Here is a 288,358-nt window from a genome sequence, read left to right as displayed (position 1 = left end):
CGTGAACCATGGTTCCCTCACTCGGCCATTTCCTCCCTGCCTGACAGGGACATACCTATCAAGGACACCCAGTATTTGTTCCTTGAGAAAGTTCCACTTTACATTAGTGCCTTTCCCTGACAGTTTCTGTTCCCATCTTATGCCCCCTAATTCTTGCCTAATCGCATCATAATTACCTCTCCCCCAATTGTAAACCTTGCCCTGCCGTACGGCCCTATCCCTCTCCATTGCAATAACAAAAGACACCGAATTGTGGTCACCATCTCCAAAGTGCTCTCCCACAACCAAATCTAACACTTGGCCCGGTTCATTTCCCAGTACCAAATCCAATGTGGCCTCACCTCTTGTCGGCCTATCCACATATTGTGTCAGGAAACCCTCCTGCACACACTGCACAAAAACTGCCCCATCCGAACTATTTGACCTACAAAGGTTCCAATCAATATTTGGAAAGTTAAAGTCCCCCATGACAACTACCCTGTGACCCCCACACATATCCATAATCTGCTTAGCAATTTCTTCCTCCACATCTCTATTACTATTTGGGGGCCTATAGTAAACTCCTAACAACGTGACCGCTCCTTTCCTATTTCTAACCTCAGCCCATATTACCTCAGTGTGCAGATCCCCCTCGAAGTGCCTTTCCGCAGCCGTTAAACTATCCTTGATTAACAATGCCACTCCTCCACCTCTTTTACCAGCTTCCCTACACTTATTGAAACATCTATACCCCGGAACGTCCAACAACCATTCCAGTCCTTGTTCTACCCACGTCTCCGTAATGGCCACAACATCATAGTCCCAAGTACTAATCCACGCCCCAAGTTCATCTACCTTGTTCTGGATGCTCCTTGCATTGAAGTAGACACACTTCAATCCACCTTCCTGTCTACCGGTACCCACCCTTGACCTTGATACCTTCCCCAATACCTCACCACCCTCAACACTGACTTCTGGACTACAACTCCTTTTCCCACTCCCCTGACAAATTAGTTTAAACCCCCCTGAAGAGCCATAGAAAATTTCCCTCCCAGGATATTGGTGCCCCTCTGGTTCAGGTGCACCCTGTCCTGTTTGTACAGGTCCCACCTTCCCCAGAATGTGTTCCAATTATCCACGTATCTGAAACCCTCCCTCCTACACCATCCCTGCAACCACATGTTTAACTGCACTCTCTCCCTGTTCCTCAACTCGCTATCACGTGGCACCGGTAACGTACCAGAGATGACCACATGTTTTGTCTTGGCTCTCAGCTTCCAGCCCGGCTCCCGAAATTCCTGTTTTAAATCCCCATCCCTTCTCGTACCTATGTCGTTGGTACCAATGTGTACCACGACTTGTGACTGTTTCCCCTCCCCCTTAAGAATCCAGAAGACACGGTCCGAGACGTCACGGACCCTGGCATCCGGTAGGCAGCATACCATCCTCGAGTCTCTTTTGCTGCCACAGAACCTCCTATCTATCCCTCTAACTAACAACTCCCCAATAACTATTATTTGAAATTAACACTTATTTGAAAGTCAGAGTGCAAAACATCAGGCCTTCATCCCATGTTCTGATCACACCCCCAAAGAGGGGGGAATTCATCAACCCCATCAGATGACGGTCTGCGAAAGAGGAAGTGAACTCACTTAAACTCTTTGAAGAAACATCAGCTGCCAATCAGGCTTAGATTCTCTGTAAACATTGTGGTTGTGGACAATGTCTGTACTTGAGATGCATTCAAGTGTGAAGGGAAAGATAAATAATCACAGCTGACTAGAGGCTGAGTGGAAATCCATTGAACTGTCAATCAAAGCCTATTTCAAAGCACTACATTATGACATTGAAAGAGATCAAAAGTTTTCAATGGAATAGAGAGGGTTTCAAAGGTTTCAGCTTTCCAGGAAGGCTCAGAGACTTCAAATAAAGCTGCATGAATACATCAGGGCTGAGTGAACAGCTGTGGAGAGAGAAAGTGCTTTTTGGACACTTTTAGCACCTTTTTCAGCCTTCTTCATCATTATTGACGTTTCCTTTGTCCAATTCCAGCCTCCTCCACCGCCCCCCCCCCCACCCCCCGCCACCCTCATAGTATAAATCTCTTCTGATTTTCTTTGTTCTTGGCTCTGACAAAGGATCACCCAGACTCGAAATGTTGGACACAAGGTGGCATGGGTTAAGTGAGTGGGCAAATATCTAGCAAATGGAACATAATGGGAAAATGTCCAATTTGGCAGGAAGAATGAAAAAGAAGCATATTATGTAAATGAAAATACACTACAGAGTTCTGATGTGCAGATGGATTTGGGTGTCCTAGTGCATGAATCAGAAAAAGCTACTATGCAAGTACAGCAAGTAAGTAGGAAAGCTTACAGTTTAATGTTAGGGGAATTGAATATCAAAGTAGGGAAGTTATACTTCAGTTATACAGGGCATTGGTGAGGCCACATCTGGAGTACTGTGTACAATATTGGTCTCCTTATTTAAGGAAGGATGTTAATGTATTGGAAGAAATTTAGAGAAGGTTTACTAAACTGATACCAGGAATGGATGGGCTGTCTTATGAGGAAGGATTGGACAGGCTTGGCTGGTATCCACTGGAGTTTAGAAGAGTAAACATAAGAATTGAAACATAAGATCGTAAGGAGTCTTGACAGGATTGATGAGGAGAGGTAGGGATGAGGTTACAGTCAGATCAGCTATAATCTTATTGAATGGCTATGCAGGCATGAAGGGCTTACCTGTAGGAAGCCAACTGTTCTATTCTATTTTTTCTTTACATTTTCTCACAAGATAAATCAAAGAACAAAGAAAATTACAGCACAGGAACAGGCCCTTCGGCCCTCCAGGCCTGCACCGACCATGCTGCCCGACTTAACTAAAACCCCCTACCCTTCCGGGGACCATATCCCTCTATTCCCATCCTATTCATGTACTTCTTGAGACACCCCTTAAAAGTCACTACTGTATCCGCTTCCACTACCTCCCCCAGCAACAAGTTCCAGGCACCCACTACTCTCTGTGTAAAAAATCTGCCTTGTACATCTCCTTTAAACCTTGCCCCTCGCACCTTAAACCTATGCCCCCTAGTAATTGACTCTTCCACCCTGGGAAAAAGCTTCTGACTATCCACTCTGTCCATGCCTCTCATAATCTAGTAGACTTCTAACAGGCCTCCCCTCAACCTCCGTCGCCCCAGTGAGAACAAATCAAGTTTCTCCAACCTCTCCTCATAGCTAATACCAGGCAACATCCTGGTAAATCTTTTCTGTACCCTCTCCAAAGCCTCCATCCTTCTGGTAGTGTGGCGACCAGAATTGAACACTATATTCCAAGTGCAGTCTAACTAAGGTTCTATAAAACTGCAACATGACTTGCCAATTTTTAAACTCAATACCCCGGCCGAAGAAGGCAAGTATGCCGTATGCCTTCTTGACCACCTTCTCTACCTGCATTGCCACTTTCAGTGACCTGTGTAACTGTACACCCAGATCCCTTTGCCTACCAATACTCTTAAGGGTTCTGCCATTTACTGTATATTTCCTATCTGTATTAGACCTTCCAAAATGCATTAGAACCATAGAACCATAGAAAATTACAGCTCAGAAACAGGCCTTTTGGCCCTTCTTGTCTGCGCTGAACCATTTTATGCCTAGTCCCACTGACCTGCACTTGGACCATATCCCTCCACACCCTCTCATTACCTCACATTTGTCCGGATTAAACTCCATCTGCCATCTCTCCGCCCAAGACTCCAACTGATCTATATCCTGCTGTATCCTCTGATGGTCCTTATCGCTATCCGCAAATCCACCAACCTTTGTGTCGTCTGCAAACTTACTAATCAACCCAGTTACATTTTCCTCCAAATCATTTATATATATTACAAACAGCAAAGGTCCCAGCACTGATCCCTGAGGAACACCACTTGTCACAGCCCTCCATTCAGAAACGCACCCTTCCACTGTCTTCTTTGACCGAGCCATCTTGCCAGCTCACCTCTGATCCCATGCGACTTCACCTTCTGCACCAGTCTGCCATGAGGGACCTTGTCAAAGGCCCTACTGAAGTCCATGTAGACAACATCCACTGCCCTACTGTCATCAATCATCTTCATTACTTCCTCGAAAAATTCGATCAAGTTCGTGAGACATGATCACCCCTTCACAAAACCATGTTGCCTCTCACTAATATGTCCACTTATTTCCAAGTGGGAATAAATCCTGTCTCGAAGAATTCTCTCCAATAATTTCCCTACCACTGATGTAAGGCTCACCGGCCTGTAATTACGTGGATTATTCTTGCTACCCCTCTTAAATAAAGGAACAACATTGGCTATTCTCCAATCCTCTGGGACCTCCCCGTAGCCAGTGAGGATACAAAGATTTCTCTCAAGGCCCCAGCAATTTCCTCCCTTGCCTCTCTCAGTATTCTGGGGTATATCCCATCAGGCCCTGGGGACTTGGCTACCTTAATGTTTCTCAAGAACCCCAATACCTCCTCCTTTTTGATCTCAACATGACTCAAACTATCTACACATCCTTTCCCAGACTCATCATCCACCAAGTCCTTCTCTTTGGTCAATACTGACACAAAGTACTCATTTAATACCTTGCCCATTTCCTCTGGCTCCACGCATAGATTCCCTCCCTTGTCCTTGAGTGGGCCAACCCTCTCCCTGGCTACCCTCTTGCTCTTTATGTATGTATAAAAAGCCTTGGGATTTTCCTTTATCCTGCTGGCCAATGCTTTTTCATGACCCCTTTTAGCCCTTCTTACTCCTTGCTTAAGTTTCTTTCTACTTTCCTTGTATTCCACACTTGCTTCATGTGTTCCCAGCCTCCTAGCTTTGACAAATGCTTCCTTTTTCTCTTTGACTAGGCTCACAATATCTCTCATTACCCAAGGTTCCCAAAACTTGCCATACTTATCCTTCATCCTTACAGGAATGTGCCGGTCCTGAATCCCTATCAACTTACACTTGAAAGCCTCCCACATGCCAGATGTTGATTTGCCCTCAAACATCTGCCCCCAATCTACATTCTTCAATTCCTGCCTAATATTGTTGTAATTAGCCTTCCCCCAATTTAGCATCTTAACTTGAGGACTACATTTATCTTTATCCATCAGTACCTTAAAGCTTACTGAATTGTGGTCACTGTTCCCGAACTGCTCCCCTACTGAAACATCAACCACCTGGCCGGGCTCATTCTCCAATACCAGGTCCAGTATGGCCCCTTCCCTAGTTGGACTATCTACGTACTGTTTCAGGAAGCCCTCCTGGATCCTCCTTACAAACTCTGCTCCATCCATGCCCCTAGCACTAAGTGAGTCCCAGTCAATATAGGGGAAATTAAAATCTCCCACCACAACAACCCTGTTACTTTTACACCTCATGCTGAGGTTTCAGGTTTTACTTGTGCTGGGGCATGTTACAATGATACAACATGCTGGGACGTGCTGCGTACATTCACAGCTCGTGATCAGCTAACCTCAGCAGAGACCACTAACTCGTGGACAGTGCATGATCAGAGGTCAGAACCAATTAGTGTCGGCCACCTCTGCAAATGTGTTTAATTAACTAATGAATGTGAATGGGTATTTTCTGAAATAATAGAAACATAGAAAACTACAGCACAAAACAGGCCCTTCGGCCCCACAAGTTGTGCCGAACATATCCCTACCTTTCAGGCCTATCTATAACCCTCCATCGTATTAAGTCCCATGTACTCATCCAGGAGTTTCTTAAAAGACCCTATTGAGTTTGCCTCCACCACCACTGACGGCAGTGGTGGATAATGGATAATAATGACTGCAAGAGAGAACAATAGAAGACTATAAACATCATGCAAGGAAGAAGGAACTCCGAATAAACTTGTACACTTGTACCAGCCCACGAGGTGTCGGCTAATTCTTGAACCGAACATACCTTGTATGTTTGTATCTTCATATGTACCAGGAATTCATAACAACTATAAAAGTCTTCAAAATCGTCATAAATATCATGTCAAACTATTTGCCCATGTCCAACATTCAGGCTTTTAATTCCGCTTCTAAAATAATGGGATAACACAAGTCTCTCTTCAGTCCCTAGGATGTCAACCACACCTCATGTAGCTATTGACTATATGAACCCATGGATAACATATGTCTTCCCCCATTTCACTGAGTATATTGAAGTAAATGGAATTGGATCTTGTAGCATTATCAGCTTTAAGGGCATCCAGGTATTTTAATCCATTTAGTTTTGCAGCAACATAGCATATGTTTCTGTATGAAAGTAAAACTGTGCTCCCAGCTAACCAGCCAGAGTCCTTGTTAACGAATGAAATCTCAATTAGGTTTGCAATTGACTGTTGTATTAAAGCCCCAGCACCATTCTGACATTTAAAGCATTGGACTAATCAAACATGGACTCCACGTCTAACAGCGCTTCAACCAAATTCTTAGCACCAAATGTCTTGTGAAATGTAACAGCAATCAGGTAGAAATATGTCATTTGATTTGAGAGAACACCATTAAATTTGTTAAAATGCTGGGAGCTGTAGACACAACTGTCACCTTGTTAGGAGCTTCCAGACAGAACAAATTGCGTTGACATTTCCTGGTGGCTATTGCACCAAGGAATTAATGTAGCTCAGAGATAAGAGAGAATGGAAAAGTTTGATTAGGACGATTCACCCTCCAGAAAATGAGGGAAAGATTATGAAAATGCAGCTGTTTTGACTCGTACAGACCTAATATTGGGCCTGAATTTAACTTGGTGCGAGTGACTTCTGAGCTTGTTAAAATCTCACCCAATAAGTCTAATTTCAAAAATATCAGCTTCAATATAACTCTCGCCTCACCATATTCCCCAATACCATAATATTTGGTCTATATGTTGCACCGTTTGAGATATTCCTCAGGGAGAGTGAGTTGACCATTTAATGATCTGGAAGGACCATGGAGATTAATGAGAGCGCTCTGGCAGATTAGTTGAAACAAAGAAAATGAAATGTTAACATAAGCAAAAAGAAAATTGTAGATGATGATCTTTTCAATATTTTTGCACACTTCTTACTGGTTTTATATGTATATTTGTAGATGTTATATTGAAAGGATTGACTTGATGAAAGATGGCGAGAGTAATAGAGTCTTTCCACTGTGGTGGCCTTAACACTGAAATGTCAGCATCATAGAATCCTACAGTGCAGAAGGAGGCCATTCCGTCTATCGAGCCTACACTGACCACTATCCCACCCAGGCCCTATCCCCATAACCCCATGCATTTTCCCGAGCTGACACTAAGGGACAATTTAGCATGGCCAATCCACCTAACCCGCACATCTTTGGACTGTGTGAGGAAACCAGAGCACCCGGAGGAAACCCATGCAGATACGGGGAGAATGTGCAAACTCCACACAGACAGTGACCCAAGCTGGGAATCGAACCCGGGTCCCTAACGTTGTGAGGCAGCAGTGCTAACCACTGTGCCTCCATGCTGCATTACTGTCCAATAGTATAACTCTACCCAGAACTAGCCCAGTTTACCTCAGGGTACATCTATTACATACTCATGATGGATTCGTGGCATAAATTCAGCCTATTGAGGAAATCTTTTCTGAGGGTTGGATAGTTCCTAAAATAGCCATGGCAACCATTTATTTCTGTAACATCGGGCTGGATTCTCCGAGCTTGCTGCAGCCAGAATTCTCCGGTCCCACTGCAGTGAACAGGGATTTGGCTGAGGACAAAATTCTCCGTTCTCGCTCGAAAGGGTGCAAAAAAGATTTACAAGGATGTTACTGGGATTGGAATGTTTGAATTATAAGGAGAGGTTGGATAGGCTGGGACCTTTTTCCCTGGACTGTAGGAGAATGAGGGGTGACTTATAAAGATTAGTAAATTCATGAGGGGCATAGATAAGGTGAATAGCCAAAGTCTTTTCCCCGGGGTAGGGGAGTCCAAAGCTAGAGTTTAAGGTGATGGGGGAAAGATTTAAAAGGGACCTGAGGGGCAACCTTTTCACACAGAAGGTGGTGCGTATAGGGAATGAGCTGCCGGAGGAGGTGGTAGAGGCGGGCACAATTACAACATTTAAAAGACATTTGGACAGGTACATAGATGGGAAAGGTTTAGAAGGAAATGGGCCAAACGCAGGGAAATGGGACTAGTTCCGTTTAGGAAACCTGGCCGGCATGGACGAGTTGGGCTGAAGGGCCTGTTTCCATGCTATATATCTCTATGACTCTATGACTCTATGGCAGTGATGACAGGGTGTGAATGGCTGGAGAATGCAAGTCATCGTGTCAGTGCAGTCTGATGCCAATGCTCCTTCAAGGCACCAAAGCCACAAATTTCCTCGGTTCAGTTGTTACTGAGTGCACTTCACCAAAGGAGGACCTGTCTTTTAGGCCTCAAAGCAAGGACGCCCATAAAGAGAACAACATAGGCTAATGAAAGAAGGTGGTATTTGCAGTGAGTGCCACACCATATCCCATCAAAATAAAGGAACAGGATGAGTCTTAAGAGAGATGCCATTGGCCCTGGGGGTTGAATCTGTAAGATTACTTAATGAAAGGCTATAAAAATAATTTTGAAAATTCTTAAATTTACTTTTTATTTGTCACAGGGTGTGTTGATGTTCAACATTCAATTTCAATTCCATCTGCAGTATGTACATATGAAACTTAAAAAAGGGGAGTTTCAATAATTAAAACAAAGATACTGTTAGAGATGGCTGCCAGAAGTCAACTGATATTTCTGCAACTGCAAGTTGGTCAAGTTTCTGGAATTTCGAATGCAGATTACAACCAAGACATCTCCAGGCGATTGTCCTGTGGAATTTCACACCTGCGGATGTCAACAATTACTTCAAAACTGGACTTCTACTTAAAATAGCTGCCACTATTTGCATCATTATAATATTCACATTTCACTTCCATCAGGCTAGAGATGGAGATACTACAGAGATAATAGCCACTTTGAAAGTGTTGCTATGTTCTTCCTGGCTCATTAAATGGAAGAATACGTCATTCCGAAGTGATGACTTGGTTATAAAAAAATAATCAACGAGACCAAGGTCTGTCCAGACATGAGTTAATCAACCACCTTCTGTGGAACACTCAAACATCATGGAGAGAGAACTCGTGATGGGGATTTCCATTTTGAAATCTCTTTTATTGCAAAACTCAACTTGTTTTGGAGAAGTCTGGGAATGAACATCTGAGAGCAGCAAAAAGGCTGCTTGACACTCTCTCCCTTCCAACTGAGCTGGAACTCAGCTGGCAACTGAGGGCCCACCCTCTGGGCCCGATTTTACCATCGCATTGTGCCCGTTTTCGGGCTTGAAAACTTGATAAAGTCGGGCGTGAGGCAAGTAGCATGATCCGCGCCTGCCTCTGTGCTGGTTCCCCCTTTACCAAGGCCTGAAAATGGCCACGATTGGGACCGCGCCCGAAACAGGCGCGACAGCCATTTAAATGCATTTGAATGCATTTAAATTGAATTAATGGGCTGCACGCCCAACTTTCCCGGTGCTTCTCCCTTTACCACCATGTTCACCCACCCAGAATCAGCGCGAAACAGACATGCTCCATAAAAATCCGATTCGGGCGCTCCATCAGTGAGGGTTACTGAGGAGTGCTTAGCATCCAATGGCTCTCTGTTGCTCACAGGTGTCCTTTTGTTGTGGCCATTTTCTGTCTCGGGTCAGTGGCGGAGAGTGTGTAAGGGTGGGGGGCTGTTTCTCAGCAGGGTCTCCGATGTCCGATTTGAAGCACGGACCCGGGCCTCAGCACTGACCTCGGGTCCTGTGGTGCTGCTGCGTCCGAGTGCATTCAGCTCACTTCCAGCTGAAGGATGTGCACAAAGCCCTTGCAAATTGCACTGCTGCAGCCTCTCAACCTTGCAAGGAGCTGTGATTGTGGGGAGCATGTGGCTGGGGGAATTGGGGGTTCTGTGATTGTGGGTAGCATGTGGCTGGGGGAATTGGAGGGCTGTGATTCTGGGGAGCGTGTGGCTGGAGGAATTGGGGGGGCTGTGATTGTGGGGAGCATGTTGCTGGAGGAATTGGGGGGGCTGTGATTGAGGGGAACATGTGGCTGGGGGAATTGGGGAGGTCTGTGACTGTGCTAGGGGCAAGCAACATTCCTTAACCTCTACATGTGTTCCTCGCCATCCCCCCCCAACCCCTTCAGAGTGACGAGATGGCTTTTGCGATGCAACTAATCGATCTTGCTGTTGTTTCGGTTGCTGCTGGAGCTGAGGAGGAGGAGCAGGAGGAAGAATTGCGGGTCCAGGAGGCCCGGGCCTTACCACTTGCAGGAGTAGAGGGAGACGACCACCAGAGGCAGGAGGTGGCTGCCATTCACCCAGAAGGGGGGCATAGGAGAAGGAGGGAGCAGAGACCCCGGCAGTTCTGTGCACGAGTGTCATTTGAACAGATGTTGGACACCATGTGCCATTGCGTCTCCGCCTCCAAAAGGAGACAGTGCAACACCTGTGCCATCTGTTGCAGGACCTGGCACCTAGGGGTGGGGGTTGCAGGCGGGCACCCACTCTTGGTGGCTGTCAAATTGACGGCAGCTGTGAACTTTTATGCGACTGGCTCCTTCCAGACCCCTAGTGGAGAAGCCTGTAGCATCTCCCAATCAGGCGTGCATACCCGTGTCAAGCAGATGGAAGCCTGTCTGCCCAGGCTGGGCAGAACATCAAATTTAACCTGGAGCAGGCCCATCGGGAAGCCTGGGCTGCAGGGTTCGCAGCCGTTTTGGGGATGTCTGACATACAGGGGGACATCGACTGCACACATGTCGCCCTGAAGGCTCCCCTACAGAATCCGCGGAGATTCATCAACAGAAAGGGGTTCCACTCCCTGAATGTTCAACCAGTGTGCGACCATAAGATGAACATTATGCATGTCTGCGCAAGATATCCAGGTAGGGTACACGACAGCTTCATTGTCAGGAGCTCGGACATCCCGGAGGCATTTGAGGAGGAGCCCAGGCTGCGGGGGTGGCTCTTGGGCGATCTGGGTTACCCGCTTTGGACATGGCTGATGACGCCTGTGCAGAGGCCCTGTGACTGAGGCGGAGACCCGCTATAATGAGACCCATGTAGCCACCCGCGCGACAGTAGAGAGGTGCATTGGGCTCCTCAAGATGCGATTCCGGTGCCTGGACCGTTCTGACTGGGCCCTCCAGTGCAGCCCCCGGATATCGTCCCAGATTGTGGTTGTGTGCTGTACCTTGCACTATCTGGCTCTGCAGAGAGATGACCTATTGGAGGAGGAGGAGGACGTCGAGGCTGACCAGTCAGGCATCGCTGGGCAGGATGACCAGCAGGAGGAGGGGGAAGAGGAGGAGAAAGATGAGGAAGAGCATACAGAGGAACACCAACCAGGCATTGGAGGGCTGGCAGTCCAAAAGAGGCATGCGAGGGCGGCAAGGGAGGCCCTGATCACCAGGCAGTTCACTCGCTAGGGTTTTGTGTCTGTGGGCTCCATCCCGATGATGCCCTGGTGCAAACTACTCTGACTCCGACCTGAGCTCCGCATGCACGCTGGCACCTGGGCCCATGTCTGTATAGTGGGTAAGGGATCTGAAACCCCCATACAGTGCCCTGGGGCGGGCGGAGTGGGGGACGGGACAGAATCGCTCGTGGGGTCTGAGGAACCAATGCCTTCCTATTTGAGACAAGTCAGTCACAGATGATTGGTGAAAAAACATTTAATTGCAATAAAGATGCTTAAATCAGATGTTCTAACATAAAAACTTGTGAACTGAAAATGTTAAGGTGCTTAAATATCTTTCAAACTAGTGCAGCCCTTCACCCGTGCCATCTCAGTACAACTACAACTTCCTAACCTTATGTGGCCTACCACTCCTGTCTCAGTGACTCCCCAGAATGTACATCGGAGTTGGAGGGTTACCATACACCGTGGCCTGTGATATGCGTGGCGGGCATCCTCTGGAGGCTCTGGACCTTGAGGGCCCTGGCCGGCTTCCAGGTTTCTGGGGTGTTTCCATGACACCCTCTTCATCCCGCTCCCCCTGAGATGCCCCGGTGTCAGGAAGGGGGGAATCAGAAGGTGTAGCCACAGCCACAGTCTCCTGGCTCGAAGCCCCCGGCATGGGCTCAAGCCCTTCCTCCTCCCTTGGGGTCCCTGTTGGCCCCTGGGTCACTCCATGGAACGACAGTGCTTCTGCAGTGAGCTCCAGAAGCTCTGGCATCTCCTGGAGGACCACCTATGTCCTACCCATGGTGGCCGAGCCCTCTGCAATGGCCACTTGAGTCGGCGGCCACCTCTCAGTGGCTGCAGCAAGTGCCCTCTGAGACTGGGCCACACTCTGCAAGCCCTCAGCCGTGGCCCTCTGAGACTGGACCACATTTCAAGGGCTGCTGCCGTAGCCCGCTGTGTCTCAGCACTGTCCCGCTGGGTCTCCAGCAAGCTCTCGAGCCTTTCAGCCATGGGCCGCAGAATCTCGATAAGTCTGTTCAGTCCCTCAGCTGTGGCCTGTTGTGACTCAGCCATCGCTTGGAGCCTGCTACTCATGGTGAGGATCCCCTGCCTCAGGCTTTCCACTGCAGACGCCACCCTTGCAGTGTTGGCCTGGGAAGCATGCAAGACAGACAATAGCTGGTCCGCCTGAAAGCTTTGGGACTCCTCCCAGCAACCTCACAGTTGGTCCAGTGTGGCCGTCAGCCCCTCCTGCATTCCCTGGTTCTGTTGCTGCATCTCCAGCAGCTGAGGGAGAAGTGATCTCAGAGGCCCAACATGTAGCCTGGGGCCAGCTGAGTCCTCGCCTTCTGCAGGCCCCCGCATGCCAGAGGTCTCGGATGTTCCCTCCTCCATCTGATGTACATTATCAGATGTGTCGTGCTCACCAGAGAGTTACCCAGAAGCCTCACCACTAACTGGACCCACCGATGTGTCAGTATCTGGAATGATGAGTTGTGAGGTGGAAGCTGACACCAAAACTATGCCACCCTCGGAGGTCCCTTCACCCAGATCCTCCGAGGACTCATCCAAACTGTCTGGACCAGGATGGACGGGAACTGCAGTACGGGCCTGGAGTCCAGAAGGCCCCGGGGCGTCCGGATGTGTCCCTGCAACACAGGACACAGATTAAATGCAAGGGAGGGAGAGGAATCCAGGATGCCAAGAACATGATTCAAATTTCTCCATTGAACATAGAACAAAGCACCAACAAAATTCCATCACAGGAACAGGCCCATCGGCCCTCCAACCCTGTAGCGACCAGGCTGCCCATCTGTTTTGTTTGCCCCTACCTTTCCTGGGGCCATGTGCCTCTATTCCCATCCCATTCACATAGCTGTAGAGATGCCCCTTAAAGGTCACTATCATATCTGCATCTGTGAACTCCCCCAGCAGTGAGCTCCAGACACCCACTACCCTCTCTGTGCAAATAAACATGCCTCGTACATTTCCTTTACACCTTGCCCCTCGCACCCAAAACTCATGCTCCCGAGAAGTTGCCTCAAAGTGAGAGTAGGAATGACAGGTGCTCACGTCTGGACGGCAGCCCGACCATGCTGTCGCTGACAGCCCGCGTCTCCCCATCTCTTGACAGCTCCAGCACCCGCTCCTCGAACGGGGTGAGGACCCGGAGGTCTGGCTCACCATCCCGTCTTCACCCTCTCACGGGTGTTACGGTCGGTCTTCTCCTGTGGAGACAGAAGGAGTGATGAAAGAAATGGTGGTGTGACTCCTGCAGAGTATCAGGTGGTGACCCTTAGAGGGCAAGCGCAGTGGGACTCACTGAGGGGAAAGGAAGGAGGTGCTTGGGGGTCAGGAGCTGGAAGCATGCAGGATGCTGGGGATGGGAGGATCTGGGGGAGATTTGGGGCAAGATGCAAGATGGGGTTCAGCACTCGCCCTTGGTGCACGGATGAGGTCATTGACTTTTTTCCAGCACCGTTTTGCGGTTCGGGGGCCAGTGCCCTGGCACTGACCGAGGCAGTGACTGCCTCCCAGGCCGCATTGCCATCAGCCCCCCTGGGTCTGCATCCTCCTGGGAGAAAGAGGGTGTCCTGCCTCGCCTCCACTGCATCCAGTAGCCTCCCCAGGTCATCCTCAGAAAATTGGGGGGGGGGGGGTGGTCATGCGCACATTTTGCGCAGGAATGCCTTCCTAACAATTCTTGTGTTTTTATGGAGTTGCCCCTCATTAGGACAGATCAGCTGCAGGCAGTTTGGCAGAGCATTCCAGCAAATTACATGCAGTTTGCTTGTTCGCATTGAGGGGAAGGCAAATGAGCACTTACACAAATGAGTACTGATGGGGAGGGGGGCGGGTGGTGGATCAGTGCCTCAATGATTGGGGACAGGGGAGAGAGAGGGAGGTGTCACACAGCCATCAGAGTCCGGAGGAGTTGGGGGCCTTGTGCGGGAGGGTCCGGGCTGGGGGTGAGGGGAATCACCCTGCCTGATATCTGTAGGGTGAAGCGGGGAGGGTGGATCACTCTGCCTGAGATCGGTGTGGGGGAAGGGGGGTCCACTGCCACTGCCGGAGATCGGTGTGAGGGAAGGGGGGTCCACTGCCACTCTGCCTGAGATCGGTGTGGGGGAAGGGGGGTCCACTGCCACTCTGCCGGAGATCGGTGTGAGGGAAGGGGGGTCCACTGCCTCTCTGCCTGAGATCATTTGGGGGGGCAGGAGGATTCCGTGGTCACTCTGCCTGAGATCGATGGGGGGAAGGGGGCCCGGGATCATTCTGGGTGGCGGGTAGATGGGGGGATAAGGTAGTCAGTAATGTTGTGGGGATGGGGCAATGTCTGTGGGAAGCCAGGGTGAGGCATTATCCGACCCGGGAGCAAAGTGGCAGGGGAGCGTTATTCTATCATTTTTTTTCTGCGCATGCGCAGCTGGAGGCACCGATCGGAGCTGCAGTGTTTCGGGCGCGATAAACCCCACCCACAGGTTTCTGCAGCGCGATTCAGAAACGCTGATATTCTTTCAGGCAGAGTGCGTATGGAAACACTTGAGAACGGGTCTAAAAGTCGGATCTGAAACAAACCCAGATTCAAGTTCGCCCAGCACCTAGAATCAAAATGGTAAAATAGAACATAGAACATAGAACATAGAAAGCCACAGCACAAACAGGCCCTTCGGCCCACAGGTTGCGCCGATCACATCCCCACCTCTAGGCCTATCTATAGCCCTCAATCCCATTAAATCCCATGTACTCATCCAGAAGTCTCTTAAAAGACCCCAACGAGTTTGCCTCCACCACCACCGACGTCAGCCGATTCCACTCACCCACCACCCTCTGAGTGAAAAACTTACCCCTGACATCTCCTCTGTACCTACCCCCCAGCACCTTAAACCTGTGTCCTCTCGTAGCAACCATTTCAGCCCTTGGAAATAGCCTCTGAGAGTCTACCCTATCCAGACCTCTCAACATCTTGTAAACCTCTATCAGGTCACCTCTCATCCTTCGTCTCTCCAGGGAGAAGAGACCAAGCTCCCTCAACCTATCCTCATAAGGCATGCCCCCCAATCCAGGCAACATCCTTGTAAATCTCCTCTGCACCCTTTCAATGGCTTCAACATCTTTCCTGTAATGAGGTGACCAGAACTGCGCGCAGTACTCCAAGTGGGGTCTAACCAGGGTCCTATAAAGCTGCAGCATTATCTCCCGACTCCTAAACTCAATCCCTCGATTAATGAAGGCCAGTACGCCGTACGCCTTCTTGACCGCATCCTCCACCTGCGAGGCCGATTTAAGAGTCCTATGGACCCGGACCCCAAGGTCCTTCTGATCCTCTACACTGCTAAGAATGGTACCCTTCATATTATATTGCTGCTTCATCCCATTGGATCTGCCAAAATGGATCACCACACACTTATCCGGGTTGAAGTCCATCTGCCACTTCTCCGCCCAGTCTTGCATTCTATCTATGTCTCGCTGCAACTTCTGACATCCCTCCAAACTATCCACAACACCACCTACCTTGGTGTCGTCAGCAAACTTACCAACCCATCCCTCCACTTCCTCATCCAGGTCATTTATGAAAATGACAAACAGCAAGGGTCCCAGAACAGATCCCTGGGGCACTCCACTGGTCACTGACCGCCATGCAGAGAAAGACCCCTCCACAGCCACTCTCTGCCTTCTGCAGGCAAGCCAGTTCTGGATCCACAAGGCAACAGCCCCTTGGATCCCATGCCCTCTCACTTTCTCAAGAAGTCTTGCATGGGGGACCTTATCGAACGCCTTGCTGAAGTCCATATAGACCACATCCACCGCTCTTCCTTCGTCAATGTGTTTGGTCACATTTTCAAAGAACTCAACCAGGCTCGTAAGGCACGACCTGCCCTTGACAAAGCCGTGCTGACTACTTTTGATCATACTAAACTGCTCTAAATGATCATAAATCCTGTCTCTCAGGATCCTCTCCATCAACTTACCAACCACTGAGGTTAGACTCACCGGTCGGTAATTTCCCGGGCTGTCCCTGTTCCCTTTCTTGAATATAGGGACCACATCTGCAATCCTCCAATCCTCCGGAACCTCTCCCGTCTCCATCGACGATGCAAAGATCATCGCCAAAGGCTCCGCAATCTCCTCCCTCGCCTCCCACAGTAACCTGGGGTACATCCCATCCGGTCCCTGTGTCTCATTTATATCAGACTGTGGGCAGCAGAAAAAAAGAAATCCCAGAGAAAACTTTGAATTCCACAGTTGTGTTTCCATGAGTAAACTAAAGACTACATGAACAACAGCAAAGGACTCAAAGTCAGCGAACTCTTTCTTTCTTTGACTTTTTGCATTGAATCTTAATTTGGCCAAAAGTTGACCTCATCCACTTTCTGACTTCTTGCATGCTTGTGCGTATGTTTCAACAGTCAGGATGTACGTTTGCCTATTTTCGTATCTTTCCCAAGTTGAGTTATTAGCAGAATAAAAACTTGTTTTAAACACAAAAAAACCTGTCAGACTGATGTCTTTATTTAAGCAATCAGCGCATAAAGGGTTAAAGTTTATTTATTAGTGCTACAAGTAGGCTTGCATTAACACTGCAATGATGTTACTGTGAAAATCCCCTAGTCGCCGCACTCTGGCACCTGTTTGGGCACACTGAGGGAGAATTTAGCACGGCCAATGCATCTAACCAGCACTTAAGAACATAGAACACAGAAAGCCACAGCACAAACAGGCCCTTCGGCCCACAAGTTGCGCCGATCACATCCCCACCTCTAGGCCTATCTATAGCCCTCAATCCCATTAAATCCCATGTACTCATCCAGAAGTCTCTTAAAAGACCCCAACGAGTTTGCCTCCACCACCACCGACGTCAGCCGATTCCACTCACCCACCACCCTCTGAGTGAAAAACTTACCCCTGACATCCCCCCTGTACCTACCCCCCAGCACCTTAAACCTGTGTCCTCTCGTAGCAACCATTTCAGCCCTTGGAAATAGCCTCTGAGAGTCCACCCTATCCAGACCCCTCAACATCTTGTAAACCTCTATCAGGTCACCTCTCATCCTTCGTCTCTCCAGGGAGAAGAGACCAAGCTCCCTCAACCTATCCTCATAAGGCATGCCCCCCAATCCAGGCAACATCCTTGTAAATCTCCTCTGCACCCTTTCAATGGCTTCAACATCTTTCCTGTAATGAGGTGACCAGAACTGCGCGCAGTACTCCAAGTGGGGTCTAACCAGGGTCCTATAAAGCTGCAGCATTATCTCCCGACTCCTAAACTCAATCCCTCGATTAATGAAGGCAAGTACGCCATACGCCTTCTTGACCGCATCCTCCACCTGCGAGGCCGATTTAAGAGTCCTATGGACCCGGACCCCAAGGTCCTTCTGATCCTCTACACTGCTAAGAATGGTACCCTTCATTTTATACTGCTGCTCCATCCCATTGGATCTGCCAAAATGGATCACTACACACTTATCCGGGTTGAAGTCCATCTGCCACTTCTCCGCCCAGTCTTGCATTCTATCTATGTCTCGCTGCAACTTCTGACATCCCTCCAAACTATCCACAACACCACCTACCTTGGTGTCGTCAGCAAACTTACCAACCCATCCCTCCACTTCCTCATCCAGGTCATTTATGAAAATGACAAACAGCAAGGGTCCCAGAACAGATCCCTGGGGCACTCCACTGGTCACTGACCTCCATGCAGAGAAAGACCCCTCCACAGCCACTCTCTGCCTTCTGCAGGCAAGCCAGTTCTGGATCCACAAGGCAACAGCCCCTTGGATCCCATGCCCTCTCACTTTCTCAAGAAGTCTTGCATGGGGGACCTTATCGAACGCTTTGCTGAAGTCCATATAGACCACATCCACCGCTCTTCCTTCGTCAATGTGCTTGGTCACATTTTCAAAGAACTCAACCAGGCTCGTAAGGCACGACCTGCCCCTGACAAAGCCGTGCTGACTACTTTTGATCATACTAAACTTCTCTAGATGATCATAAATCCTGTCTCTCAGGATCCTCTCCATCAACTTACCAACCACTGAGGTTAGACTCACCGGTCGGTAATTTCCCGGGCTGTCCCTGTTCCCTTTCTTGAATATAGGGACCACATCCGCAATCCTCCAATCCTCCGGAACCTCTCCCGTCTCCATCGACGATGCAAAGATCATCGCCAAAGGCTCCGCAATCTCCTCCCTCGCCTCCCACTTCTTTCAGATTGTGGGAGGAAACTGGAGCACCCGGAGGAAACCCACGCAGACACGGGGAGAACGTGCAGACTCCGCACAGACAGTGACCTAAGCCAGGAATTGAACCTGGGCCCCTGGCGCTGTAAGGCAGCAGTGCTAATCACTGTGCCACCATGCCGCCCCAATACATTGAATTGGCATATTCATTGTTAGAAATTTAAATTTATAATTTTTTTTAAAACCCTGTTACAATGAACCCAGGTAAGGGTCTGTCCTCACCTGACCCTGACAGTATACTTGAAGAATATTTTTAAAAGCTTTCAAAAATTCTTAAATTTCAAAATTAAACTTAAACATAATTTTTTAACTTTTTTGGGGTAGAGATTCATGGGTCTGCTTCTCAGGCTTACTTGTTTCCCTTCTCTCTGAGTATGTATTTTAGATCTAAAAGATCAAGAATTGTTGAATATTGCAAAGTGCAGGTGTAAGGTCAGTGGCATTCTTTTACTTTTCTGATGATAATGAAGGAATTAGGCCCTGGATTTAAACAATAAACTTACAATTTTAGGGATGACTTATTTTGCTTTATTCTTCATGGGATGTGGGCATCACTGGCAAGGCTAACATTTGTTGCCCATCTCTAATTGCCCTTGAAGTCAATGCCTTGCCCGGCCATGGGGTCTGGAGTTGCTTGCCACACAGGGCAGGCAGGAAAGAGTCATAGAATCATAGAAACCCTACAGTACAGAAAGAGGCCATTCGGCCCATCGAGTCTGCACCGACCACAATCCCACCCAGGCCCTACCCCCATATCCTGACATATTTTATCCATTAATCCCTCTAACTTACGCATCTCAGGAAACTAAGGGGCAATTTTATCATGGCCAATCAACCTAACCCACACATCTTTGGACTGTGGGAGGAAACCGGAGCACCCGGAGGAAACCCACGCAGACACGAGGAGAATGTGCAAACTCCACACAGACAGTGACCCGAGCCGGGAATCGAACCCAGGTCCCTGGAGCTGTGAAGCAGCAGTGCTAACAACTGTGCTACCGTGCCGCCCACATTGTCAACCACATTGTTGTGGGCCTGAAGTCACATGTAGGCCAGACCAGATAAGGATGGCAGATTCCCTTCCCAAAAAGACCAGTTGTATTTTTATAACACGGATTCATGATCAGAATTCCTGAGACTACCTCTTCAATTCCAGATTTTTACTTGAATTTAAGTTCCACCATCTGCTCTGTTGGAATTTGAGTGTGGAGATGCCAGCGTTGGACTGGGGTAAACACAGTAAGAAGTCTCACACCAGGTTAAAGTCCAACAGGTTTATTTGGTAGCAAAAGCCACTAGCTTTCAGAGCACTCACTGCTCCTTCGTCAGGTGAGTGGGAGTTCTGTTCACAAACAGGGCATATAAAGACACAAACTCACTTTACAAAATAATGGTTGGAATGCAAGTCTTTACAGGTAATCAAGTCTCAAAGGTATAGACAATGTGAGTGGAGAGAGTGTTAAGCACAGGGTAAAGAGATTTGTATTGTCTCCAGACAGGACAGTTGGTGAGATTTTGCAAGTCCAGGCAAGTTGTGGGGGTTACAGATAGTGTGACATGAACCCAAGATCCCGGTTGAGGCCGTCCTCATGTGTGCAGAACTTGGCTATCAGTCTCTGTTCAGCGACTCTACGTTGTCATGTGTCGTGAAGGCCGCCTTGGAGAACGCTTACCCGAAGATCAGAGGCCGAATGCCCATGACCACTGAAGTGTTCCCCAACAGGAAGAGAACACTCTTGACTGGTGATTGTCGAGCGGTGTTCATTCATCCGTTGTCGTAGCGTCTGCATGGTCTCCCCAATGTACCATGCCTCGGGACATCCTTTCCTGTAGCGTATCAAGTAGACAATGTTGGCCGAGTTGCAAGAGTATGTACTGTGTACCTGGTGGATGGTGTTCTCACGTGAGATAATGGCATCCGTGTCGATGATCTGGCACGTCTTGCAAAGGTTGCTGTGTACAAAATAATGGTTGGAATGCGAGTCTTTACAGGTAATCAAGTCTCAAAGGTATAGACAATGTGAGTGGAGAGAGCGTTAAGCACAGGTTAAAGAGATGTGTATTGTCTCCAGACAGGACAGTTAATGAGATTTTGCAAGTCCAGGCAAGTCGTGGGGGTTACAGATAGTGTGACATGACCCAAGATCCTTCGTCGTCCAGTACTTCCCCGGAGCGGAGAAGCTACGATATCTTCTCTGGAGCCTTCAACATGTCATTAATGAAGATGAACACCTCACCAAGGCCATCCCCACACCCCCACTTCTTGCCTTCAAACAACTGCACAACCTCAAACAGACCATTGTCTGCAGCTAACTACCCAGCCTTCAGGAGAACAGTGACCACGACACCACACAACCCTGTCACAGCAACCTCTGCAAGACGTGCCGGATCATCGACACGGATGCCATCATCTCAGGTGAGAACACCGTCCGTCAGGTACACGGTACATTCTCTTGCAACTCGGCCAACGTTGTCTACCTGATACGCTGCAGGAAAGGATGTCCCGAGGCATGGTACATTGGGGAGACCATGCAGACACTACGACAACGGATGAATGAACACCACTCGACAATCACCAGGCAAGAGTGTTCTCTTCCTCTTGGGGAACACTTCAGCGGTCACGGGCATTCGGCCTCTGATCTCCAGGTAAGCGTTCTCCAAGGCAGCCTTCACGACACACGACAGCGCAGAGTCGCTGAGCAGAGACTGATAGCCAAGTTCCACACACTTGAGGATGGCCTCAACCGGAATATTGGGTTCATGTCACACTATCTGTAACCCCCACGACTTGCCTGGACTTGCAAAATCTCACTAACTATCCTGTCTGGAGACAATACACATCTCTTTAACCTGTGCTTAATGCTCTCTGCACTCACATTGTCTATACCTTTGAGACTTGATTACCTGTAGAGACTTGCATTCCAACCATTATTTTGTAAATTGAGTTTGTGTCTTTATATGCCCTGTTTGTGAACAGAACTCCCACTCACCTGACGAAGGAGCAGCGAGTGCTCTGAAAGCTAGTGGCTTTTGCTACCAAATAAACCTCTTGGACTTTAACCTGGTGTTGTGAGACTTCTTAGTTGGAATTTGAACCCAGTCCACACGACATTAAACCTGGACTTCTGGGTTACTAGCCCAATGACATTACAACTGCACCACCATCTCCTTCAGTAATAATGATTGATGCTAACTTGACTTAATTTAGCATTTAAATTAGGTGAATTAGTATTTAGACAAGTACAAGCGTCGTGAATTTACTGTGAATAATCATTATACTACTAGTAATAAGCAATTAGCAAACAATGTCATTTGGATCCAATTTACATATTCAAAATAGACTAATGAAAAGATGGATTTCCTGACCTTTATAAAAGATGGACACTAATTGTGGACTCGGAAGGATAATTCATTAATAGATTAATAAATTACTCTGATTAGTCGTAAAAATTTGTGAAATAAATGGCTCTTTTCTCAAGCTGAAGCTGATAATTCTCAGACCTGAAAATGAGGAGGGATGGTCATATTCTGACATGTGTGAGTTGGCTATGTTTGTTGCCAACACAGTGCATGTGCAGATGTACTGTTTACTCCATGACGTCATTGGCAGTGACAGTGTGGGCAGCGACCAGGACAAAACTAAAGGAAAATAAACTGCAATTATTTATTTGGTGAAGAATCTCGGATTTAGCTTTCGGTCTGGACAAGCTCTGACCTTTTAACTCCATCCGCTACGCAAATGCTGCGGGACCGGCTCATTCTTATCCAACATTTTTGGCTTATAGGTTATTTTTTTCTATATTTTGCCCTTTTCCCTTTTGGTTGTCTTGTTGTTGGAAAATTACGTCAGGCAACTGGAGAGCTGACACAGACTAATAAAAATCTGTAGTCCAATGTGTGTGCAGTGTTGTGGGATGTTTTACAGGCTGGAATAGTCTATAGTATAGCTAGTCTCTGTGCAACCCATTTATATTCTGACTTCTTATCTGTGTGACTGCAGTTCCCCACTCATTTCATTGATCATGCTGCATCAGTTTACAATCGTACTTGTAAATCTAAAAATAGCCCTTGACACAAGTTTGGAAGGACAAAATCCATCATTGGTTTTCTGTGGGGACAAGTGCACATGCGCAGACGGGTACCAGAGTGCATCTTGACTTGGCAGGAGACACAATGAACTGGATCACCCATCTTATGCTATGGGCACAGCGTACAGTGGAATTTAGAGTATCTCAGGGAGGGGCCATGTGTCAATTTCTCTCCACTATATGTTGATAGTGTCATCCCTTATCCATTAGACATCACAATCCCAGCCTGTGCCTTTTGTCTTGTTGCTATGCCTTATCTCCATAGAATCAGCGAATCCCTATGGTGCAGAAGAAAGTCATTCAGCCCATCAAGTCTGCACTGACTCTCTGACAGAGTATCTTACCCAGACCCTCTCCCCTGTCCTATCCCCATAACCCATACATTTACCATCTAACCTACACATCTTGGGACAATAAGGGACAACTTAGGGGCGGCACGGTAGCACAGTGGTTAGCACTGCTGCTTCACAGCTCCAGGGTCCTGGGTTCGATTCCCGGCTCGGGTCACTGTCTGTGTGGAGTTTGCACATTCTCCTTGTGTCTGCGTGGGTTTCCTCCGGGTGCTCCGGTTTCCTCCCACAGTCCAAAGATGTGCGGGTTAGGTTGATTGGCCAGGTTAAAAATTGTCCCTGAGATGTGTAGTTAGAGGGATTAGCGGGTAAATATGTGGGGGTAGGGCCTGGGTGGGATTGTGGTCGGTGCAGACTCGATGGGCCGAATGGCCTCCTTCTGCACTGTAGGGTTTCTATGTTCTAACTTAGCATAGCCAATCTACCTAACCAGCACACCTTTAGACTGAAGGAACCGGAGCACCTGGAGGAAACCCACGCGGACATGGGGAGAACACGCAAACTCCATACAGTCACCAAGGCTGGAATTGAACCCGGGTCCCTGGTGCTGTGAGGCAGCAGTGCTAACCATTGTGCCACCATGCCGTGCATCTTACAAGATGCACAACTGTCAATCCTGTGCTGGGTCCCTTTTAGGGTCAGGGGTGCAGGAATCTTGTCTGTATGGGCTCCCTGCTCTTGGTCTTAGCTCCTGCTGAGCCAGTTGTTCTGATTGGGGCGGTTGGAGACCTTGGTTCCATCAGACCATGTTGATGATTCCTGGGGATTGTGGTGCTGGGGAGGGGGAGGGCGGGTCCATCTCTGAGCTGATGCCTGGGTTTTAGTGGCAGTCTGCTGCAAGGGCACCAGGCTTTTGACTCCACTATCTTTACAAAGGCCACAATTAAGGCCACCACATCAAAACATTGTGAAAATATATTTTGCAGCCTGCACAAAGTCTAGTTGTTATGTTAAATACAACTTCTACAAATCGCTCTGTCAAACTGAAAGATTCACTATTAAATGTTTGAAGCTTGGGCACAGAGCCAGGGCACCACTCCGCTTTATCTGACAATGTCAATTCTTATTACGACTTTTTGTACAAAATTGCCATCCAGGTCTACACTTTATTACCATTTTCATGGCAATCAAACGCAGGAATTTGTCACTTTTCATACACGGTAGATGAATTCATATCTTCACAAAACTGCAGCTGCAGTCACTCTTAGAAGTAAATGATTTTCTAATAGTTGTAATGTGAAATGATTCACTTCAAGTGTTTCTCTAAGGGATACCACAGTGTGTTGTACTCATGCTCTGTTATTCTGCTTATTATCCCAATTCTGCCTGGAAAATTGACAACAGCGTTAGGATTTTATTATCCACGTCGGAAGGAGAAGAGGGACAAACGGAAGCCGGAGAAAGAAGGAAAGGAAGGCGAGAGAGGGATGAGGGAGAGCTAAGAAGAGGCAGAAGATGAGGGAGAGAGAGGAGAAAGGGTGATTGGAGAAAGGGAAAGGAGAGGGAGGAAAAAGAGAGTGAGGGCAGGAGTTTCACTACCAGAGGAAAGTAGCTTTCCCAACTCGCTATATAGGGCTCTGTCACACACAATTTTAATTCCAGGGATGCAGGAGTTGGATAGAAGCAGGCCTGCCAACTCTGGAAGCAAATCGCAAGTGGCCACAGGAGCAGGCAAGTGTGGAGATGGGCTAGTTAGAAGGCCTGCCTTAGTCCTTTGGGACTTCATCCCAGTTGTAATTTTAAAAAACAGTTAAGCTATCTAGCTCTGACCCTGCACACCCTCTCTATCTTCCACCCACTCTCCAGGGCTTCCATTACCAACTCAATCCTCCAATCCACCCTCACATATCCCCCCTAACCCCCATGCCAATTCAATGTCAAATCACATGGTATCCCATGGACAGACCTCAGAAGCCATGTGGAGATGAAATAAAATAAATTTGAAAAAAGCAAGAGAGCTCTCACTCTGGACATTTGATACTGAAAAAAGCTCCCATTCATGAAGTCCATTGAAAGTTTTTAATTCTCAAGTGGTTAATCTCTTATAAAAAACAAACTTCAATTCATACACCACATCAGCAACAACTCAATCTTGAATAGATTATTTAAGCTGTCAAACTATGGGATGGAATTTTGCAGGCCCGCCCACCATGGGAATCATAGTGGGCAGGGGCGGACCATGCAAAGGTCCATTGACCTTGGCGGGAATTTCGGGCCTTAGGGCTTTTGCAATATAGCCAAACTTGCATAATGACATAATAATAGCCCTGAGGGAAATGTCAGCAAATAGGGCACTAATAGATGCTACACCAGCTGGCCTGTCCATCAAAGCAATCTTAAATCTTCCAGAGCTGAATAAAACTAATAACCGCTGAGTAATATAACTTAGTACATTGTTAACAGAAGGTACTGGTGATCTTTGCTTTGAAGCATTTAGAGGTTCTGATGATGACTGAGTGATTAAATACTTTGTTGATTGTGGTACGTAGCATAGAAGTGTTTGGTTTTGTCCTTATTAAATGATCACAGCTAAGTCAGCAATAAGGACAAAAAATATTTATTTGCATCCTTTCAAAACACCAGCCAAGTCTTTGTTATCAAGGGGAGCAGCACAGCTGAGCACAATCCTGAATACATGTGGTCTTTCCTTTAGGAATAGAAGAGATACTGGAGTCCATGAAAAGTTGTTGTGGTTTTTGACATGGTCTGTGTTGTTAGCTGATCCCCTCTTGGGCACTATAATTGATTTCTTGGTTCATAAACCAGTAAGGAATTAAATCAGCCAGAATCTGGCCACTATTCATTGACACTGCAGTACAGCAAGAATCAGGATCAAAATCGGCACGGTGGCACAGTGGTTAGCACTAATGCCTCACAGTGCCAGGGACCCAGGTTCAATTCCTGGCATGTTCTCCCTGCTCCAGTTTCCTCCCACAGTCCAGAAATGTGCGGGTTAGGTTGATTGGCCATGCTAAATTGCTCCTTGGTGTTAGGGGGATTAGTAGGGTAAATATGTGGGGTTACGGGATAGGGCCTGGTTGGGATTGTTGGCGGTGCGGGCCCAATAGACCGAATGGCCTCCTTTTGCACTGTAGGGATTCTATGATCTATCATGAACTGCTGCAATACTGACTCCTCAGAAATCCCTTAATGCACTTTGAATTAAGAGTCTCCACAATTGCTCAAGCTGCCCAATATGAATGAAATAAGTTACGTTTTAAGAGCTGTTGTTGCATTCAGTTTTACATAACCAAAAGGAAGTACTTAAAGTAGGTCAGCGAAGGAATACTCATCAAAATGCCCAAACAAAATAGAGTTAAGAGATGGGTAGGGGGGACCATTCTTACTTAAGGATGTTGAATTTATTCTGTAAGCACAAGAGTACAAATTGGAGAAAAACGCACACATACACACACACACATACACAAACACACAGATCAACCTGTACCGTTTCCATCATTGCTCAGTCTGATACTTTGAAAATAATGAGAGGTACCTGATTTCAATCCTGTTCCAAAGGGCACCTCTGTTTTCCCTGATTGAACAATCAGTGTGGAAGAGTAGACAGTTTTTTGCTATGTGGTGAGATTTTAATTAGGTTTTATTTCTTGCAAACTAGGACTGGTAACTTTCTAAATGTCAGAAAGGGACTAAGATATATTAGTGAGAAAGAGAGAATAACAATGGGTGACCCTCACAGCTGCAGGGAAGTCTTGCTGGACCACTCTGGCTTTTGAGAGTACTTATCAACTACGCAAAGCAAATTAAATATCTTTGGGGTAAAAAGGCATTGACTGGGGTACCTTAGAAACTCACACAGTGCACCAACAAATTAATGTTGTGATGCCCCAGTAACCAATTCAAGAATTAAAATGATAATTAGCTGAAATTTAAAAGGCAGAATTCTCTATAAAATAAAGAATTAGTTTAATTTATAAATCACAAGGAACATGATTTATCAAGCTTTTGTGATTTGACTTATTATTGTCACAAGTATTGGTATACAGTAAAAAGTATTGTTTCTTGCACGCTATACAAAACATACTGTTCATAGACTACATAGGGGAGAAGGAAAGGAGACGGTGCAGAATGTAGAGTGTCAGTCATAGCTAGGTTGTAGAGAAAGACTAACTTAATATAAGGTAGGTTCATTCAAAAGTCTGATGGCAGCAGGGAAGAAGCTGTTCTTGAGTCGGTTGGCACGTGACCTCTGAGGTTTGTATGTTTTTTCCCGACGGATGAAGGTGGAAGAGAGTGTGTCTTAGGTGCATGGGGTCCTTGATTATACTGGCTGCTTTTCTGAGGCAGTGGGAATTGTAGACGGAGTCAATAGATAGGAGGACTGGGCTACGTTCACAACCCTTTGTAGTTTTTTGCGGTCTTGTCAGGAAGCAGGAGTCAGCCCATTCTATAGATGAGCCAGAATTTGTATCTGCTTAAGATAGTATTTTTTTGAGTGCTTTATTGTGGAAAAATACAATAATTCTATCCATATGATTAGGAGGGGAATGGTGGACAATGAATATAGCAATAACAGTCAAAGAGGAATATAAATGTATGAGGAATTGTGGAATAACTGTCTGTTTTATTCTTCCCCTTTACAGTGTTGTTATACTCTCGCTTTCTCATGACTGTGAAACAGATTCCAATTTGACAGTGTAACTTCTAATCTGAATAGAATAATAGGCAGGAAGGTATAGCACTGCTTGGGCATCTGTATAGTAAAGTTCCAGTGAGGCCTGTGATCCAAAAACCAAAACTACAGCTGAAAATATGAAAGATTGGTTCATTTGCCCAAAAATTGAGGCAATTGCTCATTGCTTGCTGGTAGAGTACAGAGATAAGATGCAGTTCCTCATCCTAAACTGATCCAGGGTTGGAAATTAATTTTTAAAAAGGAGGCGCAGGAAAAAAGCAAATTAAGCAATACAAGTTACAAAACAAAAATATTTGAAATTCAAAACTGATTGTTTTCAGGCAACGATTACCAATATATTCCAAGCTGGAAGCTGCCATCTTGCATGCAATTCACATCAGTCATAAAGTAGCAACATTTTAGATTCATTTGGTCAAATCAAATAGGAATATGTCCCTTTCTTTTATTTCAGACACACATCAATAGTTCGCCTCACTTTTTGTTTGTTATCCTTGCCCCTGCTCCAGAAATTGAAATCAAAGTGGCTCATACGTAACAACCATTTGTGAATTAAAGTTGCCAGAAAATAATTTAAGTTTCATTCTTTTCTGATTTTTCTATCGTCAACATCACTTGTGAAGCTCCTGTACTTGGCAGGAATTTCTTTAATCCATATTGTTCTTTTGGAAAATTCAGAAGAGTGGAAAGGTTTTATTTAATTGTGAGCACTGAATAATTCTGTTTATGTGGGCGACACGGTGGCACAGTGGTTAGCACTGCTGCCTCACAGCGCCAGAGACCCAGGTTCAATTCTGGCCTCGGATCACTGTCTGTCTGGAGTTTGCACTTTCTCCACATGTCTGTGCGGGTTTCCTCCGGGTGCTCCGGTTTCTCCCCACAGTCCAAAGATGTGCAGGTTAGGTTGATTGGCCATAATAAATTGCCCCTTAGTATCAGGGGGATTAGCAGCGTACATGATGGTTAGGGGAAAAGGGCCTGGGTGGTATTGTGGCTGGTACTGACTCGATGGGCTGAATGGCCTCCTTCTGGCTGTAGGGATTCTATGGCAGATCACTGGATTTGCAAATGAGTTCCAGGTTTTGGTGGAGGTATTTCCTCCTTTTCAGGGTCACTTTAAAGTAAGGCACTGAGATTAATTATCTCATTGGAAAATTTCTTGTAAGTTCATTATGTTTTGATCATTTGCCAATGTATGGCTTGTGTGGAACTTTTAATTCATGGCTTCCGAAAAGCTCCCATCCCTATCACCATCTGATCGGCAACGTTGAGTAGTTTGACACTTTTCCCTGCTAATGGGCTGGGCTTTGTGTTCAATGGGTACAAACTAAACTTGCACCGGCTGAGAGTCTTCCTATGGGCTTGTGCATTTGAAGATCCAACAAGTCCAAAGATGTGCAGGTCAAGTTGATTGGCCATGCTAAATTTCCCCTTAGTGTCACAAGATGTGTAGGTTAGATGGATTAAGAACAGTACAGTGCAGGAACAGGCCCTTCAGCCCACCAAGCCTGCCGACACAGCTGCCTCTTTAATCTAATATATTTCTGCCTCTAAGTGGTCCATATCCCTCTATTCCCTGCCTATTCATGTATCTATCCAGATGCCTCTTGAACGTTGCAATAGAATCTGCTTCCACCACCTCCTCCAGCAGCGTGTTCTAGACATTTATCACCTTCTGTGTGAAAAACGTGCCCCTTGCATCTCTTTTAAACTTTCCCCCTTTCACTTTCAACCTATCCCCCCGAGTAAGTGACCCTTCGACCCTGGGAAAAGGACTCTGACTATCCACTTTATCCAAGCCTGTCATAATCTTGTAAACCTCTATCAGGTCCCCCCTCATCCTCTGACAATCCAAAGAAAACAATCCAAGTTTGTTCAACCTTTCTTCATAGTCCAAATACTCCAAACCAGGCAACATCCTGGTAAATCTCTTCTGCACCCTTTCCAATACATCAACATCCTTCCAGTAGTGTAGCAACCAGAATTGTACACCATTCTCCAAATGCTGCCTAACCAAAGTCTTATACAACTGCAACACGATTTTCCAATTCCTATACTCAATGTCCCGACCAATAAAGGCCAGCATGCCATATGCCTTCTTGCCCACCTTGTCCACCTGAGTTGCCACCTTCAGGGAACTGTGGATCTGCACGCCTAGATCCCTCTGTATGCTAATATTTCTAAGGGCGCTATCATTTGCTGTATATTTTCCTTCTGCAGTAGACCTTCCAAATTGCATCACCTCACATTTGTCTGGGATTAGCCATTGGGAAATACGAGGAGTTACAGGGATAGGATGAGGGAAAGGGCCTGGGTACGATACTCTGTCAGAGTTGGTGCAGCCTCGATGGGCTGAATGGCCTCTTCTGCACTGTCGGGATTCTATGAAGTGCAGCACCCTCCGCAGGTTATCTGGGGCCTGTGTGAACAATAAAAGCATATCCATGTATCTTTTAAAAAATCAGACTGAGGAATTGTTAACGAGTAGCGTAGAATCTAAACCAGGAAATGTGAGTTAGGATATTGCTTTCAATATCAAATCAGGTATAAAAATGGAAATAAAGCAAAGAAAAGAAAGTTTAGCTTAAGAATGATAAAAGAGAAGGAAAGAAAACAGTAAAAATACATGTAAAAAATCGACAATAATAAAATCTGAAGTAATCAGATCCACGCATGTAAAAGTTGATGTAAAAGTAGTTGTTTACTACTTTATTTAATTTAATTTATTTATTCGTGTCTCAATAAAGTAGGCTTACGTTAACACTGTAATGAAGTTACTGTGAAAATCCCCTAGTCACCACACTCCAGCACCTGTTCGGGTACACTGAGGGAGAATTTAGCATGGCTAATGCACCTAACCAGCGCATCTTTCAGATTGTGGGAGGAAACCGGAGCACCCGGAGGAAACCCACGGAGACACGGGGAGAACGTGCAAACTCCACACAGACAGTGACCCAAGCCGGGAATCGAACCCGGGTCCCTGGCGCTGTGAGGCAGCAGTGCTAACCACTGTGCCAGCGTGCCGCCCCACACGCCTTCACTTACGAAGACTTATCATACTTTTAAAAGAATGTTTTCACATAAATGGGAATGCTCTAAATTTTCTGATGAGTTCAGTTGCTATCTTTGAGGTAGAGCAAGCCATTTAATTCAAGGGTAATTAAGGATGGGTGATAAATGCTGGCCCAGCCAGTGATGCCCACATCCCATAAATTTTAAAAAATGCAATGATTTCATGCCCATGAATTTGAACGGTGACTCTCGTGGTATCAAATAGATTCTGGTCGATCAGATCTTGAAGTGGAGATGCCGGCGTTGGACTGGGGTAAGCACAGTAAGAAGTCTTCCAACACCAGGTTAAAGTCCAACAGGTTTATTTGGTAGCAAATACCATAAGCTTTCAGAGCACAGCTCCCTCATCAGATGGAGTGGATATCTGTTCTCAAACAGTGCACAGACACAGAAAACAAGTCACAGAATACTAATTAGAATGCAAATCTCTACAGCCAGCCAGGTCTTAAAGGTACAGATAATGTGGGTGGAGGGAGCATTCAACACAGGTTAAAGAGATATGTATTGTCTCCGGGTAAGCGTTCTCCAAGGCGGCCTTCACGACACACGACAGCGCAGAGTCGCTGAACAGAAACTGATAGCCAAGTCCCGCACACATGAGGACGGCCTAAACCAGGATATTGGATTTATGTCACATTATCAGTAACCCCCACAGCTTGTAGAATCTCACTAGCTGTTCTGTCTGGAGACAATACACATCTCTTTAACCTGTGTTGAATGCTCCCTCCACCCACATTATCTGTACCTTTAAGACCTGGCTGGCTGTAGAGATTTGCATTCTAATTAGTATTCTGTGACTTGTTTTCTGTGTCTGTGCACTGTTGGAGAACAGATATCCACCCCATCTGACGAAGGAGCTGTGCTCCGAAAGCTTATGGTATTTGCTACCAAATAAACCTGTTGGACTTTAACCTGGTGTTGTGAGACTTCTTACCGATCAGATCTTCCCAGAGAACAGCTCCATGATTTCTGCTTTGAGCTGTTCACATGTGGTTCCTGGAAGTTGCCATCGGATTTCCACCTCACTGTTATTTCCACTGTAAAATCCGACCCATCAGACAGCGAGAAGGGACCCTCTCCAGATGCAAATCTGGGGAGGCTAAGCCTCGGATTGTACTGTTAGGTATTTTTCATATTATCGGCTGGACATGCTATTAAAATGCCACCCACCCACCTTTGTGCTTTACTCAAGCCCTATGCAAACACGGTATAATAATGCCCTTCAGATCAGAAATAGCACCAAGAGTAGAGTTTTCCTTTTGGGAGATCTGACTGTGCATTCGTCCCCAACATTAACAGTTGTGCTGAACAGCACCTATTGTACACTATTCCTGTCGAATGCCATGAAGAAACAACATCTAACTTTTAGCCCAATGTAAGCAGACAGTTGAACAAACTAAATACAGGTTAGTGACAACTCTGAGACATTTATTCCCAATGTAATTATAGCTTCTTCCAAAAAAGATTTTTCACAAATAACTTGTAACTAGCTTCTGGAAACCAGTAGCAACTTCTTGATCTGCACAAATCTACCATCACCACTCACACTGCAAAAAAAGCAGCTGATTTTAATGCTTGTGCAATACATTTTTTGCATGTTCCTTTATTATATTTTATTTTTGCATCGTATTTCTATGATTAATAGTACAGGCGGCATGGTGGCACAGTGGTTAGCACTGCTACCTCACAGTGCCAGGGGCCCGGATTAGATTCCCGGCTTGGGTCACTGTCTGTGTGGAGTTTGCACGTTCACCCCACATCTGCGTCAGTTTCTTGGCTAAGTTGCCCCTTAGTGTCAGGGGGATTAGCAGGCTAAATACATGGGGTTACGGGATTAGGCCTGGGTGGGATTGTTGTCAGTGCAGACTCGATGGGCCAAATGGCCTCCTTCTGCACTGTCGGGATCCTATGATTTTTTTTTCTTTTTGGTGCAAGGCAATCTCAACTATGGCGCTTAAGATATTCCTATTCCTGAAATTCAGGCAACTCAGTAATATTTGCACTTGTATTTCTTATTTGCTTGTTTAACTTGTTTGAATTTCATCTTTGCTTCTACATCATCTTCATTGCTTTCCTTCCTGAGCCTCTTCCTTGAGCAGATTCTCATCCTTGGCACATTCAACCTCCATCTCAATTCATCATGCTGTCTTTCCTCAAAGTTTATTGCCCTATTATCCTCAGTTAATCTCTCCCTCCTTGTAAACACCCTAATCCACATTTTGCTGACTGGTCTCAATAAGACTACCCCACTTAACTGGGTTCGAGGACATCCATTGTTGCTTCTGGTCCAGGGCTTCCTGCAGTTCCAGCAGTGGCCACCGTTCCTGTTGGCACTGTTGAGACTGAAGAGCAGACAGCTTTGATTGGCTGGGAGCTCTTGGAGGTAGATTTCCTTGTCCTGAAGGGCTGGGAACCCAAACAGGCAGGTCAGTCCCATCAGCTTTCCCGAAAATTGCCGGGGCTGGATTGCCACTAGCTCTCCAGCCAGTGGACAATACTCACATCACAGTCATTGAATTCAGCTCCTCATGTGAATCTCAGACTGTTCCCCACATGTCAGGAAGCAATTTGTTAGCCTAACCATCCTGACAGACTCATGAGAAGGTTGAGAGTTGCTAAATATATAAACGTAATAACTCCCACCTCAACACAGTTAATAACGCTAAAATTGTAATCATGAATATGCTCGCCTGCTTCAGGGAGGCAGGGTAAGTGCAGCATGCCTGTTATCACATTTGAGTTTTGTGTGCAATGTTTGTTCGTCAAACTCTATGACACAAGCCAGTTTCTATATCTGATCTGCATACGCTGTTTCTATTCATAAATGGTCAGAAATGATATTCTGACTTGCCTTTTCTTGCTTAAAGGTACAATAATGACATCCACTGTCAGCTGTGACTCAGTTGGTAGTGCTCTTGTCTCTGAGTCACAGGTTTGTGGGTTTAAAACCCACTTCTGGGTGGGAGGCATGGTGGCACAATGGTTTGCACTGCTGCCTCACAGCGCCAGGAACCCAGGCTCAATGTCAGCCTCAGGTGACTGTCTGTGTGGAATTTGTATGTTCTCCCTATGTCTGCGTGGGTTTCCTCCGGGTGCTCCAGCTTCCTCCCACTGTCCAAAGATATGCAGGTTAGGTGGATTGGCTATGTTTAATTGCCCCTTACAGTCTAAAGATGAGTAGGTTAGGTGAATTAGCCTGGGGTTAGGGGATGGTGTGGGGGAATGGGAGGGTATGAGCTTGAGTAGGATGCTCTTTTTAAGAGCTGGTGCAGACTCGATGCACTGAATGGCCCTCTTCTGCACTGTTAGGATTCTATGCTTTGTACCTCATGGTAGGTTGTTGCATAAGGTTAAATCTCACGGGATCCAGGGTGAGGTATCTATATGGATACAAAATTGGCTTCTTAACAGAAGCCAGCGGGTGGTTGTAGAGGGTTGTTTTCAAACTGGAGGCCTGTGACCAGTGGTGTGCCTCAGGGATCAGTGCTGGGTCCACTGTTATTTGTCTTTTATATTAATGATTTGGATGAGAATATAGGAGGCATGGTTAGTAAGTTTGCAGATGACACCAAGATTGGTGGCATAGTGGACAGTGAAGAAAGTTATCTCCAATTGCAACGGGATCTTGATCAATTGGGCCAGTGGGCTGACAAATGGCAGATGGAGTTTAATTTAGATAAATGCGAGGTGATGCATTTTGGTAAATTGAACCAGGGCAGGACTTACTCAGTTAATGGTAGGGCGTTGGGGAGAGTTACAAAACAAAAAGATCTAGGGGTACATGTTCATAGCTCCTTGAAAGTGGAGTCACAGGTGGACAGAGTGGTGAAGGAGGCATTCAGCATGCTTGGTTTCATTGGTCAGAACATTGAATACAGTAGTTGCGACGTCTTGTTGAAGTTGTACAAGACATTGGTAAGGCCACACTTGGAATACTGTGTACAATTCTGGTCACCCTATTATAGAAAGGATATTATTAAACTAGAAAGAGTGCAGAAAAGATTTACTAGGATGCTACCGGGACTTGATGGTTTGAGTTATAAGGAGAGGCTGAATAGACTGGGACTTCTTTCTCTGGAGCGTAGGAGGCTGAGGGATGATCTTATAGAGGTCCATAAAATAATGAGGGGCATAGATCAGCTAGATAGTCAATATCTTTTCCCAAAGGTAGGGAGTCTGAAACTAGAGGGCATAGGTTTAAGGTGAGAGGGGAGAGATACAAAAGGGTCCAGAGGGGCAATTTTTTCACACACAGGGTGGTGAGTGTCTGGAACAAGCTGCCAGAGGTAGTAGTAGAGGCGGGTACAATTTTGTCCTTTAAAAAGCATTTAGATAGTTACATGGGTAAGATGGGTATAGAGGGATATGGGCCAAATGCGGGCAATTGGGATTAGCTTAGGGGTTTAAAAAAAAAGGATGGCATGGACAAGTTGGGCCGAAGGGCCTGTTTCCATGCTGTAAATCTCTATGACTCTATGATTCTATGACTTCAAGACTCATACTGCAGTGCAGCACTGAGGGTGTGTTGCGCTGTTGGAGGTACTGTTTTTTGGATGAGATGTCAAACTGAATCCCATCTGCCAGCTTGGGTGGATGTGAGAGATCCCATGGCACTATTTCAAAGAAGAGCAGGTGAGTTGTCCCTACTGCCTTGCTCAATATTCATTCCTCTATTAATAGATATATCACATTGTTGTTTATGGAAGTTGCTCTGCACAAGTTCTTATATTACAATAATGACTACAGGCTGGATTCTCTGGTCCCACTGCAGTGAACGGAGATTCAGATAATTAACAGTGAAGACTCATGATTGCAATTATTAGCCCTTATAATTTTGAAAGACCAATACTTTGATTAGAGCCACTCATATTTGTGAAAATGTGCAGGCGACACAGTGGCACAGTGGTTAGCACTGCTACCTCACAGCGCCAGGGACCCAGGTTCAATTCCCAGCTTGGGTCACTGTCCGTGTGGAGTCTGCGTGGGTTTCCTCCGGGTGCTCCGGTTTCCTCCCACAGTCCAAAGATGTGTGGGTTAGGTTGATTGGCCATGGTAAATCACCCCATAGTGTCAGGGGGAATAGCAGGGTAAGGGGATAGTGCCTGTGTGGGATTGTGATTGGTGCAGACTTGATGGGCCAAATGGCCTCCTTCTGCACTGTTGGGATTCTATGGATTCTTTGTAAAGTTTCAATTGGTCAGTATAGAAGTCAGCGAATACTTCCATTTAAATAGTGGGCAGAGGAATGTCATGTTGTGCTTTTGTATTATAACGTGATAATGGGATTATAAAATGTCACTTCTAGGATTTACTTGTATCAAATCTATCCAGATTTCTCCCACTATCATGATGCAATTGACAGATTCTACTGATGTTAAACCATAGCAAATACTTGTTGGACCACCAACAGCATGATGCACCCTTAAAGGATTTCATATAACATTGGAAATCTTAATCTATTGCAAATTACTCTGGCATCTAACCAACAACAGCACAGAATGAAGCTACAACCAGTGTGTAAAATTAAAACTTCTGGAGAGGCCAATGATAACATCTCCCGGTTTCATTTTTATTTTTGCCACATAAAAGCAAACTATTGATCATCCCTGCGTTCAGCTCAGAAATTAGCACCTTCACAACCATCAGGACTTCTGACAAAAACTGCAGTACTTGCGCATCAATCACACCATGCATATCGCAAGTACAGAGAGTTGCAAGTTTCATCATGGGATGTTGCACGGTGTGAAATGACTTGTGCTATTTATGAGCAAGCCTTACTTCACAGCTGTTTTAAATTTGTGAAAAGGTAAAAAGGTTTTAACATTTGGAACGGAGAACATGAGGGGAAGTAGGAGATGCGTAAAAGCTGACAACGAAATGGTTTGCAATCGGAAAGGTGGTGAAAGAACATTTGTTTCAAACAGTCCGTTGGCGGTTTAATGCAATCATCACAGGCACCTGCTCATCTGCAGTCATTTTAACTGCTTGAGATGCAAGCTAAACCATCAGCAAGAGGCAAGATTTTTCAATCTGAATGAAGGCATGATTAGCATCTGGTGTAGCGCCAACCAATCAAATCCCTTCACCTTGTTTTTGGTGGCAACAGATAATCTATTGACAAGCGACATGTTTAATCTAAAGTGGCATCTTTTGATCAGTGCAAAGGACCAGAAAAATAAGGTCGTGGTTGCAGTTTTGATCAGCTGGTAACAGATATCGTCTTGACTTGCACTATCACAAAGAACTGAAGGTTTGCAGGACATAATCAGAAACATTGGAGGCTATTCTCCCAAAAGTGCTGAATTGGCGGGAAAACTGTTCTAAATCCCGACTGTTCTGTCAATTCAGCTTCTCACCTGAATCTCCGCACTCTGTGCACTGAGGGACCTCTGACAAGGTGCAGAAGGTGAGGTCGCATGGAATCAGAGGTGAGCTGGCAAGGTGGATACAAAACTTGCTCGGTCAAAGAAGACAGAGGGTAGCAGTGGAAGGGTGCATTTCTGAATAGAGGGCTGTGACAAGTGGTGTTCCTCAGGGATCAGTGCTGGGACTTTTGCTGTTTGTAATATATATAAATGATTTGGCGGAAAATGTAACTGGATTGATTAGTAAGTTTGCGGATGACACAAAGGTTGGTGGCTTTGCAGATAGCAATGAGGACCATCAGAGGATACAGCAAGATAGAGATCAGTTGGAGACTTGGGCAGAGAGATGGCAGATGGAGTTTAATCCGGACATATGTGAGGTAATACATTTTGGAAGGTCTAATACAGATAGGAAATATACAGTAAATGGCAGAACCCTTAAGAGTATTGATAGGCAAAGGGATCTGGGTGTACAGGTACACAGGTCACTGAAAGTGGCAATGCAGGTGAAGAAGGTAGTCAAGAAGGCATGCTTGCCTTCATTGGCCGGGGCATTGAGTTTAAAAATTGGCAAGTCATGTTGCAGCTTTATAGAACCTTAGTTAGGCCGCTCTTGGAATATAGTGTTCAATTCTGGTCGCCACACTACCAGAAGGATGTGGAGGCTTTGGAGAGGGTACAGAAAAGATTTACCAGGATGTTGACTGGTATGGAGGGCATTAGCTATGAAGAGAGGTTGGAGAAACTTGATTTGTTCTCACTGGAGCGATGGAGGTTGAGGGGAGACGTGATAGAAGTCTACAAGATTATGAGAGGCATGGACAGTGTGGATAGTCAGAAGCTTTTTCCCAGGGTGGAAGAGTCAATTACTAGGGGGCATAGGCTTAAGGTGCGAGGGGCAAGATTTAAAGGTGATGTACGAGGCAGATCTTTTACACAGAGAGTAGTGGGTGCCTGGAACTCGTTGCTGGGGGAGGTAGTGGAAGCGGATACGTAGTGACTTTTAAGGGGCGTCTTGACAAGTACATGAATAGGATGGGAATAGAGGGATATGGTCCCCGGAAGGGTTTTAGTTAAATCGGGCAGCATGGTCGGTGCCGGCTTGGAGGGCCGAAGAGCCTGTTCCTATGCTGTAATTTTCTTTGTTCTTTGTTCTGAAGAGATCCCAGTCGCAAATCTCATTAAAAACCCAAGGGGGCGGGCCTATTCACGCCAGAGTTTGACAGTTCTGGAGCTCTGTGCATGTGCAGTGGCCCCAAACTGTCAACCTCCCATTTGCTGGCCAGCCCGATCGCTGGCTAGCCCGAGACCCCCGCAGTGCTGCCCCTACAGCCCGCCCCCAAAGCCTGATCACAGCCCCCATCGCAATTCCCGGGCCAGCCCTGACCGCACCCCCCCCCCCCCCCCCCCCGCCCGGAGGGCCCCGATGTCCAGGCCTCACTCCCCCACAGTGGCAATCCCCCTACCCCCTCGTCCCAGCAGACCCCCCGCAGACCCCCCCCCCCCACTGACCCCCCCTCCCTCGGGGTCAGACCCCCTTGGAGGGAGGCCCCCCCCCACCCCCCGGCAGACCACCCACCCCCCCAGCCCGCCCCAATCACTGTCCTCCCTCCACCCCAGACCAATCCTGTCTGCAGAGTTGCAGCAGGATCCCCCACTCCCACCGATCGCCCCTAGGCCCTGCCCATAATAGGTCCCACCCTCTTGGCACTGCCCAATGCCCGATGGGCAGTGCAAGGTGCCCCCTGGGCATGGGCACTTTGCCCCTTGGGCAGTGCTGGGGGCACAGACTGGCACTGCCAGGTTGCCCATGCGCAGGGGACCACACCCCCACCACCTGAACCCCTGGGGGGGCCCCGATTGCCCCCCCTTCACTCCAGTGGGGTCTCCCACTAGTTCCCTGAATGTGGGGAGCTACTCTAAACCCCATCGGAATGAAGTACTCCTGGTGGGGTGGGAGAACTAAGATACATATTTAAAACAGATTAAAAACAAATTTAAATTACTTACCTGCCTTCCTGCCGGTTTCCAGCGTGGTCTGATCGGCGACTGTTCACCGGCTCCTGGCACATGCGCAAATCCCTGTTCAAGGCTGCAGATGCACGTCTCCCACCGCGACCCGACAGAAAAGTTGCGTGTTGCAATGGGAGAATCGTGGCCATTATTCTTTAGCTGATCTCTTAGTTCTTAGTTCTCCAGAGCAGTCTCCAAGGTTGCTTCCTCATCTGTTCTTATCATTTCTTTCAAAAATGTGAACTGAGGTTTCGCACCAAAATTGGAGATAGTGATTACCGACCAAAAGTGGCAGGGAGCAGCACTGGGCAGGATTGAGAAGAAGATAACATCACTGCAAGCATTTGGGTGGAGATTTGGGAATTGTGCTGTGTGTGTTGATAGTAGTTGCTATAGATTTTTTCATGTTGAAGGGGAATGTTTTAAAATTCAGCTTTTTTCTACAGGCAGTCAGTGTGTCTGGTAAAAATGCAGCTCAGATGCTGGAAGAGCAAAATAATTACATGTTTTAGCCATGTAGTGTTTACTTAGGAGAGAGCTTGTGTTTATAGATGAAGATTTCCCCTAGGGTTTTTGATTAGGTTGATCAACAGGGTCATGTCATAATGTGGTTGGTGGAGGAGAGAAACAGCTTACAGTACTGACTGGGGTTTCTTTAAAGATAGAGATCTGCAAATTGCTCTGAAACTCAAAATCTCTCTCTGACGGCTTCAAGACTGTCTACACCCCTTGTAGCAAGTATATTTATGGTTGCTAAATATATTTAAAGTGGAATTTTAAATCTGTAATAGAATGTTACTTATTTGGAATTGAAACAGTGAGAAGCTAGAAATTAAAGTTGTTTCCTTTCATTTTTTAACTACTGTTCAACTGTTAAGAGTTCAGCTGCTTAATTTTGTTAGAGTTATACTTAAACTGTATTATTTAATAAAGTCTGCTTTACTCTAAAACATCCCTACTTTGTCAGTAGAATTACTCCTTGAGCAAAATATCCTATCCTCACATTTATACCAAAATTGAAAAATTGTTGAAGTTGAGACTGGCTTCATTATATTCTGTTCTGGGGCCCTAATATCGGATACAGTGAAAGACCATAAAACCAAAAGACATAGGAGCAGAATTAGGCCATTCAGTCCATCAAGCCTGCTCCGCCATTCAATCATGGTTGACATGACTCTCATCTCCATTCTCCTGCCTTCTCCCCATAACCCTTGATCCCCTTATTGATCAAGAACCTTTCTATCTCTGCCTTAAAGACACTCAATGACCTGGCCTCCACAGCCCTCTGTGGCAATGAGTTCTACAGATTCATCACTCTCTGGCTGAAAAAAATCCTCCTCATCTCAGTTTTAAAGGAGCGTCCCTTTACTCTGACATTGTGGCTTTGAGTTCTCGTCTCTCCCACTAGTGGAAACATCCTCTTCACGTCCATTCTATCTAGGCCTCTCAGTATTCTGTAAGTTTCAATTAGATCCCCACTCATCTTTCTAAACTCCATTGAGTATAGACCCAGAGTCCTCACCGCTCCTCATATGACAAACTCTTCATTCCTGGGATAATTCTTGAAAGAAGAGCACTAAAGCTTTTAATTGATTCTGGGAAAATACATGTGAGCAAATTCCAAACGCGGAGCCTTGCTAGATTGAGATAAAACTAATAAAGGCCAATAGTTTGCTTTGTACTTTTGTTCAGTGAAGCACTGAACTAAGAGTGACATTCCACTGAATTTACCTTATAATGTTTTCCTATTTGTTTTAGTTCATTCAAGAGGCATTGCTGGCGAGGCCAGCATTTACTACCCATCTCTAATTGCCCTTCAGAAGGTGATAGCGATCTGCCTTCTTGAACCGCTGTCGTCCACGTGGAGACCTTTTAACAGTTTGAACAACATTGCCCTGGAGTCACATATAGGTCAGACCAGGTCAGGGTGACACTAGTGAACCAGATAGGTTTTTATGACAATCGTTTCATGGTTATCATTTGACTTTTCATTCCATCACCTGTATCCTGGGATTCTAACCCAGGTTCCCAGAGCATTACCCTGGGTCTCAGGATTACTAATGCAGTGACAACACCATTCTGCCATCCTACCTACTGCTGATAGAATAAGAAGTGCATTCCTCTCAAGATACCACAGAGATTATGTAAATACATACATCTCTCCATGCTATTGTGGTGTTTGGACAAGTATAAGTCACTTAGATGTGGTTATTCCTGTCAAAATTACTTCAGAAATGTTTGCGCTTTACCGTGTTTTGATGTTTTATGAAATTTGACCCCCTCAAATTTGCCACACAAACTCGCATGGGTGCAGTGTGACACCCCAAATGTGACAGATTCAACAAGCACAAGATGGCTTTTATTCATAACAACCTGAATCTCATTCGAACAGCACAAATACACAGGGATGAGGCAAGCGTGTTTAACATTTGAAATGAAAACAGAAAATTGCAAAATTCCACAGAAAATTGATCTGTAATCTCATCTACTAATCTTGGAAGTTAATTCCACAGCTTTAGATCTGTGTGTAAAGTAACATATGCACTTCTGCTTAAAATTTCTTAATGTTGATCTTGTGTGTATGATCCCTCATTCTTGATCCCTAACCGCTGAAATGAATTTATTTCCATTGGCCCATAAGCGGAAGAAAAAATGGTGGAGTGAAGAACAAAAGTTTGGAATTGGGGAATGTCGTAGGACTGGAGGAAGTCATAGTGATAATGCGGGGAGAAACCTTTTAAAGATTTAAGTATGAGAATGAAATGGGGGACGGGTCTCCCAAGGACAGGAATGTTCTATGAGGAAGACCTAGTGGGGAATAGGATATGAGTAGTGGATACACTGACATTCAAGAAAATAATGGATGGGGGACCAGCCAGGAGAGCATTAGAACATTCAGATCTAGTGGCAATAAAGGCATGAGTTTAGGAATAGAGTGGGTTATGTTAGAGGCAGAAGTCAGTATCGTTGTGCTGAGGAAGATATGTCATTGAAAGTTCAGCTTGAGCCCGAATAGGACGTTGAGGTTCTAAGTATTGTGGTTCAGCCTAAGACAATGGCTGAGGTGGGAGAAAGAATCACTGGCAAGCATGTATAGTTTATAGCAGGGCCAAAGTCATAGAATCATAGAATCCCTACAGTGCAGAAGGAGGACATTTGGCCCATCGAATCTGCACAAACAACAAGCCCACCCAGGCCCTATCCCCGTAACCCCACTGCTAGCCCCCCTGACACTAAGAGGCAATTTTGCTTGGCAATCCACCTAACCTGCACATCTTTGGACTGTGGGAGAAAACCGGAGCACCCAGAGGAAATGGAGAGAACGTGCAAACTCCTCACAGACAGTCATCCGAGGCCGGAATTGAACCGGGGTCCATGGTGCTGTGAGGCAGCTATCAGGTTTTGATCTTCCTATTGTTTAATGGACTTAAATTGTGGCGTATCCTTACAGCTTAGAAAACTTGTGTCAGCTGCCACCCAGGGACAGCTGCCACTGAGGAGACATTGGTGGCTTATTTTCCCTGGGGAATCTAGAACACTGGGAGCATAGCTTCAGGATAAAGGGTCAATAATTTAGGAATGAATTGAGAAATTTCTTCTTTCAGAGGGTTGTAATCTTTGGAATTCAGCAAGAAACCTATATTTCCCTTTGTTCTGCCATCTCCACAAAAGATTCATGCTATAGTGCCAATCTTTCGCTCTGCTGCTGCTCTTACCTTTACAGTGATCTGTAACGGATTAATTATATTGTTGATGCTTTTCACTAGTCCAGGGCTGAAAAACTGCACGCAGACCAGTAAGCAACAGTATGCAGCATAAGTGATGGAAAACATTATCAAGGATGAGAATTTTCTGGCAGAGATGCAGGATAGTAGTTAAATCCAGAGTTCTGATGACACTGAAAAAGCTACCCTTTCCCAGTTACGCATAATGAGAATCCCTTGATTCAATTACTGCCTGGTGTCCTGTTGCTTGCCATCTATTATCCTGTAAAGTCTGCATTCATCCCTTTTAGTTGGAACACTCTGGGTATAAATTCCTGTCAAGGAGATGAATAAAATTATTCAAATGTAAAATTGTAACTTTTGTGCTGCGTGATTTTTATCTTGTACGTCAGAGTAGGGGGTATATGTGCTGTGCTCAATGGCTGACAGTTTAATGCTCTGGTGCCAAACTCATTACTGACTGGATGGGTTGAGACTGATCAAACTCATTTCATGTTCAAATCCATGCAGCCAGCAGCTAAGGAAGAGTTTGATCTCATCATCACTTTGGCCAATATTAATCCCTCCACCAACATCACAAAAAATGACAGATGATCTGATCATTATCACAGGGTTGTTTAAGAACTAAATTGGAATGAGTGATTTTTTTCTTTTATTTATTCGTGGGACATGGGCATCGCTGGCTGGCCAACATTTATTATCCATCTCGAGAGAAGGAGGTGGTGAGTTGCCTTCTTGAAATGTTGATACAACTGAATGGATTACTAGGCCATCCCAGAAGGCAGTTGAGAGTCAACCACATTGCTGTGGCTCCGGAGTCACATGTAGGCCAGATCAGGTAAGGACGGCAGATTTCCTTCCTGAAAGCACATCAGTGAACCAGATGGATTTTTCCGACAATTGACAATGGTTTCATGGTCATCAGTAAATTTTTAAGTCCAGATATTCTTTATCGAATTCAAATTCCACCATCTGCCATGGCGGGATTTGAACCCGGGTCCCCAGAACATTAGCTGAGATTCTGGATTAATAGTGTAGTGATGATACCACTAGGCCATTGCCTCACCTTATGTGCTTGGAGGCTTAACAGTGACAGCAATCAGTGCAGGGATTGAACCTGTGACCTTGTTGCATCGCATCCTATTCGAACCACCTGAGCTGACCAGTCAATACCATTTTAAATGTCTCCAGCAGCTGTGGTGTGATTTCAGTTGATGCCTCCATGGCAATTTCCAAGCCCCTGAATTATTTGTCCAGTAGCATTGCCATTATGCCACTGTACCCCATCCCTGGCAGTGATTTGATAGTGAGCATGAGATTGTTGATAGCACCTCCAGTGGTGCAGTACTCTCTCAGTATTGCACTGGAAGTATTGCACTGGATCAGTCTGGATTTTGAAGTCCCTGGAGAGGGACATAAACCCACAACCTTCCAACTCAGGCGCAAGAGCCCTCAACAGAGGATCTACAACAGAGGCTCCTTAACAGAGAGTCCTCAACAGAGACTCCTCAAAAGAGCTCCTCAATGGAGGCTCCCACATCTCAGCAGATTCTTTGCATCAAGCTGAACAGTTGCCTGAGAAATAAATCCTGTCCCTTCCTCTTCCACTGAAGAGTGATCGAGGCAATCAAATCTACCAAACAAGTTAAAGCCCTTGGCCCAGATGGCCCAACAGAAATTTGGAAGTGTAATTGCACAGAGTTTGTTAACAACCTTACCATCCTGCTCAAGGGTATCTGAGATCAGAAAAAATGTTCCTCTGGTCCACAAGGATGCCAAGACAGTCAGCATCTAGAAGTGGAATGGATCCAGAAATGTACGCAGCAACGTCAGAGGAATAAATCTTCCCTCAATCACTGGAAGGATCGTTACAAAAATCTCATTATAGACCTAAGTAAATCTTTTGACGGTGTGAGTCAACCTGATCTCAGGCACTTGCTCTCCAAGCTAGGATATCTGACCCAATTTGTTAAAATCCTGTGGGTAATGTGTGAGAGCACAATTGAACGTGTTTGTACCTGTGGTGAGATATCCAATGCCTTTGCAATGACTGTAGTAAAGCAAGGATGTGTTCCTCAACTCTTCAATCGATTCTTTGTTGCAATGCTTAAGGAAGCCACCAGAGACAGGCCTTCAGGCTTTAGGTTCTGGTCAGGGATTCACTTCATTGTCCCCAGTATGCCTCCGCCAAAGTCAAATATCACAGAATTGTTATGGTGTAGAAGGAGGCCATTCAGCCCATTGTGTCTGCACCAACCTTCCGAATGAGCATCATGATTTAGGGTCATTCTCCTACCTTTTCCCTGTTGCCCCTGCACGTTGTTTCGATTCAAATAATTGTATAATACCCTCTTGAATGCCTCAATCGGATTTGCCACCACCACACTTCCAGACAATGCATTCCAGACCCGAACCATTCACTCTGTGAATAAGTTTTTTCTCACGTCACATTTGCTTCTTTTGCAAGTCACTCTAAATCTGTGCCCTCTCATTCTTGATCCTTTCACAAGCAAAAACAGTTTCTCCCTATCTACTTGGTCTAGCCCACTCATGATTTTGAACATCTCTATCAAATCTCCTCTTAGTCTTCTCCTCTCCAAGGAGAACAGTCCCAACTTCTCCAGTCTACCTTCATGACAGAGGTTTCTCATCCCTGGAACGATTCTTGTAAACCTCTTCTGCACTCTCCCCAATGTGTTCACGTCCCTCCTAAAGTGTGGCACCCAGAAATATTCACAATGCTCCAGCTGAGGTCTAACTAGTGTCCTATACAAGCTCAGCATAACCTCCATAGTCTTGTAATCTATGCTCCTTTTAATGAAGCCTAGGATGCTTTAAATACTGCTCCCTCCACCTGTCCTGCTACCTTCAATGATCTTTGCATGTACACATGTGTGTCCCTCTCTTCAGTCATGAGAGGAGTTCGTGAAGATGATGGAATCAGTTCGAGCTTGTTCACGAGGAGTTCACGAGGAGTATACACCACAAGCCTATTTGTGGGGCCTTGCTCAAAAGGCTCTGCCTTTCCTCTGTTACAACAATGGGGGGGGGGGGGGGGGAGTTTCCGGCCTTGCATGCACTGAAACCATAAAATCCCGTCCAAGGTCAACGGATCTCTCCATGGTCCACCCATCTGATTCCGGCCAATGACTATATGTCTGAAGTATCTCATTGGCTGTAAAGTGCCTTGGGATGTCCCAGGTTTGGGAAAAGCATTATTACAATCCATTTTGCTTTTTTGCTTTTTTCTCTTTCAGTCGGCTGGCCTGAATTTGTGTTGAATTCCACAGGTGAAAGACGCACACAATTCTAGTTATTTAACAGTATAGTTTATTTATTTGTCACAGGCATGCTTACTTTAACACTGCAATGAAGTTACTGTGAAAATCCCCGAGGTGCCACACTCCGGCACCTGTTTGGGTACACTGAGGGAGAATTTAGCATAGCCAATGCACTGAACCAGTACGTCTTTTGGAATGTGGGAGAAAATTGGAGCACACGGAGGAAACCCATGCAGACACTGGGAGAACGTTCAGACTCCACACAGACAGTGACCCAAACCCAGGTCCCTGGCACTGTGAGGCAGCAGTGCTAACAACTGTGGCACAATGCCACCCCATGGGCCCAGCCTACCAAAATCTAATTCATTAACCTATATCCTTCTGTTTTTCCAGAAAAAGTGCAATATTTGACAAAAAAATGCAGTGAGATTCGCATTGTTTGGAAGTTCCTGCAGAAGTTTAGATGCATTTTCCTTCTTGATTTCCTTACGTTCGTCTCAGTGGCTTTTTACTGTAACTCTCTGTACGTTGCCAAGTTCAGCAGCTTCAACATGGTTATATACTGTAGTGACTTTGACATCACTTCCTATGTGGGGACGCAGGACATCTCCTGGTAATTGGAACAGGACGTGGGATTTCAATGCATTTTTGTCATGTTTTTCATTGTTAATTGTCTCTGTGCGCCCAAGCTTAGGATCAGGAAGGTTAACGAAGTTGTTTAGTCCCTAGTCACCAAAGTGGCAGAAGCAATAAATCATCGCAAATTGGGAGTTCTGCAGTTTTTCCCTCATGGTTATTTTAAAGGAATAGTGGCCGAATAGCACACACACACACACATTAGCTCAAGAGCATGGTGTGGTGCTGAAACCCTGTGCCCTCCCTGAATGCTGTCTAAATCATAACAGATCCATAGACACCTTCTAGGCTTGCGAACCCTCCAGGATTGGCCTGGAGTCTCCCGGAATTGAAACTCAATCTCCAGGACACTTCTGTGTGCAACCCTGGAGAAAAATCATCAGAACATTAAAAAGGATTGGGGGAAGATCTCCCAAAAAAATTCGAAGTGCCGAATTTGTGTAAAAACTGGAGTAAATCCTGCTGCTTTTTTCAGCGGGGATTACAAAATGAATTTCCCACACTCTGTGCACTGCAGAGTACACGAGCATGAATCACACTGAAAATCAGCGGGCGGGGCCTATTCCCGCTGGAGAGGCCGCCAGCTGAGTGGGCCACTGCGTATGTGCCGATCTGTCAGTGCCAAGATTGACGCATGCGCAGTAGCCCCGCACTGCCAGCCTCCCGAACGCCAGCCAACTCGATCGCTGGCCTGTCTCACGAGCCCTCATCGCTGCTGTTCCAATCCCCCTATTCCCTGATCGCTGCCCCCCAGATGTCTCCCAGCCAGCCTTGATCTCTCTCGTTCCCCCGCAGCAGTCCCGACCTCCCAATCCTCCCCCCACCACCTGCAGCCCCAACCCCCCAATGCAGTCCTGATCCCCCCCCCCAACAGTCCTGACCCGCAGCCCTGGCCCCCCAGCAGGTGGACGCCCCCCTTGCCCCCTCACACCGATGGACAGTCCCGATCGCTGTCCTTCCTCCCTCTGCCTACAATCCCCAATGCAGAGTGGCAGTGGGACCCCTCACCCCCACCGATAACCCCAGAGGCCCTGCCCCCAATAAGCCACATCCCCTCTGGCCTGCCCCCTTGGCACTACCTGATGACCAGCGGGAAGCCCGCACACAGCCTCTGCTGATGTTTCCCAGCCCGCTGCACTGCTCTACCAATGGTATGGGAGAATCGCCCCATTGTTTTGCTTTATTTTCTTTGAATGTTTCGCTTTACAAGGTATAAAATTATTGAAAATGGGAGAAAGGAAAGCCGGTATGGCGGACAGACAGGCATGGTCTGCTTGGGCAATTAGCTTTCCATTGGCTTGGCAAGGCAGTATGCCCGAGGGACGGATGCATTGGCTGACTAATGGCAGGAGTGTGGGTGCAAGTCAGGTCCAGGAATATATTTGTAGTAGGGCAAAACTGAGGGAGTGTGGGCTGCAGCAGGAGAGGAATGTATGGAAAGGGTTAAACAGACAGTACTGTAGCATCTATACTCACGGCAGGCAGACAGAACAAAATACAAATAACTATATCTCAGACAGCACTAAAACAGTCACACCCCAGATGATATCGCTCCAAGGTTACAACAACTATATGAGAATTGACACCACTTATGAAGGCTCCAAAAGGTCTAGAGGAAACATTGTGACTCTGAAAACTTAATCAAATATCCAGGAGATGGGACCATTGACATCCCATCGAAATTAGTTTGACTAACACAACGCTTTGATATTGTAAACAGGTAGACAGCAGATGTCCAGAAAATGATTAAAAGCTAAAGCACACAAGGCAATGGAACCGTATGATGTAATCAAAAACAGAACTGTAATCAATTCGAAGCATCAACGACCTGATGTAAATATGGTCTCAGAAGACTCAGTTTGTTCATTCCCTCCTACAATATTTAATCACAGTTGGGAATCCAGCACCTTTCCCACCCATCCCCAATTACTCCAATCCCCCATGCTCCCACTGTGGCGACATGACATGACTATCACAGCAACCTTGGGAGAGATCAGACACTTTGTTTAAGCGCTGCACAACTGCTGTGACTGCAATTCTTCAATAAAGTTCACCTCACGCCATGTGGCTTTGGATACATGTAAGCAATAATGTGAGATGACTCAGTAATGAACCAGTTGGATGCTGTAACAGCAGGAACATTGGGGTAATGCTGGATAGGTGGACAAAGGTGGGTTGGATGACCTTTCTGAACAGTAATTAACTTGTGATCTTGCAATTACTGGGAAATAATGTCCGTCTCTTTTCATATCGAAAACTTTTGGTGTTAGCTCGAGAGCATTGGAAGTACAATTTGACCTATTTGCAATTTTCGAAAAAATCTCAATCCTCTCAAACTTGTTGTGTTTTCCTTTTCTTTAGGTTTTGCCCATATCGCTACATCCAACTAGCTGGACCTCTTCCTCTAACCAGTGCTCAGCAAAAGAGAAAGCGGACTTCCCCCCTGCTGTTGTTTTGTCCCCCCTCTGACCTTGTTAGAATCGCTTTGGAACCATTCTCTTCATTGCGTCTCTCTGATGGCTGAAGGTGGCAAATTTAACCCCAGAGAATCCTGCAAATGTCCAGTCTACAACTCATCAAATCATCCCACGAACATAATTGGTAGCTGCAAACACACCTTAAGTATAGCTACAACAAATATTTGTGTTCCCAAAGCAACATTAAATTTGCAAAGGGACACACAAACAAATGTTCTGTCAGTCCAACACAGCTCTGACAGTCATCTAGACTCGAAACGTTGGTTCTGTTCTCTCTTCACAGGTGCTGTCAGACCTGCTGAGATTTTCCAGCATTTTTCTGTTTTTGTTCCAGATTCCAGCATCCGCAGTATTTTGCCTTTATCTTTGTCAGTCCCATCGGTCTCCGGTCTTTAACTTTATGGTCAAAAAATGTTTCATATTGTAGTTTTGTTTTCATGTGTGCTCATTTTATGGGTTAAAAGAAGCATTTCCTTAAATGCAAATTTTGATCTGCTGTTGAAGAATATTTGAATTACAGTGGAATCCATTTGGGCAGGTAGACCTGGAGTTTAACCCAGAGGGGAGTTCAGGGCAAGGGTGGAAAGTGTTATGTGGTGGAAGCAGCATGGAAGCACGGATTCTGTGTTCCGTGAATGCAAAACTATGTTAAGATGGTTATTTGAAGCATATATTGTGTGAGTTATTTGCTGATTCTTGTTATATAAATGTTTATGGTAAGCGAATATCATTTTATGTAAGGTGGTTGTTTGTACAGCAGTTGATAGTGCAGTGGTTCAGAGGGTTAGCTGTGGATTTTCAAAAAATTCTGACAACAGAATCTTCCACTCCTGCCCTAACTTCTGTGGTGGGACCAGAAATTCAGAGTGACTCCCACCATGGAACGAAGGAGGAGGGGATCAGTTACGCACAATCATGTGCTCCCCTCCGCATTGGTTAGGCATGTGCACACTTTGCATCAAATCCCGTGGCTGGGCAGGCAGGAAGTCAGCCGCCCCACCATCACATCTGGACACCCGGATGAGCCATCACTATTGGTGCCAGGACCTGGAGAAAGGATGCGCAGGAGAAGGCAATAAACCACGGCTTCCCGCTTCAGCAATGCATCCCTGGGGCGGCACAGTGGCACAATGGTTAGCACTGCTATCTCACAGTGCCAGGGACCTGGGTTTGATTCCAGCCTTGGGTAACTGTCTGTGTGGAGTTGCACATTCTCCTCATGTCTACGTGGGCTTCCTCCGGGTGCTCCGGTTTCCGCCCGCAGTCCATAGGTGGTAGGTTAGTGGGTTGGCCATGCTAAATTGTCCTTTACTGTCCCATAATGTGTAGGTTAGGGAGATTAGTGGGGTAAATGCGATGGGTTACGGGGATAGGGCCTAGGTAAGGTGCTCTGTTGGAGAGTCGGCACAGACTCAATGGGCCAAATGGCCTCCTTCTGCACTGTAGAGATTCTATGGAGCATCACCTTGAGGCCCTTCAGGAAAGGTGGGATTTCCTCTCCCGGCCCACCTGACTGACCACACCAACCTGGCAAGTGGTCGCCAGGGTGGTCATACCTCTGTGGTCCTGAGGAGGACCACCCTGCAGTGCAGGGAATGGATGAATGATCTCAAACAAGCCGTTAGGGTAAGTGAACCTTATACTCTCCCAACTCACATTACCATTCATTTTGTGTGTCTGTCATGGAGACGTGGGTGTTACTGGCAAGGCCAGAATTTCTATTGCCCATATCTAAATGCTATTGACAAAGTGGGTGGAGGGAACTGTTGCCTTATCGGACCGCTGCTGTCCATGTGCTGTTAGTGAGGAAACTCCAGGATTTTCACCCAGCCACAGCCATGGGGTGGAGTACAGGACAATGTGCAGGTGGTAGTGTTCCCATGTTTCTGCTGCCCTTGCCCTTCTCATCGGTAGAGCTCATGGGATTGAAGGAGCCTTGGGTGACTTGCTGCAGTGCATCTTGTAGATGATGCACACTGCTGCTGCTCTGAGTTGGTGGTGGGGACATTGAATGTTGAGGGTGTTGGATTAGGTGTTAATCAAGCGGGGCTGCTCTGTCCTGGATGGTGTCTGGCTTCCTGAGAAATGTTGGAGCTGCACTCATCCAGTCAAGTGGCAAACATTCCATCTCACTCCTCACTTGTGATATGGTGGTTGGATTTTGGGGAATCACAAGGTCAGTTATTAGCCACAGGGTCAGCAGCCTGGGGCCTTTTATCAGAGGTGCTCACAGTGCATCTACTGGGGGTCATTTCACATTCACCGTGAGCACCAATGATGATGTGTGTGTGAAATCTCATGAGAGTCGGAAAACGAGATTCTCGTCGGCAAGATCTGATTTCCCAATTTTGTCTGCCCCGTGCTGGTGACGTCACAAGATTCCTGCTCAGAAAGGGCGGGAACCTCATTTGAATACATTTTAATAAATTAACATATAATTAAAGGGCTTCCCCGCCATATCCTTCCACATGTAGAATTCCCCGCTCACCAACTTGACATCACATCAATGAGGTTTACAACAAGTATTTGAAAACATGAAGCAGTTAGCTCTCGGCCTTTTGGCTAAGATGCAAATGAGCTCAAGTCTTGGAGGAGGAACCTCCCCCTTCTCCAATCAGCTTGGCTCATGTAGATCAGGCCCAGGACAGGGTGGTTTGGTCGCTCGCCCTGTCTTGTCAGCCTGGATCTGAAATGTCTCAACTTGTTGAGACTCTGAATTGGATTTGATTTGATTGAATTGGAAAAGTATATTTAAAAAAATTTTGAAAACATGAAGCAGTTGAGGGGAACCTGCTGGGTGGACATAGATACATATAGCCCCCCACCCAAACCCTCCCCGTGGGGAGAGGGGCATGCTGGGGTAATGTCCTGGCACTGTCCCCTGGCACCCTAGAACTGCACCCTGGCACTGCACCCTGGCACTGCCCTGGCAATGCACCCTGGCATCCTGGCACTGCACCCTGGCACTGCCCCCAGCACCCAGACACTGCCCCAGCACTGCCACCTGGCACCCTAGCACCTTGGTACCCTTGCACTATACACTGGGACGCTGTCAACTTAGCAGAGCACCCTGACACTGCCCCTGGCACTGCTGTCTGGCACTGCCCCCGGCACGGCCATGGGGAGCTCCATGGTGGTGGGTGGGATTGGGAGGCTGTCCTGGTGTTTGTGTGGAGGGGGGGAATGTATTTCTTTTAATACAGATCGTCGTTGCTGGTTCTATCACACCCCACCCCGCCAATGTGACAGCGGCAGAGATGCCTCCAGCATTTTCCTTTCTCTGAGTGCGGCAGTGTCTGGTGAGAAAAGCCGCTGCATAGCTGGAGAGCTGCACACCAGTTTTCTTGCCACAGCCAGCACTTAGAGGAAAATTTTGCCAATTGTCTTTACGTAGGAGAAGGTAGACCACAACAGGAAGAAGATGAGAACAGGGTGATGAGCTGTCACAGTGACACTGCATGTGCCAACAGTGGGGCCAGCCTCTTCCCAATGAGGGAGCGTGCAGAATCCAGACAACAGGGGAAAATTACGGAGGTTGATGAGTGTCATGTTTGAGCCAGCCTAAGCCATCGCTCATTCTCTTTTCTCTCCATTCCAGGTGCCAGCAGGAAGAGGAAGAGGCCAAGCTCTGCTCCTGAAGTCACCCCCAGCCTGTAGGGCACCTCAGAGGAGGACAAGGATTGCTTCACACCTGTTGAGCTGTCACAACTTTCATCTGCACCCTCCGCCAGCCCAGAGATACACACCTCAATGGGTCATGCATCTCATTTTGGTTCGGATTCACATTCAGGCTCAGACTCCGGTGGTCACCATAGGACCATTAGACATACAAGCAGAATTAGACCATTTGGCCCATCGAGTCTGCTCCGCCATTCAATCATGGCTGACATGATTCTCATCACCATTCTCCTGCCTTCTCCCCATAACCCTTGATCGCTTTATTGATCAAGAACTTATCTATCACTGTCTTAAAGACAGTCAATGACGTGGCCTCCACAGTCCTCTGTGGTAATGAGTTCCATAGATTCACCACCCTCTGGCTGAAGAAATTCCTCCTCATCCCTGTTACGTTAATAGCAGTGAAATCCGATGCTGATAACTACAAGTCCTGTTCACAAGGGAAACCTTCATGGCCCTACATGCAGTGCGGAGAAAAGCAATGAAGCTGAGTGGTGTCCAAGCATTGAGTTGTGAGAAAAAGAGGACGCATATGTGCTCAGCAGTCTGAAGTGTATAGGGAATTGGGCGGCACGGTGGCACAGTGGTTAGCACTGCTGCCTCACAGCGGCAGGGACCTGGGTTCGATTCCCGGTTTGGGTCACTGTCTGTGCGGAGTCTGCATGTTCTCCCCGTGTCTGCGTGGGTTTCCTCCGGGTGCTCTGCTTTCCTCCCACTGTATGAAAGGCATGCTGGTTAGGTGCATTGGCCATGCTGAATTCTCCCTCAGTGTATCCAAACAGGCACCAGACTGTGGCGACTCGGGGATTTTCACAGTAGTTTCATTGCAGTGTTAATGTAAACCTACTTATAACACTAATAAATAAAGACTTTAAAAAACTTATCAGATACTAAGAGAAATAGAAAAGAAAAGGTTGATCCTGAGCGTTAGTTACGTTAAACCTTGACTGTGAAACATAGAGACATGGATAAGAACTGGGAACATCGAATAGGGGACTGATATGAGGAGTTATGGCTCTGCACAAGGACAGACTAATTCTTGGAAGACTTCAATTTCCACAGCAGCGTTCCAGGAAAGAGGAAACAACAGCTACCATTTTAAACATCACCAGCTGAGAAACAAAGCTTTTATGTTGCAACAGCCGACAACTTGCAACCAATGAATTCTTCATATCTTTATCTTGTCTGATTGAATCTCAGGGGGAAAGTTTAAAAGAGACGCAAGGGGCAAGTTTTTCACACAGAGGGTGGGTGAATGCCTGGAATGTGCTGCCGGATAGGTGGTGGAAGCAGATTCTGTAATGTTCAAGAGGCATCTAGATAGTTACATGAATAGGTAGGAAATAGAGGGATATGGACCATGTAGAGGCAAGAAAATATTAGATTAGAGAGGCATCTGTGTCAGCACAGACTTGGTGGGCCGAAGGGCCTGTTCCTGTGCTGTACTGTTCTTTGTTTTTACCTCCTTTACTTTGTAACTTGCATTTTTGCCTGCTTGTGTTTGTGTATGTTGTAACTATCAGGACATGTGTTTACTTTTTAATTTTATTATATGTCTACCTGGGTGGATTTTTAGCACAATAAAATCTAACCTCTTTGTTTAAAATCAAGGAATCCTGTCTGACTGAGTTCCTTGCAATCAGCATGTAAACAGTTAAGTATATGCACCTTTCCTCATCTGGTTTTAACATTGTCACTATCTCTCACGTAAAGGAATCATTTGTGCAAGATACGATAGGTGTAGAGTTACCGACACAGTTCTCTCATCTTTAGTGGGAGGCAATGACCTAGTGGTGTTATCACGAGATTATTAATCCAGAAACTCAGCTAATGTTCTGAGTTCAAATCCCGTCATAAGAACATAAGAACTAGGAGCAGGAGTAGGCCATCTGGCCCCTCGAACATGCTCCGCCATTCAATAAGATCATGGCTGATCTTTTCGTGAACTCAGCTCCACTTACCCGCCCGCTCAGCATAACCCTTAATTCCTTTATTGTTCAAAAATTTATTCTTGCCTTAAAAACATTCAATGAGGTAGCCTCAACTGCTTCACAGGGTAGGGAATTCCACAGATTCACAGCCCTTTGTGTGAAGAGGTTCCTCCTCAACTCAGTCCTAAATCTGCTTCCCCTTATTTGAGGCTATACCCCCTCGTTCCAGTTTCACCCATCAGTGGAAACAACTTCCCTGCTTCTATCTTATCTATTCCCTTCATAATCTTATTTGTTTCTGTAAGATTTCCTCTCATTCTTCTGAATTCCAATGAGTATAGCCCCAGTCTACTCAGTCTCTCCTCATAAGCCAACCCTCTCAACACCGGAATCAACCTAGTGAATCTCCTCCGCACCCCCTCCAGTGCCAGTATATCATTTCTCAAGTAAGGAGACCAAAACTGTACACAGTACTCCAGGTGTGGCCTCACCAGCACCTTATGCAGCTGCAACATAACCATCCCTCTAGCAATGAAGGACAAAATTCCATTTGACTTCTTAATTACCCTGCTGCACCTGCAAACCAACTCCTTGAGATTCTTGCACAAGGACACCCAGGTCCCTCTGCACAGCAGCATACTACAATTTTTTACCATTTAAATAATAGTCCATTTTGCTGGTATTCCTATCAAAATGGATGACCTCACATTTACCAACATTGTATATGGCAGATGGTAGAATTTGAATTCAATAAAAATATCTGGAACTACTGATGACCATGAAACCATTGTCGATTGCCAGAAAAACCCACCTTGTTCACTAATGTCCTTTAAGGGAGGAAATCTGCTGTCGTTAGCCGGTCTGGCCTACATGCGACTCCAGAGCCACAGCAATGTGATTTATCTCTCAACCGCCCTCTGAAATGGCCGAGCAAGCCACTCAATTCAAGGGCAACTAGGGACGGGCAATAAATGCTGGCAGGCCAGCGACGCCCACGAATGAATAAAAAAAATCTTCCACCATGCCCCTCCTACTGAGTTCCCTCTGAACATAATCTCAGGCCTGCTTGGGAGTAGATCAGGTCATTGGGCCACATTGAATTCTGAGATGTTGAGCCTCAAGGCTTTCTCAATACGACAATGCAACATGTTGAATCGCGGAGCCTCCGGTAGACTGGAACACCAGGTCTCTCCAGCCTCACTCAGAAATAGGCATGAGAGAAAGTGTGGCTGGACCTAGGGCTTGATCAAATGGAGAATTTACTGTAGATGGCAGAAACTAGGTAGTGGGCAATAAAAATGGAACGTGAGATAATCTCACTCCCTTCCCTCCACAATCTGGTTGATGCAGTTTTAAATTGAAGACTGTTGCGAAGTTGAGTAGAGTAATTGTAGATTAATGTTTGCAAAACTGTAAAATGCTGGGGAAAGCATTGCATGGTCCCTTTGAAAAGGTGGTGCTTTTTCTGTGCTTAGAAAGTTAAAAATGCAAGTACATATAGAGTACCCAGAATGAAACATTTGTATCAAAAGGCCAAGCAGCAGGGTTGCCAAGGCAACTGGGTTTCAGTCATTTGAATTATTTGAATTCAGCCAATCAAATTTGCATCAGGGACTTAGATACCAAGAACCTACTAAATTTAAATCCGATGTTTTTGGCAATCGAGAACCAATCATATGGTGGGAGATATCGACATATCATCAGAAGTATAAAAGGAAGGGAGAAGTGCAATAGAGGAGAAAAGCAGCTGCCATCTGGTTCAACTCATGTGCGTTGTGGAATCTGCCATCCTTACCCAGTTTAGCATTTACGTGACTCCAGGTCCACTGCAATGTGGGTGATGCTTAATTGCCCTCTGAAATGGCCCAGCAAGCCGCTCAGTTAAAGGGCAACTACGGATGGGCAATAAATGCTGGCCTTGCCAATGCTGCTGACATCCCAAGAATGATTTTGTTTTAGAAAACTGTTGGGAAGACGTAACCAGGGACAGAAAGGAGCAGCAATAGTTTTAAAATAGTTTTTAGAATCTTTGAGGAGTCCCAAAGGGGACTTTTGTCATGAGCAGGATTCTAGCGCCGGAGATGCTTCAGCTTAACTGATAGACCATGGGTCCTATTTTACCATTTTGATTCTAAGAGCCGGGCAAACTCGAAATGAGGTGTGTTCCAGATCTGACTTTTAGACCCGTTCTCAGGCGCCCCCATACACACTCAGCCTGGAAAAATATCAGCAATTCTGAGTCGCACTGCAGAAGCCTGTGGGCGGGGCTTAACGTGCCCGAAATCCTGCAGCTCCGGTCGGCGCCTCCAACTGCACATGCGCAGAAAGAAAGAAATGATAGAACGCGGCTCCCCTGCCATATCGCTCCCGGCCCAGAGACATTGCCCCACCCCCATAACATTACCGACCCCCTTATTCCCCCATCCCCTCCGCCACCCAGACCGATTGCAGACCCCTAGCCTACCTTCCTCCCCACCGATCTCAGGCAGAGTGGCAGCAGACCTCCCCACACCCCCCCCCCCGCCCCCCCCCCCCCCCACTGATCTCAAGCAGAGAGCTGTCAGACCCACCGCCCCCACCACCCACCCCAAACCGATCTCAAGCATGTGTATTTGTGTATGTGCCGACCCCGTGGGATTGGCCAGGCCTACAAGGCAGGATTTTCAGCACATGGTTATGTTTAGCCACTGTGATTTTTATTTATAAAAGCACTTTTTTCGGTCGTTACCGCAATTTTGCCGGGACAACTTACTGCCTGGAGTGTTCTATGGCCAAGAGTTTATGGCGACACCATGATGTGTCTCACCCTGGTGGATATGGTCGGCTATTTGGCTTGCTGTTTACTCCGACCCGGACCGCAATAACCCACCAGGTGGGAGGGATGCTTGGCACTTACCTCCTCACTAACTGGAGCGCCCGAATCGGACCTTTGTGGAGCATGTCTGTTTTGCGCCGAATCTGAATGGGCGAACGCGGTGGTAAAGGGGGAAGTGCCGGTAACGTTGGGCCTGTTGCCCATTAAGTCAATTTAAATGCATGCAAATGCATTTAAATGACTGCCATGTGGTCCCTATCGCGGCCATTTTCGGGCCTTGGTAAAGGGGGAACTGGCGCGGAGGCGGGCGCGGATCGCGCTACTCACCTCACGCCCAACTTTACCAAGTTTTCGTGCCCGAAAACAGGCGCAACTTGATGGTAAAATCAGGCCCATAGAGTCCATACTTTAGACCAAGAACATTCCAGCATAGATTCTGGCAAATATTCCAGTAAATATTTCTGTCAAAAGAGATATATGCCAAGGTTGAACCGCGCCCTCCCACCTGATGGGATATTGTGGCCCGGTTGAAGTAAACAGCAAGCCAAGTGGCCCACCATATCCACCAGGGTGAGACACACCATGGTGTCGCCATAAACTCCTGGCCATAGAATACTCCAGGTAGTAAGCTGTCTCGGCAAAATTGCGGTAACAAGCGAAAAAAGTGCTTTTATAAATAAAAATCACAGTGGCTAAACATAACCATGCGCTGAAAATCCTGCCTGGTAGGCCTGGCCAATCCCACAGTGTTGGCAAATACACATTTATATCACAGTGCCAAAAATAATGATTGGTTCAGAAGATATTGTTTCTCAGTTTAATTTAAGCGTTGGAAAAATGTGCACATTTTCAGCAATTAGAATTTTTCTGTTTCATCTTCTCATAAGGGCAGGGGGGGGGGGTGGCGCGGGGGGCGGGGGGGGGGGCGGGTGCGGTGGTGGTGGGCGATGGCCCAGTGGTATTATCGCTCGACTATTCATCCAGAAACTTAGATAATATTCTTCTGGAGATATTGTTTGATTGGGAGACCCGGGTACGAATCCCGCCATGGCAGATGGAATTTGAATTCAATAAAAATTATCTGGAATTAAGAATCTACTGATGACCATGAAACCACTATCAAATGTCGGCAAAACCCAACTGGTTCACTAATGTCCCTTCAGGGAAGGAAATCTGCCGCCCTTACCTGGGCTAGCTTACATGTGACTCCAGAGCCACGGCAATGTGGTTGATTCTCAACTTTCCTCCAAGAACAACTAGGGATGGGTAATAAATGCTGCCCAGCCAGCGACGCCCGTGTCCCACGAATAAATATCCAAAAGATCATGGTTAAGTATCTCCTACTCAAAATAATTGAAATTATTTGTCACACAAACTCCCAGAGTGGCTGAAGATGGCCATTAATAGTCATGTCACCTTGGCCGTTAATGTATTAATGTTTAAAGCATGGCGCGATGTTAACACTAATTAACAGGAGCTGCATTTAGATTTTTCCTCACTCATTATTAACAGTGTCAAGCATGGCGATGCCACAGTGCACCCTGGGAAATCACACTGGAAATTCATTAGGCCTGAAAAATTGTTAAATTAAATCAAACAATATTTCCCTCCAGCTTATTTTCACAATCTCCTTTGATCTGCCAGATGCTAACAGTAACTACTGGATGAGTCCATGTAGACCTCCTTCCCCAAATTATAACTAAGGAAATGAACAAATCAGAAGGCGTGTTGGTGGATTGATGGGTAAGGCCACTACCGGACATAGCAAACACACAAAGAATCATAGCTCCTTTTTTCCAGCTTGTGTTTCATTATCTGGTCTAGGCCAAGTATTCATTTATAATACAGCAGCTTGTATCTTCAGTAAAATGTTAGCCCGTGTCATTTAAACATGTTCCTTTTCACGTTTATTTATTAGTGTCACAAGTCGGCTTACATTAACACTGCAATGAAGTTAAAGTGAAAATTCCCTAGTCGCCACACTCAGATACACTGAGGGAGAATTTAGCATGGCCAATGCACCTAACCAGCACGTCTTTCAGGCTGGGGGAGAAAACCGGAGCAGCCGGAGGAAACCCAGGCAGACACGGAGAGAACGTGCAGACTCCACACAGAGAGTGATCCAAGCCAGGAATCGAACCCTGGTGCTGTGAGGCAGCAGTGCTAACCACTGTGCCATCGTGCTGTATGAATCCAACTCTTTTGTGAACAGTATTATGAATTCTGTTTTCATTACTGATTCTGATAAGTCTTTTCATGTCTTTTGAACCCTTTGCATATATATAAAAACATCCTCCTAAGCTCTTGTTTGGTATTGATCTCAAATGTCTACCCTCCAATGACTGACTCAATGACCAGTGGAAACAGTTTTTCTTCACTCACTTTAACACATCCCTTAGAAGATCTAACAGATTTCCTCTCTGCCATTCACATGTAAAGAGCCTATCTTTCTGTTAGCTTGCCTCGCAGCCAAACTTTCTCATCCTTGATGTCCTTTTATTGAACAACCTCTGCACCCTCTCAGTGGTTGATGCCTTTTCTAAAGTAGGACTGTCCAAATTGGACACAACATATAGCTTGGGGATTCTTTAATCCGAAAACTGAACACATCCAAAATATGATAATCCTGTGATTATCCCTCTCTCCACTCACACTGTCTGTACCTGTAAAGACTTGATTACCTGAAAAGACTCGCATTCCAACCATTGTCTTGCAAATGTGTCTTTGTCTATATATGCCGTGTTCGTGAAACTTATCTCTCCACTCACCTGATGAAGGAGCGGCGCTCCGAAAGCTCATCCTCCCAAATAAACCTGTTGGACTTTAACCTGGTGTTGTGAGACTTGTTACTGTGCACATCCAAAATACACACTTTTTTTGAACGTTTAGTGTGGGAAATCTACTTTTCTGTCTGCGCCGGTTCACCTTTTGTGGTGAACCTGACAAAAATAAACTTTTTGAGCTATCCTGTATTTATTATCGAGTGACACATTTATTTTTCCTGCCATTTTATTTACTTTGGACGATAGCCAGCCTAGGCTCAGGCTATTATATCATACGTTCATATCTGAAATGATCTGAAATCCAGAATGTAATCGATCCTGAGGGTTTCGGAGAAAGAACACCCGACTTGTCAAAATAATGATTGATACAACTTTGGCATTACCTCTTCCCTCTTCTGTTAATAGAGTCTTATTAATCTTACTTGCATATTTAAGCAGTTTTCTTGATTTATCTTCCCACTTCTCAAGACTTGTGTCTCCATAAGTGGAAGGAGCCAGCATGCGGACATCACTTAGCCACAATCAGAACTAAACCCCAGTGTAAAATGCTTGAAGGACTCACTGTACAAACTCACTGATTCATTAAAATAGCTTGCCCTTAACCCATGATTAGAGGAAAGCTATTAGTGGCAAATCCTGCGGTTTCCACCTTCCAGCATCACCTGCTCGCCCAGTTTCTCCCTCCGCTGGCACTTCAATTTTAATCAGCAGCAAGTATTGGGAGGGCTCTCTCACTCTCTCTTTCAGTCCACCTAAGAGCGAAAGAAACTTCTAACTGATTAGCGTAGCAGTCAGCACACACTCTACTCAGCAGCACTTCCATTCAAACTCTAATTTTAAACATTGGCTAGACGTTGAGTGCTTTGAAATATGTTGCTGATTACAGGGCTGGCGAAAGGGGAAAAGTGACTTAAGAGTGACAGAAGTATTCCCTGCATCTGCCCAAGATTTTAGCTGTTTCCCCGCACAGCGGCCTCACACCTTTCGGCCTGGTTTCGCTATTATAAGTCACTTGCCCCCGCATGTGGTGACTTTTAAGCTTTTAGCAATGCTGTTGATTAGCTGTGTCCCTTACACTGCACACAGGCTGGCTCAAAGTCTGGGCTGGGAGAGTCGTAAGCCCTCGGGAAATGTAGATGCACTTTCTGAAGCTGGGTTGGCCATTGCCAAAAACTGAGGCAAGGACAGAATGCAGCGGAGTTGATATCTATAAAATAAACATCCTTCGTTTAGCATTAAACAGAAGTTTGTTCTGGCCTGTGGCAAGATTCTTTCAAATCAAAATAAAGTGCTGGAACAAATTCAAATCAAACGAAACACTGCTTGCAATCCTGTTTTTACCTGATACTCCAATGGCAGGGGTTTTTCAGCCGGGATTCCTCGCTGTCTCTCTTTTGTTTTCCTCTTCTTGCGTAGCCTAGAATGGCTGAGGCCAGTTATAATGTTGTTACTGCTGTCCTAGCTGAGATCAAGCCAGGGCCCATTGAATGGCGGAGCATATTTGATGGGCCGAATGGCCTCCTTCTGCTCCTACCTCTTATGGTCTTAATGTCCCCCTCATCTCTCTCACTTGTTTCTGGTGAACTCACCAATGGAACCAACAAATTTTCATGAAACTTTAGCAAACCTACATTGTTTATGCAGTAGGCTTGACAATTGCTGAGATAATGGCCGCGATTCTCCCAAAAGTGCTGAATTGGTGGGAGAACTGTTCTAAATCCCAACTGTTCTGTCAGTTCAGCTTCTCACCTGAATCTCCGCACTCTGTGCAATGCATAGGTCCCTTGCCTTTATAGGACGGGGCAGAGAGTATAAAAGTTGGGGTCTGATGTTGCAGTTGTATAGAACGTTGGTTCGGCCGCATTTGGAATACTGCGCCCAGTTCTGGTTGCCACACTACCAGAAGGACGTGTAGAGGCTTTAGAGAGAGTGCAGAGGAGGTTTACCAGGATGTTGCCTGGTATAGAAGGGCTTAGTTATGAGGAGAGATTGGGTAAACTGGGGTTGTTCTCACTGAAAAGACGGAGGATGAGGGGTGACCTAATAGAGGTGTATGAAATTATGAAAGGCATAGATAGGGTGAACGGTGGGAAGCTTTTTCCCAGGTCGGTGGTGACGTTCACGAGGGGTCATAGGTTCAAGGTAAGGGGGGGGAGGTTTAACATGGATATCAGAAGGACGTATTTTACACAGAGGGTGGTGGGAGCCTGGAATGTGCTGTCGGGCAAGGTGGTTGAGGCGGACGCACTGGGAACATTTAAGACTTATCTAGATAGCCACATGAACGGAGTGGGAATGGAGGGATACAAAAGAATGGTCTAGTTTGGACCAGGGAGCAGCGTGGGCTTGGAGGGCCGAAGGGCCTGTTCCAGTGCTGTATTGTTCTTTGTTCTTTGTTGTTCTATCGGGAATCTCCTTAAAAATCCCGGAGGGTGGGGCCTATTCGCGCCGGAGTCTGACAGTTCTGGAACTCTGCGCATGCGCAGTGGTCCCGATCTGTCAGACTCCCCATTTGCTGGCCAGCTCAATTGCTGGCCAGCCCGGGACCACCACAGTGCTGCTCCTCTAGCCCCCTCCCATGGCCCTATTGCGGCCCCTATAGCAATTCCCAGGCCAGCCCTGACCCGCCTCCCTCCGCTCCCCTTCCCAGAGCGCCCTGATGTACAGCCCAACCTCATCCCAGCAGTCGCGATCCCACCACCCCACTCACCTCGGCAGAACCCCCCTCCGCTGACTCCACCCCCAGGGTCAGACCTCCCTGGAGGCAGCCCCCCCCCCGCCGGCAGACCAACCCCCGGCCCATCCCAATTGCTGCCCTCCGTCCATCCCAGACCGATCCACATGCAGAATGGCAGCGGGAGCCCCCCCCCCCCCCCCCCAACCAATCATCCCTAGGCCCTGACCACAATAGGCCCCGCCCCTTGGCACTGCCCAATGCCCGATGTGCAGTGCCAGGTGGGGCGAATGGCCTACTTCTGCTCCTACCTCTTATGGTCTTAATGTCTCCCTCATCTCTCTCACTTGTTTCTGGTGAGCTCACCAATGGAACCAACAAATTTTCATGAAACTTTAGCAAACCTACATTGTTTATGCAGTAGGCTGGCATTGCCAGGGTGCCCATGCCCAGAAGGCATCACCCCCCCCCCGCCCCCACCACTGTCCAGCCATGTTGTAGGTATTGGAGGCACAGATGAGTGCTGCCCTCCTTCATGTTGGTGCATTTCCTACACATACACGCCACTAAAAACAACGGGCTGAATTCTCCCCCAAAAATTCTAGTGTCAAATTTGCGTGAAGACTGGAGTAAATCATGCTGTTTTTTTCAGTGGGAGTTCAGAGAAGAATCTCCCACATTCTGTGCACTCCTCCCCTCCCCCCCACTGGCTTACCCTTCCACCCAGCCCATCCTGATCGCTGACCACCCTTCTTCCCCCACAATCCCGACTGCAGAGTGGCAGCGAGACCTGCTCACCCCCACCGATTGCCCCCTAGGGCCCGCCCCAATGTGCCTCGCACCCCCCCCATGCCCAATGGGCAGTGCCAAGGTGCCTCCTGGGCATTGGCTCTTTGGCCTTTGGGCAGTGCCAAGGGCACAGGTTGGCACTGCCAGGGTTTGAATGTCATGATGTGGAGCTGGAGTTGGATGAACTTAGGATCATTAGGGACGCAGAGGTGGCCATAGACAGAAGCTTTAGGAATACAGTTACTCCGAGGAATGAAAACAGATGGGTGACGGTGAGAGGGGCTGGGAGGAAGCAGTCCGTGCAGGGATCCCCGGTTGTCGTTCCCCTTAGCAACAAGTATTCCACTCTGGATACGGTTGAGGGGGATGACATACCAGTGGTGAGCCGCAGTGAGAGGATCTCCAGCACTGTGTCCGTCTCTGTGGCTCGGGAGGGTAAGGGGCAGAGTGGGAGGGCAATAGTTATTGGGGGCTCGTTAGTTAGAGGGATAGATAGGAGGTTCTGTGGCAGCAAAAGAGACTCACGGATGGTATGTTGCCTACCGGATGCCAAGGTCCGTGACGTCTCAGACCGTGTTTTCCGGATTCTGAAGGGGGAGGGGAAACAGTCACAAGTCGTGGTACACATTGGTACCAACGACATAGGTAAGAGAAGGGACGGGGATTTAAAGCAGGAATTTCTGGAGCTGGGCTGGAAGCTGAGAGCCAAGACAAAACATGTGGTCATCTCTGGTACGTTGCCGGTACCACGTGATAGCGAGTTGAGGAACAGGGAGAGAGTGCAGTTAAATATGTGGTTGCAGGGATGGTGTAGGAGGGAGGGTTTCAGATACGTGGATAATTGGAACACATTCTGGGGAAGGTGGGACCTGTACAAACAGGACGGGGTGCACCTGAACCAGAGGAGCACCAATATCCTAGGAGGGAAATTTGTTACAGCTCTTCGGGGGGTTTAAACTAATTTGTCAGGGGAGTGGGAAAAGGAGTTGTAGTCCAGAAGTCAGTGTGGGTGGTGAGGTATTGGGGAAGGTATCAAGGTCAAGGGTGGGTACCGGTAGACAGGAAGGTGGGTTGAAGTGTGTCTACTTCAATGCAAGGAGCATCCAGAACAAGGTAGATGAACTTGGTGCGTGGATTGGTACTTGGGACTACGATGTTGTGGCCATTACGGAGACGTGGGTAGAGCAAGGACAGGAATGGTTGTTGGACATTCAGGGGTATAGATGTTTCAATAAGTGTAGGGAAGCTGGTAAAAGAGGTGGAGGAGTGGCATTGTTAATCAAGGATAGTTTAACGGCTGCGGAAAGGCACTTCGAGGGGGATCTGCACACTGAGGTAATATGGGCTGAGGTTAGAAATAGGAAAGGAGCGGTCACGTTGTTAGGAGTTTACTATAGGCCCCCAAATAGTAATAGAGATGTGGAGGAAGAAATTGCTAAGCAGATTATGGATATGTGTGGGGGTCACAGGGTAGTTGTCATGGGGGACTTTAACTTTCCAAATATTGATTGGAACCTTTGTAGGTCAAATAGTTCGGATGGGGCAGTCTTTGTGCAGTGTGTGCAGGAGGGTTTCCTGACACAATATGTGGATAGGCCGACAAGAGGTGAGGCCACATTGGATTTGGTACTGGGAAATGAACCGGGCCAAGTGTTAGATTTGGTTGTGGGAGAGCACTTTGGAGATAGTGACCACAATTCGGTGTCTTTTGTAATTGCAATGGAGAGGGATAGGGCCGTATGGCAGGGCAAGGTTTACAATTGGGGGAGAGGTAATTATGATGCGATTAGGCAAGAATTAGGGGGCATAAGTTGGGAACAGAAACTGTCAGAGAAAGGAACTAATGAAAAGTGGAACTTTTTCAAGGAACAAATACTGGGTGTTCTTGATAGGTATGGCCCTGTCAGGCAGGGAGGAAATGGCCGAGTGAGGGAACCATGGTTCACGAAAGAGGTGGAATGTCTTGTGAAAAGGAAGAGGGAAGCTTATGTAGGGATGAGGAAACAAGGTTCAGATGGCTCGATTGAGGGTTACACGTTAGCAAGGAATGAGCTGAAAAAGGGGCTTAGGAGAGCTAGGAGGGGACACGAGAAGTCCTTGGCAGGTCGGATCAAGGAAAACCCCAAGGCTTTTTACTCTTATGTGAGGAATAAAAGAATGACCAGGGTGAGGTTAGGGCCGGTCAAGGACAGTAGTGGGAACTTGTGTATGGAGTCAGTAGAGATAGGCGAGGTGATGAATGAATACTTTTCTTCAGTGTTCACCAAGGAGAGGGGCCATGTTTTTGAGGAAGAGAAGGTGTTACAGGCTAATAGGCTGGAGGAAATAGATGTTCGGAGGGAGGATGTCCTGGCAGTTTTGAATAAACTGAAGGTCGATAAGTCCCCTGGGCCTGATGAAATGTATCCTAGGATTCTTTGGGAGGCAAGGGATGAGGTTGCAGAGCCTTTGGCTTTGATCTTTGGGTCCTCGCTGTCCACGGGGATGGTGCCAGAGGACTGGAGAATGGCGAATGTTGTTCCTCTGTTTAAGAAAGGGAATAGAAATGACCCTGGTAATTATAGACCGGTTAGTCTTACTTCGGTGGTTGGTAAATTGATGGAAAAGGTCCTTAGAAATGGGATTTACGACCATTTAGAAAGATGCGGATTAATCCGGGATAGTCAGCATGGATTCGTGAAGGGCAAGTCATGCCTCACAAATTTGATAGAATTTTTTGAGGAGGTAACTAAGTGTGTTGATGAAGGTAGGGCAGTTGATGTCATATACATGGGTTTTAGTAAGGCGTTTGATAAGGTCCCCCATGGTCGGCTTATGATGAAAGTGAGGAGGTGTGGGATAGAGGGAAAGTTGGCCGATTGGATAGGTAACTGGCTGTCTGATCGAAGTAAGAAGTTTAACAACACCAGGTTAAAGTCCAACAGGTTTATTTGGTAGCAAAAGCCACACAAGCTTTCGGAGCTCTAAGCCCCTTCTTCAGGTGAGTGGGAACTCTGTTCACAAACAGAGCTTATAAAGACACAGACTCAATTTACATGAATAATGGTTGGAATGCGAATACTTACAACTAATCAAGTCTTTAAGAAACGAAACAATGTGAGTGGAGAGAGCATCAAGACAGGCTAAAAAGATGTGTATTGTCTCCAGACAAGACAGCATTCGCATTCCAACTATTATTCATGTAAATTGAGTCTGTGTCTTTATAAGCTCTGTTTGTGAACAGAATTCCCACTCACCTGAAGAAGGGGCTTAGAGCTCCGAAAGCTTGTGTGGCTTTTGCTACCAAATAAACCTGTTGGACTTTAACCTGGTGTTGTTAAACTTCTTACTGTGTTTACCCCAGTCCAACGCCGGCATCTCCACATCATGTCTGATCGAAGACAGAGGGTGGAGGTGGATGGAAAATTTTCGGATTGGAGGCAGGTTGCTAGTGGAGTGCCGCAGGGATCAGTGCTTGGTCCTCTGCTCTTTGTGATTTTTATTAATGACTTAGAGGAGGGGGCTGAAGGGTGGATCAGTAAATTTGCTGATGACACCAATATTGGTGGAGTAGTGGATGAGGTGGAGGGCTGTTGTAGGCTGCAAAGAGACATAGATAGGATGCAAAGCTGGGCTGAAAAATGGCAAATGGAGTTTAACCCTGATAAATGTGAGGTGATTCATTTTGGTAGGACTAATTTAAATGTGGATTACAGGGTCAAAGGTAGGGTTCTGAAGACTGTGGAGGAACAGAGAGATCTTGGGGTCCATATCCACAGATCTCTAAAGGTTGCCAGTCAAGTGGATAGAGCTGTGAAGAAGGCCTATAGTGTGTTAGCTTTTATTAACAGGGGGTTGGAGTTTAAGAGCCGTGGGGTTATGCTGCAACTGTACAGGACCTTGGTGAGACCACATTTGGAATATTGTGTGCAGTTCTGGTCACCTCACTATAAGAAGGATGTGGAAGCGCTGGAAAGAGTGCAGAGGAGATTTACCAGGATGCTGCCTGGTTTGGAGGTTAGGTCTTATGAGGAAAGGTTGAGGGAGCTCGGGCTGTTCTCTCTGGAGCAGAGGAGGCTGAGGGGAGACTTAATAGAGGTTTATAAAATGATGAAGGGGATAGATAGAGTGAACGTTCAAAGACTATTTCCTCGGGTGGATGGAGCTATTACGAGGGGGCATAACTATAGGGTTCGTGGTGGGAGATACAGGAAGGATATCAGAGGTAGGTTCTTTACGCAGAGAGTGGTTGGGGTGTGGAATGGACTGCCTGCAGTGATAGTGGAGTCAGACACTTTAGGAACATTTAAGCGGTTATTGAATAGGCACATGGAGCACACCAGGATGATAGGGAGTGGGATAGCTTGATCTTGGTTTCAGATAAAGCTCGGCACAACATCGTGGGCCGAAGGGCCTGTTCTGTCCTGTACTGTTCTATGCCGGCGTTGGACTGGGGTGAACACAGTAAGAGTTTTAACAACACCAGGTTAAAGTCCAACAGGTTGGACCAAACCTGTTGGACTTTAACCTGGTGTTGTTAAAACTCTTACAGGGTTTAAATGCCCAGGGGGCACCCTCCCCCCACCGCCCAACCCCCTGGGGGCCCCGATTGCCCGCCCTTCACTCCAGCGGGTTCGGGCTGCGAGTTCCCCATTAAAGGGGAGCTAGTGTAATCCCTGCTGGAGTGAACCATTCTGGTGGGCAGGGGGGAGATGCTAGTTGGCCTGGAAACTTCAGTCCCAGGCTGGCTAATCTCATTCAAATTATACTTGAATGACCATTTTAATGGTCTTTGTGCCTTCCTGCTGGAAAAGCGGATCTGGGAAATACTAGCGGGGCACGAACATATGTGCGAAACCCACGCATCACCCGCTGCGGGATTCTTCAGGCCCACTGCTCTAAAGAATTAGTGCAGCGGGTTGGGAGAATTGCGCCATCTATTTGGATGCAATATGGAATTGCTTTGGCAGTGTTCAAAATCTGAAATTATAACCCTGAACTCATGATACATCTTCAGCAGTGATTAAACTGTTGCACTTATGCCTGTGTGGCTGACAAATGTACATCCAGCTTGAGGGTGACTTTTATTATTCTATAGATAGCTACTGGCACATCAGCTATAAATATAAAATGTTGATTGAAAATTTTGGAAGTGGGTTAACTTGCAATAAATGAAGTTAAGGGAATTCATAGGATCATGGAATCATAGAATCCTCCAGTGTAGGAGAGGCTTTTTGGCTCATTGAGTCCACACTGACTCTCTGACCAAGTGTCTTACCCTGCCCTCACCCTGTAACCCTACGTACCTATCATGGCCAATCCATCTAACCTACACATCTTGAGCCATCAAGGGGCAATTTAGCATTGCCAATTAACCTAACCAACACATCTTTAGACTCTGGGAGGAAACCAGAGTACCCGGAGGGAACCCAAGCAGACATGGGGAGAAAGTGCAAACTTCATGCAGACAGTCGTCTAAGTCTGGAATTGAACCAGGGTCCTGGCGCTGTGAGGCAGCAGTGCTAACCACTGTGCCACCCTGCTGGAAATTATGTCATAATGCCATCCTAGATGAATTCTGCTGGGCAGAAAAGAACGTGTGTGCAAACTGCACGGTATATATTGCAGAGTATTTTCTCTTCAAATCAGCAGCCAGCAATTAGGGTTGGACTATAAACATTAGCCTTGCCAGTGATGCCTACAACCCAAGAATCAATATTCATAAATTAACAGCTTGCCATAAATTATCATCTAGATACACATTGTGAGCAGTGCTTTAGAGTTTAGACAGCCTCATCTTTAGGAACAGCGCAGTATAGACCATCATTTCCTTCCCTGCTTTCTAGGCATTTAAGTAGGAAATACAAGCAATAGGGAAATAAAGTTAAGGCCAGGTAAAATAAAGGTTTTTTTAATTTTTGGGACATGGGTATCACTGGCTGGCCAGCATTTATTGCCCATCCTTAGTGGTTGGTTGAGTCAGCAGAGAAGTGGTCAACGGAATTAAATCCGGAAAAGTGTGAGGTAATGCATTTTGGAGGACAAACAAAGCAAGGAAAGACTCAATATACAGGAAGATACTCCGAGGGCTAGAGAGACCTTGGAGTGCATGTCCACAGGTCCTTGAAGGTGTTGAGACAGGTGGACAAGATGGTTAAAAAAGCACATGGAATACTTTCCTTTATTGGGCAAGGTATTGAATACAAAAGCGGGGATCTAATGATGGAACTGTATAAAGTGCTGGTTAGGCCGCAGCTGCAGTTTTGTGTACAGTTCTGGTCACCACATTACAGGAAGGACGTTTTTATAACTCTGAAGAGAGTACAGAGGAGAGTTACAAGGGCTTGAAAACTGCAGCTACAATTGGATAGGCTAGCATTGTTTTCCTTAGAACAGAGGAGGCTGAGAGGTGGCCTAATTGAGGTGAGCAAAATCATGAGAGGCCTAAACAAGGTGGACTGGAGTCAATCACCAGGGACATAGATTTCAGGTGGTTGATAGAAGCATTAAAGGGTACACGAGGAAAAATATTTTCATCCTGAGAGCAGTGGGTGAATGGAATTCACTGCCTAAGTTGGTGGTTGAGGCTGAAATGCTTAATTTATAAAAAGATACCAGGATCTTCATCTGAAGTGCTGAAATCTGCAAGGCTATGAACCAGGAGTGGGATTAAAATGATCGGCTAGTTTCTTTTTTCTGTTTCTTGTCCGGCGCAGTCACAAGGGGCTGAATGGTCTCTTTCACATCGTAATGTCTCGATGATTCTAAGGCTCGAGACATTAACTTCTGCAGCTACAAGTTGATAAGATTGACCTCAGCAACTGGGATATCTGTTCCACTTGGAACTTTCTTTCTGGCTAAATCTACCTTTTTCGGAGCAGCGCTCCGAAAGCTTATGGTATTTGCTACCAAATAAACCTGTTGGACTTTAACCTGGTGTTGTGAGACTTCTTACCGTAAATCTACCTTCCACATGAGTGACGGTAGCTGAGTTGGCGTTCGTCCCTTCTCTGATCTTGGCTATATAGGGTTAAGTGAGACACTTTCTTTTGAATACTGGTTGCAATAGCCTTACAAGCTACATCATTATTTTATTTTTCTTTTAATACACAGTCCTTATAAATGAATCATTCTGTGTCTTCAAAGTGAAGCATCTAACCAAAGAGAGCCTAAGTGAACTAACAAGAAGCTGCTAATTCTCCAAAGGCAAAAGGAGATATTAGGACAGACTGTTTGCTACCATGGAAAGATTACTACAGATTTCCTCCCATTGATTGATAGATTTTTGAGGGGTGCAGAAGTTTATTTATTAGTGTCACAAGTAGGTTTGCATTAACACTGCAATAAAGTTGCTGTGAAAATCCCCGAGTCGCCAAACTCTGGCGCTTGTTTGAGTACACTGAGGGAGAATTTAGCAGGGCCAATGCATCTAACCAACCTGTCTTTTGGACTGTGGGAAGAAACCGGAACACTCGGAGGAAACCCATGCAGACACGGGGAGAATGTGCAAAGTTCGCACTGACAGTGACCCAAGCAGGGAATCAAACCCGGATCCCTCGCGCAGTGAGGCAGCAGTGCTAATCACTGTGTCATGTGCTATTTTTGTGTCTTAATTTCAAAGGCAGACCTTGCCACATTTAATGAACCAATCAGTGACACATGCACTCGAAGATTTTCCCTTTCCTCATTCTAATCCCCCCACAACCTTTTTGCCAATCGAATCTGGTACATTTAGAATCCTGTGACTTATTGACTCACTAGGGAATAATTTTGGCTTCACTTGTGATTTACGACCTTTTGATTACCAATCACGCATTTCCTCAAAGCGGGAAAAGTGGCACCTTCCTGCTCCATAATGTATTAACTAAGTTGTTTAACTTGGTGACGATCCCTTCTCATGCTAGTAAGGAATGTTTAGTTTATAAACTCAATCCTTTCTGGGAAAAGAGGTTTTATGATTTTAATTAAATTATAGCCTTCACAGTGCTTGGAATATCTAAGAACATGTATCGACTAAGAGCATTTTGTTGGCACTCAGTTTTGTGTGGTCAGCTTTCAAGCTACTTTCCCGTCTTAGACACAATTTAGGGTATTTCTCTTCTGAATTCCAAAGGAAGCCTTTGGGCAATTTACCAGACGCTGTGCTAACAAAACTATCTTGTGAATCGAAACACTTGTCTTCAGTGGATATAACCTTGATGCAAAAATATTATTCTCAGTCGAACATTTTAATAGATAGGAACAAAAAAATCAGTCAAATTATCATTGTACGATCTATTATGCAGTTCACTTTACCAAATGTATGAGGAAAATCATTAGTCCCACAAAATAGTTATGCATTTGTGTACTTGCTCAGTTCTTATGGCTTTCTATTAAAGTAGTTCTATCATTGTATTGAGAGACACAGAATAATAATTGGAAACAGAGAACAAACTCTTTCAGAACAAGCCATCTTATTTATATTATGTTGCAAATCAATGGACCTGAACTGATAGAACCTCAAATTTTAGAAGATAAAATCCATCCAGTGTTAAAAGGCAGGTCAATGTCTTGAAGGGGATTCTTAACTGAAACTGTCTGCAAAAGGCAGATTCAATTTCAACTCAACAATTTCCATTCAGATTTAATGTGGCTCCACTGTTAACCTGAAGCTCACTTCTGCGTTAGGTTGCTTTTAATAAATTGGCGGATTGAATACTGATTTTCCTTTTTTTGTATGATGGATCCAACCCAAGACTGTTGGTCAAGCTACCATCTACCATTTAAATTATTGATGTTCTGCACAAGGCACAAGCAGCAAGCCCAAATTTAAATCCAAACAGTGCCATGATCTGTGTGCTTGAGAACAATTTGACCCAGTTTCAACTGTTCCAGGCTTGGTGTTGTCAATCACTTCATAAAAGGTACGTGCAATGTCAAGTGCCATTTTCTTGCTGGAACTGGCAGAGGTAATGATTGAACTTCACAATGCTCAGGCCAGACTGCACCATGACAATTGTGTCCAATTCTGACCAGCAAGAAGCAAGGAAACATTGAAGCATTTGAGAATGTTCAGAGAAAATCCACAAGGCTGATCCATTGTGGCAGCAATCTGACAATGTTGTCTCATTAAGAAATGTATTTGTGTCATGTATCTCATGCAGGATATCTTTTAGCAGGCAGTTCTAAGTATTGGTACCATTTTGTCTGTTCGCAGCAGATCCTGTTGTTACTGCAGCACATAATTGATCTTAATTGCGACAATGTTTTAATCTGGACTACTGCAGGGTTATTATTTTAATGCTTTCCCCTGGGGATTTAAAGTAAAGTTTGTTTATTAGTCACAAGTGGGATTACATTAACGCTGCAATGAAGTTACTGTGAAAATCCCCTAGTCGCCACACTCTTGCGCCTTTTAGGGTGGGGCTTGATTAGGTTGATTGGCAGGTAAGGTCCTGTGATTGGGTGGAGCTAGGCTTAGACAGAGCAATCAAGCGCAGTTGCTGCTTGGGAGCTGTGAAGAGCAGAAATAGCTCTGTGTCTCTCTGAAGTCTGGAGACTGGGATCTGCCAGAAGCTAGGTCTCTTTCTCTGAAGCTCTGTTGCTTGAAGGTAGATCTGTCTCTGAAAACCGCTGTATGGGAGTCAGAAGGTAGGTGACTTTCTGTATCTGTCCAGAGGAGTTAAAGGCTAGAAGTCTAGCATCCACATGAGTAGATCTGTTTTTTGGTGCTAATTGGGTGTGAAGAGGGATTTATATCTATGGGGATATTGCTTAAATTGGAAGAATAGAGATGGACAGCTGTTAAGAATTAATGTTCTGACAAAGGGTTATCCAGACTCGAAACATCAACTCTATCCTCTCTCCACAGATGCTGTCAGACCTGCTGAGTTTCTCCAGCATTTTCTACTTTTGTTTCAGATTCCAGCATCCGCAGCATTTTGCCTTTATGTTAAGAATTATACTTTGTCATGTTCGAGTATTTTAATTGGTAAAAGTCATGCTAATTATTTTTGTTATATTCTAACTGTGTTCTTAACTAAAGTTTATTTTAATAAAGGTTTCCTAGTGGGTCAAGTGAATCATACTTGGCGCAAAGCACCTTGGGTGGGATTTTATGATGTGGAGATGCCGGCGTTGGACTGGGGTAAACACAGTAAGAAGTTTAACAACACCAGGTTAAAGTCCAACAGGTTTATTTGGTAGCAAAAGCCACACAAGCTTTCGGAGCTGTAAGCCCCTTCTTCAGGTGAGTGGGAATTCTGTTCACAAACAGAGAATATAAAGACACAGACTCAATTTACATGAATAATGGTTGGAATGCGAATACTTACAACTAATCAAGTCTTTAAGAAACAAAACAATGTGAGTGGAGAGAGCATCAAGACAGGCTAAAAAGATGTGTATTGTCTCCAGACAAGACAGCCAGTGAAACTCTGTGGGGGTTACAGATAGTGTGACATGAACCCAATATCCCGGTTGAGGCTGTCCTCGTGTGTGCGGAACTTAGCTATCAGTTTCTGCTCAGCGACTCTGCGCCGTCGTGTGTCGCGAAGGCCGCCTTGGAGAATGCTTACCCGAAGATCAGAGGCCGAATGCCCGTGACCGCTGAAGTGCTCCCCAACAGGAAGAGGACAGTCTTGCCTGGTGATTGTCGAGCGGTGTTCATTCATCCATTGTCGCAGCGTCTGCATAGTTTCCCCAATGTACCATGCCTCGGGACATCCTTTCCTGCAGCGTATCAGGTAGACAACGTTGGCCGAGTTGCAAGAGCATGTACCGTGTACCTGGTAGATGGTGTTCTCACGTGAGATGATGGCATCTGTGTCGATGATCCGGCACGTCTTGCAGAGGTTGCTGTGGCAGGGTTGTGTGGTGTCATGGTCACTGTTCCCCTGAAGGCTGGGTAGTTTGCTGCGGACAATGGTCTGTTTGAGGTTGTGCGGTTGTTTGAAGGCAAGAAGTGGGGGTGTGGGGATGGCCTTGGCGAGATGTTCGTCTTCATCAATGACATGTTGAAGGCTCCGGAGGAGATGCCGTAGCTTCTCCGCTCCGGGGAAGTACTGGACAACGAAGGGTACTCTGTCCACTGTGTCCCGTGTTTGTCTTCTGAGGAGGTCGGTGCGGTTTTTCGCTGTGGCGCGTTAGAACTGTTGATCAATGAGTCGAGCGCTATATCCTGTTCTTATGCATTCGGCCTCTGATATTCGGGTAAGCGTTCTCCAAGGCGGCCTTCGCGACACACGACGGCGCAGAGTCGCTGAGCAGAAACTGATAGCCAAGTTCCGCACACACGAGGACGGCCTCAACCGGGATATTGGGTTCATGTCACAACATCTGTAACCCCTACAGAGTTTCACTGGCTGTCTTGTCTGGAGACAATACACATCTTTTTAGCCTGTCTTGATGCTCTCTCCACTCACATTGTTTTGTTTCTTAAAGACTTGATTAGTTGTAAGTATTCACATTCCAACCATTATTCATGTAAATTGAGTCTGTGTCTTTATATTCTCTGTTTGTGAACAGAATTCCCATTCACCTGAAGAAGGGGCTTGCAGCTCCGAAAGCTTGTGTGGTTTTTGCTACCAAATAAACCTGTTGGACTTTAACCTGGTGTTGTTAAACTTCTTACTGGGATTTTATGGCCACGCTCATCCCGAAACCATAAAATCTTCCTCAAGGTCAACGGACCTTTCCATGGGCCGCCCCTCGCCCGCTCCGATTCCTCTGGAGGGTGAGAGAGTAAAATTCCGTCCCTTATGTTCACCCTAATGCCAAACTCAAAAAAACCGTTGGGGTCTTGGCTAACTTCATAATATACCTTGAAGTTTCTGATCTGGCCCCTAATGTCTGACATGTGGAGAATTTTGGGATTTATGGTGATTTATAGAGATGATGGTTAAAGAGGTGGAAATGTAAACCCAGACTAGGCACTCTAAATTGTGGGAGTGGAAGAAGGGAACATTGGGCGGGATTTTCCAGCCGCACTCACCACAAAACCGAAAAATCCCACCTGAGGTCAACGGACCTTTGCATGGTCCTCCTCCCCCTCCCACTATGATTCCCAAGGCGGGCGGAACAGGAAATTTCCCCTGATTGAGTCAAACTAGTATATTTTTTGGGGTGATATAAGCAATTGAGATAGACTTTCAAAACAATTGGAAGCAAGAAAACTGGGGTATAAATCCATTCACATTTCCCTACTTATTTCAAACCTGTCACATCTCATCGAATCCCAACAGTGCAGACGGGGCCATTCAGCCCATCGGGTTTGCACCGACCACAATCCCACCCAGGCTCTATTCCTGTAACCCCACATATTTGCCCTGCTAATCCCCCTGACACTAGGGTCAACCTAATCCGCACATCTTTAGAATGTGGGAGGAAACCGGAGCATCCGGAGGAAAGCCACGCAGACGCAGGGAGAATGTGCAAACTCCACACAGATAGTGACTCGAAGCTGGAATTGAACCCCAGTCTCTGGCACTGTGAGGCAGCAGTGCTAACCACTGTGCCACCGTGCCACCCCAAATCCCTCTTTTTTTCCAGTTCTGATGGAGGGGGAAACCTGGAAGTATTGTGAACTGTGTTGGATTGTGTAGAACACTGTGATGTAGATTGTGTTGGATAGTGTAGAATTTCAAAAGGATATAGACAGGTGCATAAATCATTGAAGGTGGCAGAACAGGATGAGAGCACAGTTAATAAAGCATTTTGCATCCTGCTTGGAATACAACAAAAAGCAAGTTATTTTAAACATTGGCTCGGTTTCAACTCAAACATTGAGTTCAGTTCTGAATACCACTTTGGGAGGGGTATGAGAGCATTAGGGACAGTGCAGACAAGGTCCATGAGAATGGTTCCAGGGATGAGGAACTTCAGTTACATAAAAAGATTGGAGAAGTTGGGACTGTCCTCCTTGGAGAAGAGGAGGCTCAGAGGAGACTTGAAGTATTCAAAATCACGAGGGGTCTGGACAGAGTAGAAAGGGAAAAATTGGCCCCATTCGTGGAAGGAGCGAGAACTGAAGGGCACTGATTTAAGATAATTGGCAAAAAAAAGCAATTGCGATATGAGGAAAAACCTTTTTCAGTGATTAGGATCTGGAATCTGTGGTGGAGGAGTGTCAATTGATGTATTTGAAAGGGAATTAATTCGTTATGTGCCAGGTAAAGATTTGCAAGACTACAGGGAAAAGGTAGGGGAATATGTATATGTTTGAGTCTGTGGAACTCAGCATCAGCTAAAATCATACTGTGATCACTCATCTCCTCTCCCAAGAGGAGATTCAAGTTAATTCATGGAATGATATGTCAAAAGATACCCTTAACTGGAATTAAAAACTTTTATAGTTGGGGACTTTTGTTTTTGAAGTTACAGCAAATCAATCCAAAACCTTAGCATGAAATATTGGGTGCTTCACCTGTAACACATTCACACCTTCAATCACTCACAGATTCCCTTTTGCTTCTCTTACAACGAACCTCTCCAATTTTGGGTGATATCTAAAAGTGGAGAAAACTTTGAGACAAGCTACTTTTATGATACTCCACTGCTTTGCCCTTCGATTTGCTGATGTATCTTCAAACGTTGCCACTGGCTGAAAGAATCATGCCAAGTATTGAGTATGTGCCCATTGTACGCTACTAGCCCATCTTGTGTTTAAAGCATCAAAATAGCTGACAACCGCCACTTGTTGGATAATATTTTAAAAAGGCCTTTAAATGATGATTTCGCCAAAGATGTTATATAAACTACCGTGCTCCCGTAAAACTCCTAATAACTACTGAAAGAAATATACTTGCAGTTTTTTCTTGAAATATAAAGGTGGCATGGTGGCATAGTAGTTAGCACTGCTGCTTCACAGTGCCAGGGACCCGGGTTCGATTCCAACCTTGGGTGGTTGTCTGTGTGGAGCTCGTACGTTCTTCTCGTGTCTGCATGGGTTTTCTCTGGGTGCTCCGGTTTCGTCCCACACTCCAAAGATGTGTGGGTTAGGTGGATTGGCCATGCTAAATTGCCCCTTACTATCCTAAGATAGGTTAAGAGGATTACTGGGTAAATGCGGGGGGTTATGGGGATAGGGCAGGGTGTGGGCTATTGGAGAGTCAGTGTGGGCTTGATGGGCTGAATGGCCTCCTCCTGCACTGTAGTGATTATATATTCAAAGCCATTATATTTCATTGGAAAATCTATTTCCTTGGAGCCAAACAAATTGACAAATATGCTTCTTTTCAGGTTTTATGAAGCCTGAGGAAACGTTTTGTAACTGTGTTTCACTTTTAAATACTCTGAATTGGTCTGCTTAGGGTAGGTGTGCATTCCAAGGCCTGCAGTTGACTCTCGGTGTGAATTTTTTGGTGATTGAGGTGGAAGATGTGATTCCTTTTCAGGCATCCAGTATGCAAACCCAACTCTCCCGACTCACTTATAAAGTGATTGGATGCAGATTAAAGTTCCCTGTACTCTGCCCCAACAATGTACCCAAAACGCTATGAGCACCCTCCATAGCACCTGTGTCAGCCTTTCTTAGTGCCATTGTTAATTCTGGGAAAATATTGATTATCTCTCCTTGTAAACACATTCATGCAGCGGGAGAACATTGAAAAGAAGAATTAAAAGGTCATTGGGAAAGGGCAGTGAATTTAGATTATACCCAGGGTACAGGTGCATTGGGTTGAATGCTCTGTGCGATGAAATTCTGAGATTCCATCAATGCTTTGGTTGCAAAGGTTGGTTTGCCCCCTCCACTATTTAACACTGATTAAAGTGAGTGGATAGAAAACTGCATCGCTACCTGAAAAGAAAGTACGTGCAAGCTTATGGGGATAAGGCAGGGGAGTGGGAGTGAGTAAAATGCTCTATCAGAGAGCCAATGCAGACTCAATAGGCTGAATGGCCTCCTTCTGCACTGTGAAGATTCTGTGACTATAAATCAGGTACATTGATCCCAGAACTTGAATGGTTAATATATGCTCACATTGTGCATAAGTGTTATGGGTGTACAATACATGCATAAAATACCGACGGGACTTCGACAGCTCCTGAAAACACGCATGCAGATCGCAATGCGTGATCAACCCGCACTCATTGATTGTGATGCAGTCAGCACATCGTGATACCTGTTCATTTCAATAATTTAGCATCCAGTCCATGCTAACTGTGACGGAGATTGGCTGGATGCACCAACAGTGGACTTAATACTAGTTCACTGCGCCATTCAATGCCAGCCAACTACTCACACAGTACTCGCCCATTGCAAGACCTCAGTGCTAGCCCACTGCACCATTCAGTATTGATCACTGTAACACTGGCAGCTTACTGCACCACTCAGCACTGGATCACACAGCGATCAATTCCCTGCAAACCTCAGTTACTCTGCACCAGTAAGTAAAATACATGATCATAGAATCCCTACAGTGCAGAAGGAGGCCATTTGGCCCATCAAATCTGCACTGACCACAATCCCACCCAGGTCCTATCTCTGTAACCCCATTTACCCTTCTAGTCCCCCTGTCACTAAGCGTCAATTTAGCAAGGCCAATCAACCTAAGCTGCACATAGAATCATAGAAACCCTACAGTACAGAAAGAGGCCATTCGGCCCATCGAGTCTGCACCGACCACAATCCCACCCAGGCCCTAGCCCCATATCCCTACATATTTTACCCGCTAATCCCTCTAATCTACGCATCCCAGGACACTAAGGGCCAATTTTAGCATGGCCAATCAACCTAACCCCCACATCTTTGGACTGTGGGAGGAAATCCGAGCACCCGGAGGAAACCCACACAAACACGGGGAGAATGTTCAAACTCCACACAGACAGTGACCCAAGCCAGGAATTGAACCCGGGTCCCTGGTGTCACGAGGCAGCAGTGCTGACCACTGTGCCATCATGATAACACAAGAGAACTGACATGTACGATTCCTACTGGTGCTGAACTCAACATAACCAACAAAAGATTTTTCCCCTAATCTTCCAATGGGAGACTGCAGAAGGGAGAAAATGGACATTTGTATTTGTGAAAAATGGGACAGCATGTCTGATTTTAAATTCCCTTCTTTAAATCACAGCTGTGCTTTGAAAGCAGGACTGACAGTTTAAGACTAACACACACTTTCTATTTTTAACATTTGCCAAAATATACAAACTCCATCAAAGTCCTCAAGCGAATTAAGTTTGGTATCATTTTGTGTTGTCATGTAGGATTTAATGGACTTCTGACTGTCATTCTGAAAATCCTATGGAAATTTTAGAAAGGGATTAAGGGTGGAAATCAGGCCACCAACATCCTGAAGGTAGATAATGTAAATTAAATGCACCTAAAATATGTATATGAAATGGACATTATTCAGGATTATTATTACTATATTTAACAGTTATCCCTTGCCTTGTCCTTCTCACCTCTGTGGCTTTACTGAAGTCAGACTAAACTAAATCTTTATATTACTTTGCATTTGGCTGCTTTTCAGAGCAGCTTTTGGGTATTTTTCCACAAAGGTATAATTCTCCTAACAGAATATATCATACCTGGATGGTCCACTGATTTTTACAAAATGCAATAATATTAATAAAATTAAAGAGTAATATTCCTGATGTAATGATACTCTTCCTTCACGCGATGTTTGATTTTGCATACAGAATATTTCATTGACATTTCAAAAGCTGAATATTTCAAAATATCAAGGGCAGAATGTTCAGAACATTTCTATAAATTATGTTAGGGACCAGGTCAGAAACTCCAAAGTATATTATGAAGTTAACCTTGACCCCAACCTTTTTTGATTTTGCCATTAGTGTGTGCGCATAAGGCATTTTCATAGAATCCCTACAGTGCAGAAGGAGGCTATTTGGCCCATTGAGTCTGAACCGACCACAATCCCAACCAGGCTTTATCCCCGTAATCTCACTTATTTACCCTGCTGGTCCCCCTGACACTAAAGGGCAATTTACTTTGGCCAATTAACCTAACCCGCACATCTTTGGACTGCGGGAGGAAATCAGAGCTTCTGAAGGAAACCCACGCAGACATGGGGGGAATATGCAAACTCCACGTAGACAATCACCTGAGGCCGGAATTGAACCCAGGTCCCTGATGCTGTGAGGCAAAGTGCTAACCACTTGTCACCGTTTTGCTCCAGGTATGATTTTATTGACCTAATGGGAAGCTTTTCTTAAAACAAACTTTATTTAAAAACACAGTTAAGTTATCTAACAAAAAGAACAAACATAACTTTTACCAATTGAAATACTTAAACATGACAAGGTACCATTCTTAACAGCTAGCTATCTCTATAGTTCCAATTTAAGCAATATCCCCACATACATAAATCCCTCTTCTGAATCAGTTAACACAAAAACATATAGGCTCATATACTTGCTATGTTTTGAGCCTTTTAACTCCTCTGGACAGAGATACAGAAAGACACCCATCTTCTGCATCCCATTAAGCAGCCTCCAGAGAAAGATCTATCTTTAAATTGCAGAATTTCAAAGAAAGAGATTTATTCTCTGGCAGATCTCAATCTCCAAATTGAGAGAGAGAGAGACAGAGAGCTACTTCTCTATAACAATTCCCAACAGCATCTGTCCTGGTTTCTCTGTGTAAACCTAGTCCCACCCAGTCACATGATTATTCTTGTCAATCAACCCAATCACGCCCCACTCTGAAAAAAACCCAGGGGAGGAAACTAAAATAACAACACTGCATTAGCCCAGATTAAAACAAACATTCCAGCAATTAGGATCAATTATGCTTCTGCAGCATCAACCTGTGGCCACTGGTTGTAGACTAAGCAAGCACTGGTAAACAGAACTGACTGCTAAAAATAATCCTGCACAAGAAACATGACACAAATATATTTCTTATAGTATCATCACAATTGGAACACAAATAGAATTTGAGCTCACATTAAGCTGTTTCTGATGGCAATCTGGATTTTCGTTGATATTGTTTCAATGCATCAATTATTGTACCAACTCCCATTCTATCTCAAAACTGTTGAACTCCTCACTTCCCTCAATCTTCAGTAAGATTTTACAATCTGTAGACTTTTTAAACATAAACTTGACGTCATCTTACCACTGCATTTTGATTTAATTTGCCTTCTTTATATTTTTCCTCTTGGTGTTGACTTCCACTAAGTGCTTTCATCCTGTATTCTTTGGTTCCTCAGTTAAATGTATGCTAATTGCATTATTTAGCAGTAATCAACTTTGGATTAACTCTCAATAAATCCAACCATCTCCCCTTGACATTCAATGGTCTTACCATCGCTGAATTCCCCCACTATCAACATTCTGCGGGGTTACCATTAACCAGTACCTGAACTAGTTAAATACTCTGGTTACCGGAGCAGGTTAAAGCCGAGGAATCCTGCAGCGAGTAACTCACCTCCTGACTCCCCAAAGCCTGTCTGCCATCTACAAGGCATAAGTTAGGAGTGCAATATTCTCCACTTGCCTGGATGAGTACAACTCCAACAACACTCAAGAATATCGACACCGTCCAGGACAAAGCAACCCACTTGACTGACATCACAGTAGCTAACTTAAACATTCACTCTCTCCACCACCAACGCATTGTGGCTACAGTGGGAACCATTTACAGGATTCAGTACAGCAACTTGCCAAGGCTTCTTCAGCAGCATCTTCCAAGCTCATGACCGCTACTACCTATAAGAACAAGGGCAGCTGGTAAGTGGCAACACCACCATCTGGAAATTTCCCTTCAAATCATGGACCATACTGGCTTGGGAATAAATGATAGTCCTTCAATGGCACCGGGTTAAAATGATAAAGCTCCCAACCTAATGGTCGTTTGGCTGTACCTACATCGCACAGACAGCAGCAGTTCCTGTGGCAGCTCATCGCTAACTTCTGGGAAATTAATGCTCATGGTCAGTGTTATTGACATTTCTTGAACAAAGGAAAACCTGCATAGATAGGGTTGACAGTCAGAATCTTTTTCCCAGAGTTGAAATGTCTAGTACTAAGGGACATGCACTTAATGTGAGAGGGGGAAAGTTCAAAGGAGATGTGAGAGCTAAATTATTTACACAGAGAGTGGTAGGTGTCTGGAACACGCTGCCAGGGGTGGTGGTGCAGGCAGGTACAATCGGGGCGTTTAAGGGCTTTTAGTTAAGCACATGAATACACAGGGAATAGAGGGATATGGACCAAGGGCAGGCAGAAGGGATTAGTTTAATTTGGCGTCATGTTCGGCACAACATCACGTGCTGTACTGTCCTATGATCTATGTTGTTGCATTCAAGTTAACGAAACGGGTTCAATACTGAATATTTTTATTTGCTGATCGTCAGTCAAAATGATTCATGCCACAGAACTATAATATTGTGAAAACATTTTTGGATCCTTCATGTCTGGCTTCACCTTGTTGAGAACTCTCGTGCTTCTTTTTAAACACGCTGACAATGCTTCTTTAAATGAGTCCTTTTCCTTGCGTTGGACTGGCAGTTTTACAGAACGTCTCCCACACTTCAAGCTGTGCTGCGAAAAAAAAAATCCATGTTTCTGTTTGTGCTGGGCCATTTTTTTTAATGTGTTTGCTGATGCTTTTAATTATTTTTCATGGCTCACCGAGTATATTGAGTTTTGATTTGATTTGCAAAGGTGGTTCTCATGCTGAACTATCAGCTGTCAGGAGCTGGTTTGTTTATCATGTTCCTCTTGATGTTCTCCATATGTGAGCAGTGCTCTCTGTTCATGCTGTGCAGATATTTCTGTTGCGCTGGGCTCAAGAATGACATGTAATGTTCACTTGACCTCGCGACATGATTGCTTAGGAAGTAGAGTCAACAGTTCCAGTGACTGGCAGGTTCTAGAACCAGCCAGTGTTAAGCCTCGGTGTGAATGTCCACACTTAACATAGATTAAATATGTCTTGAAAATGGGTATTTGATCCTGCAGTTGTCATGTTGCTTACCAGCAGGTTTTGCCAAGTTTATAGCTTTCCCTGACTTAAGACCATAAGATATAGTAGCAGAATTAGGCCACTTGGCCCATCGAGTCTGCTCCACCATTTAATTGTGGCTCATATGATTCTCATCCCCATTCTCCTGCCTTCTGCCTGTAACCCTTGATCCTCTTATTGACCAAGACTTATGCTCCATATATTTTTTTAATGGTCAAGTTTCCACAGGCCCATGTGATGCTCAAGTCATAGCGGTGGTATTGGTGGAGTTGTATGTATGGTATTGGGCACAGTTCTTATTCAGGTCTCATCAAGATATTTGTAGTCTTGGGTAGATCAACAGTAAGTATTTATTAACTGCTACAAACGATACACATTAACATGGTAAAGGTTCAAAATAGGAGCTGTCTCCATGCTTGCCTCTACACACAGCTCGATTCAACACTACACTGAGCCCTAGGACTGGGTCATGTGCTCACTTACATCACTGTATGGGCGGTACTGTACTCAGTCTCACGTTAGCCCTTTATGTGCCCTTATGCTACATCTCCTCCCAAGTCTTTATCCAAAGTATTTGCAAGTTATCCCAATTTACCCCATGTATTTTCAAGATCACTACTCCTCTGTCTCTGCCCCATTAAAGTTTAAAAGTTTAAAGTTATTTATTAGTGTCACAAGTAGCCTTAGATTAACACTGCAATGAAGTTGGTGTGCAAATCCCCTAGTGGCCACACTCTGGCTCCTGTTTGGGTACACTGAAGGAGAATTTAACATGGCCAATGCACCTAACCAGCACATCTTTGAGTTTTAGATTCAGGCAATCTGAAAACCTTATAGCCCTTCCATTTCATCTTCTCATTACTTTTGGATGAGTGGTAGACTCTTTTGCTGCAGGTAAATTTTGTTGAATCAAAGTTTATTCTGGCATCTGAGTCTCTTTCCATCCTCTTTCTCCATTCTGTAGCCAAGAATCACCCTTTGCTCATTCTCCAATTGCAATGATACATGCTGGTTGGTTTGTCCCTCCCTGTACGGGGTGGATGAACTCTTGGTTCATCGCTATAGTTTGTTTTCCCTTCTTCCTTCACGTGACTCGCTGCAGTGCATGCTGGGATGAAAGATGGCTCTTCTTGTTCTGAGACTCCCTGATTGGGCAGGCAATCATTACCTCAATCAAGGAGCTCATACTCCAAGAGGCCCACCTCACTGGGCTCGTTGAAGCCATTACAGTGTCCTATTCAGTTACATTGTAAATTTTGGGCTGAAGTTACCAGACATCGATCATGTCTGTGGGGCACTTTGCTCCACAATGGTGGCACAGTCACTCTACTGGTTAGTTAGGGTATTGCTTCCTTTGGCATGGACTGTCCCTGTTTCTTTGCTGGTTCACTAACCAGACAGTGGTGTTTACTTTGTCCCAGGGTTCATTTTCACCCCTTAAAATAAATCTTTGCTGCAAATGAATTTCAGATTGCCAGACAATCATTTTTTTGTTATTCATTCAGGGACATGGGCATAGCTGGTTAGGCCAGCATTTATTACCCATCTCTAATTGCCCTTGAGAAGCTTTTGGTGAGCTGCATTCTTAAAACGCTGCAGTCCACATGCTGTGGGTTGACCCACAATGCCATTAGGAAGGGAATTCCAGGATTTTGACCCAGCCACTGCGAAGGAACAGCGATATATTTCCATGTCAGGATGGTGAGTGACTTGGAGGAGAACTTGCAAGTGATAGTGCTCCCATGCATCTGCTGTTCTTGTCTTTCTAAATGGAAGTGGTCGGGGGTTTGGAAGGTGCTGTCTAAGGATCTTTGGTGAATTATTGCAGTGCATCTTGCAGGTAGTACATACTGCTGCTACTGAACGTTGGTGGAGGAGGGTGTGGATTATTGGAGAGGTGGTGCCAATCAAGCAGGGCTGCTTTATCCTGGATGATGTCAAGCTTCTTGAGGGTTGTTGGAGCTGCACCCATCCAGGCAACTGGGGAGTAATCTGATTGGCTTTCTCCTTCACTTAAAGCATGTCTGAGAGTGTGTCATCTGCTACTCCTATCCCTGATTATCTCAGATTTTATGTCACCATAACTACGACTTTCAGCCATTCTGTACAGCTGATTATTGAAGGAGTTGACAGGTTCTCCTGGCTGCTGGGCACATCTTTTAAAATTTAGTCATTGCAAGGAATTTGCTACATCTGAGGTTAAAATAAGCATTAAATGAATTTTAAACTTCCCCCAAATTTTTCAGCTGATTTGTTATTTCAGTGTCTGGCTATTATATCATCAGCTATCGGGCCTACCAAATAAAGCAGTGTGTTAACTTGTTCAGTTTCTGCTTTTTTTATCCAGACTTGAAGCAATCATATATCTTAGGAATCTCTTCCCCAATTTTGTGATTGATCTAGGCCTCGGATAAGCCCAAATTGATCTGGATCAATTGGATTTCTGATCCGTGATGAAAATGTTTGAATTTCAGGGTCAGCTTTAAGAGGTTTCTGAAAATTCATGATGGCACCACCGCGTGCTCCTTCACAAAGGGTTTTCCCATGCTTTCCATTTTTGGTGAATTCCGGCGGTAATGGCGTTTGCAATCTTGCGCTAATTTCTTTTAGCCCAATGGCTCCCTGGACCGACTGGTCAGAGCCTTCCCCACTTTAGTGCAATGCCTTGGGAGCATCAAATACAGGATTTTCTGGGCTTTAAAGGTGCTAACTTGGAAATTGGCTTTCTCAGACTATGATTTAAATGGCAATATTTAATAATTTTCAGGACTCTTCCAGGAATTTTAAACCTTTAGCTCACCCCTGCTAGGTCTGCACACTCTGGGTATTTAAGGTGGACTTCCATAGGATTTGATGGAGTCTTCTGCTGCAGCTTGTAGCAGACGGAAATAACATTGGATTTTCCTCAATAAATAATAACACATTTGAGTTTTACTTGGGTAGTTTTTTTTGTTTTTTGATGGAAATCCCATCTTTGTTTTACACAAAAACAGAAAATGCTGGAAAATCTCAGTAGGTCTGACAGCATCTATGGGGAGAGAATAGAGCCAATGTTTCATGTCATTCAAGTGTCATCTAGACTCGAAACGTTGGCTCTATTCTCTCCCCACAGATGCTGTCAGACCTGCAGAGATTTTCGCGCATTTTCTGTTTTTGTTTCAAATTCCAGCTCCCAGTATTTTGCTCCCATCTTTTTTTTAATGTCTTTAGTTCACTTTGTTTTCTTCAGTGTCCCTCAATCGCCTTCTCTCCTCACTTGAGGAGGCATAGGTAGGGTGAACGCACATTGTTTTTTTCCCAGGGAAGCGGTATTGAAAACTAAAGGTCATAGCTTTAAGGTGAGAGGGGAAATATTTCAAAGGGACCTGAGGGGTAACTTCTTCACACAGAAGGTGGTGCTTATATGGAATGAGCTGCCAGAGAAAGTGGTTGAGACGGATACAATAGCAACATTTAAAAAGCATTTGGATAAGTACATGGATGGGAGAGGATTAGAGGGATGTGGGTCAAACGCGGGCAATTGGGACTAGCTGGGAGGGAACAGTGGTCAGCATGGACCGGTTGGCCGAAGGGCCTGTTTCCGTGCTGTATTGCTCTATGACTCGTACGGGATTTTCCGGCCGTGCTCAACCCAAGGCCAGAAAATCCCGCCCGAGGTCAACAGACCTTCACATGGTCCGTGTCCTGCCCGCTACAATTCCCATGGCGGGTGGGACTGGAAAATTCTGCCATATGACCCTATGACTAAGAATGCTGGTAATCTGTTTTGGATCCCTTGCAATCCATGATCTTACAAGCATGGGATTAGTGCAGAGTAACTCTCAATCTGATGTTACTTTCCTGTGTATGGAGAGACCAGGCAACACTGACCTCTCCACTGTAGCTACCCCAAAATTCCATTGGTATTTATGAAGCTTATGGACAAGACTCCTTACTCCCCACTGCTCCATTGTGCAAGTTTATGGACTTCCAATCTCCATACTGTGCCCACATGCACTGTCCCTTTCCGTCATGAGCTGAATTTTATTATTTTTTACGTTCATAGTGATAACTTAGCCATCAGCAAATTTGTGGAATGCATTCAATGCAATAGCAATGGCAATCATCACTCTTAAAAAAGCACAAATCATCACAAAACAGAAACTACCAAGGAAGAGGCACAGAATAAAGTTCCAGTCCAACCTCAGGCTTCACTGATGGGAATGGAAAATGTCAATCTTTGAATTGTGTTGTACTTACCATAATAGTTCTTCTGTTAGGTTGCATTTTGCTATATATTTAAGGTTAAAGAAAGACCTTTCACTTTCTCTTCTTGGAGATCTCCAGAGTTTGGATTTTCACTGGAAAGAAAAAGATTTGCACATTCACAACATCAGAATGTTTCAAAATGCTTTACAGGCAAATATTGTAGTCACTTCAGTAATATAGGAAATGTAACAGTCAATTCATCCACAGGTAGGTCTCACAAGAAGCGAGTGGTCGTGATTAGCTCAGCTGTTTTGTAGTTGGTTTAGGGGTAAATATTGGTCAGGTCATGGAGGAGAACATCAGTACTCTTCTTCAAAACACTGCCATGGAATCTAAAGTTTTTTTATTAGTGTCACAAATAGGCTTACATTAACACTGCAATGAAGTTACTGTTAAAATCCCCGAGTCACCACACTCCGGCGCCTGTTCGGGTACACCAAGGGAGAATTTTAGCATGGCCAATGCACCTAGCCAGCACATCTTTCGGTCTGTGGGAGGAAACCGGAGCACCCGGAGGAAACCCATGCAGACATGGGGAGAACGTGTAGACTCCGCATAGACAGTGACCCAAGCCGGGAATCGAACCTAGGTTCCTGGCTCTGTGAGGCAGCAATGCGAACCACTGTGCCACCGGCATTCATCTAAAGGGGCATTGGTTTAACATTACATCTCCCTTAGTACTGCAGTGGAGTGTCAGGCTGGATTCTGTTTTAAAGTTTGTGGTCTGAGCAAAACCCAACACGGGACTTTCCATACCTCGTGAAATATGAAACATCTGAGGGGCAGATCTCTTTCATTACTGTGACTAGTAATGTCAGTTCACAAATGGGAGAAGATTTTCGCAGGAATGCTCATTTATTTACAATATCACTGTGTATCGCAACAGATTGGTGTAATTATAAGGGTCAAGCACCTTAAGAGTTAATGTGGAACTGAATGAAGCATTGCCCACATAGTGACATAAGAGAACACATGACCCAGACCTCATCGTCAGTGTAGTGTCGGACAGAGCCATGTGTAGAAGCAAGCATGGAGACAGCTTGGACCTTTGCTGTATCGATATATATAGTTTCTGGTATTTAATAAATATTGTTGAGCTATTTAAGACTACGAATACTTTAATAAAAGCTACCAAACTATGCCCAACACTTTGCAACATGGTGGCGGTGAATGGGACAACTCACAACCTCACACACACTGCAGAAGAAAATTAAAATCCTGGAAAATTGACAAAAAAATCAATTAAGGTGTCACCTAAAGAAGGTGTCACAAAATGAAGGTGCAGGAGGAAATCGCCAGAGAAAAGCTCTTCCCAAATGTTGTGATGCATTCTCCCAGACCTGATGGCCAGAATTCTGCACCACCACTGCTAACGAGAATGGAAAATCTGGCGCTCAGCCTGATCACCGTTCACTGCACCGGGACTGGAGAATCCCAGCTGCGAGCGAGGTCGGAGAATCTGGCCTGATATGTTTCATTGGTGTAGAACTCAATATTTACTTACCAGTATGTGATTCAACCCAGTAATTTATAATTTGGCTACCTTTTTCCCAGAGCGACGGGGAATATTACCAGGGCAAGAGCTTTGCACTTTCTGTCTGCTGACAATATTAGGATCTCCCAGACAGGATATGCCATTATCAGGCACACTGCAACTCATACACACTGACAACCTGACAATATACTTCAACTTCATTCTGAAATGAGTGTTCCGTCCCTATCTTTGATTAGTCCTGTGTGACACATTATTCGCTCCTCAATCTATTCTTATAGCTGAGTGACAATGTCAAAATTAGTGACATGTAAAGGATAAGCGTCTGTATTTGTGATGTGGGTGCTCACTGCATCCACATGCCTTACTTTCCAGTATCGTGTTGCTGTTCCCTGGCTGGTGCACAGAATTACAGTTGGCCAGATTGGAGCATGCGGCTGCCAAAATGCATTTGTTAAATTCCTAATTTGTGCCAAATTTCAGGTTGTTTTTCTTCTGCTGCATAATTTTGTCTATTGGGAACTGGATGAAAACTGCCCAAACTGAGCTCCAAAAGGACTTGTAGCAGCTGGTGGAGCGAGAATAACTTCATCCCATCTGCCTGCACTGAACCGCCTCTCAGAGATGCAAGGACAATGTTCAGATGTATCCTACAAACAATTTTCTATTGAGTTCAAAAACAATTCTATGTTTTTTATTTGTAAGTAAAGATTAAAGGTGAAACAAATTGCGGCTCTTTTTTCATCTGTACATAAAGGAATAAAGCTGAAGATACAACTTGTTAGCCAAATTGGGGGCGATCCTATTTTTTAATTTTTTCACTTGAGAAGCTGTTTACCGTCACTTGCCAACAAGCAAAAAAGTTAATACTTTTCTTTATTTTTATCTTTTGCCATACACATTGGGTCTAAAGCATTCTTTTCAGATATATCACAGCAAGGAATGGCTCCTACTCTGACTGAGACCACAAGAAATTACAAAGGGTCGTGAACGAAGCCCAGTCTATCACTCAAACCAACATCCTATCTATTGACTCCGTCTACATTTCCCGCTGCCCCAGAACAGCAGCCAGCATAATCAAGGCTCCCATGCACCCCGGACATACAAAGGGACCAATAATAGAAGCCCATTTCATAATGGGCTTTAGGGATATGCTTCTATTGAAGATGTGACCAAAGAATGGATTTCAGTGGGCCATTTATTGCAAGTAGTCCAGCTCTATGCTTTACAAGATTCCCTCCAGAAATCCCCATGTATCTGGATTCCTTAGAGAATCTAAAGAAAGATGGAGGAAACAGGAATTTTGTTCTAGGGCCAGGATGTGGAAGGAGTACACTTAAATTCAACCTTATCTTCCAGCTGTATGTACAAGTCATGTATCTTAACAGTAAAGGAATGCATGAGAATGGTACACTTCTCCAGGGAAGCAGCAGTATACTTGCGTCGCTTTCAGCAAAGGTAACCTGCTAATCTCCACGACCAGCAAATAACGAAGTTACTGCAGCTTTGACCTTTTTGGCTCTGACTCCTTCCAGGCTCCCACATCAGGAAAGATCAATATTACCATCAATCCATGCTTTCATCACTTTCCCCATGGACTTCCAGATTCACCTTGAGAGGACTCTGGACTTCACACAATCACCAAGCTCCAAGGCATTATAAACTGCTCACACATACCCCAAGATTTTCTGATGAAAGGTCAGCGCCCTGAACTTTGGCCCTGATTTTACCGGCACGCCTGCTCTGGAATCGGGGCGGGCGAGGCTCACAGAACAGTGTTCTCCATTGGCTTTGGGCACGTTCTCGGCCGGGCGTGCTGGTCAAATTCCAGTCTCTGCTTCCTTCTTCACAGAATGCTACCTGTCCCACTGGGTATTTGAAGCCTTTTCTATTTTTAATTTCAGATTTCCAGCATCTGCGGTATATTTTGCGTTTATAACGCTAGGGTTTTCAATAAGATTTGATTTTGATTTTTGATTTGATTTATTATTGTCACATGTATTGGTATACAGCGAAAAGTATTTCTTGCATGCTATGCAGACAAAGCATACCGTTCATAGAGTACAGAGGGGAAGTAGGAAAGGAAACGGTGCAGAATGCAGTGTTACAGTCAAAGCTAGAGCATTGAGAAAGGTTGAGGTATCAAGGAATTTTGGTAAGGCAGGAAAATGGTGCAGATGTGCCATGGTCTGATTGAATGAAGTAGAAGCCCGAGGGGCTGAATGGCCTAGTCTATTTTCTATGTCCCTAAATCAGTATTGCTGAGATAAGAACTAAGCAGCTAGCATTGTGCAGAGAAAAGATGGTCTTGGAGAGTTAAATCCTTATGAATGAAACCTAACAATGTAACAATGTCATCAATTAAAAGTTCCAGTTTAAACAATATAATTATGGACCAAAGTGTTGTAAGAGAACAATTAACAGTTCTTGGAGAAAATCAAAGTAGGAGTTGTTTCTGCAAGTCTTCCAATTGTTTCCTGGTAGTAGGCTCAAAGCAGCAAGGCTAGAACTTCCACTTGATACTTGATATATTTGAAAATACTACGAAGCGAGGAATAACTTCATGGGGAAAGCACTCGGTACAATCGTTCCTCAGAACAAGTAAACTGTATATTAAGACTTCAAAGTAGATTCCAGAGAGGAAAAGGACCAGAATACTTTGATGCTCAGAAAATATCATAGAATAGGACCATAGAATCCCGACAGTGCAGAAGGAGACCATTCGGCCCATTGAGTCTGCACCGACCACAATCCCACCCAGGCCCCGCTTCCGCAACCCCACATATCCACCCTGCCAATCCCCTGATACTAGGGTCAATTTAGCACGGCCAATCAACCTAACCAGCACATCTTTGGACTGTGGAAGGAAACCAGAGCACCCAGAAGAAACTACTTTTCCAAGGGCAATTGGATAATTAGCTGAATAGGCAAGATTTGCAGGAGCACTGGGACAGGATGGGTAGTGGGTCCAGCTCATTTCCTTTCACAGTGAGCCGGTACAGACATGACAGGCTGAATGGCCTCTGTTTGTGCTGCAACTATTCTATGATTCTACCAGTTGGATAGCGGGTGGAACTTTTGACAAAGGAGCTTGCTAGAAAATAATGCATCACCTCATTTTCTAAAGACTATTTGATTAGCCAAATTGCATAGCTAAGTTTTAATACAGTACAAAGTATCCAGAACAGATTGTGGTATCTGGCACATCTTACCAAGCTCAGCAGATTGAGATATGAAGAAAATCAATGCATTAATGAATAAATTTACAAGAGCATGTGATGCACCGAGCAAAATCTTTTCTTTGGAGGATTGATTCCAAATTATTAGAGACCCTTTGCCGTTCTCTCAGCTTTTATGTGTGACTTACTGGCACTGGAATACACTCCCAAAGGCTCAGACAGTTTAGCTCTTAATAATGTTTCAATCTGACATCATATGCATCGCTACAGAGCAAGGGCACATCAGATTAATATAGAAACATAAAGTGAAGCTTCAATACACCACACACCCTGGACATTCTCTCTTCCACCTTCTTCCATCGGGAAAAAGGTACAAAAGTCCAAAAACACCGATCAACTGACTCAAGAACAGCTTCTTCCCTGCTGTCATCAGACTTTTGAATGGTCCTCCCACATATTAAGCTGATCTTTCTCTTCACCCTACACTATATTTTGCATCCCACCCTTTTCCCCTATGCACGATATGTTTTATTTGTATAGTGTGCAAGAAACAATGCTTTTCACTGTATCCCATGTGACAATAATAAATCAAATCAAAATAAATATGGATCCTAAGATCAGTGTAATCACTGATGGATTCACAAAATAGCAATAATTTTTCGAAGTCACCCAGAGTTTGTCAGATGCAGATGAAATTTTTGCTGGAGAGGTGGGAAACAGGAACTGGGGGGCGATTCTCCCAGCCCGCTGTGCTTCTTTTTGCAAAAAGGGGGCTCACTGCTTTAGCAGCACAGTGGGCCGGGAGACTCAAGCAGAGGCCATATAGCGGGTTTCCCTTTGGGCGCCACAGCCTCCGTGAGTCTCCAGCCACAGGATTTCCAGTGTCACCAGCTCCGTGCCAGAAATCAGTGCGGAACTGCTTAAATTATTATAATGATGATTTCAATCTCATTAGCGGGCCCCGGAGACATGAGGACGATTTTACCATTTTCTTTCTAAGTGCTGGGCAGACTTGAAACTGGCGGAGTTTCAGATCCGTCTTTAGGGCATGTTTCACCCCATACGCACTCTATCTGCAAAACTTTGAGCAAGTCTGTTGCTCACTGCAGAAGCCTGTGGGCGGGACTTAATGCACCCGAAAGCCTGCAGAGGGAGATAGTGCGCATGTGCAGGTTTATGATGCTACACATGCGCATTAACAGTAGCAGGGGTCTGAGAGAAAAGAGAGAGACAGCCTGAAGCAGCTCCCCCCCGACAATTGCGGAGCCCCCGAGATACAGCACCTGCTGACTCACTGCCCAGACCGATCGTGGACCCCCCTCCCCTCACTGATCGTGGATCCACCGCTGCTCTCCCCCCACCAATCACGGACCCACCACCCTTCCCCCACCAATCCCTGCAGAGTGGCAGCGGGCCCCCTCTCCCTCCCTCCCCCCACCGATCCCTGCAGAGTGGAAGTGGTCCCCCTCCCCCTATTAGCCCTGCCCCCACTGGCCCCACCCCCATTAGCCCCACCCCCACTGATCCTGCCACTCTGCACTCGGCGGCAACAGAGGCAGGGAGGCCAGCATTTGAGGCTGGCCATTGGGGTGGGGGGGTGGGGGGGGGGGGGGGGTGGCCGTGGTTGAGGTCAGCTTGCCAGGGGGGTCGGGGCTGCCAATGTGAGGGAGGGGGTAGATTGAGACTGCTGGGGGGGGGGGGGGGGGGGGTGGGGGGGGGGAGATTGAGGTGGACCATTGGGCGTGGAGGAAGATTGAGGCAGTCCTTGGGGGACTTAGGGCCAGGGCTGGCCTGGACACGTCCAGGTGGCCAGTGATCGGATGATGGGGGGGAGTCGCACAACCAGCGATGCGGGGCCGTGGGGCTGGCTAGCAACTGGGAGGCCGGCAGTGCGGGGCTACTGCGCATGTGCCGATCTCTCCTCTGACAGATCAGTGCATGCGGAGTGGTCCGCTTAGCGCTATGTTGCCGGCCTCTCCCGCAGGAATGGTCCTGTTCACTGATTCTTTGCATGATTCTCGCAAGTGCTCTCTGCAGTGCACAGAGTGTGGGAAATTCTTCTTAAAAATCCCGCTGAAGAAACCAACGGGATTTACTCCAGTTTTTATGCAAATTCGACACGTAGAATTATTTTGGGAGAATCACACCTCAGGTTTTTTTTCTGGTTTGAAACTTGCCTCATGTGGGAAAGTGATTGGGTGGGATTTTCCGACCTTGCTTGCCCTGAAACTGGAAAATCCCACCCGAGGTCAATGGACCTGTCCATGGTCCACCCCTCGCCCGCTCCAATTCCTGTGACGGACGGGACGGTAAAATTCGCCCCATTAAGCTTAAGGTTTTCTGGTATCTCTGTTGGCAATTCCCTGTCTAATTAGAGCAAGTGTATGCAGGCTCTTAAAGTTGGGGTGGTGGGGGAGGGGGTGGTGGGGGGCAACCAGTGGCCGTCCAGCTTCAGAGAGTCATTCAGCTGCAGTACAAAGTATGTAACTCTGAGGTTGCCTCAACAAGAAGAAGCCATCTCAGCCACTTTTTAAAACTTTACTTAAAAAGCACAAAAAGCAGTGAGGCAGATAGTGGAGAATCCCTCTACAAGGTGGTTGTTAACGGCAGCTCCACCCAGGCAACTAAGACTGACCTGTCGGCCTGCCAAGAATGCTGACATCCCAGTCTGCCAGTGGTGCCATCTGTAGTATAATGGCCTTGCAAAGTAAGGGTTAACAGCGCCACCTACAGCGTGATGTAAAGTAACAAGTCAAGGGGACAGACTTGCATTGGACAGAGACATGTGTAGAGGCAAGCATGGAGACAGCTCCTGGCTTAGACCTTATACTGTACTTATGTCCAAAGTCATGAGTAGTTAATAAACAATAAGTCTTAAATGACACAGGACTCTGAACCTCTTCAGGAGACCCACTGAATGATACACATCTTACAACATGCTGACAGAAATTGGAACCATCCAGAACCTCACAGCAGCTGGAAAAGAAATTCTGAAACTGAAAGATTGAAAAAACAGCATTCTGACCTGACCAGAAGCGTCAGAAGCAAAGGAGCAGAAGGACATCGCCTGAAAAGAGCTCCAAAGCAGAGAAGGTAGAATTAAAACTTCACACTCTAGAAGAAAACTCCATTGAATTCCAAGCAAGTCCAGCTTCAAAATCTAAGGAGTGCAGAATGAGAAAACCTAGCCGGGTGAGCTGAAAAAAATGTATGTTCTTGGCCAGTACAAGTTTTGAATATGTTTTTAAGTAAGCAGCTGTCAGAATTGCTGTTTTAAAATGCATGCAAACAGCCCGAGACCCAAGCTGGCACCTGACCATTTGGTGCTGGGCTTACTCCGAGCGAAAAAGAATTTCAATTAAACAACAAATTTAAAAGACCCAGCGAAAGCTGGGAATTGATGGTTTCACAACCCGAAATTACTGAGATACTCTGGGGAAGACTCAGTAAAGGTCGATCCAGGCTGCTGAAAATTTAAAATACAGAAATTGTGACCGCCATTACTGCTCAACCTACCAGACCAGTTTGGACTGATCCAATGCATGACACTTTGGAGAAATAGATACCTTAGTTACACAATTTCTTTAGGTCTAGACAAAAAAGTAAAGTAAAGTTTGTTATTGGCACAAATAATAATTGGCACAAGCTTTGACAAAGGGTCATCTGGGTTTGAAACGTCAGCTCTTTTCTCTCCTTACAGATGCTGCCAGACCTGCTGAGATTTTCCAGCATTTTCTCTTTTGGTTTATTATTGACACATGTAGGCTCACATTAACACTGCAATGAAGTTACTGTGAAAACCTCCTAGTCGCCACACTCCGGCACCTGTTTGGGTACACTGAGGGAGAATTTAGCATAGCTAGCACGTTTTCCGGACTGTGGGAGGTAACCGGAGCACCCGGAGGAAGCCCATGCAGTCACAGGGAGAATATGCAGACTCCACGCAGACAGTGACCCAAGCCGGGAATCGAACCCAGGTCCCTGGTGCTGTGAGGCAGCAGTGCTAACAACAATGTCACCGTGCTGCTCCAGAAAGACAGAAGCGGAACAGATTCATATACTGTTTTATTTGACAGGTCCAATAGCTGACCATGTAACCACAAGACAAGGAATCAATGGATCCTCAGCAAACTTTGACAAAGTTTTATAATCATTTGACAGATGTTTTAATTTGAGCAGTAACAAGGTCCCTGAAAGAGTAAAGTTGAACAAATCTGTCCAACAGCTGGGAGAACCTGTTTACTCCTTCATAATGAGCTGCACAAAATGGCTGAAGGCTGTGACTAGGGCTACCTGAAGTCAGAGCTAATCTGGGACAGAATTGTTGGCTTGGCAAATGATGTACTTCAAAAAAAGGAAAATTTGATCCTTGAAAAGGTTATTCAGAGTGTCAGGCAATGCGAAATCCGTTTATTGCACTGATCCATCTTAAGAGGTGAAAGCAAGCCATGGGACACAGCAATACCCATTGTCCAGCCAGAAAAACAACTGAGGAGCAGTGACACTTGTAGCAAAGGGAAGCAATAACCTAACCAACCACTAGAGGGTGGGCGACCATGCCAGCGCTGTGAAGCCAAGTGACCCCCCACAGGCATAATCAATGTCCGGCAGTCTCCGCAGTATTTTAATTGTAGTTGCACAGGACAGTTCGGAAAGCTATGCAAAGCTAACACAATCAGATGCACAGATGATCCCAAGATGATCCATAAGGTTGAGGCACCACTCCAAGAGGAAACAAACAACGCTGTTTGCGTGAGGTCAAAGATCAGGGATTTCCATTCTGAAAAGCAGACATTTTGGTTAATGGCCATCTCATAAACGTTATATGGGACAGGGATGATCTTCTCAGACAAGGAACTATGGGCTTGGAGGAATCGACTTCCAGTTATAGGTATGATTGTGGAACCATTTGTTCATTCAGCACTGAGGATAATCCAGTTGCAAGCAATAAAAGAACTAACTTCACAAAGTAAGTCCAAAAGAATGTTTAATAAAGGAACTTCATTACATCACCACTTGGGCCAAGCCCTGGGCCGCAAATGCTCCCCGCAATCCCCATATGCTTTCCATTTATACCAGGTCAGCTGGTCAGCTGACCCTCACAGCATGTTTCCATTGGTTACAGTGTAACAGATTCCAATGTTATCATTGGTTGCATTATAACACCATTAAGATGTGAACAAATCTCTGAAGTCACGTACATCCTCCAAATCCAGTCCTTTTTCTCTTCTGAGCAGAGATGCCTGAGTTGCCCTGAACCCTCTTAAGGTGGCAGAAGACGTCAAGAAAATCTCTGTCATCAATTACACAGAACTATAAGTTCCTGAGAGCCCCAACAGAAATGATACTCTCGACTGGGACTTCAGCTCTGAATTGTCTTCATTCTTTGTAGAGCTGTTTTGCCCATTTTCTTTGCAGGTGCCAAATGCTCCTCATTGGGCAGACCAGCCAACCACTCAGATGGTTACCACCATGCCTCAAGTGGAAGACAACCAAGAGATGAACCAACAGCAATCAATCTTCAGTTCCAACACCTGTTGGTCAGATACCTCAAGACTCCATGATACAGACGCTGCAACTTCTGGATAGTATAACGGTTAGCCAGACAATGCTGGAACAGAGAAGCAGCCATCAACCAACCACAGCACAGCTCAGTGAGGCAAGGAAGCAAACTAATGAGAACATAATTGCACATAAAGTTAAACTGCAAAGTGAGCCTGTTGATGAGTCGCACCCAAACAATAGGAAGAGACATCTTCCATCCCAGTGTACATGATGGAGAACTACATGTAGGAGGATAAACAGAATGAGCATCATTAACAAGCTGCGTGTTCTCTCTCGTAAGGAACAGATAAACCAATGACCATTAACAACATCAAATGTGGAGTTGGGAAAGAGCGGTTCAACTCCAAAGAGAATTAAGATCAACCAACCACCGGAATGGTCACATTCAAAACAACCTCCTATTCATCAAGTTTTACCCAGTAAAACAGAGTTTACAGCTCCTCCAATTGCTGTAAGGATAAGATCTGGAAGAATTATAAAGGCTCCAGACTGCCTGAACCTGGGGAGAAGGGACAGTCAAAGTAATGTAAATACATTGGGTAAACAGGAATGCGTTGTAGATACATTGGATGGAAACTTGGGTAGAGATGTAGTATAAGGATGTGGCATAGAAAGGGTTAACATGGGACTGGGTTCTGTACCGCCCACAATGTGATAGAAAGGAACACATGACCTGAGTTTAGAGGGCAGTCTTGTGTTGGACTGATACGTGTGCAGAAGCAAGTATGGAGACAGATCCTAGCTTAGAGCTTACACTATATATTTATATATGTACATAGTTACAAGTAGTTAACACTGACCGTTAAACTATACAAGACTCAACTTCTTCAAGAGATTGACTGAGCTACACACATCATTCAACATCCTGAGCTGGCCACCATCACATTGGGGATTGGGAAACATTGGGAAAATCACAGTAGGCTTCCTAAACTCAACTTTAACAACGTTCTAATGAGCTTGATTGCCAGCCTGCCTCATGAGGGGCCACGCTGGCCCCACCATTCTCTTCCTATGGGTCCTGCATAGCGAATGGCATCCTGTGGCTGACATGCTGCCATGCCTGTATTTGTGTGGCTAATCAAGCTCCATTCCTGCCTTAGAGGAGCCTAACCAAGGTGCAGCTGAAATGTGGCGATGACACCCATCAAACAAAAATACATTGGGGTCTAATGTTTCAAATGCTGGAGACACTATTGCTTTTTTTCCCCTTTTTTCCTTAATGGAGTGAAAAGATTATTCCCCAGATAAACCATTTATTTTATTCCACTATATCCAGTTTTTCTAAGATGTACTATTCATTTTATTCAGCAATGTTAAATAATTGATCAAATGTAGCACAATTTTGACGTTTCTGGTATATTATGAGTACGGACATTACTTTACACTGACTGAACTGATAAAATTCTATTCTTATTACATTGGATTCCAAGATATTTACAAGTATGTTGGAAATCACATTCTGTAATTTTTCCATGAAAACTGTAAACCAAGAGTTTTGATGATTGGTAATTCGAATGAGACAAAAGAATCAGATGCTCTCTAACATAATTACTGAAAATTCAGTCATGAGGAAGAATGTTGAGAAATGAACCATTCCTGTCACTAGGGCGGCACGGTGGCACAGTGGTTAGCACTGCTGCCTCACAGTGCCAAGATCCCATGTTCAATTCCGGCCTCGGTCACTATCTGTGTGGAGTTTGCACGTTGTCTCTGTGGGTTTCCTCCCACAGTCGAAAGATGTAAGGGTTAGGTTAATTGACTATGCTAAGTTTCTCCTCAGTATAAGGGAAATTAGCAGGGTAAATACATAGGATTATAGGGATAGAACATAGAACATAGAACAGTACAGCACAGAACAGGCCCTTCGGCCCACGATGTTGTGCCAAGCTTTATCTGAAACCAAGATCAAGCTATCCCATTCCCTATCATCCTGGTGTGCTCCATGTGCCTATCCAATAACCGCTTAAATGTTCCTAAAGTGTCTGACTCCACTATCACTGCAGGCAGTCCATTCCACACCCCAACCACTCTCTGCGTAAAGAACCTACCTCTGATATCCTTCCTATATCTCCCACCATGAGATGCTCTTTCAGAGAGTCGGTGCAGACTCGATGGGCCGAATGGCCTCCTTCTGCACTGGAGGGATGCCATGGTTCTAATTCAACAGCAAATGTTTTGGAACAGGGATTACTGAATAATGGTGAGGAGTAACAACCCTTTCCGAATTTCCTAATCTGAGGCTGCTGATTAATTATATTTCTTGCTGGCACCCAAGCTGTGGTTAGCTCAACACAAACAATGAAAACTAGAACTTCTTGGTCTTTTTGGTTCAGTTCCGCTTTAGGCAGTAACTGTATGAGTCTTTGGCCGCGTTTTTTCAGCCACATGAATCTGGGTGGGATTGTTGTTGGTGCAGGCTCGATGGGCTGAATGGCCTCCTTCTGCACAGTAGGGATTCTATGATTCTATGGTATTCCTGCTGATGAAAATGCTTTCAGCTCGGTAAAAAGGCTGTCTAAAGTTAAACATTTACAGACCTGGCATTCCAGCCTGCTTTACACAATGCACAAAATGATGGAACCGGTAGTCCATCTCTTCTGTTTATTTCAGCACAGAATGTACAAGAGCTTCAGTGGGCATTTAATTTCCATTCAGCTGAAGGCTGCCCTCAAATCTGTCATGCTGCTGACACCAAGGGACATTGCAAACAGCTTGCATTGCAATACATATGTGTAATATTTCTGTCCCTATGTTTCCAGTGAGCAAATCGGTGGAAAAGCATAATAAGTGCAGAGGTGGGAATAGTCCTGAGGTTTGATAAGACGTCTTTGGGCGGAATGGTGGTGCAGTGGTTAGCACTGCTGCCTCACAGCACTAGGGACCCAGGTTCAATTCTGGCCTCGGGTGACTGCCTGTGTGGAGTTTGCACGTTCTTCCCGTATCTGCATGGGTTTCCTCTGGGTGCTCTGGTTTCCTCCCACACTCCAAAGATGTGCGGGTTAGGTGGATTGGCCATGTTAAATTGCCCCTTAGTGTCAGGGGGATTAGCAGGGTAAATACGTGAGGTTACAGGGATAGGGCCTGGGTGGGATTGTGGTCGATGCTGACTCAATGGGCTGAATGGCCTCTTTCTGCACTATAGAGATTTCTATGATCTCTCTGGCTTTACCTTCCCTACATCATAGAAGCTTGCATTAACAAGGATAGCCCGCTTCTAAGAGTGATGAACAGGCATTTCTGGGCTTCCAGTTTAAGTTTGTTTCCTTTTGTTATATTCTATCGTGTTCTGGAAGCAGAGACGTAGCTTTCAGATACTGCATTTTTGAGGAGTATGTACAGTGACAGATATTTGACTAACTTGCAGCCAGTGTATCAGTAACTGTAGTTGTAGTGATATTGCACAGCTAGGGTGTGTTGGAAAGATTTCTCTTTGAAGTTCTTTGTTACAAATTGCATATCTGCATGAGATAGCCTCTTGGGTTTGGTATCAGGTCTCATTACATTATATCTCATTACAAAATAGCATGATCCATAATAATGAAATCCCAGATTGTGTACCAGATACTGTGATCTTACATATGCTATAGAAGGGAATTTCAAATCAGCCAATGAAATTCACAGATAGATGTAGTCTTTCTGGAGACAGGTTAGCAAGAAGGGGTTAAGTGTAATGGTACGGTCAGGAGGTTAGAGCTATAAGCTGGGAATCCATTAGTTAGCAAAAGTATGTATTAGAAACTTTCAAGTTTTTGGGACAAATGTTGTAACTTTATATCGGGATATCCAGACATAAGATAATGCATTCCTAGGGCCCAGGAATCATGTATTTTTCTGTCTTGGCAATGTGCCTGTGGGAAAGATTCATCTATGGAAAGCGTCTATAGTTGCATAGCAACCAGGAAATGGGTTTAGCCAAGATGGGAGGATGTCTGAATTGAATAGACTAATGAGATATCATTGTACTGATTGGCAGAATTGCAATTGACTGAGGTACTTTGTCAAAAACTGGACTGACATGTGAACACTAAATGAAATTGATTTTAAGCTAATGAAAAGGCGTATTTTAGATAACAGAAAGGTATAATCGTTCTGTATTTTGGCTGAGTGCCTCAGATCTTTGGAGAGATTTTGGAACTCTGGACCTGAGCTGTTTAACCCTTTGAGGGTCTCCATAATGGCCGTACGTTTATGTTTTGTTTGTCCTGTATGATTTTTGCGTTTTTAAATAAATTTTGTCACGTCCTTTGAATAGAGACTTTGCCTTTTGCGAGTTTCGAATAGAGTCTAAGTTTTTAGATACAAATTGGCCATCTTTTAAAAATTCCCCACATCAGTCTTTTACCTCATGTACTGTCTGCCATCTTTGGAAAGATGAATCAGTCACTGTTTTAATGGATTGAGACTTCTGACTGTTCCCCTTGCAAGTCTGGGGATTAGCCATTGGAGATACCAATTCTATCTACACCTGCCCTCTCTGGTGTGAATTCATGGCAGCTGTCCTTGGACTCCCCTGAATAATGTCAATTCATCATAACACATGTGAATTGGTAAACCCACATTGTCTCAAACTAATATAATATGTTGGAACACCTCTCTGACAGATGTCTGTTTTTGGCTGTTGTGAGAATGTACTTTCTCAGGGACATTGTGAGTTTGATGGATCTGATCCCTAATGTGCTGAATTAATAGCAACATCTTAATATAAATTTTCCCTGAAATTCCACAAAAATCTTTCAATGTGATCATTTCAAATGTTGATATTAGTTTGGCTGTACATCATACTGCTGCATGGGCATGCACATTGACCATTTGATGGGCTTTAAGGTTGTGTAAAAACTCTTTGGGGGAGTTTGTAATAAAAGTAACTATTTTAGAGAACATCTTTTCAGGTAGATGCTTCTTAGAGCAAGGTGTCATTAAGAACAAAGAACAAAGAACAATACAGCACACGAACAGGCCCTTCGGCCATCCAAGCCTGCGCCAATCACGTTGTCCTATCTAGACCAACCACTTATATCCCTCTACTCCCCGTTTGTTCATATGCCCATCAAGATAACTCTTAAATGTGGCTAACATATCTGCCACAACCACCTTACTTGGCAGTGCCTTCCAGGCCTCCACCACCATCTCTGTAAAAAACTTCCCCCACACATCTCCACTGAACCTTTCCCCCCTTAACTTGAACTTGTGCCCCCTTGTAATTGTAATTTCTGCCCTGGGAAAAACTTCCAACAGTTCACCCTATCTATATCCCTCATAATTTTATAAACTTCTATCAGGTCGCCCCTCAGCCTCCGTCTTTCCAGGGAGAACAATCCCAGTTTATTCAATCTCTCCTCATAGCTAATACCCTCCATACCAAGCAACATCCTGGTAAACCTTTTCTGTACTCTCTCCAAAACCTCCAGATCTTTCTGGTAAGTGTGATGACCAGAATTGGACACAGTATTCCAAATGTGGCCTAATCAACGTTTTATACAATTGTAACATAATTTGACAGCTTTTATACTTGATGCCCCATCCGATGAAGGCAAGCATGCCATATGCTTTCTTAGAACATAGAACATAGAACAGTACAGCACAGAACAGGCCCTTTGGTCCACGATGTTGTGCCGAGCTTTATCTGAAACCAAGATCAAGCTATCCCACTCCCTATCATCCTGTTGTGCTCCATGTGCCTATCCAATAGCCGCTTAAATGTTCCTAAAGTGTCTGACTCCACTATCACTGCAGGCAGTCCATTCCACACCCCAACCACTCTCTGCGTAAAGAACCTACCTCTGATATCCTTCCTATATCTCCCACCATGAACCCTATAGTTTTGCCCCCTTGTAATAGCTCCATCCACCTGAGGAAATAGTCTTTGAACATTCACTCTATCTATCCCCTTCATCATTTTATAAACCTCTATTAAGTCTCCCCTCAGCCTCCTCCACTCCAGAGAGAACAGCCCTAGCTCCCTCAACCTTTCCTCATAAGACCTACCCTCCAAACTAGGCAGCATCCTGGTAAATCTCCTCTGCACTCTTTCCAGCGCTTCCACATCCTTCTTATAGTGAGGTGACCAGAACTGCACACAATATTCCAAATGTGGTCTCACCAAGGTCCTGTACAGTTGCAGAATAACCCCACGGCTCTTAAACTCCAACCCCCTGTTAATAAAAGCTAACACACTATAGGCCTTCTTCACAGCTCTATCCACTTGAGTGGCAACCTTTAGAGATCTGTGGATATGGACCCCAAGATCTCTCTGTTCCTCCACAGTCTTCAGAACCCTACCTTTGACCCTGTAATCCACATTTAAATTAGTCCTACCAAAATGAATCACCTCACATTTATCAGGGATAAACTCCATTTGCCATTTTTCAGCCCAGCTTTGCATCCTATCTATGTCTCTTTGCAGCCTACAACAGCCCTCCACTTCATCCACTACTCCACCAATCTTGGTGTCATCAGCAAATTTACTGATCCACTCTTCAGCCCCCTCCTCTAAGTCATTAATAAAAATCACAAAGAGCAGAGGACCAAGCACTGATCCCTGCGGCACTCCGCTAGCAACCTGCCTCCAATCCGAAAATTTCCATCCACCACCACCCTCTGTCTTCGATCAGATAGCCAGTTACCTATCCAATCGGCCAACTTTCCCTCTATCCCACACCTCCTTACTTTCATCATAAGCCGACCATGGGGGACCTTATCAAACGCACCTTTCTTCACCACCTTTTCCATCTGTGTTGCCACTTTCAAGTATCTCTGGACCTGTACTCCCAGGACTCTCTGTGTCTCTATGCTCCTGATAGTTGTGCCATTTATTTTATAGCTCCCACCTGAATTGGAGCTATCAAAATGCATCACCTCGCATTTGTCTGGATTACCCTGATATCTTGTAATCAGTGAATAATTTGGCTGTATATTTGAAGCCAGATCTCACCTTGTCAGTTATTTCCTGCGATATGTTTCAGGTGATTCATATCTGGGGAGAAAGCCCTTCAATGTCAGTCAGGAGAACCTGCTTTTGTAACAGCACCTCAAGGGTGTCAGCCATGAATGTGCCCTTCGTAATGTCGTGAATCTTCCATTGAACAGAAATAGTGTGAAAGCTTGTTCCTTTTGCTAATTTCACATCGGATTGCATTAAATAGCTTTAATGTGCTGCAGTACTGCTTTGAATTCACTGGTCAGTTTGGTAATAGGTTCTGAAGGAATTGACAATTAAGAGTAAATAATAAAAAACAGAAGATGCTGGAGATGTTCAGCAGGTCTGTGTAGCATCTGTGTAGCATCTGTGGGGAGAGCCCAAAGAAGACTCCATGGCATTCTGCTTTTACTTACAGTTGATAGCTTATAGTAAATTGAATTTGGGGCTGGGATCTCCCAAATCACATTGTTCCTGCTTGACTAGTGCTCTGCCAAGAATTTCTACTCTTATACTGCAGACACTTGCAGCTTTAATATTATTAGCATTGAATGTTATAATGTCCATTTTTTGTTAAATCAAGAGATGTGGCTGGTTAGGCTCGCATTTATTGTCCATTCCTGATTGCCCTTGAGACAATGGTCGTGTGCTGCATTCTTTGAACTGTTGCAGTCCATGTGGTAGGATTGGAACCATTGACATTAGTTTGTGTTCAGGAAATAATGAAGTGTGCATGGTTTAGGAATAAGTGAGTGGATGAGGATTTCACTTTTTTTAAAAATCAGATATTCACACTCAGAATTACAATAGGCTCCAGAATACTGTTCTGGGGACCCGGGTTCGAGTCCCACGACTGCAGTTGGTGGAATTCGATTTCAATAAAAAATATCTGGAATTAAGAATCTGCTAATGACCATGAAACCATTGTCGATTATTGGAAAAATCCATCTAGTTCACTAATGTCCTTTAGGGAAGGAAATCTGCCGTCCTTACCTGGTCTGACCTACATGTGACTCTAGAGCCACAGCAATGTGGTTGACTCTCAACTGCTTTCAGGTAACTAGGGATGGACAATAAATGCTGGCCAACCAGCGACGACCATGTCTCGTGAATGAATAAAAAAAGTCAAATAAATACATCAAAACAGGTGTCAAAAATCGAACCTTTCTAGGACCATACCTGCATAGAAAATGATGATACAAGCAGAAAATTGTTCATCTTAAGTTTATTAGTGTCACTAGTAGGTATACATTAACACTGCAATGAAATTACTGTGAAAATCCCCTAGTCACCACACTCCAGCGCCTGTTTGAGTACACTGAGGGAGAATTTAGCATGGCCAATGCACCTAACCAGCACATCGTTTGGAGGAATGATGTGGAGATGCCGGCGTTGGACTGGGGTAAACACAGTAAGAAGTCTCACAACACCAGGTTAAAGTCCAACAGGTTTATTTGGTGTGACTTTTAAGTGACAAGTGCTCCGAAAGCTAGTGGCTTTTGCTACCAAATAAACCTGTTGGACTTTAACCTGGTGTTGTGAGACTTCTTACTGTGGGAGGAAGCCAGAGCATTTGGAGGAAACCCATGCAGACATGTTGAGAACGTGCAGACTCTGCACAGACAGTGACCCAAGCCAGGAATTAAACCTGCGTCCCTGGCACCGTGAGGCAGTGCTGACCACTGTGCCATCATGCTGTCCAAGTTGTTTCAGTCCATGACCTTTCATCAGACTTTATTAACATGCCTGTGCACTCGAATGCATTTTCCGCATCACTCCTGGTGCTAACTATGCTTTGGTGTGAACATATGTAGTTTGTTTAAAACGTTGCGACAATCAATGAGTTTTGCCACACTGCACTAAGTTGCGCTTTTGCTTTTCGCCTTTATCAATGATGGCGGCCCCCCCTTTCCCTTCAATTAGACACAGTGCGGGGAAGACGCATGCGCCTGATAAACAAGGCAGCAGTGCGACGCGGCCGGCCCCCCCGGCGTCTGCGCAGGCGCAGTGGGTGGAGGGAGACGCCATTTCCGGCGGGGCGGTCGCGGGTCCCGGATGGGAGGCCAGACGCTCGGTTAACTCGTGAGCTCCCGGCTCGAGAGGTCGGCGGCAGGGGGGGGGGGGGATGGTGGCGAAGCCCACAGCAGAGCGGCCAGAGTCTGTGAGTATGTCAGTAAGAGAGAGGGGTGGAAATAATAAACGGACGGGGTTTTGATTTAAAATGGGGGCGGGTAGCGGTGGTTTCCGCCGTCCCTCCTTCCCTCCCGCAGGCTGCTGCAGTCCCGCAGGCCGCGCCGCCAGCCCTTCACCAACTTTCCCCTCGCAACCCACCCACCCCCCCGGTGTCTAGTACCCAACCTCCACACCCAGCATCCACCCCGGGGGGGGGAGGCTGGAGGCCGAGACCAATCCCAGGAACTGGATCCACCGGCCTCAGTTAGTGTCTTGGAAGCATCTGGAGCTGCTCTCCCCATTAAAAGTGACTTGTCGGTTTATGTACCTTTTTTGTTCCATAAAAGGAAGGGCAATCTTTCAGTCTGCCTGATCGCATTAAATGACCCGAGTGTGTGTAGGGGGGTGGTAAGTAAAGGCCTTTTCCCCCCACTCTCTAAAGTATTGGTGCAAAGTTTGGCGTAGCAAAGATAAGTTTGCCCTCTTTATCTGGCTCTTTCTCATCTAAAGTGCATTTGACGCAGCTTTTTTCCCCCCACTAGAATTGGGGCTGGTGAATCTGTGCTGTGACTCCTGAGGTCACTAACTCCTGTGATGTCACAGCAGTTCCCCTTAAATCAGGCCAAGATAGTGTAACTGCCATCAGAGCATCACAATTCCAGTTGCTTTTAACTGTTGGAACACAGTGGTGGCTCTTTTTCTTCAATCCAGCAACCAAAACAGAAACCCTGGTGAGCTTCACTCCTGAGCTTAGCAGTGGTAATCTTGACCGTGCTGCTGCTTTTCCATTAGTCTCATTAGCTCATCCTCACTGTTTGAAGTGTTGCTTTCTTACGATTCCATTGGTCAATAGAAATCATGTAACTGCATTTTGCTCCCTCTTCAGTTTGCAAGGTGCTGGACCAGTGGTAAAGATGGATTAAGTCAGGCTGAGGATGTGACAGGCCTTGGCTTGTGCAGCAGTGTTGATGTAATATTTGTAGTTTTTTTTGGGGGGAGGGGGTGAAATGACAGCTGCTCTGTCATTATTAGCAGTGTAACATCACTGAGTCACTTATGCAGTGGTGTTGCCAGAATCTTCTAATGACTATTAAAGGTTTATTTTGTTGAGCAGGAAGGGAAAAGAAATGAAGTGGCAACAGAATAGAGAGTGGTAGACATTGTGGCAATCTGGGGGCAGGGGATGCAACCCAGCTTCATTCCTGCAAGCTGTATAGAGTGAAATAGGTCAGCATTTTTATTCATAAGTGCATTTTTTTTGCATTCAATTCCTGACTTCATTTAGGTTGACTTTGTAAGCTCAATTGAGTCATTCTGATTTGTGAAAATATGCAGTAAGTCTTGTTAGGTGTCAGAATTGGAATTTCTGCACTTTGCAAGCATCTTTATTGCAGTGAAGGATTAAACCAGTAACTTAAGCTAAACCATCCCTCCTATGCTATTATTACATATATGACAACACTTGGTGTGAAGTGTTTCTTTTAAAAGGTCATTCAATTTTTAAAATCAATATCGATTAATCTTCCTCTTCTCCCATGCCTGTTCTTACTCCCTGTATCCAAAACTGCTGGCTCACAGCAAACATAATTCGTTTTTAAAATTCCACTGTAATTCAGTTTATTAAAAAAAACATTTGTTCAGCTGTGGTGGTCTTCATGCTGCTGTATTTTTCATACTGCTGTTCTGAACTGGAACAATAATAATGCTGATGTGCACGTTTATGTAAGATGAAGTGATTTGATCTGCTGCTACTGTAGTACTTGATGCTTTGGGATTGTGAACTTGTTGTGTCCTGGTCAGCCGTTTTTAGGAAATGATCGTAATATTCATCGTTCCTAAAATCATAACTTTTCTGGTCCAAAATTTAAACCAGATAAATGTAACCAGCTTTGGTTACTTTAAAACATTTTTTAAGCATCGTTCCATAGCAGTGACTTAAATCTGCAGAGTATCAACCAATAAATAAGAATTGAAAGCTGCTTGAAGCCAAGTACTGTGTTGAGAAAAGGGATGGCACTTTATTGTGGAAGTTATTAATCAATCACTTTCAAAACATGGATTATTTGCATCTCTTTTCTCAGCAGGCGTACTTTTCTTTTTAAATATATAATCTCAAGAACAGTGTCTGAGCAATGATCATTTATTTTGTGAAAGTTCACCCCTCTCTTATTTTGTCACTGCTGAGTATCCAACTGCATTTGGAATACTTTAATGTCCATGACTCTGCTAATTCAAAATGTTAGTTGTTACGCAGAGATTATGAACACTGTCGCTGCCAAAACATTTAAGGACTGGAAATAATGGTAGGAAAACAGTGCTACTTTGTATTTTAGAGGGTCATGGCTTGCAATCATGCTTCTTATTAAACTAACAAAGTATTGAATATCAAAAAAGTGACTCATGATTGAACTTTGAAGTCCACATGCAATATTATTTGAATAATTATTTAAAACAGGAGATTTTCCTCCCTTGTGACTCTGTGATAAATGCACCACCCTGTGTGACCTTCATTCAAAGAGGAAAAGAGAATTCTGGATTTAATTCCTGGTTTGTGCTACGCCAGCTGATCCCTGAGCTTTCCATTCCTATCTGATACCTTGGTGAAAATTTTTTTTTCTGCTGGTGATCAGAAATAGGATTGGACTGGTGTGATGCCCCCTATGGTGGAATAACCCGTCAATCACAATCACCACCTAGGGTCACATTTGAAGAGTTATTTTGGTGATGACCAGTGGCATCAGTAGGGTATGAGACAGTCTGTTAAGGATATGGCAAACATCCATCATGAAAGATGATGATTTAAGTGCCAAAGCAGTTGCAACATAGAGATGTCTGAAGTCACAGGACCAGATTATGAAGCTTGCAGATTTATTAATTTTTGAAGCCGGATGTGCTTTTCTCTTTGATATTTTATCTTATTCCTCTTAGCCATCACTCTTAGGTCTCCAATGCAGCACAGCCCTCTACTATGGTCTGGTGTTAGCCGCGTTTTTCCAGCATGCAGTATTGATATTAAGTTTTCAAATCCCTTTTTCAAGTTTCCATAATCTGAGTCTATGTCAGATCAACGGCCTTGAAGCTGCTTTGAGTTCTTCATACAAAGGATTCTTATTTCCGATTTCCATTTAGATGATGAAGCCACCACCGGCGGCATCTATATTTCAGTAATATTATTCAACTTAGTGGTTTGTTTCCTAAGTAAAGTGATGAGGATTTTTATCATCCCATTTAATGTGGTAGATACAGTGTTGTAGAATGAGTTTGTCCATCCATGCTTGCTGTAGGTGGTTCAGTTCTTGCTGTTATATCGCAATGAGCTCAGAACTGGTTTTTGATTGAACATCAAGATGCGGGTTGATCATTTTCTAATATCCCAGGCATGGTTAGTTAGTGAGCTGAGTGTGGTGGTTTTTCTGATGCCAGAATTTAGCTTGTCATCGAGGGATAAATTATTCAATGCATTAATTCAAAGTAGTCAAACCTGTGTACAATCTCTAGCAACCATTACTTCTGTGTGATGTGCCAGTCTGGTACAATCCTTCCATGATGATATAAAGGCTGTGACTCAGTACAATGATGATCAATATGAAAGTTGAAATCTGTAATATAATTGAGGGAGGTGTTTTTACATGAACACCCTATGGTCTTAATTTTTGGTTGCTTCATTGTGCTTTCTCATCATGCTCCAAAGGTAGATTATTCCTTACAAGATCAGATGGATAACTCTTCAATTCTGCACAGAACTTTGATGAATGGAGAAAAAAGAATAACTGTAAATTTGAAATTCAACGCTGGGTTATATGGGCACTTACATAAATTGCACCCTTTAAATCATTGTGACCACTGAATGGTATTTCTGGCGCCCACCCTCTGATGCCTCGGTATTAAATACAGGGGCTAAACACAAGGAGCTCCTAAAATAGGTGTACAGGAGGGATTATCAACCTCGGAAACAAAAGATGGAACAGCCTCAGGCCAGTTCTGGAACTTGAAAATAAAGTGCTTACCTTCATCACCCTCCTGTTGTCATCTGATCCAGCAGGTAATCCAAAATCTGGCATGGTCTTGGTCCATAGATGCTGGATTTTGGATATTGAATCTGCCGCATGCCTAACTTCAAAATGTGAAACCAATCATCTATTGATCAGTGGATTTGTTTTTGATTACAATACCGCCTTTGTTTCAGCCAGTAGAGCAGAATTAGCCACTATTTCAGTATGTTTTTAACTAGCTTCCATTTATACTAACCAACAATCTGAAGAAAGCATTGATCACCATTTTAACAAATTATGGAGAAAATTGAAGATCCACCTTACAGGGACAATCAGCATTCGAACCTTTCTAATACACATCTAACTATAATGCATTTAAGACAAATAATCAGAAAGATTTATGTAGTAAAAGCAAATTACTGTGGCTGCTGTAAATCTGAAATAAAAAACAGAAAATATTAAAGCTCAGAAGGTCTGGCAGCATTGGTGGAGAGAAATAGTGTTAACGTTTTGAGCCCATATGACTCTGTTTGAAGATGGGAGTACCATCATGGCACAGAGGTTAGCACTGCTGCCTCACAGTGCCAGGGACCCGGGTTCGATTGCTGGCTTGGGTCACTCTCTGTGGAGCTTGAACGTTCTCCCCATGTCTGCGTGGGGATGCTCCAGTTTCCTCCTACAGTCTGAAAGATGTGCTGGTTAGGTGCATTGACCCGAACAGGCGTCGCTGGAGTGTGGCAACTAGGGGAATTTCACAGCAACTTCATTGAAGTGTTAATGTAAGCTTGTAACTAATAAATAAACTTTACTTTTTTTTTAACCATTGACGGTAGGTTGCTTGATGACTTACCAGATCTGACAGTGTAAGATGACTAATATCACCAGAAATAGTTGTTTAACATTGGATGCTAATGCACTGATATTTTAATTAATAGTCTTGGTACCTGCATCAAGTTAGTTCCCAAATTCAGATTCATTGTTTTTAAAAGTGTAGAATGAGTAACAAGTTTCAATTTCATTGAAACTCATCCTTATTTAAACATTAGTTCAATTTGAAAAATTCTTTAATCATTGATGTGGCTGGCTAATATGCATATATATTTGCTGTCCTGTCAACCATGATGCTTAAGCAAGTTATCATTGCTGGGTTAAAGCTTTTGACCAGCTAGCTGTTGGTTATTCAACAGTAGGATCAGACAGATGGAAATTCTCCTCCACTCCAATTCCGTATTGTCAGAACTGCTACCTACTTGCTTTCATAAATCTTAGCAATGACCATATCCTAGCCGTTTTTAGCAGATTAATTTGGCATCTATTTTCCATGTACTGAACTGTACTATTTTAATATAAATGGCAGATGTATTCTTCTGGTGTACGCTGGAAACTTACTGTGAAAACCATGGAGTTGAGCAGGAAGAGCATTGTCTGTGTTGAGATGGAAAGTGAACCAAATATTTGGGAAGCTTTTAAATGTTCTGAATAGGAAGTAGAATTTTGGTTTTAAAGAAAGAAAAAGTGAAAATAAAAGCAAGCAATTCATTGACCCCCCCCCCCCCCGTGGGCTTAGTGATGGAAATTTTTTTTGTATTGTGTTGGTGGATTTGCTAGTAGCAACTTTTTTCAAAATTTTCACCCCATCAAAAGAATTTCCACTTCACTGTAAATGTTTTTTCTGTGTTTTGGATTATGACTAGAATGCTCAGTAGCAAGTACCTGCAGTAATCTATACTTGTAGGCAGCTGCTGGATAATAAATTCTCTGAGCAAATTGTGTAATACGCAGATGGTGATGGAGCAGGGGGATAAAATCTATTGAGGGGTTTGGATGACAAACACAGCTCTGTGATGACAGTTACTGGGGGATTAAATTTGGGACATTACAAGTTTATCTGTAGTGAATTACAGGGAAGCAACATTGCTTTTTATCTGATGAAATAATCTAATTGAGGGGTTCAAATTAAATCCGAAACCACAAAAGTGTCATGTGAATCTCAAGTTTACTTGCAGTCACCGTATCTTCAAGTTGTGTCGTTTCCTATGAGTGTGATGCAGTCTATTTATCGGGCTTTTCAGTGTAATGGATTTGGGGACAGTCAGAAGTTGTTAGTCATTTTAATAACATACCTGAAGACATTCTGCAGTTAATTACATGATGGGGCTTGTACCAGTTATTGGAAAGTTTATAATTGTGAACTGTTATGCTGTACCAACCTGGTCAGGCAGCTGAGCAGCAGTAGCATTAGACTCCAAACTGAAAGGTTGGTCCAGAGACAGAAGGAACAATAGAAATGAATGCAAATTTTATCTGAAAGGAACATCAGACCTGATACTGGCTAATGCACTCATTCAATATATAATTTACTCACTCATGCCTGCTTGCTTTAGCACCTGGCTCTTTTCCTTCCTTGCACTTGTGGTTTCAAGTCTCTCTTGTGGTATCCTGTACTTATCAGAATTTTCAATATTCATTTTATCTCTTGCTCCATAGATGGAAACTCCAGGAATTTCACTGCCATCACCTTGAATTAGAAGGAAAGTCTTGAGTGTGTAACATTTAATTACTATCAGCACAGCCTGTAATGTTCATAATTATTTTCACGTCAGACTCCCACTGTGTACTTGTTCTGTGTGCACGGGTACAGGCACACTAGTGTTTTTGTCGGGGCCAAATGGAGTACTTCCACTAAAAGTACTGGAATTGCTCCTAATAGTAACCAAATGTTCACTTGTACAAATTTTGTGTTGTTTGAACCTTTCTTATCTCCAAGTTATGAGATGTTTTATCATTTCTGCCTTAAGAGTTCTAATGACATGCCTGTTCCAGTCGGTTTCCATTCTTGCCTCACAATTAATTGTAATGCTTTGTAGAAGGAAGTCAGATTTGCTGTCCTAAGTATCTGGAGCACTTGTACAAGTCCTTTGTAAATCTGTACAGTTGTTGGAGGTTCTGGCCAAGATGTTGGCTTCAGTGACTTATTGACAGCTTTCATCTTTAAAATCATTGAGGACGTGTAAACTTGTGTCTGTACTTCTACAGTTAATTGGTTGCCAGGGAACCCACAGTATAAATTCAGCCTTTTCTACAGGAACAAGAATTTCAGGAAGTGCTTCTGTCACACGATGCACCTTTAGAGGAGCTGTTAAATTACTGATTTGGGAATAACTTTTTTGGGCACTTTATATACCGAGCTGTTCATTCCCTGCCTTGATTTTAATTATTTTACATCTGAGATGTGAATTAAATTCCCATGGTGCCCCTTGTGCAGAAGGATACCTCAATCCCAACTTGCTTCAGTGTTGGCACAATGGCCTCCGAGTCAAAGTTGTGTTTCAAGTTCTGCGACTTGGTTGGGAACAAAATCTTTGTTGATGTGGCACTGAGGGAGTACTCCAATATCAGAGACGTGGTTTTACAGATGAGTTGCTAAACGCAGCCTGCCCGCTCGATTTGCTGTAACAGGTCTGTGGCACTATTGGAAGAAGATTGTGGCAATTCTCCTGTTATCCTGGCCAACATTAATCTCTCACTCAATGCTACCAAAAACCTGATTAATCAGTCGTTTATCTTGCGACTGTTTGTATGACCTTGCTGTACTCCAATTAGTTACTATCTTTGCCTTCAAAACAATGGTGATTACATTTCAAAGGTAATTCGCTGTTTGTGATTTGTGCTGCTGACCTGACCACATAAATGTAGTTCTTTATTCTTTACAAATTGAAGAAGAATTGGGGGGGGGATTTAGATGGTGACATGATGTCCCAGTCGAAGTAGAGTATGACAAGACATGGAGAGATTTAAAAATGAAGATGAGGATCTTCACTGGGGCATGGGAAAGCAATGGAACCTGTGAAAAATGGTTTGGGTCTTGGCGTAGATGCAAATTGGAGCATTCTGAATGGAAATTGACCCAACTTGTTGGAAAATTTGGATTTCCATGTAGTAGAAGACATGGGTAACAGGGAGTACTGGCAAATGAGTACATAAGAACATAACATAAGAAATAAGAGCAGGAGCAGGCCATCTAGCCCCTCGGGCCTGCCCCGCCATTCAATAAGATCATGGCTGATCTGAGGTGAATCAGTTCCACTTACCCGCCTGCTCCCCATATCCCTTAATTCCCTTATCGATCAGAAATCTATCTACCCGTGATTTAAACATATTCAACGAGGAAGCCTCCACCACTTCAATGGGCAGAGAATTCCAGAGATTCACTACCCTCTGAGAGAAGAAGTTCCCCCTCAACTCTGTTCTGAACCGGCCCCCACTTATTTTGAGGCTGTGCCCTCTAGTTCTGGTTTCCCTTCTAAGTGGAAAGAATCTCTCTACCACTACCCTATCCAGCCCCTTCATTATCTTATATGTCTCTATAAGATCACCCCTCAACCTTCTAAACTCCAACGAGTACAGACCCAATCTGTTCAATCTCTCCTCATAATCAACACCCCTCATCTCCGGTATCAACCTGGTGAACCTTCTCTGCACTCCCTCCAAGGCCAATATATCCTTTCGCAAATAAGGGGACCAAAACTGTACACAGTACTCCAGTTCCGGCCTCACCAGTGCCTTGTATAGTTGCAGCAAGACCTCCCTGCTTTTATACTCTATCCCCCTCGCGATAAAGGCCAACATTCCATTCGCCGCCTTGATCACCTGCAGACTGAGTTTTTGCGATTCGTGCACAAGGACCCCCAGGTCCCTCTGCACAGTAGCATGATGTAATTTTTCTCCATTTAAATATTCCAATTTACTATTATTTCTTCCGAATTGGATAACCTCACATTTGCCAGCGTTATATTCCATCTGCCAGATCCTCGCCCACTCGCTCAGCCTATCCAAATCTCTCTGCAGACTTTCTGCATCCTCTACGCAATTCGCTTTCCCACTCATCTTCGTGTCATCAGCAAACTTTGATACCCTACACTCGGTCCCCTCCTCCAGATCATCTATGTAAATGGTAAACAGTTGAGGCCCCAGCACCGATCCCTGCGGCACACCACTGGTCACCAACTGCCAACCAGAAAAGCACCCATTTATTCCAATTCTCTGCTTCCTGTTAGGTAGCCAATCCCCAATCCACGCCAACACCTTACCCCCAACTCCGTGTACCCTAATCTTCTGCAGCAACCTTTTGTCAGTCACCTTATCGAATGCCTTCTAGAAATCTAAAAGCACCACATCCACCGGTTCCCCTCTGTCAACCGCACTAGTCACATCTTCATAAGAATCCAGTAAATTCGTCAAACACGACTTTCCCTTCATGAATCCATGATCGAACCATTCTTATCCAGGTGATCTGCTATTTCCTCTTTAATGATGGACTCCAGCATCTTCCCAACTACGGACGTTAAACTAACCGGCCTGAAGTTACCCGCCTTTTGTCTACTTCCTTTTTTAAACAGCGGCGTGACAGTAGCTGTTTTCCAATCAGCCGGCACTACCCCAGAGTCCAGCGAATTTTGATAAATAACTACTAACGCATCTGCTATTACCTCAGCCATTTCTTTCAGTACCCTGGGATGCATTCCATCCGGGCCTGGGGACTTGTCTACCTTCAGTCCCATTAGTCTACCAAGCACTACCGCTTTAGTAACAGTAATTGTATTAAGGACCTTACCTCCCACCAACTCTCGATCTCTAATATTCGGTAAACTATTTGTGTCTTCCACCGTGAAGACCGACACAAAGAACTTATTTAAAGTCTCAGCCATTTCCTCGTTTTCCACTATTAAATCCCCCCTCTCGTCCTCCAAGGGTCCAACATTCACTCTAGCCACTCTATTCCTTTTTATATATTTGTAAAAACTTTTACTATCATTTTTTATATTTTGAGCTAGTTTAGTTTCATAATCTATCTTTCCTTTCTTAATCGCTTTCTTAGTCGTTCTTTGTTGTTTTTTAAAGCTTTCCCAATCCACTAATTCTCCACTTTTTTTGGCCACTCTGTACGCATCTGTTTTTATTTTAATACTCTCCTTTATTTCCTTCGTTATCCACGTCCGGTTATCCTTTTTCTTACAGTCTTTCTTTATCACTGGAATATATTTTTGCTGAGTACTTAAAAAAACCTCCTTAAAAATCCTCCACTGTTCCTCCACTGTTCCTCAGCTGTCCTACCTACCAGTCTGCTCGCCCAGTCTACATTAGCCAATTCCGTCCGCCCTCATCCTATCGTACTCCTCTCTGTTCAAGCAGATGACACTGGTTTGGGACCCTACTTTCTCACCCTCCACCTGTATCAGAAATTCAACCATATTATGATCACTCAACCCAAGAGGATCCCTCACAAGAAGATCCTTAATTCTACCTGTCTCATTACACATTACCAGATCTAAGATAACTTGCTCTCTCGTAGGTTCTGTAACATACTGTTCAATGAAACTATCCCGACAGCATTCTAAGAACTCTTCCTCAAGCCCTCCACATCCAATTTGAGTCGACCAATCAATATGCAGGTTAAAATCCCCCATGATTATTGCCGTTCCGTTTTTGCACGCATCCATTATTTGCTTGTTTATAGCCCTCCCCACCTCTAAGTTATTATTTGGGGGCCTATAGACCACGCCTACCAGTGTCTTTTTCCCCTTAGTATTCCTTATCTCCACCCACAACGATTCCACGTTTTGCTCCTTAGAGCCTATGTCGTCTCTCACTACCGTCCTGATATTATCCTTTATTAACAGAGCTACCCCACCTCCTTTTTCTACCTGTCTATCCTTCCTAAATGTCTGATACCCCTGGATATTCAGTTCCCAGTCCTGGTCACCCTGCAACCACGTTTCTGTGATGGCCACTAGATCATACTCATTTGGATGGATTACTGAATCCATACTGAGTAGAGTTGAAACGGGTGATATTTCAGTAAGGGACCTTACACAGGGGAAGTAAGCTTTGTATATAGAACCATGTTGAAATACTTTGGACTTGGTTTGAGGTGGGAGTTGAAAACGCAAGTCAAAGCCAGAGCTACAGCAGTGCAGGTGGGAGAGCAAGGCAGTGACTTTCGGGTTTTGTGGACGTTTAGACAAGGTGAAATCTTGGCTTAATTTTGAGATCTGACAAGCTAGAGAGCATAGCAATAGTCCTGGGGCAGTTGGAGAAGTCATGGGTTGGTGTACAGGTAGAATATGACCTGATACTTTTAAAAATCCCAGATGGAAAATGTCAATGTGGTTTGCAGCAATTGAGGATGGAAGCTTTCTGTTCATTGGAGATGGGCAAAGGATGAAAGGAAAGATAAATTGGTGGAGGGCATGCTGTCTTTGCTGTAAATCATACCAGGAGACAGCAGAACAGGAAATGGATAGAGTTATTAATGCTATGAATGTCGATGGAGCGAGTGGCTGAGGAAAGAGTGATACAGGGAAAGAGCAACCCGAGTGCCATTGGAAGGGTGGGTGCTTTATTGAAGAATTTCATACTGGCATTATTGGTAGGATAATTATGAATGAACAATGTGCTCTAAGACTTCAAGACAAAGTGTTATGATAATTCGAGAGAAAGAAGCGGTGACTAAGGTCAAGGGCTTTCCTTGTGGACAATTTTGTTTCAAGTGCATGTCTGGTGTATTTGTATTTAAAATACCAGCCAATGCAACAGCAGGAGCAGAAGCTTAAATGACAAATTATGTTGGAATACTGGAAGGATTATTTAAAAGTTTACTGGTGCACTGCCCAATTGTGTTCAAATTACATTCATTCACACAATGTAGCTCTACCTGCTGAGGCTGGCGTTTATTTCCCATCCCAGGTTGCCTTTGAGAATTTAGTGGTGGGTTGTTTTCTTGAACCGCTGCACTCCCAAGTGATGAAGGGACTTGCACGATAGCTTGCAATTCCAGGCTTTTAACTCAAAAACAATGAACAATCTGCAATTATGTGTCCATGTTGGGTTAGTATGTGATTTGAAGGATTTATAATGCTGGACAGAATGTTCCTTGTACTGTTCGTAATATTCACATTGTAGGTACCGTTATGATACATGGATCATAATCATCCTTTCCACTGTGGTGATAACCTTTATAAATTGTGGCTTTATACACAAGGGAAGAAAATCATTTTTTAAAAAAACAAATGTTTATATATAGAACAGATGGTTTAGCGTGTATTAGAAAATGTGATGTAATTGTTTGTGTTCAAATAATATTAATAAACTTCTCCAGTTTCACCCCTGTGGTTTAAAATGTATCTGAACCCCATAATTGTATAAGAATCTGGAATACACTCCCAGCCATCTGTTTCAAGTGCATGCCTAGTGTATTGGTACAACAGTTGCAACTGCTGCTTGAGGGCAAGTCCATAAGATGTAGCAGAATCAAATGTGACAGCATTCTTTCTAAATGCACGATCAGCCTTATTGTATTGTGTGAGGCTCTTAAAATGAATTATTGTCCTGTGGCAGTTGAACTAAATCAAAATATAGGCTGGTGATGTGGGCACGTTCACATAGTATTACTGGAGAATATTTACCTGTACTATCTTTTGTCATTAACTCATGATTATTCAATCCAAAATCCAAGCTTATAGAGATTTCTTTTGTAAATTTGAGAAAATTATGCATTGTGTGATAGACGTGGGCTGAATGAGGTGATTGTTGAGAATAAGTTAAATGAATAGACAGTGAATGTTTAATGAGCAAATTTATTCAGATTGGATTTTAAGATTAGCAGATTTTCAGCTAACAATGGGAGTCTTGATCAAACTGAATGGCGGAGCAGGTTTGAAGGGCCAAATGGCCTTTCTATCTGTACTGCAGAAATACTTATTATTGTTTAATGATTTTTATCAATATTGGGGTTCGAGTTTTAGAAGTTACTCGTGTCCTGAATTGATCTGAAAAAAATTTACAATAGGAATTAAATGAAATTCGGTACTTGGGATTCCGAGGCTAAAATGTCTTTCCTCCCACCCCCCCAATTCTGAGTTTTGCTGCTTGTATCTTCTCTCCCATCAGTAAAAAGATGTAAGTTGTAGTCTGAAAATTGAAATTATAGGCTCTGTTGGACTGAGACTAAGTTTTGTGACCTGAAAATATCAGTGCTGTTGCATTGCTAGTGCAAGGCCTAATTTTTAATTATTCCAAATCTGAAAGTTAAATATAAAGTCTTAAAGCTTCGCAAATGAAATAAATTTATTCAGTTAATGATCTTGAATTAATGCATAGAGACTTTAACATGATCTGGGAGTACATTTGTAATATTCAGTGCCTAAGCACTGGCAAAGATTTATAGCTAGGACAATTCAATATGTCAACCAAAGTTATGTCCAGAATATAATTAGCTGAATATATCTTGGTCAGAATCGTTACCGTTCCAAAAATACATTTTTTGCATTTAAAAAAAGGTGCAGAAAGTCACAGGAGTGATTTCCAGTTATGAAGTAGTTGAACTTAAATACTTAAAGAACCTTTAAGCTTTGCAGTGCAGGAAGGGTGGGGGAAAAAACATTGCAGTACATTAAATGGCATAGATGTATTGAATCCCTTTTATTTCAAAGGAGTGTGTGTAAGAGAGAGACTGCAGAGGACATTCATACCATTTTACATGTGATACTGCTGCCACTCACACCTTTACATTGTTCCACGCATGTGGCAAAACATTCAAGTTTTTAATATCTTTTCTAACTTCCCCCTCCACTCTTCTAGTGGTAATATTGGGTCTTTACTTTTGCTAGTGGTTAGTCAAAAAGGCTTTATTCTTTTTTTAAAACTTAATCTTGCAAATATCCATTAGTACCTTTTAGAATACCATGTTCAGTTTTAGTTCTTTGTTACTCTTGAATGAAGAAAATAATCTTATCAAACAATGTAAGAGGCAAATGTAGTGGCATAACTCGAAATACAGTGGGAACTTACATAAATGAATTGTTGGGCTAAGTGATTATCTTCATTCCTTGGCCAAATGATCAAGTTCCAACTGGTTTTAGTTATTTTGATTGCTGGCATAGTGGAAAGGGTCCTGTCCTAATCACCCATTGTTGTGCTCTCGTCAAATTTCCGATGTTATTTCATTTAATGAATAAAAATGCCTCATCAGAGTTTCTTGTGACAAATTACTACCGTTTGTTTTAATAAAAAGCAGATGTCTAAGTTCTCAAGTAAAGCTCACTCTATCAATTTGTATTTGCACGTAGAGCCATGCTTTCTATACTGTGAACGTTGTATAAGTGGAAGCTAGGAGGAAAGTTAAATGTGTTCTGTGCCATGTTACTTATCAACAAAGGGCAGTCAGCAACCAATGAAAATAATTTTTTGTGTAATAAAAACAGAAAATGCTGTCAATGCTCAGCAGGTCAGGCAGCATCTTTGGATGAGAGAAAAAACGCTTAATGTTTCAAGTCCATGACTTCATCTGGCTATTCGCTAAAAGCTTGAACAATTTCTGTTTCATAATGGGGCAAATCAACCTAGTTGTGAAAGGAATACTGAAAAGAATTTCAAGTGGGTCTGGAGTACTGTAATCACTGAGTTCTTCCTGTGTTAAATTACAGTTTAATCTCATTTATATGTAGTGTTGATAAAACACCAGAATTCATTTTGTTAGCTTGCTTGTGTTTTTAAAGCCACTCTTTCTGGATTAGTTTATCTGCAATACACAGTTTTATAGTCAATGGTGTTTGTAATGAATATCTATATATAAGAACACACTTTTAACAATATATTTTGTCTCTAATTTAATAATTGGTCTTAATACCAAGACTAAGGGCACGTTTACATTGCAAGTTAAGTATTTGCATAATGATTTCCAATTTAGCACTGACAGATTTTCAATCTGAGTTCACAGCTGAGTGGGACCTGACGTGTCTTAGTAATAAAGGGAGTACAGCTCCTTGGAAGCAGTAGTCTCCTATCACTACATGACATATACCACCAACTTCTGAAGCCTTAGAAAATTCCTTCAAAGATGGGAGTCAACTTGTGCACCAGATCTAAAAGTGAACGGCTTGTGTGGATGACCTTTTGTTGCTTTCCAGTTGGGATCTGCTCTTTGTGGACGTGTCTTAAACTCCTGCACAGTCCATATTGTCTGCTTGATCTCTTGCACACAATTCTAAGGTACTGGCCAGATAAACAACCATCTTTCGGGTGAAAAATTGAGGCTGACTCATGTGAGTACTGCATGTTGTGGTTGAAAAGGGAGTTCAATTTATATGTCAAGTATATATGAAAGTATGATTTTTGAGCTGAAAAACTGGGATTGTCTTTTATACTGGGCGATGTATATGATTATACATACATGATTATATGTATAATGATTTTATACATCATGATTTATAGCCAGTCCAATTTGGTTAGCAAATGCTGAAAGTTTGTTGATCCTCCTTGGCTTTGCTTAAATATAGTTCTGCAAATTTATATGTGAAGAAAGCAGGGATTATCCTGTGGAAAAGATCTGTGTGTGTGATTATTTCCAGGCAAGCACATAGCTCTCTCCTAAATAGAGCATTTGCAGTTTCTACCAGGCAGGAACCAGCTAATGTAAACTAGGTTCTGTTAGCTGTGGCTTGGCCACCCCTGACCCAGTGACATCTGTTAGAACGGTTGATGAGGGCATGATCGGACTTTGTTGCGATGTTCTCCTGTGTTTATCTAGTTATTATCACTCACTGGCTGGTCTCAGATTAAAGGCCACTCGACACGATATTAGAACGTTCCTTCGCGATTTAGGCCAATATCATTATTTTTCAATTGTTTACAAATGGTTTCACTTTGCTTAAGAAATCGCTCGCTAGTTGGCTTTGTGAGTGGAAAATCATGTCTCACAAATTTAATTGAGTTTTTTGAAGGGGTAACCAAGAAGGTAGATGAGGGTAGTGCAGTTGATGTTGTCTACATGGACTTTAGCAAGGCCTTTGACAAGGTACTGCATGGTAGGTTGTTGCATAAGGTTAAATCTCACGGGATCCAGAGTGAGGTATCTAAATGGATACAAAATTGGCTTCTTGACAGAAACCAGAGAGTGGTTGTAGAGGGTTGTTTTTCAAACTGGAGGCCTGTGAACAGCCGTGTACCTCCGGGATCAGTGCTGGGTCCACTGTTATTTGTCACTTATGTTAATGATTTGGATGAGAATATAGGAGGCATGGTTAGTAAGTTTGCGGGTGACACCAAGATTGGTGTCATAGTGGACAGTGAAGGAAGTTATCTCCAATTGCAATGGGATCTTGATCAATTGGGGCAGTGGGCTGACGAATGGCAGATGGAGTTTAATTTAGACAAATGCGAGGTGATGCATTTTGGTAGATTGAACCAGGGCAGGACTTACTCAGTTAATGGTAGGGCATTGGGGAGAGTTACAGAACAGAGATCTAGGGGTACATGTTCATAACTCCTTGAAAGTGGAGTCACAGGTGGACAGGTGAAGGAGGCATTCGGCATGCTTGGTTTCATCGGTCAGAACATTGAATACAGGAGTTGGGACGTCATGTTGAAGTTGCACAAGACATTGGTAAGGCCACACTTGGAATACTGTGTGCAATTCTGGTCACCCTATTCTAGAAAGGATATTATTAAACTAGAAAGAGTGCAGAAAAGATTTACTAGGATGCTACCGGGACTTGATGGATTGAGTTATAAGGAGAAGCTGGATAGACTGGGACTTTTTTCTCTGGAGCATAGGAGACTGAGGGGTGACCTTATAGAGGTCTATAAATAATGAGGGGCACAGATCAGCTAGATAGTCAATATCTTTTCCCAAAGGTAGGGGAGTCTAAAACTAGAGGGCATAGGTTTAAGGTGAGAAGGGAGAGATACAAAAGTGTCCAGAGGGGCAATTTTTTCAGAGGGTGGTGAGTGTCTGGAACAAGCTGCCAGAGGTAGTATTAGAGGCGGGTACAATTTTGTCTTTTAAAAAGCATTTAGATACATGGGTACGATGGGTATAGAGGGATATGGGCCAAATGCGGGCAATTGGGATTAGCTTAGGGGTTTTTAAAAAAAGGGCAGCATGGACATGTAGGGCCGAAGGGCCTGTTTCCATGCTGTAAACCTCTATGACTCTAGTTGCAGCATATAGCATCTAAATTCAGAACCTCCTGAGATAAATACAGGTAGCATCCTTTCTTCTTCAAAGCAAAATGGAACAATAGATGCCATTTGGTTTGTACAGCTGACCTTCTCACCTTTGCCGATTCCAACATGACTACAGGTCAGTAAATGGTAAAAGTGGCATTTTGTTTCTTGGGAAAGCAAGGGAGCAGTGGGATAACACACACCATTAAGTGAGTGGGATGGAGCCTGTACATTGAGATAGCACTTTCCACCTCCAATTAATCTTCAAAATCACCCCCTAGATCAATGGTCTTAACTTGGCTTCAGTTAAAACAAGGACAATTTTGTTTCTGTCGGAGGCTGAAACCGTTTGTGTTGGAAACCGTCTCCCTGAGCTTTTTTTAAAAACAAGTCAGAATCTTTCCCCCAGAGTTGATGGCTGTAATTTTACCGTCCTGCTCACCATAGGAATCAAAGCGGACAAGGGATGAACCATAGAAAGGTCCGTTAACCTCGGGCGGGATTTTACGGTTTTGGGACGAGCGAGACTGTAAAATCCCTTCCGAAATGTCTAATACTCGTGGCCAGGCGCTTTGGGTGAGAAAGGGAAAGTTCAGAGATGTGAGGAGCACGTTTTTTACACAGATTGGTAGGTGTCTGGAATGCGTTGCTAGGGGTGGTGGTGCAGGCAGGTACGATACGGGTTTTTAGATAAGCACATGAATATGCAAGGAATAGAAGGATATGGACCAAGGGCAGGCAGAAGGGATTAGTTTAATTTGGCGTCATGTTCGACACAACATTGTGGGCCGAAGGGTCTGTTCCTGTGCTGTACTGTTCTATGCTCTGTGCTCGGCTTGGACCCACAGAAATTGCAGCACAAATAAAGTGCACTTTTAATTTTAATTTTTTTTTGCCTGGTTGTAGTGAACAATGAGTCATGCAGCTGGAGCCATCTCTAACCAGGTGTTACGTGAAATCGATTCTGGTGGTTGTTGTGTACAGACCCCATAGACCTGGGTAAATCCAGAGCTTTTATCTCATTTGCACCCGTTTCAGAAAGTTGAATAGATTTGTCTGAACTTCTGCATACAAGCTTTTCGGCAGAAACAGTTTCTTGTTGTGATTGCTACAAATATTGTGTATGGCTTTATAGCTGATATTTTGTGTCTACCTCTTGCATGACACTCAGCTGTTGCTGATCTATTGTTAGGCAAAAAACAATCTTTAATCACTACCTTCCAGTGATTCAATCAAACTTTGGTTTTGTATTCTGGATAGATTCACATTTTGTAGTAGTGATATTTTTGTCAGCATAAGATTTTATTTCCTTATGGGCTATGCACAGAATTGGGGTTATAATTTCTTAGTGGAAAAGGAAGCAAGCTAGGTAGTGTTCTGACCATTTTTGAGTGATTATTCCCCCTCTTTAAGTCCCGATTATAATTTTTTTTTTAAAGATCAGCTTCGATGCCCACTTACATTCATGTCGGTATGATTGAGGATCAATCATTTATGACTGAGTGGGAAGGCAAACAACAATGAGCACCGATGTCATTCCTTGAAGTTTGCCACAATGTGGATGGACAGAGCTTGTATATGAGATATATTTCATATTGGGATCCAACTTTTTGGGGCAACCAAGCTGGGGAAGTTTATGGGAATTGTGTGTTGTTGACAACGATGAGCAATGCCTTGGATTTGCTTCCACTTGTCACGGAATTGTGACTACTGTGACAATTTTAATCCAGGGTTTATTTTATCCTGTTTACCCTGCATCTGTATCATTTGGTCTATCATTAGATTCCACTGAGTGTAAGTCGGAGTTGAGGCCAGGCTTAATTGATGAAATGGAATGAGATGGTATAGCAGGAGATGAACCAATCCACTTTACTGCATGATGAGCTGAGTTGTGATTCTAGATTTACCCTCCTATTTCTTTTAAGCTTTCACCAAAAAAAAGATACAGATTCTGTTGCAGTAAAGTAGGATGATTTGGTGTGCATGGATTTGTGCCTTCATGAGATATAAAAAGTCATATGAATCTCTATAATATGTGCTTGTTGCCCTTCTGTGATCTGGCTGACTCTTCAAATGAAACCAACATTGAAGCCCTTTTTATCCTTTTCCCCAGGAATAGTGCATGGAGAGTACCAGAGGATCTTTGTAGCATAACCTACACTATTCTGTCTATAGCTGACCTCGGTCTCTCTCTGGTTGTTGTACTTATCTGTTCCTAAACTGAGCCCAGCCTGGCCTGTTGTACACATTTTGAAAGCTGCCCTTTCATTTTAGCATCCAGGAGCTGTGCTGTTCAGTCCGCTGCTCTGTCTGACTCTTGGTAAGGGCCCTGCCACTCAGTCTGACTTCGTTAAGTATATACCTGTCTTTTCCATGAGATTAATTTCTGGGAATTAGACCTTGGAGAAACATGACTTCAATGTTGCCCTTTCCTTAATAGACATACCAACTTTACAAACAAATATGGGGTGCACAGATGCTTCATGTGTAAGGTTCACTGGACTCGTACCTTATGAGGAAAGGTTGAATAGAGTAGCCCTATACCCAAAAGGTAAACGTATTGAAACATATGCATGCATGTTGTAGCCTGAAGCTATTGATAATGATGGTAGAGGTTCCACTTTCCATCACATGGTTGGTCAGGAACCTTTCTGCTTTACCACCTATCACTGGCATATATTGGAAGGATTTACAAGTTGATACTAAAGCTATTTGGCCACATTACGAACACCCCTTCCTTGGGCATCAGGTCCTTGAACCCAGACTTTCTGGTTCAGAGGCAGTGACGCTACCCATTGCACCACAAGACCTCCATACTCTAGTCAAAGACAACTTTAATGAACTTGGTCACTCTAACTGAAGTCCTAAATCCAAGGGACTGTGAATGGAATCAGTAGAAAATGTAGAAACTGCACTTAAGATTTAATATTTTAACATTAAAAGGTAGGCATTATGAAAATTGTTGAAGGTATGTTAGCAATTCGTTAATGCCATGGTCTTGAGTTTCAGCGAACACTTCAAAAATTTGAGACTGGGGAACTGTATTTATAGTTATTGTAGAACAAGTAATTAATGTCAGGACACACTGCTGTATTTTCTCTGGCATATGTTTTGCTTACGTAAAAATGTTTTACTTGATCAGTTTTTCAAACAAATGCCCACATTTCTGATCATTTTAGTTTCTCTAGAGTGTGCGTGAAACAAAACAAATGACCTGCACTCCTTTTAAAATGGTATAATTTAGTTCATGTTGTCTCATTTTCCCTATTTTAATAGGTTTCACATATTTTAAATTCAATCTGTCATGTGCTTGCCTATGTGTTCATTTGTAATTATGCCATTTACCCGTCTGCTGATGGATTCTTACTTTGATGGATGAGTATTCAACAAGAAGATCTGTTATTTGTTGTCTAGGTTGGTGTCATTTGTATGTGATGTTAACCCGTCTTGATTTGCAGATGCGACTGCAATTATTACACATGAATTCACTGTTGGAGGCATTGGTGAAGGTACTGGCTTTGCAGCATGTTCACTTGTTCTGACTACTCTTCTCAAGTGTCAAGATTGCTTGATAGAATGGCTTCTCTGTTCGGACCTGTCCAGGGTTGTCTTTTCCCATGTAGTGGGTCTCAACATGCAGGCTCTGAAATTGGCTTTCAAATTATCTTTGTATCTAAATTTGGGATGTCCTGTTGTGCGGCTTGAGTTCAGTGTCTGGTATGTGGAAAGCACATGGCCAACTCAGTGAAGCTGATGAGCATGCTCTCAGATGTTTGTTACATGTCTGCACATCGAAATAAATGGATGGAGTACATATGTGGTAGTCAGTCCAATCATAATGATTAGATGCATATATCTCGGCAATAATTTTCCCTACCATCTCAACTGTCTATAATTATTTGCAAATTCATGCAGGAAATTCCATTATTTGTTGAATGCAGTATTCTGGCTGAGGTGTGCCAAGTGGTTTGTAAAAGTTTAGCATAGCTTCATTGCCTTGTACTCTATTTACTCGGCCAAAGATCTTATGTTTTTTTTGCAATCTTCCTTAATTGTCTTGTCACCTTCAAAGATTTGTGTGCATACAACCCTCCAGGTTTCTTTCTTCCTGAACTCCTTTTAAAATAGTATTATTTAGTTCACATTGTGTTTCATTTTTCCTACTATAATATTTCAAATATTTTCAATTCAATCTGCCATGTGCCTGTCTCTGTCCTGAAGTTTGTTGCTATCCACTTCGTTGTTAGTATATTGACGAGATTCATATCTTTGCAAACTTTGAAGTTGTCCCCTGTGTAGCCAAGTCCAGAGCATGAATAGGCAGTAAAGGTTTTGGCTACAATGCATTCAGGAGGGAATACATAGAGTATTTCTCTGATTTTTGAGTTGAGAATAGGGGAACAAAATTGATGAGAAATAGTTTGTATTTTCTGATAACTACAAATTTTCCTTGCTGCGCTTATCTTGTCTGTAAATTCTATTCTGGTGTTCAGTGCTTAATGCGTTCTTTTATTATGTGATCTTGTTCAAAGGAAATCCGAAGCAACATTCTGTTGATTTGAATAAGCAGCAGTTAAAGCAGACAGTAATAAGTAGTGTGTGTCAATTAGGGAATGCATGACTTTGACATTGGTTGTCTGGTCATAACCTGGTTGCAAATTCTGCCAAACTATATGTTGCATAAACATGATTTATTCATCCTTCAATGCAAATGTATATTTCAATAATAAACTTGTCGAATGTTGTGGCAGTGCTGGCTTGAAAGCCTTTGACTGTAATTGTTCAGTTAACCAAAATTTCAATATTGTAATTTGCGTTTCCATGATAAATAATTCAGAGCATAATTTAGGTGGTTTATGTGAGTTGAGAGTGACTGCTCTTGACATCAAGCATTTGGCTGAATGTGGCATCAAGGAGCCATAATAAAGTTAATGTCAATGGGAATCGGAGAGAAAATTCTCCACTGGCTGAATCTTACCTAGGACAAAGTAAGATGGTTGTTGGAGGCCAAACAACTCAGCACCAGGAAATCACTGTTGGAGTTCTTCAGGGCAGTGTCCCAAACTCAACAGTGTTAGCTACTTCAACAGTGATCTTCCCTCCATTGTAATGTCAGAAGAGAAGATGTTCACTGATTATTGCAAAGTGTTCAGTTCTATTCCCAACTTCTTATATGCTGGAGCGGTCTTGGTCTGCATGGGCCAAGGCTTGGACTGAGAAATAGCAAGTAATAAGGGAGAATGTAACCAGATTCCAAATGGTATTACCATGACTGAACCCCTGGCACCAACCTTCTGGAGTCACTTTTGACCAGAAACTTGTATAGACCAACCACATAAATACTGTGGCTACAAGAACAGTCCAGAAGCTGGGAATTCTGTGGCAAATAATCCGCTTCTGTCTCCCCAAAACCTGTCCACCATCTGAGGCAAAAGTCAGGAGTGAGAGGAAATACACTCATCCAGACAAGTGGAGAGTAACTCCAACATGTCAATCCCAAGAAGCTTGACGTCATTCAGGATAAAGTAGTCATCACCCCCATCCCCACCACATTAAGCAGTCGCTCCCTCCACCACTGGTGCAGTGTCATTGCAGTGTGTGTCATCCTTTACAGCAGGCACTGCAGCAACTAGTCAAGGTTTCTTTGGCAGCATCTTCCAAACCTATGAACTCTGTCACCTATAAAAAGAAAGGCAGCAGTCACATGGGAACACCACCACTGGATAATTCCCCTCCCAATTGTCAGTTCACGCTAATGCTTTGTCAAAACACAAACTCCCTACCAGCACTGAGGATGTACTGACACCACCTGGACTGGAGTGGCTCAAGACTCATCGCCACCTTCTCATGGGCAAATAGAGATGGGCAGTAAGTGCTGCCTTTGTATGTGATACTCACATTTTGTGAATCAAAAAAAAGTGCAACCTTGAACAATTGAAATAGCTGAAAAATGCATAATTTCAAATTCATGAGTTCCCCAGTAATTGGAAGGAAGAACCCTGGTTGCCCACCCTAGCCCAAGGACACTGTCCAATGTTGTTGCCCTATCCCCTGGATCCATTAAGGCTACTTCTATATAGGCCTTATTTTAAGTTGAGTTAAGGGGTCCTGATGTTCCCAGTATTTACAGTATCAAATGTAGTTTCCATGTACTAGTGGTAGGATTAGGTCCATAATCCTAAATCCATGAGCTGACTTTGGTATAAAGCAGTTGGATTTAGTAGTATGAATGCTTGAACTTGACTCATGAACATTTTGCCAAATCTGAATGAAAATGAGAATAATAGCAAAGCAGCTAAATACATCTTGCCACAGATCAGAAATAGAATCAAAGATTTATTTGATCTGTGTAGTTTCATGCTGCATAATATGTTTCTGCACTGTACTACTAGCAGCTTCATGGCCCTTATTTCATGCACTGTAGCCATGCCCTGTATCAAAAGGGCACCTCCTATTGAATTATTTGCTGCAAGTCAAGAGTGCAGAAATAGATGATGCATACATTCATACTCTACTTTTGATAAGATACCACACAGGCGATTTTACAGAAATGAAAAATACGGTTGTCGATGGCTTCCCTTCTTTATCGAAGATGGCCTTTTCCATGTGATGTCAGGAGAAACAACTTTATACGGCTGAGAAGACAGTGCTGATTACTTGACAAGTGGACTGTGATTGGCAGAGGTGTTGCCATGGGCAATGCACTAGTTAATAGTGATTGACAGTTAACTGCCAAGCATTGTTTGAAGTTTAAACCAGCCAGTTTGACTCAGGAATGAACCAGCGAATGGCTATTGCTTATTACCTGTTTCAGCTAAGCAAAATGTGTACATGTTCTTTCTGTCCATAAAGAATTATGTTTTGATGTATGCAATCTCCAGTATGTAAATCCACCACAATATGAACCTACCTGACTATCTTAAATTGGTTGTTAGTGTAATTTGAGAATTATTTAGTAAATGGGTCCAATCAGAGAATTGCATCTAATGTTGGACATTGTTTTGAGTTTGATACGCCTCAATGACTAGCAGATTCTATATCTCTCATCACACTGGCACAAAATTCATATACCATATTATTCATTTGTGTGATAGGCAGCATCCTGTCAGTGGCGAATACCACTCATTTTGCTGCTCTCTAGTAGCACTGTGAAACAACTAGTTCCATCTGTTGCTCATATTGTCAAGACACCTTGCCTTCCAGGGTAATCTGAGGTACACTTGCACTTTTCAGAGTTGAAAGTGACAGCCTTGGGCTTATTCGTAAGTTTGTGTGACGTGCAGTCTGCAAGGATCTGATCAGGGTAGCCATTAAGACCATAAGATGAAAGTGCAGAAGTAGGCCATTCAACCCATTGAGTCGGCTCAGCCATTCAATGAGATCGATTGATTTGATATAATCTTCAACTCCATTTTCCTGCATTATCCCGCAGGTCATCTTTGAGCATCAGGCTTGCACGTGGCCAATTAAGCCAATCTTATGTATGGAATTGTTAAGAATTCCAACACATGTATTGGCTGGTAAAGATAGACCTGTGGTGGATGACCCCTGGCAGATTTCTCAAATAGCACGTCAAGAAAAGGGAGTTATTTGACTGCTCCATTTCAAGGGTGAATTTGAGTGCAGGATGCAGCCCATTTAAGACATGCAAGGAAATGGGATTTAAATATGGCGATGTCAAGGGTTTAAGATTAGATGTCATTCCATCATAGACGTGTTTCTCATGGGACCCAAAAAGATATTTGTGAGAACTGGCCTTGAGGGGATCCCATTTGGGCATACATCGTGTCGTTAAGGCTGAACTCCGCAAGATGCTGAGTTCATGAGCTCAATGAATACTGATTCACTCAATAGTGGTGGGTTGAGCTTGCCATGATATGGTGTTGCAGTGCAAATATCAATGGCTTCTTAAGTGGAACATTGATTCGGCTAGCAATGTCTAATGAGCACATGGGCACAGCATTGCTGTCGATATGCAAGTCCGGTATGGTCCTGTAAATGTGAAGGAATCCTTCACCACGAATCTGGAAAACTTATTCAAAACTGTTTGTACTAATTCACCCAATCATTTGGTCAATTCAGGTTGTGCAGAACCTTGCATTGATTAAACGATGGGGATAAAGAGACATCACTTTTGTGTCTTTGTTTTGGTGCATTCTTCAGAGCAACGCCTCTACCAATAAGACAACCAAACAACGCTTTCTTCTCATGCCATATGAAATTGTTTCCCCTGACATTGGTATTCTTGCGATTGTCCTGATGAGTACAAGCCAAAAACTTTGACAATATCTTTTTTCAGCGATACTCCAGTTCTGTACTACCAAACGACTATAATTTACTCGGGCATTGTAAAGCCTTAGTCTGGTGAATTATTTTTAACTTTTGAAGCTAGTTTGGAATTAATGTTTCTCGTTTATTCAAATTCTTGTTCATGCTAAAGATATCTTCTGACATAGTGATTTTAAATGTTATCACTGTTCCTAGTTATATCCGCGACTGTTTTACCCTTATTACTGTTAGAGATAATCCCTGAACTCCAAAGCTTGCTTCAAATGCAGTCTTTAAGTCAATCCTCTGCTCGTTGCAAGTTGGTGAAAATTATAAGTGATTTGCAACATGATTGGTATTCTTTCAGGAAACAAGACTGTCAGATAAGGAGTCCTCAAAGAAAAGACAGATTGAATTAATTTATAGCTTATTAATATCTAATGTATCTTAATGTGATATTATTGAAGTTGCACAGTCCAGCATTTTTAAAAATCCTACTGGTAACATTGTCATGTATAAGATAGTTATAAAATGTGCAAACAGTGCTGGGACTGCTGGCATTTACTTCTGAAATACAAAAAATAGTCAATAAGTGAATGGTGTCTCATGCAAAAAAAGGCAACTTGAACAGTGCTAATGAGGGGTATATCTGTGAATTAACTAAACTGGGCACTAAAAATCTTATTCACTACAATAAATGTATAAAAAAACACTAAGCTATGGTTATTTGGAGACTTGTAAATCTACCCTCAGTTTTTGGTGGCAGGGAAGAGCCGTGGAAAACTTTCAGCTTTGCTTAGAAATCACGTCCATGGTTAAGTTGCAAGTCAGTCAATAATTCAATAATGTGCAAATTATTTGAGTTGGTAGTGTACAACAGAAAGTATTTAAGCATGAGCACTTCCACTTAGTACAAGAAGTTATAGCAAGAAGTCTCACAACACCAGGTTAAAGTCCAACAGGTTTATTTGGTATCACGAGCTTTCACAGCTACTTCAATTCAAGCAAACCTGTTGGACTTTAACCTGGTGTTGTGAGACTTCTTACTGTGCCCACCCCAGTCCAACGCCGGCATCTCCACATCATCACTTTAGTGGGTATTCGTACCATTTGTATCCTGGCCATTGTTCCTACAAAAACATTAACAATACACTGCACAGCTGTGAATAGTTATTCTGCCAATGTATTAGCACAGATGTTAAATACAGTAAATGATCTAGATGCACTTAAACAGCTAATTTTCTGTTTCTGGGACTTCTTAAAATACAAAGTTGTGCTTTTTGGACACCAAGTGAGAGGCCCAGATTTTCTAGTCACTGTTGGAGTGGGTGCAATCTAATGCTGGCTGCAATTTAATCTGCCTTATTAGTATTTTATGATGGAGCCTTTGCACTTTGCAGTGCTGGCTCCAGCAGGGATACAGGGATGAATGCAGCAGTCGAGAGGCCTAATGTTAAGTGTAATTCCAGCACAGCCAGATCACTTTCCTGTCATGAACTGAAGTCATGTCCCTTAAGGTCTGTTGTTTAGTTCATTGACTCACTGTTTCAAATGGAGCTGTCAACATCTGAAATTGCAAAGCGTCAGCCTCCTCTGCCACCTAACACTTTTTTTTTCTCCCTCCCTCACCCTCTGACTGTGTTCAAATTACCCTCGTCCTGATTATGTTCAGTCCCCTTCATTCCCCTCCCTTGTCCCATGAAAATGCTCAACCCCTTTCCTTGCACTCCAAAAACTGCTGACTCTTCTGAGATTGATGCACAGGAGTCAGATTCCAAAAGGTGAATCAGGAGCGGGGATGAGGGAATGGGTGTACACTTTCCAGGGCTGGAGGAAGGTGAGGGTTGTGCAGTCTGTGGTGAGGGGGTAATTGGGCAGGGGGGTGGGTGGTGGTGAACATTGTGGAGTTAGTTGATTTGCTTAGAGTTTTGCTGGTTTTATATCTGCGCTGAAAAATTCACATGAGTCGTTGTTAAAAACCAGAGAGTTTAGGACAAACAGCCCAAAGTCTCTGTGGTTCCCAATTCCTGATCCCACTATCATTGGAATCATGGAGTTTCCACATTGTAAAACTGCAATTGGAACTTTTTTATGTATCTATCGTGGATTTGTGCATGTTGGGACAGGGACCTAGTGTGCATTGATGACGAGTTGAAGGCCTCTTCCCATATTGGAACATTTGGGCCAGAGTACCCCATTAACATGTACAGAACGTATTATGGCGTAGTGTATCATAGCAGATTATTTAACCTAGTTGTATTAGAGTGTGGACAATGTAGTCAGTAGATTTAAAGCCTGATTTAAAAGCCTGCTGGAGTGGAGCTTCAATTGTATGTGAGGGTGCATTAAATATTTCACTTGGAACAATATAACCACAATTGATCATCTTTGTTAGGATAATATACTATATTAAAAGCAAAATACTGCAGATACTGGAAATCTGAAATAAAAACAGAAAATGCTGGAAAAACTCAGCAGCTCTGGCAGCCTTGGTGAGGAGAAAAACGGAATTAAAGTTTCAAGTCCTTATGAGTCTTGAAGGAGACGAAACATTAATCCTGTTTATCTCTCCACCAATGCTGCCAGACCTGCTGAATTTTTCCAGCATTTGCTGTTTGTATTTGATATGGTACACTATATAATGCACGGTAGTAAATATTTTGCTGTGCTGTACAGTTCCAGGTAGATTTATCTTCTGCAGAAAGTGCAATGTATTTGTAGGGTTTGAATACTGAAAGGGCTAAGTGTTATATAGAACAAGGGTTCATAAAAAGCAATCAGAACTTGACCTCATCAAATCTGATCTATCTTGTTTTTTTTCTACTTCACTGTATTTTTTAAATAAACAAAACTTTAATATTTTTTTCGCACAGTTTTTAACCTAGTTGTCAATTTTGAGATTAGCATTGTCTCCGATATACTCTCATTACAGTTACTCAGTTAACCATTTGGGTGGGAAAAGTTAGAGCAAGAATCTGGATTCTGTTTCGTGAATAGCTAAACAGATGAGGCTTTGGGTGAGTTATTTCATTCAATTTTCAGTTAAATCCGCAATGGAGTAAAAGAAAAAACATTAAAGTAACTTTTACTTCAGCTATAGGCTGAACCTTGTTTCATAGATCTGGCAGGTAATGAAGTTTACATTTGGATAGTATTGTTTAGCTGTCACAGGTTAGGCCTAGATTTGAACTATTATTCAAGCTTGAAGTAGATTTTGTCAGTAATCACATGCCTTTTGTTGTCCCTTTTCAGTTAATTAAGTAGCTATTAAAGATACTAAAATACATTTCCAACAAGATCACACCTTAGTAAGTTAGTGCTGTTTTTCACTGCATGTGTTTGGCACCCCCTTAAATGCTGGATTTGCTGACCTTGTTGCCAATTTGAAGATCTTGACCAATCTGATTTATTACTGGCTCAGGTTGATGGACTCCTGTTGTCAGTGGAACATAACCAATGTTTCTACTGAACGACACAGCTTTTAAAGCTTGTTAAGAAATGAATTAGTCAGTAAGGAAGATAAGAATGAAGGCACAGTAGGCCATTAAGACCATTGAACCCGCTCCATGTTTTGTTCACCATGAAGCTCTATCTTTATTGTAATTCTCTGCCTTTTCTCCATAATCCCTTAATGTACTTATTTTCCAATTAAGTATTTATCTCCTTTATAGCCGCCTTAATTAACTTTGCATCTGTGGCCTTTTAGAGCACTTTTTTTCATTTTCATAGAAATGTGTTCCTACAAATAGCTATCTGGATTTGCTTTTAACTAGCTTAACTGGAATTTTATGATATCCCCTCTTCTTGGCCTAGAGGGGACAGTCATTTCATTCCTAATCTGTCAATATTATTTGAAATGCCTCAATCGTATGAAACTCCAGGCACCTCATATCTGGTGACTATAGCCATTTACTTATGCCCTTTTTGTGGCCGAGTTCCATCATCTCAATGTTCCTAGTGATGTGCTGCGAGATTGTTACTGACATCTCATACATTTTTCCTGTAGTTGGGTAAACTCGGAGCAATATAACTTTTCAAATGTAGTTTGTATTCTTCCTTTCTGTTACATGCTGTGAGGAACTCTCTTGTGATGTTTGAATTTTTTGATTTTGTTTTGGCCTGAAAACTAGGGTAACCAAACATTCAGAAGTCAGAACAGGTCTGTGGAAGGGATAGTTTAAGGTGAGAGGCCATATGATGACATCTCCTGGAATATGTCCAGTCAGAGTTGGCAATGCTATTAAGTCATTGGTTGAATGTACTACTTGATTTTCGGATCTAATGGGTTGTCCAACTGTCTGGGCCCTTGCAATTGGCCCACACTGCTGTCAGTCACCCTCACATGCATCCATTCCTTAGATGTTGGATTTATGTCACATTATCAGTAACCCCCACAGCTTGCCTCCTGGGCTTGTAGAATCTCACTAGCTGTTCTGTCTGGAGACAATACACATTTCTTTAACCTGTGTTTAATGTTCCCTCCACCCACATTGTCTGTACCTTTAAGACCTGGCTGGCTGTAGGATTCGCATTCTAATCAGTATTCTGCAACTTGATTTTGTCTGTTTGCACTGTTTGAGAGCACATTTCCACTCCATCTGACGAAGGAGCAGTGCTCCGAAAGCCTATGGTATTTGCTACCAAATAAACCTGTTGGACTTTAACCTGGTGTTGTGAGACTTCTTACCGTGTTCACCCCAGTCCAATGCCGGCATCTCCACCCCATTCCTTAGAAGCATAGGTGTAAATAAAGTTAACACAGCTGAGGACACGGTTGGAAAACAGAAAAATGCAAAACTTTCACAATTAGAGCTATCTCGTTGATGACTATCTTGGTGAAAAGAATTTGGCTCTCAGCTCCTGCTGTCACTGAGAAGGGTTTCTGCACATGTGGGATTGTCCTGGCCCAGCCACTTAACAATTGACGAGTAGGCAGCCATTCCATTTCAGGCTGCAATGCAGTGCAGTGCAAGAGGGTTTCTTTTGGGTTTACCAACAGTGAACAACGTGTGAGATAAAGGAGAGAGGAAGTGAAGAGAAGCTGATGCTGTATGAAAAGGTGAAGTGCTGATGGAAATCTATGGTTTATGTAAGAGGAAAAATCTGCAAACTGGGAGATTGTTATTTTGAGCTAATAGTCAGGATGTCAAGAAGGTAGCAACAAAATCAGGATTTACTGCAAACTGGAATTAATGGCCACTTCCTGACGATCTCAATTCTTTTGATGATCTAAAACTTCTCCCCAACCTGCCCTGTGTTTTTACCACTTAGATTATCATTCTTAAATTCAAAGTGAGTGACTTCAACTGGTTACATTAAAACTGTATCCACCCTATTTCAAATACTGGTTTAAGATATGCTTTCTTGGCTCGTTTTTCTTTATGACGGACCATGCAACTTAAGTTTTAAGTTTATTTATTAGTGTCGCAAGTAGGCTGACATTAACATTGCAAATGAAGTTAGTGAAAATCAGCTAGTTGCCACACTCCGCAACCTGTTTGGGAGGGAGAATTTAGCATGACCAATGCACCTAACCAGCACGTTTTTCGACTATGGGAGGAAACCGGAGTACCTGGAGGAAACCCATGCAGACATGGGGAGAACGTACAGACTCCGCACAAACAGTGACCCAAGCTAGGAATCGAGCTCTGGTCCCTGGCACTGAGGCAGCAGTGCTAACCACTGTGCTGCCCTGGTCATCATTAGATCATCAATTCGGATATGCACTGTTACATTCCCATATCCAAACTAAGTATACAAAGTAAGGAGCTGGATTTCTAATATTGATCTCTGCGGGACACTACTATCCCACTCTTGTCTTTATTTATGCAAGATATTTGTACCTTACCTCCTTGTCTATTTGCAGCATTTGTGTTGAATTTTTCTCTACCATCTGGACATGTCTGCATAAGTAGCCTGTGCCCAATTGTGATCTTGACCTAAAACAGAAAATGCTGGAAAATCTCAGCAGGTCTGACAGCATCTGTGGAGAGAGAATAGTGCCAGCATTTTAAGTCTGGATGATGCTTCAAGGGTCATCCAGACTTGCAATGTTGGCTCTATTTTCTTTCCACAGATGCTGTCAGACCTGAGTTTCTCCAGCACTTTCTGTTTTTGTTTCAGATTCCAGCATCTGCAGTATTTTGCCTTTTATATTAGTGTAATCTTGACCTTTTGGATGCGGGGTTAGTATTTAAATCTCTCTTTGCACTTAAAACATTTCCACTGGCTTATCTTTGAAACTGATAAAATGCTGACTTGTTTCTATCATTTAATATATTGAAAAATGTAGTTTGGCATGTTGGTTCGGCATTATGCCATGGAATTTTGAAAACATTTTGTCTGATTCCTCCTATGTTATGAGAAGAGAGAATGGTGGTGAGCTGCTATTTTGTCTTGGGAAGGACAAAGTACTTCATTCTTCAGGTTACTTGTTTTCTGACTACTTTGAATAGACAGAAGTGTCTGAACATGTCACTTATAAACTGCAGATTGAGCTGATTATTGAGAAAGTAGATCAATTTTCCTTTTGTGGAAGATGTTGCCTTTTTTTGGGAAGTATTCAAATTCTTAAGTGAATTTCATTTTGTAGTGCAAAATGGTAAACCTTTAATACTTAACTGATGTCCTTGACACTCTGGTTTTGCATAAGGCAGGTTTCACATTGGCATACGTGTAGCTGTGCTGTGCATCTGACTGGACTGGCATTCCGCTCTGTAATTATAAGTGTTAGACAGGATTCAAGACTGAATTTTGTGATGTTCAATGGACTCGTAAGTAGTTTGGGGCCCGGGGGGGTGGGGTGGTGGTGTATGGATAGAATAGAATTGAAAGGTAAGAGAAAAGGTCCATACCAATATGGTCCCCAGTATTGTTCTCTCTGGGATACTGTTTTCTTATCAGTTTTTCTTATGCCAACAAAATCTGCAATACGCTACCTGAAAGGGTGATGAAAACAGAATCAATAATAACTTTCAGAAGGGTATTGGTTAAATACCTGAAGCAATAAAAAAATCCAGGGCTCTAGGGAAATGAAATTGAAAACAGAAAATGCTCTAAGTACTCAGCAGGGGTCCAGTGGCATCTGTGGGGCAAGAAACCAAGTTAATGTTCTGATGAAAGGTTATTGACTTGAAACATTTACAGTTTCTTCCACCACAGATGCTGCCAAACATGCTGAATATTTTCAGGTCATTTTCTGTTTTTATTTCGGTTTTCCAACATCTGCAGTATTTTACTTCTGCACAAAGGAATAGGACTAGTTGGATGCTCTACAAAGGGTGAATAATCTCCTCTCTGTGTTATAGTTTAAAATACAAACACTATGGGTTTGGGCAATTCTGTAAAAAGAATTCTATTTGAATGTGAAATTTAGTAGGTTAAGTATTCATCCTTCCATTCTATTGTAGTTTTGGACTTAAAACATATACATGTTGTATAAAATAGGAAAGTAATGCAACTATGAAACCAAGCTGGTAATGCTTTTAAGAGGTCACACAGAATTTTGGGTTATTTCTTTATTTGTGACCGTACTGTGCCTTTATGAAATGTATTTTAATCAGGTTTCTTCGCAGGTTTTTCAAGCAGCTTGAAAGGTTGACTTGCAGGCTGTGAAGGTAGCCTGGATCTCCAGTAGCGTTTTAATTTAGCACTGTTTTGCCTGTAACTAGTATCCTCTAGTTGTTGCTGAAACTGTATACTGGACATAATGTTTATTTTTAATCTGGCCTACTGCAGTGCCCTGGGGTTTTATCCTTTTGGAATTGCCAGATGGAACATGATTGACAGGTCAGGTGATAGTTTTTTTTCCACAAAGTCCAAGGTTTTGGTTTCATTTTTCTCTGATGCTGTTTGGACTTGAGACAGAAAGCAATGTCTCTGGTTTTCCCCTCTCTCTGGAGTTGGACATTCTGTTTCTGAGTTGCTGTTAGACGTTGGTGGAGGCAGACAGTGTCTCTGATTTTCTGTTTCTCTCCAGAGGCTTTTTGGAAAGTTCCAGGACTGGGAAGCTTCAGAGTTTTAATCCAACATTCAAAGAAACAATTCACAGCAGGTGTTTAAAAAGCTGAAAACCCAGCATCACGTGAGCATACTTGCTTTTTGTGCAAAGTGTAGAAAGGGGTGTATGTTTGTGGAATGTTTGATTTGGAACATCATATACAGCTAGCTGTTAAGGTTTATACTGTATCATGTTTGATTCTTGTAATTGGTAAAATTTACGCTAAATCTTTTTATTATACTTTTAACTGTGCTCTTAAACTTTGTTTGATAAAAGCTTCCTAGTGGGTCACTTGAATCATACCTGGACTGACACACCTTATGCTCACCCATGCCAAATTCAAATGTCAAAAACTTGAGATCCAGGCTACCTTCACAGCCTGCGAGTCAACCTTACTTAGCTTATTATTTAATTTTTTCAAATGTTTTTTCTTCACTATTATGTGTTCTTGTCAAACTTTAACAACAAGAAACATATCCACTTGATTTCATGTGTCTCCTTTTAATTGAATTAAGATTCCGACTTTTCTCTGAAAAACGGATATCTCTGAAATCCAGCAGGGTGGGGTCCCCCGTTTTCTGGTTTTGAGACACTATATGTATAAACTTTGCCTAAAAAAAGGGTGGCATGGTAGCACAGTGGTTAGTACTGCTGCCTCACAGCGCCAACGACCTGGGTTCAATTCCAGCCTTGGGTGACTGTGTGGAGTTTGCATATGCTCCCCGTGCCTGCGTGGGTTTCCCCCGGGTGCTCCGGTTTTCTCCCACAGTCCAAAGATGTGCCGATTAGGTTGATCGGCCATGCTGAATTGTCCCTTAGTGTCAGGGGGATTAGCAGGGTAAATGCATGGGAGTACAGTGACACTGCTTTCTGTCTTATAGGGTGGGATTGTTGTCAGTGCAGACTGATGGGCCAAATAGCCTCCTTTTGCTCGGATTCTATGAAAGTGTCAGGCATGTTTCATTTCGTAGTGCCATTGCATCCAAGTCTGAAGTTTCAAGTCCTACTCCAGAAGCTTGAGCATAACTGCAAGTTTGAGCACAGTATCTAGGCTGACATTCCAGTTCAGTATTTCCCATAGGCTAGTTTATAAGACCACACCTGAATTTCTGAAACTGTAGCAGTGAACCCATTGATTATATTTATTCCACATGTTGATTTTTTAGGGAATAAATGACCTAATGTTAAATGAATAAATTTAATTGCAGTCTAATTTAATAAATGAAATTTAGTTGAGTCATTTAATGAAATAAATTTAAATTAAATCAAATAAATTAAAATGTTGCGATTTATAAAATGAAGCTACTTATTTAGGGAGCAACACAGAGTGCCAAGATGAGAGTTGAATTACGTTCTAGTGTTACAGTCTGATTCAGTTGTCAAGGTCAAGGTTAAGAATGTTTCAGTTTTGTACTGGATTACTTGTCCTGCTGCTTTGTATTGTGCGTCAGCAAGGGCAAAGTTGTCAGTGTGATTGAGCAGTAATGATTGCATATGCATGCAGTTCAGAACTGCAACACTGAGGGCAATAATGTTTGCATATACTTGGAGGCCAGAAAAATTGTGCATGTATAAAGGCCCAAGACATATTATTATGAAAGGCCAATAGAATAACCCTGGCTTGTGAAGAAGGAATGCCCAAGACACTTGGGAGTTGCTCATTGTATTATATGCCACTTTGGATTTTTTTCCACTCTGTGAAAATGAGAAGACTTTTATATGAATAATATAAATTTTACTTCTAGGAATTTTTTAAAATAGTGGACAAAGAACCAACCTGGTTGCTGAAAATGACTTGAGGCTGTGATTAGTTCCTTTTTTAATAATAGTGAAATGAGAGACAGTGAAACAACAATTTTTCATTATTTAGTAAGTATGATCTTTGAGCCTTTCAGATTTATGCCAAATTACATAGGATATGCATTACAGAAACTGGCCATTCGGTACAAATGGTTCATGGTTTATGCTCCACTTAAGCCTCTTCCCATCTTTTCTCATTTAAATCTACTGATATAACTATTTATTGTCTTCCTCCTCGAATGTTTTGTCCAGCTACCTCTTAAATGATTCTATGCTGTTTACTTCAACCACTCTTTATGATTGTAAATTCCACAGTTTACTACTTTTTAGGTGAAGACGTTTCTTCTAAATTCCCTAATGGATTTCTTAAATAAATAGATGGAGTATAATTACTGAGTTCATTATTATACTAGAGATGTTCTATAATTGGTGTTTTAGATCAAGAATTTAATCTAAAATAATTCTCTCTCAAAAGGTATTGTAAGGTGCTATATTGTATGCTAATGAAACATTTAGATCATCTTAAACGCTCTTCAAAAATAAATCCAAATGGACCTGATGGGTCAAAAGGATTGTGAGACATATTTATTGAATACTGATGATTAATGAGCCTTTGTTGAATTTCCTGTGGGATTTTAGCTGCAGTATTTATAAATTCAGTAATTGTTTCTTTAAGGGTAAAAGAGAAATAAGCACTGCTATATGAGTAAAACTTTTCTGACATTCTTCCATAATTCTTGGAGCAAAGTAAATTCCAATCTGAAAATGCTTTTTGAAATTTTCAGTAAAAAGTTGATGATCTGATGAATTTTAAACTGAACCAAGGTACTTAGTAAATACCAAGTTCAAGGTACAGTGACAATGCTAGACACTGACCACCATTTCTGGTACTTGGCTTTGAGTCTCGTTTATCATGTTATTTGTTTCTATTTTGGATAGATTTGAGTAGCTATAGCACAAAATAGTAATTGGTATCACAATCACCATTTCAGTTGGTCGTGACTGACATGGGAAATAAAAATCTATAGTGTAGTTGTAAATGCACTTGAAATAGGTGAAGGGAAAGCTTTACTTTGCATCTGTCTGTGCTGTGCCTGACCTTGGAGCACATGATGCTGACGATGGGCAATGAAAAAAGGATATTGTTTCATTTCCCAGTGTTAACGGCCCTCGCCTACATAAGCGGAAACGAGGAGAATTGGAGTGAACAGTGGAGTTTCCAAACTAATCTGAGTGTTGAGACTATGTTAAATGAACAAAATGGTGAATGAATAATTTATATTCCCCCAAAAGCTGATCGTCTGTGATATCTGAAAATGATATGTGACATGGTTTCATTTAATTGCAAGCATACTTGTCTCTTTGAAATCCTATTGCTGAAGCAAGCTGTGACCTGAATTCCCTTCCCTGTTCTATCTGCAATAGTAGCATTCCAAATGGTATTAATTACAACACTTGTTGGAATTGTAAAGGGCTATTTATTGGATTTTTCACTGAGGGTCTTAATTTGCAAACATACGAATTAGGAGCAGGAACAGGCCCGTTTGAGCTTACTCAATATTCAATAAAAGCATGACGATTCTGGTGGCAACCTCAACTCCACATACCTGTCTACCCGTGATAATTTCACCTCCTAGCTTACCAAGACTAAACTGCCTTTTGAGGAAGGAAGTTCCATGGACACTTCATCCTCTGCGAGAGAATATTCTCCTCATCTCTGTCCAAAACGGGCGACCCCTTATTTGTAAACAGTGGTCCCTAGTACATGATACTTGCAAAAGAGGAAACACCCTCTTAACATTTACCCTGTCAACACCCCTCAGGATCTTGTATGTTTCAATCAAGTCATCTATCACTCTTAACTTCGGCAGCTGCAAATCTAGCCTGTCTGATTTTTCCTCATAAGACAACCTGCCCAGTGAGGTATTAGTTTTGTAAATTTTCCCTGAACTGTTTCCACGATATTCACATTCTTCCCTAAATAAGGAAACCGATACCATACACTACTCCAAATTTGGTCTCACCAATGCCCTATATGACTGAAGCATAACCTCCCTACTTCTGTATTCAATTCCCCTTGCAGTAAATTGTAATTTATTAGCTTTCCTAATTACTTTATCTGCATGCTAATCTTTTGCGATTCATACCTCTGCATCTGAAAGCTCTGAAATCTCAACATTTAGATAATATGCCCTTGTATTTTTCCTGCCAAAATGAACAATTTAACACTTCTTCCCATGTTATATACTTGAGTGTGTGTTCGGGTGTGGCAGCTATTACAATGGCAGTCAAACTGAAAAAGAATATATGTTAGATTTCAGGGTGACTAACTTGAAATATTTCCATAATAAAGTAATTAACCAATTATTATTATTTTAGAAATTAAACAGTTTGAATGACAGCAATTAATTAGGTTTAACAAGTTTTAACTTGTTTAAATTGCGATAATAGTGGAATTCAATTTATATATTGTGTATGCAAAATCTGAGGAAAAACTTTAGTAATTGACTACTGTGGGAACCAACCATCTGAATGCTGCCTTGTCTAGCTGTAAGTCTTTGTAATAAATCAAACTACTTCCATAATGCTTTGAGAAAGGGTCTGTTTGGGAGCAGCAGATAAAATTCATGATTTCCTTCTGTAAACACCAGTCTGCTTAGTAAAATCAAAGCATTTTATAGAATTTTCACTGAACTACTATTGAATATCTGCTTTAAATATAAATTTGTATATGTTTACATGTTTTGAAACATCATAGAATCAGAGAATCTCTACTGTGCAGGAGGAGGCCATTCGGCCCATTGAGTCTGCACCGATCACAACCCCACCCAGATCTTATTTCCATGGCCAATTAACCTAACCTGCACAGTTGTTGAAATATTTATTTTAAAAAATTCTGATTAGTACAACGTTTGCAGTTATGATGTTAGAAACTATTCTAAATTACTTTCTAAAATCACCATGTCACATTTTAATAAGGAAGCATTTTAAGTTTGGCTGGTTAGTGTAATCATTCCTATGATCAGTATGGAATTGCAGCATTTGTCAGTATTGTTTTTCCTTTAAACTTTCACATGCAGCATGGTGGCACAGTGGTTAGTATTGCTGCCTCACAGTGGCCAGGGACCCAGCTTGCGCCATTGTCTGTGTGGAGTATGCACGGTCGCTCCTGTGTCTGCATGGATTTCCTCAGGGAGCTCCTGTTTCCTCCCGCAGTCTGAAAGACGTGCTGGTTAGGTGCATTGGTCATGCTAAATTCTCCCTCAGTGTACCTGAGCAGGCGCCAGAGTGTGGCGAGGTAGGGGGTTTTCACAGTAACTTCACTGCAGTTAATGTAAGCCGACTTGTGACACTAATAAAAACTAAAACTTTAAACAAAAAACTTTTGAATTGCCAGTTACTTTGGCCTTTTATGCTTTTTGCAAAGTGAATCCAATAAAGTTGCAAAGCATTTTGCCTTTAAGGGCAAAGTAGATAGTTGTGTGCTGTAGGAAGGAGAAAATGAATTGTTTAAAAAATCTGCTTGAAATATTGTAAATCACCTTTGTCCATCACTCATCTTATCAGGAAGTGTACACTTAAAGCAGCCAGAAATATTAGCTTGTGAAGTGCAGGGTAGGAGCCGATTTTATATTGTCTTCAGTATTGTTCCTAGCTCAATGTTTGAAATTCAGTTTTTAAGTCATTGAAATATTGTGCAAATCTTCTTATAGTGCACTTTTTGCAAGCTGGTTGGGTATAGGCAGAGCGATCTGTCATCACACCTTTCGGCAAATTGTCCATAGAGTTTTTAAGTTTGTTTATTAGTCACAAGTGGGCTTACATTAATACTGCAATGAAGTTACTGTGAAAATCCCCTAGTTGCCGCACTCCGGTGCCTGTTCTGGTCCACTAAGGGAGAATTCGGTGTAGCCAATGCACTTAACCTGCACATCTTTGGACAGTGGGAGGAAACCGAAGCACCTGGAGGAAACCCATGCAGGCACGGGGAGAGCATGCAGACTCCGCACAGACAGTGACCCAAGCTGGGAATCAAACCTCTGGCGCTGAGAGGCAGCAGTGCTAAGCACTGTCACTGTGCCGTCTTCAATCCTACTCTAGGATTTAAGTGTGCAATCTAGGTAGGCACTTTAGTGCAGCAAAAGTACTTATGCATTGTTAGAAATGCCATCCATCACCTGAAATGTTTCACCTGATAGTTACATTGCCTACTATCAGTTGATGCATGTTCTCCGAGTACTGATAATGCTTATGTAAGGGTTTCGTTTTTGGTTTTAAGGAGGAAAATAAGTTGAACATATGGGATCTCGGGCTTTAAAATAGAGGCCTAAATTATAAAAATGGGTTCCTTGTGATTACATAACCTCTGTGTCTCAAAGAACAAAGAAAAGTACAGCACAGGAACAGGCCCTTCGGCCCTCCAAGCCTGCGCCAGTCATGATGTCTGCCTAAACTAAAACCGCATGTGCTTACGGAGTCTGTATCCTTCCATTCCCATCCTATTCATATATTTGTGTAGTTGCCCCTTAAATGCTGCTATCGTACCTGCTCCCACCACCTCCCCGGGCAGTGCGTTCCAGACATTCACCACCGTTGTGTAAAAAAAACGAAATTGCCTCACACATCTCTAAACTTTTCCCCACGCACCTTAAACCTATGTCCCCTTATACTTGATTTTTCTATCTGAGAAAAGAGCATCTGACTGTCCACTCATAATCTTGTAAACCTCTATCAGGTCACCCCTTGATCTCTGTCGTTCCAGTGAGAACAAACCGAGTTTATCCAACCTCTCCTCATAGCTAATACCCTCCAGACTGGGCATCATCCTGGTTAACCTCTTCTGTGCCCTCTCCAAAGCATCCACATTCTTCTGGTAGTGTGGCGACCAGAATTGTACACAATATTCTAACTAAGGTTTTGTACAGCTGCAGCATGACCCGCGAATTTTTATACTCAATGCCCCGACCGATGAAGGCAAGCATGCCTTCTTGGCTACCTTATCCACCTGCGTCGCCACTTTCTGTGATCAGTGGACATGTACGTCCAGATCTCTCTGTCTATCAATACTTCTAAGGGTTTTGCCACTTACTGTATAATTCCTACATGTATTGTTCCTTCCAAAATGCATTATCTCACACTTGTCCGGATTAAACTCTGTCTGCCATTTCTCTGCCCAAGTCTCCAACTGGTCTATATCTTGTTGTATCCTCTGACAATCCTCTTCACTATCCGCAACTCCACCAATTTTTGTATAATCTGTGAACTTACTAAACAGACCAGCTACATTTTCCTCTAACTCATTTATATATACCACGAACAATAAAGGTCCCAGAACTGATCCCTGTGGAACACCGCTAGTCACAGCCTTCCATGCAGAAATGCACCCCTCAGTATTTTTAAATAGGTGCCAAGTCCTAGGAGAGGGGTGCAGAGGAGATTTACTGGAATGGTACCAGAGATGAGGGACTTCAGAAATGTGGAGAAATTAGAGAAGCTGGAGTACTCTCCCTACAAGGTTAAGGAGAGATTTTATTTGAGGACTTTTGATAAAACAAATGGGGAGAAATGACTTTCCACTGGCAGGAGCTTGTGGCTTTTGCTACCAAATAAACCTGTTGGACTTTAACCTGGTGCTGTTAAACTTCTTACTGTGTTTATGCCAGTCCAACACTGGCATCTCCACATCAGGAGCTGTGGTAACCAGAGGGACACAGATTTAAGAAAATGGTCAAATTATCCGGGTTTGGAGGGCGGGGGGGGGGGGGGTGCAGGGCAATGAGAGTTTGCAGAGAGTGAGGTGCTGGAAGTGTATTCTATAGTAACTTTCAGAAAAGAATTGGCTATATCGCTAAAAGGAGAATTTGCAGAGCTCTTACACAAATGGGTGGGGTCAAAGTAATTGGATAGTCCTGGGAAGAAAATGGTACAGCCACAACAGACCAAATGGCTCCTCCTTTGTGAATCTAACTGCAAGATATCCCATTTCTGCTGCTGTTTGGTATAGGTATCTTATTGTGTCACAGATACCCAGGGGAGGTACCAAAGGTTCTTTGGGTTTGTTGAGGTGAACTGAGAGTTGTAACAGGGCTGTTAAGGTAGCGCAGGACGTCAACATTTTTGAGATAGCAAGTGACCCCAGTTTGACCTAGTTGTGTGCCGGTATTTTGGATGGGATAAGGCTTGGCTGTAGCAACATCAGATCCCAGGCGCATCCGTGAAGAATAACTATTTTGACAAGGCACTAAAGGGTTGCTTCTGCAGCTATGGCACCATGTTGACCTCAGTGAAAGAGTTCATGCTGGAAGTTGAGGTAAAACTCCCTGAAGCGGCACAAATGACAGGCTCTGAAACATGTACAGACTGAGACACACAAACTCGAACTGCTCCACTAGCAGTTGAATTACCACATGCAGTTGTTACTTTGACACCGACAATAAACATAGGCAAGGTCTCCATTTTTTCCTGTATTTATCATTTAATATTATTTATGCAATAATTCAGAGAACTAAGTAGAATGGTGGACCTGACTAAGTACAAACGGCAAGTTGTGGATTATTTCTAACAAATAATGATGCCAACTACAATGAAACCTCATTGCAACATTTACAAGATTAACCTTGTAGACTATCTCCAAGGAGAATATAAAAACTTAAGAAACAGACGGTCAATTTTGGCCAATAGTGTTATCACAAGAACAGTATTGGAACTGTTGAAAGTTTGTTATCTCATCCACATTCCTGACCAATCCTGAAAATATCTGTTTACTCCTGAGAGTTTTCATGAACCTTCAGGAAGGGAGGTGTGAGGGGTTGTTACATTTTTGTAACCACCTTGTGTAGTGACTTTAAAGAAAAATAGATGTTTCTCCTTGCCTGATAAATTCTCACCTTAGTACACTTTTATGTTTTCGGAGCGGACTAGGCAGTCTTGGTGATCATTTATTTTTCTCCAACTGAAAGCTCGGTTTAAATTGTAGGCTTCTCATCTTGGGAGTTAGGAGCATTGAACCTGGCAATGTTCCTCTGATCTTTTTAGGATGGCTTAAAATAGTAGCTATTAATTGTTGGGACATAATTCTTTTCTTTGAGTTTTATTTGAATAGGACGTAATTTGTAATTGCAGCAGCTATTTACCTCAGTTTGTCAAATGTAGACTTGGGATTTTCTGCGATGCACATATCTCAGTCCCAGCGATCATTGGGACTGTCAGTGTTTGTGCTATTGCCTCATCACTAGAATGGGAGGAAGTTCTGATGAAAGAGCCATCCTCTCTGGCTGTTTCTGGAATGATGTGTGATGCTGGCGTTGGACTGGGGTAAACACAGTAAGAAGTTTAACAACACCAGGTTAAAGTCCAACAGGTTTATTTGGTAGCAAATGCCACTAGCTTTCGGAGATTCGACCTCTGATCTTGGCGTAAGTGTTCTCCAAGGCGGCCTTCATGACACACAGTGCAGAGTCGCTGGGCAGAAACTGATAGCCAAGTTCCGTACACATGAGGACGGTCTCAACCGGGATCTTGGGTTCATGTCACACTATCTATAACCCCACAGCTTGCCTGGACTTGCAGAATCTCACTGGCTGTCCTGTCTGGAGACAATACACATCTCTTTAACCTGTGCTTAATGCTCTCTCCACTCACATTGTTTGTACCTTTAAGACTTGATTATCTGTAAAGACTGTATTCCAATCATTATTCTGTAAATTGAGTTTGTGTCTTTATATGCCCTGTTTGTGAGCAGATCTCCCACTCACCTGACGAAGGGGCAGCGCTCCGAAAGCTAGTGGCATTTGCTCCCAAATAAACCTGTTGGACTTTAACCTGGTGTTGTTAAACTTCTTACTGTGTTTCTGGAATCTCAGTATCTGGTTTAAGTGTAACAGTGGTTACACAAAACAGTGGCTTTGGAACTGAATGCTTGCTGACTCTTGGTTGCAGATGGCTTGATGACCAAGAAGGGGAAGAAACTGTGTTTTTTAAAAAAAAAACAGAATTCTCCTTCTGAAAGGAACTTTTTTATTTCATTAAACATGGCCTGAATTCACATGCTGAATGATTTCAGATGTTTTTACCTTGGGTTGCTAAGTTACTATCTTGCATGACTAACACCCATAGACAAATTGCTTTTAATAAAAAATAAAATGAAGCCAGTTTAGCAACTTTTTGTTTTTCTTTTACAGGCATGGTTCTATCTGAATATTGTGGTGAAGAAGTTGCCCACAGCAAATTATTGTGTTGAAGTACGCAAATACAGTGATAAATCAGGAAAGGTGAGTTTTATTCCACTGAAAAAGGAACACCTTATTACTAATTGAGGATTAAGTAATTTATGACAACTCATTATATATATGTTCACGATACGTTTGTGCTTTTAACATGTCAATATGATTGATATGGCCTTGTTGCTCTAGTTGATGTCGTATACCTTTTTAAGGTTATGATTTAATTATTGAAGCTGTCAACTGCGACCATTTGTGGAATGTTTTATAGTAAATTCACCCCAATCTGTTCTGTAGAGTATAAAGATGGGTGTTCCTTTGAAGATGCCACAAACCAATGTTGAAAACTCAGAATAGACTGAATTTCTCTCTCGTTTTTGAAAAATGTCTATCTCATAGGCTTACAGTATGCTGTTGCTATGAAAGCACACAGAATTTATAATCCAAAAAACATCAGCCAAACATTTGTTGGAAAAATATTAGCAAGTTCTAGGTCTCCACCAATAATAATAAAAAGTCAACAACATTTGCAGTGATAGAGACATGTTATGAGTTGCAGTTTGCCATAAATTGCTGGATGTTTTGCATTGTTTTGACATTTAGCCTGGCAAAAAAGGAGCTTGCCAACAACCTGCTCGCAAGTGTCATGAAATTGCTTGCTTTGTGCCATAAATGAAAATGAATCTTGCTGCAGAATTTAAGGCTAGTACTTCATTTTGTAAGGACCCTGTTAATTTATTCTGACCTGCACCTTGGGATCCAGAAAAGAAGCAACTGAAGCTGAAGTCTCAAACTTGCAGGTAGTAAGTTGTTCCTCATGATTTTTAAATTAACACCTTAAAACAAACCTTCCTTTTCTACAGTCTGTTTTTATCTTCTCTCAACCCGATCTTTTTTTCCTCTTAATTTCTCTTTCTATGTCTAATTTAATTCTAATTCGTCTATTTCCTTTTCTGTTTCTTTCTCTGTCCTTAAATTGAATTGGTTTAGGACATAAATCATTGGACCCATGGCGTTGAGGGTGACGTTGCACTGTTATCAATTAGTGATGCAGAAATAATAACACACAGGGAAAAATTGTAATTACTGTTCACGGCAAGATGTTTTCAGTAATCAAATATGGAGCTCCATCCTTTTTGGAAAATATTCAACTTTGTGACCAAGATAGTTGGAGGATTTGAGGATTGTATCAATATTTTGACTAGGTATAATATAATCAAAAATATTAATTGAATGGTGCTGTTTATCTTGAGGGTTTATAACATAAGTGGGGAAGTTAGTTGTTAGGTTTAGGCAAACTTTATCTGGAATTCGGTTTTGGGCACCAAACCTCAGGAAAGATATCAGTCTTGGATGGGGATCAGTCCAGGTCCTCTTAAACCAAGGCTTAAAGAATTAAATTATGAAGACACAAAATTGATCTGTATTCCTCTAAATTTGGCAAGTTGAGTTCTAATTGAAGTAGTCAAAATGATTCGTTACGAGACATGCAAATAACTTGTTTTCTCTGGGGAATCTAGCACAATCTTAATATTGTAGCTTGGTCATTGAGGAAACATTACTTCAAAGGGTTATGCAAATCTGGAAGCGCCTCCTCCACCCGCCCCTCAAAAAGAATGCCATATAGATTGGATTGCTGATGGACCTTTTGTTAAGAATATTGAGGGTGTGGTGAGTAAACTGAGGTGAAGTACAGATCATCCATGCCTAATTGAACGATGGAACAAGTCTCAAGGGGTTGAATGGAATTCTCCTGTTTCTATTTGTGTCACAACTTCGGTTTTAGTGTTACCAGTTGACACTGGTCTATACACTACCAGGAGGAAAATCAAAAGATGCGAGAATTACATGAGCACAAAGCAGCTACAATTAAAAGCTTGTTGTGGAGTGCACATTTAAACAAGTACTTTTGATATCATTGCCATGAGTGTTTAGGAGGTAAAAATGTTACGTTTTTAAGTATGATCTTCCTGAGAGAGTGTGAGAAACAGTATAGTCTTGTTTGCATGTAAATCTGATGTATTGGTGATGTTGTAAAACAGACGCGACTAAATCCAATGTGCATGATTTTATGTCTGCCCAAATTTTACCATGCACTTTTACCATTATAAAGGGAAAACAGGGCATTGAAGCCTTTGCCTTAGAGAAAGGATTTGACGATGGAGCATCCCTGAAAGAGAATCAAGTTAAAATAGTGCTAGACCATGCATTAAGTTAACTGCTGCTAGAGTGGATGGTAGATTTTTAAAAAAGATTACTTGTTTCTTTTGTCAGTAAAATAGTTTGTGTTCTTTTTACTCCTGTTTGTTTAATTTCTGCAGACCTATCAGTTATTTCTGAATCTGAACCCACTACTGTGTTGTATTGATATTACCATCTTCAGAAATAGGCTGGAGGGAAAAATCAAATGCAACAAACAGTGCAAGTAGTTTAAAATTGTCACTACAGAGGAGGAAAACTGAAGGATTACAGATTTGTAAGGGATATATGATCTCTGACAGGAAGTGTTGTGTGAGGAATTAATTTGCTGAAGTAGTCTGAAATGTCATCGTACTGGTGGTGGTGTTTTGAGGGACATCTGTGCTATCTCAAAAATGATATGAATCAAATTCTACTGGAGTAGTATTTATTGTCAGTTATTAGACTACTTTATTGACCATTTGGGATACACTTTACTTGATTTCTGAACAAGGTTGATTATTGCAGATCATAATGAAAACCATTGCAGACCCGAAAAAAGAAATGGAGAATTTTATTTTTGACCAATAACTTTTTTGAAGGAAATGACACACAAATTTGTTTTATTTTATGTTTGTGTTTTGTTTAATCTGTTTCCGAAAGTGGACAATTCTTAGAAAACATTGCAGTCAGGTTAAAATTATTTTTGTCATAAATATTTTGAGCAACTTTTCATGTAGAATGAGGAGTTCTAGTTTTGAAGCAAGGGTCTTTCATGTGTGAAGTGAACATGTTGACCTCTGCACTACAGGTGCTCAAAATAATAAGGGGTTCTCAGTCAAAAGATTTTTGGTTCTTTTTGGTAAAATTGCTATTATTTACAAGATTTGTTCCTGTTCCTTTTAACGGAATTCACTTGCCAAAATTAGTACACACTGCTTAAATATCAATTACTTTATTGATTGAATTAAATCTGTGTCTTTGTGAAATCTATTACCAAAGATTTATTCTCAAGTATTCTATGCTGTTGTCCCAGTCGGACCAAGGCCTACTCAAAAGGATGTTTGATATCATTTTGCACTTCAGGCCACAAAGAGTACTCTGGCTATAAACTGATTATAATAGCTTCCCATTTGTTTAACACTTTTTAAGATGCTATAAAGTGCTTCATAACTTGGTGTGCCAAGTTTGAGAGATTTGAAAACCTATGGATCTAAATATTTTTGACTAACTTAGCTGGTAGAAGTAAGTGCTTTCAATTTTGTGACCACAGTTCTATCTCCCATTTACTGAGAAATATGTTTAAGCAGACAAATCCGCAGCCTATAATAATGTCTTTGGACTGAATGTCAGGTTACTGAACGTTTGAAAGATTAGATCCAACCTGTGCTATGCAGGTTTTATCTTGACTGGATCGCAGCTTTGGATAGATGTTCTGAAACCTGCTGCCTCACATGCATTTGTCAACTTGGTAGCATGTGAGTTGTGCTGAATTTCAGGCTGTGGCTATGTTGTTAGATTGCTGGAAGCCATTCCAATTTGATCAAAACTGGATTAGCATCTAACAGTGATTAGCACAGCAAGATGCAGACTACATAGACTGAAGGAATGTGAAGAGATCTAGTGCATGGGACAAATATTGAGGTTAGTTTTGTTCACATGCACCAACAAGAAAACTTGTGACACGCTCAGCCTATCTAGGCTCCATCTATCCTCCCTCAATTTCCTGAGATCAGAGAAAATTTCTGATCTAGTACTGTGAGGAAGCGCAAGAGGTAGCACATGCACTCGTTTGAACATGTTTACAAAGCTCTCGATTCCTTTCTTTCTATCTTCTTCCCAGTTGTATGTAAAGCTTTGAGCTTGAGCTTTTGGAGGTACTGGATCAGGAAAAATGAGAAATTGCTTATGTAAAGGAAGGTTCTGAGGGTTATTTGTGTATGATCAGGGTCTCGCTGTGTGTTTGTGGGATCTTGCCTTTTAAGTTTTTGATACGTGCTGATTGTGTCATGATGTTTCTTTTGTCTATATTGAGGTCTAATTTCTGAATGTCTTAAACATTGTGTATGCTTTTCTAATTCTTTCATGGAATGGTGAGCGTCACTAACAAGGTCAACATTTACTCATCCCTAATTGTCCTTGAGAAGGTGATGGTGACCCTCTACCTTGAACTGGTATGTGTATACCTGCAGTGTTAGGAAGTGAGTTCCTGAATTTTAATTCTGCAACTGAGGGAATAGTGATATAGTTCTAAGGCAGAATGGTGTGTAATATGGCGTGATACTTACAGATGGTGTTGTTCCCATGTGTCTGTTGCCTTTGTCCTTCTAGGTGACAACGGTCACAGGTTTGGAAGGGACTGTCAAAAGAACCTGGTGAGTTGCTGCAGTACATCTTAAAGGGAGCACGCTACCACTTTGTGTTAATGGTGGAAAGAGTGAATGTAATTAATCTCATAAGTTAAGGATTGTCTAGAGAGGAGTGATCATAGCACCCTAGAATTTCAAATTCCGTTTTGAGGGTGAGAAACTGGAGTCCCACGCTAGCATTCTGAAATTAAACAAAAGTACCTATGCATGCGGACAGATTTGGCTCTAGTGGACTGAACAGAAGACAGTTGATGAGAATGGCGGATGTTTAAGGAGATGGTCAATTCCTCCCAACAAACATACTTTCCAGCGAGGAAGAAATATTGTAAAGGGGGAAGAAACATCCGTGGCTAAGCAAAGCAATTAAAGATAGCATAAAGACAAACACAAATACTAAGGCATACCATATGGCAAAGGCCAGTGGCAGGCTGGAAGATTGGACAACTTTTAAAGATCAACAAAGGGTTACTAAAAAGTAATAAGAAGAGCAAAGGTAAATTATGTAAGAAAACTAGCACAAAATATAAAAAGATAGCAAAATCTTCCATAGATATATAAAAGCAGAGTGGCTAAAGGCAGTGTTGGACCCTTGGAGGATGACACAGGGGAGTTAATAGTGGGGAACACAGAAATTGTGGAGTCTCAAAATCAGTATTTTGTCTCCGTTTTCACAGTGGAGGACACTAGCGCCGTGCCAATGGTAACGGGTAATGCAGGCGTTATAGAAAGAAGGGAACTTGGAACAATCATTATTAATAGGGGAAAAGTACTGAGCAAACTTAAGATAGAAGGCAGACAAGTCCCCAGGGCATGATGGCCTACACCCTGGGGTTTTAATGGAAGTGGCAGTGAAGATAGTGGATCCTTTGGTTATAATATACCAAAATTCCCTGGATGTGGGAAAAGTTCCAGTGGATTGGGAAAATGCAAATATAATGCCCTTATTCAAAAAAGGGAAGCAGAAAGTAAAAGACTATAGACCAGCTAGTTTAACATCTGTGTTGGGAAATTGTTAGAATGCATTATTAAGGAAGTAGTAACAGGACATTTGGAAAGTCAAAACGCAACCCATCAAACTCTGCATTGCTTTATGAAGGGTAATCGTGTTTGACTAATTTGTTCTTCAAAGATGTAACAAGCAAAATGGATAATGGCGATCCTGTAGCTGTAGTATGTCTGGACTTCTAGAAGGCATTTGATAAGGTGCTATACAAAAGATTGATCCACAGGTAAGATCACATGGGGTTAGAGATTTATTAGCTTGGGTGGCAAACTAGCTAAACAAAAGAAAGCAGAGAATTGGGATAAGTGTGTCCTTTTCTGGTTGGCAAGATGTAACTAGCAGAGTGCCACAGGGTTTGGCCCTCAGGGCCTGAACTATATGCAATCTGTATTAATGACTTACTGAGATCAGGAGCTGAGTGGCCCTGGCAGGACTCGCACTAAGCATCAGTGAGCAGCTTACTTGTGGTAAGTGCCACTTGATAATCCTGTTGACCATGCTATCCATCACTTTGCTGATGATCAGGAGTATATTGATGGGGCAGTAATTGGCTGGATGGATTTGTCCTGCTTTTTGTGGACAGGCTTAAAACCTGGGCAGTTTTCCATGAGTCTGGTCGATGCCAGTGTTGTAGCTGTACTTATGACCTGTAATTGCCTGGTTTATCGCGTTCCCCTTTTTCAAACAGTTGTGCTACGTTTGCAATCTATCGTCTGGGACTGACCACTTGCATACGAGAGGAGGATTGGAAAATTGTGGCCAGAACGTCTTCCATTTCCATCCTTGCTTCCCAGAGTAACCTGAGATGTATCCCATCTGGGCTGGATGTCTTTTGAAAATTGCTGACCTTTTCACTACTTCCTCTTTATATCATTTTTATATTCAATATAACTGCTGCATTTGCAGGATCCTCCTTTAATGAAGACGGATGCAAAGTATTCATTTAGTACTTCAGTCTGTCTATATGGCGCGCAAGAAACAATACTTTTCACTGTATGCTAATACATGTGACAATAATAAATCAAATCATGTTGTCTACTTTCACAAGATCTACTTTTTTGGTCCCTAACTGATGCTACCATTCCTTTGCCTATTCTTTTACTGTGTTATTGGGTTCCCTTTTATGGTACTGATCTGTTCTCATGTTCTCTTTGCTCCACTTATTCTGTTTTTTTGAGCCCCTCTGTACTTTCTACATTCAGTTTACTTCTCTGTATTATAAACCTCAATTGTTATAAACCTCCTTTCCTGTTTGGTTTTAACCTCTACCTTCAGTCATTTAGGGCGCCCTAGTTTTGGATATCTTTCCCATCTCCGTTTTGAACCCCCCCCCTCCAGGCAGACTGTTGTAAGAACACGGGCATCCTTTTCTAACTTGCTGAAGTTGGCCCCCCTCCAATTATATGTTTTTAGATGGCATGTAAGTATGTAGTGACAAAAGTTTAAAATTCCTGCAAAATGTGGAATTCTTGAAGATGCAGTTAAAATAAATCATTTCATAATGTTTTGATTTAATAGATTTCATAGAATCCCTACAGTACTGAAGGAGGCCATTCGGCCCACCGAGTCCCATAACCCCACATATGTACCCTGCTCATTCTCCCGAAACACGGGTCAATTTAGCATGACCAATCAACCTAACCTGCGCATCTTTGGATTTAACTGATCTAGCAGTGACAACTAGTCTCATGTGAAAAAAACTGATTCTTCCACCTATGCAAAGAGCTGTAGACAAGTCTATCAGATGTGCTTAATTTTGTAGAATTAGGTTTCATTGTTTCCCTTTGCAAGGTGCAAATTAATTGATAAGTAGATTCAAACCTTACAGTTATCACACATTTCTTGCATGATCCACTTTTTGTGTATTATGTTACTGCACAATGATATGGTATTGGGTAACAAAGTAATAGCAGATTTATTAAATACTTGGTATCAGTTTTCACAGTGGAGGAAGAGGATACAATACTTGAGACAGAAGGAATACTAAGAATAAATCAAGGGGAGGAACTTTCTGTAGTCAGTATTAGTTTATGCCAAAAAGTAATGGCGAAAATAATGGGTCTTAGGATAGATAGATAAATCTCCAAGGTCTGATGATTTTCACACTCAGTTATTAACTGAAGTAGATGGAAGAAATTGCAGAACCGTTGATCTTTCAATCCTTTCTTTTGTTTCAAAAATTGTGCTGTTAAACTGGAGAATTGCTAATATCATTTCATTACTTAGGGTGGGAGGGATAAATCAGATAAATGTAGGCCTGTTAGTTTGTCAGTTGTGGGGAAAGTACTAGAATCTGTCCTTGGGGATAGAGTAACTTGAGCACTGGAGCAAATTAACTGATCAGAATGAGCTAAAGATAAATTAGGTCTGACTAATCTGGTTGAATTTTCTGAAGTCGGGTAGGTAAAGGACTGATATCTATATGGACTTAGAAAAAGGATTCAATAGGATTCCCCACAAAGTTGTGGAAAAAAAGTGCCCCGAATTGGAGAGCTTTTGACTTGGGTTAGAAATTAATTGGGAGAAAGGAAGCAGAGAATGGCAGTAAAAAGGTATACTCAGTTTGGCAGAATAAAATAAGTGGTATCTGTTGGAGGATTTTCACCATCACTGTAACAAATTCATCTGGTGCCTTTAACACGGTGAGACTTCGCAAGATAATCCACAAGAGCAATATGTAAATATGACATATAACCACAAGGATCATTGGGTCCAAAAGCTTGCTTAGAAACAGGTTTAAGGAGGAAAGTGAGGCGCGGAGGTCAGGCGGGAATTCCAAGGTTGAGGACTGGGCAACAAAAGGCACAGACACCAGCGGTGGTGCAATTATAATTACAAATGTACAGGTGACCAGAGTTGGTGGACTGCTGGGATCATGGAGGGCTATGGGGCTGGAGGAGATTAGAGTAGGGATTGATACTTGAGGTGAACATAACGTGGGAGCAGGAAGAAAAGCAATTGCAAGTGATTCTCTGGCAATGATTAGATAAAGTAAATGGAACAACTTGAGAGTCGTCCCACCCAGCTGGGTGATAGTCGAAAGGTGTTGGAGGACAATAATATGCTTAACTGTACCAAAGGCTGCAAAGAGGTCGAAGGACGAGGAGGGAAAAGTTTAGTTTTGTCACAGTCACATAGGATGCCATTTGTGACTTGAAGAGTTTTTCTGGGCTGTGGCGAGGGTGGATATCTGATTGGAGGGATTCAAACATGAGTTTCAGGAAAGATGGGAGTGGATTTGGAAGGCAGCAGCACATTCAAGGACGTTGTTACCCAATTTAACAATACTGTGGGTGGCATGGTAGCTGCTTCACAGCTCCAGGGACCTGGGTTCGATTCCTGGCTTGGGTCACTCTCCGTGTGAAGTTTGCACATTCCCCTCGTGTCTGCGTGGGTTTCCTCCGGGTGCTTCGGTTTCCTCCCACAGTCCAAAATGTGCGGATTAGGTTGATTGGCCATGCTAAGATTGCTCCTTAGTGTCCAGAGATGTGTAGGTTAGAGGGATTAGTGGGTAAAATATGTAGGGATATGGAGGTAGGGCCTGGGTGGGATTGTGGTTGGTGCAGACTCGATGGGCCGAATGGCCTCTGTCTGTACTGTAGCGTTTCTAGGATTCTATGACTTTGGAAAGGAAATGGAGATGGGGGATGGGTTGAGAGTTTGCAAAGACATTGAGGTCAAAGGCAGTTTGTTTTTGAGGAGGGAGTGATGACAGATTTAAAGGGGGGAGAGAGAGAGAGATTTGAAAAGAAAACCACTTCCAATACTGGCTAGAATGAGTACCCGGAAGGGAAGTTGTGTGATCAACAGTTTAATGGGAATCAAAGGCAAGTTGAGTTCAGAACTAGGGTAAAAAGATTTGAAGAAAGTTTGGTCAGGTGGGCTAGTGGAAGGGAGCACCATGGCAGAGGCAGCTAATTGGATTGTCTCGATCATAATGACGGAAAAGTCCATGCACTTCTTGTAGTTGTTGGAGGTGAGGGTAATAGGAGAAGGATTTAAGAAGGTGGTTTGTGGTTGAGAAAAGAAGCTGGAATTATCTTTGCATTCCGGAATTATCCTGGAATAGTGAACAGTTTTAGCAGATGAGAGCAGTCCCTGATAATAAGTTGTCCAGCTAGATCTGGTAGTGGATTTCTCAACTGGTTGTCCATTGTGTCCTTTCAAGTCTGCAACTCTTGGAGTTAAATGAGTGGAGATAAGAACTGTATCTGAGGCAATGGCCAGGGGTGAGAAAGAGTAATAGTTTTATTGGGGACTAGGATATCAAAGGTGGAAGTGAGGGTGCAGCTGAGTAAATCAATAGCTGCAGAAATGTATAAATGGAGGTCCAAAGGCTAGGTGGTTGAGAATTTGAAAGTGCAGTTACAACTCAGTTGGGGGCAGCTTTTTCCAGCATTCAGATATAAAACGCGGTAGGCATAGGGTGTGGGCGATGAGCAATAGGAGGTGAGGTGATCTTGTGTGATTGAAACAGTACTGAGATGACACGATTTGGTAAGGTGAAGGGAGTTTCTGTGAGTTTGGGTTGGGGAATTTACATGGAGAGAGATTTAGGGAGGAAAGAGAAATTGATGAGTCGATGGAGGTTGAAATCATGAAAATGCAAAGTAGTTTGATCGAGGCACGTAGTGAAAAAATCATTATGGGGGAAGGTATCACTCGATGAGCCTGTCAAAGGAGCACAAAAAAAAGACCCAGTGGGAAGTTGCAGGCTTTTCGAACAAAGAAGGTTGAGCCTGGCATGATGCCAGGAGATCAGGAAGATCAAGGAGTTGGGGTGGGGAATTTGGAGAGCAGGGTACTGGAGGAAGGCAAGTTGAAAGGAGGTATAATAACAGAAGAGAGTCTCGGAGGGGTAAAGAGAAAAGAGTTTCCTGTCTCTGTCGCTTGTTGGCTGACTTCCTGAAACTGACTCTTGAACTGATCTGGGGACCTATCAAAACATGCCCAGAGGGTAGGCAGAAACCAATATAACAAGCATTTGAACATCCTGTACCTTAAACATTACAATGTCCACATACTTATAATTTAACACCCGGGGACACACAGATCAATGGATTTCATGACAAAATGTAGGTATAGATTTTTCCAGATCTTTTCCACAGGTTGCAGATTTGAAAAAAACATAGATAAAAAGCAGAGCCTTGTGCTTTTTTCCAACGTAGTCCAGTGCAGAAATGGTAATGGCTTATTAATGATTTGTGTGAAGAAACAAGTTTGTATTTGGCATTGAAGTAGGAGAGAATATGTATTGCAGCCGGAAGCAGGAAGTTGCAAAAGTTAAGTGAGTGGTCAGATCTCTCTGACAGATGTAGTTTAATGTGGGTTGGTGTGAGGTCATCTGCTTTGGAGCGAAGAATGTTACATCCATATATTTTTTAAATAAGGAAATAGTACCTGAAAGGGAGCAAATACACAGAGTTCAAATACGCAAGTTATTTAAAACCTATAGAGAGATTTGTTTTTAAAATCAAAAAGGCTAATGGAATGATACATTTTCTGACGGGGACTCTGTACAAAGGGAAGTTTGTGTCAGTTGTGCAAAGCCTTGGTCTGAGTCCATCTGGATTACTGCAAATCAGTTTTGGGTATTGCACTTCAGGAATGGTAAATTGACCTTGGAGGGACCGCAGTGCAGATTCATTGAAATTATATCAGGGTTTAGAGAATTAAGTAGTGAGGGCTGACAAACTCGGCTTGAATGTAGACGGCTGAAGAGTGACCTAATAGAGATGTTTAAATGGTAAAAAGATTTGATTGTGTGCAGTACAGATAAATTATTCCCTCTATGAAAATCAGGAAAGAGAAAATATTCTTCTTGTCAGAGCAGGTTTATATTTGAGTGAAATCAGGAAGCATTTTGCTCACAAAATATATTAGAAATCGGGAATTCTCTTTCAAAAGACTGGATGTTTGGAAAATTGAAAATCAGAGGAGCTTTAAAACAATTACAATCACTGGGGAAAGGGTACTGAGTAAACTATTAGAACTAAAAGTTGGCAATTCCCCAGATTCTGATAAACTTCACCTTGGGTCTTAAAATAAGTGGCTGCAGAGATGGTCGATGCATTGATTGTAATTTTCTGAGATTCCATAGATTCTGGAAAGGTCTCATTGCATTGGAAAATAGCAAATTTAACTCCCCTATTCAAGATAGGAGGGAGCCAGAAAGCAGGACTACTGTCCAGTTAACCTAACATCTGTCAGAGAAAATGCTAGGGTCTATTATTAAGGAGGTTACAGCAGGGCACTTAGAAAGTTTTTTGTGAAAGGAAAATCTCATTTGACTAATTCATTGTATTTTTTGGGGCAGTGGCACAGAATGTGGATGAAGTGGAATGTGTAGATATGCTGTACTTGGATTTTCAAAAGGCATTTGATAAGGTGTCACATCAAAGATTACTCCATTAAAATAAGAGTGTAAGAGACAACATGTTAGCATGGATGGAGGGCTGGTTGACTAAGAAGAAGCCAAAGTAGGGATAAATGGGTCACTTTCAGCAAGGAGTGCCACAGGGATCAATGCTGGAAGCTCAGATTTTTACAAATGATATCAGTGACATGAGATGAAGGGAGCAGATGTATGTTTGCTAAATTTGCTGATGACACAAAGGTAGGAAACTAAATTGAGGAAGACAAGAGTCTGTAAAGGGATCTAGATGGTTAAGCATGTGGGTAAAAAATGGCGGATGTGAACTTGTGCACTTTGGCAAGATTATTAGAAAATTAGCACTTTTTAAATGAAAAGAGATTGCCGAACTCTATGGCATCTTGCTGTCCTCCTGTCTGAAGCAGTAAAAGTTCGTATGCGGCACAGCAAATGGCTAGGAAGGGAAATGGAATATTGTTTATTGCAAGGGGAATTAAATATAAATGTTGGGAAGTTGTACGAGATGTTGGTGAGACCACATCTGAGTGCTGGGTACAGTTTACAGCTTGCCTGCAAAAGGATATAATTGCATTAGAAGCAGTGTAGAGAAGGTTACCTTGACTGATTCCTGAAATGAAGGGGTCGTTATGCAAAGGTTGGACCCTGTATCCATTGAGTTTAGAAATTGAGAGGTGATTCTTTTGAAAAATACAAGATCCTGAGGAAACTTCACGGGGTAGATGCCAAGAGGATGTTTCCCCTTGTGAGACTGACTAGAACTAGGAGATACAGTTTAAAAATGAGGGGTGTTCCATTTAAAATGGAGATGATTTTTGTTTCTGAGGGTTGCGAGTCTATGGAATTCTCTTCCTCAGGGCAGTGGAGGCAGGTCATTGAATATTTTAAAGGCAGAATTAGAAAGACAGGAAAGTGGGGTTGAGGCCACGATCAGTTCAACCATGATCTTATCAGATGGTACAATAGACTCAAAGGGCTGAATGGTCTGTTCCTGCTTTCAATTTGTATATTTAGCACTAGTGATTGCTTTGCTGCTTCAGCTGAATGCTAATAGAAAACTAACAGCCTGGAAAAGAGACTCTTAAATTTCATAAGGTGTGAAACAGACCTTGCTGATCTGGTCCACTGTTTTGTATGGACTAAAAGCAAAATACTGCGGACGCTGGCAAAGGGTTATCCAGACTCAACGTTGGCCCTATTCTCTGTATACAGACACTCAGACCTGCTGAGATTTTGCAGCATTTTCTGTTTTTGTTTAGTATGAACTGTTCGAGTTTAATAAATATTAAGGACACACTTTTCTCCCAGAACTGCTGTTAAATTATCTCAGACTTCCTTTTGTATTCCTATTTTGGATGTTTTTGTAGTCTGCCAATTTTAAAGCATTGAATCATTACTTTGAATACTTTTACTAATGTAGCATAATCTACATTTTATTTGTTTGGAATAGTTATTGAAACACAAACGAGGGCTTCTATTGGTCCATCAGGCTTCATGTTAGGTCCCAGACTTTCCTGCAGTGATCCTTTTTAATTGAGCCCTTTTTAATACTTCACACTTGGTGTGATCCCAGAATTAAAAACAGAATGATTACAGGCACAAAAAAACCCAAGACTTCTACTATTTTACGGGTTCTGTTAGCAGAGATTGGGCCTCACAACCCACTTCATTGGGCCACATTCTCACCAAACAAAAAAATTGCAGACATTTAAAAAGCCTTTCAGTCATTCCCAGTACTGTTGGAGTTTAGTTTCCATTCCACAGTTGTCATTGTTGCCTTGGAGGTTGTGACCCCAATTGCTTGTCCTGTGACCCCATTGACTCACGACCCACAATTTGGGAAGCCTTGCTCTAGGTATAGCTCCACGAGATCAGCTCAAAACTATATGTACATAATGCAGTAAGCATACATACTAAATTAGAAATCATAGAAACCCTACAGTACAGAAAGAGGCCATTCGGCCCATCGGGTCTGCACCGACCACAATCCCACCCAGGCCCTACCCCCAAATCCCTACATATTTTAACCCGCTAATCCCTCTAATCTACGCATCCCAGGACACTAAAGGGCAAGTTTAGCATGGCCAATCAACCTAACCCGCACATCTTTGGACTGTGGGAGGAAACCGGAGCACCCGGAGGAAACCTACGCAGACACGAGGAGAATGTGCAAACTCCACACAGACAGTGACCCAAGCCGGGAATCGAACCCAGGTCCCTGGAGCTGTGAAGCAGCAGTGCTAACCACTGTGCTACCGTGCCGCCCACGTTGGGTCAGACCAATGTAAGTGTATGCTCACAAGCGATAACATCATGATCTTCTATCACCACCAATATCATTCCATCATGATGCTTGCAACATATGTTCACCTCCGTGGAATGGTCTGTGATCTTTGGAGAAACACATTAGGTTGTTCAAAGATAAATTTCATGACCTAGGCTGCACACTTAGAATTATAAGCTGATTCCAGCACAGAAGGAGGCCATTCAACCCACCAAGTCCACTCTGTGAGAGCTATTCAACTAGTTTCACTCCCCAGTTATTTGTCTGTAACCCTGCAATTTATTTTCTGCGGATGCTTATCCAAATTCCCTTTTGAATATCACAGTTAAATCTGCTCCAGCACACTCAGTGCATACTAGATTCCGACCACTTGTGTTTAAAGAGTTTTTTGGTGGGTTTTCTGCTGAACATCTTCAATTTGTGCCCTCTGGTACTGAACTCCTTTGCCAATCTCTATCTGTCCTATCCTGCATAGATCCCTCTTGACTTTGAGCACCTGTCAAACCTCCTTACAACCGTCACTTCTCTAAGTGAGCATCAAAAGTGAGCCTGCTTCTTCAAATTACCCCATAACTGAAGCCCATATGCCTAAGACCATTTCTTTTCTGCATTCCCTTTTACAGCCTTCACATTCTTCCTAAAGGGCAATGCTCTGAATTGGGCATAATCCTCCAGTTGAAGCTGAACGCATGTTTCATAAAGGTTCATAGCATCCTTGTATGTCATTTTAACACTTCCTTGATCTGCCTTGCCATCTTCAAGAATTTGTGCTTTTGGGTGTTTATGTTCCTGCACCTCCTTTAGAATGATCATTTTTGGTTTATCCTGCCTCTCCTGTTTCTTCCTTTTAAAACGTGTCATTTCCCTTTTTCGCTTTAAATTTCACTTGCCACGTCTGTCCAATCCACCAGCCTGTATATGTTCTCTTGAACTCTGGCACTGTCTTCACCACAGTTCAAATACTCCCAAGTTTTGTCATCTGTAAATTTTACTTGCATGTACTATACAGCCAAGTCTAAGTCATTAATAGAAACAGTGGTCCTAGCACTAACCCCAGAGGTTAGCGCTAGTTAGTGCCTTCCTCCACTCTGAAAGACAACCTTTTACCCCTACTGTTTCCTGTCACTTGGTCAACTTAACCATTTTGCCACTGTCCCATTTATGATAGTGACCTCAACTTTGTTGACGAGTCTATTATGTGGCACTTTATCAAATGCCTTTTGGAAGTCCATATATAGGGCAGCATGGTGACACAGTGGTTAACACTGCTGTCTGTCAGTGCCAGGGACATGAGTTCAATTCTGACCTCGGGTCACTGTCTGTGTGGAGTTTGCACACACTCCCTATATCTGTGTGGGTTTTCTCCGGGTGCTCCGGTTTCCTCCCGCAATTCAAAGGTGTACAGGTTACGTTGGTTGACCATGTTAAATTGCCCCTTAGTGTCAGGGGGACTAGAAGATTTAACGCGTGGAGTTATGGGGAGGTAAGGTCTGGGTGGGATTGTTGTCAGTGCAGGCTAAATGGCCTCCTGCACGATAGAGATTCTATACACCACATCAACAATGTTACGCTGTTACTTCATCAAAAAAATCTCAACCAAATTAATTGCACATGTTCATTCAGGATTATTTAGTGCAAAGAGTTGGTGCAATCGATGCACTAAACAAAACATTGGTAAAGTAATTTATATGGTTGTGATGTCTACTTTCACTGCAGTTTGTCTTGGAATTTTTTGTGAGCTACCTTTTTAATAATGGGTTACTCCATTTCAAAGTCCTATTTTATTTACGAAAGGTTTCTTAGTCTTGCAGTTGGCACCATTCTTCCATAAAACTAAAACCTCGCTTTTGATAAGAATCAGCTCACCTCTAGTTTAGATTTCAGCTGCAGCATTTTTAAAAAGAGCAGAGCTGTACAATCTTAACAGCTCGGTTGGCCACAGGACCCTAGAGCTATATTTAAAATAGATCAAACTGCATTTGTGTGCTCTAATAATGTGCATATGTTTGCACGTTTGTCCCTTTTTAATGTTTGTGTATGTGAGGCGGGGAGTTCTCTTCTTGCAAGTGCTATATGTAGGCCACTCCAGTAGTTTTCAGGCAGCTTTTGGCATGGTTTGGAATGAGGAACACTGCAACAACAATGTACTTATCTTGGCGCAGCAGCCTTTTCAAATGTAAAGTTAATTTGGTGCAGGGTTATGAAGAATTAATTCTGCAGTTTGCAGTTATGACCACATTTTCGATTCAGGTGTTATGGTACCTCAATTTCCATGGTTGAGATGAGAGAAATCTGCAGCCTACATTCCTTTTTGACAGCTGTACTGCATTGCAGTCTGCAGCATAATTGGTCATATGTTTTTTGCCATTTATCGAGATTTGCAAGAAATTAATAAGCAGAGTTTACCAGAATGTGGTAAAGCCTCTTCAAAATATCAACCTGTAGATCAGCAGAAATTGATATGTATCCGAAGCCTTGTCAAATTTAATGTGTGCATATACTCTGATAACTTGTATGCCAGCCTGCAGTCTCTTCAGAGATTATTTTTAGTGTATATATCCAGAAAGAAATAGAACTTTCTCTAGCCACCAGAAACACTATTTTAGAGGGCATCTGGCAAACATTATTTCAAAGCAATTTACTGAGTTAATAATTAGGAGTATATTAAACTATATAATTTTCTTTGTGGCTTCAATGACGCAGAAGCCACATTGCAAATTTTCACTCTGCAACTGGTGTAGACAACTGTAAGAAGACAAAGCCGCCAAAGGTGCTCATTTTATGATGTGGGTGCAGTTTTCACAGTTCTGGTTTCATTGTTCAGTTTACTTTCCATATCCACCTCAAGATGTTTACTAGGCAATTATAATGGAGCCTTCAGGATAGGCTTTGACTTTGCTTGGGAACATTTCTCTGGATTCCTGCCCACCTAAGAGTTTAACCTTTCAAATATCCAAACCATGCAAATCAGCTATCCAAAGTTCAATTCCTGATCTATGTTGATTTTGGTGGATAATGATGCTCCTGGGTTAGAGGGGGAAATTAGCACTAAAGTCCACAAGACATAGGAGCAGAATTAGGCCACTGGGCCCATCGAGTCTGCTCCGCCATTGAATCATGGCTGATTTTTTTTCTCATCCCCATTTTCCTGCCTTTTCCCCATAACCCCTGATCCCCTCATCAATCAAGAACCTATCTATCTCTGTCTTAATGACACTCAATGACCTGGCCTCCACAGCCTTTTGCAGCAAAGACTTACATAGATTCACCATTCTCTGGCTGAAGAAATTCCCCCTCGTTTCTGTTTTAAAGGATCGGCCCTTTAGCCTGAGGTTGTGCCCTCTGGTTCTAGTTTTTCCTACTAGTGGAAATACCCTCTCCACATCCAGTCTATCCAGGCCTCGCAGTATCCTGTAAGAACATAGAACAGTACAGCACAGAACAGGCCCTTCGGCCCACGATGTTGTGCCGAGCTTTATCTGAAACCAAGATCAAGCTATCCCACTCCCTATCATCCTGGTGTGCTCCATGTGCCTATCCAATAACCGCTTAAATGTTTCTAAAGTGTCTGACTCCACTATCACTGCAGGCAGTCCATTCCACACCCCAACCACTCTCTGCGTAAAGAACCTACCTCTGATATCCGTCCTGTATCTCCCACCACGAACCCTATAGTTATGCCCCCTTGTAATAGCTCCATCCACCCGAGGAAATAGTCTTTGAACGTTCACTCTATCTATCCCCTTCATCATTTTATACACCTCTATTAAGTCTCCCCTCAGCCTCCTCCGCTCCAGAGAGAACAGCTCCAGCTCCCTCAACCTTTCCTCATATGACCTACCCTCCAAACCAGGCAGCATCCTGGTAAATCTCCTCTGCACTCTTTCCAGCGCTTCCACATCCTTCTTATAGTGAGGTGACCAGAACTGCACACAATATTCCAAATGTGGTCTCACCAAGGTCCTGTACAGTTGCAGCATAACCCCACGGCTCTTAAACTCCAACCCCCTGTTAATAAAAGCTAACACACTATAGGCCTTCTTCACAGCTCTATCCACTTGACTGGCAACCTTTAGAGATCTGTGGATATGGACCCCAAGATCTCTCTGTTCCTCCACAGTCTTCAGAACCCTACCTTTGACCCTGTAATCCACATTTAAATTTGTCCTACCAAAATGAATCACCTCACATTTATCAGGGTTAAACTCCATTTGTCATTTTTCAGCCCAGCTTTGCATCCTATCTATGTCTCTTTGCAGCCTACAACAGCCCTCCACCTCATCCACTACTCCACCAATCTTGGTGTCATCAGCAAATTTACTGATCCACCCTTCAGCCCCCTCCTCTAAGTCATTAATAAAAATCACAAAGAGCAGAGGACCAAGCACTGATCCCTGCGGCACACCGCTAGCAACCTGCCTCCAATCCGAAAATTTTCCATCGACCACCACCCTCTGTCTTCGGTCAGACAGCCAGTTACCTATCCAATCGGCCAACTTTCCCTCTATCCCACACCACCTCACTTTCATCATAAGCCGACCATGGGGGACCTTATCAAACGCCTTACTAAAATCCATGTATATGACATCAACTGCCCTACCTTCATCAACACACTTAGTTACCTCCTCAAAAAATTCTATCAAATTTGTGAGGCACGACTTGCCCTTCACGAATCCGTGCTGACTATCTCGGATTAATCCGCATCTTTCTAAATGGTCGTAAATCCCATCCCTAAGGACCCTTTCCATCAATTTACCAACCACCGAAGTAAGACTAACCGGTCTATAATTACCAGGGTCATTTCTATTCCCTTTCTTAAACAGAGGAACAACATTCGCCATTCTCCAGTCCTCTGGCACCATCCCCGTGGACAGCGAGGACCCAAAGATCAACGCCAAAGGCTCTGCAATCTCATCCCTTGCCTCCCACAGAATCCTAGGATACATTTCATCAGGCCCAGGGGACTTATCGACCTTCAGTTTATTCAAAACTGCCAAGACATCCTCCCTCCGAACATCTATTTCCTCCAGCCTATTAGCCTGTAACACCTTCTCTTCCTCAAAAACATGGCCCCTCTCCTTGGTGAACACTGAAGAAAAGTATTCATTCATCACCTCGCCTATCTCTACTGACTCCATACACAAGTTCCCACTACTGTCCTTGACCGGCCCTAACCTCACCCTGGTCATTCTTTTATTCCTCACATAAGAGTAAAAAGCCTTGGGGTTTTCCTTGATCCGACCCGCCAAGGACTTCTCATGTCCCCTCCTAGCTCTCCTAAGCCCCTTTTTCAGCTCATTCCTTGCTAACTTGTAACCCTCAATCGAGCCATCTGAACCTTGTTTCCTCATCCCTACATAAGCTTCCCTCTTCCTTTTCACAAGACAAAAGTTTCAATAAGATCCCCCCCCCCCAATCCTTCTAAACTCCAACGAGTACAGACCCAGAGTCCTCAACCGTCCCTCATATGACAAGCTCTTCATTCCAGGCATCATTCCTGCGAACCTCCTCTGGACCCTTTCCAAGGCCATCACATCCTTCCTTAGATATGGGATCCAAAACTGCTCACAATACTCCAAACGGGGTCTGACCAGAGCCTTATCCAGCCTCACAAGTACATTCCTGCTCTGGTATTCTAACCCCCTCGACATGAATTTACACTGCATTTGCCTTCCTAACTGCCGACTGAACCTGCACGTTAACCTTAAGAGAATCTTGAACAATGACTCCCAAGTCCCTTCGTGTTTCTGATTTCCTAAGCATTTTCCCATTTAGAAAATAGTCTATGCCTCCATTCCTTCTCCCAAAGTGCACAACTTCACACTTTTCCACATTGTATTCCATCTGCCACTTCTTTGCCCACTCTCCTAACCTGTCCAAGTCCTTCTGTAGCCCCCCTGGCTTCCTCAATATTACTTGTCCCTCTATATATCTTTGTATCATCTGCAAACTTAGCAACAGTGCCTTCAGTTCAGTCCTCCAAATCATTAATGTATATTGTGAAAAGTTGTGGTCCCCTGAGGCAACCACCGGCTGCCATGCTGAGAAAGACCCCTTTATCCCCACTCTCTGTCTTCTGCCAGTCAACTAATCCTCTATCCATGCCAGGATCTTACCCATAACACCATGGGCATTTAACTTATCAGTCTCTTATGCGGCATCTTGTCAAAGGCTGGCTGGAAATCTAAATAAATCATGTCCACTGGCTCTCCTTTATCTAACCTCTTTGTTACCTCCTCAAAGAACTCTAACAGATTTGTCAGACATGACCTTCCCTTGACAAAGCCGTGCTGACTCAGTCCTACTTTATCATGCACTTCCAAGTACTCTCTGATCTCATCTTTAATAATGGACTCTAAAATCTTGCCAATGACCAAGTCAGGCTAACGGGCCTATAATTTCCCGTCTGCTGCCTCCTTCCCTCCCTTAAACAGTGGTGTTACATTTACTACTTTCCAGTCCTCTGGTACCCTCCCTGCCATGATGTGGAGATGCTGCGGATCTCTCTGTCGGCTGTTCCGGTTCATTGGCTCCCTGCCTGCCTCCAGTGATTCCTGAAAGATCAGCACCAATGCCTCCACAATTTCCTCATCTATCTTTTTTAGAACCCGGGGTGTAGTCCATCCGGTCCAGATGATCTATCCACCTTCAGACCTTTCAGTTTCCCCAGAACCACCTCCTTAGTGATGGCCACTACACTCACCTGTGCCCCCTGACTCCTGGAGCTCTGGCATCCGACTGGTGTCTTCCACTGTGAAGACTGATGCAAAGTAACTATTCAGTTTCTCTGCCATTGCTTTGTTTCCTATTATTACTTCTCCAGCCTCATTTACCAGTGGTCCAATGGCTATTTTTGCCCCTCTCTCATCTTTTATACATTGGAAAAAAACTCTTCCTATCATTTTTTTTTACTAGCTAGCTTACACTCCTATTTCATTTTCTCCCCCCTTATTGCATTTTTAGTTGTCCTCTGCTCGCTTTTGAAGGCTTCCCAATCCTCTGTCTTTCTCTTTGTCTCAACATCAGGTGCTGGAATTGGTGTAGGTTATGAGGTGCTTTATCCAGTCTGTACTGTTGAGGAAACCAAAGAAAGACTCTAACAATGCTGAACTAAAATACTCAGGCTCCACTACATCCCCAGGGGAAACAAATCTCAGGAGGGAGAGTAGTCTAGAATCCCCCATAAGGGACATCTCTGGGGAGGGTGACCTGCTCCCCTGCCAAATGTATCCTCTACCTGACCTGGATAAACACAGTTACTACTACCCTAACTTACTCAATCAAGCTAAACTAGGATCAGCGACACACTCGAATAAGGGTCAACAGGCCAAGGATGCTCACATCGCTCTTACGCATTGAACAAAGCAAGCTACCTCTCTCTAGGCACCCCAGAGGCGCCACTTAGGCCTCACCATCAGTGAGATTCCACCCATTTCCCTCGTCAAAAAAACCCTAACAACAGGATGATACGCCCCCTGTACATTTCATGAGGCAAGTAATCAAATAACTGCTGTCACTACTTGCGCAGCCAAGTAAATATAGAAGGCCATGGCTGGAATTCTCCCCCAAAAATTGTAAGTATCAAAATTCACGTGAAAACTGAAGTAATTCACGCTGATTTTTTCAGTGGGAGCTCAGAGAAGAATTTCCCACACTCTGTGCACCGCAAAGGCCAACAACATGAACATAATTAAATTTCAGGAGATGGGGCCTATTCCTGCTTGAGAGGCTTAAATCAGCGGGCTGAGTGGGCCACAGCACATACGTCGATCTGTCAATGTCGAGATGGGTGCATGTGCAGTGGCCTGCACTGACAGCCTCCCCTTTTGCTGGCCAGCCCCACAACACCAGCTCTTCTTTTCTCCACCCCCTAGGGTCCCCGATTGCCCTCACATGGCCTGATCGCTGGCCTCCCTCCCAATGTATAGGGGCGGGACCCCCTGCCCCCACCTATTTCCTAGGCCCTGCCCCCTTGGCGCTGACTGGACAGTGCCAAGGTGTTTTCTGGGCATTGGTACTTTGCCCCTTGGGCAATGTCACGGGCACAGGCTGGCACTGCCAGGGTGCCCATGCCCAGGCAGCACCAGCCTCCCCCCCCCCCCCCCCCCACAGTTTCTAGGGCCCCCGATTGCCCTTACTTCACTCCAGCAGCATGGCCTGGCCGTTAGTTCCCCAAAAGTGGAGAGCTGCTGTTATCCCTGCTGGAGTGCAACACTCTGGTTGGGTGGGAAAGGCTAGTGGGCCCAGAGACTTCAGTCCTGAGCCCGCTAATCTCATTTAAATTGTAGGGAAATGATTATTTAAATCATTTCTGCGTCTCCTTCACGTGGAGCAGACGCTGCTGGGAGACGCAAGCAGGGCGCGAACCCTGTGAATTGGCCAACGCAAGACTCTCCCGGCCCGCTGCGCTAAAAATTTAGCGCAGCGGGATGGGAGAATCACGGCCCAGATATCCAAGATTTAGCTGACTAAGCCGAAGCGTGCACCAGTACATATTTCCCCCTACTCCAACAACACCAGAGGCACCAACGACAGAAAAAATAAGAACCCAGTCTTTTCCAGGATTCATGATCTCTTTGTACCTTCATAGGAGACGAGCAAAGATTCTTTAATCCCAAAATAATAAATGTATTAAAAAAAGTAGTTCTAATGGTTTTCCTTACCTTTGTAAGGCCATACCAACCACCACTATACCAAACCACTTACCTGCCACCCCGCTGTGGCGCTATTCATCTATAAATAAAGTGAAGGGTACCAAAAATAACTCACTCAGTGTGAGTACAAGGATTACAGCAATTAAAAACATGTAAATACCATCCAATCCTCATGTCATACATCCAACTCTGTGGTCCCAAACAGAAAGGAGACCTACAAACAATTCCCAAACAAGGAAATATCTCTGTATTGCAAACACCGAAATCCAATAATTAAAATTTGAGACAGGGCCAGAAGCAGACCCCCTTACCCACCCTGCTTCCCCAATATCAAAACCAAGATTGAATGCAGACAGTAATGCACATTAAGCTAAGGCCTTCCTCTCGCCAGCGTTGGGATGAATACCATTGAAGAGAAAAAAGAGACCATCTTGATTTTCGCAGGATAACAGGCGACAGATGCCTCCTGTGCTCATATATCATACGTCCTCGTCGGGATAAAAGACAATATCACAAAATCAGGAGAATAATCACAAGGGAACAAGGTTCAGGATTAACGTTGAACTGCAGGATAATATAACCATCCATGGAGCTTGAAAAGGCCAAAGCCATGGCAGGATCATCGAGCAACATCCTGGATCCATCCAGAGTTTCACTCAAACCTTTGTATCTCTGCCATGTTGTCGCCCTGCAGCCCCAGTAAAGAGAAACCTAGACCCTGATGGGTTGTGAAGACCTGTCGCGTCCGGCTGCCTCCAGTCCTCCTCGATGAATATTGAGGACAAAACAATGCAAGACCAACCATCGGAGTCTTTGACCAACTCGAGGCCTCGAACACTGGATACAATATGTTCCATCTAATTTAACAGCCAGCCTTCATATCGAGATTGTGAAAGCATGGCAGCCAGTTCTCAAATTTGGCCAGGAATTGGGTGGCACAGTGGTTAGCACTGCTTCCTCAGCGCCAGGGACCTGGGTTCAATTCCGGCCTTGGTTAGTGTCTGTTTGCACATTCCCCCGTGTCTGCGTGAGTTTCCTCTGGGTATTCCAGTTTCCTCCTGCACTCCAAAGATGTGCAGGTTAGGCTGATTGGCCATGCTAAATTGCCCCTTAGTGTCAGGGCGATTAGAGGGTAAATACGTGGGGTTACAGGGCTAGGGCCTGGGTAGGATTGTTGTCGGTGCGAGCCCAATGGGCTGAATTCATGCCCAAGTGCGCGGATACTTCTCCTCTGGCTCCATCTCCTCGAATCAACCTGGATTTCCAAGGACTGAAGGTGAGCCCCCACCAAGGAAATTGTCCTGTTGACTGACTGGATTCTCTTCACCACTTCTATTCCCTATGATATCTCGCAGTTCGTCATGTAAGCACCAATGATCTATGCTAGGGAGCCAAGACCATCATACACAACTTCACCCACAATAGCAGCCATCATCTCGATGCCTATGGCATTGCTGAAGCATGGGCCTGCTCACCAGTGAAGCCACCACTACCAACTGGGCCCTACTACGGCCATCTCTGACCGCCTCAATCAAACAAGGAATTCCTTGCTCCTTGTCAACAAACTTTAGCCAGGATCATCTAGGAACATAGCACAGATCTCTCCTCGCTGATGGTAGTTTTGTAGCACAAGTTTAGGCACCCCCCAACAGTGGAAACTCTGGTTCAAACCCAGCTCTGGAAAACTAGACTCGGCCAGTTAGTTTGCTAATTTGAGTTGAATTAACCCAGCAGGCTTGCCTAACCCTTGATGTCATTAATTTGTTGCCAGATTATTGAATGTTGAAGGATTTCTAAGCTGATGAAAGGGATCTGATAAATATGTTTAATCGTAATTAAACATGTCCTGAAATGCGTAATTAAAGGTGTCCTGAAATGCGTAGGTTAGAGGGATTAGTGGGTAAATATGTAGGGATATGGGGGTAGGGCCTGGGTGGGATTGTGGTCGGTGCAGACTCGATGGGCCGAATGGCCTCTTTCTGTGCTGTAGGGTTTCTATGATTCTATGTAATTGAATTCATCTTAATTTTTGCAAAACAAAGGTTAGTTTTTGACTCAACTAAATTATTTTCTTCCGGAAGATAAAATTTCTTGAGGGAATTATATTAATATTTTGAACGTAAAATAGCCACAAAAAAAGGCAACTGGCCCCTTTAACAAATGTTTATTTTTTTTACAGTAACGGGATAAATTTTCTACAGAATTTTCTTTCATCTGCCTTGAGAAAACCTACAGAATCGTCAAGCTGGCGATGTCAAGGGTACCGAGTCCACCACCCCCGGCTGAAATGTCAAGTGGGCCTGTGGCAGAGAGCTGGTGCTATACACAGGTAGGCTAGTCCTTTTAAACAGTTCTATTGCTTGGGTGTGGGAGTTGGGTGAAGAAAAGTATATTGGCACCATCAGCTGCTTCTGCCTATTTTTGGAAGACTTTATTTCCAAATTGAACAAAGTTGTGCGTATCTTTGTTTTCAATTTTGCATACCCAGAGGTGTTGAGTTATGCCTGGGGTTTGATTCGATGGGCAGAAGCAATATGCAGTAGCTTCCTATTCTGTTTGTGTGGGGCAACTAATTATTGTCTGCATGCTGTTTGCTTGTGAGAAGGCATTGCTGCCAAACTTGACCCTAGATAACTTGAATAGTGATGAAGGGGATTGAGACAGTTTACTTAATGCTGGTTAGGGATAGTACCTGGGCCCTTCTTGATCTGCTAGACTCAATTGTTACCATGCCATGTGGCACATATTCACATTATTCCTGTGGGCAGTCTGGCTGTTTCTAAATTGTAATACCAATGCCAAAGAAGAGTCATATTGGATTCAAAATGTTAACCCTGTTTCTGTCTCCACAGATGCCACCAGACCTGAGTTTTTTCCAGTACTTTGTTTTTTATTTGTAACAGTGTCTTGATCACAGCCTTTCAAATTTTGTTTCTGTCGCATGCTTGACCATATTGTGCAGAATGCACTGAAGGTTGAAGTTTTTCCACGCCAGCTGTTAAAGCTGTAAAGGATTCAAATTACAAACCCCATTGCAGGGTGTTGAAACGTGTTATATTTGTGAACCACATATGTACTTGCGTATCCTTCATGGCTTCATCAGTATGACATTTATATCCATGCTCTCGTTAATTTGAGTGTCTTCAGTTGCTGATGATGATCAAACTTGATGTTTCGATTTAGGATACTTAGCTGGCAGAGGTGAAACCGTGATCACCTGGCAAGGGTGCACCTCTCAACATTGTGGCTAAGATCAAGCCCAAGATCAGGTGTAATGCCTTTTCTTGTCAGCTTGGACCTTGTATGTCTCTCTTGTGGGGACCATGAATTAAATTCAATTTGACTTGCTTTTTGGTGCAAGGAGATGGATTAAGGGCTTGCCCGGTCCACTCTGCACATTGGCTTTGCAACTTGAAGAATGGATTAAAATTTTAAAAAAGGATCAATCTGTCAGTGAATCAAGAAGATCTAATTCACAGGACAGAAAATCAATAAGTGCTAATAGAGCTGGATTGCCTCAGTTTCCTTGGCTGGATTACCAAGGTTTAGGAGCCAATGCCTCAGTTTGGACACATGCACTCTTTTCACACATGTAGGTTGGTACCTTATTGAAGAGGCTTTACCAATCGCAGATAATAAAAGTTTCCTGATGCTGTTAAATACATTTTACTAGAGTTGTGACCATTTTGTAAAGACAATGTTTAAATTTCCCTTGTATTTAGAATCATAGAGGTTTACAGCATGGAAACAGGCCCAACTTGTCCAGTTTTTAACCACTAAACTAGTCCCAATTGCCTGCATTTGGCCCATATCCCTCTATACCCATTTTACCCATATAACTGTCTCAATGCTTTTTAAAGGACAAAATTGTACCTGCCTCTACTACTGCCTCTAGTCACCACCCTCAGTGAAAAAATTGCCCCTCTGGACTCTTTTGTGTATCTTCCCTGCTACCTTAAACCTATGCTCTCTAGTTTTAGACTCCCTTACCTTTGAGGAAAAGATGTTGACTATCTACCGTATCTATGTCACCCTGGTCCTCAAATATTCCCTAGTAAATGATTGAAACAATGTATTATCCCATATAGGGCACAGAAAATTGTAGGTAATGTAACCATTTTTACCAAATATAAAATTCTCAGTCATAAGGTTATTCCTAAATTAAATCTGTCTTGATTGCATCCTGTTCTAAAGCTCAGTATCGATGATATGGATAGAAATCTCTAACCAATTCATTGGAATTCCAACCAAAGTTATGAGCTCTGGACCCAGTAATTAAAGTTGCCAATTGCTGACTAAACAGTATTCATTTTGTATGAATATCCTGCAGCACCCGGATTGTATGTACAATCAATGCCTGTGCCAGAATAAAGCCAAATGCAAATTTTACTCTTCCTCAAACAGCTATGAAGTTTCTTCTTTGCAGAAGAGTCTGAATTTCATAACCCCTTCTGTTTCTAAAATGTTAACTTCAGCAAATTAAATTTATTCAAGGCATTTTTAGTCAGTAGAATTCCTTGAGAACTACATCCTATGACTTGATGAGAAAGGTATTGTACAGTTCATGATGAATTGAGGCAACCAATGCCACAGTATTTTAGCTCCCTGCTGAGAAAAATACAACGTCTTATAAATTATAAATAGCTTTCATTAAATAACTCCCATTACAGAACAGTTAAATCCTAAGAGCAGCATGGGGCAATCACCCTTGCTTTTATGCTATATTACATCATGATCTTTCATTATACTTTGCAAATTGAATTACTTTTCAAGTTCAATTAATATTACATGGACAAAAGTATCAGCCATTCTACACCAACAATGTTACCCAAACAGCAAGATGCTAATTGGCCAGTTAATTGCTTTTAGTGATATTGGCTGATGAAAGAATATTAGTTCAGATTGCAAAGGATCTTGTCCCTGTTTCTCATTGAATAATACCCTGGGTTTTCAAAGTCTATCCGAATCAATGGAGCAGGCAGAAAGGAATTCTGTTTAACGTCTTGTTCCAAAGCTTAGTATCTTTGCAGCAATTTCTAATGATTACAATGGAATTCTGGCCTAAATTATGAGCTCAGACCTGTCACCTCTGAACCAGTAGTTGGAGCTGCCAGTTGAACTGAGCTATCTCATTAGACCTAAGGAATAGAAGTTGGAATAGACCATTCAGAAGACCATACTGGTCTGCAAATGCCTGATCTTTGAAGCTAAGCAGACTTGAGCCTGGTTAGTTCTTGAGTGGGAGAGCTCCGGAGAATACCAGGTGCAAGAATTTAAGAAATGGGGGGACAGTGGCGTGCTGGTAGTAATGTCACTACACTAGTAATCCAAAATTCCAGTCTTAATGCTCTGGGGACACGTGTTTTAGAGCTCACCATGGTAACTGGTGGAATTTAATTTCAATTAATAACATTTGGAATTAAAAGCTACTCTTAGTAATTGTGACCATGAAACTGAGATTGTTTTGCAAATCCATCTGGTTCACTAATGTCTTGACCTGGTATATATGGGATTACAGCTCTATTTAACTTGCCTCTGAAATAGAAAGCTATTGAGTTGTACTAAACTGCTACAGGAAAGTCGAAATAGGATAAAATCTGATTGACCACCCAGCATCAACTCGAGCACTGGAAATGATAATGGCGCACTGGGCTCTGCAAAGTTTCCCTTACTAACGTCTGAAGGCTTGTGGCAAAATTTGGAAGGGCGCCTGCAGACTAGTCCAGGAATATCCTGAAGTAGTCATATTCATCATCTTGTATCTTGCAGCCAATATCTGAGATGCTCCATCACTATCTCTAGATATATTTTGTCCCTCTGGCAGGTTAGACCCACGATGTGGAGATGCCGGCGTTGGACTGGGGTAAACACAGTAAGGAGTCTAACAACACCAGGTTAAAGTCCAACAGGTTTATTTGGTAGCAAACACCATGGCGTTTGCTACCAAATAAACATGTTGGACTTTAACCTGATGATGTTAGACTCCTCACTAGGTTAGACCCACCACAGACAGTAGCACATTTGTATACTGTCAGCAGGAAGTTGCCCTGAAAATCTTTAGCATTGACTCTGGACTCCATGTTAGCCTCATAACATCAGCCTCGAACATGCACAAGGAAACTACTCATTGATAACTATTGCCCTCCCTCAGCTGATGAATCAGGAATCTGTCAAGTAAACAACACTTGGAAGAAATGCTAAGGATAACAAGGGCACAGAATGTACTCTGGGTAGAGGGCATCAATGTCCACCACTACAGGCTGAGCTGGCTGAATTCTGAAGGACGTATCTGTCAGGAATATTGAAAGAAACTGCAGTGATGCAACTACGAATAACAGCAGATTCATGCAGCAGGTGGTGTGGGAACTGACAAAGAAAAACCGCCTTGATGACCCCCTCACAACTATCTGATGCAAATGCATCTGTCCAAAATGGCCCACTCCTTATACCCTGTTGATGCTTTCTCAGTACGTTCCCTGTCAAGCCCCTTAAGAATTTTGTGTGTTTCAATTTGATTATCGCGAATTCTTTGAAACTCCATGGAATAGATAATCCTCTCAGGTCATCTGTAACAGATTGCACAAGATAATTAGTAACAGCACAGTTCAGGATGCAAGGGCTTGAATTTTTCAAAGCAGTTCAGTGATGTTCAGAAATTCGTTATCTGTATTTATTGCTAATTGATTGGTTATTCAATGAAGTTAGGAGTTCATTATTACCTGCCATGGAGTTGGAATTTATGAATGCTGCACTAATCTAAATATCAATTATAATTTGAACTGCCATAGGAGAATTCCTTTCTTTGGATTCTGGCCTCTTCCTGCCCTTTGCTTAATTATGAATGCACAAAAATAGAGCATGAATCTACTGTTATTTGTAGTTAAATGATTGCCATTTGTTTGAATATTCAAGTATTTATTTCCTTCCCCCTTTTTTTTTCCTATTTGCTAGATAAAAGTAGTGAAGTTCTCCTATATGTGGACTATTAACAACTTCAGTTTCTGCCGAGAGGAAATGGGAGAAGTTATCAAGAGCTCAACTTTCTCATCTGGAGCAAATGATAAATTAAAGTGGTGAGTGTGGAACTCCGTATGATAACGTTTGCATTTATAAGTGGGGATTTGCTTATGAGTAGTTTTGGGAAAGGCAAAATGATTGAAAGGCTTAGTGAAGCATGTAGTGAAATGAAATTTATATTGTGGCTTAATGCATTTGACCTAATCACTATATTGCCCGTGAACTAGAAGTTCCTTTCCAAGGCCGTGGAAGCCATGGCACCTAATTTTAAAATTTCCATGCAGATATAGTGGGTAATCCAAATTTCAGAATTCTTGAACCCTTGCGTGTGTGTAATCCTCCATGACAACCCTGTGGTATCTGTAACCATTTAAATCAAAAGAATATATTTGTACCGTAGGTAGAATTATGAGATCAGACACCGGTTGTTAGAAATTTAAAACCCAGCAAATTGGCTCAAGGCTTAATATTAACCAATTTTGCTCCATACCTATGAGCAACTCTTTTGCTATCTATCAGTTTCAAGCTGGCCATTTTAATTCTTAGCACTAGTCAGACATAATTTCTAAAGCACTTTGTTGTTTTATGTTCACAATCCATCACTGTACAGTAGATTCTGAATAATTATTTACTGTTGATATTGAGAGTTAAAGTGCCCTTTGTCCCTCCCAATTTGTATTTCATTGTCTCCCAGTTGGTGAATGGAGTATTGGAATTTATTAAGCACCCTTACAAAGATCCGGGGGGGGGGGAGAAGAGAGGGGAGAGAGAGAGAGGGGGGAGAGGGGAGAGAGGGGGGGGGGGGGGGGGGAGAGGAGAGAGAGAGAGGAACCTCTTGATCTGGACCAAAGGGCTAAAATCTGGGATACCTGACATGTTGGTTTATTTAGTGTTCTATAAATATTACTCTTAATGTTACTTGCAAATATTAGTACTTCATTTTTCATTATCTTGCCCTTCTTTCTTCTGAGCAGAGTTCTTTAGATGTGAGATTAGTTGTTCATTGCTCTCATTCCTTCTGCTCTCCAGTGAAAAAGCAAGAGGAATTATTTGTTGCTGTAGTTTCACCTGAGTTGTACAGACCACCAAAACTGACAAACTTCAACATCTTTGCAAACACTAAATTTTCTGATAGTTTTGTTTCAAGAATAACTTGCTGAGATTGTTGCACTTGCCAATGATATTTCTAGCATTTCAATGTATTAGATATAATTTAATTGCAATGTAAAAGAAGTGGGCTGGTTGAGGAATAGAGGAAATGAGTACTTCACTTTATGTAGTGAGTAATGCAGAAATCTTTGGTACAGTGTCGTACTCATGGTTGCCTTTTCCAGAACTACTGTTACCACAATTTGAAAATTCGTGTTTGGTTCATGTAATCTTGATATTTTATTTAAAGTTAAATGCAGGATTATGTTTCTAAGTTCTAGGTGCAATGTTATGGTTCATCCTCATTACTAATAAGGGAACAATTTTCAGCATTTATAAAATCCAAATGAAAATGCAGTGTATTTGGCAACACCATATCTTTTTAATATGTGGCTTCCAGAATGCTCAAATTCCAAACCTTTAGGTAAACTATAAATGCGATAGCATAAGTGGTAAAGCCCTTTGTCTGTGAAACATGGCAGTTTTTACTTCGTTTCTAAAAGTGATGGATTTTAGTGCAAGGAGACACACATTTTGCTATCCTTATTTTGTAGTGTAGAGGGACATTATTATTAAGAGATGGCATGTTTCCATTATTGGGTTCCTAGTGTTGGCACCAAGCCAGGTCAGATAGAAGTACTGTTAAACATACATTGAGACACAGAATATGGTTTACTGTGTGTCAACAAAGCACACTGCTATAATGTACCAACTTGCAATAGATTGAGACTGCAGTTTAAGTTGAATCTCTTCGTGTGAGACAGGAAATATATGTCCGTATTTTATCAGTGAAATCTGTAAATATTTGATTTATGTGTAAATAAAGGCAGGGTGTAAAGTTTACATTCATTTATGTTGTGTCAGTTTCTGGAAGATTAGTTTGGCTATTATGTATTTGGATGTGATGTAATAAGACATCAGAAAGGGTGGTGTCTGACCCTCCAAAAAGCAAGGTTGCATTCATGGAAGAAAAACTTGATAATTGTGAGTCTGCACTGAAAGTTCTTTCCTCACTCCTTCCTTGTTCTTCCCATTCAGATTCATTCACCACAAGTTTTTCGCACACTGACCGAAGTTGTCAGTTTCTAAAATAATTTTGTGTGGTAATCCACCTTAATTTAACACGTGGTTAACACAAAAATAACCCGTCGGTCCTTGGGAATATGTTTGATTATTGTAACTTTGCCAACTGTCCATTTTCAGAGAAATGCTATAATCATGTTTATTATACTCTACACGCAAGTCAAAATGGGAGCATTTCTGTAAACTGGCAGGAAGACGCCATGCTTTCAAATTATATTAAACTCTCCCCTTATCCCAAGCACGAAATGCAGTGCATAAAATAAATTACCTTCTGATGCATATTCCAACTCTCCTACCCTCGCAAGAATAGAGACTTAAAATTTGGTACATTGTGCACAGCTAGAAACTGCTTTGTGGACATCCTTGATGAGGTCATAGGTAAAATTATATCCCTTTGAGCATAGGGACGCGAGCGTGGCAAAACTAGTCCCAGTAGCCTGATGATGCTTTTTAAAAGAAAAATGTATTTTTCAATAATTTTCTCCCATCTTAGGGAAGGCGATGGCCTAGTGGTAATATCACTAGACTATTAATCCAGAAACTCAGCTAATGTTCTGAGGACCCGGGTTCAAATCCCACCATGGCAGGTGGTGGAATTCAAAATCAATTTTTTTTTAAAAGTGGAATTAAGAATCTACTGATGACCACAAAACCATTGTCGATTGTCGGAAAAACCCATCTGGTTCACGAATGTCCTTTAGGGAAGGTAATCTGCTGTCTTTACCTGGTCTGGCCTACATGTGACTCCAGAGCCACAGCAATGTGGTTGACTCTCAACTGCCCTCAGGCAACTAGGGATGGGCAATAAATGCTGGCCAGCCAGCAATACCCATGTCCTATGAATGAATTTTTAAAAAAATCTGAAGGTAACAACACTGACAGAGTAGGGTTCTATGGATGCTGGATTGCTATCCAGTACATCCTCCAACTCGATAGTATCCCAACTGGATGTGAATCTGGATGGTGAATTTTGATAAACTATTTTATTGTGCAGGCATAACAAATGATCCAAACCAAGTTCTTACTCCATGTCCACACACCCAGTTCCAGCAGGGATTGCTAGATAGAAATTAAGTGGGAAAAACTGGGCTGATTTTCCATTTCCTAAATAAGCAGTACGTAGACCAATTGTCGCATGTCACAATCCATGCAGTTTAGAGCCTCTAATTTAACAGATGCTTTGAGGGTAATTTTAATCTCCCAGGGCAGATGAGGTTGGAGGGAAGAGCTAAAATTTAAAAAAAGAAAATCCCACTCTGGAATCCTGGTCAATGAAAAGGTGTGAAGGGCCAGATTTTTTTATCATTCACTCATGAAACATGGGTGTTGCTGGCTGGCCAGCATTTCTTGCCCATCCCTAGTTGCCCTTGAACGCAGCCATTTCAGAGCGCAGTTGAGAGTCAACCACTTTGATGTGGCTCTGGAATCATATGTAGGCCAGAACAGGTAAGGACAGCAGATTGCCTTGAGGTAAGCTACTTTATTGCTCTGTCTGTAGGACAGGAGGTGCCTCCCAGTCCACTGAGCCTACCTTTCAAACAACTGTGATGTTAGACTTAACTAGTATCTGCTTCCTGGATACTTTTCACAGTGTCAATCTGACTGGCTGTGTTGGGGAGGAAACATGTTGAGGAAATCTAAAATGGCTCTTGCAACTAATCTTGGCAGGACCTGGGGGAAAGTCATACTTATGGATTTTCCTTCAGAAAATGTCACCTGATAGTTTTCCTGGCTCAGAGTTAATATTGGGTCCTCCAGATCCAAGACCTGATTGCATGGACTGAGCCATTGGAGAAGTTAGGAAGCTTGCTCTCGAGAGAGCATCCTCGACCATAAAGAATTTAATTTTCTCTCTCATTTTTATTTTGGGTGTTATGAGAGAGCAATCCTTGTATTGAAAGTGCTTCCATTTGGAATGTTCTATCTCAAACTAAAGAGGCAAAATTTGGAGGGTATGTTCTGTATCATGCTATAAAATATTCATCCACATTAGTCTTAATTACTAGATGTGCAATTATGAAACGTTTATTTTCACTTTGCCGAATCAGAAGGAGATATGTGCTGTGTTTATGCAGGAGTAAGATAGATTGTCAACTAGTTATTTTACCTATACAATTTTTTTTAAATGTGATTTTTTTTTTTTACAACCATTTTATACTGTACGAGCAGAATATAATTTGCCTTGGAGACCAGATTTGTACTGGGTTAAAATCAGGAATGAAAGGAAATGGTTAGAGAATTCAGCTCTTTCCTGACTGGCTTGGTTCTATTTAACAATTAAACTATGTTGATGGCTTAATATAATGTACTAACAAGGTGTGAACACAGAATGAGCATCAGCTATGTTGGTTACATTTTTTTCTTTACAATCAAATATATCATCAATACTTTGCTTTTAAGTTAAAATTATAATGAACATCTGTTTAATTTATTCATCTTAAGAGGTTAAAAAAACAACATTCTGATATTGAAATATCTGAAGAGTGAGTGACATCGTTGAGATCACTTTACAAATCAGACATTATACCATTATTTTAACCTTTTTTGTTCTGTCAATACTTGAAAAATATTGATTTCAGAAAATGGTTTGCACTTGAGTCTTAGGATAATGAGCTCAAGAGGCTAAGCGTGTAATGCACCTAAATAGCATACACAGTAGTGCAGTATATCAATTGTTAATTCAGTTTCCTTGAAATGTGGTGAGTCAACAATTATCAATAGTAATGCTGATGAAACAAAAATGTTTCTTCTTTAAAGAGTAATGAAATTAATTTCCTTGGCTACCCCCTACTAAAAGTGATGAAAAACATCTTACTCTATCTTGTAGCTTTCATCCTTCCAGGTGATTACCTTATTCTATTTTGCAATAATATTTTAAAACTTTTGAGCATGGAAGTCATAGTAAAGAGAACTCTATTTTTGCAATAAGTGGAGTCCGTAGATCCCGGATCTTGCGGGAGACTGCTGAAAGTTGAATGAACACAAAATTCATGAAATTAAAAATACACTGCTTCAATAAATTCGTGACTATGTTGAGGTACCCACAAAATATCAGTGTTAGAAGACTGTCTGAGCAGTACTATAATCAATTATAAAAAAAGTAAGAAAAACAGTAGCTGCATCAATGTCGGAATGCAGTCTGGTTATGTCATTGCTGACCAATGATGGTACTGATTTGTAATGATGAAAGGAAGCAGATTTTTGCCTTCAGTGTCGTCTCCCCACAATAAAAATTGTTCTGCATCATCCCCTTTCCCTTCCACTTCCCCTCTCCCTCGATTGAGAATAGAATAAGCAGATTATAAAATAAATGTATAGGACACCTTTTAACATTTGGAAAGAGAACCATAGAAAAGTTAAAGCGCAGAAAGAGGCCATAGAGCCCATGCCTGCGCCAGCTGGAAAAATCAACAACCCATTCTGTTTCCATCTTCCAGCACCTGGTCTGTAGCCTTGCAGTGTAGCACTTCAGGTGCGGATCAGGATACCTTGTAAATGAGCTGAGGGTTTCTGCCTCAACCACCAATCTAGGCAGAGAGTTCCAGATACCAAGGACCTTCTGGGTGAAAACAGTTTTCCTAATTACCATCTAATCCTTCTACCAGTAATCTTAAATCTGTGCCCCCTGGTCATTGAAATAAGTCTTTCTTGTCTATCCAGCTCCCTCGTTTTGTACACCTCAATTATGTCACCCCTCAGCCTCTTCTGTTCTGAGAAACAACCCTAGCCTACCCAATCTTTCCTCAGTTGCAGATTACAGGCCTGGCAACATTCTTGCAAATCTCTCCTGTACTCTGTCCGGAGCAATTATTTCCTTCCTGTAATGTGGTGACCAGAATTGTACGCAAAACTCCAGCTGTGGCACGATAGTGTTTTATGTAGTTATACAGAATTACATCCCTGCTTTTGTATTCTATATCTCGTCCAATAAGGGAAATGATTCCATATGCCTTTTTTGCCATCTTGTCTACCTATCCTGCCACCTTCTGGGACCTGTGGACATGCACTCCAAGGTTTATCACTTCCTCTACCCCCTCACCATCCTCCTGCTTATTTTGTATTCCTTTTCTCAGTTTGGCCTCCAAAAATGCAATACGTCAAGTTAGAAAAGTTGATTGATGTTTTGTGTCAGCCCTTTTGTCAGAACTGAAATCTGAAACAGCACATCCTTTCTCTTTCCAAAAGTTAAAATACATGCAGTGCATTTCCATTGTTTAAGTTTGTTTATTTATTGGTGTCATAAGTAGGCTTACATTAACACTATAGTGAAGTTACTGTGAAAATCCCCTCGTCTTGAAGTGCACCTCTTCCTCTTATCAATTTAAACTATTGAGTAGTGTTTTTTTTTGGAGCAAGAAGAACTCTCGGCCCTCCAAACAATAAATGACAAGAATTGACTTAGCACATTCCCAAGCCATTTATTGTACCTTACTCTGGGCTAGACTTGCTGTCATATTCAAAACAATCTCTTTCCATTCTGCCATATGCTACACACAAATGTAACTTAGTCTGGTAAGGTTCAAATGGCAGAATTGATGGATTAGTGGTAATTATCGTTTAAATAAAGGGAGAAATTGATCGGCTGGAGTGTGGGCAGGTACATTGTTGGTGAAGCTGTCCAGTTGAAAATCTTCATAATCTTGATGAGAAAAGTATTAGCATTTTTTGACCTGATCATGATACGTTGATCAAGATTATCGTTGGCCATTGTACTGCTTGCGGACATGATCTTTCACCTTCAGTGTTGTTAAAACATTTATTAATGCAGCATTTAATTTCAAACAGTCAAAGGTTATGATGCTGCAAGATTTTTCCAAGTGGACCTTTAACTAATTGGAAGAAACTGGAGAAATTATGTTGTTACAAATCATCCATCATCTAATTATCGTCAAAGGCCAATTTAAGTGGAATTGTAATTTGATGCAAATGTACTAAGATTCAACATTCAAGTATTCCCAACTGTTCTATTCAACATGTCAACATTTTAACACTCTTCGATAAAGCTATAAAAGATCAAGTCCTAAAGCTTCTCTTAACTGTAAATATCTGAGAGTTGTAGCTGTTTTCTGAAGCTGCTTTTATATCGTTTTAAGCAGGATGCACTGCTTTGTTTAATATAAATTTTAGCATTGCTCATGCTTCATGCCAACTAGTGACTACATCAGGGTAAGCGAAGGCACATACACATAACAGGGTTGTGAGCTGTTCTGTTTTCATGGCATTAAATAACTTCGCAATCTTTTTAATTTCAAGTTTGCATTTGGCAAACAAGATTTTTTTTCTCTTTGACTTCACCCATTAAACTTTTCACATGCTAATAACTTTAATAATAGCATATGAATGCTTAAAAGCAATATAATCTATTTGTAATTGATGGTGAATTAGTGCAGAGTGGGGAGGAGATGAACTGAGGGTAATAGGCAGAAAAATAATTGGCATTAAGGTGCACAGGGGTAAATTGGATAAAAATGCTCATGAGGAAAGAGAGTTGCTGTGCTTTTCAGTTCATAGTTAAAAAGCAACTTGCCTCACCTAAATTGATTAAATATTCCCACATCCCCCAAGTGCTGCATGATAATTATAGGGAAAATGGTAAGTATGACAAATTCATTGTAAAATTGAATAAATTATAAGTTAAGAGGAGGAAGGAACTGGAGACATGAATAAATTGAAGTATGACTTTAAACATTTGTTGGCTTGTTGTCTTGTTTTTGTAGCAGTGCTTTGGACTATTAGTGCATTCAAATGGATTGGGAAGTGTAGTTAAAAGATGGTGGGTAATACATGACATGAAGTACAGCATGGCAATTGTTGAACAGTAGCATTATTGAGTGTGTGAGAGATAGACCATCCTTTTTAAAAAAAAAATTGAGCTGGACTTCATATACAGTGAACTAGATGCAGTTATGATAAAGCCATGGTGAAGGGAAAAACTTGGGACAGACCAATCCTGCATCTAAATGCTCTCTTTATTTTTTTTTAGCCTGTATGTGATTCATTCATTTTCTTTTTAACATATTTCATTTTTTATGTATATTTAAGGTGCCTCCGAGTGAACCCTAAGGGTTTAGATGAGGAAAGTAAAGATTACCTATCACTCTACCTGCTGCTAGTCAGCTGTCCAAAAAGTGAAGTCAGAGCAAAATTTAAATTCTCCATTCTGAACGCAAAAGGTGAAGAAACTAAGGCAATGGGTAAGTGAAGTGACAGTCTGCTTCAGATACAGGCTCAGCATTTAAATGCAGTTCTATTCAGTTGTGCAAACTGGTGTAAAGGAACAACTATTTATGACCAATGTTTCCCCTTTCTCGATTTCTTTTCCCCTTGATCTGATGGAAATTTGGAATTATCTTTTACTTGAGGCTGGAGTCCTTGCAAAAGCAGGTTTGCCAAAAACTGTGTTTTAATGACCCTTCTCAATTTTACAATTTGATGCAGACTACTTTTTAGAAAGTGCCATTTATATATTAAATTTGGAATTCACTTACCCTGCTCAGACTTGATTCCTTGAATAAGGATTGTTTTCATATCAGTATGTGCATCTACTGTCAACAGAAAAATATGCTTCCCTTCCGTTTCCACTCCTCACCCCCACCCACCACCAGAAATAAGAATTGATTTATCATCTGATTTGCTTTCTTTTTGAAACTAGATTGATTGAAGATTTACTGACTGTAAAAGTTTTATAGATATGTAAAGGGAAAAAGATCGACAAAAACGAATGTAGGTCCCTTACAGTCAGAAAGGGAAGAATTCATAACGGGGAATAAAGAAATGGCTGAGGAACTAAATTTGTACTTTGCTTCAGTCTTCACAAAGGAAGACATGAATAATGTGCCAGAAGTGCTGAGAAAAAACATGTTTTAGTGAGGAGCTGGAGGAAATCAGCATTAGTAGAGAAATGGTTTCGGGGAAATTGATGAGATTGAAGGTGGATAAATCTCCAGGTCCAGATAAACTTCGTCCCAGAGTATTTAAGAAAGTGGCCCTGGAAAGAGTAGATCCATTGGTGGTTATTTTCCACAATTCTTTGGACTCTAGAATAGTTCCTACAGATTGGAGGGTAGCTAATGTAAACCTACTATTCAAAAAGGGAGGTAGAGAGAAAACAGGGAACTGTAGACTAGTGAGCCTAACGCTGGTACTGGGAAGTTGTTAGAGTCTATTATCAAGGATTTCATAACTTGGCATTTGTACGGCAGTGGTATAATCAGACAAAGTCAGCATGGATTTACAAAAGGGAAATCATGCTTGAGGAATCTATTGGACTTTTATGAGAATGTAACGAGTAGAGTTGACCGAGGAGAACCAGTGGATGTGGTTTATTTAGACTTTCAGAAGGCTTTCGACAAGGTCTTACATAACAGACTACTATGTACCATTAAGCACATGGTATTGCAGGTAATGTCTTGAGATGGATAGAAAGCTGGTTAGCAAATAGGAGACAGAGTTGGCATAAACTGGTCTTTTTCTGATTGGCTAGTAGGCAGTGACTAGTAGGATTCTGCATGGATCTGTGCTCGGACCCCAACCGTTCACATTATATATTGATGATTTGGAAGAGGGAACTGAATGTATTATCTCCAGATTTACAGATGATACAAAGTTGGGTGCGAGGGTGAGCTGTGAGGAGGATGCAAAAATGCTTCAGCGTGATTTGGACAGGCTGTGTGTATGAACATCTGCATGGCAGATGCAGTATAATGTGGGTAAATGTGAGGTTATCCACCTTGGCAGCAATAATAGGAAGACAGATTATTACTTGAATGGATGTAAATTGAGAGAGGTGGGTACTCAACGAGACCTTTGGGCCCTCATGCATCCTTCGCTTGAAAGTAAGCGTGCAGGTACAGCAGGCAGTAAAGGCGGCAAATGGTATGTTGACCTTCGTAATGAGAGGATTTGAGTATAGAGATGGTTTGCTACAATTGTATAGGGTGTTGGTGAGGCCATATCTGGAGTATTATGTGCAGTTTTGGTGTCCTTATGTGAGGAAAGATGTCCTTGCTATAGAGGGAGTACAGCGAAGGTTTACCAAGCTGATTCCTGGGATGGCAGGTCCATCATATGAGGAGAGTCTAGGTCGGTTAGGATTATATTCACTGGAGTTTAGAAGAGTGAGAGGGGATCTCGTAGAAACTTAAAATTCTAACAAGGTTAGAAATCATAGAAACCCTACAGTGCAGAAGGAGGCCATTCGGCCCATCGAGTCTGCACCGACCACAATCCCACCCAGGCCCTACCCCTACATATTTTACCCGCTAATCCCTCTAACCTACGCATCCCAGGACACTAAGGGGCAATTTAACATGGCCAATCAACCTAACCCGCACATCTTTGGACTGTGGGAGGAAACCGGAGCACCCGGAGGAAACCCACGCAGACACGAGGAGAATGTGCAAACTCCACACAGACAGTGACCCGAGCCGGGAATCGAACCCTGGAGCTGTGAAGCAGCAGTGCTAACCACTGTGCTACCGTGCCGCCCCATAGACAAGGTGGATTTAGAAAGAATGTTTCCAATGGCGGAGGGAGTCCAGAACTAGGGGTCATAGTTTGAGGATAAGGGGTAAACCTTTTAGAAACGGTGAAGAGAAATTTCTTCACCCAGAGGGTGGTGAATCTGTGGAATTCACTACTACAGTATGTCGTTGAGGCCAAAACGTTGTGTGATTTCAAGAAGAAATTAGATATAGCTCTTGGGGCTAAGGGGTCGAGAGATATGGGAGGAAGGGGGGATCAGGATATTGAATTCTATGATCAAGATGAATGTCGGGCAAGGCTAGAAGGGCCGAATGGCCTACTCCTTCTAGTTTCTGTTTCTATGAAGTTATGCATTTGTGTGCAAGTTGAAAGGCTTTGTCATTTAAGATCTAAAAGTTATAGCAAATACACAATGCTCACAACTGCAATAAAGCAACAACATTCCATTAGTCTCCCCTCTAGTAGCTTTAAAAATTACTAAGCCAAGAAATGCGACTCGAGCTGAAGTTTAAATTAATGAGAAATCCTGCCTGGATTCAGTTGTTAGACATTCACTGGCTGCATGATGTTTCTGCTGCTGGCAGCACTGTTTATATAGGCTCTTTTTAATAATTGTCGTGAAGAGCCATTACTGTTCGACTGAACTTCCAACTTCAGCTCCCTCGTTGGGAATGTAGCTGCATGTTTGAAACTCCTTGTAACCTCATCCTGGTTCTGCATTGTCCACAGTATAGCAAATAGCCTGGCCAATGTCAAGCCTCACTGCACTAAGACAAAACTAAATGCTACAGAATGATGCAAACTGAAGATGGTTACTCCAACCTTTTCGGTTCTGTACATAAAGATTTGGGAAGAAGGTCAGGGAAAGGCTTACTCCACTTTGTATAAGAGATGGAAGCCAAGCAAAAAAGGAAATGTAGTGTTTTTATTCTTTACTGCCTGTAACTCATTCCATTTGAACTACAGTAGTGTTATTTTCAGATCTACCCATTAACACTGAAGGGATGGAAATCCTGAGTATTGTTTATTTTAACATTGGAGGAGAAAGCTTGCATCTCAGTAGCTTAAAAACATAACTAAAAATAATTGCCCTTAATTGTTTGAGAACGAGAGAGCTTTTCAATTTGATTATCTTGCCTGCCTATCTCCTATAGGGAGATTGAAAGCTAAACTGTGGACTTCTGTGTAAATTTCATGGTTGGTTCTCGGGCAATGAGATAAGAGTGGACAAGTTGCACTTTGCATAACTTTGTTTTCACAGGATGCTTTATCTTTAAGCCATCAGTGCCTGACAAAACTTGCACAATTGAACAGTTCAAGTATTTGACAACCTGAGAGTCAAACAACTCTTAACCTTTTAATACAAAATGCTAGGAAATGTACTAGTTGATATGGTAGTATCTGGAAAAAAAAAGACTAGCATTTTGGGTGGAGGACTAAAAAATTCTTAATGCAAAGTATTGCCTTTTCTCTTGGAAGCTGAAAGACCTGTTGTAAATGTTCATTTTTTTTATTTCATCACTTTTATTTGAGAGAAACAGTTATCGATTGAGCTGCTAGGCAATCGTGTTTTAAGAGAAATTCAGCATTGTATGGAAGTTGCTCATCACCAGAGATTTCACATCTCACAGTACCATGATTTAGTTATACGCTTTTGTGCACTGTTAATGCATTCAACAGCCAGTTTTGTTTAACATGCTGTAACTGCAACTTAAATCACTGAGATATTCATTTTGAATGAAGTAGCCTCTATTTCACTGCAAGATTTGTATTAACTTTTTTGGTTTAATATCAAAAGCTTTAAATGCTCAATTGAGATCTCGCGGCTTGGGGTCTCGTTTTAAAAAACGCATGCTGTCTTGTGGAGTTCATCTTGGTCAATATTTATTTAGCAAAAAAAAACTTCTGTTTTTCCCCTCTTCCCTGGTATTTTGCATTATCTATGGGCAAATTAGTTAAATTTTGCTATTAATAAGGTGAGAGATTTTAGAACTGGGAATGGAATTTGATTTGTGGCACCTGTTAGTGGTATCAAGCACTCACAGCATTGGCGTTGCTCTTTTTAGAAGTAGAATGAACTTTATTACACTTGTTTAGCAATGTGACTCTGTTTCAAGAGGACCTCCTCCTTCATTTTTCTAAATCAGCCATGTTGTTGTATCTGGTATTACTTAATGCCAAAGTAATAGCAGTTTCGCACTAAGTTCATGCTCACTTGGGACTGAATTAAGACTGCTTCAATTCATTTCATGTAGGATCTTTTATGGCCAATAGACTTTCATCCTATCACTTTGGGCTGGAATTGAAACTAGGTTCCAGAAATGAAAGACCTTTGTGTTAACTCATGGTGTGTCTCTGAATCTTGGCAAAACAAATATCAATAATTTGTCATAAGAAGCAAAACCCATGGTTTACCATGATTAATCATTAGCAGAAGCCATTCCAGCAGGCTCAAAGCTGATCTGTAAAATGGTAATTTTGATTACCATAAAGATGTCATTATTTAATTTACAGGATTACTTTCCTATTTAATTTACATATATTGGTCAGCTCGGATACAGACTCTTGTTTAAACCCTAAACTGGAAAATGAGGTTATAAGTTACTAAGAGATTCAAATTCATCTGGTAGAATTTTAATAAACTGGACATTTTTTAAAAATTGACAGTTATATGACTACATTGAAATGCTGTCCTGTTCAATTATGAGCGTGTTTATGATAACTGTTTAGTCAAATTTTTATTTCTGTGAATGAGGTACAAAGTAGAGGTGGATTAACTGATGCACCCAAAATTCAAATTTAAAAATACTTGTTGCTAAAAGCCATATAAACTTGATGAGCCTCAATACTGCCGCAAGCTGAAATCATTTGAGTCTTTACATTTTTCCATCATGTAGAATCTCTCTATATAATATCGTGTGACCCTACCCAGGTACAGGGTATTATTCAGATGGCTCAAACTGTTCTGCTAAAATCAAAGCTGATAGATGTAAATAGGAGAAGGTTGGAAATCTCTTTCTAGGATTGATCTACTTTGTAGTATTGCAGCTTGAGCTAAGTAGAACGGATCTAATTTTGTTTTGCAGAGAGCCAGCGAGCTTATCGGTTTGTACAAGGAAAAGACTGGGGTTTCAAGAAATTTATTAGAAGAGATTTCCTACTAGATGAAGCCAATGGGCTCCTTCCTGATGACAAACTTACGTTGTTCTGTGAAGTAAGTTCCTAACAATTGTGATTATGACTTAGACTAAGATGTTTACTGCATAATAGAAGCGTCAAGTAGAATTAGTTCTGTGATGTAACGGGCTGGTAACAATGTACTGTTGTGTATGATCACTGAAATTGGCCTCAAATTGATGTACTTTGCAAAGTTCAGAGCATAATTCGGCAAATTATGCAATCATGGTAAATATGGTAATTTATCAATATGGGGAACTTAATTACTGTCTGGTCACTCCCTATGGAGAGTGATTTAATAGATGTACTTTTTTGCTTTCTTGCTATTACTTTGAGACACTGCTATATTGAAGGCCCTGCCTTTTGTAGACTGCTGTGCAAACTCGGGGTAAATGTGAAGCCAGATAAAGCTCCATGGGAGCGATCTGACTGGCTCATCACGTCGGTCGATCGGCATGGCGAGCTGGTAAGATCAAGCAAGAGGTAAAAAATTGGCTGGGGCGAGAGAGAGAATTGGGGGTGATGATTGGCCGGCGGGGGAGTGACAGATCTCCCAGTGCATTGTGTATACACTGTACACAGTGCACCAGGAGGTCCGGGCGCCTGTGCAATGGCACCCTTAGAGCTCAGCAGCTGGCATCCCAGGATGAATAGGCTCTGCCCACTCCCCCAAATGGTGAGAATCACATTTTGCCTTTTTTTTGCTAAGTGCCATATGATTGCATTTGGGAGCTAGCTCAAAAAATGGGCACAGTTCTCTCCTGTTTTCAAGCTCATTTGGCAATATTCTCATCTTTTTCAAACCTATCTGTGGTCTTGCCTTTCCTTGCATCTAATCTCCTCCAGCCCCACAACTGTCTGAGATCTCTGTGCTTCTCCAGTTTTGAACATTCCTGATTTTAATCACTAGCCAGACCTTCAGCTGTCCACACACTCTAGAATTCCCTCCCTAAGTCCCTTCACCTCTTGTTCTCTTACCTCCTTAATGATGCTCCATAAAGCTAACTCTGATCAAGCATTTGGTGATTTAGCCTAATTTCTCCTCGTGTCTTGGTGTCAGATTTTGTTTGAAAATGTTCCTCTGAAACACCTTGGGATGCTGTGTTATATTAATGGCACTGTATATATACAAATTGTTGAACCTTCGAGAGATTCTATGTGGAGTGTACATTTATTTCCTGAGACTTTAGAAGAAGGATTGTGCTACAGTGTATTTGTTGTATTCAGAATCTTAAATTACAATTATTGGAAAATTGTCAACATTCCCTAATATTCTGCTTTGTATTGAAATATGCACACACATGTCTTGGATAAATTTAAATGATAATGCATGTGATGGAATATTGAACAGCATTGGTTTCAATTAACCATGAAATTTATATGCTATAAATTATATATCATGCAGCTTACAGATGTCATCTGTGTCTAAAATTAAGTCAGAATATTGTACTTCTGCTTAAATTATTTTAGAAAGTAAATGAAACTCACTTTAAATAGTGCAAGCTATATCTGAGCTATATAATCAGCATTTCATAAAGTATTGCAACTTTATTGCTGCAGAATAATCTCATAATTCGCACAGAATGGTATATTAAAGAAACATTTGCAGTTATGGCACAAATTGAGAAGGAAATTAAGCGCCTGGTGTACATTATAAATCAAAACTGCCAACCCCAATTACATGCTAGATAACCCAACTATTCGCTTATTGATTTGAAGAATTAAATTGAGGTTTTCTTTTTGTGCTTTTTGCACGAGTAGTGCTTTTTCTGCTAGCTAACAGGTATAAGCATAGCTGTTGCAATTAACCCTTGTCTTTGAACCGGCATTAAATTTTACAACTGATTGAGCACATCCGCCCTTAAGTTTATCATAGTTCAGTGCTTATCTATTCCAAAATTTAGGTAACATCAAGCTTAGGGATGTTTCTTCTCCCATAACCATCTGGTGGGGTAGTTCAGATTTCATTGCATCCATACGAGCTTGTCCAGTAGCTCTAGACCTGTTTAAGCTGTCCACATTTGGCTGAATGTCATTGTTGTTCGTGGCCCATTTCTGCAATATTTGTGCTTTAAATATTAAAAATATTGAATAGCCTGTTATTCTAGCATTCCCTCGAGGTTGTTCTGATATGTAAAGTCATCAGACTGTCGGATGTAGTCACAGTGACGTTGTTTTATTTGCTGTGATTTCTGGTAGAAGGAACATTACCATATATTTAATATAACTTTCAGACTGAAACTCCTTCTAGTCTCAGTGGGAGCTGGTTAAACTATCTACATTATTCAAGGCTTATTCTTGTTTTAACCAAAAAGAGTATTTGCTTAATATTTGCCTTTGTGGCAATGTTGTGACTCAATAGTGATTGGCAGGTTTAATGGGTGAGGCAGATATCTAATTTTTTTACTAATACTGTTGTGGGTAATTTTTAATTCTATTCTTGCAGAAGTTCATGACTCGACAGACTTCTGTTTTAATTTCCATGGATTTTTCTCTTTTGTGAAGTTGAATATGGAGCTATCCAATTTGCCTTTTAAACCACAGATGTCTATAAGCAGTAAGCTCTGAAAGTGGGTTTAAACAATTGAGGTGGTCTTTGTTTTAAGTCATCACTGAAGTGCACAGTACCTTCGCCATTCCTGTGACACAGCCCCCAGGGATGCAGACTTGAATATGGTGCACAATTTGTTTAGCCATCCACTACAAGATCAGGCTGAAACACTTACTGAATCCTACTCTCATCTGCCGCAAGGGCTCATCTTGGAAGGAAAGATAGTGCTCCAACCTGGCATCTTTTTTTCGACAGCCAACCTGTTGTCTGAAACCACTCTCCCCATCTCTTGTGCTCTCATCTCCAGAAATATGTCTGAGGATAATATGGGCTGATTTGTCATCAAGATTGAGACAATCCAGTAAATTTCTTCTGCCACATCCCTTCCACCAGGCCACCTGAACAAACTTTCTTCAACACTCCTCCTCGCCCTAGCCCTGAAATTGTATCTTTCTCTAGTTTCACTCCCACCTCTCCTGCCCTTTCTGACCTCATCTTGTCCACGAGACCCACATCCTGTTCCTTCAATCTTATTCCCACTAAACTGCTGCTCACCCAGCATTCCCTCCTGGTTCCTGTGTTAGCCGCTATAGTAAAATATTCTCTCCAAGTGTTGTCCATCTCTTCTTTAAATCATCACCCCCTCCCAAAAAAAGCAGCACTTGACCCCTCTGTCATTGCGAACTACCACCCCGTCACCAATCAGCCTTTCCTCCCAAAGCCTGTAAAGGTGCTACCACCTCCTAAATCTGTTCCAATCTTTCCCGGGACACCATGTTTGAATCCCTCCAATCAAGTTTCCACCCCACCGCAGTACAGAAACTGCTGCTTTCAGTCACATTGCATCCTACCTAACTGTGACAAAAGTAAACTTCTCAATCCCTTCATTCTTCTCTACCCATCTGCAGCGTTTGACATGGTTGACCACACCATCCTCCTCCAACACTTGTTGTTCAGTTGTGCAGGACAACTCTCACATGGTTTTACATTACTGTCTATCTAAACCAAATCACAATGGCCTCTCTTCCTGTTCCTCCACCATTACCTCCGGTGTTCCCCAAGGATCAATCATTGGCCCTCTTATTTCTCATCTATACGCTGCCCTTCGTCAACATCATCTAAAGGTATGCCATTAGTTTTCACGGGTACACTGATGATACCCAGCTCTATCTTACTGCCATTTCTCTCATTGCTAAATTATCAGTCTACTTATTGGACATCTAGACTGGAAGAACAGAAATTTCCTCCCAGTTAAATATTGGGAAGACTGAAGACATTGTTTTCAATCTCCATTCCAAACTCTCTTCCCTAACTACTACCTCCATCCCTCACCCTGGCAACATTCTGGGATGAAGCCAATTGGTTTGCAACCTTGGTGTTACATTTGAACCAGTGATGTGCTTTCAGCCTCATTTTTGCCATCTCCAAGACTGCCTATTTCCACCTCTAACATTGCTCAACTTCATCCACATCTCAGCTCATCTGTTGAATCCTTCATCCATGTCTTTGTTATCTCCAAGCTTGACTATTTCAATGCACTTCTGACTGCTCTGTAAACGTGAGGTAATCAAATCTCTGCTGTTTGTGCCCTAACTCTCTCATTTCCCTATTGTCTGAGCTCGCTGACCTACATCAACTCCTGATCAAACGTCTTTACTTTAAAATTCTATTTTATGCTTTTGAATGCCTCCATTGCCTTCCTCTTCCCCACCTCTGTATTCTCCTGCAGCCCCAGAACTGTCTGAGATATCTGCGATCCTTAATTGTGGCCTCTTGTGCATTCCCAATCATCATTGCTCCATCGTTGGTAACTGTGCCTTGAGTTGCCTAGACCCCCCCCCCCCCCCCCCCCCCCCAAAGCTCTGGAATGCCTACATTGTTCCCCTCTACCTTGCTTTCTTCCTTTAAAACACTCCTTAAAACCCAGTTCTCTGCCCAACCTTTGGTCACCTGATCTGTGTCCTTAGGTGGCTTGGCGTCATACTTTGTTTCATAATACTCCTGTGAAGCATTTTGGACGTTTTGTTGCATCAAGGGTGCTATATAAATACAAGTAGTTGTAAAAGCAGAAACCCAGTTCAATATCTTTATATTTCAAAGCAAGTAATGAGTTAATCGATCCATTTCTGTATTAACTGTCGGACCAGCTATAATAGCAGCTGTCATGGGGCGACTTTAAGAACTTAGAGGTATGCTGTCTTTTCACTTTTTGGTCTTTAATCTGAATGTGATGCAAAAAAGATATCAAAACATCGATACTCGGGCATAGTCATGATCTCAATACTCAATTTGCTTTTGGTATTTTTTAGTGACTTATTGTTGAGATTGGTCATTATTTACACTATTACAACCATGTGCTGTTTGCTTGCCTCCATGAATAGACACAGGTGCCGTAACAGTCTTCTGGCTTCATTCCAATGAACGTGACCTGTAAAGAGATCTCTCAAGGTGTCTTTATATATCTAATAATTTCAGAGATCAAGTAGACATCTAGTAGTCCCCTCGGCAATGATTGGAGCAACCAGCTGCCACCTGTTTACATTCTTCCCTATTTGTATTCAAAAGTTCTCACATACATAGATATAAAATAAACGTGTACCAGAAAACTAAATCTCAGAAGAATTTTAGCAGAAGGAAGACTTGCATTTTATAGTACCTTTCAAATACTCGGAACATCCCAGGCACTTTACTGTGAAGTAAGTTGTGTTTTGAAATGTAGGAAATAAGACAGCCAATTTGCACACAGCAAGCTGCCACAAACAGCTATGTGATGATGACCAAATAACCTGTTTTTGTGATATTGAATGAAAAATAAATATTGACTAGTACACTGGGATAACTCCATTGCTGCACCTTGACATCATGCCATGGAATCTTTAGGTCCATCTGAGAGGGCTAACGTCTCACCCAAAAGATGACACCTCCAATGGTGTAATCCTCATTACTTCACTGATGTTTTACCCTTGATTTTTGTGCTGAAGTAGAATGGGTCTTGACGTGTACACTGATGGCACCCAGCTCTATCTTACCACCATTTCTCTCATTGCTAAATTATCAGTCTGCTTATTAGACATCTAGACTGGAAGAACAGAAATTTCCTCCCAGTAAAATATTGGGAAGACTGAAGTCATTGTTTTCAATCTCCACTCCAAACTCTCTTCCCTAACTACTACCTCCATCCCTTTCCCTGGCAACATTCTCTGGGATTAAGCCAATTGGTTTGCAACCTTGGTGTTACATTTGAACCTGTGATGTGCTTTCAACCTCATTTGTGCCATCTCCATGACTGCCTATTTCCACCTCTACAAAAGTACTAACATCTGAGTCGGGCTGATATTATTTATCAGTGTTTTATTATAGTATTTACAAGATTGAAGGCCAGTTTTAAAGGCTCCTTTGGCTTTTTCAACATTTGAGCCGTACAAATTCAAGGTCCAATTCAATTTCATTTTAGTGCATGGTACCTTTTTTTGTGTGGCACGCATTTTAACTGGGTGAACTTGTGGGCTGCATATGGTACTGTCCAGGTTCCTGTACAGGCCTGCACCTTTAAAGGTAATTTTCCATGATGCTTTTTGATTTGGCTGAAACATTTTCAGGGAATATTTTCAAAATTAGCAATATTTTTCTATATGCACTTTCTGGAACTATTTTGCAGCAGTTCTTTATATTACAAATACAGTTGGTAAGGTCACTCCATTGATGAACAAAGATCACTGGTAGAAGTATGAAACTTGATACCTTTCTTAAAAGGGCAAGACAAATTTCTTGCACCAAATTTTCATTTGAACATTATTGTCTTCACGTAAAGCAATTCATGATGTGCTTTAGGCAATGGTGTTCTCCAAGTTGAATTTAATGGTGTGGGGACTCGAACTTCGCCCCAGCTTTTATATTGTTTTGACACACTTTTTATTCTTTCGAGACTAAATTAAGTCGACGGTTTACTGACCTTATTCTTTCTTGATCGTTCAAAAGTAATTTGACCTCTTGCATAGGAAGCTGCTTCCTGCAATCATTGTTTGTTCTGGCCCAATATTACATACCATGAATATCATTCTTGGTGCCAATTTTAATGGAATGCTTCAATGTCCTTGATGATTCCTTGGGTCCCTTTTCTGCCATCTCCCAGGCAAAGAAATTAAAGTTTACCTTTTCAATCCTATGATTATGCAAAGTGAAGATTATGAAATGACATGAAATATTATCACTAGGGCAATGTCCTCCAAGCCTCAATGGCCTTATTATGTACTGAGAGTTGGATAAAATTGGGTTTTTTTCAAACACCTGGATCATGCATCAAGACGATTATGTAGAATATGTGGGAGCTTGAAGGAGTCCAGTGAGGACTCCAAAAAAAACTATTTTATCAGATTGGGTGCAAGTCCCTCACTGTAATAGTGCAAAGGTTTGGGAAATAATCATAGAAATTATAAAAACCCTACAGTACAGAAAGAGGCCATTCGGCCCATCGAGTCTGCACCGACCACAATCCCACCCAGGCCCTACCCTCCTATCCCTACATATTTACCGACTAATCCCTCTAACCTACACATCTCGGGACACTAAGGGCAATTTTTACCATGGCCAATCAACCTAACCCGCACATCTTTGGACTGAGGCAGACATAATTAATTAAGGCTGTTCCTGCAAATTTTGTGCCTAAATCATGGGGTGAGTGGTAGATTGTTTTTTCAACATTCTTTGGAAGCAATTGTGAAGAGTTGCACTTTTCTTTCACACTTTGACTTTGTTTGAAATTCTCTGTTTCAGCAGTGCTTTACCTGTGAGGTTGTGTAGGTTTTTGATGTCGACAAATGAATCACAGCTTTTCACTGAGATTTTTTAAAAATATGTAGGAGTTGAGTTTGTTACCTTGGGCCACTTGGCTGAGAGCCTGAGACTGGAGGGCTGATAGGCTGTTTGATTGTGGAGGGGGAGGAGGGCGGTGTCACAGCCAAGTGTGGTCTTGATGCCTTACACAAATAATTTGTTTAGATCGCAATCTCGTCTGATTATTTCTGTCTCTTTTTCCCCATCTTCGATCAACTTTAAGTTTGTTAAAATAGCACCCCTCTCAGTAATGTACTGTTAGTTTTTGAAGACAGCCTTGTAGAGATATCTTGTAAATTTGTATTTTTCATATTTTGAAGATCTGTCGTTATAAAACAAAATTAGCCCCTCCATACAGATCTCCTGCAACTATTTAATCTGGGGATCACATTGTAGGCAGTTTGGAAGAAGATATCTCACGCTGTATTCTACACAGTTCAAAGTATAAAGAACTGAAGTCCAATACTGTGTTTTATTGAAGTGAATGAAGCTTCAATGTTCCACGTATGGTCATATTTGTCTAAAATTCCACCTCTTGGCTAAGTTTTTGCACCAATTCCATCAGTTCATTTGACTTCAGTAAGTTTATTGTTAGTTATTTCCCTAACCAACTATAATCGATATCCACCAACTAACTAGGTTAAAATCTGTACTCCTGTATTGTCTGTTGTGGGGTGTTGGGTATGCCCAGTAGGTTCTAATGAAATCTTCATGGTCTGAAGTAGGTTAACTAAGTCTTTATTAACCACTAGAACTATTTACAAATGTATAGTGACGGATGCAAACTAGGAGCTGTCTCCATGCTTGGGTCTATACGTGACTCTGTCCAATACCACACTGACTTTTAGGTGCGGGTTTGTGTTCTCCAGTATCGTTCTGTGGAAGGCATTGTATTCAGTTCCTCATTAACATTGTGTGCCAGACCATTATACTGCACTGCCTGCATTCAACCAAGCTTTATGCGATTACACCACGTAGTGTAATGAACCTTCTATGAGGGGTAACCTGATTGTTCCTAGGTGCTAATGGCCTGTGATATATTTTCATGGATAAAGATGGATTGTTTACTGTGTGTACAAACTTGGAAGTCATTATTTTAACCTCAGTGTTCTGTTCATATGAATTGGCTGTTAAATATGTACATTATGATAAATAATGCTCGCATAATATTATCTATTGCTCTCTATTCAAAGGTAATAATTTAATACATCTTGTGTTCACTTTTTAATCGCCATTTTCAGCATGTTTACTTTAACAGGCTGTTTGAGCTAGTATGTGAATTAGTAAACTTGCTGGAAATTAAGCTGCTGGCAACTGTGAAAGAAGAAATTTTTTTGGAAAGACAGTAAAAACGTTTACAGTGATTTTGATTGGAAATGACTTTGACAAATTGTACTGTTCACTTAATGCACACATTGCTGTTTCAGTTGCTTTCAAAGTTGAATAAATTTTGCAGCCCATGTCAGTCAAGCTTTCGGGCATATTCTTGTATTGACATTTGAATTTATAAGAAAAGTGGCGTTTTGACAAATCAATAGATTATCAAAGTGGGAAATGCATTATAATGAGTTTTCCCCTGCCCTTTTAACCTGCATTATGTTTACACACCCTGACTACAATGGTTTTGTACAAAGTTAATGCACAAAAAAAACCTGCATTTTCCAGTCAGCATTGTTTTAATGCTGGTGGTGGTGCGTTTATTTTTAATAATGCCAATTGGGAAAGAAAGGATTTCCTGTCAATAACTTTGTCTTGGTGTAACACAATGATGTTCATGTTTTCTTTTATACTCTAGGTTAGCGTGGTCCAGGACTCAGTGAATATATCAGGCCAGAACACCATGAATATGGTGAAAGTTCCTGAATGTCGGTTAGCAGATGAACTCGGAGGATTATGGGAGAATTCTAGGTTTACAGATTGTTGCCTTTGTGTAGCTGGCCAAGAGTTTCAAGCGCACAAAGCAATTCTCGCAGGTTTGGACCATTCTTGCACCCATGTAGCTTCTTACTAGGCATATTGCTAATCATACTTCAGCATTGATAAATTTGTTTTGATACCGTGCATCAAAGTACGCAATTGTTTTAACCTAGTGTATTTTTTTCTGATTTTCCACCATTTTTAAAAGAAATCAAAAGCACACCAGGGATTCTGAAAATCTGAGGTCAAAACAAAAAAACTCAATTTCTTGGGAGATTGGCATTTGAAAAATAAAGATGCATTAATATTTTAGTTGGTCAGAATGGGCTTTTGGGGTCCAGAATGAGTGGGAGATGGAACCAAGAATTTATCTCTTGACAATGGGAATCATGAAAGTTACAAATAGGTTGTGTGGGTTCAATGAATGAGATAGATGACACATTCAGTATTTTTCACCAAGAATACTGTTAATCGCAAGAATTTTGTACAGTAATATTTAGAATAACACATTGTGTTAGTCAAAGAAAATGAAACCCTCGATGCTTTTAAGTGAAACCGTGTTCATAATTTTCCAGATAATTTTCCAGATCCAGGGGGCGGCACGGTAGCACAGTGGTTAGCACTGCTGCTTCACAGCTCCAGGGTCCCGGGTTCGATTCCCGGCTCGGGTCACTGTCTGTGTGGAGTTTGCACATTCTCCTCGTGTCTGCGTGGGTTTCCTCCGGGTGCTCCGGTTTCCTCCCACAGTCCAAAGATGTGCGGGTTAGGTTGATTGGCCAGGTTAAAAATTGCCCCTGAGATGCGTAGGTTAGCGGGATTAGCGGGTAAATATGTGGGGGTAGGGCCTGGGTGGGATTGTGGTCGGTGCAGACTCGATGGGCAGAATGGCCTCCTTCTGCACTGTAGGGTTTCTATGATTTCTATGATGAGATCAGTTTAATGAGCCATAGTCACTGTTTTTGATGGAATTGATTTGTATTTCCTCCTTTTGTTTGGCATTCTGGTCACAATGTTTTAATAGTGGACTTATTGGTAATTGCCTCCAAATTAGCAGCAGAATTCTAATTTCCTTCTCAACCAAACAAGCAAATTTTATATATAAAAGAGGCGGAGATGAAAATGTTGCTAAAGTGTATAAGCATTATGATAAAAACATGAACTGAAGTAGTTTTGGAGGCCAGGTTACATCAGAAAGTGATTCCACTCAGTAAATGGTGTAGGTGAGAATATCAAATAAAACTGCACTTGCCAGCTTTATTCTAACACACCAGTAGTGTATTTTGTTGCTACTAATACAGACGGTGAAGTGGATATTTAGTACGGGTTTGGCCACTTGCCATACATTTCCACCTATCTGAATTACTCATTTTGGATCCCAAAGCTATGTATTAATCTATACAATTAACTTCTACAGAATCTTCCTCTGAAATGTAGGTTCATGGGCTCTTTTAATTTATACAGCTGAATGTGAGCAGTTTCCATGTATAACACCCATTTATTGCTTTGAAATGGAATGTGCCAGGCTGCTTTGCATCATACACAACTTTCAGGTTATGCAAGGGGTACCCAGTCAGACAGTTGTTGTTGTTGAGCTATCCCAATGTGAGATGCTGGAGGTTGAAGTTGCAGGTGTAGTTTGTTGGGTTACTGCAGACAATGGCAATTTTGGGCCACAGATTATTGATATTTATGATAATAAGCTTGTCTACTTTGATGGCGATAGAGTAGGGGTCATCTGATTTTAGTTCCTAAAATTCTTTGGTAAGGCTTTCCCCAGTGCAGGTGGCTTGGGCAAATGTCCTGTATTCTTTACATGCAGAGTATTTGTAACCAGGAATGTGGACTCAACAGCTACAGTAGTCTGCGAATTGAGTTCCTTGCAGGGTATCTATGTCCATCTTCCTGTCAGAGGGTTATTTTGTGAGTAACTTGCATTTTGCCCAGAATAGACCTTTAATGTTGAGCTGTTGCTGGTCCTGTTCCTCTGCTTCCTTACTCCTAAGAGAATCCACTTACTAGTTGGCTTCTATAGCTTGAACCAGGAGTCTGGTGACTGGGGTGAGGTTTGCAGTTTTCAAGTTGGAAAATTTAACTTCAACATGAGGGCCACATGGAGATTGCCAGGACTATCAATTCAGTCTTCTGTGGCCTACCAGTCTCCCGTGATCCAACATCAAAATATCTTGACATCAATCCTGACTATACATTGACCTACCAGCAACGCCACCAGAACACTGGAGCCAAGGTCAAGATGAGGATGCATTTCGTATGGAAACTGGGTCAGCAGAGCCAATGCACTGCTTCACTCATTCTGGTCTAGCCAACAGCAGAGTACTTCTATTTAACCTGACTTGAGCTGCCATGTAAATGTGTTTGATATCCACTCCCAGGAGTCATGGGATTTATTTTAGGGACATTGAGACCAACACAGCTTGAATGGTTTCCTGTGCTCCCACATGTTGAACCTCTAGATATCTGCAGGGAAAAAGTCCTCCTTAGATACCACTGGTTGACAGCTAACAAAGCACTTCTGTTGGTACAGAACCTCAAAAGTACTCCCCAGCCATATAAACAAAACTGCTTCGGAAAGGTAGCCTGCATTTTGTTAACTGGTGTCACTCCGTTTTCTATTGCTGGCTAGCTTTTGGGGGACTGCTGTACAGCATATTTACCATTGGCCTAAATAGAATGGTACTTGATAGCCAAACTCCATTGTAGAGGATGAAAAATGAATTTAAAATGTGCAGGGCTTCTAGGTTTCAATCTGTTTGAATCAATACCAAGAAGCTTGATGTTGCATCTGGTAATTTAAATCTACAGATCTCTCCCTAGGAATTGGCTGTAGTTGGCAGAAAAAATGTTTATTTCCAAATATTTTATCTATAACCTGCAAATTATAACTTTGGGTTCAGGGGCAGGTACTGGGGGAATGCCACAAGAATTGCCAAGAGTCTTCCCTTTTCCCTCCCCAATGTCTATTGAATAAGTATGCATTGTGGATCAGGTGGATCTGTGCTATGCAATATTACAGCAAATCTGTTCTGACAGAGTGCCATCAGATGTATTTAAATTGAAACATCAGAATCTATTGTGGCACCCAAATTCAGACATTAAATGATGAAACCCACCAGCTCGATTCTGCAATATCTCTGCTGCGGTTTTCATTGTTCCTAAATTTATGTTTAAAGCTATTGAAATTGTGACCCATATTTTTGCTTTTGGAATCGTACATATGGTTTAAGTAACAGGATGTACATATCGTACTTAAGGTTTAAGTACTAGGATGCTTAAAAATGGATGATTATAATAAAACTTAGATGTTCAAATATGGTAGAAACAAATAAATACAAGGTGGCAGTCTGAGTCTCCTTTGCCCAAAGTGCATACGCATAAGCTAATTTAGATAAGTACTGTGTCTTATGCTTGTTACCTTCGTTGTAAATGTTTAAACCACTACATTTAGTGCAATCAATCACTGATAATTAATTGGAGTCTGATTGTTTGAATTAGAATAGTTAAATTATTATTTTTTTTTACATTTAGCTCGTTCCCCAGTCTTCAGTGCTATGTTTGAGCATGAAATGGAAGAAAGCAAAAAGGTACGTGCATTTAAATTGTAAGCAGAAATAATAGACACTGTACTTGGGCTGTGTTATTTAAAACACCTTGCTAAGCCTCCATTTTCCTTAAATAAGATGTTTGTTCTAATGTAATCAATGACTGGGCATGCTTGAACCCTGGAAAAATCGCTTGTGTTTTAACTGGGTCTTTGACTTCAGCACAGCCTGTGTTGTGGACGTAGACTTCCCTGACCCTGGGAAAGTATGCTACGAACTGTTATGTTATACTCTAATACACTGTATCCTCATGTAATGTTGAAGCATTTCGCCTATGTGTCCTTTGCAGCTTCTAATAACCAAGCTGCACAGAAAGTTTCAGATTTTATCCAGCAGAATTTTTCTAGTTTTGGGGTGATAAAGTGTAATTAGGAAAGATTATGGAGCCACAGGGCATTTCTGCACAGTATTCTTCATGTAAAAGCTGTAACTGTGTAATTAGAAAATGAAGAGTTGAATTTCAATACCAAATTCTATTTTGTTCCTTGGAATTGTTATGAAAGAAAGATAGGCAATGGCAATTTTCAGTCGCAATTTAATTTAAAAATCACTTTCTTCTCCCTCCCCCCTCAATTTTCTACAGAACCGAGTGGAAATTAATGATGTGGAGCCTGAAGTCTTTAAGGAGATGATGTGCTTTATTTATACGGGGAAAGCACCAAATCTTGACAAAATGGCAGATGACTTGCTTGCAGCTGCTGATAAGGTGAGTGGAAAGGTTAGAAAGAGACTGTGTAGTTAACCAGTATTTAATTTGGCAACAAAATGGGTTTAAATTGAAATAAGAGCACTGAAAACATTTCACTTTTTGTTATCTGTGCTTACCCCCAAAACAAAAGCAAGGTTTCATAGGAACATAGGAATTAGGAGCAGAAGTAGGCAAATTGAGCCCTTTGAGCCCGCTCGGCATTCAATCAGATCATGGCTGATCTCTCCCTGGTCTCAAATCCACCTCCCCACCTGTTCCCCATATCCCTTTTTTTATTCAAAATATATCTATCTCCTCCTTGAAACCATTTCATGATTCAGACTCCACCGCACTATGGGGCAGTGAGTTCCGCAAATTCATCAATCTTTGTGAGAAGTAGTTCCTCCTTATCTCAGTTTTAAATTTACCACTTCTCAACCTATACCTGTGACTACTTGTTTGAGTTTGCCCCATAAGAGGAAACATTTGGTCTGTTTACTTTATCAATCCCTTTTAAAATTTTATATACCTCAAAGAGATCCCCTCTCATCCTTTTAAATTCCAGCGAGTATCAGCCCAAAATGTTTAATCTCCTTATACGTCAAAACCCTTTCATCCCCGGAATCAATCTGGTGAACCTTCTCTGATTCGGGCTTTATCATCGGAGATTGATTTTGAGTTGCTGGGCAGGTCATCAGATGAGTAATTCTCTGTTTTTTTTACATGTTGGAGCTCTAACATTTTTTTAGTCCTAGGAAAATCTGAGTCTTGGTTTAACATATTGCCATGCACGGCAACATCTGAAGTAATCCAGATTTCATAAGATTATTTTTAATGTCCATTCATATTCCCTCCCCCCCAGTATTCCTGTTGTGATGCTAGTTAAATGATTTGTCCATAGACATGTCCAAGACTTGTATCCTACTGTCATAATCTAGTTGCCGTTACATCAACGGATGAGATGCTTTAATATTTGATAAACCATTGATTTGCTGCATCACAGGCAGTCTGTATCATCTGTTAAAATATGAACTCGCTCCTGATGCTTTCAGTTTACTTTCACAGAAAAATGCAACTCCTGTATGCAGCGTGTTCCCCACCATCCCCCAAACCAATCCTAGGAACTTAAACTTGTGTCCCATTAGGCATAGGGTGTATTCAAGCCAAAGCTAATAGTTTACATTTATTTGCAAGCAAAATAATTACACACAGGTAGAATGTAGCATATAGAAACCAGTAATACGATACTTGCTTCATAGATGAACTATTCCACATCAACAAAATTCAGAAATCTTAGCAGTGCTTCTGACTAATTTTCTTGATTAAATGATACACGGGTGATGACTTCAAAAAACCCTTCTTAGCCACCTCATGCAGAATAAGCAGTGTGAAGCACGAACTTGAGATCTTAAGCACTGCTGCCTCATTTAATGTTAGATCTTTTAAATGAAACCACTTCAAATGCAAGCAATTAAGGTATTAACTATTTCTCACACTTAGATAAGTGGGCGAACAACAGTGTTTTGAGCCTTTTTTTGTGCTTATCGCACTTAGAAACATACAAATTAGGAGCAAGAGTAGGCTATTCAAGCCCTCAAGTAAGATCATGGCTGATCTGATAACTCCAATTCCCCCATTCCTGCCTACCCTCTATAACCTCTCGCCCCCTTGTTAATCAAGAATCTATCTCGCCCTGACTTAAAAATATTCAAAGACTGTGCTTTCACTGCCTTTTGAAGAAAAGTCCAGAGACTCGAGACTCAGAAAAAAAATTCTCAGCTCTGTTTTAAAAATAATTCTCTAACAAGAGGAAACATTGCCTCTACATCCACCCTGTCAATACCCCTCAGATTCCTAAAGGTTTCTATCAAGTCGTCTGTTGCTCATCTAAACTCGAGGATACAAACCTAACCTCTCCAACCTTTCCTTGTAAGACAACCTGTCTATTCCTGACATTAGTCTAGTAAACCTCCTTTGAACTGCTTCCAACGCATTTCCATCCTTCCTTAAATAAGGAGACCAATACCTCAGATGTGGTGTTACCAATGCCCTGTACAACTGAAGCATAACCTCCCTACTCTTGTAATCAATTCTCACAGAAAATGATATTCTATTAGCTTTTCTAATTACTTGCTGTACCTGTATGCAAACCTTTTTGTGATTCATACTCTAGGGCACCCAGATTCCACTCTGCCTCAGTCTCTCACCATTTGGATAATAAGCTTTATTATTCTTCCTGCCAAAATGGACAATTTTGCATTTGCCCACTCACTTAACCTGTCTAAGACTATTTTTAAAAATATGACTTGTTTAGTTCTCTGACTTTCAGCACTTTTAATCAATGGATAACTTGAGGCTTTGGCCATTAGAAGACACTGAATTTGTTTTCTTCTCAATCTTCAAGCTCTCTTCTTTTCAAAGCTTCCAGGCAATGGTACCTCTAATACAAACTGCATGCTTTGTTATCTTGTGGTGCAAAAACAATAGAACTATTTGATGCACATGGTGACTTTTGTCTGGTCATATTAAGCTACAGTACAAAAATTATTCCTGCTTAATGTATTATGCAATTCTGATTCCTTGATGCTTTGATCAATTGATAATTGATTATTTATATTTTAACTTAGGATATTTGAGCAGTAGAAGTTAGTACTTCAGTGTTGCTGATCATAGACCTGAAGCTTATAGAAATTATTTTCCTTTGATGACTGATGGCAGGCTTAAGCAATGAGAAACTTGATGGAATTTTGCACAGTTGGCCACTACTGCCATCCCCTGTTAACTAAGGGTTCAGCTATGAGGAGAAATTGCACGAATCAGGGTTACATTTTCTGGAATTTGGAAAGTTAAGAGGTGCTAAGAAACCAAAGTTTAAGATATTAAGGGAGAAAGGGTTGATTGGGAGAAACTATTTCTCCTATTTGTGGAGTTTAGGACCAGGGAGAATAGTCCAACCTGGAGCCAGGTCTTTCAGGAGTGAAATTACGGAAACTCCTCTTCATGGGAAGGATGGTAGAGGTTTGGAACACTCCTCTGCAAATGGCAATTGATGCTAGATCAATTGTTAATTGTAAAATTGAGATTGATAATCTTGTCAGCTGATGGTATTAAGCGGTATGGAACAAAGATGGATATGTGGATTTAGGTTGCAGGTCATCCTTGATTTCATGGAATGGCAGAATAGATTCAAGTGGTTGAATGATGTACTCCTGCTTGTGATGTAGCACCAACTTCAGTTGTAAAACTGGTGTTGATAGTATTACAGTAAGTCCCCATTTTCAGTTGCCTCGTACAGTATTGTTCTGCTTTAGCATTGTGGATATAATATGACTGCTATGCACACTTAGCGCCGGTACTTCCGTGTTAGTGTCTTTTGGATGATCTGGTTGGAGCCATTGTTCATTTAAGTGCCAGTCGAGCCTCTTCCCATCTTTCCTCCTCCTCATTAGAAAAATATTGATGGTCTAGCAAGGTTTAGTATCTCACTACGTATAAACTTTTCTCACTTGCTGATCAGTGTGTCACTTAAGGGCAAGGAATGTTTGTAAAATTTCTCTCTTTAGTGCACCAGCCACACTGCAACTGTCTTTTCTGCCATTTAGGGGGATGGAAGCTTCTGTGTTTCACTTATCCCTTTTGCCGTATATCACAAATGAGCTCATTCTGTGGATTGGCAGCTGTTGTGGAACCAACTCCTCAAAAAAAAAAGTGACTCGGTAGCTGAAGGCTGAGATGTGAGAAGCCCATCTGTAAACATATTGAACTGTGTTTTGCAGTATATAGTGTGATCACGTTTTATCTTTGTAGAGTTGTGTCTGTTCTTAACAAAAAATGGTTTGAATTTATTGTATGGGTCAAATCTGTAAGGTAGCAAAGCTTGAGGTTGTTTTGTAGTTACAATTTGATGCTTAACTGATGACAAACAGCACTGCACAAGTAAATCGACAACAAGTATTTTATACTATGGTCTGAATGTCAAACCCGGTTTTTATAAACTTCTGAATGATTAACCCATTTGAGATTGTTATATTTTCAAAACTTAATTGGTGCCACATGATCAGATTAGTTTATAAAAATGCGATCTGAATTCAGATATTCTCTCTATTGACTATGGTTTCGGAAGTCCATGCAATTTATTTTCAGGTTGAATACAGCACCCATACAAGTGGCTAAATGAAAATGTTATTGGAAATTGCATTTAAATTTTAACCAGGTCAGGGCAATGATCCCAACATTCAGACTCGGATAGTATGCATGCATCTTAGAATTTCAGAAACTCCATTTTGAATGAGTATGTATTTTTGATCTGAGTAAGAAATGGGTATGGTCAGAGTCAGTGCAACCAGCAGACAAACTAGGCAATTGCCTAGAGAGTCAAAATTTGGAAATGAAAGGTTAAGGTCTACAGATATACAACTAAAGAACCCTGACACACACGTTTCCAATGGTCTTTCCCAAAATTTAATGTTATAATCCTCATTCTGTTTATACGACAGTTTTATAAACTTGTACATCTACCTGACTATTCCAAAACTGTGAACCAGTGAATAATGTCAAAACATAATTGAATCTAACCCACTGTATCGTAATGATTATTGATTGTGTGAATTGAGCATAAAGTCATGCAGTAACTGTTGCAGGATCACAGTATGTATGAACCATATTAAATATGATGGCCGGGATTCTCCCCAAAAAATTCTGAAGCCCCCAATTCACGTGAAAACGGGAGTAACTCCTGCTGGCCTCCCGGACCTCTCCGGGCCAACCCTTATGCCCTAATCTCTCCGATCCGGATGGCCAGCCCCAATCACCACCCTCCCTCCCTCCAATGCCCAATATGCCCCTTGGGCATTGCCAGTTTGCCACTTGGGTGGCACCTGGCTGGTACTGCCCAAGTGGCACCCCCATTACCCCTGATCTTCGTGGAGCTGATTACTCTGAAAACCCTCGGCTGGGAAACCCCCCCCCGCCCCCACCCCAGATGTTCATTTCTCCTGGTACATTGGTACATATCCTGTGGAAAGTGCAGAACCTTTATTCATACTAGTTTACAATATTCATTTTCGAAAGCTGATTGTGGGATGGGAAGGCTTGCCTAGTACTTTTGCACCGGCCCTGGATATGTTTGGATGTACTGTGATTCAATTGAATATATTTTACAAAAAAGGCAAGATGTTTTTAACTAGTTCCAATGGTAGTCACTGAATTGTGGTAATTTAATATTTGCCGAGTCTTCCATTTCTAAATGATCCAAACTCTTTATTGTTTCAGTATGCTCTGGAGCGCTTGAAGGTGATGTGTGAGGATGCTCTTTGCAGCAATTTGTCTGTAGAAAATGCAGCAGAAATTTTAATTCTGGCAGATCTACACAGTGCAGATCAACTCAAAACTCAAGCAGTAGACTTCATAAACTAGTGAGTACCAAAATTCAGTGCTGTAACAAACTGAAAACTTTTTATAATTATGCTTACAGGCTGACTGTCACAAGGTCAGTACCTTTAATCTCTACCTCAGTTTGAGCTTGGGCAGCTCCTCTCAAGTCTTGGATGAAATCAATCCTGGATGCTCCAAGCAGCAGACTGCCCACAGTTTATGCTGTGTGAGAGTTAAAATCTCAGCTCTGCAGCTGGTGGTAATTTGCTGAGGTCAAGGCTAAGCAAGCTTTACTTGACATTTAAGGATCCTTGATGTTAACATTGAATTCCCAAAATGGAAAAGTCTTGTTCTCCATTGTCAGCCCTACTTTCACAAGCCCAAAAAACATACGTTGCAACTCTGGCACGATCCCATTACAAGTGGTTTTGTACATTTACCTGTTTATGATACTGCTATTAACTTTTTTCTGCTTTGTAGCTTCATCTTTTTGTTTTCTTTACTTCAAAGTTTGGACTAAAAGTTACCCAGTAGCGCCACGCTGGTTTTAACTTCAAATCTTCTGAAGCTTCAAATTTGTACCCTCTGAATCAAAACTTTTTTCTCCAAAATCTTGGATTTAAAGTGGAGGGTTGCACCCCTCTACATCCCAATTAGTGGGTGGTGTTTTTGATTGGGCTGATTTGCAGATGCCTAATAGTAACATGAAAAACTGCAGTGTCTAAAATATAACAAATTTCCAGATTAGGACAGATATCAGGAGATTAAAAAATATTTTAAGGCAATATTTGACAGTCAAGTGGAGTTATGCATATCTATATTACAAAATGGAAATTATAAATAGTGATATGGCTTCAATTTGTGTTCACTATTTACTTTACCTACTTATAAGTAACTAGTCGTAAAGCTGTAAACATATGGGCAGCAATTTGATCACAAAAATTAATGCTATGTAAATTAAATTATTAATTTGTGGTAAATACTGCTTGAAATTTTTTCATGTGTTGCTAATAGTTACATGTTTTACATATCTGTTAAATGGTTGCAGAAAGCAAATAACAAATATACTGTTTTGCTTGAAGAGATGCAGTTTAGATTAGATATCAAATGTCATAGCACTTGTTGATGTTTTTGCATGGTTAGTTTTATTAAATGGTTGTAATTTGAACATTGGACAGAGAGCCGTAGTGGCCGGGTCATTGAATGTATTCAAGGCTGAGTTAAATTTTTGTTCTACAAGGGAATTGAGGAGGAATGGACCAAATGGGCCTACCTGCCCCTATGTCGAATGATCTTGCAGTAATTCCACTGAGATTTCAGTTCTGGTTACCATCCTCTTAACACATTTAAACCCCCCAGTAAGTAAGAAATAAAACTAGTAAACTCTGGAAGCATTTTTTTAAAGCAGTGCTTTTGGAGATAGAGCTAACGACCTCTTGTATAATATATATGTTGCCTGGGGTGACGCATGGTGAAAATACTGCACTGAGAGAACAAAAGACACTCTTCACGGCTCAATGGTGTCCTTACTGATAGGCTGATAATGGCTTCAAGGATCAAGATCTTTCCTTTAAGGAGAGATGCAGAATGAATAAATGGACTATTTTTATCCTCCGTACCCATAGGAGATGGGAGTTAAATAACTATTAATTTTTTGGGAGGAATTCCAGTCACATGCTATGTTTGATAGCAGTGAAAAACAGTACAATCTTAGCATGCAATAAGTCAGAATGCCAAACCTCAGTAAAGCAGACTTCAGTAACCTAAATAGCTAACATACCTGGGACAGATTGGAGTACTGTGCCAATGTTTCTATGTAGTTGAATCACAGTTTATTAGAATAAAACTTAGAGCAAGATTTGAATTGTTTCAATATTTTCCATGAAAAAACAGAAAATATGAACTTCTCAGTGTATGTTTTAGTGCCGAAGGTATGGTTCGCAGTAGTATTCTACTCTGCATTGAAGGATCTTTTGGTAGTAAATTTAGCATTTGGATGAAGAATTTGTACTTCCTATAACTCTCTTGGCTTGCTTGGTGACAATCCAGTGAATTAGAATTCTCTGTTTGGATCAAACTGATTGCATTAGTTATGACTTTATTTGAAACAGACATCATTAAGAATCTGCTGTGCATATTTTGCTTGATCCCAAATATTTTCTTTAAACAGAAATCTGCATTCGATGCATTAGGATGTTAGGAGCTAAGTCTAGTGATTTTATGAAAATTTTTGTTGCTGATCCCATTTCTATTTATAATTTACATATATTTTGTATTCACTTATGTGCGGTACTGACCCCTGAGTTTTGCTGACTGTTTTAACAGGATTCTTGTTATAAAACAACATAACTGTCAGCAATGATCAGATGACATTTCATGTGAAAAATCTCTCAACAAATACCATAAAAGAATCAATGCCTTCATGTTTCTTTTTACAATACTAAATAATGCCACAATGCAAGTTTTAGGGTTTGCAGTTAAGTTTGTAAAAGTAATGTTTTGGTCCTCACATTGTGTGATCTGTATCACAATTCCTATAGGCTTGTTGATTAGATCCCACCATGTTTGGGGTGGTAAAGAACGTACAAGTCTAGCACGATCAAAGGCTGACATTTAATGCAATCTGCCAAGTGTCAAAGGCAAAAGAGGGTGAGATTGTATCAAATTAAAAACAGAAAAATACAAGCAATCTGAATTCGAAAAATGACTAGTGTAGGTAAACTTGCTTAAAATGATGTGAATACAAACCTGTTTTCACATTGTACTTTTCCTGTATATAATTAAAATTGAGCCAAGAATGGGATACATAATGGGAAAGTCTGGATTTGCAGTTTTTTTGAAGTTAAGCTTCTGTACTAATCTCAGCTGGTTACCGCATTCTGCTCCTCTGTTAGGTTGGCATAAAATACAATCCAAAACTTGAGTTTGCTTTGCTCTACATGATTGAAGGGACCATGTTCTTAATTTCAATTTTAAGCTAATGTACCTTCTGGTTTTGGTGTTCTGAGTAAAGGATTGGTCTGTCTAGTGAGAAAGCAACTATTGTTGGTCGTTTGTTTGTCATACTCCGCATCAAGGGCTTTTTAAAAAATCAATTTGAGTTATGAATTCTCGTTATTGCATAGTTAAAAGTTGCCACTTTGGTATTAATGAGGAATTCTTGGAGAATTAATTAAAATATATGAATTCCATTTTAAAGTAAAATAGTACTGTGAAAATCTAGCCTTGGAACACAAACTGTGAAATTCTGGTGTTAGGGGGTTCTGTATGCAAGTAAATTTCTGTAAGCAAGCAAGTAGATGCTTGCTTTGCTGGAGATTTGATCTTGTAATGGCATTTAATGTGGAGTGACAACTGTGCTTAGAGAGCATAAAATATAACCATTAGTTAGATTTTCTTGTAAATCTTTTCTAAAGGAAACTTGACATTTAAGTTAATGGAGAGGGATAATTAGAACAAGATGTTCTTATATTTTATTATGCCCTTATAAAATAAGGTGGCAGAGCTGCAAGATCACATTATTTCCAGCTCTTTAACATGATTAGCATAGAAAATGAAAATATGCCTGTTCAGTCGTTAGCCAACTGAGGAAAAGCGTGTTTGAGGACTGGATCTCAAACCCCAAGACTAAGGTCATGGTTTACCGGGTAGCAGCGAGGGACCCATGTGCTGTTACATGCATCGAAAACTTGGACAACCTACATCAAGCACTCGGGAAATGCCACCAGTGCTGCCTTTGCTAGATCCTTCAAATCCACTGGTAAGAAAGACCACAGCATCCTCTCCAAGCCAATATGCCTAGCCTTGAGCTGCTATTTGCTCAGTAGCAGCTTTGCTGACACCAGACTCCATTGCAACTGCTCTGCTCTGATCTCAGGTCATGGCTGGTGACTCTTAGCACGTGGAAACATTTCCACCAACTTGTGTGAATCTCTGGCCTGTGACAGATCACAATGGCGAAGGAGCATGCAGAGGTGAAGGAGTCAGGGAGAGTAAACCACTCACCTGCTTGACACTTCAAGCTTCACCTGGCCGTCATGTGATCAAGTTTGAAGATCATGCATTTGACTTATCAGCCATTTCCTGGCCACTGGAACTGGAGTGGGAGCAGGTAATCCTCAAACCAAAGGCACTGCCGAAGAGAGCCTTTAAAAAGGAGCTTTCTCTCTGGGACCTTTGCCAGGTAAAAGCTATAGAAACTCAGAAGAACTTATTTTGTCTTCCCTTAGTGCCATTAGACACAGGAAACTGTCAAGGTCTCTTAAGCCTTAACCTACTGAACAATAGGTTTGAAGCCTGATTGCTGCTGAGTTAACTAGGTTTCAGTGGGGTTTGGCTACAAGTGACCTCCTAACCCCTGGGTTGGAGTTTTTAAAAAATAAAAAAACACTTCATAGAATTATAGAATCCCTACAGTGCAGGAGGAGGCCATTTGGCCATCGAGGCTACACCAGCAACATTCCCACCCAGGCCCTATCCCCATATCCCCACATATTTACCCTGCTAGTCCCCCTGACATTAAGGGGCAATTTTAGCCAATCCACCCAACCCGCACATCTTTGGACTTATTGACACTGGTGGTGGGTTGTTGTAGGATTAGGAGTTACACATTTATAATTTTTTCATTTTGTGAATATATATAAAACTGAATAATTTGCTTTGATTTCTGGTAGTCTCTTTACCAAATGGCTGTAAGAACTGTGAAATATTTCCTACTGAGGATTAATTAAAATCATTTTAACTTGACAGTTGCTGGGAGGATAGTCAACCAAAGGTCTAGCAGTTGTAGTTTTGTTGAAAAGTTCTTATTCCCTATTTTTCTCTCTTTTCACCCATCCCCAAAGATAAAGTATCTATCCTTATCCTCAGTGAAGAAAACAATTAAATCTACCCTATAATTCACCTCTGCTTAAATAGTCATTATCAATTCTTAGGGATGTTATCTTGAGTGCAGAGAGATTCTAAGTATTGACAATTTTGCTCACCTACAAACTACCTAACTGCAACCGAAGTTTGCAGATGAACATCAGCCAAGGTTGATCTTGCGTTTAATCTGTAAGTACATTTTGATGGTTTGGAACTCGACTATCAGGTTCCCCCACTAAGTTGCTGATGAGCAAGTGAGACAATTTTACAAAAAAAATATGAAGAGCTCTGAACGCTGAGACTGTTTGCAGTGTTTTGCTTTAATGCAGACCTGGCATGCCACTGATGTAACTCCAGCTCGAGTCTGAAACCTGTGTGGTCTGTCTGTAGCAGCAGTTTGCAGCAAGGAGCCGTTTTGGTTTTCAGAAGGGAACTTTCGCAGATAAAAGAAAACTACACAGTACATTGTGGCAAAGAACATATTTTAAAAATCCACTTGTTGGGTTTAGTATATCTGGAAGGCTTTCCCATCAGAAAGGCCATCCTGGCTTATTAATCCAAGTACTAACGAGATATGTCAAATTTGGTATCTGGATAGACCACCAGGGAAATACAAGATGGAGTAGGAATGAGAAATGAAGATTTCAGAGCCACTTTATTTTTAAATCCATAACACCACCACTGCCTATGTTAGACTTTTTTTACATGATTGTGTTAACATTTTTGAGCTTTATTGCTATCTTGTTGATCACTGATGTAGCAAGTTCGCAGTGCTAGTTTGTCAGAACTGGTGTCTACTGCTTTAGTTGCTTTCATGAAGAGAGTTAAATGTCCTTATTGTTAAACGCTTTGATTGCATTTTTCTCCTATTTGCCTTAATAGGCACCTAAATATGTTGTGTTTAATGATCTCTAGAGTGCATTTCCTAGGTTATTACTGCCATTTTCAACGTTTTTCATTTGTTCAAAATATTTATAAATTAACTTTGGTTAACCTCATTGCGCAAGTGGTGGTTCACAATGTAGCCTAGCATAATTGTAAGCTATACAGGCTAAACTTAAATTCCAAATTGTGTTGATCTCGACCACGACACCAACTGGGGGTTACTCTTTCCCTCACCCACTTACTAGGCAGGAAAAATGAATCAGTCTGTCTTGGATTCCCGCTCCTTTGTCACTGTTCAGTGACTCCTGCTAGAAACCGCAGGTGTGTGCGGGGCAGAGATGATAGAATCACTGACTGAAACTCACTGCTAAAGTTTACAGAAAAAATACAGTGACCCAGACAAGGTTTTAGAGGCAACTGGTGCCTTTTGTGAATATTGTAGCAAAGGTGGACAGCCTTAGGAAAGGAATGGGAAGCTTACCACTAAAAGTAACAATATTTAGCTTTCTATTCGCTCCTTTCCAAACAAGACAGATTGTTAATTGTTCCCTCAGCTTAGAAGAGCCCAAAGCTCTTTTCTATTCAGCACTGTCCCACACGACAGTCTGCCTAAGATTCATTAGTTTTAATTGGAGTGGTGAGCAGGATCTCATTACTTAATTTTGGGGCAAAAAAAAGCAGTAAATGATTTGTATGGCAATATATACCACATTGTGAAACACTGGCAAAGATCAACTAGGATGGCTACCCCATTGATTTTATTTTGCATAGAGTTCTCAAAAGTCCCATCACAATTCTTTGGAGCCATTGATTACATGTGATTGTAGGAGGAGTGCATCAATTTATTCATGTTTCTTGGCATGGCTGTGATGGGAACAGTGCGGGTCAGTGGGATCAGGCAGCTCTTTAGTTGTGGCATTTGGGAATTTGTTACACTTTGGGGCAGCTGGGAAGCTCCCAATTGCTGACGATTGTGTTGATTCAAATCATTATCCTTCCTGATAAGTAGGAGGATTTGGTGTGATCTGCTGTGCTGGAGGGACAGTTTATACTAAATGAACCCATAAGAAGTCCAGACTCCATGATATTTATCCAGTTTTCAGTGGAGACACGTTTTCTAATCGATAGGTGCAGTACACACTGAATTGGGTCTTCTACAAGATTGGTCACACTGCTAGCAGTTTCATGGGTTGCTATCCAGAGCGTGACTAGAATATGCGTAGGGGCTGCCCTTCTGGCCAAAGTGTCTCTTCTGTGTTTCCACCAATATTTCTTTGGCATTACAAATAAGATTTTCAGAACTTCTCTAGAGTGTATTGCGTGTTATCTTAAGCTGGCCTTTGTGCACTTGCAACTCGGGCCTCAAAAAACTTTGTATCTGGGAGGAAACCTTTTTTGTGTTTTAATTGAATTTTCCAATATTTATTTGCAGTATTAATAATTGGTAGGCAAATTATTACTCAACATTTCTGTCAACATTGAGTAATTACTGCCAGTCTCATGTTTGGCATTGAGGTCATAAACTTGGAAATATAGAAATATGAAGCAAGTTCCTAAACCTGTAAAACCATGTGGAGCCGCAGAACAATGCCAGCGAAAAGAAAGAACATTTGCGCACATATACCATCTGATCATGTCTCCCAGAAATGTGCTAAAACACCCACACAATGAATAAATTAAATATTGTATCGTGGAAAATGTGGCAGTCATTTGGCATAGTGCAGGCTACCATCGATAGCAATGAAGTGAATGACCAGTTTACCTGGTTGAGGGAAGAATGCTGACTGGAAGAACTGCCAATGATGCCATAGAACCTTTGGTGTAAACCTGAATCACTTAACAAGGCAGGTTGAGACTGGGTTTGATGGCACATCTAACAGATGGCACCCTGGATTCTAAGCTGACTTACTGAAGTAGTCTTCTGACTTGGAAACCAGAATGGAAGCTACTGAGTCAAGTTGTTAACTCTAAATAAATGTAATGATTTTGCTAAAGATGGTCATGTTGTTTGCCCTCAGAATTTCCAGTTTTAATTTCGTTTGATAATTCAAAGTAGATGTTTGCAGGATAATTTGATTTATTATTGTCACGTGTATTAGTATACAGTGAAAAGTATTGTTTCTTGTGCGCTATATAGACAAAGCATACCATTCATAGAGAGAGTGCAGAATGTAGTGTTACAGTCATAGCTAGGATGTAGAGAAAGATCAACTTAATGCCATTCAAAAGTCTGATGGCAGCAGGGAAGAAGCTATTCTTGAGTCGGTTGGTACCTGACCTCAGATTTTGGCATTTTTGCATCCTCTCACCAGTAGTCACACTTCCATACATGTTAAAAATGCTGATTCTAGCCTCTTGGAGAGTACACTGAACCCCAATGAAAGAACAATTAAAGATGACATCCTTTACTTAATTAAATTTGCCGGTCCACCAGGGCTTTACAACTTTTTAATACAAGTTTTTAAATCATGATGTATTTTTATAAGATCGCATGGACTGTCTCATTTTGTGTGTTCAGGTTAGAAAGGCTTTATTTTCTGAGCCATTATTCACAAGTTGTCTTTCTAGCTATTTATTTATGACCTAATTTAGAGAGTGAGGATAAAGTTGCCTTTTCTTGGGCATTATTAAGGGCCTCTGATAGACATTGAGCGGTGGATTGACCTGAAGAAAAACATGTAAACAGAGTGGGGACTCCAGGTTGCAGGGATTTGAAAGATTTCGAAGGAGAGACCAGGAAATAGGGAGAAGCAGCACATGAGGAGAGGCCCAGGAAAGGGAAAGAGCGGTATAATAAAATGAGAGATCTGGGAGCGGAGCAGCATAAAAGGAAAGGTCCGGGAGCAGAGGAGAGCTCTGTAATCAGGCTGAGAGTTTGAACCAAACCTCAAGGAAAGAAAGTGATGTTTTCAAGTCAAGTACTCACTGGGTGAGTATGTTAGTTAGCTTTTATTTTGATTCAAATTAATCTATTATAAAATGAAACCAGATTGATCAATTAATATACAACCTAAGGCCAATTTGATAATTTATCATAATTACAATGTGTTTAATTAATTAGACTTGGGTGTTGACGTTAAAGTTAAATACCCAGGCACAGTATATTTGGGTTTTTTAGTAAACTGAAATGAGATTTTTATGCAAGAGTTAAGTAAAACGTTAAACTTTGCGCCTCTATAAAACAAAGTGACATCAGCTAATGGAACCTGGTGAGTGGTTAGTGAATCTTTATTTAAGTCTGGCGACTATTTCTGTTAAATCAGTTAATAGTCTAATAAATGGAGGCATGGCAGGACATCTTGCTCTACAACTGATATTCAGGTCTAAATACTGGTTCCTCTGGAGAGCGCAGCCAGAACAAAGTTCATGGCAACATGACTGGCTCACCTGCACAGGGCAGCACGAGGAAGATTGGGACAGCAGTAGTGATAAGGAACTATATAGAACATAGAAAAGCTACAGCACAAACAGGCCCTTCGGCCCACAAGTTGCGCCGAACAATTTCCTTGCCTTCTAGGCTCATCTATAACCCTCTATCTTACTAACCTCCATGAACCTATCCAAAAGTCTCTTAAAAGACTCAATCGAATCCGCTTCCACCACCACTACCGGCAGCCGATTCCACGCACCCACCACCCTCTGAGTGAAAAACTTACCCCTAACATCTCCTCTGTACTACTCCCCAGCACCCTAAACCTGTGGCCTCTCGTGACAACCACTTCAGCCCTGGGTAAAAGCCTCTGAGAATCCACTCTATCAATACCTCTCAACATCTTATACACCTCTATCAGGTCACCTCTCATCCTTCACCTCTCCAAGGAGAATAGACCTAGCTCTCTCAACCATCCTCACAAGGCATACCACTTAATCCCGGCAACATCCTCGTAAATCTCCTCTGCACCCGTTCTATGGCTTCCACATCCTTTCTGTAATGAGGCAACCAGAACTGGGCACGGCACTCCAGGTGGGGTCTGACCAGGGTCCTATACAGCTGCAGCATTATCTCCCGATTTCTAAACTCAATTCCTCTATTGATGAAGGCCAGTATTCCATACGCCTTCTTAACCACAGCCTCTACCTGCGACGCCGCTTTGAGCGTCCTATGAAACCGGACCCCAAGATCCCTCTGTTCTTCCACACTGCCAAGCATCTTACCCTTAATATTATATTCTTCCATCCTATTCGACCTGCCAAAATGAACCACCACACACTTATCTGGGTTGAAGTCCATCTGCCACTTCTCCGCCCAGTCCTGCATCTTATCTATGTCTCGTTGCAACTGCTGACATCCCTCTACACTATCCACAACACCTCCAACCTTGGTGTCATCAGCAAACTTGCCAACCCATCCTTCCACTTCCTCATCCAGGTCATTTATAAAAATCACAAAGAGCAAGGGTCTATATGGTTAGGAGAACGGTGTTTCTGCGGCCATTTGTGAATCCAGGATGGTATGGGCGGAGAGGGTGTGTGAACAGCTGTGGTCACCACCCACGTAAGTGCAACAACCTGAGTTGGTAGTGGTATATTTTTGGGATCTAGAAAATAAGTTGGCAAGCAGGACCTAAGGTAGCAATCTCTGGATTGAGGGACTTCAGTTTTCTTAGTAAGGGCTGGGATAGTAATATTGTAAAAGGCGGAGAGGGTGAAGTGTGTTCACAGGGACTGATCAGTATGTTTCTGGCTCATAGAGGAAGGAAGCATTGCTGGATCTTGTTCTGGTGAATGAGGTGGATCAAGTGTCAGTGGAGAACATTTAGAGGACAGTGATCATTGTATCATAAGATTTAGGTTAGGTACATTCTCAGGATGGGAAAAGGTAAGACAAAGGCAAAGCTCCCTAGGTGACCAAAGAGTCAAGATGAGCAAGATAAGCAGAGAAAGAGTATATACAGCAGATATCAGGGTTGCTAATTGAAGTGAGAACCAGGCGGAATTAAGAAAGTTCCGAGGGGAATTGTAAAAAAAGAGAATTACAGTTTATGTAGAGACTGATAGTTAACTTGAATAAAAAGGAAACCAAAATACTTTTAGGCATCTAAATAGTAAAAGGAGGCATGGGACCAATGAGGGACCTAGTAAGATATTTACATATGGCGATGAAGGCATAGCTGAAATACTGAATGAGTACTTTGGACCTGTCTTTGCCAAGGCAAAAGTTGCTACCAAAGTCATGGTAATAAAGCAGGTAGTTGGGACAATGAATGTGCTTAAAAAATGTCCGAGGTAATAGGCTGGCTGTGTTGAAGTGTTGATGAGACACTCGGACCGCAGAGATACTGAAGGAAATAATGGTAGACGTTGCAGGGGTACTGACCATATTCTTCCAATCCTTCTCGAGTACAGAGATGGTGTCAGAAAAATGGAGAATTACAAATGTTTTCATCCTTATTCAAATAAAACATGCAAGGGTAAGCCAAGCAACTGCAGGGCAGTCAGTTTAACCTTCGTGGTGGGGAAATTTTTAGAACGGATACTCCAGCACAAAATTAGCTGCACTTGTACAAATGTGGATTAATTAAGAAAAGCCAGCGTGGGTATGTTTAATTTAATTAAATTCTTTGAGATACCAGAGAGGGTGAATGAGGGTAGTTGATGTAATGTATATGAACTTCCAAAAGTCAAATGACTTGATTGCGCAGGGCAAAATTTGCAGATAACACATAGCTTTGTTGTGACCTGTGAAGAGGTCGGGGGCTAGTGGGAAAGGAAGTCCTACTGCAGATGAAATTTAATGTGGGGAAGTGTGAAGTGATATGTTTTGGTAGGAAGAACTAGGAGAGGCAATATAAAATATTGGATACAATTCCATAGAGGGTGCAGAGGGACCTGGGGGTAAATGTGCATAAATTGCCGGGCACGGCAAGGCAGGTTGAGCGAAGGTTAATGAGGCTTTTGGAATCTTGGGTTTTAATATATCAAGACATGGGTACAGTAGCAAATAAGTTATGGCAAACATTTGCAAGACAACCATTTTGGTCTCAACCAAGGATTAGGAAAGGTGTGAAGACATTGGAGACAATGAAGAAAAGATTTGGAAACAATTACATGGATAAGTTGGAGAGGGTGGGGCTATTCTCCTTAGCAAAGACATGGTATGAGAGGCAATTTGACAGAGGTGAGCTCAAAATCATGAGGGATCTGGACAGTGTAGTTAGAAATTGTTTCCATTAGCAGAAATCACAAATTTTAGGGGGTTGATAAATGAACCAAAGGCTAAAGGAAAAATGTCTTTTTTGAGCTTCTGGTTATGGGCTGGAATGCACTGCCTGAGAGTGTGGTGGAGACGTATTCATTTGTGGCTTTCAAAAAGAAAGTTGATATTTGAAGAGAAATTTGCAGGGTTATGGGAAAAGGGTGGGGAAGTGGGACTTGCTGAGTGTTCTTACAGGGACCTAAGCATGGGCACAGCAGGCCCCAATGGCCGCCTGCTGTGCTTGTAACAATTCTGAAATGCACAAACATTAATCTCTAGAATTCCTGCTCTTCAACTGTAAATGTTGGAGTTTATTTCAGTGTAAAATGTTGTAGTGAAAAGGGATTTCTCATCTGTCCAAATGCTATGGATGTGAATATTTTAGCAATTTATACATGTGGCAATAATTGCCAGAAGTGCTTACCAGCTCCCATTAACATACCCCAATTTCTCCTTTCTTGAATGAAAGTAATCTGCTTAGGGATCAGAAATGTACTTGAACTCCTGTTTACAGCCCATTAGCTGATTGCAGTAATCTTTTAAACTTGGTCATATGAAATGGAGCAGGTGGGATTTTCTTCAGCTTTATGCATTTGTGTTTTTTTTTCTCTCCCATTTTGGGCATAATTAGGTATTGGAGAAAGACACTAGTAGGTGTGGTATATAGGCCCCCAAATAATAATGTTGAGGTAGGGAGGGCTATAAACAAGCAGATAAGGGATGCGTGTAAAAACGGAACGGCAATAATCATGGGGGACTTCAACATGCACATTGACTGGCAGACTCAAGTCGGTAAGGGTGGAATGGAGGAAGAGTTCTTAGAATGCTGTCGGGATAGTTTCCTTGAACAGCATGTTACGGAACCGACGAGGGAACGAGCTATTTTGGATCTGGTATTGTGTAACGAGGTAGGTAGAATTAAGGATCTTATTGTGAAGGACCCTCTTGGGTCTAGTGACCACAATATGGTCGAATTTCTGATTCAGATGGAAGAGGAGAAAGTTTGGTCCCAAACCAGTGTCCTCTGTTTGAACAGAGGGAAATATGATAGGATGAGGGATGAATTGGCTAAGGTAGACTGGGAGAGCAGGCTGGCAGGTAGGATAGCTGAGGAACAGTGGAGGATTTTTAAGGAGATCCTTTTCAGTTCTCAGCAAAAATATATTCCAGCAAAAAACAAGGATTGTAAGAAAAGGGAGAACCAGCCGTGGATAACGAAGGAAATAAAGGAGAGTATTAAAATAAAAACAGCTGCGTACAGAGTGGCCAAAAATAGTGGAGAAACAAGTGATTGGGAAAAATTTAAGAAACAACAAAGAGAGACTAAGAAAGCGATAAAGAAAGGAAGGATAGACTATGAAGCTAGGCTAGCAATTAATATAAAAAATGATAGTAAAAGTTTTTATAAATATATAAAAAGGAATAGAGTGGCTAGAGTGAATGTTGGACCCTTGGAGGACGAGAGGGGGGAGTTAATAGTGGGAAATGAGGATATGGCTGAGTCTTTAAATAAGTTTTTTGTGTCGGTCTTCACGGTGGAGGACACAAATAGTTTGCCAAATATTAACGATAGAGGATTGGCAGCAGGAGAAATACTTAATACAATTAATGTTACCAGAGAGGCAGTGCTGGGTAGACTAATGGGACTGAAGGTGGATAAGTCCCCGGGTCCGGATGGAATGCATCCCAGGGTATTGAAAGAAATGTCAGAGGTAATAGTGGATGCGTTAGTGATTATTTATCAAAACTCGTTGCATTCTGGGGTAGTGCCGGTTGATTGGAAAACGGCTAATGTTACGCCGCTGTTTAAAAAAGGAAGGAGACAAAAGGCGGGTAACTATAGGCCGGTCAGCTTAACGTCTGTAGTAGGGAAAATGCTGGAATCCATTATTAAAGAGGAGATAGCAGGGCATCTGGATAGAAATGGTTCGATCAATCAGACGCAGCATGGATTCATGAGGGGAAAGTCGTGCTTGACGAACATGTTGGATTTTTATGAAGATGTGACTAGGGCGGTTGATGGAGGAGAACCGGTGGATGCGGTGTTTTTGGATTTCCAAAAGGCGTTTGATAAGGTGCCCCATAAAAGGCTACTGAAGAAGATTAGGGCACACGGAGTTGGGGGTAGTGTGTTAAAGTGGATTGGGGACTGGCTATCCGACAGGAAGCAAAGAGTCGGAATAAATGGGTGTTTTTCCGGTTGGAGGAAGGTAACTAGTGGCGTGCCGCAGGGATCGGTACTTGGGCCGCAACTATTTACCATTTATATAGATGATCTGGAGGAGGGGACGGAGTGTAGGGTAACGAAGTTTGCAGACGACAAAGATAAGTGGAAAAGTGAATCGTGTGGAGGACGGAGAAGATCTGCAGAGAGATTTGGACAGGCTGAGTGAGTGGGCGAGGATATGGCAAATGGAGTATAACGTTGAGAAATGCGAGGTTATACACTTTGGAGGAAATAATAACAAATGGGATTACTATCTCAATGGAAACAAATTAAAACATGCTACCGTGCAAAGGGACCTGGGGGTCCTTGTGCATGAGACGCAAAAGCCCAGTCTGCAGGTACAACAGGTGATCAAGAAGGCAAATGGGATGTTGGCCTATATTGCGAAGGGGATAGAATATAAAAGCAGGGATGTCTTGATGCACCTGTACAGGGCATTGGTGAGGCCGCAGCTGGAATACTGTGTGCAGTATTGGTCCCCTTATATGAGGAAGGATATATTGGCATTGGAGGGAGTGCAGAGAAGGTTCACCAGGTTGATACCGGAGATGAGGGGTTTGGATTATGAGGAGAGGCTGAGGAGATTGGGTTTGTACTCGTTGGAGTTTAGAAGGATGAGGGGGGATCTTATGGAGACTTATAAGATAATGCGGGGGCTGGATAGGGTGGAGGCGGAGAGATTCTTTCCACTTAGTAAGGAAGTTAAAACTAGAGGACACAGCCTCAAAATAAAGGGGGGTCGGTTTAAGACAGAGTTGAGGAGGAACTTCTTCTCCCAGAGGGTGGTGAATCTCTGGAATTCTCTGCCCACTGAGGTGGTGGAGGCTACCTCGCTGAATATGTTTAAAGCGCGGATGGATGGATTCCTGATCGGTAAGGGAATTAAGGGTTATGGGGATCAGGCGGGTAAGTGGTACTGATCCACGTCAGATCAGCCATGATCTTATTGAATGGCGGGGCAGGCTCGAGGGGCTAGATGGCCTACTCCTGCTCCTATTTCTTATGTTCTTATGTTCTTATGACAAATTAGCGATTTTCACCAGTGGTTTCATTTTGAATGTGTTGTCCAGTTCTGTAACCCACAAATAACACATCACAACTGTTACATTTCTTTATGCAATTTATTTGCTTGGATATAGAAGGGAGAGAAATAATGGCGAAGTTAAATTTCAGCAAAGTACTGGGAAAAGGATGTGATAACTTGAAAATGTCCATTAATGCATTGACCTATTATGAATGTGTGTATATAATTTACTTATTTTTCTTTCATCTTTATAGCCATGCCTCTGACGTAATGGAAACATCTGGCTGGAAATCTATGGTTTTGTCCCACCCTCATCTGGTGGCTGAAGCTTACCGGTCACTAGCATCAGCTCAATGTCCTTTTCTTGGTCCTCCCCGCAAGCGACTCAAGCAATCCTAAAGTGACATTTAGAAAATGGAGCGCATCATTTTAACAGCACTGACCCGATCACAATGTTGCACAATGCAATGTATGAAGCTTTCTGACGCGCTTCCCGCCGTGGGAAGGACCGTGCTTGGTGTGCTAATGACCTTTCTGCACTAAGCACTTTGGGGAGAAAAACAAACCACAAACTTTTGCTGCATTGTCTTGTGCCCCCCTAGACCTGGCTGAACGGATTCCCGCTGTTTTTTTTAACGGATGTTTTTAGATGTTGGCTCAGAAGCTTTCATTATGGGGGGTGGGGGGGGAAGAAAAGGGTAGCCGTTTAACTTGCACTACTTCATCTACTTCATTTCGTGAACTTGAAGCCAGCTTCTGTCAGCACAAGAAAAATGGATAGGGGCATCGAGAGTCAAATGGACGACCTCTAAATGGAGGAGGAGAGAAGCACCCAGGCTGTGGATGCCATAGATGTCAATGGGCTTCTTTTGTCCTTCCAGTGAAAATGCAAATATGTTGGTGTCCTTAGCCACATCTGACCCAAAGTGTGCACGTTTGCAACTGCAGTCAAAAGAGAAAACTGTCTTAGCACTTGTATTATCATTATAATAAAAAAAAAGAACATTTTTACAAGGAAAAATGAAACCACAGGAATTTGGGTCAAATTTTAAAAACATGGGAAGAAACCATTCAGTTTAGACTTTACCCACGTGCTCTTAGCAGTCTAAGCTAATAAGAGCTATGGCTGTGTAAATGTGTTTTCAAATGAATACTGAGGTTTCATGTGTAGAATGTGTGAAAAATGTATTAGCATTTTTCTTGGATGGATTAGCAAATGGAACAAAAGTTGATGAACACATTTTCTTGTTCAATGAAGAAAAACAGTCCTACTTCAGCTCCTGAATTCAAGCTATTGTCAAACACACTCAACCATTTCTACCCAAGAAGGAAAAGGTTAATTTGTAACAACCTGTTCCCAGGTTGCATTGCCTACTTTGATTCATTGCTTTTCAGAAGTGGGGAAACAAAATTTAAAATAGTCAACTCCCAAATTTTTCTTTGGAAAATATAAATAAAATACTATTTTGTATTGAAATGCCTTTTGTGTATTTCCTCTTTAGAGGAAATCCTTTTTCCCCAAAAAATAATATTGTGAAATATTGATTAATTGTATGGTTTTGACAGTAAATTCAGCTTTTGTTTAGTGAATAAATTTTGTGCAGAAATTATTTTTAAAGACTGTCACTTAAACAGAATTTGTATTGATTTTTTTTTCCAAACTTATTTATTGGAGCAAAGTCTGCTATTTTGATTTGATTCAATAGTGTTTGTAACGTTATGCTTTGAGGGCATCACAAACTTGTATGAAAAAGCTGATCTCCTTTTGAGACGGTGATTAAAGTGGCTCTTGTATTGTCCTGTTACCAAGGTTGGGATCTCAGTTTTACAAACATTTTGAAATGAGAATGGATGCCGCAAACAATCCTTGCATCCTGTAAATTTAGTTCTGAAACTTGGACATAGTTTCCGTGACGTCTGGCTGTGCTATCAAAAGCTTAAAATTCCGTATTTTCTTTGTCCTTTTTTTAAAAACGAGTTCGAGCGCACTGTCTTCTCCCAGTGTTGCTCTTTGCCCCTTTTTGTTCCCCCCTCCAAAGTAAGAAGATGGTGCAGAGTAGAGAAAATAAAATCAGACTGGAAACTTATGGTGGTTGAGTTTGCATTGTGGCACTTTATGATTTTGTTTTAAATCAAAGCTGTACTCTTTTCCCCACAGCCAATGGCAGCATAGCTTTACATTCCTGAAACTATAAACTGTATGGTCTGCTTTCATTGCTCATGTGAACATAGCAAAATGATATGTGGATAGGCTGATATATTAAAGTATGTCACCTATGTATTTTGTCCTTTTATCTACCAGCTTATTCTCCATTTCATTGTACTACACTGCTTATTCAAACCCTTCCATCTCTGATGCTCTGTTTCTTGATAGAGCTTCACAAATTTACTTTTGAACATTTTCATGTGTGTAATGCGATGCTAATTAGAGCTATTTAGACATATGCTACATTCCATGCAATAGTTTGGTGAACAAAGATTTTATCCAGAAAGGTACTGGATAAAATTGCTCTCTTTTTCGAGAAGTTGAAAATCATGATAAAACTGAAAATCCTTTCAGTCGCCAGTTAAGACACAATACAAGAACACAAAGTTATGTTGAGATAGAACTCTTTTATTTTATTGGTCTTTTACAAAATCGTAAGCCTAACCACGACAAAAGGAATTGGTGTAGATTTGGGAGGGGTGGGGGGGCAGCAAAGGGTGTGTTTCTTTTGTAGTTTGTGTTCAATTGCCAGTTGTTGAAACAAATGCAACCTTTATTAGAGAGCTGAATACCTGCAACATCCAAGTTGCTCTCTTGTAGTTCTCAGTTGACCATAGGTTTCCAAGATTTCTTTTGTACCCAATGGTAATAGAATAAAGAAAATTGAATATAATTAACTTGCTTTTGCGCTGGGGAGGCACTCTTTGACACTTGTACTATTCACTTTCATACTTTCTTGAAATGCTCACATTTTTCATAATTCTGCAGTTTTGTTTTACCAAAGACATCCTACAAGAGCATGAAACGAGATGGACCACCTGGCACTGACCTAGGCACTGGAAATGACAACTGCAAACTCAACCCTGTTGACCCTGCAAAGTCCTTACTACCTGGAAACTTGTGCCAAAATTGGAAGAGTTGGCTTACAGACCAGTCGAGATTGCCATACTTGTGAATCATGTAGCTAATATCCCAGATACCATATCTCTATCCATGGGTGTGTCCTGTCTCACGGGCAGGATAGACTCAGCAGAGGTGGCAGCACAGTGGTATGCAGGTGGGAGGTGGTTGCCACATTGACTCTCAATGCCATGAAGTCTCAAGACATCAGGTCAAACATGGGCAAGGAAAGCTCTAACCCCCCCCCGGGCCCATAGTTGATAGATCAGTATCCCTCCATGTTGAACACCAGTTACAGGAAGCACTAAGGTTGGCAAGGGTGCAAAATATTCTCAGTGAGCGACTTTGAATTTCCATCAGCAAGAGTGGCTCAGTAGTACCACACCACAGACTGAGCTAGCCAAGTCCTCAAAAGACATAGCTGTTAGACTGGGTCTGCTGCACATGGGGAGGACACCCAACAAGCAGGAAATCCTCACCATCCTGCATGCCACAGATGTGTCTGTCCATGATAGTATCAGTAGGAATGAACACTCACATTGAGGATACCCTCCATCATGTTAAGTGGCACTATCACTGCTAAATGTGATAGATTTCGAACAGATAGCAACTCAAGACTGGGCATCCATGACGTGCTATTGGTCATCAGCAGCAACTTACTGTGCAGGAGGAGACCATTAGGCCCATTGAGCCGGCACCGACAACAATCTCACCCAGGCCCTATCCCTGTAACCACACGTATTTTTATCCGGCTAATCCCCCTGACACTAAAGGGCAATTTTGCATAGCCAATCAACCTAGCCTGCGCATCTTTAGCATATGGGAGGAAACTGGAGTGCCCGGAAGAAACCCATGCAGACACAGGAAAATGTTCAAACTTCACACAGACAGTGACCTGAGGCTGGAATTGAACCTGGGTTCCTGGCGCAGCAGTGCCAACCACCCTGCCACCCGTGTTCAACTACAATCTGCAACCTCATGGGCAAGCATGTTCACCACTCTACCATTGCCACTAAGCCAGGGCATCAATCCTGGTTCAATGAAGAGTTCAGGAGGGGATGCCAGACACAACACCAGGCATACCTAAAAATGAAACGTACAACAGTAGACTAATGTGCGAAACAGAATAAGCAGCAAGTAATAGAGATTCAATAACCAATGGATCAGATCTAAGCTTTGCAGTCCTGCCAGGTCAGTTGTGAATGGTAGTGGATAATTAGCTCACTGGAGGAAGATGCTCCACAAATATCCCAATCTCAATAATGGAGCCCAGCACACCAGTATAAAAGGTAAGGCTGAAGCATTCACAACAATCTTCAGCCAGAAATACCAAGCGAATGATCCATCTCAACCTCCTCTGGAGGTCCCCAGCATCAGAGATGTAAGTCTTCAGCCAACTCCTCAAGAAATGACTGAAGGCACTGGATACTGCAGACTATGGACCCTGACAATATTCCAGCCATAGTACTGAAGACGTGTGTTGCAAAACTTGCCATGCCTGTGACTTGGCTGTTCCAGTACATCTAAACATTGGCATCCATCCATCAATGTGGGGAAATGGCCCAGGTATATCCTGTACACAAGAAATAGGACAAATCCAACTGGGCCAAGTACCACCTCATCAGTCTAATCTTGATCATCAATAATGTGATCGAAGGGGTCGCTAACAGTGCTATCAAGCGGAACTTGCTTAGCAATACTCTGCTCACTGATGCTCAGTTTGGGCTCCACAGCTCCTGATCTCATTACAGCCTTTGGTCCGAAAGAGCTAAATTCTAGAGGTGAGGTGCGATTGACTGCCCTTGTAGTATTTGATAGTGTGATATGAAGGAACCTAGTAAAAGAGGAGTCAGTGTGAAGAGGGGGGAAATTCTCTGCTGGTTGGATTCATACTTGGCACAAAGGAAAATGATTATGGTTGGAGGTCAATCATCTCAGTTCAAGGACATCACTGCAGGAGTTTTTCCACGTAGTGTCCTAAGCCCAACCAACTTCAGCTGCTTCATCAGTGACCTTTCTACCAGCAGTAGGTCAGAAGTGGGAATGTTTGCTGAAGATTGCGTAATGTTCAGCACCATTCGTGATTTCTCCAATACTGAAGCATTCCATGTCCAAATGCAGCAAGGCCTGAACAATATCCAAGTTTGGGCCATTTGTGCCACACAGCTGCCAGGCAATGACCATCTCCAACAAGAGAGAATCTAACCATCACCCCTTGACATTAATTTTAACATCACTGAATTCCCAACTATTAATATCCTGGGAGTTATCATTGCCCAAAACTGAACTGGACTAGCCATATAAATACTGTGGCTACAGGAGCAAGTCAAAGGCTAGAAATCCTGAGGCTTGTAACTCATCCATGATTTCCCAAGGCATATCCATCACCTACAAGGCACAAGTCAGGAGTGTGATGAGTACAACTCCAACAGCACTCAAGAAGCTGGACACCATGCAGGACAAAGCAGCCCGTTTGAGTGGCACCCTTTCCACAAACATTCACTCCCTCCACCACGGACACACAGTGGTGGTTGTGTGTACCATCTACAAGGTGGGCTGCAGGAATTCACCGAGGCTCCTTAGACAGCACCTTCCATCCGTCACCCTTATCATCTGGATGGTCAGCAGTCACATGGGAACCTGAATGTTCCCCGCCAATTCATTCACCATCCTGACTTGGAAATATAGCACTGTTCCTTCACTGTCCTGGAACTCCTTCCTAAGCAACATTGTGGATGTATTTATACTACAGGGACCGCAGTGGTTCAAGAAGACAGTTCACCACCACCTTGAGGGCAATTAAGGATGGGCAATAAATGTCATCCTGGCCTGTAACACCCACATCCCATAAATTAATTTTAAGAAAGCACATTATTATAGCTCAATTATGGTTTATGAATTACTTGGTATTGCACCTTATATACCAGATTTTACCAGATTTAATATTGCATATTTCACTCATGGATATTGTTAACATTATGACTTGCTTTAACGTTAAACAATGGACATCAAAAGACGCAAGATGATGATGCATTTGCAGAACTAGGTGGCCTAAGGGGACACTGAAATTCAATCTTGGGTATAAACCATTTTGCTTATAGCTTTAGGATAGCATTGAGCCCAGAGCCTCTCAAAGGCAAACTTATCATGATACTTTCAAAGGAATAAAAGTGCAAATCCAAGTACAGCACATGGTTTGCTTTAAGAAGACAGATTTAAACTTTATCCCACAGCTTAAATGTCAAGCTGAAATCCATGCTGTAGAAATGGCTGGGTTTGTTCCTTCATGGTGTGCTGTGGTGTAAGATCACACGTGGTGATTTCATTTGTGTCTTACTCTCTTGACACTTTCTGAACTAAAGTTTCAAAGACTTAAGTGTCATCATTCAGGTTTTAAAAAATTGTTATAAAGATATTTTTATATTTTGAATTTTTTGCGGAAAATATTTGTCACAGAAACTCTACTTACTGAACTTGAAATGTGCAGGTGCTGAATGGATATGCTGAGTTAAAGCTGATGCAATATTATTAGTTAACTGTACCGGTAATTTAACACTCCTGATTCCTCACCAAATTTTTATATGAACTACTATCTGTTCCATCTTTTCAGTCCACCATTTAAAATCACGACCTTGTAGGTATCTCACCTCAAGCAACACAGTATCCAGAAATGAATGATAGCTTAAATATGCACTTATTTGCTCAGTTACCAATCACTTTCTCCAATTGACTAAATTCTGTTGGTAGATACCATGGGGAGCAAAGAAGAATTGGAATAACAGATAATGAAATTCCTCACCCTTTTTAAAGACATGAATCCTGAACCTACAATCGACAGAAGCAGGGCCATCATATTGGGCGGCACGGTGGCAAGTGGTCAGCACTGGGACCTGGGTTCAATTCTGGCCTCGGGTCAGTGTGTGGAGTCTGCACGTTCTCCCCATGTCTGCGTGGATTTGCTCCAGTTTCCTCCCACAGTCCAAAGATGTGCCGGTTAGGTGGATTGGCCATGCTAAATTGTCCCTTAGTGTCCCAGGATGTGTAGGTTAGAAGGATTAGCAGGGCAAATATGTGGGGTTATGGGATAGGGCCTGGGTGGGATTGTTGTCTGTGCAGACTCAATGGGCCGAATGCCTCCTTCTGCACTGTAGGTTTTCTATGGTTGCTCGCATAATTTTGTGGACAGAGGTTGAGTTGCCAATTTGACTTTTCAGTAAGCTGACAATATATCAATAGAAAAAACTTTTTAACATGAATCTGCAGGGAAAATATAAGTATTCAGAGTATGATCCCTGTTTTTTATTTATTTAGTGTTGGAATTCAGGGGCTCAACTTAGTGCACTAACCTACATTTTCAAACACTGAATCGAGCTGTTTTTAAATCTACTAATGCTTTGTCTATTCCTGACTAACTGCAAATTATTCTATGACCTAGTCTTGCAATTTAATGTCATTTTATTGGTTTATATTTCTGTATCATCTATTATCTTGTATCCCTCTAAGGTCATCTTTCAGGTCATGACTTCCTCTAGCCTGTGCATGTTATAAGTGTATTAAAAATGTCAGCTACAGGAGCATTTCTGTTTCTGAGGCAAAATGTGTGGGTTCAGGTTCCAAGCTGATATTGGAGTGCAGTCATGGATGCATGCTAAATTACTATCTTACACATGACTCATTAATTGGGTCTTAGGCCTTCTCCTGAGGACCCCAGTAGTACAGATGCCTATCTTCAGCCAATTTGAAATATTGCATGTGATATCAAGAAATAGCTGAACTAGATACTGCAAAGACTTTGCGACCTGATGAACATCCCGGGAGTAGTTCTGAAGATTTGTGCTCCCGAGCGAGCAACCCCCACAGCCCTAATATGCAAACTGTTCCAGTAAAGCTACAGCATTGGTATCTACCAAACAGTTGTCCTGTCCATAAAAAAACAGTACACATGCAATCTGGCCAATAATATCCCAAAGCAGTGATGGAAGGTGTAGTTGACAGTACTAACAAAGGGCATTTGCCAATAACCTGCTCATTGGTGCTCAGCTTCGCTTCCACAAGGAGTACTTGGCTCCAGCATTCATAACAGCCTTGTTCCAAATACTGCTCTTGAAGTCAAGGCAGTATGTCAGGGAATGGTCTCAAGGAACCATAGCAAAATCCATGGGAATCGGCGGGGGGGAAATCTCTCCATTATGACAGGTATCATATCTAGCACAAGGAAGCTTATTGTGGTTGGTGGAGGCTGATTATTTCAGCGCCAGGGTACCAGTGCAGAAGTTCCACAGGGTGGTGTCTTGGGTGCAACCATTTTGAGCTGCTTAATCAATGGTCTCCACTGTAAGGTCAGAGTGGAAATGTTCACTGACTGCACAGTGTTCAGTACCATTTACAATTCCTCAGATACTGAAGTGGTCTATCTCACCATGCCGTAAGACCTGGACAACTGTCAGGCTTGACCTGATGAGTGGCGAATAACATTTGTGTCATACAAGTGCCAGGCTATAACCGAAAGACTATCATCATCTTTCATTGACGACATAACGCGCATTACCATTGCTGAATCTCCCACCATCAACATTCTGGGGGTTAATGTTGATTAGAAACTATGGACCAACCATATAAGTAGTGTGCCTCCAAGAGCAGGTCAGAGGCTGGGAATTCTGCAACAACTCATCCCCTGACTCCCCAAACCACTTCCACCGTCTACAAAACACAAGTGAGGAGTGTGAAGGAATATTCCTCACTGATCTTGGTGAGTGCAGCTCCAAATGCATGCAAGAAGCTCAATCCAGGACAAAGGAGCCACTTAAATGGCACCCGATCCACCAGTTTAAGCATTCACTTCCTCCACCCCCACTATTCCCCAAATGATTTTTTAAAAATAGGAGTGGGAAGATATAAGAGAGGGAAACCACTGATGTACAGTGACAGCAGTTTATACTGTCTACAGGATTCGCTGCAGCAACTTGCAAGGTATTGGGTCTAGTTCGGTAGGTCTTAGGTAGTTCAACAGTAAGTATTTATGATCTGCTAGAATCTATGTGCATAGATACAGTAGTGGTCCAAGCTAGGAGCTGACACCATGCTTGCTTCCACATGGGGCTCTGTCCAACATACACTGACCCCTAGGTGCAGGTCATATGTTTTCTTACGCCACTGAGCAGCACTGTACTCAGTGCCACATTAATCCTCTATGTGCCAGATACTTGTCTGCTTCCCACTCTCCACCCATCTTCATCCAACATATTTACAAGTTATCCCAGTTTAGACCATACATTTACATCACTACTACTACCCCATCTTCCACTCACCCCCCCTCCCCCGCCCCCCCCCCCCCGCCCCCAAAACACACACACACACACACATGTCTCTGGATTCATAGATTCAGGCAGTCTGGAGACCTCAATCCTTCCATGTCTTGTTCTTACAACTGCTGGAGGAATGGAAGGCTCTGTTGCTGCAGGTAAACATTGTTGAATCGGAGGTCGTTTTGGCATTTGGGTGTCTTCATTTTTTTTCAATTCTTTGATATTAAATCACTCTGTCGATTGGCCAATTGTAGTGATTGGTGGTTGGTTTATCCCGCTCTTTATGAGGCAGACAAACATTTCCTTCATGTGGCTTGCCATGACGCACGCTGGGACGAAAGGTGGCCCTTCCTGATCTGAGAGTTTGACTTGGTGGTAAGCTCATTTTACAATTGGCTATGTGATGTGTTGTCATCAATGGACAGCTGCTACTTGTTTCCAGCATTGCTTGTGGCACTATCATGCTGGCCGGGAATTACAGCATCTGCTCTGTGGTCTCAGTGTTTATCTCTCCCAATATGAGATGGAGGTTAAGGCTCTTCTTACTGCTGGTTCCTCACTTGACTGTTACCTGCTCAAGGTGTCATGGTAACCATCTGCATGGTTGGTTGGTTTGACCAATCAGGGACTTCTGTCACATGGACAGACCTGTTGTTCAAAGAGAGAAGACAGTTCAGAGCTGAAGTCCAAGTTTATTAATGACTTGGAGGAGGGGGCTGAAGGGTGGGTCAGTAAATTTGCGGATGACACCAAGATTGGTGGAGTAGTGGATGAGGTGGAGGGCTGTTGTAGGCTGCAAAGAGACATTGATAGGATGCAGAGCTGGGCCGAAAAATGACAGATGGAGTTTAACCCTGATAAGTGCGAGGTGATTCATTTTAGTAGGACAAATTTGAATGCGGATTACAGGGTCAAAGGTAGGGTTCTGAGGAATGTGGAGGAACAGAGAGATCTTGGGGTTCATATCCACAGATCTCTGAAGGTTGCCACTCAAATGGATAGAGCCGTGAAGAAGGCCTATAGTGTGTCAGCTTTTATTAACAGGGGGCGTGAGTTTAAGAGCCGTGGGGTTATGCTGCAACTGTACAGGACCTTGGTGAGACCACATTTGGAATATTGTGTGCAGTTCTGGTCACCTCACTATAAGAAGGATGTGGAAGCATTGGAGAGAGTGCAAAGGAGATTTACCAGGATGCTGCCTGGTTTGGAGAGTAGGTCTTATGAGGAAAGGTTGAGGGAGCTAGGGCTTTTCTCTTTAGAGCGGAGGAGGTTGAGAGGCGACTTAATAGAGGTTTATAAGATGATGAGGGCGATAGAGTGGACGTTCAGAGACTATTTCCTCGGGTGGATGTAGCTGTTACTAGGGGGCATAACTACAAGGTTCATGGTGGAAGATATAGGAGGGATGTACGAGGTAGGTTCTTTACTCAGAGAGTGGTTGGGGTGTGGAATGGACTGCCTGCAGTGATAGTGGAGTCGGACACTTTAGGAACTTTCAAGCGGTTATTGGATAGGCACATGGAGCACACTAGAATGATAGGGAGTGGGATAGCTTGATCTTGGTTTTCGAAAAGGTTCGGCACAACATCGTGGGCCGAAGGGCCTGTACTGTGCTGTACTGTTCTATGTTCTATGTTGAGAGAATTCTTGTTGGAGCTGTTGAGAACTTGCAGTTCTGTATAATTTACAACAGTGGTTGTCTGCCATTTTGAGGAGAATTCGGGCTACAATACATCTCTGTTCTGCTTTAAGAGGTTTCTGAAAATTCAAGATGGTGCCACCCATGTGCTCCTTCACAAAGGGTTTTCCCATGCTTGCTGGTTTTGGTGGGCTCCCACAGTAATTTAGTTTACTATCTTGTTTTTTTTCAACAATGGCTGCCTGAATCTACTGATTAGTTTTCCCTGCTTTAGTGCAATGTCTTGGGTCTTGGAGCATCAAATCCCAGATTTTATTGTGTCTTTTAAACTGCCTACTCAGTTGTGATTAATTTTTAATTAATATTATTATTTTTCTTTGTTCAGCGTGAGCTTGGCTGCCATGTGTTCAGGTGCCAACTTGGGAATTGGGTTTCTCGGACTGTGATTTTAATGGCAATTTCTGATCACTGAAAATTTTTTCAGGACTTGCGTTGTCCAGGATTTTAAATTTATAGCTCACTCCTGCTATGTGTGCTGACTCTGCACGCTCTGGTTTTGCGGCTGGATTTCTATGGGATTCAATAGAGACTTCTGCTGGAGTGAGGAGTTTAGTTTTAGCATCAGCTTCTAAGCCTATCTTTGGAGCTTTTCTCTGGAGATTTCCTCCTGCACCTTCGCTTCTTGAGCTTTTCTTCAGGTCACACCTTCTTTGATTTTTCTGTCAATTTTCCAGGATCGTAATTTTCTTCTGTGGTCTCTGCAAGGATGTGAGTTGTTCCATTCACTGCCGCCATGTTGTAAAGTGTTGGGTGTGGCTTGGTCTTCGTAGCCTTTGGTAGTTCAATAGTAAGTATTTAGTAACAATTAGAAACAATATCCATAGGTACAATAAAGGTTCACGATGGGGACTGTCTCCATGCTCCTATTTAAAAGGGTAAAGTCAACATCGTTTCAGTTGCCCATGGGCTGATCTCGCATTTGAAGGAGAGAGCTGACTGGCAGTGATTTAACCTGAGGATCACCACACCTCAGTCAAGGTTGAGTAGGTGGGGCCTTCATAAATAAAGCCAGTACGGTAAATGAACCAGTGTTGTTGCCGTCACTCCGCATCACAAAATAGCCGTCCAGCCAACTGAGCTAACCAGCCCCCATGCCTTCGGCTCCCCACCTCAAAAGGATCATCTGGGACTATGTTTCTACATATGACTCTGTCCAAAGTTGCGCAGAGTGCTAGTTGCTGGTCATGTGCTCTTTTACATCAGTGTGCAGGGAGGGGGGTAGTGTACCCGTTTCCACATTAACCCTTTATGTGCCACACCTTATGCTACACAACTAGTCGGAGCTCCTTCAACAGCACTTTCCAAACCTGCAACCTTAGCCACTTAGAAGATCGGGGCAGCAGCAGACACACAGGAACTTGACAATCTGCAAGTCACCTCCAAGTCATTCACCATCCTGTCTTGGAATTAAATTACCATTCCTTCACTCATAGTCAAAACTCTGGAACTCTTTCCCTAACAGCAATGTTGGTGTACCTCTAACACCACATGAACTCCAGTTCAAGAAGGAAGCTCACCATCATCTTAAGGACAATTGGGGATGGGCAATAGATCCTGACATTGCCAACAATGCTCACATCCCGTAAATGAATAAGAGGAAAAGATAGACCTAAACAATTCCAATGTATCAGTCAAAGAAGAACATTGGAGTTTTCTGGGTGTCCATGACAACATTTTCCTGCGTGTTGTAATAGCACCAGAAGATTGGCTTAAGCAGCTGCTTGTCATTTTTCTGGGGTTTCTGTTGACCTGAAGCTATGATGAGAAATTGGGAGAACTGCAAATATTCCTGGCATTTGCTAATGGAAATGGTATCTTTACTGTGACTATGAATCACATATTGGGGGAAGAAGAAGCCTCACTCGTAAATGAAATGTGCTCAGATTGGGAACACAAGTGAATGAGAGCAAATTGGCACCTTTGGAAAATGTACTTTGAATAAAATGTATTGCGCGCCTTTGCATTTATTCCTAGAAACTGAATTGCAGCCCATGAAGTAGGCAACTGTATTTGACAGATGCTGTAATATATACTGATATTATGGAGTAGATTTTCTTAATTTGTGCTTCTGTCATACTTGTACAAGATCTAATCCATAATTTTATGTTACATTAGCTAGACTTTGTTAGGAATATTGCTGAACCATTTAACGTTAGGAAGTACCCAGGGAAGAAGCTGTATTGATGTTTGAAAGACTTTTGAGAGAGCCCATTTATGAGGATTGGAAGTGCTAGTGAAGTATAAATGCTTGTGAATGAACAAGGGGAACAAGACATGCCAGTCATGTTGAAATGGGAATTGGATGTTCGCCATGAACTTCAAGGAAAACAATCTGCCTGCTCTAGTGGCTCGCAAAGGAAGTGATGAGCTGCGGGCTGATGGACCAGGTAAATTTAAAGTACAGCCTCTGGTCTGCACTGAGTTCTCTGATATCAGCTGAAGTAAAGACACTGCAACCAGAATTAAGTCCATGAAGCAAGCAGGGAAAACATCAACCAGGGTTACTGTTTCTAATCACTACCCCAGACACTACTGGATGGCAGTGCATGAGGACATCGAATACAGGTAACAATTTCTTCTCTGTTCCTTATAATAGAACTTTGGGATACCCCAGGTAAGACATTTATTTGCCGATGAGGATCTATTCGCAAAGCTGAAGAAAAGGCAAAACTGTAGATGTGATAACCGATGAACCACTGAAAGTTTCAAGGCAATATGAAGTCATTCTTAAAATATTTGATGCATTTACATAAACTTGGTCTATAGGCTAAAGTTTGCTGTCCAATCCCTTTACTTGTACATTCATTAAAATAAACATACAGATCACCATGCACTGAGGCAGAAAAATTTACCCTGGGGCTTTGAGCCTTTCTAGCTTTCTAAAGATATTAATATTTTGGAAGTGGTTCAGAGAACTGAGAGCTTCGAATTTGATGTTCAGAATTATTAGAAAAAAAGTCTTGAAAAAGGTATGGGAGACACAAATACATTAGACTAAAGAATATCAAAGACCATATCAGTGACCAGCGGTATCCTGAAACTACCTTTCCGTTGTAGCCTCCCAAATCCCATAGCCTAGACTCTTGGTGGGAACATGACAACATAACTCTCCAAAACCTATCCACAATAATCAGGCAACTGTGATTGGAAGTCAAGCATATACTTGAGTTTTCTTCACGCTCAGATACTAATATACCTGACTTCATTCAGTGCTGCCGTCAATAGGGTAAGAAGTCTTGGCAGTGTACCAGCTGGAGCAAGGTCGTGACTTGCCAGTCACGGTCAAATTTCAACATGATGCTAATGGAGTTCTCTGTTTTAATGAGAGGAGATTCAGCACATGGGAATGCTGTGGTATGGGATAAATGCACATTTACCCTATCCATGTCTGCTATTACAGTATAGCTATGAATTTTTAATATTTTTTGATTTTCTGTTCGTATCTGTGAATCTCTTGTTTCACAGCGACAGCTCTGATCATCAGGCCAACTACGAACTGTGAATTTTACACTACTTATCAGCCAATCAGAAGTTTTGTCATCCTTCTGTGTCCTTATCGTTGTTTAATCTAATGCATCTTCAGCTAATATTCTAACCAAAGTTATTTTTAATTATCAACCCAGATGAGAACAAATCCTTTTGACTGAGGACAAGTAAGAGCTTCACAGGATATACAATGTCCATTTAGATTCTTGTCTTATCTTATTATCTTGATCATTTTCAGGTCAAATGAGAAAGACTAGCTAATAATTAATGTCTTGCGTATTTCAGAATTTAAATAATGTTTGAGTAACATTGGTGAACAAAACTTGCATATTTTGTTGCCAAAAGTAATTAAAATAATGCACTCATCAAATAATGTTACAAAAGATCACTTGGACGGTACAAACTCAGCAGTGTATCTCAGTATCATGCCATGAAGTCTAGGTGTTCCTCTCTTAAATACCCTGGGCAGTCTCTGTCACTGCACTGAGTCCTCATGTCCCCGACTCTACAAGGGAGAGGTTCATAGAAATATTTGAAACATAAGTAACTGCTTCAAAAGTCACTTTGTTTTGTGAGTTATACTGCCAATGAAATGTGTTGTTGGCAACTTCAAAGTCATTTTATGATTTCTTTTGCCATTCAAAGAAATCCTGAAGGGACATTATTTTGCATTCCTCACAACTATGCAGTGTTCTAAAGAAATCTTGCCCTCGATAGAAAAAATTCACAATTGCCAAGGCTTTCACTGACAGTCTGCGCTGGTTTGGGCACATTCATTGGATGGATAATGACCATGCACTCGAAGACCTTCCATGTGGTGAGCAGCCACTGGGTCAGGATGTCATAGGCATCCATACTTCTGTTCCATGGACACCAGCAAACGAGCTATGAAGATAGTGGGCATTGCCACTGACAATTGGGAGACAGTTGCTGATGGCCATGGCCTCTGGTGGCTGACTGTTTTGAAGAGCATTGGAGCTGAAATGAAAAGCTCAACTGGCTGGCAGAGAAAACAAGCCTTTTGAATCATGCTCCTTTTCATTCCACTGTCTTTCTCTGTGGCAGAGACTGCTAAGCCAGAGTGGACTCCTGAACTATAACAGGCAACGCTGAATGCAGAGTTGACCCACAATACACAAACCATTGCCTTATGAGACAGAAGGCTTGCCACCACCATCAACAAAGTCAATAACCTCAACCTTCCCCACGTTATGCTTGATCAACTTCTTGCCTACTCATAACCTATCTATATCTCCTTGCAACTTCTTGCTGTCCTCCTCACTGCTTATATTCCCACCCAGTTTTGTATGGTCAATAAACTTGGGTACATTGCTTTGGTCTCAACAATCTACGCTAATGACTTAGACTCAAGCAGCTGAGACCCGGGCATTGATCCTTGCACTCAACTAGTTACTCTCTGCCAACTTTACCCCCTACCCTCTGCTCCCTGTCTGTTGACAAATCCTACAAACATGTTAATCTATTATCCCTTTCGCAAAAGCAAAATGTTATGGATGCTGAAAATATGAAATCAAAATAGAAATTGCTGGAAATACTCAGCCTCTCAGACAGTATGGGTAGATTGGGCAGTTAATATTTCAGGCCTATGACCTTTCATCAGAACTGGAAATTTTGAAATGTAATAGGTTTTAAGCAGATGAAAAGGAGGGTGAAAAAGACAAGAGAAGGTTGGTGATAGGGCAGAAAATGAGGTAAGTTAAATGACGAAAGTCTTTATCTTATATCTTAAGATGTGGCAATTTACTGAATGTCTTTTGAAGATCTAAGTATACTGTATCTACTGATTCCCTTTATCTACTAGTTACATCCTAAAAACATACATAGAAAATAGAAGCAAGAATAGCCATTCAGCCCTTTGAGCCTGCTCCGCCATTCATTATGATAATGGCTGATCATCAAATCAATACCCTGATCTCACCTTCACCCCCACGTATCTCTTGATCCCTTTAGCCCAAGAGCCATATCTAATTCCTCCTTGAAATCGCACAACGTTTTGGCCTCGACCACTAGCTGAATGGAAACGTTATGTGTTCAAGTCCCAGTCCAGGACTTGAACTCAAGAACCAAGACTGACACAGCAGTGCAGTATTGAGGGACTGCTGCACTGCCAGAGGTGTCAAAGTTTTGGATGCCATGTTAAATGGAGATCCTGTCTTCCCTCTCGGGTGGTCATTAAAGATCTCTGGCGTTATTCCGAAGAGGAGCGGGGAAGGTGACGCTGATTCCCTGGCCAATATTGAACCGTCAACACCTCAGAAATGGACAATTTGATCAGGTGACCTTGCTGATCATGGGAACTTGCTATGCAAATTGTCAGCCCCATTTCATGTATTACAATAGTGATGGTACATCAAAAGTGCTTTGGCTTTCAGGCACTTTGAATGTTCTTTGGCTGCAAAAGACCCTGTATAAATTCAAGTCTTTTTTTTCCTTTGTTGCTTAAGATTGAATACCTTGTCCAAATGCAAGTATTTCAAGGAGTCTGCCTTCCAATTGCACTTTCACCTGCCACAGGATGGTTGGTATCAAAAATAGAAAACAAATGAGCTGATGAAGGTGGGGCAGACGAGACTGCTTTACTTTGCATCTAATTGTGCTATATCTGGCCTGTGAGTGCTAACGCTGGGTGCGTGAAATGGGAAGAATTTCATTCCTCACCGCCCACGACCAAGAAAATATATATATTTTTTATAATCTCAAAATGGCTACCTCTTTAATATAGACACTTTAGTTATGCTGACGAGTTGGCATTTCAGACTCCCAACCTCTATTGTTAACTCCAGGAAGGGGCAGTGAGCAGCAACCCTCCATCATACCATCTGCATTAAACTCCCCTGAGCCTTGTTTTCATAAGATTGATGGGCTGCCCACTCAAGTAAGAAACCGGTTGCACATCCATTCTTGCGGCTCAATTTCTGGTGGTCTGCCCCAGGCCTACTTAAAATGGGATGGCATTCCCTGATGCATCTCGTTATTAAACTCATGGTCGGTGCAGGCTTGGAGGGCTGAAGGGCCTGTTCCTGTGCTGTAATTTTCTTTGTTCTTTGGTGGGTTAGTGGGTATATGTATCAGTCAAGTACAGCAACTTCATGCCTTTCCATGTATTTGGATGGAGAGTCTCCCGGAGACATACCGTTATAGTGAAGCTTCTGAAGAAACAGAGCAACCCTGACAGCAACTTCCAGATTCCCACTGTGTGTGCATATCCCCTGTAGGTTGCTGTCCGATTTATTTCTGCCACAAAATTTTGCCTATAAAATCTTTAAGAAAGCCCTAAAGGCATTCAATTTGTAAGCTTAGGCCCCTGGGAGTTTTTAATGTGGTAAGCAAGCAGAAATACTTAAAAGCAAACTGTGTAATCAGTACACTTACAGCTCTTCTCATTTAGCAACACATTTTGAAAAGTATAAATTAAAACGCCTGGCACATGAAAACATCAGTGGTCTTGAAGTCCTCAGCAATCTTATTGAAATTCCTGTTCATTTTTATGACAAAATTCAGTAGGACCGTGGCATTAATTTGAATATAATTAACACTATTTAAATTTCGAGTGCAGGGGATTAGTCTGTGCTGGAAAATAGATAACACTTGTATGAATAGTTTAGAATACATTAATCAACTCAAATTAATTTTTTAAAATCTCCAATGTCCATAAACCGCACGTGTGGCGATAATCCCAATAAAAATCTCTTATCCAGTATGTCTCACTCCTGCTTTCATTTAATTTTCTCCCTTCCATCTCCCCCCCCCCCATCCCCCCACCCCACCACCCCACAACCTAACTCTATTTTCAATGCATTGCTATTAAGCTACTTTACAGAGCCTGAAATAAACTGAAGGGCAGCTGCTAGTTAGTCACATCCAGGACCATATGGAAATTTGACTGAACCATGCTATTTATTATAGACCAGATTTCTACTAAATCTTAGTGAATTAAATCCAATGAGTTCCACTGAGTAGCATTTTCTGTTTCATTTCCCCTCTTTTGCAGATTCAGTCTCCTTCTGGGGTCAGCCTTGCAGGTGCCAGAAATTCTCCAAAACTCAACCAAGTGACTCCTCTTCATGTGTGAATGATTCGTGTCAGCAGCCTTTTTAAACATCAAGGCTGATCCTGTCGTCAGGTTCAAGCGTGCACTTAACGGGGCTTAACAGCAATCAAAAACCATTACCTTGCTTCATTGTTTCACCTCCCTGGGGCGGCACGGTAGCACAGTGGCTAGCACTGCTGCTTCACAGCTCCAGGGTCCCGGGTTTGATTCCCGGCTCGGGTCACTGTCTGTGTGGAGTTTGCACATTCTCCTCGTGTCTGCGTGGGTTTCCTCCGGGTGCTCCGGTTTCCTCCCACAGTCCAAAGATGTGCAGGTTAGGTTGATTGGCCAGGTTAAAAATTGCCCCTTAGAGTCCTGAGATGTGTAGGTTAGAGGGATTAGTGGGTAAATACGTGGGGGTAGGGCCTGGGTGGGATTGTGGTCGGTGCAGACTCGATGGGCCGAATGGCCTCCTTCTGCACTGTAGGGTTTCTATGTTTCTATGTTTCTATGTTTCTGTGTATTTACACCAAGAGCATCCATGTCAGTAAAGACCAAAGTTTGAATCTGAACCCATTCTGCTGTGTACGTCTCAGTTCCACGCAGCGTGTTGTAACTTACCCAGAGCTATTGCAAATGCTTTTTAAAAAAAAGGCACGTGGTTTAATCATTGGCATCATTCACTAACCAGCCAGGTAATAGTTATTTACTGAGAACAGAATAATAGGTGAAGTTGAGTCGCAATTTTAGAATTTCTTAATATTTCAGCTAATTTTTATAAGAACATCCTCCGACTCTCACTACATTTTTCCCGCACTCGCATCTTTAAAGATTTAAGGTACACTTTCTTTTACTGTACTTTACCCTTCACATTTCTCTGCACTGAACTGCATCTGTCATCCATTTACCCACATCTTAAATTATTTTAATATAACACACACACATGATGGTGCATTCCGCTTCACCACAAGGTGGCTTGCTATTCTGGAAGGCTTTAATAATATGTCTTGTTTTATCAATGGGGTCCCTGACTGCCTTTTGGTATTTCTCTGAATGGAGTAAGGACACATTAAAATAACTTCTTTGACAATGATTAGTATGATTCCTGTGTCTCTTTGATTCTCTGCCCCCACCCCTCCATTATTACCAGTTACTATCTCGTACAGTGGTGTGTAACTTTTAAGAACATAGAACATAGAACAGTACAGCACAGAACAGGCCCTTCGGCCCACGATGTTGTGCCGAGCTTTATCTGAAACCAAGATCAAGCTATCCCACTCCCTATCATCCTGGTGTGCTCCATGTGCCTATCCAATAACCGCTTAAATGTTTCTAAAGTGTCTGACTCCACTATCACTGCAGGCAGTTCATTCCACACCCCAACCACTCTCTGCGTAAAGAACCTACCTCTGATATCCGTCCTGTATCTCCCACCACGAACCCTATAGTTATGCCCCCTTGTAATAGCTCCATCCACCCGAGGAAATAGTCTTTGAACGTTCACTCTATCTATCCCCTTCATCATTTTATACACCTCTATTAAGTCTCCCCTCAGCCTCCTCCGCTCCAGAGAGAACAGCCCTAGCTCCCTCAACCTTTCCTCATATGACCTACCCTCCAAACCAGGCAGCATCCTGGTAAATCTCCTCTGCACTCTTTCCAGCGCTTCCACATCCTTCTTATAGTGAGGTGACCAGAACTGCACACAATATTCCAAATGTGGTCTCACCAAGGTCCTGTACAGTTGCAGCATAACCCCACAGCTCTTAAACTCCAACCCCCTGTTAATAAAAGCTAACACACTATAGGCCTTCTTCACAGCTCTATCCACTTGACTGGCAACCTTTAGAGATCTGTGGATATGGACCCCAAGATCTCTCTGTTCCTCCACAGTCTTCAGAACCCTACCTTTGACCCTGTAATCCACATTTAAATTAGTCCTACCAAAATGAATCACCTCACATTTATCAGGGTTAAACTCCATTTGCCATTTTTCAGCCCAGCTTTGCATCCTATCTATGTCTCTTTGCAGCCTACAACAGCCCTCCACCTCATCCACTACTCCACCAATCTTGGTGTCATCAGCAAATTTACTGATCCACCCTTCAGCCCCCTCCTCTAAGTCATTAATAAAAATCACAAAGAGCAGAGGACCAAGCACTGATCCCTGCGGCACACCGCTAGCAACCTGCCTCCAATCCGAAAATTTTCCATCGACCACCACCCTCTGTCTTCGGTCAGACAGCCAGTTACCTATCCAATCGGCCAACTTTCCCTCTATCCCACACCTCACTTTCATCATAAGCCAACCATGGGGGACCTTATCAAACGCCTTACTAAAATCCATGTATATGACATCAACTGCCCTACCTTCATCAACACACTTAGTTACCTCCTCAAAAAATTCTATCAAATTTGTGAGGCACGACTTGCCCTTCACGAATCCGTGCTGACTATCTCAGATTAATCCGCATCTTTCTAAATGGTCGTAAATCCCATCCCTAAGGACCCTTTCCATCAATTTACCAACCACCGAAGTAAGACTAACCGGTCTATAATTACCAGGGTCATTTCTATTCCCTTTCTTAAACAGAGGAACAACATTCGCCATTCTCCAGTCCTCTGGCACCATCCCCGCGGACAGCGAGGACCCAAAGATCAACGCCAAAGGCTCTGCAATCTCATCCCTTGCCTCCCACAGAATCCTAGGATACATTTCATCAGACCCAGGGGACTTATCGACCTTCAGTTTATTCAAAACTGCCAAGACATCCTCCCTCCGAACATCTATTTCCTCCGCCTATTAGCCTGTAACACCTTCTCTTCCTCAAAAACATGGCCCCTCTCCTTGGTGAACACTGAAGAAAAGTATTCATTCATCACCTCGCCTATCTCTACTGACTCCATACACAAGTTCCCACTACTGTCCTTGACCGGCCCTAACCTCACCCTGGTCATTCTTTTATTCCTCACATAAGAGTAAAAAGCCTTGGGGTTTTCCTTGATCTGACCCGCCAAGGACTTCTCATGTCCCCTCCTAGCTCTCCTAAGCCCCTTTTTCAGCTCATTCCTTGCTAACTTGTAACCCTCAATCGAGCCATCTGAACCTTGTTTCCTCATCCCTACATAAGCTTCCCTCTTCCTTTTCACAAGACATTCCACCTCTTTTGTGAACCATGGTTCCCTCACTCGGCCATTTCCTCCCTGCCTGACAGGAACATACCTATCAAGGACATCCAGTATTTGTTCCTTGAAAAAGTTCCACTTTTCATTAGTTCCTTTCTCTGACAGTTTCTGTTCCCAACTTATGCCCCCTAATTCTTGCCTAATCGCATCATAATTACCCCTCCCCCAATTGTAAACCTTGCCCTGCCGTACGGCCCTATCCCTCTCCACTGCAATTACAAAAGACACCGAATTGTGGTCACTATCTCCAAATTGCTCTCCCACAACCAAATCTAACACTTGGCCCGGTTCATTTCCCAGTACCAAATCCAATGTGGCCTCACCTCTAGTCGGCCCATCCACATATTGTGTCAGGAAACCCTCCCGCACACACTGCACAAAAACTGCCCCATCCAAACTATTTGACCTACAAAGGTTCCAATCAATATTTGGAAAGTTAAAGTCCCCCATGACAACTACCCTGTGACCCCCACACATATCCATAATCTGCTTAGCAATTTCTTCCTCCACATCTCTATTACTATTTGGGGGCCTATAGTAAACTCCTAGCAACGTGACCGCTCCTTTCCTATTTCTAACTTCAGCCCATATTACCTCAGTGTGCAGATCCCCCACGAAGTGCCTTTCCGCAGCCGTTAAACTATCCTTGATTAACAATGCCACTCCTCCACCTCTTTTACCAGCTTCCCTACACTTATTGAAACATCTATACCCCGCAACGTCCAACAACCATTCCTGTCCTTGTTCTACCCACGTCTCCGTAATGGCCACAACATCGTAGTCCCAAGTACCAATCCACGCCCCAAGTTCATCTACCTTGTTCCGGATGCTCCTTGCATTGAAGTAGACACACTTCAACCCACCTTCCTGTTTACCAGTACCCACCCTTGACCCTGATACCTTCCCCAATACCTCACCACCCTCACTGACTTCTGGACTACAACTCCCTTTCCCACTCCCCTGACAAATTAGTTTAAACCCCCCTGAAGAGCCGTAACAAATTTCCCTCCGAGGATATTGGTGCCCCTCTGGTTCAGGTGCACCCCGTCCTGTTTGTACAGGTCCCACCTTCCCCAGAACGTGTTCCAATTATCCACGTATCTGAAACCCTCCCTCCTACACCATCCCTGCAACCACATATTTAACTGCACTCTCTCCCTGTTCCTCAACTCGCTATCACGTGGTACCAGCAACGTACCAGAGATGACCACATGTTTCGTCTTGGCTCTCAGCTTCCAGCCCAGCTCCAGAAATTCCTGCTTTAAATCCCCGTCCCTTCTCTTACCTATGTCATTGGTACCAATGTGCACCACGACTTGTGACTGTTTCCCCTCCCCCTTCAGAATCTGGAAAACACGGTCTGAGACATCACGGACCTTGGCATCCGGTAGGCAACATACCATCCGTGAGTCTCTTTTGCTGCCACAGAACCTCCTATCTATCCCTCTAACTAACGAGTCCCCAATAACTATCGCCCTCCCGCTCTCCCCCTTTCACTCCCGAGCCACAGAGACAGACACAGTGCTGGAGATCCTCTCACTGCGGCTCCCCACTGGTATGTCATCCCCCTCAACCGTATCCAAAGCGGAATACTTGTTGCTAAGGGGAACGACCACCGGGGATCCCTGCACGGACTGCTTCCTCCCAGCCCCTCTCACCGTCACCCATCTGTTTTCAATCCTCGGAGTAACTGTATTCCTAAAGCTTGTGTCTATGGCCATCTCTGCGTCCCTGATGATCCTAAGTTCATCCAACTCCAGCTCCAGTTCCCTAACACGGTTTTGGAGGAGCTGCAGATGGGTGCACTTCCCACAGGTGTAATCAGTAGGGACACTGTCGTCGTCCCTCACCTCAAACATAGTGCAAGAGGAACATTGCACTGCCTGCACACCCATCCCCTCTAGATACCTTGCCAGTACCAGGTAGAAAGTGCAAAAATGAATTCAACTCACCCCTGCTCGCCCTTTCAGCCTAAGCCCTGTGAGCCAAAGTCTTATAGCTCACACTCTGCTTCCCACACACTACACTGCCTGCTCCCGACGCTGCCCGCTGTATATTGCAGCCTACCTTTTATACTTCACGCTCTTAAAAAACCCTTCCCAGACTCCTTTGCTGCCCACTTCTAGTTTTCACTTTAAACTTGAAAAACTGCTGTTAAAGTAAAGGCCAAAAAAATACACACACTAGCTGACTAATTAAATAAATAAACAATTCAATTAATCCAATTAATCTCTCACCAGCACTGCTGCCTTCAATCACCCCTCTCAGCTTGCTCCAGTGGATCAATGAGGGGGAACCTCCCAGGTAACTGACTTTTAAAGTTAAAATAAAAACCCTTCCCAGACTCCTTTGCTGCCCACTTCTCGTTTTCACTTTAAACTTGAAAAACTGCTGTTAAAGTAAAGGCCAAAAAAATACACACACTAGCTGACTAATTAAATAAATAAACAATTTAATTAATCCAATTAATCTCTCACCAGCACTGCTGCCTTCAATCACCCCTCTCAGCTTGCTCCAGTGGATCAATGAGGGGGAACCTCCCAGGTAACTGACTTTTAAAGTTAAAATAAAAACCCTTCCCAGACTCCTTTGCTGCCCACTTCTAGTTTTCACTTTAAACTTGAAAAACTGCTGTTAAAGTAAAGGCCAAAAAAATACACACACTAGCTGACTAATTAAATAAATAAACAATTCAATTAATCCAATTAATCTCTCACCAGCACTGCTGCCTTCAATCACCCCTCTCAGCTTGCTCCAGTGGATCAATGAGTAAGAGTTTAAACAACACCAGGTTAAAGTCCAACAGGTTTATTTGGTAGCAAATGCCATTAGCTTTCGGAGTGCTGCTCCTTCGTCAGATGGAGTGGATTTCCATTTTGTTGACCGTTGCCCGAGTGTAGGGTTGCCACATTCCACAGATTTCCATCCACGGAGGTTTTTTTCCCTCTGGTATGACTGAAGTGATAACGCACATAAAGCAAGGGCAAGTGAAGTGAGGTGCATGCTAATTACTCACAACATTGACTGTGAGAGCTGTGCGTGTCCAAACACTATATATTTCTTTTGCTTTTACCATTTGAATTTCACAAGAATCATAGAATCCCTACAGCGCAGAAGGAGGCTATTCAGCCCATTGAGCCTGCACCGACCACAATTCCACCCAGGCCCTATCCCCGTAACCCCACCTATTTACCCTGTTAATCCCCCTGACACTAAGGGCAATTTAGCGTGGCCAGTCCACTTAACCTGCACATCTTTGGACTGTGGGAGGAAACCGGAGCATGCAGACATGGGGAGAATGTGCAAACTCCACACAGACAGTTACCCAAGGCCGGAATTGAACCCGGGTCCCTGGTGCTGTGAGGCAGCATTGCTAACCACTGTGCCACTGTTGATGACAGTCTATTAATGTATGAATGATTGAGCACTTTCTATAACTCATTATGAAATATTCAGCATGTACTAAATGTATTCAACCTTATTCGTGGGGTCAAGGTTAGTCAGCAAACCCAGCTTTAAGCTTATGGCCCACTGAGATGAAGGCGGGCCATTCATGCAGCCCACTCACTACCCTAGGTTGCCTATCACTGGCTACTATTGTTTGATTTTATAACTACTATTATAACCCTGAACTCCTTGATATTTCTAGCACTAGTTATTTTTATGCACTTGATCTAGTTAATTCTTGTCAATAAAAATGTAATAAGTTTTAGCATTTGAAGCTTGTTACATAGGTTACAATATGTTGAGTTGTCTAAGCTGCCAAGAAAATTGATTACCCCAAGAATTCATTAAGGGAAACATCTGCTGTGGAAATGCATTCAAAATGGTAGTTGTGGAAGCAAGTTGCTGCCAAACCTTAAAGCAACAGACATCAAACATGTTAATGAAATACTTTATTTTTTAAGTTTTCTCACATAGGCAGTTTTCTTTTATTGGTGTTTAATGTTTTGAGGATATGGACAAGGCTGTATCTCCTATCTGACACCACTTCTTGAGTTCTCTGTCTGAAGGCAGATCCTTGATGATTATTCACTTAACCATGGTCAAGAGTCATGATTTGTTTTACGGTGGGTTAGGGTGAGGAAGTTGGAATGGGGATTGAAGCCTGTTTGTTGGTGTTAATCTGATCCATGTGCTAGCCATTTAACCAACTGGACTCATCACCATCATCATCATCCCCTTTCTAACTCTATAAACTCCTAAAAATATAGTAGACAGCCTTCTTCTTGAACTGCTGCAATCCACAATGGTCTTGGATAGGCTATTTCACCATGTTAACCCTGCAAGAATGATAATGTATGATCAAGTCAGGAAAGATTGGGATTGGACTGGGGAGGTGGTTGCATGGTGGTATTGTCACTGGTCTAGTGATTCAGAAATCCAGGGTAATGCTCTGGAGACCTGGGTTCGAATCCCACCATGGCAGATGGTGAAATTTGAATTCAATAAAAAACTGAAATTGAAAAAGATTTATTTTCATCTAATGATGACCATGAAGCCCTTGTTGTAAAAACCCATCTGGTTCACTGATGTCCTTTAGGGAAGGAAATCTGCTGCTCTGGCCTATATGCAATTCCAGACCCGCAGCAATGTAGTTGACTCTTAAAAAATACCCACTGAAATGGTCTAGCAAGCCATTCAGTTCAAGAGCAATTGGAGATGGGCAATAAATGCTGGCCCAGCCAGCAATGCCCACATCCCGTCAATGAATTATTTTTAAAATGTGGGTTGATGGATATAATTGAGAATAGAGCTATGTCAGGCTGCTTCTGGCCTAATCTATGATGCCATTCTCCAAACCAGCCCTGAGGAAATGCCTTGAGCAATGAGAGTCAAACTGCTTATTTTAAATTTTCAAACAGTGCTTGGCAGTTAACAGGCATTTCTCAGGTCCTGTCCTGGAGAATGTCATCGGCTCAATGGCACATGCAGCTGTTGCCCTCTTTGAGGACAGCAGTATTCCTCACCCTGCCACTCCTCTAACATCCCTCCTGTCCCTCGTCAGCCAGCCAGCCCAGAGTCCTGGAGCCTAGGCTGATGCAGTCGGAAGCCAGGTCCTCTAGGTCCAGAGCTGCTTGAAATCACCTCTAAGGTTATCTGCTGTCTGTTCAATCGAAGGTCAACAGCCTTACACCTCCCGTACTGCAACAACTTGGGAACCATTTTGTAGGCACACTAGGACAAGTGCTAAATAAACACAACTCTCCTCACTTTTAATCACACGGTGGGGGAGGGGTGGAGGGGGGGAGCCTTGCTTCAAATATTTAACACCATTTTTAAGTTAAGAAACTAATGACCCGACTAAAACAGTACACTGGGCGATCAGGGCGCCTGTGCAATGGCCCCCCCTAGAACTCAGCAGTCGGCTTCCCGGTGAGAATAGGCTCCACCCCACCCTCTACTGGCGAGAATCACATCTGTGCACTTTTTTTTCCTAAGTGCCGTACAATTGCAACTGGGAGCTCGCTCAAAAATTGGCGCATTCTCTCCCGTTTTAACGTTCGTTGGGAACTTAGAATCTTTTTGGTAAGATCGCCCCCTCATGCATTAGCTCCATTGTGTATGCATTACTTAACCAATCAGCCAATTGCATTCCTTTAGCACTTGCTCCCCAATCACCACACTGGCCAATCAACAGACCCGCCCCCCCCCCCCCCGCACACTCCAATCGCCATCCCAGACGATCAAATCCCTCCCCAACCCCCCGCCGGTGATTTGTATTTTTAAATTATCACAAAGAGGACAATGTGATGGTCAGTAGTTGAGGAAAATAGGAGTGTCAGACTGTTGTTGAATATGGAAGTGTAGTTGGGTTTACAGATAACCCGCATGAATAGTCTGATCACGTAGACCCCAAGTCAAAAGGGGCCATCCATCTTGCGACCTTCTTTCTTCCTGCATTTCACTGTCGCCCTCCTTTCTCTCTTCTAAAGGTTAGTCCTCCTCTGCATAGCCCCTCTTTATTCTCCCAATCATATTCAATTCCCAGAGTACTCCCCATCAGGTGACTCCTGTCTAAAATCAATTTCTTTTAGCATATTTTACATGAAGAACAGTACAGTATTAGAGCAGCCATACACTCCCTGTAGGGTAATTATCCTTCAACTATAGAAAACTGTCCCCAAAATATGTCCAATACACCAGTAGCCAAAAGTAATAACCCAGCAGCTAGTATGTGGACTGTGGGAAGAAACTGGAGCACCCGAGGAAACCCACGCGGACACAGGGAGAATGTGCAAACTGCACATACACATTCACCCAAGGCTGGAATTGAACCCTGGCGCTGTGAGGCAGCAGAGCTAACCACTGTGCCACCCTGATTGCTTTGAATTTTTCAGCAATAACAGGTTTAATAATAACTTCCAACATTTTCTGTATGACAGATGTTAAGCTTACTGGCCTGTAGCTTCCTGCTTTCTGTCTCTCTGCCTTTTTGAATAAATGAGTTACGTTTGCTATTTTCCAATCTAATGACATCTTCCACGAATCCAGGGAATTGTGGAAAATTAAAGCCAATGTGTCAACTATCTCATTAGCCACTTTTTTTTAAGGCCTTGGTATGAGGTCCATCAGGACCCAAGGATTTGTTACCCCACAGCTCCAACAATTTGCTAAGTACCACTTTCCTTGTTCCCTTCCAATTCCAGATTTACAGCTATTTCTGGGATGTTACTTGTATTCTCTGTAGTGATGACTGATAGGAAGGATATGTTCAATTCTTTTGCTACCTCTTTATTTTCCATCATTAATTCCCCAAACTCGCCTTCTGTTGAACTAATGATCACTTTGTTAATTCTCCTCTTTATTTAATTCTTATTGAGAATTATCTCATCTTATTATGGTGGATCTTATTATCTGTCTTTATATACATATGTAGCTTTCTCTCCTACTTTGATTTTTCCCCCTTATTAATATTTTTTGTCATTCTTTGTTTTTCTTTATATTCTGTCCAATTTCTGACTTGCCACTTGTCCTTATGCAATTATATGCACTTTCTTTAAGTTTGATACTCTCACATTTTTAGTTAACCATGGATGGGTTTTTTTTGTGTATTTATTTCGTGTATTCTGAAATATCCCCAAATATCAGAGTATGAGCGCTGACATCCACGGAATACATGAGGAGATGTATACCCGGAATAGAACAGTCGCACTGTTGCCCCAGCAGTTGCTGGATTGGACGACTGCTGTACACCAGCAGTCAGCCACATCAACCCCAATTGAAAACCACCTGAAAGGGCCAGGGAGGTCTCTGAGAAAGCTGAAGACGCCAAGGATGATAATTATGTGGGATTTTAATCTATACAAATACAGACCGGAAAAAAATAGCCTAGATGAGGAGTTCGTAGATTATCTTCAGGGCAGTTTCATAGAACAGCATTCTGGAGTTATATCTTTGGAGTGTGAGAGGAATGTGGAGCACCCGGAGGAAACCCACGCAGACATTCACCCAAGGCCGGAATTGAATCCAGGTTACTGAAGCTGTGAGGCAGCAGAGCTAACCACTGTACTACCCTGGTTGCCTTGAATTTTTCTGCAATAAGAAACCCTACAGTGCAGAAGGAGGCCATTCGGCCCATCGAGTCTGCACCGACCACAATCCCACCCAGGCCCTACCCCCACATATTTACCCGCTAATCCCTCTAACCTACACATCTCAGGGGCAATTTTAACCTGGCCAATCAACCTAACCCGCACATCTTTGGACTGTTTAAAAGATGCTCATGTTTATTTGCTGATGTCCATGATTGGAAAGTTAATTGGGAAGTTCTGCCTTTGATGCACAGAATTGGTTTTCATTGTTGTCATGCAAGAAATTCACGTGCGCACAAAGCCAAGGCAATTAGAGTCGTATTAATGGAAATCTTTACAACAAAGTCAGATGCACATGGAATATAGATAAACAAACGCAATTAAGCTTAATTTAATTAAAAACAATTTTCTAAGCATTGCTGCATTTTAAACTACTTGTAGCCAACCTGACAAAGTTGGTGCGAGAGATAAAACGACTTTGGATTTGTCAGATGATTTCTACCAAATGTCACAGGGGGCTTCAAGTCAAACAGCAAAGGCTGATGACTTCCACGTTTGTGCACTGGGTATAGAGGAGCAGCTGCCTTCAGCTCTTTCATTTGCGTTGTTTTCATCAGGGTTCTTTCCAGTGATTCATCCCAATTCCCCACGTTTAACCTTTACAATCAATGGAGACTGTGCTATATGTTTAAATTGCCAGCAAAATTCGAACCAATACATGACAGCACATTTAAGTAATTCAGTATCACAGCTGCATCCAGACAAAACTAGCATCTTTTCAACTCCTGGGATTATGTGTCTGATTGATTGCAGTACTTGGCAGGCGTTGTACAACAGTTGATTACATTCTCCATCCAAGCAACTGAAAATAGACTGGTTAATGAAGATTGGGAAGCTCGGTGTTGGAATACTGTCCATTCACTTGTAGGATCTCCAATATAATCCGGCTTAGGTTGATAGATCAAAAGTCTCCTCTCCATCAACTCTCTTTCTCTTTGGCAGTCTTGGATCTCGTGAGATGATGATTTGTGCTTTGGTGGTCAACATAGTGGTAAGTATCACATGGTGTGGCTCAGAGGCTCCACTCTGGCACTGCAATCTCAGCTGCTTTTGCTTCAGATGATGCCGGTGGGCTGAGAAGGTGCAGAATTCACCCTCTTACTGGCCAACCTAGATCTCTGTTTCTCCTGGTCTCTTCCAATGTCTCTCCAAACAATTAGCCACCAGATGTCACATTCATCAGCTCCTGTTGTGGTCTGTGTCAATGTCTGCCATCTTCATACCTTGCTTGCAGTTTGTACCGAAGGTATTGCTGTACAGCTGGTTATAACCCAGTGGCTAGTTCATCTTATGGAAGATCTTTGAGTAAGCAGCTGTTATCCACTGGATGACTGTAGCTGAGCCAATGTAAATGTTGTTGGTTTAGTAATGAGTGTATGCTGGTAGATTTAGCTCAGTCCAAGACCTCTGAGTTAGTGACATTTGCCCTGCCAAGAGATACTGAGGATATGTCTGAGATAGTGAAGGTGCAAACTGTTCGACTTTTTCTTCTGCTTAGCCTTTGTTGTCCAAGTCTCACTACCATCGAGGAATGTCCTGAGGGCACAGGCTTCACAAACCTGCAGTTGGGTATTCTCAGTCAGGTTGCTATTGTTCCACACTCACTATGTTTGGACATAACAGCTGCAGCTTTTGCAATGCGCGTGTTGATCTCGGCCTCAAATGTCAGGTTGCTGGTCAGTGGACAACCTCCAACATTGTCAATGCTGATAGATGGCAGTATAACAACATTCTGGAGCATGACATTTGTCTTCCTGATGCTGATGGTCAGACCAAACTCTTTGCAGCTATCAGAGAGTCTGCCTGTTTACCGCTGCAAGTGTTCCTCAGTATGGAAGTTGGTGCTGTAACATCAGTGTAGAGGAAATCTCTGATCAGAACTTGGCACATCTTTACCTTGTATCTCAGGTTGGCAAGGACTTCTGTCAAGTCTGGTATGTAAGTAGACAGGCCCCTGTGGATGAATTGGGGGTATATGACAGTGAAGAATATGCCAAAGTGTATCAGTACCAGAATACAACCCTGTTTGACCGACTGTGGATCTCAAAATGTTCCAATATTGCCTGTCATAGTTGACTTTCCCCCCATATTGCCATGGAGAAGAGAGAGGAGATCACAATGAGCAGCTTTGGCAGGCAGCCAATTTTCTTCAGTTGTTTGTCAGGATGCCATTTCTCACATGATTGAATGCCCTGATGAAACCAAAGAAGGCAATGTGACCTCCTTTTGTTCATGGCTGTTCTCTTGGAGCTGCTGGGCGCAGAAGATAATTGCAATTGTGGATTTTCTAAATTCTCAAACCAGACTGTAGTTCAGGATAGATTGCAGGAGCAATGCAGCGGTGATGGTGGCATGGTGGTAATGTCAAAGGATTAGTAATCCAGAGATCCAGGCTAATGCTCTGGTTACGCAGGTTCAAATCCCAGAAACTGGAGAAATTTAAATTCAATTGATACACCTGGAATATAAAGCTGATCTCAGTAATGGTGACCATAACAATTCTCACCATCACTGGTTTACTTAATGTGCTTTATAGGGAAGGAAATCTGCCATCCTTACCTGGTACCCACAACAGTGTGGTTGACTCTTAATTGCTCTCTGAAATGGCCTAGCAAGCTACTCGGTTCAAGAGCGATTAGGAATGGGTAGCAAATGCCAATGATGCCCACATCCATTGAAAGATTGTCTTAAAGCCAAGATCTGTGGTCTGACATGACAACAGGGGTAAATACATCAATCCTAAAGGGTCTTGGCAGCACCAATCCATTCCCTTATACACAAAAGACCACATGGCATAAAACTGCCATTATTTTGGTGGTAAGTTTGTAGCCACGTTCAATTTTGTTAAACAGAAATATTACATTGGAGGAGATACTATACTGAAGTTGCAGACAGAACAAATTGGGTGGGGTACAAACTACCACTGCATACCGAACCCTGGCAGTGAATGGAAAATAATTTAAATCTGAATATTTGACATCTTTGCCTTTATAAATAATTGAATGATACATTTTCATAATATAATTAACAAATTATTTCCTTTTGAAACATAACGACAAATTGGGTAGTTCCACAAATGAGGGTAGGGGATAGCTTTGATTATCCAGACCTTCATGTTGTCAGTTAATCTGAATATAAAGTGTCCCAAACATTGCCTATGTAAAGACATTATTTCAACAAAAGGCCACGTTTTTGCAATCCTCTGTCTATATGTGATTGTATTTAGTTTATACGTATTGTCGCCTTATAAGCACGATCATGGGTAAATGAATTATTACACTAAGCAGGAAAGCACTATACCACACAGAGGCAGAGCTTCCCACCTCACAGAACAGTTGGCATTTTCATTCATCATTCATCTTGCTTCACAGCAAGTGTGCTCCAAGGGGAACAAAGACATCAGCATCATTTTAAAGCTCCAGTTAATTTTTTTTCACAACCAGAAGTAACAAGCACCGCTGCATGTCAGAGCCTGGCTATAGATAAAGCACCATATTTTAATTAAACACTGCAGAAAGAAAAAAACACCTTTTCTAAATACTTTTTCAACTCTCCCGGCATCAATTGGCCACTTAAGGACTTTAATTGGGGTAAGGGCGGGCTTCCCATCCATGGCCCTGCCTGCCCCAGCATTAAATCGCTGCATGGTTGGGGATGTGGGAACATGGAGAGAATCAGTAATCCCATCCCTGCAATTTCTCAGTCACCCGTCACCGCCCTCCCCCACCCCCCCCCCCCGCCCCCCTCCACTGCCTAAAACTCCGCCAGTGGGAGAGCATAAAATTCAGCCCATAGACATTTGAACAATTTGTGTATGGTACCACGGGCTGCTCGACTGTACAAGGAAGACTGGAAGAGCAATAGTGATAAGGGATTCTATAGCCAGAAGAACAGAATGGTGTGGTTACAGCTGCAGACCTGAATCCTGAATGGTATGTTGCCTACCTGGTACCAGGGTCATGGATATCACTGAGCAGCTGCATTCTGGAGGGGGAGGGTGAACAGCCAGAGGTCGTGATCCATACCCACACCAAAGGCATAGGTAGAAAAAGGGATGTGGTCCCCCGGGCAGAGTTCAAGCAGTTAGGAAAGACATTAAAAAGCAGGAGCTTAAAGTAGTAATACCCAGATCACTGCCAGCTCATTTCACTAGTGAGCACAGCAGTTGGAGTTTGGAACACATGAATGTGTGCTAGAGAGATGGTGCAGGAGGAAGAGCTTCAGATTCCTGGAGCATTGAGACCAGGTTCTGGGGGAGAGGTGCGACCTGTATAAGGTGGGCAGTTTGCATTTCAGTTGGGCTGGGATAAATATCCTTGCGGGGAAGTTTTGGGCAGGGGTTAAATTAGTTTGACGGGAGGATGGGAAGCTGAGGGTGAATTCAAGTGGGAAAAATCAGGAATGGAAATGGAAAAGCAGAAAATCAGTGAATGAGTCTGGAAGGCAGAGGAAACAAAGAGGGTGATTCTCCCATCGCGACCCGCAACTTTTCTGGTGGGTCGGGGTGGGAGATTGCAGGTCGCCGGCCTTTTTCCGGGATTTGCGCATGCGTCAGAGGAGTCGGAGACCAGACCACGCTGGACACCGGCGGGAAGACAGATAAGTGATTGAATCTTTATTTAATGTATTTTAAATGTGATTATCGGGAACTTGCCAGTCCCGATTGAATCTCCCACCCCACCAGGTGTACTTCATTCCGGCGCGGTTTAGAGTAGCTCCCCACATTCGGGGAACTAGCGGGAGGCCCTGCCGGAATGAAGGGGGGGCAATCGGGGTCCCCAGGGGGTCAGATGGGGGGGTGGGTAGTGCCCCCTGGGCATGGGCACCCTGGCAGTGCCAGTCTGTGCCCCTGGCACTGCCCAAGGGGCAAAGTACCCATGCCCAGCGGGCACCTTGGCATTACCCATCGGGCATTGGGCAGTGCCAAGGGATGGGGCCGATTGTGGGCGTGGTCGAGGGGTGATTGGTGGAGGTGGGGGATCCCACTGCCACTCTGCATGGTGATCGGTCTGGGATGGAGGGAGGCAGCGATTGGGGTGGGCTGGGGGAGGGGGGTGGGGCGGTCTGCCGGAGGGGAGGCTGCCTTTTGTGGGGGATCTGACAGATCGGGACCACTGCGCATGCGCAGAGTTCCAAAGCTGTCAACCCCGTCTCCTGAACTGTCAGCTCCGCCCCCTGAACTGTCAGCTCCGCCCTCTAGGTTTTTAATGAGATTCACGATTGGGATCTCTGCATTGCACAGAGTGGGGAGATTCAGGTGAGGAGCTGAACTGAGAAAACAGTCGTTGCCTAGAACAGTTTTCCCACCAATTCAGCACTTTTGGGTGAATCGCCCCTTAAGATTCTAAAATAAATAAAGGAGTTTGGCAGTGCTCAAGGATATTTACTTTTAAAGGAAGGAATTTAACAAATAGTGCAGATGTAGGGTACAGGTAGAAATGCAGCTGTATGATATCATGGCTATTACAGAAATGTGGCTTAAAGAGGGACAAGAATGGCAGCTCAACATTCCTTCTTTGTTACAGGGTTATCAGACAAGACAGACAAGAGGATTAAAAAACACCGGGATGGTGACAATTTTGGGAAGAAACAATTACAGCTGCAAGGAGAGTTGATTTGTTAGAATGATTATCAAATGAGGTGAATCCAAAGATGTGCAGGTTCGGTGGATTGGCCATGCTAAATTGCCCCATTAGTGTCCCAAGATGTGCAGGTTAGATGGATTAACTATGGAAGATGTGTGGGGTTACAAGGACAGGGTGGCGGGAGGGACTGGGTAAGATACTCTGTCAGAGTCGGTGCAGGCTCGATGGGCTAAGTGGCCTTTTCTGCACTGGAGGGATTCTATGATATGGTTTGAGCTAAGAAACAAAGAAGCGCAGTACTAGGTGTGTACTATAGATCCCCAAACAGTCAAGAGGGAGGTAGAAGAGCAAATATGCAGGCAAATCTCTGAGAAGTGTAAAAGCAGTGGATGTTAACAGTAGGGAATTTTAACTACCCCAATATTAACTTTTTTTTCATTCATTCATGGGATATGGGTGTCACTGGCTAGACCAACACTTTTATTCCCCATCCATAATTGCCCTTGAGAAGGTGGTGGTGAGCTGCCTTTTTGAACCGCAACAGTCCATGTGGTTTAGGTACACCCACAGTGCTGTTAGTGAGGGAGTTCCAGGATTTTGACCCAGCGACAGTAAATGAACTGCAATATAGTTCCAAATCGGGATGGTATGTGACTTGGATTGAATTTTGTAGCTGATGGTGTTCCCAAGCATCTGCTGCAGTGGTCTTTCTAGTTGGTAGAGGTCATGGGTTTGGAAGGTACTATTGATGGAGCCACAATGTCGAAGATGCATTCAGGAAAAACTTTATGGCCAATGTGCTGCAGATCCAATAAGAGAGTGAGAGATTCTGGACTTTGGAGCAGCACAGTGGCAAGCACTGCTGCCTCACAACGCCAGGAACCTGGGTTCGATTCCTGGCTTGGGTCACTGTCTGTGTGGAGTCTGCATGTTCTCCCCGTGCCTGCGTGAGTTTCCTCTGGGTGCTCCGATTTCCTCCCACAGTCCGAAAGATGTGCTGGTTAGGTGCATCGGCCATGCTAAATTCTCCCTCAGTGTACCCGAACAGGCACCAGAGTGTGACGCCTGGGGGATTTTCACAGTAACTTTGTTGCAGTATTAATTAATGTGAGCCTACTTGTGACACTAATAAATAAACTTTAAAACTAGTTTAAGGAAACAAAGCTGTGCAGGTGGAAGGGGTGGCAGTGAGGGGAGCATTTTGGTGGTAGTGATCATAACTCAGTGTGGTTCAACCTAATTATGGAAAAGGGCAAAGATAGAACAGGAGTTAAATTTCTCTATTGGGGTAAGGACAATTTTACTAAGCTGTGGAGTGATTTAGCAAAAGTGGACTGGAAACGATTTACTTAAAGTTAAATCGGTATTAGAGCAGCAGGAGTCATTCAATGGGGAGGTCAAGGGATTAGGAGTAAACATGTTCTCACCAAGGGGCAAGACAGCTAAATCTAAAGCCCCCTGGATGTCAAGGAATTTACAGAGTAAGATAATGTGAAAAGGAAAGCTTAGATCAGACGCAATAACTTAATACCACAGAAAGCAGACAGGAGTATAGAAAATGCAGGGGTGAAATCAAAAAGGAAATTAAGAAAGCAAAGTGAGAGTATGAAAGAATATTGGCAAGTAAAATCAAAGAGAATCCCAAGATGTTTGATCAATACATTAAGTGGTTGTAATGATTCTATAATTCTCTCCACATTATTATGGAATCACATCAACTCTATCCATGGGGGAGACTGGCTGGACGCCACCCTTTAAATTTCCTCACACCTACGGAAAGCACCCTGCATATTTTTCAATATTGAAGACACTACCTAAGTGCAAATTGTTGCTGTCTTTGCAACAGTTGCTCCAATGAAGTCATTTGAGTGGAATGTACCAAGCTAAACAGAATGAAGTGTTAACAAGATCAGATTACACTGCCCAGATGGATTGGTCACTGTTGCTATTTCTGTGCTTGCCAGCTTTTGGCAAGTCCCAAATTATATAGGGTGTAAAACCATAGCAGGACTTCTAACGCTTCTATTTTTGGCAAAATAATATTTGAAAGTCTTTTATAGCTGTTGGTTTCACATATAGTTGCCAACCATCAGTATTTCACACTGACAAACAGAGTTGGCAGCGGAGAGGCGTCAGAAACCAACAATTTACAGCCTTAACTTGGAATATTGTTCTCATGCAAATGCCAAAACTCAATGGAGACAAATAAATTGTCGCTATTAGCATAAACACAGCTTCCATGGACGTATAAATCAGCAAAGTTGCATGAATCAGGACAGTAGAGTTTGTCACCGAGCTTCATGATTCTGAAAAAATATATATATTTGTACTTTGCCCCAAGGGTGTTCGAGACAAATAAGTGATTGGAAATAAGCAGAATATGACAGCCTGACTTATTTTGTATTCTTCTTTACTAGCACATGCCCCAGACAAGTGACAAGCTTGAGTCTGGAGCCATTTATATAGTAGCTGCCAGTGTATTCATTGATTAGTTTGGTCAGAAGTGCACTTCAACAATGCTAGAGGAAATTCCATCATGCTGCCAATGTTAGCAGCCTTTCCTCACCTCCTAAGTAAATAACAAAAAGGAACAAATTCACCCCTCAGAGAAGGAAGAAGAACAGAACTAGACAGGCAGACACTCATTGCTTACAAACTGCACCTGCCAAAATTGTTGCTCAGTATTTGTGCAAGACCAATTTTGTGAGCATATTAGAAAATGAGTGTCATGTCGAGTATTGACATGACGATGTTATGAATGGTTAAAGCTAATGTTTAAAAGCTGCATTTTTTTCGAAGACTGGAAAAGTTGGCCAACCGAAGATTGAAACACCTCCCCAACTTGAGAGGGAATGAAAGAGACCTTCTGGACTCATGCTCAGTGCTCTCCCACTCAGTGCTCTCCCACAAACTAATTCAAACATCAAAAGGTAAAAGAGGATCTTCAACATTTTCATTGTAACAATACTGATTTGACTTTTTAAGCAAAGGGCTTGTGACTGATCAAAATCACAGGTGCATGAACCCACCCCATCTTGTCTATCAGATTACCAATATTGTCTCGACACTTTGTGGGTTGGTCCCTGCGTCAAGATATGTTATGATGTGGAGATGCCGGCGTTGGACTGGGGTAAACACAGTAAGAAGTTTAACAACACCAGGTTAAAGTCCAACAGGTTTATTTGGTAGCAAAAGCCACACAAGCTTTCGAGGCTCTGAGCCCCTTCTTCAGGTACAAGACACTCACCTGAAGAAGGGGCTCAGAGCCTCGAAAGCTTGTGTGGCTTTTGCTACCAAATAAACCTGTTGGACTTTAACCTGGTGTTGTTAAACTTCTTACTCAAGATATGTTAGCAGAGCACAAAGCAGCTTTCAAGAGAATTTTACCAGAGACAGAAAGTCCTCCAAGTAAAGTCCCCAGACTGCTGCAGTTGACTAAGTTGCAATGTGTTCTAACTGTAATATCTTGAAAGAGAAAGACTGACCCATTCCTGTAATGTGTTCCGCCTTCAAGCTCCCCTACGAAATCCACCTCCGGGCAGATCAGCTATAAGTACTTTCGCAGCTATGAGAAATCTCTGCTTTTACAAGACATTCACTCCAGCCAAAGTATCAACTCAGCTAAGAAGCATCAGGTCTGCACCAAAATAGAAACTGTGCTAAATTCCATTTTTAATAATGACTTTTTTGTGTCTTCATCTGTGTCTAATCTTTTGTGTATATGATAGTTTGAATGTTACATCACATTTTTGTTAACATCTGGAGCAAATGTGTGAGGTTATCCACTTTAATAGCAAAAATAGGAAGACAGATTATTATTTGAGAGAGGTGGATGCTCAGCAAGACGGTGTCCTCATGCATCAGTAACTGAAAGTAAGCTCACAGATACAGCAGGCAGTAAACAAGGCAAATGGTATGTTGGCCTTCATAGGAAGAGGATTTTAGTATAGGAATAGGGATGTTTTACTGCAATTGTATAGGGTGTTGGTGAGGTCAGACAATGGACTATTATGTGTAGTTTTGGTGTCCTTATCTGAAGAAGGATGTTCTTCTTACAGAGGGAGTGCAGCAAAGGTTTATCAGACTGATTCCTGGGATGGCAGGTCTGTCATATGAGGAGAGACTATGTCAGTTAGGATTATATTCACCGGAGTTTAGAAGAGTGAGAAGGGATCTCATAGAAATTTATAAAATTCTAACAGGGTTAGACAGGGTAGATTCAGAAAGAATGTTCCTGATGGTGGGGCAGTCCAGATCAAGGGGTCATAGTTTGAGGATAGGGGGTAAACTGATCATAGTTTGAGGATAGGGGCTAAAACCACGTTATCAGTGTGAATAAGAACATAAGAACATAAGAAATAGGAGCAGGAGTAGGCCATCTAGCCCCTCGAGCCTGCCCCGCAATTCAATATGATCATGGCTGATCTGAAGTGGATCAGTTCCACTTACCCGCCTGATCCCTATAACCCCTAATTCCCTTACCGATCAGGAATCCATCTATCCGTGATTTAAACATATTCAACGAGGTAGCCTCCACCACTTCAGTGGGCAGAGAATTCCAGAGATTCACCACCCTCTGAGAGAAGAAGTTCCTCCTCAACTCTGTCCTAAACTGACCCCCCTTTATTTTGAGGCTGTGCCCTCTAGTTCTAGCTTCCTTTCTAAGTGGAAAGAATCTCTCCACCTCTACCCTATCCAGCCCCTTCATTATCTTATAGGTCTCTATAAGATCCCCCCTCAGCCTTCTAAATTCCAACGAGTACAAACCCAATCTGCTCAGTCTCTCCTCATAATCAACACCCCTCATCTCTGGTATCAACCTGGTGAACCTTCTCTGCACTCCCTCCAAGGCCAATATATCCTTCCGCAAATAAGGGGACCAATACTGCACACAGTATTCCAGCTGTGGCCTCACCAATGCCCTGTACAGATGCAGCAAGACATCTCTGCTTTTATATTCTATCCCCCTCGCGATATAGGCCAACATCCCATTTGCCTTCTTGATCACCTGTTGCACCTGCAGACTGGGTTTTTGCGTCTCATGCACAAGGACCCCCAGGTCCCTTTGCAAAGTAGCATGTTGCAATTTGATTGTTGATTAAAGAATGTTGATTAAAAACTTCTATCTACCCATAGTGCAAATTAAAAAGTGCAAAGGACATCTTAAAACTATGTACAGCAGCTTAATGTCGTTATTCAGTCCACTGAGGTGAGAAGAAATTTTTTCACCCAGAAGGTAATGAATCTGTGGAATTCACTACCACAGAAAGTCGCTGAGGCCAAAACGTTGTGTGATTCCAAGGAGAAATTAGATATAGCTCTTGGAGCTAAAGGGATCAACAGATATGGGGGGGGAAGGTGGGATCAGGGTATTGAATTTGATGATCAGCCATGATCATAATGAATGGCGGAGAAAGCTCGAAGGGCTGAATGGCCTACCATGCTTCTATTTTTTATGTATGTTTCAATGTAAATAAAATAGTTTTCTTCACTTTTATATGTACAAAATCTTGCTCCTGGTTTATTCAAATTGAATCAACCACTTAGTGGGTAAGAAATTACATATCCACACGCAAATACATTTTCAAAGGCAAAAATAAAAGAAAAGACCTGAATTTTGTTCGTGACATGAGGAATACATTATGTGTGGATAATTTTTGCTTGTTTATTGAAGAGAAAGGGAGCAATGTGGCATTAATGGCTATTTTTTTATTTGTTCAGGGGATATGGGTGTCACTGGCCGTGCCAGCATTTATTTTCTATCCCTAATTGCTCTTGGGTGGCACAGTGTTTAGTTAGCATTGCTGCCTCACAGCACCAGAGACCCGGTTTGCATTCTTTCTCTGCGTGGATTTTCCCCTGGTGCCCCAGTTTCCTCCCACTGTCCAAAGATGTGCAGGTTAGGTGGATTTGCCATGCTAAATTGTTCCTTAGTGTCTCAAGATGCATAGGTTAAATGGATTAGCCATTGCAAATGTGTGGGGATAGAATGGGGAGGGAGGTGGCTTGGGTAAGATGCTCTTACAGAGAGTCTGCACTGTAGGAATTCTATGATTCTATGATCATGTCATGAAAGGATTTCAGTAACTAAAACCAAACATTGTCTGACTTTCATTCTTGTATTTTCTGGGCAACATGTTCAACAAGCCAACAGTCCTGCCTTGCTCCAGATACATGGTGAGCCTGTTCACTGCAAAGCACATTACTTCACAGAAGCTATCTGAAGTGCTAACAATGACCTTTTGGTGTCTTCATCCATATCTAAAATCTTGTATGTGATAGTGGGAACGTAACATCAAGCTTTTGTTAATATCTGGGGCAACTGTGTGAGAAATAAAATAGTTTTCTTCATTTTTAGATGTACAAAAGCTTGCTGCTATTTTTTTTCAAAAAAGTGGTAAGAAATTACACGCCCACACGCAAATACATTTTCACAGGCAAAAACCAAAGGAAACACCTGAATTTTGTCCACTTCAGAGAACTACCAGAAAACCAACACAGAATCAAATTTGTTGTGGAACCAAATGTTACAATTTGGATGGTACACACTGGGTTGAATTTGATTTTCATCTTCCTCTTGGAAGACATTGGATGGGATTCTCCGGCCTCGCCCGCAGCTAGGATTCTCCAGTCCCGCTGCAGTGAATGGAGATTTGCTTGAAGGCCAAATTCTCTGTTCTCGCTGACAGTGGCAGTGGTGTGAATGAGGCCAAAGAAGGCCTTTCCTTCATAGTTTAGATTGGGACACAAATTTGGAGTTCATCTGACTATTTTCATTTTTAAAAAAAATAAAACTCCACATCAAAGAACTTAAAATAATTTTGCTAACCTTTAGTTGTTGCTAAGATTTTGACCTGTGGGAATTGGTAATATGAAAGCTCCGACATCCAGCTTTCTGAGGTTATAAATCAAATAAAATAAACACTGCTCAGGGTAGGCTATGTTGAGCATTATTTTTTTAAACAGGTCAAGTCTTTTGATTGACTGCACCATTAACTCTGCATTAATTATAATACCAGTCAGTTTGATAAACGTCGTTTGTGCTTGTGTATCCATCATCAGACACTTCATCATGGTGAATTCTGGAGTTGTGCTGATGGAGGTGACTGTTCATTTTGGAAAGGATGGGCTCCAAGTCTTACACAAAGCCCTGTGCCAGTTATGTTTGAGCTGGGCACCTCCATGCTCCTGGACATTGTGTGCAGGCTTCCCAATGCACTAAACATTAGCTTGTGTATGCCTATCACTGACCCCTGCAGCCTGGACCAATGAAGTTCTCACCTGACTCCTCTTCAGCAGAATTAATGTGTAACCTCACCCTCCATGGAGCTGGTATCTTTATTGTCCTTTAGCACTGTCCTGGTTTCTGTGCGTTCCTGTCTGGTATCTCACAGGCAGATCCCTTCTCTATCCCAGCCACAAATGTAGGCTGTGTCAATGTCTAAGCCGATTGTTGTGAGTGTAAGATCATGAATCCAGGTCTCTTCAGCTTCACTGTCTTAAGTTCGTCTTTCTCCTCTGAATGGGCACATTCCAGCTTTTGGGCATCTGAAATGGGAAAAGGACAAGGAATGTTGCATGGATGGGGAAAGAATGAAGTGCAAGAACCAACCCTTTAGTTTAAAGTCTATTCATTAGTGTCACAGGTAAGCTTACATTAACACTGCAATGAAGTTACTGTGAAAATCCCCTAGTCGCCCTAGCCCAGAGCATGCTCGAAGAGCTGAATGGCCTGCTTCTGCTTATAGTTTCTATGTTTCTAAAAGGGTGAGAATTAAAACTGTACACTGTGACCCCTATTTTCTGCCCTTATCCAATTTAACCCTAGTCAGCAATCAGGGAAACCATGTAAGCAAAAGGGGGCAGGGGTGGGTGGGGGGGGAGGTGGCGGATGGGGAGTGAGAAATTGTGTACAGAGTGTGAAAGGAGCCACATTGATCACTGGTTTTCTCAATGTTCAGGTGGCAAAATCGTTACACTTCTTGCACTTTAATGCTATAAGTTTACAGTGCCCTCGCTGAGCTGATGTCCTGACCCTTTTTAATTTGCTGTTCTTTAAATAGCACTACTGGTGTCTAGAATACATCTCAAAATCATTTTCATCAGCTGTGTTCTCTGCACCCTGCAGCTCTTTGTACCTTGTACCTGTATTTACACATTTTTATGCTAATTAAATTTGAATTGCTCCTGGCGTTTATAAATGCACTTGCTGAATGTTTAATTATATTTAACACTCGGCATTTGGAAAGCGTCTACTGGAAGTATGCTCTAATTTACTTCATCTTGTATTTATTTTAAACACCATTGAAACCACGGAAATCAGTCAGAGACTGCATGCCCGAGTACCTTCTCCTAAAGGACAATCACTGGGCAAGAAACTTCGAAGACCGATGTAGCTTCAACATTTCCTTGAAGTGTTGGGAAGTTGTATATACACATGACACAATTCATCAACCTTTTTTTAAATTTGAACCTTTGAGTTAATTTTGATTCTCCTGTTCTGCCTTTCCTGTAATGTTCCCCTCAAGCTACAGAACTGGGACAGATTGAGTTTGAGTTTATTCCAACATTCAATGGAAAGGGCAATTCATTCTGTCAAGCATTTTGAGACATGTTGGACTGAAAGATGTCTTCGAAGTGTATGACATTGTTATAAAGAACAAGATGTAACAAAGAAATATTGAAGATACTTACACTCTACATGAAAAGGAAAGAAGTTAAGTATATATTTTACCACTATAAAGAATGCAATTGCAGAATGCTACTTTGAAATAAGTCAGAAAAGTAGCTCTAAAGACCATAATTGGAAATGAACGAAAAGTGATTTTAAAATTGACTTTGGGAAGCACAGCTTTGAAGCAAAGCTCAGATTGAAGACCAGTAAGAAGTCTCACAACGCCAGGTTAAAGTCCAACAGGTTTATTTGGAATCCCGAGCTTTCGGAGCACTGCTCCTTCATGATGATTCCAAATAAACGTATTGGACTTTAACCTAGTGTTGTGAGACTTCTTACTGTGCCCACCTCAGTCCAACGCCGGCATCTCCATCTCATAGATTGAAGAAGTTTGCATATATTTTAAGAAGTCTCATAACACCAAGTTAAAGTCCAACAGGTTTATTTGGCACTAGCTTTCGGAGTCTCAGGTTCCTTCATCAGGTGAGTGAGGACTTGTGTTCACAAACAGGTCATTTACAGACACAAACTCAATTTACAAGATAATGATTGGAATGCGAGTCTTTACAGGTAATCAAGTCTTAAAGGTACAGACAATGTGAGTGGAGAGAGGGCTAAGCACAGGTTAAAGAGATGTGTATTGTCTCCATTCAGGACAGTTAGTGAGATTTTGCATGCCCTGGCAAGTCATGGGGGTTACAGATAGTGTGACATGAACCCAAGATCGCGGTTGAGGCCATTGTCCCATTGTTGAGGCCAATGTATCATTGTCTGCAGCAAACTACCCAGCCTTCAGGAGAACAGTGACCACGACACCACCCAACCCTGCCACAGCAACCTCTGCAAGACATGCCGGATCATCGACATGGATGCCATCATCTCACGCGAGAACACCATCCACCAGGTACACTGAACGACTCGGCCAATATTGTCTACCTGATACGCTGCAGGAAAGGATGTCCCGAGGCATGGTACATTGAGGAGACCATGCAGACGTTACGACAACAAATGAATGGACACTGCTCGACAATCACCAGGCAGGAGTGTTCCCTTCGGGGAACAATTCAGCGGTCACGGGCATTCAGCCTCTGATCTTCGGGTAAGCGTTCTCCAAGGCGGCCTTCACGACACACGACAACGCAGAATCGCTGAGCAGAAACTGATAGCCAAGTTCTGCATACATGAGGACGGCCTCAACCGGGATCTTGGGTTTATGTCACACTATCTGTAACCCCCACGACTTGCCTGGGCTTGCAAAATCTCACTAACTGTCCTGGCTGGAGACAATACACATCTCTTTAACTTGTCCTTGGCCCTCCACTCACATTGTCTGTACCTTTAAGACTTGATTACCTGTAAAGACTCGCATTCCAATCATTATCTTGTAAATTGAGTTTGTGTCTATAAATGACCTGTTTGTGAACTCAACTCCCATTCACCTGATGAAGGAACCTGAGACTCCGAAAGCTAGTGCCAAATAAACCTGTTGGACTTTAACCTGGTGTTGTGAGACTTCTTGCTGTGCTTACCCCAGTCCAACGCCGGCATCTCCACATCATGCATACATTTTGCCAGGGTGGCTAGTGACATTAAAACTATTGGAGTTATTCAAGGGCTGGTTGGGCACTGTGATGGGAGATTTGGTGTTCGAGAAAGCTGAGACAGGTGACATTCCCATTGCTGATTTTTTTTTTGTTTTTCTGCCTTCATCACTTTGGCACTTTGTCATCATTTTACACCAAATGTAAATTGGACAGCATCTGTATTGATGACAATGAACAAAGAGAGCTCATTTATCCTAACAAGGGCCATTTGTGAATGCAAGTCCCTCGCTTCTGTCATATGTTTGTGTGATGAAATGCTTAATATATTTAACCTATTTTCTACCAGACAAGAGCAATATTGTACTTCACAGTTTGCTCTGTCAATCATTCAAAGCAAAGTTATTTTTGTTGTTATTTGCACATCCCTTTAAAGTGAAGAAAAATTGCAAATTGAACCGCAAAAGATGACAGGCTGTACAACTCTACCTATGAAGTAAAACCAAGTTGCGTTCTGGCCCGAACACTTTAGAAGGGGTATCTTAGTCTTACCAAATTCACTATGGTACTGGTCTCGCCCTAAGAAATCACGGTGTCACCTCTCGATCCACATAGATCTTTGCCTGCAGGCCTTTTATTTTTCCTAATTCACCCTTGAAGACACTCTCGTATTTCTTCATCAGTTCGAGCAGACCTCCTTCCCACACCAGAAAATCTCGGTCTAACTTAATCTGATTTCCTTAAACCAATTGTGGCTGAGAAGTCTTGGCCCTTCACCTGGCGCTATGGTCACTGGCAGTTGGACAGACTGTTGCCCATAGCCTACAGGTACCATAGTAGTGCCCACTGTTTTTATCTTTTCTCCAGTATAATTTGTTAACTTCACCTTAGTAATATTCAAATTCAATGGTTGAACTCCTTCTCTCAAGTACTGATATGTATGCTCACCTATCACAATAGCTGATGCCCCTGTATTAACTTCCATCTTCAGAGGCTTCCCATTTACCCAAAGTATTACAGCAATGGGGGATATCTTGCTCACTTTTATATTAAACAGTGAGTGAATCTTTAAATTGTTGTATATTAGTGATGCATTATTTAATCTGAGTAGACTTGAACTTGTCTCCGTATCCATGCCTTAAGTGGCCTCGCCTCTGACAAAAAAAAACACTCAGTCTCCTTATACTTGCAGGATTCAGGGGAGTGGTTCCTCATTGGTAACATTGGCAACATTCCACTTCAAACTTTGCTGATTGATTGCCTCTACTGAATCTTTATTGTCTTTTTTGTAGTTTAACTAATTTCCAGTCTCACAGCTACTTCTTTTAGTTTGGCACTACTACTGACTGCAGGTTCCTATCCTAATTGCTGAACGGCACCACTTTATGCGCTCTGTAAGTCTTGTGCACCTTTTTCCATGCTTTCCATTGCCTGCGCTATCTCCATTGCTCATTTAAAATTTATATCGTTCTCTAAGTAATCACTGTTGAATCGCATCATCATTCACCTCGCAGACTAATCTGTCCCGTAACAAGGTAGCTCCAAATTCACAATATTCTGATATGTGTTTCAACTTAGTGATATGATTCACAATAGTTTCGTCATTGTCTGTCCCCCTTGAATTTAACTTGATTCTCTGGAGTATGATTGCTGGTTTAGGTTGGAAATGCGACTTTGCCAATCCCATGAACTCACTGAATGATTTGGAGTTGGGGTTGTGATACTGCTCTATGTATTAGAGTCATAGAGTCATAGAGGTTTACAGCATGGAAACAGGCCCTTCAGCCCAACTTGTCCATGCCACCTTTTTGTTTTTAAACCACTAAGCTAGTCCCAATTGCCTGCATTTGGCCCTCTATACCCATCTGACCCATGCAACTGTCTAAATGCTTTTTAAAAGACAAAATTGTACCTGCCTCTACTACTACCTCTGGCAACTCGTTCTAGACACTCACCATCCTCTGTGTGAAAAAATTGCCCCTCTGGACCCTTTTGTATCTCTCTCCCCTCATCTTAAACTTAAGCCCTCTAGTTTTAGACTCCCCTACTTTTGGGCAAAGATGTTTAGTATCTACCTTATCTATGTCCCTCATTAGTTTATAGATCTCTACAAGATCACCCCTAAGTCTCCAATGCTCCAGGGAAAAATGTCCCAGTCTATCCAGCCTCTCCTTACAACTCAAACCATCAAGTCCTGGTAGCATCCTAGTAAATCTTTTCCGTATTCTTTCTAGTTTAATAATATCCTTTCTATAATAGGATGACCAGAACTGTACACAGTTTTCCAAGTGTGCCCTCACCAATGTCTTGTAGAACTTCAACAAGACATCCCAACTCCTGTATTCAATGTTCTGACCAATGAAACCAAGCATGCCGAATGCCTTCTTCACCACTCTGTCCACCTGTGACTCCACTTTCAAGGAGCTATAAACCTGTACCCCTAAATCTCTTTGTTCTATAACTCTCCCCAATGCCCTACTATTAACTGAGTAAGTCCTGCCTTGGTTCAATCTACAAAAAATGCATCACGTCGCATTTATCTAAATTAAACTCCATCTGCCATTCGTCAGCCCACTGGCCCAATTGGTCAAGATCCCGTTCCAATCCTAGATAACCTTCTTCACTGTCCACTATGCGGCCAATCTTGGTGTCATCTGCAGACTTATTAACCATGCCTCCTATATTCTCATCCAAGTCATTAATATTGTGTCCAGTCCTCCGGAGGAGTCAGATGGATCTATCCATCCAAAGAGGGGCCTCTTGGTAAGTACTCTTTTCTTTTCTCAACTTCAATGTAAACTGGATTCTCAGTCTGAGGATCTTTGTTCTTTTACCTTCACTGCCAAATATAAAGATGCTTGTTCACCAGTTTAGGGAAAACGTAACTCATTTATTTACAGGTTAAAACTATACTGAGGCTGACAGCCTCGTGGCTACAATCAGCTCCCGAGGTAACTCTGATTACAGATGCCTGCGTTTAGCAGGGTGATCCCCACCCTGTTCCTTGACCGATTTCCCGGGTCATGGGACCCTTATTTGCAGATTGGGCCTTAAAGGGACAATTGCCACAATACGGACAAAGAGGTAGAAATTAGGATTAGCCTAGATAGCTTGTTATTGGTCGGTGCAGACACAATGGGCTGAATGGACTGCTTCTGTGCTGTAACTTTCTATGATTTCCATGATAGTAATATACAACAGCGTCAGGGCTTCGAAGGGTAAGAATGAATCTTTTCTCTTTCAGGAAATGAGCACTTTCTATTTCCAGTATTCCACATTTCCAGCATTCCTATCCACAGAAAGGCAATCATAGATTGTTAATAAATATTTGGCAATTCCCCAATGGCCAGAGTTCTCAGGCTGTTCATGCCGGCGGATTCTCTGGTCCTGGCAGTAGCACACCCCCTGTCAAGGGTTTCCCGGCGGCATGTGGTGGCTTCAATGGGAATTCCCATTGACACAGCGGGACCAGAGGATCCCATCACCAGTGAATGGGTGTTGCCTCCCGTCACTCAGAAGGATGCTCGGTGGAGGTCAGAGGATCTCACCCAATATCTATCAATTTGCTAGATAAAATCAGAAGTCAATATCCAACAGAATATGCCAAATAATAAATACTACTACTAAATTCCTGTCCACCATCCCAGCTGTATGAATGGGGCCAAATGAATTCACTCCATTTTGGGGTGGCACAGTGGTTAGCACTGCGGCCTCACAGTGCCAGGGATCCGGGTTTGATTCCCAGCTTGGGTCACTGTCTGTGTGGAGTTTGCACATTCTCCCCATGTCTGCGTGGGTTTCCTCTGGGTGCTCTGGTTTCCTCCCACAGTCCGAAAGACGTGCTGGTTAGGTAGATTGGCCATGCTAAATTGACCCTTAGTGTCAGGGGGACTAGCTAGGGTAAATGTATGAGGTTGTGGGGATAGGGCCTGGGTAGGATTGTGGTTGGTGCAGACTTGATGGGCTGAATGGCCTCCTTCTGCACTGTAGGATTCTATGATTCTATGATTCCATTGTTGTAAGTTCTCAAACAAGCACATCCCTCATTTATGGTCTTTTCCGAGCAAGTTGCTGTTGATATTATTCACCCAATTAGTCTTTAGTTTTCCTTGGCTCCATTTTGTTGCATGTCTCTGTGCCTGGGCCATGAAAGATTTTCCAGATGTTTCCATTCTTGAAAAATGCCCAAGATGTCATTCTTGGATCTTCTGTTTATACATTATTTCTTGCTCAAGCTATTTTCTTTTTTGATTCTATGTGTTTGGATTCTTTGCATCCTGATGCTCTCAGTATTCCTCTCCATCTACTCATCTCTGAAGTAAGTGTCATTTGCTGGTCAACTTTGCTCATGTTTCAGCGGTCCGACTCAGATAACAAACCAGGTTAACAATCACCTTTTGCCCTTTTATTAATCAAAATACCTTCCATCTCCTGCTTCATCTTCCAAGAGCGGCAGAAGAAAACCCAATCCTTCTTCTCAAGTCATCTTCACAACTCCCATCTCCCATTCTCTGGCTTTAGACACCAAGGTATCCAAATCTATTCAACTGCACCCAGTCCAGCTGTAACATGTACATTATAAAGCTGCTTCCCGAATGACATGACTGTTGATGATTATCTAAGTTTGCTTCTCTCTGTACATCACATTGGCACAGTGGTTTAGCACTGCTGCCTCACAGCACCAAGGTTCCAGATTCGATTCCGGTTTGGGTCAATGTCTGCGTGGGTTTCCTCCAGATGCTCTGGTTTCCTTCCACAGTCCAAAAGACGTGCTGGTTAGATGCATTGGCCATGCCAAATTCTCCCTCAGGCACCTGAGTGTGGCGACTATGGGATTTTCACAGTAACTTATAGATAATAGAATCCTACAGTGCAGAAGGAGGCCATTTGGCCCATTGAGTCTGCACCAGCCACAACCCCACCCAGGCCCAATCCCCATAACATTCATGCATTTACCCTAGCTAGTCCCCCGACAGTAAGGCACAATTTAGCATAGCCAATCAACCTAACCTGCACATCTTTGGACTGTGGGAGGAAAACAGAGCACCAGAGGAAACCCACGCAGACACGGGGAGAACGTGCAAACTCCACACAGGCAATGACCCAAGCCGGGAATCGAACCCGGGTCCCTGGTGCTGTGAGGCAGCAGTGCTAACCATGCCGCCCCACTTCATTGCAGTGTTACTGTAGGCCTACTTGTGACATTAATAAATAAACTTTAAACTTTAAAACCTTATCAGTTAATTTTAGCAACTTTGCTTTCAATGTTGATGTAAACTCACGCCATTGGCAAATCTGAGATGGTTTAAAACCTCGCCACATCGAGAATCTGCTCTATCTCTTAAGTGTAAGGTTCGTTACTATTTTAAGCAATGTGCTGTTAGAGTAGGTAAGACATAAGTAGTGAATAGGTGGGAAGAACTGAACTGTGTCTGTATGTAGTGAAGCCATAACTGATTCCTCTACACAAAGCTACCTTCCCCTACACTGCTCAGAATCACTGAAACTCTAATCGAAATATAGCAACATTGTATGCCAGTAATAGATAATGCATTATATTTCAGCAAAGCACTCTCTTCCTGACAAATGCTACTATTACTACCCACACTACCATAACAATCTTAGAAGCCTCACGCCTGAAACATGATTGGAAGTTGTATGGAACAATGTGATGGCTTACAATGGCAGCTGGATGCTGCAAGAGCTTTTAATCTGGATTCCAATGATGAAGCATAAATGATACCTGCATTTCTAAAAACCGTACAAATTAGAAAATGCCTGCAAGTGATTTTACAGCTGTAGTATACTCTCGTGGGGGTTCATAAATCATAGAAACCCTACAGTGCAGAAGGAGGCCATTTGGCCCATCGAGTCTGCACCGACCACAATCCCACCCAGGCCCTACCCCCACATATTTACCCGCTAATCCCTCTAAACTACGCATCTCAGGGGCAATTTTAACCTGGCCAATCAACCTAACCCGCACATCTTTGGACTGTGGGAGGAAACCGGAGCACCCGGAGGAAACCCACGCAAACACGAGGAGAATGTGCAAACTCCACACAGACAGTGACCCGAGCCGGGAATCGAACCCGGGACCCTGGAGCTGTGAAGCAGCAGTGCTAACCACTGTGCTACCGTGCCGCCCAAAGTATTGAGGCTTCACTTCAGCAGTTTTATGATATCATCTGAAGTCTGTAAGTCATTCACAATCTTCTAATTCGCCAGCCGTCTGTTACTCTGCATAACTATTTGGTGTTCAATTGAAAAAGGAGGCAAGGACAAATAAAAATGTTACTTATGAAAAGTCAAGTCTGGACAAATAACGATGATAATCCCAATGAATTAAGACGTATGGGATTGGCAGTGTATTGAGATGGATGGAAAACTGGTTGGCAGACAAGAAACAAAGAGTAGTAATAAACGGGTCATTTTCCGAATGATAGGCAGCGATTAGTGGGGTACTGCAGAGATTAGTGCCTGGGGCCCCAGCTATTCATTATATATAATAATGATTTAACTGAGAGAACGAAATGTAATTTCTCCAATTGTGCAGATGGTGCAAAGCTGGGTGGGAGGATGAGCTGTGAGAAGGATGCAGAGATGCTTCAGTGTGATTTGGACAAGCTGAGTGAGTGAGGGGGATTTCATAGACACCTATAACAGTCTAACAGCACTAGACAGGGTAGATGCAGGAAGGATGTTCTTGATGGTGGGGGTGTCCAGGACCAGGGGTCATAGTTTAAGGATACAGGGTAAACCTTTTAGGACTGAGACGAGGAGAAATTTCTTCACCCAGAGAGTGGTAAGTCTGTGGAATTTGTTACCACAGAATGCAGTTGAGGCCAAAACATTGTATGTTTTCAAGAAGAAGTTACATTTAGCTTTTAGAGCAAATGGAGTGAAACGATATGGGGAGAAGGCAGGATCAGGCTATTGAGTTGGATGATCAATCATGATCATAATGAATGATGGAGCAGGCGCAAAGGGCCGAATGGCCTCCTCCTGCCCCTATTTTCTGTTTCCATGTTTCTATGAAAAAAGTAGATTTCCAAATCTGAGAATTACAATAAATGTTTTTTTTAAACACAATGTTGATTTCTACTGCTTTCCTCCCATATTCCCATCTGAAATAACTTGCCTTGATTAGATGCATTACTGCTAAACTTAGAGTAATATTTCCCTCTGCGAAGTTGTGCGCAGTTGGCTCAATGATTATAGAAAGATGACTATGCTGGAGTCTCATACCAGCAGCACAGAATTATAAAAGGTATGAATTAGGTGTGATCTTGTGTCAGACATTAATGTCGGAATTCTACCACCTCGCCCGCCACGGAATCCGAGCAGGCGAGCGGCGGACAACGGAAATGTCCGTTGACCTCGGGCGGAAATTTCCAGTCTTGCTCGAGCGAGGCCACAAAATCCCGCCCATACAATCAAAGAAAGATTTCCAGCAATTTCCATATCAGTCATGCACTGTTTATCAGACAAATCTTTTCTTCATGGCCACATCAGGAAAGCCAACAGTATTAATATTAAAGTTAGTAGATAGAATCATACAGTGATTTGGCCCATCGAGTCTGCACCGACCACAATCCCACCCAGGCCCTATTCCCATAACCTTATGCAGTTACTCTAGCTAGTTCCTCTGACACTAAGGGGGAATTTTAGCATCGCCAATCAACCTAACCCGCACATTTTTGGACTGTGGGAGGAAACCGGAGCACCCGGAGAAAACCCACGCAGACATGGGGAGAATGTGCAAACTTCACACAGACAGTGACCCGAGCCGGGAATTGAACCCAGGTCTCTGGCTCTGTGAGGCAGCAGTGCTAACCACCGTGCCACCATACTGGCCACAGTTATTGAGGAGAGGGTTAAAATCTTATGTTGGCTCGAATATAACGGAGTGTTACCTATCTAGACTATAATGATAATGTTTTTGTTTAAGAAATTTGTGTTAGGACTAAACTTACACTGATGTTATATTGGATGATAAATGAGGAACCCTCCCTTATGACACAATAGAAATGAGATAAAATGCAGTTAATAGATTATTGCAATCGAAGTTGCACAGTACTGTGGGGGAATTTTTATTTTTGGACGTTGTCCGGGTGTATTTGGGGTGGATCCTGCCTCGGGGTGGGAGGGCCAAGCCCTGGTTGAAGGATGTCAGGAGACAGACTGGCACTGTGCCTACATGGTGTGTGGCACAATAAGCACGATCACATCCGGTGTAGAAGCCAGCACACGAGGGGATTATTCTGAGCAGAGGAAGGTTAGCAGCAAATTGCAACTCATGTTGATTTATTAAATTTCCAATTTCAGAGACAATTATGTACTAGCTTGGTTGTTTTGGATGGTGATTTTATATCAGAGACTGATGTGCTTGCAATTAAGTGTAGTCCAAATTCCCACTATGCTGTGCTTTAATTTTCAAAATTATTGGATTTCCAGCTGCATTGTCAGTACTCGTGTGGACCTGAACATCGCTATCACCTGTTAAAGAAAAACATAATGGGAGGGATTCTACGGCATCACTCAAGCCAAAACCGTAAAAATGGACCTTCTCATGCTCTGCTCCTCGCCCATGGTGAGTGGGCCGGTAAAATTCCAGCCAATGGGTGGGACTTCCAGTCCTGATGGTGACTTCCACCCCCCCAACCCCCCCCAGCTGTGGGTTCCCCAGTGGTGGAGGGTGCGAACAATGGGTAACCCTGTTAACAGTGGTGGGGCTGGAACATCCCATTGCCAGCTAATGGTGGGACACCTCTAACACCGCAAAACATGCCGTGGGTCCGGGGGGTTGGTGGAAATCCCACCCATTTACTTCTGCTCAGTAACCCAATAGGTTAATTTGTCCATATTTATAAACTCCAATTGTTTCCAGACTTTTAGCTTTATCTACAAATAGATTTCCAACCCAAGACTTTTATGTAGCCGTAATATTGACAATTAGATGCTGTGTTAGGGTGCGTTCCTCAAAAGTGCTGATGGAGGTGACCACATGTTCCATGTTGGGAAGGGTGAGCTCCAAGCTCTATGCAAACCCGTGCTGTTGGAGATTGGATGGCCCCATACTCTTTGACCTTGTGAATAGACTTTCTAAATGCAACCGGGGTGAATAACCAACCAGAATCTCTTCGAATGTCCCAAATTCCAATTCACACATTTCTTTTTATTTGTTCATGGGTTGTGGACATCACTGGCTGGGCCAGCATTTATTGTCCATCTCTGAGGGTATTTAAGAGTCAACCACATTGCTGTGGATCTGGAGTCACATGTAGGCCAGACAAGGTAAGTATGACAAATTTCCTTCCCTGAAGGACCAGATGGGTTTTTATGACAATCGACAATGATTTCATGGTCATCATTAAACTTTTAATTCCAGATTTTTATTAAAATCAAATTTTAACAGCTGCCATGGTGAGATTTACTGGATGTACAAGGCGTCACAGTGGCACAGTGGTTAGCACTGCTGCCTCACAGCGCCAGGGACTTGGGTTCGGTTCCCGGCTTGAGTCACTGACTGGAGTTTGCACGTTCTCCCCGTGTCTGCGTGGGTTTCCTCTGGGTGCTCCGGTTTCCTCCCACAGTCCAAAGATGTGTGGATTAGGTGGATTGGCAATACAAAATTGATCCTTAGTGTCGAGGGCACTGGCTAGGGTAAATGCATGGGGTTATGGGGATAGGGCCTGGGTGGGATTGTGGTTGGTGCAGACTTGATGGGCCGAATGGCCTCCTTCTGCACTGTAGGATTCTATGAACACATGTCACAGTATTTTATATTCGAAATTAAAATTCAGATGAGAACTTTGGTGGACCAGGTTCTTGAAGAAAGCTGTTTGGTACACTGGAAGATTTAGAAAGTCTATTCACAAGGTCAAAGAGTATTCGACCATCCAGTCTCCAACAGCAGGGTTTTGCATAGAGCTTGGAGCTCACCCTTCCCAACATGGAACATGTAGTCACTTCCATCAACATGTTTGAGGAACGCACCCTAACACAGCATCTGATGGTCAATGCTACAGCATCCATGAAACGTCTGAGTGTTGTCGTGACGGCGCAGACTGCTGCAATCCAGGCTCTCAACACCACTGTTCAATGGGACTTCCAGTGAATCACAGCAATTCTGTACTTTGTTGTCCAATAGATCAGCAGAATTACTCAGCACAGCCTTGGGAGGATGGTAGTGGCTCTGTGGAGCATGAACCTGCTGGCCTGTCTCAGGATGACAGCATTCCTGACCCAATCCTACTGCTCCATCAGTGCCTCTGCAGTTGTCTGTTAGCTGCCAGCCCAGGCCAAGGTGATACAGTCTGAATCAGCTCCCTCAAGGCCACGAGCTGCTCGAGGTCATCCTCCACTTGTCTTGTCAATTAAAATTCAGCAGCCTTCCGCCTTCCATGCTGTGGCTAATTGGGACACACATCGGAGTAAATGGAGAGGCAAAGGTACATGGAAGACCGACACCAAGGGAATACATAGGGCTGATAGGTTTGCATGTATTATGTAATGATTAGAATCATAAAATCCCCACAGTGCAGAAAGAGGCTATTCAGCCCATCAAGCCTGCACCGACGACAATCCCACACAGGCCCTATCCCTGTAACCCCACATATTTACCCTGCTAATCCCCTGACACTAAGGGACAATTTAGCTTAGCCAATTAACCTAATCTGCACATCTTTGGACTGTGGGAGGAAACCGGAGCACCCGGAGGAAACCCACGCAGACACAGGGAGAATGTGCAAACTCCATACAAACAGTGACCCAAGATCAGAATCAAACCCAGGTCCCTGGTGCTGTGAGGTAGCAGTGCTATATTTATGATTACATTTATGACATTTGTTACGATCCCCATGGAGAGACCATAAAGCAAATTTCCCATGCAGTTCCAGAGTTCTCTAACTCAGCGTCTGGTACATAGGATCTCTCACTTTCCCAACCAATCATTTTGGCCTTCAATTCTGATTCATCAGCAACATATTCCATCTGAGGTCCCTCATGATGGTCATCACCCCAATGGCTCCTGCAGAACGTCCTTCGCTAAGTTCCAGACAGCGACGGCACAGATTTCCCAGAGGCTCCTTTATCTTTTAATAAACTCTGTCAAACAATCCGGTCAACTTTGGCAAAACCAAAGAGGCAGCAACAGTAAAATTGTTCAATTCATAATCAGTGCTGTACCCAGACTTTGGCTCTCTGCCCTGAATAACTGTAACACACACACACGCACACACACACACACACGCGTGCACACACACACACACGCGCGCGCACGCACACGCACACGCGTGCACCCACGCACACACTCTTCCAGGTCAAGGTTGTCATGCCACATGAACCACAATGGTACTTCATATTACTCAGGAAATTTGCAATTGATCCCTTTACAAACTCTTAAAAGTCCCTTTCAAACATTCTTACAGCCGATTACAGATTCCACATACATTTTAAAGAAATTACAAATTTTCCTTGCTGTACTGCTTCTGTGTCAAAGGTTGTCACAATTTGGATTGGATTTTCATTTTCTGGTGGTACTTATTTATGCTTTTAGAACCGGTGAGTGTTAGAGGAAAACAAAGGATTGATGGTGAATGGGGAGGTGTTGTTGAGGTTACAAGTATAAAAACGCCTCAAAGCTAAGCAGGAGTAGGCCATTTGGCCCCTTAAGCCTGCTACACTATTCAATGTGGTCATAGAATCCCTTGCGTGCAGAAGGAGACCATACGGCCCATCGAGCCTGCACTGACTCGCAAACAGGGCATCTTACCCAGGTCCATCCCCCTGCCCTATCACCGTAACCCCACGAATTTATCCCTCTAATCCCCTAACCTATACATCTTGGAACACTAAGGGCCAATTTAGCCTGGCCAGTCCACCGAATCTGCACATTTTTGGATTGTGGGAGGAGACCAGAACAATCATGCAGACGTAGGGAGAATATGCAAACACCACACAGTCAGTCACCCAAGGCTGAAATCCAACCTGGGTCCCTAGCGCTGTGAGGCAGCGGTGCTAACCACTGTGCCATCGTGCCGTCCTCTTGCACTCCATTCTGGAAAATGCAGTGTGCTGGAATGGGTTCTGAAGAAGTTTACGCTGATGGCTCTGTCATTTGGGAATTTGAACTGATTGCCCACAAGTTACACTATTACTTAAGTTGATTTTTTTTAGGCTGCTGCTACTAGGCATTGTTCAGGAACGCAACCCTGTAAAACAACAAGAGTGTTAAAACACTCAGTCCTCAGCGGCGGCACGTTGGCACAGTGGTCAGCACTGCTGCCTCACAGCGCCAGGGCTCCGGGTTCGATTCCCGGCTTGGGTCACTATCTGAGTTTGCACGTTCTCCCCGTGTCTGCGTGGATTTCCTCCGGGTGCTCCGGTTTCCTCCCACAGTCCAAAGATGTGCGGATTAGGTGGACTGGCCATGCTAAATTGCCCCTTAGTGTTAGGGGAACTAGCTAGGGTAAATACATGGGGTTATGGGGATAGGATCTGGATGGGATTGTGGTCAGTGCAGACTAGATGGGCTGAATAGTCTCCTTCTGTACTCTAGGGATTCTATGATTCTCAGACTCCCCACCCTCCCACTCCATTCCTTGGCTCAATCCCAGTTCCTCTCTGCCACACAAATGACCAGGCTCCTCTCCACACCTCCAGATCTCCTCCAATCTGGTTTCTTAGTCTCGCCAATGTTGGAAACAGCTCTTGATGAGGAGCTGGAGTAGAGAGGAATCAAGGGTGAGGCAGCGGGGGGTAGAGGTAGGAGGTGGAGAGGAGCCAAGGCTGACGGCAGCGGCGGAGGTGGTGCTGTAATTAAAACATTTATCCATTATGGGAAGAAAAGAAAATTCCTGGAATCTTACAGTAACATTTTAAATCAGTGTTTGACCATATAATGCAGAGTGTGGTCAAAATAGAAGTGATGCCAATACATTAATAGTGAGAATTAGTATAATTTGTGCCACCACATTCTTGAGATGTTGAGACACACTTTGCATTCACCTCGACTAGTCCTAATTATCAGACATCACAAAGAATCAGGAAACACTTAGCTGTCATTGAGCTGAACACAGACCTCAAGCGGTTTGTCTCCAGCTCGTTTTGTCAAATGGGGATGTGGCTTCTCCAGCAATGTGCCACGCTGCTGGACCTCTGCACTGACTTTACCTTTGGCCCCATGCTGCAGCTAGGAGAGCTAGTTTCTGCTACTGTTTATAATTCCCTGTTTTCCTCCTCCTTCCTTTCTTGAATAGCAATTTATTACCTTCCAATAACAGAGACTGTTTTAGAATCATAGAATCTTACAGTGCAAAAGGAGGCCATTTGGCCCATCGGGCCTGCACCGACCACAATCCTACCCAGGCCCTATCCCCATAACCCCATGCATTTACCTTAGCTAATCCCCCTGACACTAAGGGGCAATTTAGCATGGCCAATCCACCTAACCTGCACATCTTTGAACCGGAGCACCCAGAGGAAACCCACGCAGACACAGGGAGAATGTGCAGACTCCACACAGACAGTGATCCAAGCCAGGAATCGAACCCGGGTCTCTGGTGCTATGAGGCAGCAATGCTCGCCACTGTGCCGCCCTATTGGATATAGAGAATTCTGGAAGATTAAACCAGTGCATAGACTTTCTCTATTGTCACCTCTTTAAAAAAAACAAGGTGTAATTTATTAGTTTCTTGGGATTTGTTGACTTTTAGATCCATCCATTAATTTGTCCACGATTAGTACTTGCCTGTCATTCCCCGCTATTGCCAGATTTTTTTTGTCTTCTATGTCTAGACAGATAGAAAGTATTTGTTTAATGTCACTGCCAGTACCTTATTGTCCATTTTAATTTCTCCTGTTCCAGACAGGAGATATGTTTAGCTTTGCTTAGCCCTTTCCTTTTGTCTGGATTTGAAAGCTTTTGCAATCTGTTATTTGTTGCTTGCTTGTTTATTCCCCTTTTCTATTTTCTCTTTCTTTATCCATTTCTTGGTCATCGTTTGCTGAATTCTAAAATCTTCCCAATCCTCCTGCTCAACACTCTTTTTGAAAACAATATAAGCTTCTTCCTTTAATCTAAAGCTGCCCTTAACTTTCCTTGTTATTTGGATCATTCTTCTTGTGGGTATCTTATATTCCTTAAAGGATTTTTAAAAATTCATTCATGGGATGTGGGCATCGCTGGCTGGGCCAGCATTTATTGAAGACATTTAAGAGTCAGCCACATTGCTGTGGGTCTGGAGTCACATGTAGGCCAGACCAGGTAAGGGCAGCAGATTTCATTCCCTAAAGGGCATTAGTGAACCACATGGTTTTTTCTGACAATCGACAATGATTTCATGGTCATCATTAAACTTGGTTAGCACTGCTGTTTCACAACATCAGGGACCCGGGTTCGATTCCCGGCTTGGG

The 288,358-nt window shown here is 42.8% G+C and overlaps 1 protein-coding gene across 4 annotated transcripts; it reads left to right on the top strand.

The window, feature by feature from the left end:
* The first annotated feature begins 107,300 nt into the window (after positions 1–107,300).
* Positions 107,301–231,006, top strand: spop (speckle type BTB/POZ protein). 4 transcript variants are annotated; one of them, XM_078223857.1, is made up of 11 exons: positions 107,301–107,452; positions 150,708–150,797; positions 175,805–175,954; positions 180,577–180,698; positions 188,917–189,068; positions 194,445–194,572; positions 203,715–203,892; positions 207,380–207,435; positions 208,037–208,159; positions 213,413–213,555; positions 228,967–231,006. In XM_078223857.1, exons 3-11 carry the CDS (start codon positions 175,877–175,879, stop codon positions 229,109–229,111), a joined length of 1,125 nt encoding a protein of 374 aa, XP_078079983.1. In that variant the 5' UTR covers positions 107,301–107,452; positions 150,708–150,797; positions 175,805–175,876; the 3' UTR covers positions 229,112–231,006. The 4 variants fall into 4 exon arrangements, with proteins under 4 accessions (XP_078079983.1, XP_078079986.1, XP_078079985.1 ...); XM_078223860.1 differs by lacking the exon at positions 107,301–107,452 and adding an exon at positions 107,695–107,770; XM_078223859.1 differs by lacking the exon at positions 107,301–107,452 and adding an exon at positions 140,707–140,811.
* The last annotated feature ends 57,352 nt before the right edge of the window (positions 231,007–288,358 follow it).

The sequence above is a fragment of the Mustelus asterias genome, chromosome 11 (assembly GCF_964213995.1).
Source record: "Mustelus asterias chromosome 11, sMusAst1.hap1.1, whole genome shotgun sequence".
Lineage (NCBI taxonomy): Eukaryota > Metazoa > Chordata > Chondrichthyes > Carcharhiniformes > Triakidae > Mustelus > Mustelus asterias.
This window is presented reverse-complemented; position numbering and strand designations above follow the sequence as displayed.

Excerpts from the sequence above, each read along its gene's own strand:
- spop (XM_078223857.1), top strand. The coding sequence starts at position 175,877 with ATGTCAAGGGTACCGAGTCCACCACCCCCGGCTGAAATGTCAAGTGGG. Across the intron at positions 189,069-194,444 it reads TGAAGAAACTAAGGCAATGG|AGAGCCAGCGAGCTTATCGG; the intron begins GTAAGTGAAGTG and ends TTTGTTTTGCAG. Across the intron at positions 207,436-208,036 it reads AAATGGAAGAAAGCAAAAAG|AACCGAGTGGAAATTAATGA; the intron begins GTACGTGCATTT and ends AATTTTCTACAG.